The sequence below is a fragment of the Triturus cristatus genome, chromosome 9 (assembly GCF_964204655.1).
Source record: "Triturus cristatus chromosome 9, aTriCri1.1, whole genome shotgun sequence".
NCBI classification, from domain to species: Eukaryota; Metazoa; Chordata; class Amphibia; order Caudata; family Salamandridae; genus Triturus; species Triturus cristatus.
This window is the reverse complement of record NC_140592.1, coordinates 1208470502-1208758859: the sequence shown is the minus strand read 5'-3', so window position 1 is coordinate 1208758859 and position 288358 is coordinate 1208470502. Positions and strand designations below refer to the sequence as shown.

Below are 288358 nucleotides of genomic sequence, written 5' to 3'. Positions count from 1 at the left end.
GATCTATTAACTTTCATCCCAGAACTGCATACACACTGCAAAGAATACATTATTAGAACATTGATTAATGTTGCAAAAAGGATTAATTTGGCTAGAAATTGATTCTTATTATTAAAGAGAACTCCCAACTATGCGGTTTCTTTTTCGACTCTGAGTTTGTGCTTCTCCACACCAAGCACTCTTAAACTATACTGCCTACCAGTATGGATGACATGTGACTCCTACACTTTTAGTCTTTTGGCTTATATAACATTTCCTATACACTGATTTACACACGTATGATTGATTGTCTCTGTGTAATGTGTGTGTGATGCAAAGTGCCCGGACACCCTGCACTGGTATGAGTGGCGCTATATAACTAAATCAATGCATCTGAGAGAGTGTGGTTATGGAGACTTCGTCACTGTTAAAGGGTACTAGTGAGAGACTCCCTGGTGGAGGTGGTCATTGGGGGGGCGCCAACAAACATTGTCGCACAGGGCGCCACCAGCACTAAAGCCGGCCCTGTGGAGCGCAATGGCAGGCAGAGAGAGGGTGATGCAAGTGTTCTGCACTCACTGGCCTGGCAGGTTGCTGGCAGTGCATATACCAAATCGCCCCCTCCCCCACCTGTGTGGCAGCCCAGGCACACACACACAGCCGCCCCTGAGTACTTCACAGGTCTTTTAAAGACCATTTGCACGTTAATGAGGCCTTACTGTTGTTTCACCCCTTCTAAGAGCCCCTGCAGCTCCACTCTGCCTATTGCTTAAAGATTCAGGCCCCCCCCCCCGAAATTGGCCAGCGAAATTGTAAAAATTGCTTGGGGGTCCCCGGACTCCAGTAGTGATTCAGTGGGGGTCCTCAGGAGTCAAGAGTTTGGGAACCACTGCTCTAGGCCAATGGTTTATATAAAAAATATATGGTTGTTTTATTTTAGAACTAACAATAGGTAGTAAAATATACTTTCTCAGAATGAGATGCTTTAGTTAAATACTTTGCAATGGGCAATTTACTTTTGCAGATAATAGTTACAGTTTGTTGCAATAGGCAACACAATTTCAAACAAAATAATACATTGAGCTCAATGGGAGTTTTAAGTTATGTGCAATTGATTACTTTCAGGATTACTTTTCTAACTCCAGGACTGGATCCTAAATTCAGTCCTGGGACAGTTCTTGGAGTAAATTCGTTTTAGTTACTGTTGTGATTTTTAAGCAATATTTTGCTATTTTAAAAGGTGACACAAACTTTTTCCAATCAAATTACCAATGTTATCCTATGGAAGGAAATTCACTTAGCAGGTAAGTGGGGTTATGGTTACTTTTTCTAGGTCAGTGTTGGATCCTAGATCCAGTACTAGTGTACCACCTGTAAGCAGTTGAGAAACTGTGTTTAAGTTACACAGGTGATTTTTAAGGAATATTTATAAGTTTGCAAAATCGACACTTAGAAGAAATTTCACAGAAAAACAGTCAATGGTTTCCTATGGGAGAAAATTGAGTTAGTGGTAAGTGTGGTCGTAAGTACTTTTCAGGGTCAGTGCTGGGCACCAAGATCCAGCACTGGGATCTCTCCTAATAGCAGGTGAGTATTTTCGTTTTTGTTACTCGGTTGATTTTAGGTGAATATTTTAAAGTTTAGAAACTCCACACTTGGAAGAAATTTCAAGAGGAACCAGTCAATGTTACCCTATGGAAGAAACGTGAATTATCGGCTTTTGAGTAAATACTCGACTGGCAGAGTTAAGGTTCTGGGCATGGACTCAGGGGTCTCCCAGGGTCAGGTAAGTACAGTTGTTGCACCCTCAGCGGCACAGGGGCAGCCGGGTGCAGAGTGAGTTAGGCCCAATGTTATTCTATGGAAGGCAGGGGGCCCTTGGTTGGTGGCTGCTGACTAGCAGGCCACGCGGCTGTGGGAGCTGGGCTCCTGGTCACTTGCTCAGGGCAAATGGGGAAGTAGATAGGAGTAGAAGTTGCACTGCCAGGGCCACTCGGGCGGCTGGGTGCAGGGTGCTTTTGAGCCTTTGGGCGCTCAATGGATTGCTATGGAAAAGCTCAAGGACGAACAAAGGCTGCAAGCACTTCGAGAGGTAAGTTCGGTAGTTGGAGGATAGGTAGGTACCCAGGAGTCGGGCACAGGGGGCCGCAGGGCGCCGGGTGCAGGGGTGCTTTTTGGTGCTGGGAAATCTTATCCTCTATTGATCGCGGTTGGGGGATCCCTGGTTCTGAGGCTGCAAGCGTCGTCAGGAGCATCGAGGTGGGTCCTTGGGTGCCGGATTCAGGGTCACAGTCACTGGGGGGACGTCCTCGGGGTCTTTGTCCACTCCGGCACAGGCCAGGCTTAGCGGGTGCAGAGTGTGCAGGGTTCGTGGTTCCGGGCTGATGCCAGGGGTTAGGTACTTGCTTTGAGCAGAGCCACTGCTCGTGGGAGTCCCAGGTGCTCAGAGTAACAAGGTAGCCAGGTCCTCCAGGGTTTGTGAGGTTGCTGGCCACAGGAGGTGCCGGGATTTAGCAGGAGCAGGTTCGAGGGTCGACAGGCCGGTAGGGCTGGGGCCAAAGCAGTTGGTGTCTTCCTCTTCTTAGCAGCTGCACAGCAGGTCTTCTTTTTTCTTGATCTACTTTGCTGGTTTAGAATCTGGAATCTGAAGAAGGAAGGTTCAGGGTGCCCCTAGATACTAAATTTAGGGGCGTTACAGGTAGGTAAAGGGCAGGGACCACTGGGTCCCTGTCCTGAGATGGGTACACCCCCAATCCTGCCACTCTCCTGTGGGAGGGGGGCAGTAGCCTAGTCCTGATTGGGTAGGGCTCCCCATCTTCAAGATGGCGAGGGCCCGGAGATGTGCTTCACCTCGCCTCCCCCCACCTCAGGGGTGGGGTTGGCAGGGCTTGCACATCCCCTGTCCTTACTTGAAGTTTTCGGCCTGCCTTCCCGCCAGAGTGGGGGTCAGAACCGGTGGGGGCCAGTTGCTGAGTACAGCAAGTGGCCTGGAGAAGCTCACAAAGGCGGCATGCCTTTGAAGCTTCTCCATGCCCATCCTGGGGGAGGAGACCTAGCACCTCGCCCAGGATGTGCATTGTTGCAGGCCCAGGAGAGCGGGGGGCTCTCCACCCAGGGGTCCAGCAACATGTTTGCTGTGTGGCAGCCTAGGCAGCCTCTCAGACAAGATGTGGATTGTAGGTTAGGTTTCAGGGGGCATCTCTAAGATGCCCTCTGTGGTGCTTTGTACATTAAATCCCACATCAGTGCGGGTTTAATGTGCTGAGAAGTTTGATACCAAACTTCTCAGTCTTCAGTGTTGCCATTATGGTGCTGTGGAGTTCGTGTTTGATGAGCTTCCAGCACCATATACTCTTAAATGGTAGCACTGCACTTACAGTGCCCAGGAATGGACCTGGGTACTGTAGGGGCACAGGGCTTATGCTCCTGTGCCCACACCACTGGCATAGGGCACCCAACTAGAGGGTTGACTGATGTATGCCAGGGCAGTGTAGGTTGTGGGCATGGCAGACAGGGATGTGTGCCATGTCGACTCTTTGTTTTGTCTTGTACCCAGACACTCAGCCTGCAAGGGCAGTGTGTTTGTGTTAGGGTACAGGGCCGCTAAGGGTGGCACAAAAAGTGCTGCAGCCCTCAGAGGCCTTCCCTGGTCACAAGGCCTTGGGTACCTAGGGTTCCATTTACCAGGGGCTGACATGTGGCCAGGGTTTGCCAATTTGGTTTTTAGGTTTTAGGGAAGGAACATAGGCCCTGGGCACCTGATTGGCAGGCGTCCAGGGCACACTCAAAGTACATTCAGCAATTCAGCAAAAAGTGAGGGCATACCATGCAAGAAAGATGGCACTTTCTCACAAACAGTCAAATAACATATAATATAACGTATTACAAGCCCAGTGCTTATCTTCATAAATAGAAGGTACTTTAATATATACAAGCAAAACACAATACTGCATAATCCAATAGGACTGAACTATTGGGTTTTGACTCAAATTATGATTTTAGGAAGAGTCTGCACCATCTATGGTGCCCGGTCCCTGTTCCAGAGCTTCGCTAATGTTTGTGGGTCTGCTATCTCAAGATTAGGCATAGATGCAGTTCACGAGGTCGCTACTCATGTAGCGCATTGCTCAGTTCAACAGTTTGTATCTAAAATCATTTTTTTAAGTAAAAATGTTCCAGCTGAAGAATGCATTCTGCACATCTAGCTCAGTATTTTGTGTGTTACCCGCTCATGTTGCTGTTATCATGCAGCACTGGTGGACATTCTACTGACTGGCGCTTTCAGCGGTGGTTCCGCTTGCAAGGAACGGTGACACCAGAAGTCCTTTGGGACTTTGGTTGTGGCAGGTAAGCAGCATTACCAGTCTACCCAGCAGGCACCCATCCTGCCAGATGCCGCCTCTGGGCCAAGATTGATATGTGCTCGTTGTGGGATGCTCATCTCTCAGGTGCAGTCTCAGGGCAGGGATTCGGGGCAGCAGCTGTATCAGCTCCTTAGGCTTTACCAAAGTGCCAGATAGTAACAGATTACTTCTTGTGCTTGATTTGTGCAAGCAGTGCATTGCAGGCGCCATGATGGGAGACTGGGAACCCCCCACGACTTGGGCCAATTCCATCTTTACACCCAAGAGCAGCCAGTAACCCGTGGGCATTCCGCATGTCGAGAACACAGCTGGTTTCTCCTTCTGGACAGTCTCTCCTCCTGCAAGAGCAGACACTCTTCTCTCTTTGAGTTTTGCTCACTTCAGGTGATGTCCCCCACCGCCTGGAGATTGTCTGTTATGCACGTACCTGCCCTGGTCACACAGCAATCGTCTGAGTACTCTGTGGAGCAATCCCTTCCTTGGTCATGAAGAACGTGAACTGGAACACATTGAGGTGTTTTGGATCCCACTTTGTACACAGTTTCCAGACAGGGGGTTGTGATCCACTGTCTAAGGTATCCGCACTGGTTCCGGATGTTTCTGTTTCAAATGTAATTTTCCATCTGGCCTCAATAACAACCTTTGTGCAAGGTGATGGTTTTTACAGCAGGCAGCACTGGGACTGACTCCATTCAGAAGATTCCAACACAAGGGCACAGTAAGTGTGGGATCACTTCACACAGCTGTCATCTAAAGGCAACCCTGTGTCCACCCTCACTTCAGTATCTGGATCTCCACCCTCCAGCCACAGGAGTGCAGTCAGTAAATTCCAATATCAGACACAGAAGTATAATTCTCCGCCAGCCTTTATTTCATGACATATATGTGTGCCATGACCACTCAAGCTGGTGCTCATTGAGAGCTTTTGTCGGACTCGCAGTAATGCCACCTCTAGAGAAAAGCTCGGCTGGCCCCTCGAGTCATTTACCACATGGATTGGGTGTGTCTTCCACCTACCCCCATGTGCACTATGCATCTCACATTGCACCTGACCAATGCAAAAACAACAGTTGATGGACAGAATGCAGGACAATGTCATACATTCACCCCAGTACAGAGATCTGGGCCTAAATCCATCGGTTTTTGCTCACCATGCCGTTCCACTTTGAACCCAGCCATATGCTGGGAGTGAGTGTTTGATTTGCTGAGGCGCTCCGTCCACCATCCCCTTTGGTATCGCTTTGTTTGCCCTAAGTTGGCAGGGTATGCCCACCCTTGCTCACTTTGCCACTAGATTCAAGATAGCCTGGCTGATGAGGGTTATGAACCCGAAACCGGTCCCAGGATGCTTGTTTCCGGTCCAGGGAAGACATGGCTTGGCAGTTCGGGCTGGACTGTTACCATGAGGCACAGGGTCAGACTGATTTGCATATGGCCATGTCTAAACTGGGGTGGTGCAGTGAGCTAAAGAGTGATGATGGATTAAACCCACATCAGTTGACAGGGGGTGAGTGTTTGATTTGCTCAGGCACTCCGTCCATCATCCCCTTTGGTATCGCAATGCACCTGACCAGGCAGAGCACGATCAGTGTGTGAAATGTTATTTGAGAAGAGTGGGAGGAATGGACTGATCCAATTACAGATTACTGCCGGTGACCCGTAGGAACAGTCCCACCACATCCTTGGAAGCTGTTGTGGCAGCCGCAGCTGTGTAGGCTCTGCGCCGGACTGCACAAGTTACAGAAGTAAGAACCAAGTGCTGCCTTTCAAAGAGCAGAGTGTGCCAGTTGTTGGGTGACCCGTGGTGATGATAACAATGCTGTTCAGAACACCCCTTGAGCTCTACCTAACCTGCAGCCCTATGAAAGTAATACATCCTACATCCCACCACGGGGCAGCTGTTACCCCTTGAGCTTCTACCTCACTTGCAGCCCTGTGAAAATAACAAATCCTACTTCCCACCGCAGGGCAGCTACCTACCTCTTGAGCTTCTACCACACCTACAGTCCTATGGAAGTAACGCATCCTACATCCAGCCACAGGGGAGCTGCCTACCCCTTGAGCTTCTACCTCATCTGCAGCCCTAGGGAAACAACCTTTACAAAGCAGTCATTACATCGCATTACCTTTACATCGCATGTCATTACAGCGCAGCCATTACATCGCATGTCACTACAACGCATGTCATTACAACGCATGTCACTACAACGCAGGCATTACATCGCAAGTCATTACAATGCATACCATTACAACGCATAGTACCCTTACACTATCCAACACTACTGTTGCACTCACTGGAGTTAGAATAGTAATTTTTACCCCTACACTATCCAACACTTACCCTACTGTTGCACTCACTGGAGTTAGAATAATAATTATTACCCCTATACTATCCAACACTTACCTTCAATGCAATGTAATGGTATGCATTATAATGGTATGCGTTGTAAAGGTTTAATGCAATGTAATGGAATGCGTTGTAAAGGTATTTTCTGAAAATGCGATTTAATGGCATGCGATGTAAAAGAATGCATTGTAAAGGATATTGTGATGTAAAAACTGCGTTGTAAAGGCATGCGTTGTAAATGTATGCATTGTAACGTCATACATTCGCAGCCCTATGGAAGTAGTGCATCCTACATCCACATTCAAAATCCTGCCACAGGGCAGCTGCCTACTCCTTGAGTGTCTACCTCACCTCTAGCCCTAAGTAAGTAACGCATCCAACATCCCGCCACAGGGCAGCTGCCTACCCATTGAGTTCTACCTCACCTGTAGCCCTAAGTAAGTAACACATCCTACATCCACCCACAGAGCAGCTGCCTACCCATTGAGTTCTACCTCACCTGTAGCCCTAAGTAAGTAACACATCCTACATCCACCCACAGAGCAGCTGCCTACCCATTGATTTCTACCTCACCTGCAGCCCTATGGGAGTAACACATCCTACATCCCTCCACAGGGCAGCTGCCTACCCCTTGAGCTTCTACCTGGCCTGCAGCCCTATGTTAGTAGCACATCTTACATCCTACTACGTGGCAGCTGCCTGCCCCTACATTGATGCAGTAAATCTGCACTGGAGCTGACCATATAGTCTCCCCCCGGAGGTGACTCTCGCAGCACAGGCTGCGCCAGCGGCTCTCATTTCTGCTTGGGGGCTGTCTGCCCTGCTCAACTACACAACTACTGCGTGATTTTCTTACAGAAAGCGCATGAGTACATGCCATTGTGGTAGGATGATTATTCTTATACATCCATTGCCCAATGTAACTTTGAACACCCAGTATAGCAAGGGTTAACTGGGTGTCAGTATGCATAAATATTTAAGAGAGAAAGAGAGACAAAGAAGAAGAGGGGTGCAGTGGCAGGAGACAGCAAAATAGAGGGTAAAGAAAAAAACACAAAAGCAGGGAGATGAAAGGCATCCAGAAGCATTGCGAGGAAAACCGCAGAAAATCAAAGGTTAGAAAAGCAGGGGAAGAGAAGAAGTAAGGAGAGAAAGGAAGATGAGAGAATTAAAAGAAATGAAGTGATAAAAGATGGAGAATGGGGTAATAAATGATTGGGAAAGAGTGAATAGAGAAGGGTGGGAGCGAAAGTGGCAATGAGGAAGATGGAAAAGTGAGAGAGCAAGGGGTGGAGAGAGGCTGTCAGGAGCTTTCGGAAGTGTAAGAAGGGAGGGGTGGATAGGGCCTCACACGCACCATCTTAGTTTCTTGACAGTCCACCTTCTAGGGGCCTAGTTCAGACCTGGGTGGTAATATAGAATCCTCTGATTTCTTGGGAAAATACTAAAGCTGGAGTCTATCAGTGGAATTTGATAGTAGGGAGAAGAAAATAACCCCAGTGGATTATCCTCCAGGTATAGCACCTCCTCCACAAAACCACAAAATGAAGGCTATTCGAGTGTCACTCTCCTTAATGCAGACCCTAAGTCTGCCCACTGCAGGAAGTAAAACATGATTATTTCATTCTTGTGGTACAGAAGTTGCTAACTGCAAATGAAAGCTCTTGAAGCAAAATCAGAGTGGTTTATTGTTTTATTTTGCAGTACTGCAGGAATACCAAAGTACCAACTTTCTAGATATCACTAACATTTGAACCTTAATTTCTAAAAACGGCTGAACAGATGTGCACCAAATCATAAAAATCTAACTCTCTGAGTAAAGATCTGGCTTCCTGACACATTTTGTGTAATTATGGTCAGGCGTTTTTTCTAAAATGCTTCTTAAAATTCCTTTGTGAAATTTTTCTCGCCTCTGAGCACCTCTCCACTTGATGGATCACAACAAAACTTCAGAGGAAGCTGAGGTGGATGAACTATTTATTTAGAAAATTTCATAAAGATTCATCAAAAACTCTGACCTAACTATAACCACACAGTAGCCACTTTGCAGTCATAGAACAGCGTTTCAATAGGAAAAGCATTTTTAGGTCGAGCCTATGGCAGCGCGCATGCGCTTCTTAGGAAATCGACCTCTTAGAATCACTTCAGCTTCAGCAGAAGCTCATGCATGTGGTCCTCACACGCGATTGGCCTTTGCGTCTGGCTTTAGTACGCAATTGGCCAAAGGCGTGTGGAGGTCCCAGCTTTTTCTGAAATGTTTACTCCCAGAGCGTTTTGCTCTCGAGAGCCAGCAGCGGCGCGCAGGGGCCATCTGGTTTTAATTAGCGTGCCTGCGCTTGTCTCCCACGCAGTGTCTCTCCCCCCTCGTGCAGGCCGTGGTTCTCGGACTTTCACTTTCCCAGAAAGTTCGTGCCTGGGGTCCCGGTCTGGAAGTTGGAGTTGTTGGGAAATCGGCTGACTTTGTTGTGGAAGCAATCAGTGATGACGTGGGCACTTTAGGTAAGTACTCGGAACAAATTTGTTTCGATGCAACTCGCCGAACTAAGTGTCAGCAAAAGCAGGTGTCTTCAGTACCCAGTATGCTTAACAATTATAAATCCTACCACCGAGTGCAGCACTGACCTCTGTGCTCAAGAAGCCCCGTTCCAGCACCCCTACCCCCCCTTCGGATGCTGTAAACCTGCGTAGTGAATGCCGTATGTCTCAGTGAGATATTCAATTCATTATACAAAAAAAATTGCAGCAACAAGAGCGCTAGAACACAACTAGCTGCAACCACTTGTTATTTTACTGACTGCGGATACTCTCTGAAGCATCACCTACTGAGGCCTGGGTATGGTATTCATTTAAAATCATTAATTCATACTTTGGAATTATACAATATACTTTTTAAAACAATGTTACCCAACCTCACACTGTTTATTCATTATGCATGCAAACAGCATTACTCAAACCTGCATACCATCATTTTTTCACATTGACCTTTCATTGTGTGGCAGACATACTTCCATTTACTTTCTAAGAAACATCTAGCTTTAAACACAATAAACTGGATTTGCATCTATTTATTGTGCTTCACGCACAACAGTCCTGCAAGGACTCTGGCATGTAAAACCTTGGGCCCTAGAGCCTACGTGCACTGCAGCGCTTGTGTTTTTAGGTCTCGCCTATGCATCGCGCATTCGCTGCATAGAAAGACCTTTAGCAATCGATTCAGTTTGTGTCCCAAAAACGTGCACGCGTTGCATTGCTTTTAATGGCAACGCGTGCACGTTTGGTGATTCCCTTGCGGAAGCGAGCTTTAAAACCATCTGGTTTTAATTAACATATGGTTCCTGCTCGCTCCCGCAAGGGAAAAAGGTGCAGGCCCCCTCCTCTCTCCCCTCCCCCTGCTGCCTTCTCCTCTGCTCGTCAGCGCGAGGCGCGCGCGCTTGTTTGTTGTTGAGTCGTTTATTTTCTGTAGATACGGTCTGTTTTGATCTGTCTTGGTTTTTATTGTTGAAGTAACACAGGGATGAGTGTTCGCAAAGGACCTGGTATTTTTATTATTTGCCACTGGATGGTAACAGTCCGCATCTGGCCCGCCGGGCTCTGTGAAGGCGTCACTTTTACCCATAATGTAGAGAGACGATGACGTGACATACAGCCCTCCCCGCCCGCTTACAGTAGGAAACAAATCCTTGTCTGCAGGGTTGTAGCTTTGAAGGAGGATGGGGGGGAGTGGGGTTGTTAGGTGTTACATCCTTGCCATTCCAGAGGAGGGAGCGAGAGGTGGGACGTGTGTGCGCAGAACCCGTTCCTCGGCCAGCATTGCTTGGACAGTAGCGTAGCCAGTGTGTCACGGGCCACAGTGCCAGGAAGGCACCGGACCCACTGGCTGCTGTTTAGATAATGAACTACAGCAATAATCAGGGTTCAGTGGACCCCCCTTAGGTCTGTGGTATGAAGTGACACTGCACCTGCTGCAGCAATGGAAGCAGTGGCCCAGTGCTTGGAATGCCAGGGCGGCAAGGTGCAAGTTAAAGGCAGCGCTGAAGTTCCTTCGCTGTGTTTTCAGGGCAGAGCATTTTTATTCCATTCTGTGCCAGGAACAGAAGGAATTATCAAGGAGAGATGCTTTATTTTGAGATGTTGAAGGTGTAAAGTACGTTTGCAGCAATTGCCACTATTTGAACCGATTGCAGTGATTTGCAAGTTTCGAATATGTTTGCATCGCCCTGTCCAAGAGCTCTGCCCAGGTTGCCTCTCCTATGTGTGGGGGCGGGCAGTGTTCCCTCACCTTCCACTCAGGCGAGTGCTGTCAGCTGTGTCCTCTTGACGTGTTTTCAGGTGGTGTGATGTCACGAGGACAGGGGAGCGCAATGTGATTAAACGAGCACAAATGTGTCCGTTCTAAAGTTTTATAGTTACAAGAAAATTAAGGATGACAAAGATCAAAAGCAATAAATGATTAAATAATTCGAGAATGGCGCAGGATAGTTCCCTGGTCAAAATGAATGAATTAATGCATTAGGAGATTGAACATCCACCACCTCTGCATTTCTTATGGAACTCTTCTGCTGCTTCCTACACACCTCTCCTGTGTCTCTTCAGCACCTTTGCTTCTCTACTTGACCATCCCGAGCTCCTCTCCAGCTCTCCTCTAGCACCTCCCTGGCTCCTCTCCACCCATCTTCAGCTCCTCACATCTCCTCCTTGGTTCCTCTCCTGCTCCTCGTTATCTCCTCCGGGAAAACCCTGCTGCTCCTTTCATCCTTCACCGCAGCTCCTTCTCAGCACATCTCCACTTTGCCCCCTTCTCTTCGCTCACCCCCTCCCTCACGCCCAGGCACCCCTCGTCTTCTGCCCGGTGCCTCTCTTGGCCCTCTCTTCTCCGTCTATTCCCAGAACCTCTTCCGCTCCTCTCCAGCCCGCTCTTGCTGCTACCACACCTGGGCCCTTTTCTGTTTTCGACAGCGCCCCTTTGAAAGTGACACCCAGAGGACACAGTGGCGGGAATACTCAATGGGCGCCGGGGCTCAGCTCACAGGGGTGCTTCATGTGTGCAGGTGTTCGCGAAGTTGAGGTGCTCATTTATTGGGTGGACTCATTGCAAACAGTTGGAGGTCCTCAGGACATGTGCGCCTATCGAACTCCACAGGGAGTGGGGGGTGCGCCCTTAGAGATTTACCCGAGTAGCTCATGAACCACAAGAACTGGTCCCTGTAGGTCAGCGTGAGGAGAAGACCCGCGTTATAACTAGAGCACCCTGGCAGAGATGAGCTTGTGCCGGCGGTTGTGGGTGCTGGCACTTGCACTCATTTTTGGGAACAGGACTTATTTTTCATCATCACTTCAGAGCAAGAGGGATAAAGGCATAAAAGTGAAGAAGACGACGAAAAACAGGAAAACAATGACTAAGGGAGAAAGCAGGGATTGAAAGAACCTTCACGAGTGATAGAAAGATACGGGAAGTGTTAGAGTGGAGGAAGAAAAAGGCATGAGATGCAGTAAGACTGGGAGACCTTGCAATTTAGCAACCCCAGCAGTCGGAAGTGTACCCCAAAGAAAATATTTGGGCCTCTGTACTTATTTTTTCTTTTTTCAGATTTAGTACTGGTTAGCTGGTGTTAGCGTATGCTTTTCAAAGACTAGGCCCAGGTTAGAACAAGACTTTGAATGGCTGTGACTATACATTGGAAAACAAACAAGCATTGGCATAGCCAATAGGTCTCGCCTTTTGGACCTTATAAGTATTTAGTTATACAGCACAATATCATTGGTACATCAGCATCAACTGTTGCATGGCTAAACACTTATAGGGGTCCCAAAGGCGAGACCTATTGGCTATGCCAATGCTAATGCTTGTTTTCCTTCCCCTGTCATCAGCGTCTTTGATGTTCACTGTCCTCTGCTTACTTCATCCCGCAACCCCGCCCAGCACTGCTCTGTCAGGCTAAGAGGTCACATAACATCACGGATGTTGTGTGTTTAGAAATATCCATGGTTAAAGAGCTGCTGTCTGAGTTGGGAAGTTAATGGGTGTAAATAACACACTGATATATTTCCTCCGAATTCTAAAAAATACATAGGTGCAGGTATTGATGAAAAACGTTCTGAAACTTGCCTAAGCATTTTTCTTCGCATTTTTAATTTGAGGCAGAGGTGCTAAAAGTAAGATACTCTGGAAAAGACATGTCCATGTATACTTACACACACACATGCACGTGGGAAGCATTGTGCCAGCTATATGAGCACTGTATCTGTGCTCTCCTTAAGTGAAACTCTGAATACAGTGCGTGGGCTTCCAATAAAAACTGCACATGCCATTTTATTGCATTTTTTAAAAACATATAACCTTTTTCTAGTGTGAAAGGTTGGGACAGAATGAAAATGAGAAGTGAATGGTTTCGGCGTTATGACGTGTGGTGCGAGCACCGGCATCTTTGCTTTTTCAGTTACTTGAAGGTGCATTCCCCAGTCTCCTCACCTGTCACTGCTTGGTATTGGATGCCTCGCCACTTTCCTCCTCCTCAAGGGCCTGGAATAGATCTGAGTGGACTTGTGTACTGGGCCGCCTCTAGGCACTTCATGGAAGGGTGATGCGCAAGGCTGCCTGGGTTGTGGTCTTAGCACAGAGGGGTTGTGTGCTTGCTGTTTTTTTCACTGATTTGTCTACCATTCAGGAACCGTCAAGAGGGATGCATTCTTTAAGGTACAGCCCTTCTGCTGTTTCTTACACACACTCACCCAGCACCATTTTCATGCACAAAATCTATTCACTCTTTCTTTCACACCCAGTGTGTAGTAATTGTATAGCTCTTCAATACCTGGCGGCACAGCACCCAGGATAATGTGGTGCGCGTCTAAACTCTTGTTAGGTCCAAAAGCGAGACCTATTGGCTATGCCAATGCTTGTTTGTTTTGCTGATAACTTTGGCATCGATTGATGATCTTCACAAAACTTTCAAAAAAAAGTTCATCTACCTCAGGTCCTTGCTGCAAAGTTTAGGGGTGATCTATCAAGCTGGGGATGAGAAAAAAGGGTTTCCCTGCATATTATATATATGCAATTATGCAATTCAATGGCTGTAACCTTTTAACAGAATTATGGATTTGGCACAACTGCCAGATTATCCACAATTGGCTACTTCATTTGCAGATTTCAATATTGAAGTGCTCCTTGCTCAGAATCTAGCTAAAAAAGGCCTCTTATTTTTAAAAAGAAAACAGCGCACATGGAGAAAGACAGTGGCGGACACTTGGTGTAAATTAGTCGGCCATCTTTCAGCCCTTTATTGCAGTTCACCGTCACAAAAGAGGTTGAAATTTTGCCTGGATGGTGTTATTATTCCCTCATGGTAGGATAGTGAAAGTGCGCCTCTTTGCATCAGGCAACAAAATACTCACATATTTAACTGTAATTGAAGGAAAGTGGAAAGAATGATTCATTATTCTTTGTCAAAATGCTTTCTTTCCGTATTCATTCATATGTATATAACAGGCATCTTCTCAAAGTGGCAATTATTATAAGCGGGCACACAGGGTTTAGAAGAATCACAAACTTTGTGCATCTCTTTTAACTTCCTACATATTCGATCTTAATGTACCTCCGAGTGAGACATTTCCCTAACAAATCTGATAAACTGCAGTGCTGTTTCTTACTGGAAATAAGTACTTACAAATGTCTTTTAAAGTAAATACACAATGGAAGAGCAATTTTAGGTTTTACACAGAATGTCTAGATTTAAAGCATTTGGGGCCATATGTATCATTCAAAATTGCGATTGCAAACGCCGAAATTCGCAGAATTTCGGCGTTTGCAATCACAATTTAGCTAAGTGGGATGTATTAGGGTAAAACTGCCTCGCAAAATAAGGAATCGCAAAATTTGTGATTCCTTATTTTGCGATTGCATTTTTTAAGGAATCGCAAATTTTGTGATTCCTTAAATGCAATGTTGGTGGTAATTTGCGATTTCTCTGAAAAATGCACTTTTTTGCATTTTTCAAAGTGCCATGTGATGCACATACATGCCCTCAGGGTGTGCCACATGTGCACACATGCACATTTCAGGGATGCAACAGGGTGTCCTTTTGACACCCTGGCACCCTTGAAATTGCATTCTCAATTTGCGATTCTCTAATTGAGAATCGCAAATTGAGAATGTCTTCCCATTCATTCCTATGGGCCTCTAGGCCCAAAGGAATGAATGGGGAGGTATTCCTTAATTGCGAATCGCAATTTGCAATTAAGGAATATGTAGGATTCACAAAATGATTTGCAAATCCTACATACATAGCGTTTTACGATTCTCAAATAGCGATTCGCAAAAAATCGCTATTTGATAATTGAAAAACCAAACTTTCATACATATGGCCCTAAACCTCATATTACAGTAAGTGCACATGTTTCTTGTTGAGTGCAGCGTTGTATATGTTTTGCTTCAAATATTTTACTTTGGGAGGTAGAAAACAGAGTGATTGTAAAATGACCTTCCTACACTTTCATGCAAGATATAAAGCATTCGTTTGTTGTCGGATCATTTTTTAAAGAATTTCTTTTTTAAAGAGGATCCGTAAAATGTAGATCATTTTCCTTAAGAAACTTCTCTCGTTTTTTAGGTCAAGCCTAAAACAGCGCATGCGCTGTTGCTCGAATTTTTGTAAGGGGATTTTCAAAGTGCTGCAGCCGCTGGCCTAAAGCCTGCGTGCATGTGCACGTGAACGCGCGCAGCCGCCATATGTCTCCGTCACGGGTACTGTACTTCATGAAGGCGCTTTTGCTATAATCGGGAACCGGCGCTTTACTTTTAGTGTTAAAAATAAAGCGCCGGTGCCGCGATTATAGTGAAACTAAAGAAATAGATGCTTGTTTTTATTTCTTTACCTTTGGTATAATCGCGGCACCGGCGGCTTTACTTTTTTTTTTTTTTTTTTTTTTGAAAAACCTTTATTACAATTTCAGAGAAATACAAGTATGGGCCTACAACCAATAGGCCGGCCTCTAAAATGCAATGTGACCCTAGGTACAACTGGAACATTCACGTCGATAAAGCCATAAAAGGGGGTCACTGGAGTGTAAATCCTTGCCGTCGGCCGCAGTTGCAGTCCATGAACAAACAAAGGTTTCATATTTTCAAGAAACGAAAAACAACAAACACACAAGGCAAGGAATTTTAGAGCAGTAGCATGTGCCCATCGTATCGAGGGAGTAAACCAACCCGGGTAAACAGAGGGGGAGGGGGGCAAGGCCGAAGAAACCAAACTCGCATGTCGCAGGAGCGTACAGGAATGCGCGGGCTAGGGCGACAGCGCGGCATCTATCTCACGCGTCTGAGGCGGGGCACATATATCCCCGCGATAGGCGTTCCAAGGACCCCACACCTTACTCCACTTGCCAGGCTTGCCTCTCGCCACGTACACCGTTTTCTCTCTGAACATACACCAGTCCATGTGTTCTTTCTACTCGCTGACCGTGGGCGGCCTCTGGGAGCCCCACAATTGTGCAATGTCACGCTTCGCTACCATATAGCCCAGAGTCACCCACTGCGTCTGCGTCGCATTGTAATCAGTAGGCTCCCAGACATTCAACAGACATCGCCGTGCCTCCGGCAACAAGGCCACATGCGTGACTTCTTCTAACACAGCATGCACTCTGCACCAAAACCGAGTCACCTCCGGACATTCCCACAGGATATGGAGGAAACTCCCCAGTAGCCCACAGCCTCGCTTACACAACCCATCCACCGAATATCCCATACGCATCAAACCAGGCCCCGTGATGTACACTCTGTGGAGTATTTTAAGCTGGACGAACCGCAATCGGGCCGGGATAGCCACCTCTTTCGGGGAGGCCACCGCTGACACCCAATCCTCGTCGTCCAGCTCCAAACCGTCGGCAATCCAAGTCTCCCGCAATGAGGCCAGCAAACCCACCCGATCATTAATAAGCTTCTTGTAAATCAGCGAAATGGTGCTATCCGGCACATGGCCGTCCAAGACCCTGTCCTCCAACGGGGAATTCTCCGGAATAGCCGCCGCGTCCGGAAACACGGAGCACAGGGCATGATGAACCTGAGCATACCGATAGTATTCCCTATCATTCAACTGATATTCAGTTTTCAGCATGTCGAACGTCTTGAATTTCCCTTTCGTCCAGAGATCCCCTACCGTGCTGATACCAATCGTATCCCACTTCTCAAAGCCTTTCGTAGTATACAGATAGCCCAAGCGCTGAGATGTATACAGTGGTGTAGCCCGAGTCAAGCGATCCCTCCACCCCATCGCCGCATTTGCTGCATGCCACACCTGTACCGCGACCCGCGTCGGGCCCGTCAACCGCGCATCGAGGGACCCCGAGTATAATGCTCGATTATAGTCACCGCCCGGCAATAGCAATTTGTCCATCTCAAAAGCCGGGTTCAAAGCAGGGCCATACATCCCGTGATTGACGGCAGCCAACTGGGAGGCCCAGTAGTATCGCTTAATGTCCGGGAGGGCGACCCCCCCATCGTACCATGGCAGGGTTAGTTTGGCAAGAGCAATCCGCGGCCGCCCATCCCAAAACAATCGACGCTGGAGACACTCCACCTCCCGAAAATAACGGGCCGGCACCAGGTCCATGGTGTTCTGTAGGGCGTACAAAAAGCGGGGCAGCGACATCATTTTGAACAACGCTGCCCGGCCAAGTGGCGAAAGCGGCAGCCGCCGCCAACCCGCCACATCCGCCCTTAGGCGCTGGAGGGGGGGGAGAAGATTCCGTTCGTAGCGGGCCACTGGGTCCAGTGTTATAAAAATACCCAAATAAGTGAATCCCGATGTCGCAATCTGGATAGGGCACCCCCGCGGAAGGGGGGGGGCCTCCCCGGAAAGAACGTACACACAGGACTTAGCCCAGTTGATGACCAATCCGGAGTTGCGACCAAAGGAGCTCAAAACGTCCACCAACACGATGAGCGATTTGCACGGCGATGCAAGATACAAGAGTATATCGTCCGCGTATAGGGAGACCCGGTCCTCGTATTCCGGCGTCCATCTAAGACCACGCATCGAGGGTTCCCATCGCAACCACGCCGCAAGGGGCTCCAAACAAAGCGCAAATAGGAGAGGCGACAGCGGACAACCCTGTCGGGTGCCCCTGCCCAAGATAAAGGGAGCCGATACCCGTCCGTTGACCACTACCTGTGCCAGCGGATTGTCATAGAGCAATTTCACCCAACCGATGAACCCCGGGCCAAAACCAAACTTCGCCAATGCTGCCCAGATGTATGGCCATTCCAGGGTATCAAACGCCATGGTAGCGTCCAAGGACACCAAGATGGCCGGTTCACGAAGGAATGGTGCGCGAGCAAGGACGCCATGCAACCGCCGCAGGTTCAAAGCGGTATTGCGATGGGGTATAAAGCCGGATTGATCCTGATGAACCAGGTCGCCCACAACCCGGATCAGACGATTGGCCAGTACCTTGGCGAGGATTTTAGGTTCCGCGTTTAACAAGGAGATGGGCCGGTAAGAAGCACATCGATCACGGGGCTTCCCCTCCTTATGGATAACAACAATGGTAGCGAGACGTTGGTCAGAGGGGAGAGAGCCTGACGCCCTAGCCTCAAGGAACATGTCCCTGAGATAAGGCGCAATAACATCTGGGCGCAACTTGTATAATTCAATGGGGAGTCCGTTAGGACCCATGGCCTTGCCCGATGCAATCGAGCGGATGGCCAAAGCAATCTCATCTGACGACAGGGCCGCATCCATCACTACTTTATCCTCATCGGACAAGGAGGGCAGAGCTACGTCCCGAAGCAGCAGTCGAGAGTCTTCCTCCGAGCGTTCCGAGACCGGAGAGTAGACCCCGTGAAAATACTCCGCAAAGCAATCAACTATATCACCGGGGTCCGTCACACGCACACCGTCCACCCTCTCAACCTCCGGTACCACTCGACTCGCTCTCTCCTTCTTATCCAACCAAGCAATCAATTTCCCGGCCTTATCACCCATATCATACAGACGTCCCTGTTGCTCCCTGCTCACACTCCTAGCAGATTCAGTAACCAGCGCCTTGTAGTCGGCCTGCTTGAGCTCCAAGATATGCAATCTGTCATCCGTTACACCTTGCTCCAACTCACTCTCCAACTCAGTAATCTCATTTTCTAGCCGAACAACCTCCTGCGCAGCGCATTTTTTGGTGGAGGAAATGAGAGATAAGGCCTGTCCCCTGAGCACCGTTTTAAAGGCCTCCCAAAGGGAGATGGCGGAAGACACCGACCCCACGTTGTCCTTGAAGTAATGTTCCAGAGACTTGACCAAGTCTGCACGAATCGTGGGGTTCCGTAGGTACCAGGGGTTGATCGGCGCCACCCTCCCCTCCGCCCCCAGGGCGATATCCAGGTGTAACAAAAGGGGGGAGTGATCTGAAATACCGCGTGCCAAGTGTCTCACCTCCCCGATCATCCCAGCTTGGGCCGCAGGAACTAGCATATAGTCAAGCCTCGAAAGACTACCATGGGCCCCAGAATGGAAGGTATACTGCGCCTGTCCAGGGTGTTTCAACCGCCAGCAATCTATCAGTCCCAGGGCATCCAGAAAATCCCACAACCAACTCTGGGCCCGAGGGAGGTCCCTAGGGGGGTATCGATCCTCAACTCCGGAAACAACAGCGTTAAAATCCTCCCCCAGGACCACCACCCCCCCCCGGAGCCCTAGCAGCAGACGTCCCAAATCAGCATAGGTGGCCGTCTGCAGGCCCGGCGGGACGTAGACCGTGACCAGCGTAATCAATCTACCCTCCCACCTCCCCACCAGCGCAGCGTAGCGCCCTCTGTCGTCGTGGATCACCTCATCCACCACTAACGGTAGAGAGGTCCTGACCAAAATGCCCACTCCCCTCGAGCCAGAAGTGAAGCCAGAATGGGCCAGAAGGCGATACCCTCGTCTATTCATGGCATGGAAAGAGTTCCCTATGAGGTGTGTCTCCTGCAGGAACACAATGTCTGGCGAGATACGTTTCAGAAACTGCAGGACTACCCCCCGCTTTATCCTGTCCCCCAGCCCATTCACATTCCAGGAAAGAAGTTTCAGCCCCCTACCCCCCATCCCTCCCAGCACAGAACATCCCCCTCCCGGGTGGCACAATCATAGTAGAACAGCATGAAATATTATCCCGCCTTGTGAAACAAACAAACAATCCCCAACCCCGTCCCATCAACCCCAACAAAACTCCCCCCTCCCTGCACCCCTGCGTGAGCCCGAACAGCCCCCCCAACCTGCAGTGTGCCTGTCGCCCCATTATAAAATTCACTACAAGAAGGACAAAAAAAAGAACCCCAGAAGGAGGAAAGGGCCCCAGCAAGCCCCCCGCAACCTCCAAACACCACGGGGCAAAGTGTCAACAACTGGAGTCCGGTGCAGCCACAGGCGCAAAACGTTACCAAAGCAGTCCAGCGCCAGAATCACAGTTCCATTCCTACTCCGGCGAACCTTCTCCACTCTCCGTCATCCGCCCCTCCGGCTCCCGACTCTTGGGCAGGGCATCCAGCCACTCTCCCACCGCCTCCGGCCGGTCGAAGAAGTGTGAGCGACCATCTAGCTCGACTCGCAGCCTAGCCGGGAAGAGCATCGCATACTTAAAGTCCATGTCTCTCAAGCGCCGTTTGATGGCCGAGAAACCCATCCGTTGCTTTTGAACCGCTTGCGTAAAGTCTGGGTAAAAGCTAACATTAGAGTTCTCAAAGCGTAATGGCCCCGCCACCCTCGACGCCTGCAGGATAGCGTCTCTATCCCGAAAATTAAAAAGTCGGGCAATGATCGGCCGCGGGGGGGCACCCACCTTAGGCGCACCCCCTGGAACCCTGAGGGCCCGTTCCACGGCGAAGAATTTGCTCAGCCCTTTGGGTGCTAGATGAGTCACCACTAGATCCTCCACAAAGAGGTCCACAGCAGATTCCTCCGATCGTTCGGGCACGCCGATAATGCGGACGTTGTTCCGCCTGGCCCTGCCTTCAGAGTCCTCGAGGCGACGCTCGGTCAGATCGCTTGCGAGCTGCAACCTCCGCACCGTCGTCTGCAAAGCGGCCACATCCACCGTTAGGCTCGACGTCGCTTGGGCCAACGAGTCGACCCGGTCGTTGGTTTTCGACAGGTCTGCTCTGACCAAGGTGACATCGATCAGCACCGAGTCCAACTTGTTGGCCAGAGTATCCAGTTGCTGGTTCACGGTCACCTTCATCTCCTCGATGGCCCCCATGACATCCAGCAGAGTCAATTCGGGTGATGCGCCCGAGGCCTCCTTGGGCGGCTCAGGCGATTTACGTGATCCACTAGGGGATCCCCTTGGCTGAGCATAGCGGTCCATATTGTTGGCCTGAGAATAGGCTCCCCTCCGGGTAGATTTGGGTTTTAGCTTGTCGCCATCCACTCTTGTCGTCATCGTTGGCGATCAGCAAGGTCAGCACCCTCCAGCACCCGGAGGAAGGCCCGGGGATCCGGGCCGCTAGCTGATGTCCAGGCTTGGCACTCCGCACTCGGTGCAGCTCTCCCGATGTCTCCTCAACAGTTTCGGTCGGTCAACTCGAAACCGAAAGTGAAAGTACGAGTTCCAGGGCAGGCCCAGCCTGGCATGCCGCTGTTGTTCACTTTGCAGCCGGGCACCTCACCAACCCGAGTCCGGGACCAAAGCCGGAGAAGGCCGCAAACTTCAGGTCGCCAAAAAACCAGGTTCCCGGAGTCCAATTTCGATTTGGAAAACGAGTGGCACCTTAGCGTAAGATCATAGACAAAAGCCCGTCGAAAAGATCAGGATTATGACAGGATAGACGTGGGAGGTTGCGGAGGCCCTCGGGAGCCACAAGCCTACGCGGCCATCTTGGTTGCGCGCTAGGCTCCTCTGGCGGCTTTACTTTTAATGTTAAAAATAAAGCGCCGGTGCCGCGATTATTGCAAAAGTAAATAAATAGAAACAAGCATCTATTTCTTTACAAAGAACTAGCATTGGCATAGCCAATAGGTCTCGCTTTTGGGACCTTATAAGTATTTATTTATGCAGCACAATTTCTTTGGTGCAACAAGAACTGTTGCATGGCTAAACACTTACAAGGTCCCAAAGGCGAGACCTATTGTCTTTGCCAATGCTTGTGTTGATATTGGTGGGATCCTTTTTTTAATCAATGTGGGTTAAAATTAGGTCCCGAAAAAACTAAACTAGGCTGCCATAATATTGGGAATTTCCTATTATGCTTGTTACACAAAATTCCACTAATTACACCATGTTGCACAATTATGCTCCATTCAGGGAAAATATTAGCGCAGGAGCATAGGAACTTAGAGAGCAACCAGAAAGTGAGAGGCTGTTTAGAGCTACTGGGCGTTTTGCAGATATGCATCTTCACGCCAGAAATCGATGTAAGGACGCATTTCTCTGAAAAATATAGCACTAAATGACAGAATTGCATCTCGTGTAATTGTGTGTATTTTCGCAGAATTTTGTTTCCCACAATTTCACGTAATTACGCAAAATCAAATTACTCACATTTTATAATGCCAAACTATGTGACAATGCCACAAAATCTGACACAAATTTCATTTCTACGCTGAATAAGCCTCACAATTTTTGATTTCTTTCCTGCATCATGTGTTAGATCTTTGTTGTATAGTTAAGCTGCATAATTTTTTATGCATTTGTAGTACCATGAATTAGAGTATCAAAGGGGTCCTGCAACAAGATACAGAGGAGCAAATAGAAAACGTTGTGTGCACACTTAATTATTCAGGGCAGTGAGGTCACAAACAATCCATGTAATGCAAACTAGGGAGGGAAAGCATGAAGTTATGAATTCTACTTATCAAAGAAGATGGAGCCTTATTAATCACTAGCCTCAATATTTCGCAGAGTCCAGTAACTGACATGCAGTTGCTGCTTTTATTATTTTTTTTTAGCAAATATAGGTAACAGATATCTCTCAGCCCAATTGCTGCATAAGACATTGTTTTTAAAGACAAACACAGGAGGATTGTAGGAGTGAAGGAACTCAGTGCTCAAATGGTTCATTCATAAGTAGTATTGATTTAGAATCTGTAAAGCAATGTACAGCAGAAGCATGGGTGCTGAAAAAGTAAAGGGAGTTGGGCATAATACCCCTCTGCCCTACCCATGTGATGGTCTAGAGTTCCCCCACAGGAGTACACATGATGTTTACATCATGTTGTTGGTCAGTGTAGTGATACATGCTCCTGCTGAGAAATGTGCCACTATTAGGCACCTCCCTCCCTCTCTGTATCCACTTCAGAGCTCTCAAGTTTCCTAAATCCAAGCATGAACAAACAAATGATCAATTCCAGGTTTTTCCTTTGCATTCTGGTTCTTGTAGTATAGAATTTAGAAAAGGCTAAACAGGAAAAGTATCAGAATGAAATAAAAAAAAAGCCTGATGAGATAATCACACAGGAAGTCTCGGGACTGGACAGACCTGTCATTCTTCCTCAGGTCCTGCCCCTCTCCATGCACACCTCCAGTCCCTTCAACCTGTACACAGAAGAAAGAGATTGAATTCATTTAATGTATCTAATGACACCAAACCTTTACGAATCAGGGCGCCACCTATAACTATGGCAGTCAGACCCGAACATTTCGTTTTTGGTCTGAGGCATCTTTATGCACTCCACTGGCTTCCTGTGAAAAACAAGATTCAATTTAAAACACTGGTCCTGGTGCACAAAGCACTGCATGGACAGGGCACAGTATATCTTAGGAGGAGGCTCTCTATTTGTGCGCCTTCCAGGACATCACGATCGACTTAGGGTCATCCAGTCACCATCCCAAAAATCCACTGGACTAGAATCGGTGGAAGATCATTCTCAAATCTTGCTAAAGCTGGAATCAATTCCCGCTGGCACTTCGGGCCACCCCTGAAATTTTCAGAAAGGAATAAAAAACTTGGCTGTTCAGCAAAATGAGGTCATTCCGTCCAGTCCCCTGTGTCGCAGAGAAACTGCTACTAGCGCCGGGACACTCCTTCGAGTAGGCGTGCTCTCCATAAATGCTGTTTCATTCATTCATTCACTTGCCCCATCTATGCATTTGCTCTGAAAGCACAACCTGGCTGCCCATCTTGTAGCATACAGTGTGCTTGTTGGAGTCTGGCAACAGCTTCTTCTAGAGTTGGCAGGGATTACAAACAAGCATTGAAAATGCAATAGGTCTCGCCTTTGATTAAGTTAAAGCCATTTGCTTTGCTAATGGTATTGTATAGCAAAGCAAATGACTTTAACTTAATAAAAGGCGAGACCTATTGCATTTATTTTGCTTGTTATTTTTTTACTTAGTTCTAAAAAAAAGAAACTCTGTTATCTCCTGCTTCAGCATGCATTCATCTTCCTCTTATGTTTCCCCTTCTCACCTGCCATTCTCTGTATACATTCTTTTTCAGATGCCTATGTTTGCAAATCCTGTCACTTCCAGCTTTGCAGAATCAAATGGCTCATTCTTTTCTCTTCAAATTTCTGTTGCAAACTCTATCCTTGTTCGAACCTAATTATTGTTCTTCTTTATTGGTTAATCTTGCTCAACATTTCACTGCTCCTCTTCAAGTGATTTTAACTTCTGATTTTCATCACGTATTGTTGCTTCTGCAGCATGCTCATGTCTCTCTAAATCTTGCCAAACCTCACTGGTTTGCCATCTCTCTTTCATGTAGGTTCTACATTTTTGCTTGTTAGGTCATGCCTACCAGACTGCACAGCTATTTGGTTGCGGAAGACATATCGTGGGCTTACCAACAAGGCACCGGGGCTTGGAGTCCACCCATTGCTTATCATTGGTTTGCCTTTCTGTCACTCTCATCTGGTGCTGCTTCAATGCTTGGCATACATTTCTCTGGGAAAAGCCGGATGCCTTAGGACGTTGATACTAGGGTTAAGCTCTGGTTTTACCTAGCGAGACATTGTATTATTACATTGGTTATATAGCCCTTCCCAAATTAATTATCCAAAATCTCACAATGTCCTAAAGATGATTTCCACTGAGAATTTCATTTAGAGCTCTGCTATAAATCAAGAATGGTGGTATTTTAAAACAAATTCTACAATTTGATTCATGATATTACTCATAGATGCAGGTTTATTAGGAGAAATTGACCCATAAAAGAGACAGTAAAATTATAGTGTGACAATCCTCAATGGCAGCCTTTTGTAGTCAGTAGCTTCATAAAAGTACTTCATTGCTTTCGTGGATATGCTTGTTAAAACCTGCCTGCCGCTGAACTACCATTTCTTCTTTACAAGTCTTTATTTGTTGTTGTTGAAGTGTTTCTGAAACAGGAGTATCCACTCGCATATTTTGGGAAGTCCAGCCTGGGGCGATGACATCACAACGAGTACCCATTGGCATAAGTTAAGCACTGGTCATCATGCCAGAAGGCCAGCACTTTGTGGCATAAGCATTTTTTCATGCCAGTGTTTTGGAGGGAATTAGTCAAATCAAAACATATTACCACATTTGCGCTTATTTCTTACATGTCTGAACATGTGAGAATAATCAGTGTCAAATTAAAGATTTTGGGGGACCAGGGCAAACATAGTTGGGGGCCCCAGTACAGAACAAATTCGAATTGAAGTACACATTTCCTACTAATTCAAGCCCCACAATGCCAAACAGTACTAAATTATATGTTAAACTTTAACAAGGAAACATGCAAACTGCAGAAATATGTCTTACACAGAACCACAAAAATGTTGTAAATAACAAAGAGTATAAAGACAAAGTCGGAGGTAGAGGTAACCTAAGAGGGAAATAGGTTTAATTAAAGAGTTGACATACTGATCAAAAATTCACTTCTCCAAGGAAGGTGGGGGCCCTGCGCAATTGTGCACTTTGCCCATTCCTTATAACGTCTCAGAGAATAATCCTACCAATTATTTAGAGAAGAATCTGAAACAAATTGCTCTACAATGCCAAAGTTTGCTCCATGTTTTTACAGCATGGTAATGTCCATCTTCCTTTCTCTTGGGCAGCGACATTTTAAGGCATGGGCAGAGTGGGCAATTGCCCAGGAACCCCACCTTCCAGGAGGCTCTGTAGGAAAGTGAACTTTCTCTCTGTTTGACCTCTGTCTATACTCTTTCTACAATTAAACCTCTCTCCCACTCTGACTCCTTCTACCTTGTTTGGGCTCCCGCAGAGGACATATTTCAATTGCAAAACATATACATATAATTTAGTATTGTTTAGCATCGTGTGGGCTTGCACTAGCAGTAATGGGTAGTAACATTCAAATTTGTTCCATGTAGAGGCCCCCAAAATGAGCCTTGCCTGAATCCTCCAAAATCCTTAAGATGACACTTCCAGAGCTCTCTCACCACATGTGTTCTGGGCCAATTCATTCTACAAAGTTTGTATCACATGGATTCAGGTGGAACTTTCTACCTCTAGGTCCAAGAGTGACAAACATCACACAGCCATGTACACTGAGGCAACAATGGATTTGGACACCATCACATGCTTCTTTAGGTTCTAGAAAGTTAACATATTATGATTATTTTTATATTGTGATGTGGATTTCAATTGGTTTTATATGGTGATGATTGTAGACCGCAGAGGAGGTCAAAAACAATTTAAAAATAAAAACTTGAAACTACCACAAATAAAAATAACCTGCTTCTTCCATGACGAATAAAGCTGCAATTTGATGTTTTTAAGCACTAACCATAACAGGTAGTATTCGGAAATGTATCGATTTGGGAAGGATGAACAGCTGAGATGGTCCAGTCAGGATTGAAACTCGTGATCTGCCATTCGCACTGTGGTGTGTATTCCACATGGTATAATCCATGCCAGTTATTCCAGAATCATGCCGTGCTTGTGGAGTCCTGTGAGAGGCAGCTGCTACTGTGCTTAAAGTGATTCGGTCGGGGATGAAGAGCTATAAAAACAAACTAATACGCCCATTTTTATGGGATGCAGGATTCTGCATACAATTTTCTTTTTTGACGTTTTGCAAGTGGCAGAGATCCGACACTAAAAGCGCTTCAACACAAAAAAATCCATGAATAAACCACGGTAGGGGAGTAAGCGGACTGTGTTGAAGGTTAGATTCAACAGGAAACCTGAAAATAAAGCCCGTCAGCGGTGCTGCTTTTTGCATCGGATTATTTAATAATACTGAAAGATATACCGCTCAAAAATTTATTGGGGTCTGCAGTGGTTGCTCTGTAGCGATTGCGGGGCACGTGGCTCAAAGGGACCGTGAGTCACGAGACAAGGGGCTTGCGTGGTGTAATTGAAAAGGCAGTCATGTGTGAAGGGAGCCACACACAGAGCAGGACTATCTACGTCGGCAATCATAAACAAGCTGTCTCCGCAGGCACAGTAAACAGGAAATAGGGAGGGACAGGAAATGTGCACGCGGGCGAGCGGCATTGAATGAAGCCAGAGAGGAGATGCCATGTGCGTGCACATCGACTGTCCGTGCTCGCACATGGTTTGTCTCCCTTCCGAACAAAACCGATAACAATAGAGTCCCGTCAAGGCGAACGCAGCGCACGTGCTGAGTTCGCCAGGCAAGACTTTAAAAGGCACCAGCACCTTTCCAAATGTTGGGGCAAACTCATATCCAACATTCCAAACATCAGTGAGCTATGTGCATACAAAGGTACAGCGCTTGTGATCCTGAGTGCAATGGAGGACACTGTTGGTGAAGAAAGATATGGGGCTAAAAAGAACAAAATATACTCTATTATGTGGACTTGTCACCCACTAATTGTGTCTAAAATACTGGGTCCAACTAGACCCTTAAGTGACAACCAGGCCAGATATTATTTGTGCGCTAATGAAGATATATATATATATATATATATATATATACCGAGTCCACTGTGGTATCGCCTCTGGTGGACTCCATGACATCACCGGCAGCCTCTGCATGCATGCCCCCTTCTACAGCGACCGCTCTTGGTAAGGGAAACCCAACACCTAAAGACACCTCAGCACTTGTCGCCCTTGGGCCGTGGAGAAGAGGAACCAAGGTGTCCCTACGTCCAAGAGCATCGTAAGGCCTGATCCTCCCTGTTGGTTCAGCCCAACTGACCTCCCAGTCAAAGCCTGCAGCCTCTTTACACAGGGACCGATCCTCATAGGGTAACATTGGGCACCCAACGCTGTTTTGCACCCCTGCACGCAGCCGCCATAGTGCCGCTGGTGGTGTTTTACTGGTGCTGCCTTGGACCTTGCCCACAACTCACCTTAACTCCTAGAGATTGATCCCATAAGTTGCTGTACTGTACCCGAAAGCCGTACTACTTCCTCCCACAAGATAACATTGCAGCTTCTGAAAATTACACTGTTTCCACTTTTTAAATGCAAAAGTATTTCTATTGAAAAATATACTAACCTGATCGAACTGGTTCTGGTGCCTGAAAATATATAAAGATAACTGTTATTGTTATAAATTGGGGTGGATCTCTTTATTGAGTCGTGTGGATCATTTATTTACTATTGTGTGTACTAGCAGATCTCTTACACTCCTCTCTGATATGCCTAAGGCTGCTCGACCAAGCTTACTCCTAGAAGAGCCCCTTGGGATTGCTAGAGCAAGCCCCTGTCCACTTATAAGGAAGCCCCGAGAATCTTTGCACGATATATCTCATTTTGATATATCATATAAAGAGCCAGCTTCCTACTTGATTCAGTGCAGTCCTTCGGCGACCTTTATCAGGACCAACATGAATTCCTTTTTCCATTTCTGTACCAGTTTTTTACTCTTCAAACCTGATCACCCTATGCAGGATACATGTAGATCTTAGTAGCAGGTGCATTTACCTACTAATTTTTCTGTCTGAGGTTAGAATCTATGACCTGCAAACTCTCTCTCTCTCTCTCTCTCACACACACACACACACACACACACACACACACACACACACATTCTTTGCTTTCCCTCAGTCACTCACCCGTTCCTCAGTTCATCCTTTCTCTCTCTTCTGTTTTTTGATGGGTAGCTCTTCTCTCCCTCTACCTCTACCCCTTCCCTTTTCTCCTGTTTCCCTCTCCCTCTAAATAGAGAGCAACAGAGAGAGAGAATCAAAAGGTCAGATATATCTTGCCTCTTACATGACCTATTTCAACTTGATCAGAACATTCTTTGCTGTGCCCCTGGGGGATGACTTGGATCTGACTATCTAAACATGTAGAGCCTGTGAGATAAGTGTCGAGGACATGACCCAAGGTATCCTAACTAGCCCTTCTGTGTGTAAAGGCAAGTGGGACATGGAAGTGGATGGGAAGAGTCAGAAAAAGGAATGCTGGGGGAGGGGGTGATGGAGCACAGGATCTAATCAGACGTACTCAGGGACGTCTTCAGGGGTCGTAGCTGTGACCCATGTCTTGCCCTGTGCTACCCTTAGCACTGCCTTTGCAACCCCTGGCCTCAGAGGTGGCAAATTCAGTGGCAGTAACACAGGGGCAGCTGGGGCTCCACTCTCTTTATTTTCTGTCAATTTTTTATTACACTAATAGTGACTAAATAAAATATATTATTCACTAACAGTGTAATTGAAATGTAGTACAATACGATGGAATGTGCCCTTCCATGGCAGCTGAGGTAAGTTAAAAAATGCTTTTCAATGTATGTTGTATGCGTGCTTGCAGGTGAGAGAATGTATATGTGTGAATTTGTGTGTATGTGTATGCATGTGAGTGAAAGTGGAGGTCAAAGGGCGTGTGATGTCACTTCCGCTAACCCAGGCGTTTAGTCGCCCTTCTGTGTTTACAAGGAGACCGGACCCCTGTCGTAAGAAATAAGGCGCCATACCACCTTCGGCTATGAACGGGTGGCACCAAGTGCAGTGAAGTAACCAGAGACTGTGGACTCTTGTCAACGAGGGAATTCAACTCCTAGTGGTCACGGGCCCTGAAAGGGGACACCTAGAAACTGTGATCCTATGGTCGAAAGACAGAGCGATGTGGTGTAATATCACTGAAAAGACTAACCACGATGCAAAGAATAACATAGAGACCCCTACACGTGGAGAATGTAATTTTATTAGCAAGGTAACAACAGTGTGTACTTAAGAAGTCCAAAGAACTTAGACATGAAGACGAGTTGGAATTTGATGTTAACTCTTCATAACAAGGAGGATGTGAGACAGGTTGCACACTCAAGGCTGTTTCCAGGGAGTTCCCAAAAGTTAACTGTGTATTCTTTTCAGTGGTAATTATTTGGTGTTCACAGTTTTCATGATAGCTGCCTGGAGCCATATGAGAAACGCTTGTAGCTACAGGGCATCCCTTTCAGTATGCCCACATCTTTCCCAGCAAGCAGGCCCCTTGGAGAGCAGAGGGTGAATGGGTTTCCCTGCTGCTGCAGCTTCTTTATTTTTTTAATTACTCCATGTGCACACCTCCTCCCTGCTGTCAGCAACACAGGAGGACATCCCTGCTTAACCACAGCCTGCGGCTGCTCAGGAACTATTGTTTTTTAATTTAAAAATAAGTACAGAGAATGTTTCTATTAAGAAAATCTTGGGAAATTCGACCCAAAAGGTCCTGTCCACTGCGAACTCACTGGCACAAGGGATGACATTAACAGGATATAAGCAGGGTCACTGGAATTATGCGGCAGGATAGGGCCAAATTATGTTGCAGGGTTGAGTAAGTTATGTAGCAGGAAAAGGCAAATTATGTAGCGTAATGCTGCACGTTTTATGATTGTAATACTTCATTATATTGTGATTTTACCACTTGTTGACACTGCCTGGGCATTGGTTGCACCTCATTCGTACCAGTTTAACACCAACGATAGCAATAGGCAACAGAAAGGTGACCAGACAAGCAGTGTAAAGAGACTTAAACTGTGTGGTAACACGTATCACTGTGCTTTTAGTAATTTTTCAACCGTCTGAGCCAGAAACAACAATTTAGTTTGCTTAAAATCTGCAGATGGATTATGTGGAACATGCAGCAAATCTATATTAATGCGAAAATTGCACCGGCCGCACAATCGCATAGTTTAGAGCGAGAGAAGGTGAGACACGCCAGAACTTACGGGCGGCTCCCCTAAGGCCTGAATGTGTGTTTCCTCTTAAATCGGGCTTGTGAATCCCTGCTTGTTCCCTTCCTAAAGCGTTTTAATCCTTTTTCAAATAAATACGCAACGCTGTTCTTAAATTGTGATCGCTTTTAATCAGGGTGTTTTAAAATAGTTTTTTAAGCGCAACGCTGTGGGTGCATTTTTAAAACCATAATTGTTTCTGAAACTGACCTGTGCCAGACACGCTTTTTCACCGCAAATCGCTCCCTCCCTGATCCTAGCACTTCCGCTCTGCCAACGCGATCTAGTGCTCAGGGGGTGGGTCAGCTGGGGCAGCGCGGTGCCGATTGGAGGGCGGGCGGAAGGGAATACATTTAGGGCCATGCAAGACGCCACGGCATTCGAGCACTCTACAAGCACATATCCTATCCTATCCTATCCTAACGTGCAGCGGACGCACCGCCAGCATGCCAAAGGCATGCCTAAGGCAAGCCCGTCTGTGCACATCCGCGCCCGACCAAGACCAGGGGCCAGGACCCCAGGCCAATTACTGGCATACTCAATGGAGGAACTCCTTGAATTAGAGTCCAAAAATCACACCCTGGGTTGGAAAGCAGTAGAAACTCTCAGAGCAGAAAACGTACTCAGCAAAAATCGAGATAAAACCACCATGCTTCCACTTACAGTCCACCATATTACTACACCGTCCAGACATCCACCAGGTCTAAAGGTTGCTCTACTGAATACACGCTCACTACCTAAACACTGCCTTGAAATGTTCTCGCTCCTCCAGGATGGAGATATCGATGTTTTAGCGGTCACTGAAACCTGGTTAGGAGACAGCTCCACCCCAGACATGATCCCAGCATTGCCCGAGGAGTTCGACACTTTTTGGCACAATAGGGAGGACAATGCTAGAGGGGGTGGAGTGGCCTTCTTCTGTAAAAAAAAGTCTCCAAGTAGATAAGTTACTGGCAGAAAACCTCGGGAACGCTGACATATTAGGTGTCAAAATATTGAGTAAATCCTCTTGCATCATAATACTAGTCACATACCGCCCCCCACGCCCACCCCCCAGGTTCAACAAACTCTTTTCCGAGTTGGTTAGCGATCTCTGCTCACGCTACCAACATCTCCTAGTCGTGGGCGACTTTAACTACCACTGGGACGTGTCTCCCAGAGAGTCGCAGGCTAGCCAATTCGAATTAGCGATGCTCAAACCCATATTAAAGGCCACATACTTGATCTCGTCTGGAGTTCTCAGCAACTGACCTAGCTTACAGACATCAGCACGTGCTCTTGGTCCGATCAATCGCTGATTAGGTGCTGGGTCCCGCTGGATAGCCCCACGCTGCAGCCAGCACCAGGCTGGAAAACTGTGCGCAGTTGGAATATAATTGAGGAAGATAATCTGGTGAGGACCTTACTCAGTTTCCCCATGGATGCACCCTCTTCAGGCAACCTGGATTATGATTGCACTGCCCTTACCGTCACGCTTAAGAAAGCTATTGATCAGGTAGCACCGGCATGGAGGGAGAAAGTGAGAGACAAAGGGAAAGGCGCCCCCTGGTTCAACGAAGAACTGAGGGGCAGGAAGCAAACCCTCCGGCAAGCCGAGAGGAGATGGCAGAAATCAGATAGCCACACAGATCTTGCTGTCCACAAAATTTAGCTTACCTCATATAAAAAGGCCATTATGACGAGGAAGGTTGAATACTACGAGGCAAGAATCACATCTGCCTCAAATAAACAGAAATAGACCTTTAAAATATTAAAAGAACTCAGCCAGAAGTCAACACTAGGATCCACTGCCTCACCAGTAGATTGCAACACCTTCCAGACCTATTTTCTGAATAAGATCACGGTCATAATAGCTGAGATTGAGAGCACCCTGACCCATCAGGACCCACCAGAACAGCACCCCACGCCCCCTATGCTGTCCAATCTGCTCCCCTCCTTCCCCAAGATAGACCCAGCCTCTCTGTCAGGCCTGATGAGCCATATTAAATCAGGCTCACCAGCAGATTCCTGTCCTCCAAGGGTCTTTCGCATGGCCCTCCCTGGTCTTGAAAGACAGACCCTCGACCTACTAAATCTCTCCCTGGAGACAGAATACCTTCCCTCTGACCTGAAGGAAGCCAGGGTCATCCCCCTGTTGAGAAAACCCGGGGCCGATGCTGCCACTCTTAAAAACTATAGACCAATATCCCAGCTCCCCTTCCTGGCGAAAGTCTTAGAGCAGCAGATCCTAAAAACACTTGCGGCCTTCCTTGAGGAACACCTGCTACTCCAAGGGTGGCAGGCGAGTTTCAGGCCCCACCACAGCTCATAGCTGGTAAAGCTCTCAGTGCCTGACGAGCTCAGAGTCAGGGCCGACAAAAAGAAACTGTGCGTACTGGTGCTGTTAGACTTGTCAGCAGCGTTCGACACAGTCAATCATGCACAGCTTTTAGACCGCATCGCCAGGCTAGGCATCTGCAGGGTGGCTTACCAGTGGCTCGAATCCTTTCTCTCCGGGTGGTCGCAGCGCGTCCAGCTTGGGGAGCAGGTGTCTGAAAGGGGTGCACTCACGAGTGGTGTCTCCCAGGGCTCAGCACTGTCCCCGCTCCTCTTCGTCATTTACCTCCAGCCACTAACAGCTGCCTTGGCGAGCATGGACTGCCAAGTTTTTAATTATGCAGACGACACGCAGCTCATCCGCCAGATCGACAACTCCCAGCAGGCCCCTTCATTGGTTCAAAATATTCTCAGATACACCGTGAACTGGATGACAACAAACTCTCTGAAGGTCAACCCAGACAAAACTGAGGTCCTGGTCATCCCCGAGAAGGCTACCCCCTGGAGTGACCGTTTCTGGCCTCAAGAGCTGTGCCCAGCCCCTGTGCCGGTCACGTTCGTAAAAAGTTTGGGCATCAAGATAGATGCGGACCTCTCTATGTCCAACCAAGTGGCGTCAGTGACTGGTACCTGCAGAGGCCTGCTGAGACAGTTGCGGAGACTTGCCCCCCTCCTCTCGACGGCAGCTCTGCAGATGATAGTATCAGACATCATCCTGTCCAGATCAGACTACGGGAACGCCCTCTACATCGGCCTACCGGAAAAACTTACAAACAAATTACAGGTGACCATGAATGATGCAGCTGGGCTGATCTTCAGGCTCCCCAGAGGGCACATGCGAACCCTCTCTTGTGCAAGCTTCATTGGCCCCAATCAAGCAGAGGGCCAAATTCAAGGGCCTTTGTATTGCCCACAAAGCTATCTACGGCCAGGCCCCGACCTACATTAAAGAGTGTCTCCAAAACTATGTGCCTGGCCGTAAACTCCGATCGCCGAGAGCCATCTGCTGACAGTTCCTCGGTTTATCACAAAATCCAAGGGAGGCAGAGCCTTCTCTGTCCTGCTCCCGCAACTCTGGAATACTCTACCCGATGACCTCAGTAAGGAATGTGCTCTCCTCCCTTTCAGGAAACGCCTCAAAACGCTCCTGTTCAGGGAGGCGTTAGATTCTATCTAATATTCTGTAACACATGCTCCTGGGGACGGCAGTGGGTTCTGGGCATCAGCCTCCTCTGTCAAAGCGCTAAGAGACCTGATGGTGATTATGCGCTATAGAAGCAGCAGTTAACATAACATAACAGATGGATTATGTGGAAAATGCAGCAAATCTATATTAATGCGAAAATTGCACCGGCCGCACAATCGCATAGTTCCAGTGTCCTAGCTATAAACTGAATGCAAAAGCCCTCTTTTGGAAGCACATCACCTACGATTGTGTGCATAAGGTCCGAAGTCAGGAAAGTTCTAAGAGATGTATTGAATACATTTCTAAAAGAGAGAAGAGACAAATATTGGTGTGTAGCCCGTGGATGTGTAACTATTAAAGATTTTTCTATGTGGCTGGCCTCCAGGTGTCTGAAACACATAATGTGGCCACTCTCCATCGACCTGGGCTTAACTTGCAGGTACATTTAATAGTTGCTTTTCAGTCATTCTGCTAATGCTAATGCTGGTTTTCCTTCCCCTGTCATCAGCGTCTTTGATGTTTACTGTCCTCTGCTTACGTCATCCCGCAACCCTGGCCAGCACCGCTCTGTCAGGTTAAGAGGTTACATAACATCACAGATGTTGTGTGTTTAGAAATATCCATGGTTAAAGAGCTGCTGTCTGAGTTGGGAAGTTAATGGGTGGAAATAACACACTGATATATTTCCTCAGAATTCTAAAAAATGCATAGGGGCAGGTATTGATGAAAAACGTTCTGAAACTTGCCTAAGCATTTTGTTTTGTATTTTTAATTTGAGGCAGAGGTGCTAATAGTAAGATACTCTGGAAAAGACATGTCCATGTATACTTACACACACACATGCACGTGAGAAGCATCGTGCCAGCTATATGAGCACTGTATCTGTGCTCTCCTTAAGTGAAACTTTGAATACAGTGCGTGGGCTCCCAATAAAATCTGCACATGCCATGGAGTCTCAATGTGGAGGCATCCATGGTGGATTGGCAAGCTGGATGTGCGAGTGGAGGCCCATTGGTGGGCTTGAAACGTCTCAGACAGCGGCACACAACTGAGGCACACACTACAAGACCCACAAACCAACGCGGACTCATTCGAGTCGCCCATTGGAGGGCTCATATTTTTAAGTGGGAGGTGTGGCCTCTATGCCAAAATGACTGTTGCGCCTCTGAAGAGTGCAATGAGCACGAAACGCGTCGGGCGTGAATCGACAGGCATGCTGTAAACTGGAACCGGCCGCAGATCCGGCTTTTACCTCATGAAGGTTGCTGCAGTGGATGTCAGAGTGCGTCTCCACAGGTGGGAACCTTGGAGCTTTGAGATATATATATATATATTTTTTTTCTAGGAAACTGGGTTTTTGTTCCATGAGGTACTAAAGAAGGGTCTCTAAGGGCTGCAGCATGACTTGTGCCACCCTAAGAGAGCCCTAATCAAACACGTGCAAGACTGCCACTGCAGGCTGCATGTTTTGGTGCAGACAAAAGTGAAAATACCACATGGCACTCATCCCTGTGACAATTGCACCAAAAGCTGACTTGTCCTGCAGCTGCTGAGTCCCCAAAGCCCAGGAGACCTGCCAGCACTTCACCCAGGAACTAAGAACTCCAGTGAAGCGGCTGACCTGTTTGCATCCGGTAGACACCCAAAGAGACCTGAGAGGACTTCAAGACTACGAAAACCTGACCCCTAAGAACACCACTGCACCCGTCGCTCCAAACTCGATTTGAAGTGAGCTAACAGTGCAAGTGTGGTCCCCCAGCCCTCCAGAGACCGAGTCCACTGTGGTATCGCCTCTGGTGGACTCCATGACATCACCGGTAGCCTCTGCATGCATGCCCCCTTCTACAGCGACCACTCTCGGTAAGGGAAACCCAATGCCTAAAGCCACCTCAGCACTTGTCGCCTCTGGGCCATGGAGAAGAGAAACCAAGGTGTCCCTACGTCCATGAGCATTGTAAGGCCTGATCCTCCCTGTTGGTTCAGCCCAGCTGGCCTCCCAGTCAAAGCCTGCAGCCTCTTTACGCGGGGACCGATACTCATAGGGTAACATTGGGCACCCAACGCTGTTTTGCACCCCTGCACCAAGCCGCCATAGTGCCGCTGGTGGTGTTTTGCTGGTGCTGCCTTGGACCTTGCCCACAACTCACCTTAACTCCTACAGATTGATCCAATAAGTTGCTGTACTGTACCCGAAAGCCGTGCTACTTCCTCCCTCAAGATAACATTGCAGCTTCTGAAAATTACACTGTTTCCACTTTTTAAATGCAAAAGTATTTCTATTGAAAAATATACTTACCTGATTGAACTGGTTCTGGTGCCTAAATATATATAAAGATAACTGTTATTGTTATAAATTGGGGTGGATCTCTTTATTGAGTCGTGTGGATCATTTATTGACTATTGTGTGTATTAGCAGATCTCTTACACTCCTCTCTGATATGCCTAAGGCTGCTCGACCAAGCTTACTCCTAGAAGAGCCCCTTAGGATTGCTAGAGCAAGCCTCTGTCCACTTATAAGGGAACCCCTAGTCAGAGAAGAATAAATTGGGCGTTTTGCTCCAGGTCAGCCCAATATACAGGTCACTTGAATACTAGAATCTTTGCACGATATATCTCATTTTGATATATCATATAAAGAGCCAGCTTCCTACATGATTCAGTGTAGTCCTTCGGCGACCTTTATCAGGACCAACATGAATTCCTTTTTCCATTTCTGTACCAGTTTTTTACTATTCAAACCTGATCACCCTATGCAGGATACATGTAGATCTTAGATCTTAGTAGCAGGTGCATTTACCTACTAATTTTTCTGTCTGAGGTTAAAATCTATGACCTGCAAACTATACATCCTAAAAGAACTTTCAGTTTCCATGCCTGTGCCTTCTCTCTCACTTTGCCATCCCCCTCCATTTCCTTTCCTTTCTCTCTCTCTCTCTCTCTCACACACACACACACACACACACACACACACACATTCTTTGCTTTCCCTCAGTCACTCACTCGTTCCTCAGTTCATCCTTTCTCTCTCTTCTGTTTTTTGATGGGTAGCTCTCCTCTCCCTCTACCTCTACCCCTTCCCTTTTCTCCTGTTTCCCTCTCCCTCTAAATAGAGAGCAACAGAGAGAGAGAATCAAAAGGTCAGATATATCTTGCCTCTTACATGACCTATTTCAACTTGATCAGAACATTCTTTGCTGTGCCCCTGGGGGATGACTTGGATCTAAACATGTAGAGCCTGTGAGAAAAGTGTCGAGGACATGACCCAAGGTATCCTAACTAGCCCTTCTGTGTGTAAAGGCAAGTGGGACATGGAAGTGGATGGGAAGAGTCAGAAAAAGGAATGCTGGGGGAGGGGGTGATGGAGCACAGGATCTAATCATGGACGTCTTGATGGGTCGTAGCTGTGACCCATGTCGTGCCCTGTGCTACCCTTAGCACTGCCTTTGCAACCCCTGGCCTCAGAGGTGGCAAATTCAGTGGCAGTAACACAGGGGCAGCTGGGGCTCCACTCTCTTTATTTTCTGTCAATTTTTTATTACACTAATAGTGACTAAATAAAATATATTATTCACTAACAGTGTAATTGAAATGTAGTACAATAAGCTGGAATGTGCCCTTCCATGGCAGCTGAGGTAAGTTCAAAATGCTTTTAAATGTATGTTGTGTGCCTGCTTGCAGGTGAGAGAATGTATATGTGTGAATTTGTGTGTATGTGTATGCATGTGAGTGAAAGTGGAGGTCAAAGGGCGTGTGATGTCACTTCTGCTAACCCAGGCGTTTAGTAGCCCTTTTGTGTTTACAGGGAGACCGGACCCCGTCGTAAGAATAAAGGCGCCATACCACCTTCGGCTATGAACGGGTGGCACCAAGTGCAGTGAAGTAACCAGAGACTGTGGACTCTTGTCAACGAGGGAATTCAACTCCTAGTGGTCACGGGCCCTGAAAGGGGACACCTAGAAACTGTGATCCTATGGTCGAAAGACTGAGCGATGTGGTGTAATATCACTGAAAAGACTAACCACGATGTAAAGAATAAAATAGAGACCCCTACAAGGGAAGAATGTAATTGTATTAGCAAGGTAACAACAGTGTGTACTTAAGAAGTCCAAAGAACTTAGACAGGAAGACGAGTTGGAATTTGATGTTAACTCTTCATAACAAGGAGGAGGTGGGACTGGTTGCACACTCAAGGCTGTTTCCAGGGAGTACCCAAAAGTTAACTGTGTATTCTTTTAAGTGGTAATTATTTGGTGTTCACAGTTTTCATGATAGCTGCTTGGAGCCATATGAGAAACGCTTGTAGCTACAGGGCATCCCTTTCAGTATGTCCACATCTTTCCCAGCAATCAGGCCCCTTGGAAAGCAGAGGGTGAATGGGTTTCCCTGCTTTAATTACTCCATGTGCACACCTCCTCCCTGCTGTCAGCAACACAGGAGGACATCCCTGCTTAACCACAGCCTGCGCCTGCTCAGGAACTATTGTTTTTTAATTTAAAAATAAGTACAGAGAATGTTTCTATTAAGAAAATCTTGGGAAATTCGACCCAAAAGGTCCTGTCCACTGCGACCTCACTGGCACAAGGGATGACATTAACAGGATATAAGCAGGGTCACTGGAATTATGCGGCAGGATAGGGCCAAATTATGCTGCAGAGTCGAGTAAGTTATGTAGCAGGAAAAGGCAAATTATGTGGGGTAATGCTGCACGTTTTATGATTGTAATACTTCATTATATTGTTATTTTACCACTTGTTGACACTGCCTGGGCATTGGTTGCACCTCATTCGTACCAGTTTAACACCAACTATAGCAATAGGCAACAGAAAGGTGACCAGACAAGCAGTGTAAAGAGACTTAGACTGTGTGGCAACACGTGTCACTGTGCTTTTAGTAACTTTTCAACCGTCTGAGCCAGAAACAACAATTTAGTTTGCTTAAAATCTGCAGATGGATTATGTGGAAAATGCAGCAAATCTATATTAATGCGAAAATTGCACCGGCCGCACAATCGCATAGTTTAGTGCGAGAAAGGGTGAGATACGCCAGAACTTACGTGTCGGCTCGCCTAAGGCCTGAATGTGTGTTTCCTCTTAAATCGCGCTTGTGAATCCCTGCTTGTTCCCTTCCTAAAGCGTTTTAATTGTTTTTATCCTTTTTAAAATAAAAACACAACGCTGTTCTTAAATTGTGATCGCTTTTAAACAGGGTGTTTTAAAATTGTTTTTTAAGCGCAACGTTGTGGGTTTCTTTTTTAAACTATAATTGTTTCTGAAACAGACCTGTGCCAGATGTGCTTTTTCACCGCAAATCGCTCCCTCCCTGATCCTAGCACTTCCGCTCTGCCAATGCGATCTAGTGCTCAGGGGGTGGGTCAGCTGGGGCAGCGCGGTGCCGATTGGAGGGCGGGCGGAAGGGAATACATTTAGGGCCATGCTGGAGCTGACGCGCAGCGGACGCGCTCAACGGGCGTGCCGCCGGCGCGCCAAAGGCACGCCTAAGGCAAGCCCGTCTGTGTCTGTCCACGCCCGACCGGGACCAGGACCCCAGGCAAATTACTGGCATACTCAATGGAGGAACTCCGTGCATTAGAGTCCAAAAATCACACCCTGGGTTGGAAAGCAGTAGTAACTACTCAGCAAAAACCACCATGCTTCCACTTACAGTCCACCATATTAATACATCATCCAGACATCCACCAGGTCTAAAGGCTGCTCTACTGAATACACGCTCACTACCTAAACACTGCCTTGAAATGTTCTCGCTCCTCCAGGATGGAGATATCGATGTTTTAGCGGTCACTGAAACCTGGTTACGAGACAGCTCCACCCGAGACATGATTCCAGCATTACCCGAGGAGTTCGACGCTTTATGGCACAATAGGGAGGACAATGCTAGAGGGGGTGGAGTGGCCATCTTCTGTAAAAAAAAGTCTCCAAGTAGATAAGTTACTGGCAGAAAACCTCGGGAACGCTGACATATTAGGTGTCAAAATATTGAGTAAATCCTCTTGCATCATACTACTAGTCGCATACCGCCCCCCACGCCAAGTTGGTTAGCGATCTCTGCTCACGCTAACAATGTCTCCTAGTCGTGGGCGACTTTAACTACCACTGGGAAGTGACTCCCAGAGAGTCGCAGGCTAGCCAATTCGAATTAATGATGCTCAAACCCATATTAAAGGCCACATACTTGATCTCGTCTGGAGTTCTCAGCAACTGACCTAGCTTACAGACATCAGCAGGTGCTGTTGGTCCGACCAATCGCTGATTAGATGCTGGGTCCCGCTGGATAGCCCCACGCAGCAGCCAGCACCAGGCTGGAAAACTGTGCGCAGTTGGAATAAAATTGAGGAAGATAATCTGGTGAGGACCTTACTCAGTTTCCCCATGGATGCACCCTCTTCAGGCAACCTGGATTATGATTACTGCCCTTACCGTCACGCTTAAGAAAGCTATTGATCAGGTAGCACTGGCATGGAGGGAGAAAGTGAGAGACAAAGGGAAAGGCGCTCCCTGGTGCAACGAAGAACTGAGGGGCAGGAAGCAAACCCTCCGGCAAGCCGAGAGGAGATGGCGGAAATCAGATAGCCACGCAGATCTTGCTGCTCACAAAATTTTGCTTACCTCATATAAAAAGGCCATTATGACGAGGAAGTCTGAATACTACGAGGCAAGAATCACGTCTGCCTCAAATAAACAGAAAGAGACCTTTAAAATATTAAAAGAACTCAGCCAGAAGTCAACACTAGGATCCACTGCCTCACCAGTAGATTGCAACACCTTCCAGACCTATTTTCTGAATAAGATCACGGTCATCATAGCTGAGATTGAGAGCACCCTGACCCATCAGGACCCACCAGAACAGCATCCCACGACCCCTATGCTGTCGAATCTGCTCCCCTCCTTCCCCAAGATAGACCCAGCCTCTCTGTCAGGCCTGATGAGCCATATTAAATCAGGCTCACCAGCAGATCCCTGTCCTCCAAGGGTCTTTCGCATGGCCCTCCCTGGTCTTGAAAGACAGACCCTCGACCTACTAAATCTCTCCCTAGAGACAGGCTACCTTCCCTCTGACCTGAAGGAAGCCAGGCTCACCTCCCTGTTGAGAAAACCCGGGGCTGATGCTGCCACTCTTAAAAACTACAGATCAATCTCCCAGCTCCCCTTCCTGACGAAAGTCTTAGAGCAGCAGATCCTAAAAAAACTCACGGCCTTCCTTGAGGAACACCTGCTACTCCAAGGGCGGCAGGTGGGTTTCAGGCCCCACCACAGCACAGAGCTGGTAAAGCTCTCAGTGTCTGACAAGCTCAGAGTCAGGGCCGACAAAAAGAAACTGTGCGTACTGGTGCTGTTAGACTTGTCGGCAGCGTTCGACACAGTCAATCATGCACAGCTTTTAGCCCGCATCGCTGGGCTAGAATCCTTTCTCTCCGGGTGGTCGTGATGGAGCGGGTAAAATATTTTGTTTTTATATACCCAATCCATTTATATAAGTTTATATTAAAATGACTAAACGATTAATTTTAATGACTAACAGTGTGCTGTGATGAACTAACCAACCTTATTAATCAAGAGAATATACGTGGGAATGCATTAGCATGGCTAAAATAATAAGTAAATACATACACATAAAGGTATTAGTAAGGGAATAACACTGTTTTAATCATTTCTATGTATTAATTACGATTCTTGTGTCTCTTTACTTAAGTTGACCATTTCGGCCTACTAAAAGATGGCTGCCGACTGAAACCTTACTAAAGTACATGACTTCATAATTTGGGAAATGGAGAAAAGGCCTGGACTGATTTCATCGTGTCCTCTCCATGAACTAGTGAACCAGGACCATGAAGAATACTCTGGGCGAGATGTCAATGTTCCTGAACACGGATGAAATGTTGCCGCCTGGGAACCAAAAGCCACCTATTCACAATAGACTGTTACTTTCCTGACCTGGGAACAGCTTTTCCCATGCGCTTAGTTTATACATCATCCGTATGTGAACTTTGTTGAATGTTTCTTAAAGTATTGGGACGAGGCTGAATTCAGCCAATGAGCGGCCTGGAAATAAAGAAAATGATACTGTAATATGTAAATTTAGTATAAATATTAGTAGTCCAGAGAGGGAAATTAGGTTACCACCCAAAGAGCTTGAGACGCACTCTGATCGATGCTACTCTATGCGGCACTCCATGCTGACAGCAGAGGACGGGACGATAGGACTCTGATGAATTTCTGAGGACCAGTTTCTGACTTAGAGAACGACAATTAGCCAGAATAGGTAATTATGACAAAAGATAATATTGCATTGTTAGGATTTAACCTGCAAATTTAATTAGATAAAGAAAAATCATTGTTTGAAGAACTGTGTCGGGTGGTTATTTTCTTGTAATGTTTATTGATTAATATAAGAGTTGAAGTGTATTCCATCAAATTACAAATCAACTAAATGATCCAGTCAACCTTCGGATGGAGGAACTGTTAGGGTAATTAAAAGATGTGGTTTTCCTCTATCCAAGTAAAGAAACTGTAGTTCGGGATATTACGAAAATCCCTCTGTAGGCACGGATAGCTTGATGAGAATGAATGTTGGTTTTATGGGCCCACCAGCGTGTGATGTGTGTATGTGCGTGTGACTGTGGAATCATTCTGTCCGTGGAAGTAGGGGGAGATTTGTGTTCTGAACTGCACCAGTATTTCTGGTAGCTAGAGATGGTTTTTATTGTTTTGGTTTGATGATTTTGGCATGTATATAGCTTATCGATTATTGATTGGTATTGATATATGTACTAACACTATATGTTGAAGTCGTATTGAGTTTTATGTTGTCTGTACGGCTTCCGGGAGGTAGGAAGTCGGGAATTGATGACAGTTCCGTAGTAGAGCAGAGGTAAGTGCTGCTCTCGGGAAAGACGGAATTGTGGTTGCCCGTAGGTACACAGGAGAAACGTGTGACAATTGAAGTTGCACGGCGCATTGTCTGGGTTCGATTCAGCAGCATCGCCGTGTGTTGCCATTAGTGAAATTTTCTGTGTGAGAAAGGTGTAAATGATAGCGAAGGTTTTCCTGTGAAATTTTGGTCTTAGGTACCAGGAAACCAATTGGCATACCGATAACGCTTATCACTGAAAAGGTAGCAGGTATTCTCTGAGCTTGTTAGAAGGACAGAGTAGAGGTAAGCGCTGCTTTGTTAACGTGTGTTATAATTCTGTAGTAGGACAGACTGATCGCTGTTCTCGGGAAAGACAGGATTCTGTATGAATGAACTATATTTTTTTTGTGTGAAAGTGTGTGAATGAAATAGTATTCGGGTTAATTGCGGAACTCTGGTTTTATTCTCAGGAGCATTGCGTTTCCAACTATGTGTCTTAATTCCAGAGAGAACAGTTAATTGATGCTTGATAGAAGGGTGAAGTAGAGGGATGCGCTACTTTGTCAACGGACGTAATAATTCTGTAGTAGGGCAGAGGTAAGCGCTGCTCTCGGGAAAACAGGATTCTCGTGGGAAAGGTCTTTTGCTATTCTGTGGTTAGCGGAGCAGACAATGGAGATGTTTGTACGTTGTAACTAACAAGTATTGTAAAATTGAAACAAAGTCTATCGCGTATTTTTGTAAAGGAGGGGTAGACTGAGGACAGGAGTCAGGAGCAGAAGCTGCTGCAGCGACTGTAGACGTCAGGAGGACCGCGCAGGGATTGGAAGTTGTGACAGCGACGTAGACGCTCCAGGACTGGTGCGTTAGTGTGAGTCGCGCAGGGATTGGAAGTTGTGACAGCGACGTAGATGCTCCAGGATTGGTGCGTTAGTGTGAGTCGCGCAAGGATTGGAGATTGTGACAGTGACGTAGACGCTCCAGGATTGGTGCGTTAGTGTGAGTCGCGCAAGGATTGGAGATTGTGACAGTGACGTAGACGCGCCAGGATTGGTGCGTGAGTAAGAGTCGCGCTACTATTGGATTAGAGATCGTACAGAGTTAGAAAAGACTAAAGAGTACACAAAAGACAGGAAAATGTATTATCATTCACCCGAGAGAAAGAAAAAGTCTGTGTTCAGTAAACTGAGGAATTTGTTTGTGAAGGACAAGGAAATTGTGACTAGGGAAGGACAGTTACTCCCTCCGGCAAAGACCCCGCATCCTTCATGGTTGCGAAATATGGGTACCATACTTGTATCTGGTTAGACAATTGGGCAAAGTATACAAAGGAAGACGGAGTTCTAGCATTTCCAGAGAATGGGTCTTTTAATTTGGCAATATTAAGGAACTTGCGGGAGAGGATGATGAACTTAGATCCACGACCTAGGCCTACGCAGTTCGAGGCATTGACAGAGTGGGAAGATGAGATGCATGAGCGAGAAAACAAAGAAATGGCAGTAGGTATCGGTATATGTTCGGACGGCCAAACGACTGTGAAACTCATAGTGATCGAATGAGAAGATGGCGAGATGCTAGTATGACTGAAGGATTATTTCCCGTTAGAACAGAAGGAGAAAGTGGAGGAAGGAAATGCCTAGAAAAGAGAAATCATGTAGAAACCCGGAGGTATGGGACTAATGAGACTGATGATGATGTCCTAGATGATATGTTTTACAAGAGCCCACCTCCGTACAGACAGGAACCAGAAACGCCAACCTCAGGCACGCCAGTGAGGGAGACTCTGAGAATCATTAAAACAGAAGTTGTGACCCCAGAAGTGAAAAGAAAAAATTCACTTAAAGAAAAAGGAAATAGGGTCGAGAACGAAAATTCTAGAGAACTAGCAGAAACCACATTAGAACTGACAGAGTAAATAAGAGAATTGACGAAAAATCTAGAAGCAGTTACAGTCCCTGTGACCATAGGTTCTGTTATGCCTATTTTTGAGAAGCAGAAAGACAGTGAGCACGGACTAACAGTCCCGTATGTGAACAAAGGACAGGCAGAACAGCCCATGATGAGAGCGAAAGAGAGTTCCTGGGGACATACTATGGGTAGAAGTGAATTACATATGTCAAAGAACCCATTTTATTGTTCTGATACTGCCGAGAGAAGCAGAAGGGTAGAAGGATCGATATTAGAACCACAGAGACTGACAGAACCAGGGAATTCTGAGAAGTCAGTGAGCATAACTACTGAAGAATTGAATGACTGGCTAAAAAGTTTGCAGGATAAAGAAAAAGAATCTCATACCATTGATGTGGCGAAATTAAGGATGGTGTTAGAAGAATTAATTGTAGGGACCATCCCCACAGAAAAGCAGAAAAATTACCAAGATAAGGAGTTATTATTCCTGTGTAAGAGCGTCACTTGGAGAGCAAAGAATTTGCATGACAGATTAGCAGAAATAGCAAGTGAAATGGGAATTCACATGGACAAGGTAAAAGCTTTACAGAAGCCATACCGAGTGGATTTTACAGAAAAAGACATTGAGAATCTGAATGCTGCAGGAAGAATAGGGCAGATTAGGGACATAATCACAGTATTGAGGAAATGGGGAGATGTGGACAAATGGAGGAGCAGGTGGTATAGGAAGCGGGATGACACCTCAGACAGAACATTTCCAGCGTTTCCTGTGAGAGAGAAGGAGAAGGTGGTGATGGAGTTCCCTATGAGAGAGATTCCAGGAGGGGGATATGTGCATGTCCCATGGACCAGACAGGACATCTTGTCATTTACCAATGATTTCCCTCGATTACGGGAAAAGCCAGTCGAGTGGTACAGACAGGTAGACAGATTTGTGAAGTTGTCAAAGGTGCTGTGGATTGATCTGAATAGTCTGTTTGATATAATAGTGCCAGCAGACTTATGGGCAGAATGTAAGATAGTCATAGATTGGCCCACCAAAGAATACCCGAGAGATCCCAAAACAGGAGCCCCAGACCCAGAGGTAATAAAGAAATATGAACAGGTCATGGCATTCTTGAAAAACAAAGTGCCCCCCAAAGAAACAGACTAGGTTAAAATAGATCGAACACATCAAGAAGCAAAGGAGTCAGTCCATGCCTATTATGAAAGGCTAATCCAAGCCTTCAAGCAGTTCAGTGGGGATGACAGTCTGGGAGAAAAGGACCTGAGTCATTTTGTGTACAGATTTGTGTATGGTCTACGTCCCGAAATCGGGGACATGATCAAGCAGCACACCGTGGACTGGCAAAGCAAGAAAATAGATGAGATCCTGAGGCATGCTAAATACTTTAGTGATGAGATCGAAGCCAAGCAGTGAAAGCTAAAAGAAAAGGCAATGTGGGCTCAAGTGAAAGTAGCAGAGAGACAGGAAGCTCAGCTGGTTGAACAGGCTAATAATCCAGGCATGAAACCAAGATTTGGCCCAGGAAAAGGGAAAGGTAATAAAGAAGAAGCAAAGAAGAAGTTCCCCTGTCACAATTGCGGAAGATTTGGGCACTGGAAATCCGAGTGTAAATATCCACCAGGTACTAATGATGAAAATCCGTCATTAAATCCACAGGTGCAGTGTGAGGGGAGTGGCCCACCGCCGCAACAGCAGAAGGCTGTTAATCTACAGATTCAAGTGCCAAAACCGCCCTTACCACAGAGCCGGAGTACACAGAAGTATAGCAAAGAGACGGGATTCTACAATGAAGAACAGGTAAACAAATCGCAAGCGCTGTATCACAGTATTGGCTGCAAAATGACGAAAGTGAGCCAGAAGAGTTTTATTGACGGTGCCGAAAAGAGGAAGTAGAGTGCGTACTTGGCGCATCTCTAGAAATAGATCAGACAGGACCATTTGTAGATGGGAAAGTTAATGATGAAAACATTACTTTTCTAGTGGACACTGGAGCTACACGATCCACTGTCAGATCAGCAGATGTTAGAAATCTTCCTCTTTCGGATGAAACAATCCAAGTAGTTGGTGTGTCCAACACCCAGATTAAAACGTACCTTACTGATCCTGTAAAGGTCAGAACAGGGAAATTTTCAGACATGCATCGATTTGTGGTGTGTGACACCAGTCCTGTGAATTTACTAGGAAGGGATTTATTGTGCAAGATGAATTGCACCATATTCTGTACACCAGATGGAATAGCCTTTGAAACACCAGATGAGGATGTTCTGTATAAAATGACCATAGCTAACCGAGAGTGTGAGGTTGCTGGAACCTATGCAGTATTCAATCCAGATGAATTGCCCCCGGGATTGAAACAGACAGTGAAAGCAGCAGTTTGGGATTTTACTGGGGAAGATGTAGGTCTGATGAGAAATGTAGACCCAGTATGAATTGTAGTAAAGGAAGGAGCTGTTTACCCAAATATTCCACAATACAGACTGACCCCTGAAATAATAGCAGGAGTAACCCCATTGATTGAGAAAATGATCCAGCAAGGAGTGCTGAGGGAGATAATGAGCAGTCCATGTAATTCGCCTATCATGGGACTGAAAAAGCCAAGTGGGAAATTCAGGATTGTGCAAGATTTGAGAAAGATTAACAAGATTGTCGTCTCATGTTGTCCAATTGTTCCAAATCCCTCAGTAATCTTGTATCAGATCCCACATGATGCAGAATGTTACACAGTAATTGATTTGTGTCATGCTTTCTTTTCCATTCCGTTGCATCATGACAGCCAGCCGCTTTTTGCCTTTCGGTTTGGAAACCGTATTTTGGCATGGTGCCGAATCCCACAGGGGTACACAGAGAGCCCCTCCATTTTTAATCAGTTGTTAAAGAAATCCCTGGAGAGTCTTACTATGCCTGAGAATTCAGTTTTAGTGTAGTATATTGACGACCTATTGGTAGCGTCAAAAACACGTGAGGCCTGTGAAACAGACACCATAGCCTTGTTAAATCATTTGGCAGATGGAGGACTGAAGGTATCTCCAAACAAATTGCAGTACTGTAAAAAGGAAGTGACATACTTGGGTCATAATATCGAAAAAGGCCTGAGAAAAGTAACCATAGACAGAATCAGAATCATTAGAGGAATGAGAGCTCCAATGACCCAAAGAGAAGTGAGAATGTTTCTAGGAATGGTTGGCTACTGTCGTCAGTGGATAAGTAATTTTTCCCTGATTGCCAAACCATTGGTGAAATTGACAAAAAGTGAGGTAAAAGACCCCCTTGAACTGAACAAAGAAGAATTGGCAGCGTTTAAACAATTGAAGAATAGTCTTTGTGAAGCCCCTGCACTGGGTATGCCAGACTATGAAAAGGAGTTTGAGCTATACTGTAGTGAGAGAAACGGATGTGCACTTTCAGTGTTAATACAGAAACATGGAAGGCAAAGGAGACCAGTGGCATATTTCTCGTCAATGTTACACCCAGGGGCAATAGGTCTGCCAGGATGTCTGAAAGCAGTAGCGGCTACATGCCGAAGTCTAGAGCAGAGTGAAGGAATTGTGATGGGGTATCCAGTAAGAGTGTTTGTACCCCATAGTGTGGCGATCCTATTAACAAGGAGTCGAACACAGTTCATGTCACATAGTCGGCTGACTAAGTATGAAAAGGTCATTCTAGGTGCAAACAATGTGAGTCTGGAATGATGTGTGAATGTGAATCCAGCTACACTTTTGCCTGATGCAGAGAGAGTGGAGATAAGAGAGGAGGTTGATCATGATTGTCTGGATGTGCTTGATTACTGCACGAAACCTCGTCCTGATATAAGAGATCTACCACTGCCAGAGAGTGATCATGTGTTTTTTGTGGATGGATCCTGTTTGAGAACGGATGAAGGAGTGTTGAGCGCAGCCTATGCAGTATGCACAGTTTCAGCAGTTATAGAGGCGTCGCCCTTGAAAGGAGTTAGATCCGCTCAAGTAGCAGAAATAGTGGCATTAACCAAGGCATGCAAGATTGGGAGGAATGCGAGAGTGACTGTAATGACTGACAGCCAGTATGGCTTTGGAGTTGTCCACGATTTCGGCCAATTATGGCTGCAAAAAGGTTTTCTGACCTCAAGTGGAACTCCCATAAGGAATGCAGAAGTGGTTGGGAAATTGCTTGAGGCAATACAAATGCCCAAAGAACTTGCTGTGGTAAAATGTGCTGCTCATAGACAAGGTAGTGATTACATCACTACCGGGAACCGTTTTGCGAACGACATGGCTCAGTATTGTGCCCGAAACAAATATTCAATAAATCGGTCAAAAGAAAAGGAAATGTCTTCTTGCTCCATAATGTTTACTAACGTTGTGGGAACATGGGATGAAGTGAGGCAGTTGCAGGATGAAGCAGTGGATGAGGAAATGAGACAGTGGGTGAAAGCAGGATGTGCACCCAGGGAAAAGGATCATGTGTGGGTCTAGCGGGATGGAAGACCAGTAATGCCTGATAGCATGATGTCAACCATGGCACGCGTGTATCATGGCCAAGGACATCTGGGAAGGGATGCCATGAAAAGGGCCTTTAAGCAGACCTGGTATAATCCAAAATTCAGGCTGATAGCAGAAAGTCTCTGTCAGAGATGCCTGACATGTCAGCAGTACAATCCTGGAAGAAAAACGGTGGTGAGTCTGGGTACCATAGGCCGGGAGGGTGGACCGTTCACCAGAATGCAAGTAGATTTCATTGAGATGCCCCCTTATAACAAACTGAGGTATGTTTTGGTGGTAGTATGTCTATTCTCTAGGTGGGTGGAGGCATACCCAACCAGAAGAAATGATGGAATCACAGTGGCTAAGCTATTGTTGAGGGAATTCATCCCAAGGTACGGGTTTCCAATAACCATAGAATCAGACAGAGGAGGACATTTCTACAATGAGATCATGAAATTGATTTGTGAAGCATTGGGTGTACAACAGAAACTGCATTGTGCCTACCGACCAGAGGCTTCTGGTGTGGTTGAGCAAATGAATGGTACCATCAAAAATAGAATAGGAAAAATGTGTTTAGCCACAGGTTTGAAATGGCCTGATGTCTTGCCTCTGGTTTTGATGACCATTAGGTCTACTCCAGACAGAACCACAGGTCTGAGTCCACACGAGATCATCATGGGACGCGCCATGAGACATGTGTTTGTACCAGTCAACAAGCTGATGACTATAACTGATGACATGATTTTGGATTACTGTAAAGGCCTGGCTGACGCAGTTCATTCTGTGTTTCACCAGGTTGGAGCGGATGCCACCACACTTGAAAAGAAACCAGCCCATGATTTGAGCCCAGGGGACTGGGTGAGGATAAAAGTCCACAGAAGAAGAAATTGCCTGGTTCCAAGGTGGGGAAGACCAAGACAGGTCATTTTGACCACAACGACCGCTGTAAAGTGTGCAGGACTGAAAAACTGGATACATGCAAGTCACACTTTGAGAGTTCCAAATCCAGCAGACGGCATTGGAAAAGAATACTTTGACGAATCAGAATAAAGTGATGAGTCAAGCAGAGTATAAAATCAAAAGAAAATCCTGAAAGGGGGGGACGGAGCCGAGACTGGTTCAGACCCTCAGAGAAGAAATACTGAGGAAAAGATTGCAGATATCAGATGATTCAGATTCTGGAGGCGAACAGAACGCCAATGGTGAACACGGAAAGAAGAAAAGAAAAGAAAAGAATGTTCAGTCAGAAGTAACATTCACCCCAAGTGAGAGAGTAGGAGAAATTCCACCTGAGACAATATTGGAAGAAGAAGACGGGACAGTCACAGAGAGAGAGGGACAGATTGCGGAAAACCCCCGAGGAGGTGTAGGGAACTGCAACACACAGCTAGGGGAAGGGACAAGTAATCAGCAGGGAGATTTCGTGCAGGAGACCCGAGGAGGGACAGAAGTAGGGCCATCACCAGAGGTGGAAAAGGAGATTACTGAGACAGAAAAAACAAACGAGACAGAATCTGAAGACAGTGAAACTGAAATACCAGAAGGTCGAGTTCTGAGAAAGAGAACTTGGATCGAGGAAAGAAACGGCAAAGACGGCAAAGCAAGAAGGAATGTCAAAGGAGACATTTGGCCAAACAAGATCAAGAAACTAAGATACAGATTGAAACTAGCTAAACCCTCAGAGGCTGAACAAGTGAATGAAGTAACCAGCCAACATCCAGAGAAAGAAGGAGAAACAGAAGTGTCAGAAGCAAGTAAACGTGCAAGAAAACCAAATCAGAATTATAAGTTACCTTAATGGAAGTACGTGGCACTGCCTGAACAAGGAGAAGAGGCAGATAGTCAAAGAAATCCAGAGGAGACTTGGCTGAAATTAATAAAAGAAGAAGAAACAGGGGAAATCCTGAGAGTTATCTTATCCGACATTGGAGAAGAAGCGGAAAATCAGGAAATCCTGCATGTGGATGATGAGAAGGAAGTGAAAAACGAGGAAAAGCCAAGCTGAGTGATTTATATTGATCCTTGTAGGAATACACAAGATTGAATAAGAAAATCGAAGTATTTGGACAACCTGATAAGATTTTAACTCTTGTAGGAAAGCTATAAGAGGCGGCGTAGAAGAGGCTAAGTCAAAAGACACGGTTAGATCTAACAAAATGGCTAACATAGATGATAAACAGAGTAGATGTACCTTCATGAGAAGATGGTGCAAGGTATGTTGTTGTTGTACAGGACTATTAATGCTTCTTTGGAGCGTACTCGCTCTTTTGATCTCATTCAAAGTAACCTTAGATACACTAGCAGGACATACTAAGAACATGACTAACTTAGTGAAAGGTTCGCAAAAAGTAATACCAGTTAAAACAAGCACTGAGCATGTGCATCAAGATAGGTCTATAACTGATTTATCTAGCAATGTGTTTTCAAAATTATTGTATGAATATGTAAAAACAATGGACGTAAGGGATTGCTATGTTTGCATGCAATTACCTGCCTCTGTTTCAGAAGGGGTGACTTATCATCACATCCCAGCAACTTATGGAATAACATGTAGCGTCTTAACTAGTATATTTTATCAAGTAGGAAAATTAGAGTATAATATGTCTAATATAGATAATATTTTTGGACGATTGCCCATGAATAAAGAATTAAATCCAGCTAAAGATGCTAATGTATTAGGAGAAATTTTTATAGAAACTAAAGGACTAACTCTAGAATATATTTTTAAGAACAATTTAACTTGCAGTTTGAAACCAGAAGAGAAAACATTCTTGGATATGGTTGAGGAGAGGAGGTTGAAAATACACAAGAATGCAGAAGGACATAAAGAAGGGGAAAACATTTGGGCAATAGATGGGAACAAAGAAACAAAAGGTGATGTTAGACCAACAATAGCTATAGATTCACCACAGAAAGGCAAATTATGCATCATGAGAGAAAGATCTCAATATGATTATATATACATAGGGACAAGTGAGTGTCATGATACATACTTCATTGCATCCGGATGGGGATTTAGAGGTGGAGAAGACCCAGTTTTTCCTGGATTGTATTATATTTGTGGGAACAAGGCTTATTACAGGTTGCCTGGCCATTGATATGGCACATGTTATGTAGGCCTGGTCTTTCCAAAGATCTTTCACATGGATAGAGTAGAAAATAGTGGACCAAATAACCTACTAATGCGTAAGAGAAACTTGGTTAGAAATTGTAGGTGATATTTTTGGAGCCTTGATACCAGCAGTGGGAATATCTTTGAATGCAAATAATATTCGGAAGCTGTCCACCATAGTGGATCGTTTGTCAACAAGCACAGCTGGAGGATTTCTATTGGTAAACACTGCTGAAAGTTCAACATTGTTGCACTTACATTCCTGATGAAAGCAGAGATCTAAAAGTCTATATAAAGAATATTACAGAATTGCATGATGAAATAAAACCACTGGAGGTTGAAAGTATCTGGACTAGAATTAGTAATAAGATGGCTGCTATAAAAGCTTTCTTGGGTAGATTAGGTAGTACTATAATAGGGAAAATGTTATTTCCATTAACTTGTGTGATTTTCGTATTATTACTACTTAGATTAGGTTGTATGTGTTGTAGATATAGAAGAAATAAAAAGAAAGTCAAACGAGAAATTTACAAAAAGAGGGAAAAGAAACCAGAAAAAGATCTCAATGAAATAGAATTGGAAGAGTGGAAGGAGAGCATGTGTGGCAAAACCAGAAAAGAAGATGAAAGGGAAACAGAATTTTAATTGAGCAAAAAGACATTTCAAATTTCTGTAAAAGGGAAAAATTAGAAATTTTTGTGGGTTGGTGGTGATAAAATCACCAAAGGGGGGATTGATGGAGCGGGTAAAATATTTTGTTTTTATATACCCAATCCATTTATATAAGTTTATATTAAAATGACTAAACGATAAATTTGAATGATTAACAGTGTGCTGTGATGAACTAACCAACATTATTAATCAAGAGAATATACGTGGGAATGCATTAGCATGGCTAAAATAATAAGTAAACTAAGTTTGTATTCATATTAAAAAATTATAAGTGTTGTTTGGTGATGTTAATGTGATTTGCACTTAAATAAACCAGCATTAACGGCTATAAATGTTGCTTATGGCTAGATAAATACATACACATAAAGGTATTAGTAAGGGAATAACACTGTTTAAATCATTTCTATGTATTAATTATGATTCTTGTGTCTCTTTACTTAAGTTGACCATTTCGGCCTACTAAAAGATGGCTGCCGACTGAAACCTTACTTAAGTACATGACTTCATAATTTGGGAAATGGAGAAAAGGCCTGGACTGATTTCATCGTGTCCTCTCCATGAACTAGTGAACCAGGACCATGAAGAACACTCTGGGCGAGATGCCAATGTCCCTGAACACGGATGAAATGTTGCCATCTGGGAACCAAAAGCCACCTATTCACAATAGACTGTTACTTTCCTGACCTGGGAACAGCTTTTCCCATGCGCTTAGTTTATACATCATCCGTATGTGAACTTTGTTGAATGTTTCTTAAAGTATTGGGACAAGGCTGAATTCAGCCAATCAGCGGCCTGGAAATAAAGAAAATGATACTGTAATATGTAAATTTTGTATAAATATTAGTATTCCAGAGAGGGAAATTAGGTTACCACCCAAAGAGCTTGAGACGCACTCTGATCGATGCTACTCTATGCGGCACTCCATGCTGACAGCAGAGGACGGGACGATAGGACTCTGATGAATTTCTGAGGACCAGTTTCTGACTTAGAGAACGACAATTAGCCAGAATAGGTAATTATCACAAAAGATAATATTGCATTGTTAGGATTTAACCTGCAAATTTAATTAGATAAAGAAAAATCATTGTTTGAAGAACTGTGTCGGGTGGTTATTTTCTTGTAATGTTTATTGATTAATATAAGAGTTGAAGTGTATTCCATCAAATTACAAATCAACTAAATGATCCAGTCAACCTCCGGATGGAGGAACTGTTAGGGTAATTAAAAGATGTGGTTTTCCTCTATCCAAGTAAAGAAACTGTAGTTCGGGATATTATGAAAATCCCTCTGTAGGCACGGATAGCTTGATGAGAATGAATGTTGGTGTTATGGGCCCCACCAGCGTGTGATGTGTGTATGTGCCTGTGACTGTGGAATCATTCTGTCCGTGGAAGTAGGGGGAGATTTTGATTTTGTGTTCTGAACTGCACCAGTCGCAGCGCGTCCAGCTGGGGGAGCAGGTGTCTGAAAGGGGGGCCCTCATGAGTGGTGTCCCCCAGGGCTCAGCACTGTCCCCGCTCCTCTTCAACATTTACCTCCAGCCACTTATAGCTGCTTGGCGCGCATGGACTGCCAAGTTTTTAATTATGCAGACGACACGCAGCTCATCCTCCAGATCGACAACTCCCAGCAGGCCCCTTCATTGGTTCAAAATATTCTCAGATACATCGTGAACTGGATGACGACAAACTCTCTGAAGGTCAACCCAGACAAAACTGTGGTCCTGGTCATCCCCGAGAAGGCTACCCCCTGGAGTGACCGTTTCTGGCCTCAAGAGCTGGGCCCAACCCCTGTGCCGGTCACGTCCGTATAAAGTTTGGGCATCAAGATAGACGCGGACCTCTCTATGTCCAACCAAGTGGCGTCAGTGACTGGTACCTGCACAGGCCTGCTGAGACAGTTGCGGAGACTTGCTCCCCTCCTCTCGACGGCAGCTCTGCAGATGATAGTATCAGACACCATCCTGTCCAGATTAGACTACGTGAACGCCCTCTACATCGGCCTACCGGAAAAACTAACAAACAAATTACAGGTGACCATGAATCTGATCTTCAGGCTCCCCAGAGGGCACATGCGACCCCTCTCTTGTGCAAGCTTCATTGGCTCCCAATCAAGCAGAGGGCCAAATTCAAGGGCCTTTGTATTGCCCACAGTTCCTCGGTTTATCACAAAATCCAAGGGAGGCAGAGCCCTCTCTGTCCTACTCCCGCAACTCTGGAATACTCTACCTGATGACCTCCATAAGGAATGTGCTCTCCTCCCTTTCAGGAAATGCCTCCTGTTCAGGGAGGCGTTAGACTCTATCTAATCTTCTGTAACACATGCTCCTGGGGACGGCAGTGGGTTCTGGGCATCAGCCTCCTCTCTCAAAGCGCTAAGAGACCTGATGGTGATTATGCGCTATAGAAGCAGCAGTTAACATAACATAACAGATGGATTATGTGGAAAATGCAGCAAATCTATATTAATGCGAAAATTGCACCGGCCGCACAATTGCATAGTGTAACAACAATACATCCTTAAATACCTATCCTCTTTTTCATATGTTTTCACTACCAATATGTAGGCCTACAGCCTTTGTCACCATCAACAGAATAGCTATAAAGCATCTAACTTAACTTAAAATGTCTAATTAACCAATCAGGTCTAAAGGATTCATCATTGGCTTGTCACCATAACCAACGCAGGCATTCGGTATTGTGCATAAGCTTTGCTACAAGACAAACATTAGGCATGCACAGAAAACATTATAAATACGTATACAATTACAATTGGCCAAGCAGCATATAACCCCCTCCTAAGTGGGCCTTATAAGGATTCTCACAGTGCAAATCTTCTATCATGCCCTGATGGTAAACATTTTTGCAGGGTTAGAGAGGGTAATCAACAGCAACCCCCTTGCACCCCACATAATCTGTGAGATTGTTTAAGTAACAAAATGCATGTGTACTAGTTTTAACAGATATAATAACAATCTATTCTAAGAGGCGTATTGGTTTTAACATATGCTTTTCACAATTAAGACGTGAGACCTCCCACCTTCATCGCAACAGTTCATAATAAACAGATTAGACCTGTTGCATCTGACATAATTTTTCCTAATGATCCAAATAGGCCAACATATTTAGGCGGTGGCTTGTCACCATATCAAACTCAAACCTGTAGTATTGAGCGTAAACGTTCTCAAAAGGCAGCTATCAGACACACACTCATAACATTACAAATATGTTACAAATTAAATTTGGCAAATATATTCACACGACCCGTTCTAGAAGGTCCTAGAAAATATCACAGTGCAACTCTTCCGCTTCCAGGGTTTGTCAGGGAGGGCAATCAGCAACACCCTCTTACTTGGTAATTTGTGTGATTCCGTGTGACAAAACGTCTGTCTAAAGGCATTTAACACAGTATAAGATGAATCTACCCGAGAGGTGTACTGGCTTCAATTTAAGGTTTTCATAATAAATATGTTAGGCCTACTGCCTTTGATATAACTTTACAGAGTAAATAGATCAGACCTATGACATCTAACTTAATGTTTCTACATGAATCAGTCATGCCTAAAGCCTTCATCATTGTTTAGTTGCCATGTCAAAAACTTGGACCTATAGCATGGAGCTTAATTTTTCCTACAAAGCAACTATCAGGCAGACCATCATGAAGGGACACATTTGTACAACATGACAGTTGCCAAAAAAATACTACCCCTCCTAAAAGAGCCTAATAAGATTATCACAGTGACAATCGTCTAACGCCATGATTAGTCAAGAGGAAAAGCAACAGAAAATATTTTGCTTTGTAGCGTAATCTCTAAGATACCATGTGACAGAAATACCTGTCTATAGACTTTAATACTGTTGGGATGAAAACGTCCTCCACATGGTAATGGACATGCACCCCTACCCTGCGTGTCCCAACTGTCTCATGGATTGCGGTCTTTTTAGTTCAGGAGGGGCACCCAAAGCGCTACCCTCATTGTGGTGAAAGGCCTCTGCCTTTACCAGGAAGTAATCAGCCCTAAGCCTGGGCAAAGCACTACGCTACGCTCGCGTAGTTTGCGAAGTTTGCGCTACTTCGCACTACGGGAATTGCACGTAGCACAGTGCAAACAGGCGTAGCGTAGCGTAGTACAGCGGTCATTTTTTGCTTGCTCGAGGTCCTCAACGTCAAGTTGGCGACCGCGAGCAAGCAAAATGACATCCCGGCGAGACTTTTTCCTCGTTCGCGATCAGCAACATCAACTTGCCGATTGCGAGCATGGAAAATAAACCTCCCGGCGAGATTCTCAATGCGTGGTGGTCAGGTTTCTCATTGCGAGTGGCTTGCGATGAGAAACTACCAGTCCGCGTTGAGAAAGCTGCCGCTCGAGTAAAAATCTACTCGAGCGGCAGAAAACTACAGCTCGCACTGTGCAAGATGCCATTTTCAATGATTGCACAGTGCCGGATGCTTGTCCGCACTGTGCAATCATTGAAAACGGCATCTTGCACAGTGCGAACAGGGTACTACGCAGTTCGCGAAGTGCTACGCGTAGCTCGCATAGTGCACTTTGCATAGCTACGCGTAGCGCTACTTCGCGAACTACGCCCAGGGTTATTCAGCACAAGTGCAGTGGTGTCAGCATACCTTGTGGTATCAGTAGGAGTGAACAGTCCTTTTTACTGTGACACTGGAAAGAAGCCTACAGGCTTACTCATTTAAAGTTCTGTTGCTGTGTGCTTAACTCACCCTTGGCCTACATCGGTTTGGTGTGTAGTGCTGCACAGTGCATGTGTGGTGTACATGTGCTGTATATATGTGTGTCTGTGAGTGGTACAATACAGGGCTAATGCAGTACTGTGCAGTGTGTGTATGTTATTTGCATGTGCTGAGTATATGTGTGCATGCTAGTGGTACAATACATGAAGAATGTACCTCAGTGCGTACATGCTGTATACAAGTACTCGGTGTATGAGTGCCTGTGAAAGGTACAGTACATGGCTAACTCTGGGTTCCATTTTGGGAGATCTATGGCTGCATGGTGGAACAGGAGGATTTAGCAGAATTTGTGTATTGCTGAATTCCTGTAAGCTGGGTGAGACACGCTGCAGAGTCAGTTTTCCCATTATATTTCAAAGGGTGCTCTTTGATTCAGTGAGAGGTCACAAGGAAGAGGCCTTGGCACATTTCAGGAAGGAGATGGGCCTGATAAGAGAATCATGAAGAGAAGGGCTTAGGGCACTGTGGTAATGTTTTATACACATATCACTGTAGCTAACATCAAAGTGTGACCTCCTAGTCACTCCTGTGGCCTGTGTTGTGGCGTTATGAGATTTAGGGTCGCTCCTGCTGTGAGACTGCTTTCAGGAGGAAGGGAGGGCAGAAGAATACACACTTCAAAACAAAGCAGACCCTTAACAGAAACTTCAAAGCCTCAAACTCAAAATCTAGGCCTGGGCGTAGTTCGCTGTGTTTTGCTACGAGGAAGTCCGAGAAGTTACATAAAAACTCAGCGAAGTTTTACGAGTGGCAGAGTGCAGTGCTAACTGCTGTTTGTGCTGGTATTTCTGCCGCCGGGTAAAAAACTCTGCAGCACATCACGAAGCGGAGTTTTCTGCACTCCGCGAGCACCGTGGAGTGCAGAAAACACTACAAACTCCGCGAACGGAGCGAAGTACACAGCCCAGGCCTATCTAAGTCACATTTGGTGTCTGAATGGAGTATAAGAAGGGTAGTTTGAGACACCAAAAATTGTCATCTGTCAAGCAGCTGGTCGGGATGTGTGAGGAAGAGAAGCCTACAATAATTGATGACCAGGCGTGCTAGTCTTCCAACTAGGTGAAGGGACATCGCAGAGGGAAACCAAGGCCACTTGCCCTTGGAGTCTAGAGCACTAGCGCCTGCTTGTTTTGCCAACAGTAGTGTGCCATATGAGGAAGAGGAGAGCATTGTGGTGAGCGAGGTCCGGTGGGGAGTCCTGTTGAGTGGATTCCCTTAGTGAGGTCTGAGGATACGGCTGCTGCACCGATCGGGTCCTCACCCATGTACAGGGAAAGTCAGCGATCCTCGTATGCTTAAGGAGGTCTGCCGTGAAGTAATATATGATCTTCACTGTGCCGAACGGGTCATCGCCCATGTGCAGTGAGGAGATGGTGACCCTGTATGCCAAGAGGGGCCATTGTGAAGAGATTGCCATAAGAAGTGAGCTGTTGCCCATGTACGGTGGAAAGCTGGTGACCCCGTGTGCCAGGAGGGGCCACCGTGAAGAGATTGCATGCTGAGAGGGCAGCAGACCTTGTGCGGTGGTGAGCAGGCAATCATGTGTGCCAGGAGGGGCCACAATGAGGAAATCTACAATTCCAATCAGGTCGGAGCCCGTGTGCAGTAGAGAGACGATGACTCGGTATGCCAGAGTGTGCCACAAAGACCAAGCGAGAAATGTGTCCCGATCGGGATTGTTACTAGAGGAAAAAGGCCGCTGTGGGGATCCCTATTGACCTGCACCGTGACTGTGGACCAATGTCGGGACCTTCACACTATTAAAAAAATTAGACCAACTTCCTTTGCCATAACATTTCATAATAAAATATCAGGCCTATGGCATCAGACATAACCTTTCCCAGTGAAGCAATCAGGCCTATAGCCTTTGTAACTGACTTATCAAAATAACCAGTGCAGGGCCACTGTATTGAACACAAGCTTTCCCACAAGGCAATAGGCATAACATAGGCAATAAATATGTACACAATTACAGCTGGTAAACAATGTACATGTCTTCCAAAGAGGGTCAAATAAGGATTATCAAAATGCAAATCTTCAATTCGATGAAAACCAAGAAGGAGGTCACCATACCACGGACTGTCCAGGACAAGTCGGAGGCCGATCCATTGCAGGACCTCAGAAATGGTTCATATGACGCAGGTCCTAGTGGACAACTGACAACCTCTGAGGAAGCTCTCATTTCAATGACAGACACTCCCATAAAGAGTTAAAATAATGCTGGCTTCTTGAATACATCCCCACCTTCGATACCGCCAAAAAGCAAACTAGATGGATTGTATGGATAGAGACATTTGAAGATTTCATTGATGCACTTGAAGAAACTGATAACAAAAAAAGTATCAAATAACTCAAAAATCTACTTGGTGATGGTGTAAAAGAATTCATAAGGAAGATGCCGTGAACTGACGAAGAAGTCACATACCGTCAGATTAAAGAAACTTTGAATCTCAAATTCAATCCAATGGAGAACGTAGATTCTGAAAGATACATTTTCTGTCAGGAACAGCAGAAAGTTAGTGAAACCATCGATTAAGTTGTCGAAAGACTCGACACACTCATAAAACACTGTAAGTTTAATTCATTTAATGACGGAGAAGCTTTATGTCTGAGAGTTATTGGCAGATGCTTGTCAGATTCATTCAGATGACGAACGATGAGGGAAACTCTTAATCTGGAGCGAGTGTAAATGGCGCTAGAGCCGAAGAGTGTGCTGATAGACAGGATGCTGACATGGAAGCCTAAGGTGCCCAGAATGAATCAGTCATGAGTGTGAAAAGTAAGCCAAAGACTAAAGGACACAAGGTGATGTCTACAGGTAAAAAGACGTTGTGTTTTGGATGTGGATTTTCATTTCAAAACAAAGGCAAATGTCCTGTCATTGGACAAATATGTAAAGGTTGTGGGAAGGAGAACCATTTTGTGACGGACAGTTTGCAATGCAAAGGGAAAAGCAAGTGCATCACGGTGCAAAGGCAAAATGGCCACCGGATTGTTCCAGCAGTGATGTTCGACGTACACCCACAAGGTCAAGCGGCGACATCAGTTAAGACAAATTGACATTGAACGAAGTTGATTGCCATCTAAATCATCATCAAACAGTTTGTATAGATCAGTGTCAAGTGAAAGTTAAGAAGATGATTGCGCCCTGTTGGTGTTTATCTCAGAAAAGCTTGCGCATGTTGGACTGGCCGCGTGTGAAGAAAAATGTCAGTCAAAGAAAAGCCGGCATGCCCAAGCACCAAAGTCATTCAAACTTTGAAAGTAAATGGCTGTTCAGTACCTTTCATCATCGACAGTGGTGCTTTGATATACGTTATGTTGGAGGATAAATATAATGAATTGCCTCCATTACCAATAAATAAGCTATTGAAAACAAAGGTGTATACAAGGGCTGCATTGACGCCCTTAAAAAGACACGGTTAATTTATAGTGAAGATGAACCACAAGAAAACAAAGGTGCAAGGACCCATCCATATGCTTCAAGGTACAGCGTCAAGTGTCTGTCTACTCAGGTTCAGCATAGTTGCTGATAAGGAACTGATTTCTGTACACTACAACATCAATGCACACCATGAAATAGAAAGTCAATTCCCTTCATTATTTCATGGTTTAGGAAAGCTTAAGACTATGAAAGTACAGCTGCATGTTACTGAGGATATCCGTCCTGTTGCTCAAAGGCATAGACAAATTGTTTTTTCATTTACAAGATGCTGTTGAGAAAGAACTTGAATCGCTACTTCATCATTTATCATTGAGTGGCCTACTTGTGCCACGCCATGGGATTCTCCCATAGTGGTAGTGCCAAGAACCGACATTGAAGGAAATGTGCCTATATGCGTTAACATGTGTCAAGAAAATAAGGCAATTGAACGAGAACGACATCCAGATCCACACATTGCTGACTTAATAATCACAATTAAATCATGCCTAAGTCTTCTCCTGCCTTGATTTGAATAAAGTTGGAACTTGAAGAAAGTTGCAGGTACATTACAATCTGTTTTGATAGAAAAGACTACTTTTTGGTGTGCCATCAGCTGCAGAGATTTTTCAAGACGTCATTCTACAAATCATACAGCCTGTCATGAATGCGTTCAGTTATAGCAATGACTTATTCATTTGAGGAGCTACACAAAAAGAGCATGATAAAGTTCTCACACAAGTATGTGGTTTACTTGCAGATGCAGGTTTGACTTTGAATGCAGATAAATGTGAGTTACACAAGACAAAGTTAAAACTATTTGGCCATATCTTTTCTGATGGGAGTATGACACCGAATCCTGCTAAAGTACAGGCGCTGTCCCCCACAAGTTGTTTCATGGTGAATTCATTTCTTGGAATGGCCAGCTACTGTTCTCGATATATGCAAGACTTTGCCACTGTAACTGCGCCATTGAGAGAGATGATGTAAAAACCTTTTTCATTTCATTGGTCACATGAATGTGAGAAAAGCTTTAAGAAAATTAAACAAGCCATTAAGAATGCTGCTGAAATGGCATATTTCAATCCAAAGTGTCATACAGAGGTTGTTGTCAACGCTAGCCCAGTCGGGTTTGGGGCCATCCTTGCACAGCGCAGTGTACACCGTACAGCTCGAAGGCATATTGTGGCATATGCAAGTAGGAGTTTGTCCAACACAGAAAGTGCTTAATCACGACCTGAAAAAGAAAATGTATCCGTGGTATGTGCTTGTGAGCATTTCCATGTATTCCTGTATGGAAATCCTTTTACGCTGTTCACTGATCACTAAGCTTTACTAAATATATTTGGAAACCCAAAGGCCAAGATGCCTCCTTACATTAAACAAAGGGGACTACGACTACAAGAGAACAATTATAACATTGTGCATCCTCCAGGGAAGGATTGGAACCCTGCTTACTACTTTTCCAGAGAGCCATGGTACTCCATCCAAGATGGCTGAAGCCTATCTCAATTTCATCGTAAAATTAAACACACCAGCTGCCATTTCATTAGACCAGATTATCACTGCTGTGAGCCATTATAGTGATATGCTAAATTTGAAAGATATAATCACATATCAGTCATGTAACCAACACCCTCAACCTCTCACCAGTGATCATGAATATTAAAAATACAAAAATATCAAAGATGAGCTGCCCATAACTCAAGAAGGAGTTAAATGGCGAGGGTCGAGAATCTTGATTCCGGAGAGTCTGCGACAGAAAATGATTCAAGTGGTCCATGAAGGACATCGTGGAATTGCTGCCACAAAAAGAGCTCTCCGAGACCGTGTCTGATTTCCTCTTCTTGATGAAAGGGTTGAAACGGAATTAAAACCTCTGGATGACAACTCTGTCGTGAATTCCAAGATTTCTAAGAGCATATGAATGTAAAACATCAGAAAAGCACCTGTCTGTGTCCTCAGGCCAACTGACCTGTTATGCGTTTTATGAGTATGCTAAAGAAAGCAGTGCAGCGTGCTACTTTTGACAAGCTCGATTTAAAAACTGTATTAAATTCTACCTTAAGAGCCCCACAGGTGAAAGTCCTGCAACATTGATGTTCGGGAGAGCAACGACAACCAAGATCCCTCAGTGGACCAATCAGAGAAAGAAAGACGAGAGAACAACTTGTGAGAAGGACTTGGTTCATAAACAAAAGATGAAAGCTTAGGCTGACAAAAGATGACATGCGAAAGACATTGTCTCCATAAGAGATGATCATGTGCTTGCACGCCAGATGGGGAAAAGAAAATCTGATGCTCCATTTGATGCAGAACCTGTTTAAGTGGTGTCTACCAAAGGACACATGGTGATTGCCCAGGCCCTGGGGAATATATTACCAGAGACTCTTCCCACTTTTAGAGTTTACCTCTTGCTCAACAGATCTATATGTTGCAGGAGAGAATGATTGTGCCACACTGGTGATTGCTGTTGCCTCTCCACCGTCAACGCAGATCCTGGACATTGAGTGTGACAGTTTCTAGTTTCCAATTACAAGATCAGGTCAATCAATTAAAGAGCCACAAAGACTGATTAAAGAGATTTAATAGTATATATATATGTATAAATATATATGTATATATATATATATATATATATATATATATATATATTCACTGAAAAAAACCATAGGTTTCACACACGTTATAGTTAGGAATTAGCATTTAAAAAACCTTGCAAATTCACTGAAACAAACATAGGTTTCACACATGTTATAGTTAGCTGGACATTTCACTCGTACAAAACCATTGAAATTCCCCCGTTATAGTTAGTTCAGCTAACTATAACTCGCGCGCCCGCAATCCACTGCTGATGACGTCACATATTACATCACTCATGACATGGTCAGTGACATCACTCATGACATCACTGATGACATCTCAAATGACATCACTGATGACATCACTGATGACGTCATCCATTGAGTATGTGTTTCTGAACAATTTTAATATGTTTAATATGTATAGGGAAAGGCCTGTTGAAGAATGAGTGGGTGTACAAGTGTGTAAATGTATGATTTTCTTTGGTGCGTAACTGACTCTATAAGTGAGTCATTAAATGTATCTTACTGCAGACTAGTGACTAAACTGTGTAAATGTTTGTATGTGTCTGTATGTTGGTGTGTAAGTGGCGGCATGGTTTTGTGAATACCTATATAAGTGTCTATATGAGTTATTGATTGCTTGTCTCAGTAGCTGTATGGGTTCCTGAGTGTTTTTGTGGGTAGGGTGTGTGGGACTCTATGCATAGATGTGTGAGTGGGTGATTCTATGGGTGCATGGTTTTAAGAGTGCATCTGTGATGGACTGTATGGTTGAGTGAGTGTATGTATGGGTGTGTTAGGGATTGAATGTATATCTCAGTGGTACATTTGTGACTAACTACATATGTGAAAGGCAGTATATATGCGTGTAAGAGTATATAAGTGGGTAGATGTGAGAGTGTGTGATTGTGAGAGTGACTGTATGGATGAGTGTGTGCTTGTATCAATGATTCTATAAGAGCGTAAGAATGTGATACTATTTTTATGAGTAAGTGAACTTGAGTGTGTATAACCGCATAGGTGAGTAAATGGGAGTGTGATTTTTTGCATGACTGAGTAGGTGTGAGAGTACCGCTATGGATGATTGTGAGAAAGTGGCTCTGTATATACTGTTCCTTAATAGGTACAGGGTGTACAGAGTCCACAGACCCCAAGGGTTTAACAGAGGTTAAAGTTAGATATAACCTTACTCTGCAAAGTGGTAGCCTGGTCGAGCAGTAAGGCAGTATCAGAGGAAGTGTAAAGCATTTGTTGTACACACTCAGTCAGCAAATAGTTCCACACACTCAATAACTGAACTCTAGGCCAATGGTTTGTATATAAAAAATATATGCTTGTTTTATTTTAGAACCAACACTTGGAATTAAAATATACTTTCTCGACAGGAGATGTTTCATAAAAATACTTTTGTATATGCAATTGACTTTTTAGTAAACAGTTACAAATAGTTGCAGTAGGCAACTCTATTTCTAAACACAATACATTGAGCTCAATGATAAATTCAAATTATATGCAACAGATTACTGTGTAGATTACTTTTGTAATTCCAGGCTTGGATCCTAGATCCAGTCCTGGGTCAGTTCTCAGAATCAGCTGTTGAAAGTCGACTTTGGTACTGTAATGATTTTTAACTAATATTTAGCTATTTCAAAAGTGAGCACTTAGAAAATATTTCAGAGCAAACAATCAATGATTCCCTATGGAAGGAAATGTAGGTTACAGGTACAGTAGGTTATCGTTACTTTTGTAATCCAGTACTGGGTGTCTAGACTCAGTACTGGGACATTTATCCAAAACAGGTAAGTAATTACGTTTTCAGATGCTATACGATTTTTGGGGAATATTTAGAAATTGCAGAAATCAACACTTAGAAGAAATTTCACAGAAAAGCAGTCAATGGTTTTCTATGGAAGAAAAAGGAGTTAAAGGTAAGTATAGTTGTGGGTAGTTTTCAGAGTCAGTGCTGGGCACCAAGATCCAGCACTGGGAGTTCACCTAAGAGCAGGTGAGTAAATTCGTTTTTGGTACTCGGCTGATTTTTGGTGAATATTTTGAGTTTTGAAAAGTTCACACTTAGAAGAATTTCCAAGAAAAAGCCAGTCAATGTTACCCTATGAGGAAAATGAAGTTAGCGGTTTAAGGGTAAGTACTCGACTGGCAGAGTTGAAGTTCTGGGCATAGACTCAGGGGTCCCCCAGTGTCAGGTAGGTACAGTCAGTCCACCCTCAGCGGTTTCAGGACGGCCGGGTGCAGAGAGAGTTAGGCCCAATGTTATCCTCTGAGGGATAGGGGGGCCTGGGTTGGTGGCTGCTGTCGGGCAAGCCACGCGGCTGTGGGAGCTGGGCTCCTGGTCACTTACTCAGGGCAAGTGGGGAAGTAGGTTAGAGTAGAGTTTTCACTGCCAGGGCCACTCGGGCGGCTGGGTGCAGGGTGCTTTTGAGCCGTCGGGCGCTCAATTAGTTTCTATGGGAAATCTCCGGTTTGGAAAAAGACTGCAGGCTCGGGGACGAGGACTCTTCAGGTGCCACCACCACTTCGAGGGGTAAGTTGGGTAGTTGAAGGATAGGTAGGTACCCCGGGATTGGGCACAGAGGGCCGTGGGGCGCCGGGTGCGAGGGTGCCTTTTGTCGGAAATCTCACCCTCTTGTTGATCGCGGTTGGGGTGGCACTCTGTTCCGAGGCTGCAAGCTTCTTCAGCATAGTCGAGGGGGGTCCTTGGGTGCCGGACTCGGGGTCACAGTCGCCGTGGGGTCGTCCTCGTGGGTTTAGTTCACTCCGGCACCGGCCAGGCTTGGCGGGTGCAGAGTGGGCTGGGATCGCGGTTCCGGGCTGCTGCCAGGGGTGAAAGGTCGGTTCTGAGTAGAGCCTCTACTCATGGGAGTCCCAGGGGATCAGAGTTCAAAGGTAGCCAGGACCTCCGGGGTTTCTGAGGTTGCTGGCCACAAGAGATGCCGGGTTTGGAGCAGGAGCAAGTCCGAGGTCGACAGGCCGGTAGGGCTGGGGTCAAAGCAGTTGGTGTCTCCCTCTCCTTTGCAGCTGCAGGGCAGGTCTTCTTTTCTTCTCGCTCTTCTTGTAGTTTCAGAATCTGGAATCTGGGGAAGGAAGGTTCAGGGTGTCCCTAAATACTAGATTTAGGGGCGTTACAGGTAGGTGAAGGCCAGGGACCAATGGGTCCTTGTCCTGGGGTGGGTACACCCCCTATCCTGCCCCTCTCCTCTGGGACGGGGGCAGTAGCCTAATCCTGATAGGGTAGGGCCTCCCATCTTCAAGATGGCGTGAGCCCGGAGATGGGCTTCACCTCGCCTCCCCCACCTGAGGGGTGGGGTGGGCAGGCTGGCACATCCCCTGTCCTTGTATGGGGTTTCCGGCCAAGCTTCCCGCCAGAGTGGGGGGTTGCAGTGGCCTGGGGAAACTCCTAGAGGCGGCAGGCCTTTGAAGCTTCCCTTTGCTCAGCCTGGGGGAGGAGATCTATCACCTCACCCAGGATGTGCATTGTTGCAGGCCCGGGAGAGTAGGGGCTCTCCCACCCAGGGGTCCAGCAACGTGTCTGCTGTGTGGCAGCCTGGGCAGCCTCAGAGCAGACGTGGATTGTAGGTTAGCTGTAGGAGGGCATCTCTAAGATGCCCTCTGGGGTGCTTGGTACATTAAATCTCACACTGGCATCAGTGTGGGTTTAATGTGCTGAGCAGTTTGATACCAAACTTCCCAGTCTTTAGTGTTGCCATTATGGTGTTGTGGAGCTCGTGTTTGACGAGCTCTCAGCACCATGTACTCTTAAATGGCAGCACTGCACTTACAGTGCCCGGGAATGGACCTGGGTACTGTAGGGGCACAGGGCTCCTGCTCCTGTGCCCACACCATGGGCATAAGGCACCCAGCCAGAGGGGTGACTGACATATGCCTTGGCAGTGTGGGTGTTGGGCATGGCACACAGAGATGTGTGCCATGTCGACTCTTCATTTTGTCCTGCACCCAGACACTCAGCCTGCAAAGGCAGTATGTGTGTGTAAGGGTACAGGGCCCCTAAGGGTGGCACAATGAGTGCTGCAGCCCTTAGGGGTCTTCCCTGGTCACAAGGCCCTGGGTACCTAGGGTACCATTTACTAGGGGCTGACATGTGGCCAGGGTTTGCCAATTTGGAGTTTGTGTGTTTTAAGGAAGGAACGTAGGCCCTGGGCACCTGATTGGCAGGAGTCCAGGGTACACTCAGTCAAAGTACATTCAGCAATTTAGCAAAAAGTGGGGGCATACCATGCAAGAAAGAGGGTACTTTCTCACACAAACCCCCCCCCCCCAAACGAAAGGTGATGAGACTAACCTTGTCCTATGGAGTCTTCATTGTCTAAGTGGAAGAACCTGGAAAGTCCATCTGCATTGGCATGGGCAGTCCCTGGTCTATGTTCCACTTCAAAGTCCATTCCCTGTAGGGAGATGGACCACCTTAATAGCTTTGGATTTTCCCCTTTCATCTGCATTAGCCATCTGAGAGGTCTGTGGTCAGTTTGAACCAGGAAGTGAGTACCAAACAGGTATGGCCTCAACTTCTTCAGGGACCAAACCACAGCAAAGGCCTCCCTCTCAATGGCACTCCAACGCTGCTCTCTGGGGAGTAGCTTCCTGCTTATAAAAGCAACAGGTTGGTCTTGGCCTTCATCATTGGTCTGGGATAGGACCGCTCCTATCCCAAGCTCAGAGGCATCAGTCTGCACTATGAACTGCTTGGCATAATCTGGAGCTTTTAGAATTGGTGCTGAGCACATTGCTTCTTTCAGGGTGTCAAAAGCCTTTTGGCAACTAACTGTCCAGTTCACTTTCTTGGGCATTTTCTTGGAGGTGAGTTCTGTGAGGGGGGTCACAATGGACCCATACCCCTTCACAAACCTCCTGTAGTATCCAGTCAAGCCAAGGAATGCCCTGACTTGGGTCTGGGTTGTTGGAGCTATCCAGTCCATGATGGCCTGGATCTTGGGTTGTAAGGGCTGTACCTGGCCTCCACCTTCAAGGTGGCCCAAGTACACCACAGTGCCCTGCCCTATCTGGCATTTGGATGCCTTGATAGTGAGGCCTGCATTGTGCAGGGCCTCTAAAACTTTTCCAAGGTGGATCAGGTGATCCTGCCAGGTGGAGCTAAAGACAGCAATATCATCAAGATAAGCTGCACTAAAGGACTCCAGCCCAGACAGGACATGGTTCACCAGCCTCTGGAAAGTGGCAGGGGCATTATTTAACCCAAAGGGCATCACAGTAAACTGATAATGTCCATCAGGGGTGGAGAATGCTGTTTTCTCTTTTGCTCCTGGGGCCATGCCAATCTGCTAGTACCCTGCAGTTAAGTCAAAGGTACTGAGGAATTGGGCAGCCCCTAACTTATCTATCAGTTCATCTGCTCTTGGTATAGGGTGAGCATCTGTCTTGGTGACAGAGTTGAGCCCTCTATAGTCCACACAGAACCTCATCTCTCTCTTTTCAACCTGTTGATGAGGTTTGGAGACTAGAACTACTGAGCTGGCCCAGGGGCTCTCAGAGGGTTCAATGACCCCTAACTCCAGCATCTTGCTGACCTCAGCTTTGATGCTCTCCTTGACTTGGTCTGACTGTCGATAGATTTTGTTTTTGACAGGTGCATTGTCACCAGTGTCCACATCATGGGTACACCAGTTAGTCAGACCAGGTGTCAGGGAGAAGAGGCTAGCATATTGCTGCAAGACTTGCTTGCAGTCAGTTTGCTGTTGGGCAGAGAGGGTGTCTGATAAGATCACACCATCCACTGACCTATCCTTTGGGCTGTAAGAGAGGAGGCCAGGGAGAGGTTCACTCTCTGCTTCCTGCTACTCATCAGTCACCATCAGCATGGTGATGTCAGCCCTGTCATTGTAGAGCTTGAGGCGGTTCATATGGATGACCCTCTTGGGTGTCCTGCTAGTGCCCAGGTCAACTAGATAGGTGACCTCACTCTTTCTTTCTAGGATAGGGTAAGGGCCACTCCGTTTATCTTGGAGAGCCCTTGGTGCCACTGGCTCCAAAACCCACACCTGTTGCCCAGGTTGAAATCCAACCAGTGCAGCTTTTTGGTCATACCAGTGCTTCTGGAGCTCCTGGCTGGCCTCAAGGTTCTTGGATGCCTTTTCCATGTACTCAGCCATTCTGGACCTTAGGCCAAGCACATAGTCCACTATGTCTAGTTTGGGTTCTTGTAGAGGCCTCTCCCAGCCCTCTTTTACAAGACAAAGTGGTCCCCTTACAGGATGACCAAACAGAAGTTCAAAGGGTGAGAAACCTACCCCCTTCTGTGGCACTTCTCTGTAAGCGAAAAGCAGGCATGGTAACAGGACATCCCATCTCCTTTTGAGTTTTTCAGGGAGCCCCATGATCATACCTTTCAATGTCTTGTTGAATCTCTCAACAAGGCCATTGGTTTGTGGGTGGTAGGGGGTAGTAAACTTATACTGCACCCCACACTCCTTCCACATGTGTGTTAGGTAAGCAGACATGAAGTTGGAACCTCTGTCTGAAACCCCCTCCTTAGGAAAACCCACCCTGGTGAAGACACCCAGGAGGGCCTTGGCTACTGCAGGAGCTGTAATAGTCCTAAGGGGAATTGCTTCAGGGTACCTAGTGGCATGATCCACTACCACTAGAATAAATTTGTTCCCTGAGGCTGTGGGTGGCTCAAGTGGACCCACAATGTCCACTCCTACCCTTTCAAAGGGGAACCCCACCACTGGTAGTGGAATGAGTGGGGCCTTTGGGTGGCCACCTGTCTTGCCACTGGCCTGACAGGTGACACAGGAGCTGACAAACTCCTTCACCTTTTGGTGCATCTGGGGCCAGTAGAAGTGACTCACTAGCCTTTCCCAAGTTTTGGATTGCCCCAGATGTCCAGCTAGGGGGATGTCATGAGCCAAAGTTAGGAGGAACTCCCTGTACTTCTGTGGCACTACCACCCTCCTGGTGGCTCCAGGAGTGAGGTTTCGTGCCTCAGCATACAGTAATCCCTCTTCCCAATAAGCTCTGTGGGTACCACTGACATCTCCCCTGGCTTCTGAAACAGCTTGCTGCCTCAGGCTTTCAAGAGTGGGACAGTCTCGCTGACCCTGGCACAGCTCTTCCCTAGAGGGTCCCCCTGGGCCCAAGAGTTCAACCTGGTAAGGGTCAAGCTCCATGGACTCAGTTCCCTCAGGGGTATCCAAATCCGCTCCCTGGGGAGAGGGGTCCTGAATGGTTTGCTGTGTAGAAGCTGGTTCCCCAGTCTTCTTTTCTTTTCTCTTGGTTGGCTGGGCCATTATTCCAGGCTCCAGACCTACTTTTTCACCCTTCCTCTTGCTCTGTGATCTGGTTTGCACACACACCAATTCAGGGATGCCCAGCATGGCTGCATGGGCCTTCAGTTCAACCTCAGCCCAGGCTGAGGTTTCCAGATCATTTCCAAGCAGACAGGCAGCTGGAAACTTTGGAGAGACCACTAGCTGTTTCAGGCCAGTAACCCCCCCCCCAGCCTAATGTTACCATGGCCATGGGATGACTAGTGGTGACACTGTCAGCGTTGGTGACTGGGTAAGACTTCCCAATCAAGTATTGCTCAGGGGAAACCAGTGTGTCTTTCACCATAGTGACACTGGCACCTGTATCCCTCAGAGCTTCTACCCTAGTTCCATTCACCCAGGGGTACTGCAAGAATTTCTTTAAGTTGGGTGGCCACACAGCTACAGTGGCAAACTCCACTTCTCCCAAGGAGACTAGACTGGCTTCAGTGTGTTCCCAGATTTGCTCAGGGTACACCTCTGATCCCATTTGTATGCTTGCTGCCACAGGAGTAGCTGTACTGGGTGCCTTAGGGGCTTTGTTTTGGGGGCAAGCTACAGTTAAGTGTCCTTGCTTCTTGCAGGTATTACACCAGGCCTTTAAGGGATCAAAGTTCTTCCCCCTATATGGTTGGGGCACATAGGGAGTAGTTTGGGTCCCACCCACCTGAACAGGTTTTTGGGGCCCTTTGGAAGACTCAAACTTTTTATCTTGGGGATTCTCACCACCTTTCCCCTGGGGAGGTTTTGGGACCACTTTCTTTTGGTCACCCCCAGTGGTTGTCTTAGTCACCCTAGTCTTGACCCAGTGGTCTGCCTTCTTTCCCAATTCTTGGGGAGAAATTAGACCTAGGTCTACCAAATGCTGATGCAACTTTTCATTTGTGCAGTTACTCAAAATATGTTCCTTCATTAATAAATTGTACAATCCATTAAAATCCTGCACACCATGTCCAGCTAACCAACCATCCAGTGTCTTCACTGAGAAATCTACAAAATCAATCCAGGACTGGGTCTGGGTTTTGTGAGCCCCCCTGAAGCTAATTCTATACTCCTCAGTGGTGAATCCAAATCCCTCAATCAGAGCTTTCTTCATGAGGTCATAGGATCGTGCCTTTGGCCCAGAAAGGGTCAGAAGCCTGTCTCTGCAGTTACCAGAGAACAGTTCCCACAGGAGTGCCCCCCAGAGAGGTTTCTTAACTTTTCTGATATCACAAGCCCTCTCAAAGGCTGTGAACCATTTGGTGATATCATCACTTTCCTCAAATTTAGGGACAATCCCTTTGGGGATTTTAAGGTCAGAAGTTTCCTCCCTATCCTTATTTTTATTATTGCTGCAACCATTGATGGGTGCTAAACCCATCTCTCTCCTTTCTTTTTCTAGAGCCAGGAGCCTGGACCCTAGCTCTAATCTTTTGGCCAGCCTCACAAGGCTTGTGGAAATATGGATTTTTCTGATCAGTTATGTCCCCTATCTTGGACCCCAACGGTTCCATGTATGAATCACAAGTACATGTATGTTCCCTCCAGTTCCAGTTATGAAGACGCAAATACATGTGCGTCCACCGTCAACATGTCCTCTGTCAGATCCGCCATGAATAGGCCGGATATTCCATTCCTAAGTATGAAAGGCCACCGGCTTTATATGGTTCACTTATGCCATTTTACAGTCCAGGCAAGTAGGCCCTGATTCTGTCATCAAACTCTTCTTGCCTTCTGCCTCTGAAAGCTCCAGTCTGAGCCTGCATCTGTGACCATGAACTTTGTCTCATTCTCTGCGCGGCTCACGAAGCCTGACATCAGCCTATTCTCTGCCAAAAACTGTATTTCACCTTCGAAATTATCTGCTCCGTTCCCTGCCCAATGCATTCCTGTCTAGTAGTTTAAGTAAACATTCTTCCAGCTACCGAGCAAAGGCCCGGCTTCTCTGTCTTTATGAAAGTAATTCATAGCCCTATTGCTATGGAAGATTTCCGCCCTCACATCTAGTGTAGACACTTAGACGCTTGTACACGCACTAATGGTCAGTATAGTCAGTATAGAATAAGATTCTACTCGAAGAGACCTCTCTTTTGGATAACTTAGTTCTTTAAACATAGGATGTTAGATATGATTTGGGATTAGGTTGACTTGACCCTCCAGACTTCTGTCGCCACATGTAGAGCTAAATGTCAAGTCCCCTTCACCCCCTAGTTGCACGTCAATCACACGTCATGCTGCTGCGCGCGCATCTATGCCAAGTATAATCTTATAGATCCACCTATATATGACGTCATAACCAATTATGTTCCTTTTTACTCCTCATTACGCCCATTTTCGGTTACGCATGTGAATTATTATCTTCCTTATCAATTGTTACGCCTCCCGCATTTGTTTCATTGTAATGTATGTTCTATAAAAGCGATTTCTTGTCAATAATGTATGTACTTCACTTCCTGAACCTTCGTGGTGACGGAACTTGGTGCAACCGATTATAATCGACCATTGGAATAAAGCCCATTCCGAACCTCTAATACCACGGATTCTGCCTCTTATTTACTGAGCTGTTTTATTATGTTTCTGTATCAAATTAAGTCCCGGTAATTAAATTATTTACCACATGAATGGCGCCCGAACAGGGACACTTTCTCATCTCACGCGCCGGCGGTGAGTTGCAGGCCCGGTCTCCTGCCACAGCTGGACGGACAATAACGCGTACCAGCAGGATTTCCTGTATCTCCCTCCGGTCAAGCGGGGGCGACTGAGGCTGCGATCAACACCCAGACGAGGCGGTGAGAAGTGCGAAGTATCCCGACCAGAGCCTAGCTGAGAGAGCAAGATCCGAGGTATACAGAGGCCCACCAGTTTCCGAAGTCCCAAGTCGAGTCCAGTCTCCGCAGTGTTCGAGTCGAGTCCAGTCCGGTTCAAGTTCAGTTCAGTTTCCGAGGCCTTCCGTTTCCGAGCTACCCGGTGAGTACCATTACTGGGGAGGCTTTCTGACGTGCACATAGTTTGTGCCGGTCAAGACGGGTTTGGGTACACAAATGCAGTCTGCACTGTTTCAGCAGTGTATCTGTACTGTTTAGCAGTATATCAAGTATATAATTCAGAATGATTCAGTTAATGTCGAGTATTATGTTTAGTGATTAAGTTTTCCTTAGATCGTCATCATTATTGATTGTTCAGGTAAATGTTAAATGTTAAATGTTTTAAGTACGTTCTGCATATTGTGGTGTGAATGACTGTTCATTATCGTGTTTACTGTATTAAGTTTGTTTAAAACCAAGTATCAGATCAGTTCTCAATATGCCGCTCTTCTCGAAATTAAGACAGATCACAACAAGAAAAGGGGTACTCGAAGAAGCCGTTCCTATTCCTCCTAGGGACACTCCAGGGTACTTCATGTATCATAAACATGGCTTAGACGCTATATTATTTCTTGATTTATGGGTAGACTACACCAAGGAATTACCAGAAAGTCAGAGGTGGCCCACAGCGGGGACCTGGGATGCAGAGTGCATCATGAAAGTCGAGGAAGAGTTATGGAAAAGGAAAGTCAGACAGTCACAGAAAGACGCCGTTGAGTTATGGCGTAAAGAATCTCATAGACGAACAGAAAAAGCACTCCGACAGGAAGAGAGAAATAGAGAGAATTCAAATAAAGTTCGAGAAAATCTATTAATTGAAGAAGGTACCCGAGTGAAATCAGAACAAGTAGACAGACAAAGAAATGCCCTTATGAATGGTATGTATCCCCTTCTGGCCGAAGGATTACCTAAGGCTACTCCAGAGATACCAAAAGACTTGCCACCCCCATTGTTTCCAATAAAGGTACATCCTAAGGGGCATCCTAGAACCGCAGAAGATGTTTTTCTTTCCTCATATTTAGATGACGCAGCACCCGAGTATGCTAATTCCGCCCCACATAGACCGCCTGCTAGGGAGGTTCAACGCCAAGACCCAGTACCGGTATCTCTACAGCAACAAATTCCGGCAAGCACATCTGTTTCTGCATCTGTTCCTACAGCTACTTCTATAGCTGTGTCCACACCTATAGTTGCTGTATCACGTTCAATGAACCCTTTCACACCCGATGCCCCAGATGGGGCTACGGGAGGTGCTGCCAACATTTTTTCTACGCCACCCAGAATAAATAAACTTACCTTTCAAGAGTCAGCACATTCACGTACCCCCAAACTCATAAATGCCCGTACGCTTAAGGAACTTCTTGTAGATTGTAGATATGACCCTGTGCCCGGCAAAGAGGACGAAATGATCATGGCATCATTGCGTATCAGACGAGCCGCAGTGTATTTAGGGAAGTTACCAGGAATGACTGCGCATCTAGATAATATATATCATTTTGTTCAAACAGGGCGAGATTCTGAAAGTATTAACAGAGCTATGGAATACCAGAAAGTGGAGATACAGGGGGAACTGTTACGTTTCCTCATAAATTGTGTGATCAGAAATCAAGACCGACCGGGGGTAGACCCGGAAGCAATGCAAATTCTTACCAGATGGAGCCAGAATATATCAGAAGGAAGACATGATAAGCAAAATTGTATAATAGCCATGTGCCGAAAGATCCGTAAAGAAATAGAACGCCTACACGAAGAAAGATTAGCGGTAGACCAGTTCGAACAAAGCGAGGAAGAAGGATCAGGACTGTCCACAGGACAGTCAGACACCATAGCCTATGTAGGTAGAGGAAGATCTTGTAATAATAATAGATGTCTTATTGACCCGATACGTCCGATATGTCCAGATAATAACAGGTATTTCCAAACACCTATAATTAATATAAGGTCTAACGAGCATTCGTTCCAAGCCGCTGACAAATTACTCCGAGAACGAAGGGGTTATCATTTTCTCGATTCTATGGATGAACAAGATTTAGCCAGGTCAGCTGTCCATTGGGTTGACAGTCCCGGAAAGTATAGTGATGATACAGTAGCACGCACATTTTTGAATCTCACCCCAGATGAACAGCGTTTAGCTGGGATTTATATGATTCAACAACTCCTTATACTATATCAGAGCCAGCATTCGGATCCTGGTCCCTTGCCTGATATATTGACTGAATTACTCATGAATAGATGGAAAGGTTCAGGCACTAAATTAATTAAAGAAATACTAGAATCAAGAAAACAGTACATTCTTTTTGTATGCTCAGAACATGTCTCATTACCCATCAAGGAAAGAACCACGTATTACATGGACAGACAGAATCCCTTACGAGAAGTACACCCAATAAAAGGCGAGGACAATGAGTTTAAACGCGTGTTTGTATATACGCCCATATCGAAAATAGAATTGTTAGAAATGAAGAAAGTGGTACCCAGTCATGACAAAGATCCAGCGGGTTTCCACCGAGAAATTAAAGACATGTTACTCATGGGAGAGTATACCTATCCCGACATTATGACAATATTAAAGGTATTGATGCCTGCTGGCATTTATGAGAAACTCAGGGAAAAAGAGTGGGAGGTAGGAGACCAAAAGATAGAATGGTCAGTATTAGAAGCAGAAGAAAAGGCCCGAACTGCAGGAGCAGGACTTGGGGATAAAACTAAAGCGCTACCAGGTTTATTAGTACAGGTACTGCCACGTTTATTAACTACGAAAAAGGAAGATTGGGGTACAATTTCAGCCTGTAAACAGAAGCAAGATGAAGACACTAGTGATTACTATGCCCGATTTGAAAAATGTTTTGGTATAAATAGTGGCATAAAAGCAAGTAGCGAATCATACCCACATCTGTTTGTGACAAAATTAGTAGAAAATGCCCTGCCCCAAGTAAAGAATAGAGTATTAAAATTCGAGAGTACCTGGCAAGGTAACACTCCATCACAAATGTTACAAATGTTACAGTACCATCACAATAGAATTAGAGAGGAACAAGAACATGAACACAGACGCATGAAAGACACGAAAATGAAAATGCTAGTTTCCCAGACAGTTCCAGCTGAAGGACATAAAAAGGGTACGACACATTCCAGTGATTCAACAGGACCTGTAAAAGGGACATGCAACTATTGTAAAAAGCCAGGCCATTACGTACACGATTGTCCAGTTTTGAAACATAATATCGCCATAGGTAATACTAAAGAAAGACCGCGGCCACCTAGACAGGATCAGAATGAACAAGGAGCCCCGCAGCATGCACAGTCCATGCCAGCTCCACCACAGTCTATACAGTTTGTGCCGGCTGCACCAGCGCTGCCTGTTGCTGCCACACAAACCACGACACGACAACTGTACCAGACCGCACAGTACGACTATCCTGATTACCAACGATACGCATGAACCAGCCTAGAGAGGGAAGTTGACTTACCCCTTATCGAGATCCCTGTAGATCAAGAAGGACCTTACGTACATAGTGAATTATTAGGCCAAGACAGAAAATTTTTACTCGATACAGGGGCAAGTCGAACAACCATAAAACGTAGTGAAGTTCCAGGGGCACCCCTCTCAGGCTCACAGAATATTTCCCTTGGTTTTTCAGGAAAACCTATTGTTAATGAAGTGTCACAGCCTCTTCCACTTACGATAGGACCTTTGACCAGAACTACAGATTTATTGCTTACTAAATCATGTCCAGAAAACTTGTTAGGAATAAAAACACTGAAAGCTCTAGGAGCTATAATATGTTGTTCTCCGGAAGGAGTAAGATTGTTTTTACGTGATTTTAAAGGTCACTATGTGTCTAGAGACATGGATCCCCGACTGCAGACTTTACCTACACATCTATGGGCACAAGGCCCTACTGATGTTGGTTGCATGAATATTACACCATATCGAGTCACACTAAAGGCAGGAGTGGTACTACCACGAATGCGACAATACAAGTTACCACCAGATGCTGTAGTGGCTTTACTACAAATCATTGACGAGCTCATTGCCCAAGGAGTGGTTGTGGAAACAGACTCCAATGTATGTAATTCACCGATAATTCCGATTCTTAAACGAACAGATCCAAAGGCACCGCCAGTATATCGATTGGTTATTGATCTGCGCGAATTAAACAAATGCATTGTGCCACAATTCCCTGTGGTCCCAGATATCTCGTCATTACTGACAGCTATTGATTCCGAAGCAACATTCTTTACTGTAATTGATCTCAAGAATGCCTTTTTCAGCGTCCCAATAGATCCGGAAAGCCAATATTTGTTCGGATTTAGTTTAAATGGACGTAGCTTTAAATTCTCCCGCGCACCTCAAGGATTTACGGAAAGCCCCAGCATCTATAGCCAAGCACTGAAACGAGAACTCGACAGTATCCGCATGCCAGTTAATACTGCTTTGCTTCAATATGTCGATGATCTGCTGATCACCGCGAGAAGCGAACCCGAATGTGAGAAAGCATCACTGACAGTTTTACAATTTCTAGCTGAAAAGGGGCACAAGGTGTCCCCTTCTAAGCTGCAATTCTGTGTCCAGCGAGTTGTTTATCTTGGACACTCGCTGTCCAAGGAGGGAAGGCAGCTTACACCCGACCGCATTCAGTTAATAGCTAACATGCCAATACCCAAGACACAAAAGGAGGTACGAGCTTTCATAGGCCTCACTTCATATTGTAGGCAGTGGATCCCTCAGTATGCATTTCTAGCAAAACCGCTCATTCAGTTGACAACACAGGAGGCAGCCACATCGACTGTTCTCCCTTGGACACAGGAACATACACAAGCTTTTGAAAGCCTAAAGAAAGCTTTATGTCAGGCACCTGTTTTAGCAACACCATGTTACAGTAAACAGTTTACACTTTTCGTTACAGAACGCGAAGGTACTGCCTTGTCAGTACTCACACAGGAACAAGCAGGAGCACACAAACCATGTGCTTATTTTTCTAGTACATTAGATCCCGTAGCTCAGGCTTTGCCTGCGTGCCTGAAATCAGTGGCAGCGACAGCTTTAGCAATAAGACAGAGCGACGCCATAGTGTTAGGACATCCATTGACAGTTCAAGTACCACATGCAGTAGAGGTTCTTGTAAATAGAACGCAAACACAACACTTGACTATTGCGCGACTCACTGGGTACGAACTAACATTGTTTCAGCCACATATAGAAATCAGACGTTGTAACACATTGAATCCTGCCACACTTTTACCTGTAATCGGAACAGACCCACTAGCCCATGACTGTATTGAAGTTATTACAATAACGACGAAACCCAGACAAGACTTAACCGATGTTCCATTGTCAGACCCAGACCTGACATTGTATGTAGATGGTTCATGTATGAGAACAAGAACAGGAGAGTTAGTGGCTGCTTACGCAGTCACAACAGACACTGAAATAATTGAAACTGATCGCATAAAAATACCTTGTCAGCTCAAGCCGCAGAGCTCATCGCTCTGACACAAGCCTGTATTCAAGCCACAAATAAGAAAGTCAACATATACACTGATTCACGTTATGCATTCGGAGTTGTACATGACTTCGGCGTGCTGTGGCGAGAGAGAGGTTATTTAACTTCCCACGGTGCCCACATTCAGCACGGATCCCTTATCCATGCCTTACTAGATGCGATACATCTACCCACTGCAATATCAATCATGAAATGTAAAGCTCATACGAAAGTTACTGATATCATTTCTCAAGGCAATGATCTAGCCGACAGAACAGCTAAACAGACTGCTCAAACTCAAACATCCGACATGACAAAGACAATAGTCCCGACGCCGACACATTGTATGACGGTTAAAGATCCTACTCTTGACGTAATTGACATACAGACACATGCTACACCAGACGAAATAAAGAAATGGACTGAATTAGGAGGGATCCAAACGGACCAAGGATGGATGATGAAGGAAAAGTCTGTGTGGTTCCTTCCTGATTCAATGGTCCAAGTTATAATTAACACTATACATAGTCCAGCACATCTAGGAGAAAAAGCTATGCTAGACAGCATTCAACACATTTGGTTCAATAAACATTTGCGAGCAGCAGCCAAACAAAAAGTTCGTACCTGTATGATCTGTTGCCAGTTCAACCCAGGAAAAAGCGTTCCCGTAGAACAGGGTGGATTTCATCCTCCTGATCACCCTTTTGAAGTCCTACAGATGGATTATATCCAGATGGAACGATGTCGAGGATTCAAATATGTTCTCGTAGTTGTTTGTGCTCTTTCCCGTTGGACGGAGGCATACCCGGTTTCAGATTACACTGCCCCGACTACTGCCAAACAGTTGGTTCGAGAATTCTTCCCACGATACGGTTTACCACGTGTTGTTCACTCAGATAACGGCCAGCCGTTCTCATCCGAATTAATGAAACATGTTTCACTTCTGTTAGGATATCAGTGGAAATTCCACTGTGTTCGACACCCCGAGGCAGCAGGTCTCGTAGAAAGACATAATCAGATACTGAAAATCAGATTGTCCAAAATATGCAGAGAGAAAGGTGTCGACTGGGTAGTAGCATTACCAGTTGCACTCTTTTACATGAGAATGGTAGCACATTCTCGAACAGGGCTATCCCCGTATGAAGTGATCTTCGGCAGACCACCAAATATGTGGGGGACGCCTATACCACGCAAAATAACTGATATTGACTGTAATATGCTGACAGATTACTTGGCTTCCTTGATGTCTGCACTACAATCTTGTCGTTCACAGGTAGCTGCAGCTTTTCCTGACAACACTGAGGTGAAACCCCATGACGTGGTTCCGGGAGACTTGGTCCTCGTGAGGAACTTTGATCGAAAGACTCAGCTGGAACCCAGGTGGAGGTCGCCTCAGCTGGTGTTGCTCACCACAAGAACAGCCGTGAAGATCGAGGGCAGAAAAGGATGGATTCATTCAAGTCATATCAAGAAATTTCATGGACTACCAGCAGATGTGAATACCCCACCTCGTGTGACTTCACCCATTGACTCAAAACTTCCTTTTGTTGAACAAAGTAATTCCGAACACTATAAACTAAAGCTTAGGCCCAATCAGTCAAGCAATTTGATTGTTTAAGTCCTCTCCAAGGTGAAGCGGTTGAATTGTCTCTGACATGTATCCCTTGGACCTGAGTAGAGAAAACACCCGGAAAATGTTGAAACGACAGGCGTACTGTAAATCACTGCGTAGTCATTGCATAGTGACATTATTAATCTTGTTTTTCTTAAGTCTTTTAATAATTACTGCAAGTATATTGTTGCACATATATTACCCTATCTCTAGACATGTTTACAATATTACTGCTGAACATTCTTTTAGTGAATTACCTCCGCTTGAGTTGTCTTATAGATTTGCGCTGCGCAATAACACGTTTATCAGTATGCTACATCATTCCCATCAGGTTAGCAATGCTACAAATTGCTGGATATGTGGCCGACTCCCTCCCTATCAGAATTATAAAGGAATTCTACCTCTCTTTCCATACCCGTTCACACACAACGGCTCCTGTGGAGCATGGTTTAGTTTAATTAATTCTCTAGATTCGAATTCTGCAGTTTATCAAGATAACTGGGTATGGGGAAATTTGAACCTAGTTTTGCTTAAGGTCTGCTACCCTAACAAGGAGGGACTTCTCCAGAGAACAGGAACTGATCTAGAAAACGAAGTGTATGGATTAGGTAATTTTACGCTTAATCTTATGATCCTAAATGTCGAATCCGAAGCTACTCCAATTTTGCCCGCTATGTCAATATTTCCAGTAAAGGGTGAACTATGTGTAAGGAAAAATGGTTCCATACATATGGGCCATAGTAAATGCACCACTGTAGTAGAATTTAGTGATCAAGGCAAGTCTACATTTAGAGCTTTCCGCCATTCTTATTTCATATGTGGTCAGACGGCATATGTACGTTTGCCTCTAGATTGGGATGGTACTTGCTATATTGGATTCCTTTTGCCACCTGTTTTTCTAGCTCCTCCTGATTATCACAGAAATATTCATTTAGTATATAATAGAGTAAGGAGAGATCTCCCGATAGTCGATTACACTGAAACAGCATGGGAAAAATACACAGATTTCAATAAAGGTCTCTTCCCCTATATAGGTACCGTTACTAATAGTAAGCTGATACGTAGATTAACTAGAACCCTTGAAGCAGTAGTGAACGAAACTATTTCCGCCTTAGGCAATTTAACAGAAGAGCAGTCTGCTATGCGGATTGTTGTGCTTCAAAATCGTCTTGTCCTTGACGTCATCCTAGCCGATAGGGGCGGAGCTTGTAGGGTCATCGGATCAAGCTGTTGCATTTTCATACCAGAAAATTCGCCATCTGTATATAAAGCCATAACTCGCCTTCATAAGATTGTAAGCCAGATACACCAGAATCCAGGCACCTGGACTTGGTCCGGTTGGTTTTGGAGTGTATTATCTACCTTTGGATGGAAGGTCCTATCTTTCCTAGGTATTGGCCTTCTCATACTATTCAGTTGCTGTCTATGTCTACAATGTGGACCAGCGATCTGTGGTCTGTGTGCCACATCGTGTATTCCACCACCAAGATTTCATTCATCACGGAAGAAGAAAGAAGAACAAATGATGTTATATGAACAGATCAATGGATTGATGAAGATTGATATCTCTTAACGGGCAAGTAGGGGACAAGGAGGGAATGTGGAAATATGGATTTTTCTGATCAATTATGTCCCCTATCTTGGACCCCAACGGTTCCATGTATGAATCACAAGTACATGTATGTTCCCTCCAGTTCCAGTTATGAAGACGCAAATACATGTGCGTCCACCGTCAACATGTCCTCTGTCAGATCCGCCATGAATAGGCCGGATATTCCATTCCTAAGTATGAAAGGCCACCGGCTTTATATGGTTCACTTATGCCATTTTACAGTCCAGGCAAGTAGGCCCTGATTCTGTCATCAAACTCTTCTTGCCTTCTGCCTCTGAAAGCTCCAGTCTGAGCCTGCATCTGTGACCATGAACTTTGTCTCATTCTCTGCGCGGCTCACGAAGCCTGACATCAGCCTATTCTCTGCCAAAAACTGTATTTCACCTTCGAAATTATCTGCTCCGTTCCCTGCCCAATGCATTCCTGTCTAGTAGTTTAAGTAAACATTCTTCCAGCTACCGAGCAAAGGCCCGGCTTCTCTGTCTTTATGAAAGTAATTCATAGCCCTATTGCTATGGAAGATTTCCGCCCTCACATCTAGTGTAGACACTTAGACGCTTGTACACGCACTAATGGTCAGTATAGTCAGTATAGAATAAGATTCTACTCGAAGAGACCTCTCTTTTGGATAACTTAGTTCTTTAAACATAGGATGTTAGATATGATTTGGGATTAGGTTGACTTGACCCTCCAGACTTCTGTCGCCACATGTAGAGCTAAATGTCAAGTCCCCTTCACCCCCTAGTTGCACGTCAATCACACGTCATGCTGCTGCGCGCGCATCTATGCCAAGTATAATCTTATAGATCCACCTATATATGACGTCATAACCAATTATGTTCCTTTTTACTCCTCATTACGCCCATTTTCGGTTACGCATGTGAATTATTATCTTCCTTATCAATTGTTACGCCTCCCGCATTTGTTTCATTGTAATGTATGTTCTATAAAAGCGATTTCTTGTCAATAATGTATGTACTTCACTTCCTGAACCTTCGTGGTGACGGAACTTGGAGCAACCGATTATAATCGACCATTGGAATAAAGCCCATTCCGAACCTCTAATACACCGGATTCTGCCTCTTATTTACTGAGCTGTTTTATTATGTTTCTGTATCAAATTAAGTCCCGGTAATTAAATTATTTACCACAGGCTGTCCTCTTCACTGGGGGGTCCCCCAGTGTTCTCTCTGGGACCAGAGCCACCTGTGTAGTCTCTAGGTTCCCAGATGCTAATCCTTGGATTGGAGGGTATGGGTGCCCTCTCCTCCCTAGGGTATAGCATGGGGGGGTTGTTGTCAACCTCCTCTGCTTCCCTTTCCTCATCTGACTGGCCATCACCATGTTCAGATGGGTGGTCCTTAGCATACTCAGCCAAGAGCTCCTGGAGCCCTAGTTTGGTTGGATGCAGGCCCATTTGTAAATTTTGCATAAAGACCTCAATTCTCATAAACCTGGAGATGTGTCTAGTTCTTTGTGTGTTGCGTGGGAACACCCGCAACAACACCCATGGAACGCCCCTTCAACGCACAGTGCTGCGTGTGAAGTGGCTGTATTTATGTGGAGAGGAAAAGTCACGCAGGGTGGCTTTTCCTCTCCGTGTAAATATGAAGGAGCTCCCTGCACCACCAGTACGTTATGAAAAGTGACGTAGTGGTGGCGCAGAGGCCTTGTTAATCTGCCCCAGAGATGTTAAGGAAATTAAGGGTAAGACAGACAAAGGGAGAGAGACAGAAACAGAGACAGAGAGCAAGGAACTGAGAAGGAGTAAGGCAGTTAGAATGACTGAGACACATGGAGACAGGGAGAGATACATGGTTGAAAAAGTAGTGATGGAGGCAGAAAACCTAGGGGAGTAGTATAGAAGGAGTGAGGGAGTTACGAAAGAGCAGTAAAGGAAGAAGACAGAGAGAAGGGGAATGAGAAAAGCAGAGTGAGGAGAAGTGAAGAAAAGGGAGCATGAAAGTGAAGGGGTGAGAAATACAAATATTTCAAACTTACCTGACCAACAAAATAACTTAATTATAAATAAATGGTTTTTTTTAATTGCTAGAAAAAAGGATTACATTTCCTAAATTTTCTTTCTCGATCTGAAAAAAAAGAAAAAAAGTAGTAATATTTAACAATACATTTTAGAATACAGTACACATATTTTCATATTTAACAAAGTCATTTTTTGCCCTTTTTTTGCTGTTTTCAGAATATATTGAATTTCACTGCAAATTGTGAAATCAATTGCATTCATCACTTAACAGCGGGGAAAAAAATTAACAATCTGAAAGATTGTTTAAAAAAAGCCCTGAATCTCTCCTCAGTAAAACATACCTTGATAGAAATGTAATATATATATTAAAAATATCTTCTAAGAACAATAACTATTTGCAATAAATAACGTCTGTAAATCTTGTTGCTTAAGCACATACACCAAAATATTATCTGTCAAAGAAGTCCACAATAGAAATTTTTACCTTTCCATGAGGCCAAATGGTAATTTTTTAATTCTTTTTTGGTGAAATATCCAATGTTAATCCTATAAAATCGAAATAATGGTTTCTTCAGATGCTGCAATTTGTATCTAAAATTTTGGTTTTAGAAAAATTAAGTAGGAATTTGGTAATTCTGCAGGCAAACGTTGCTTGAAAATCAATTGAGAATCATTACACAGTGTCAAGCCTTTTTCACATTTTAGATAAACTGTGTAATGACCAGAAGTTATAGAAAGTCCATCATGGAAAATTATTGCAACTGCAACAAAAGATTTTCCTGATATTGATAATTGATTTCCTGTAAACTTCTTTATTAAAGTGTCCAATTTTGTTTCCTCAGCTCTACAACGTTGCATCATTAAAATTACATACTGTCCATATTTCTTTAAAAATAACGTTGATAACATTTCTGATTTACATTAACCCCTTGTGTGCCCATGACGAGCTGGACTCGTCATGGGCCGCAGTTGCGCTGTGCCCATGACAAGTCCAGCTCGTCATGAACCCCGCCCGCTAATGCAACGGCCGGCACAGGGCGGGGAAAGGGCGTGGCACACAAGGGGTTAAGAACATTCCATGTTGTGATTTGCATCTTTAACTAATTTACTAAAAGTCACTGATTTACTCTCTGGTAATGTTAAATATATGAACCTTTCAGAATCAACATTAGAGCTGCATGTGTTCAAACAGTTTTCACAACTATGTTCCCATTTATAAGAGAGACCAAACATATTTTCTATTTCTACCCCTTCATCTTCCAATACCATAAGCATATACATTAAGAATTCCTGTGCATCTTGCTGGACATTTTGTGTATACTGTGTACATCCTGAACATACATCTAAAGGATTTTTAACATCAGAAGCACTTTCTATTTTAGTTTTATCATTACTCAGCTTCTCATAAAGAAAACTCAGCAGAGAACAGAATCTTTTTTCATGATTTAGTATTATCTGCTCTTGCAAACTTTCAAGATAAAATACAACATTCAGCACTGCATTAGCGTAGCAGTTGACACCAGAGCTATTTTCAAAATTACAACCAACAACCTCTTCAACATTGTCCTTTTTCTTTTTGCTTGGAATCACATCACTCTCCTTTTGTTTTCTCTTCTGTACATCCTCATTACAGATATTCTCAATTCTTCTTTTCCGACAAACAACACGTTTTTCAAACACAGGATACTGACCTAAATGAGGAGCATAGCTTCTTCTTAATCTATTATATTCCTTTACACAGTTTGCATCAGCACTAACTTTTGACTCATCAAAGTCTATCAGGAATAAACCAGATATTTTTTTCACGCGTGACAAAGCAACATATGCCATACCTTCCTTAAACACACTAGATCCAATGTTTACAAAAGCACTATCTACAGTTAATCCTTGAGATTTGTGAATAGTTACAGCATATGCTAGAGAAAACGGAAACTGCTTCCTACGTACATATAAGTCTTTCACAAGCAAGAAACTAACTGAACAACGACTAATGTCTTTAACCTCTTCAATCTGATCAAATTTTATTTTTTAAAATTCAATTCCATCTTTTTTCTGGTAATTAACAAAACCCAACCCTTTACCCATAGCTCCATTCACTAAACCTTTTTCTACATCCAAATTACGTCTTATAATTACTCGACAGTTCATACATACATAAAGATTCTTTTCTAAACCAGCTGTTTTCGATATGTTTTTCTCTAGAGAATCCAATTTAGTTGTCAATTTGCTTGTCAATATAATAGTTATTCCTTCATGTTGTATTTTATCCACAGCTTCCAGTTTTACAATCGCTTCATTTTCCAATTTCAAAAGTTCTTGCTTGAATATAGAGCATTCATGTAGTGTTGGCATTAAGCAGATTACAGTATTTTTTTCAGCAATTTTCTTGTATATTTTCTCTGGAACTATTTGTTCTGTTGGAAACAAATTATATAGCTTGTCTTCCATGTTCTGTGAGTAGTCCAATTCTGATATCTTTGAGAATACTTGCATAATCATCATCATTTGCTTGCCGCATATTGGTAATGAGTTCTTTGTACTCAAAGTATGTCCAAATATTCACATTACCTATACTTCCTAACAACTTTTTTGTGTCTTCATGTGTAAGAGTATGAAATACTGGTTGTCCTTTAACTGGTGTGAGCTGCAGTAGATCCCCAAAAACGATAACATGTTTTCCTCCAAATAGCACGTCATAGTTTGTCTTTAGAATTTGCTGCATTCTTAAATGCACAAAGGCAAGCATTAAGTTTGATACCATGCTTACCTCATCAATAATGAGAACTTTCATTTTTTTCAATACTCTTGAAACTTCAAAACATGCTTCTGTTAGCTTGTGGTATTGTATTTTGTTCTCATGCTCTACTGGTAACATTAGCAAACGATGGAAGGTAATTCCTTTTATGTTATATGCTGCTAACCCAGTTGGAGCAGTAACAACATAAGACAAAGTTGAATCCGTTTTTTTCTGTAGGTAGCTTCTAATTACTTTAATCAAGAAACTTTTTCCAGTTCCAGCTTGTCCACTCACATACATTCTGATTGGTTCAAATGATGTGCATGAGCACTCTTTATTTCCATGTAGTAATCCATGATCAATTTGTTTTGTGACTTCCTCATAAATTTGTTGTTGTTCATCATTCAGTTGCTGTTCCAAATTTGGTAAGTTTATTAAATCTTCCTGAGCTTGATTCATAGCTGTTTCCACTTCAGTCATGGCTATTGCAGCTTCATTTTCTACGATTGGTTGTCCTAGGGGACCTTGACTGAGTGTCCCAGAACTTTGACTGTCTTGAGAACTGTCTCTAGCTACTTCAGCTGCAATTGTTGCTTCTTGTTCAATTTCTTCATTTAACATTTGTACATACGTTGTGAAAGTACTGCATTCTATGGTATCTTTGAATGCATTAAAGGAATCTTCATAGCTTTGAAAATGTCCAAGTAATTCATCCTCTGAGCGCCATGGTTTAAACAACTGTAAAAGTGCTAAGTGGTAAAATTCCTTCTTGTCAGTAGTGTCGCAACTCAGCTTTCTGTGATTAATCAAACTTCCTTTTGTTTGTTTTACCAAACATCCTTCCTCACCAATGACTTTATATTTTCCATTGTTTATGTCTTCTGTGGCATTCCGTTTATAAATGTAGTTCTGCAGCACTTCATAGAGACACATGTTATCAAGATGATGACTTCTCTTTGGGTAATATGTGTCCAACATGTTTGTTCTTAAAATGTCTGTACTTTCAGGTTCGTACTCTGCTAAATATTCAATTTCTCGAATAGATTTCAGTACCAGATTTTGCATTCCTGCAAGGCCTAAACTTACCCAAATTATTCTTCTGGATTTGGAGTACAGACTTGCAGATGATAACCTATCTGAGCATTCATATGACCCAATTTCTCGATGCGATAACATCTTTAAACTGAAACTGTATAGCTTTTTACTGACAGTCTTATCGTGAGAAATCTCTTCCCACATTTCTTTCAATTCCGTTTTCTCAGATTTAGTGATGTAAGATGTGACATACCGAGCAACAGCCATAGAATTGTCAGCTACATACTGAATATCCATGTTAGCATTCCACATGGATAAAATGACTGGGTTGTAGTCATTTATATATTTTGACTCTTCTTTTCTTCTTAGGTTGTAGGTATTCTTAGGCGATTTTCTTGTAATAGTATGTCGCACAGCTGACATAAAACTGTTTACTCTTCCTTTTGAAAGAACAGGTCGTGGAAATCCAAATCGACATTTTGTGTAGAATTTATCTTTACTCTTGTACTTTCGTCGACAGTATTTTCCACACCGATGACTTTGGAAACGTAAAACTTGCTCTTTTAAATTTTTTTCTTCTGTGCTTTTAGGTATAGCACATGTTGCATATCCTTCAATGAAAGATAAAACTGCATCATCAGAATCTGTTCCAAATTTTGGGGCATCCTTGATCCACAACAGCATATGAATATGAGGAGCACCTCTTGCTTGGTACTCTTTTCTCCAAAAGAAATCCACAACTTCTCCAAGAGGTGGATTTTTTTTATTGCAGATGAAGGACATCATAGCCTCAAATCTATGATTGAAATATCTGCAAACATTAACCGGATCCAATGAGCACAATTCTCCTGCTGTTTTGTTTTGGATGTTTTCAATATTTGAATTTGCCTCTCGAAGAAAATCCAGTAAATCATCCCAAGCGTGCTCTGCACAGCTTAGGGTAAGGAACCATGTAGGAGTTCCTAAATTCCGTAACATACATTTCAAATCTCCATGGCGTCGGTACCAATATTCATTAGTCCCACGCTGACAAGCCATTAGATTAATCAATTGAGATTCCAAATGATCATCTCGCTGTTGCACTTTGTTCAGAAAATCCTTTGCAGACACATTATGTAGATGTACTCCAGTTTTCAAAATGTCATTTACTGCATAAGATAGTGCTGATAAGTCACTTTCAAATAAAAGATGGAACAAATAAGGAATACTTTGACGAAATCTTGGATCTTCTGCATATAATCTTGTAGTCCGATACTCAGAAGCAGGAATCAGTACTGGACGTTCATCATATTGTCCACCTTTTCCTGTAGGAAACAGCTGGGGAAAACAATGAGCTTCCAAGCTCTCCTCCCATACACTCACGGGAGTTCCTTTTGCTTTTTTCATCTGAAAGAGATCAATAGTGTTTCCCATAACTTCTTTAGAATGAAGAGGATGTATACTGAAATGTTCATTAATTTCTTCTTCTTTTGACTTATCCACTTTTTCAATTTGCCCAGTTGGTATTCCTGTGTCTGCTAGTAAATCTTCTTCATCTTCATCCATATAAATTGATTCATATCATTTATTATTTATTTTCAAATATAAATTTGCTCTTTGTACTTTTCGTACATCCACCAGCTCCTGCCAAATTTGCTTATTCTTTGTAGGTACACCATTAACCAGAATAACTAATGGTTCAGTTTCCAAACTATCTGCATCAATTGTTTCAATATTTTTTTTCAAATCTAATGGCAAATAGACAACTCTTCCTTTTAAACCTCTTTGTAAATCTGTAGGAGGTAATTTGCCTGTTTTGGGCTCCATACGAACTATAGTCTGAAACGTATGGACACATTGAATGAGTATAGACTCATACATATTTAAATCACTAAGTTCTGCAGGAATATCAACCAATTCTAAATTATTATGTACAGCTCTAGCAGGCATTTTATTTTCTTCTAACTTGTTATAACAGTATTTACAAATACGCTGATCTTCACCCAAATCAAAACAATTTTCCAGAAATACATATGTAGCAAAATCCTTGCACTTAGAATTATTTTCTTTTTCACTTTTTTTTATAGAGATCAACATTCCTTGTTAGATTTTTATAATGGCTTCTCCGGCAACAAATACAAGTAATATTTGGTCTTTCATTAGAGATTATAGTAAATTTTGTAATTTGAACTTCAAATATTTTACTAACAGTGGGTTCTACATTCTCTTCCACATTTTCTTCAATAACTGTGTCATTTCCTGCACTTTCTTGCTCTGGACCGAAGTAACAAAACTCAATATCCTCACAAACCTTTTTCACATCTGTTACAGATCCACGGAACAGAGCACTATTCAACTCATGTAACTTTAGTGCTGGACTTTTAGCAAAATACAATCATTTTCACACAAACTTTCTCATTTCAGTATGATGAACTGCCAGCATCCTAAAATGGTGAAAAACACTGTGACAAACTTTCCTAGAAAGACAAGCCAGAGAATGTCCTTGCAAACCAGTATTCTCTCTCACTCTGCATGGATCTAGTCTTTGAAGCACCTTAATCTTCTGTTTAACACTTTTTTTACTATATTCTCTTAGAAAGTCACAAAATTTATCAATAGATTCCTGTCGTACAGTACAAATACTACTACAATTCCAAGTGTACACTGGGGCTTTAGGACGTCTCCCCATAACCTCATCAGCTAACACTTCTTCCTCATTTCTTGGAACCATTTTCTCCTTTTCCATTACACAACCATCCTTAACTTCATATGCTCGACCACTGGTGTCAACTGCATGCAGCAAACTATTACTTTGAAGATAACTCTCTTCATTAAAAAATTATTCAGTACTTGAACTATGCTTCCATTCTCCTAAGAACACTTTACAAAAGTTTTTTTTTTCACTTCTCTTTTTCTTTTTGACTTCATTACATTCACTAATTTATCTAATGTACGGATCCTGTTCAAAATTAAAATGAATAGTTTTCTTTTTAATTCCAAAGCCTTTGCAACAATTGATTCAATATGTTTCTTTTTCTTATAAAATTTGGCTTTCTTCCTATATTTTTTCACATCCTTTAGCAAATTGAACATCACTCTTCTCTGAAACATTTTTCTACGAATGTTTTTAAAATCTATTTTTCTTTTAAGTCATTCTTTCTTACTTCTGATTGTACATTAGCATTTAGTATATTCTGTCGATTGTCTTGTTGCTTTCTACTTGAAACACTATTTCCAGTGGATATATTTTTTAATTTTTTTCTTTGCTTGAGGATATTTTTAAAAAAATCCTTAGTCTGCTTACCAGAAGGCCTTTTCTTTTTTCCAACATGAGGTTCTTCAACTAATTTTTGTTGTCCAGTTGTCTTCAAATATAGATGTTGTTGCTGTTCTTTTCTCTTTCTTGATTTTATAGGCATCTTTAATTTATTTCAGTCTTGTTCAGCAATACCTGAAAGAAACTAAAAAAAAAATACCTTTATGTAATTTATATATATTACTATATTTTTTATGAGCTTTTCAAAACATATCATATGAGCTATCCCTTTCCTACGACTGCAAGTCTTACACAATAAAAGCTACACAAATTAAATCTCTGACAACAATTCCTGTGTGCACACAGACTCATGCTGTGATTCTAGGCAGAAAACAATATTTGATTGGCATTTTCTAAGCACATTTACTACTGTGGTTTTGCAAGTGATAATTACTGTAAGAGCCTGACACATTTTCCTTATAGTTTAGAGAGGCAGAAAAGAGCACATGTCCTAACAGCTACTTGAGAGCATGAGCATGTGGAACCTGGGTGAGTGATTAGACTAGAGCAAAGGAAATGACCCTTGGTGATGTTGAATGTGGTAGCGTTACACACTACTATCTAAAATACCACACAGTGCTGAATACTTAGCATGGGAGTGCAGGAGAAGCTACTGCCTGCGTGATAAGAGCGTGCTTCTGGAGACTGTATATTGTCAGGTGCAAGAGAGATCTGCATGGACGCTTGCAGAACTGCATGAAGACTGCACAGATGTATGTAAGAGTACATGTGGGGTAAGGGTTAATTACAGTTTTGAACATGTAGGATCTACCTCACCCATGGCAGGAGTGGAAGGAAAATCTACCATGTTTATTTCAAATGTGTTAGCATTTGCCTCTCTTTTGTGAGATATTGATTTGTGCTGAATGCTAGCCATCAGAGTTCAAGAAAACAAGCTGCCCCTTTCCTGCGAATGCAGGTCTTACAGAACCAGACCAACATAAATTAAATCTCTGACAACAATTCCTGTGTGCACACAGACTCATGGTGTGATTCTAGGAAGAAAACGATTTTTCATTGGCAATTTCAAAGCACATTTACCGCTGTGGTTTTGCAAGTGATAATTACTGTAACAGCCTGACACATTTTCCTTATAGTTTAGAGAGGCAGAAAAGAGCACATGTCCTAACAGCTACTTGAGAGCATGAGCATGTGGAACCTGGGTGAGTGATTAGACTAGAGCAAAGGAAATGAGCCTTGGTGATGTTGAATGTGGTAACGTTACACACTACTATCTAAAATACCACACAGTGCTGAATAGTTAGCATGGGAGTGCAGGAGAAGCTACTGCCTGTGTGATAAGAGCGTGCTTCTGGAGACTGTGTATTGTCAGGTGCAAGAGAGATCTGCATGGACGCGTGCACAACTGCATGAAGACTGCAGAGATGTATGTAAGAGTACATGTGTGATAAGTTTTAATTGCAGTTTGTAACACATAGGAACTACCTCACCCATTGCAGGAGTGGAAGGAAAATCTACCCTGTTGTTTGCAAATGTGTTAGCATTTCCCTCTCATTTGTGAAATATTGATTTGTGCTGAATGCTAGCCATCACACTTCAACAAAACAAGCTGCCCCTTTCCTATGAATGCAAGTCTTACAGAACCAGACCACCACGAATTAAATCTCTGACAACAATTCCTTTGTGCACACAGACTCATGGTGTGATTCTAGGCAGAAAACAATATTCCTGGGTGATACCAGTACACCTTTACTTATGGTGAAGACATACTCCATAATATCTGACAAGTTCAAGGCAGTTAAATATCTTCCAAAACATAAAATGTAAAACACAACTTTAAAACAAGAATCTTATTTCATTTTTTATATCAAAATGCACCACATGCATCCCCTCTCAAATGCATAACTCACCTTTAAAAGTAGTTAGTTGAGAAAGAAATGTGGCACTCACACTGCAGATTATCAGAGCCAGAATCTCTGAACTGTACACCTCTCAGCAGAACCAGTAAATGGCAATGTTTCCCTCTCTTTTTTCACACATATACATGTTAACTTCAAATCACAGTGCTTCCCACATTTTTTCAAATGGAAACACACATTTCTATGGTTGCAAATTTCAACCCTTTCCAAATGATCCCTACCCCCAACATGACTTCTGCCTCCTACCATAGCAACAGGTCATGGAACACTGGTGTGAGCAGAGAGGTCAGAAGTTCAGCACACAATATTTCTAATCCAAAGAGCAAGAGTGCTTGACTTTTCAAACCTAACAGCATATCCAAAGTAATCTTCTGTGGGAACACATTTTTCTGAACCAATACAAAACATGCTTTTAAAAATTTAAACATACAGCCTAGTTTTTAGTGTAGAATGGTCTGAAACAGCCAATGAGCTCTTTTTATTTAAAAAAACGTATGTTAGCCTCCATTTTACAAATATCTTTCTTTTCATATTGCCATTCTACTGAAAGACACCTTCTGAGTGCATCCAGATCTCCTTGAAAGATGTTCACAGTGTGGATTGTAGGTCATAGCTATGTCTTCTGGAGTGAAAAGTATGCAGAAAAAAGAGGTATTTTCAAAGACCTTGCTTTGCCAAATGTAGACACTAAATGGATTGGTCAGAGAGGGTTAAAGTGGCACCAATTAATGCCTTTGGTGAAATCTTTTCTACATCTCCCACCTTATAATTGTGCACTGTGGTGGAAATGACCTAGGCACTTTAACTGGGGTAGGTCTGGAAATGCTTGGTAAGGACACCTTTGTGCAATTGATGTTACTTTTTCCACAAACTACCTTTGTATATTCTAATATATGCCAAAGGCAAAAGTGGAACTGGTCCAACCAATATTGTTCGCAGATTGACAAAGCAAGAAAGCACGTCAATAAGTCTGTTTCTGCTTCCTCAGAGACTATGGTATGGGTTCTATATACCACAACAACTTGCATTACAACAAGAGGAGACGGTGTTCATTTCACAGATGAAGGCAACAGAGTCTTCCTCTTGAACTTTAGACTCTGCATCGGTACTTACTTGTAGGTACAAAAAAACACTCAATGAACACAACGGCTCTTTTTAGAGCCAACCAACATCTAAACACTTAAACTTGATTTTTTAATCTATTTCTTTAATGTTTTTTTTTGCCACCGTGCGTGCACCGTACGCGCACCCCGCGATATTTTTTTTAATGTTTTTTTTTTTTTTTAGACCTAAGAGGTCTTTCATGGTCCCCCTGAGAAGGCCTAGGGGGTCAGGGACTCTCTACCCTGCCCCCTTTTCACGTTCTCCACTTGTGTTTTTAGCTCTCTTCTACCTCTAAAACTCAAAATGGCGGCTGGGGGTGCGCGCACCGTGCGCGCACCCCGCGATTTTTTGAAAAAAAATAAAATGTTTTTTTCACCCTTCGGGGTCCTTCAGGGACCCCCTGACAAAGGCTAGGGGGTCAGGAACTCTCTACCCTGCCCCCTTTTCACGTTCTCCACCTTTCTTTTTCCCTGTCACACACACAACACACAAAATGGCGGCCGACACTTCCTGATTTCGACCGATTCGAATGTTGACTGTCATGAATCCACCAATCAGAATTACGCTCGTGCACGTTAGGGTGCGCGCACCGTGCACGTACGGTGCGCGTACGGTGCGCGGCTATAGATATTTATGTGCTTTTAACTGCAATTTTCTCAGGAACTACTGAACAGATTGACTCCATATATGCAAAAGGCACATCCCTGACCTGAGGACTACCTCTTTGCCAAATTTCAAGTAATTCTGTTCAGCCGTTCGGGCTGTACCTTCGACTAAACGTCCTATGGGAAAATGCATGGGGAAAACCCACTTCTTTCTCAGCCCCCGCTTGACGAATCCCCCCGAGACTTTCAGGGTAGGAGCTGAGCGGAGAGCCCCATTAGTTTTGAAAATTTCGCGAGGATTCGTCAACCCGATACCAAAGTTATTCAAAATAGAATTTTGAGATTTCCTATGGAAACACGGTCCTAACTATAACTATCTACTGGCGACCGCCAGTAGATAATATATATATATATATATGTATATATATATATATATATATATATATATATATATATATATATATATATATATATATATATATATATATATATATATCTTCAGAAACTCCTCATTACAAAAGAGCAGAGGCCACGCAGGGGAAAACCATGGAAGCACTTTATTTTCAAAGTGTTTGGCGAATGCATTTCGGCTTTAAATCTGCCTTCATCAGCGCCCAGGTATTAAAGAGGCTTCCACCATTGCAGTACGTGAATACTGCTGCCTGTTTAATAGTGCAAGTTCACTCCACCCCCAGATATGATGATCGCCCACCTGTTCCAGTTCACAGAGTTTTCGTGAACTGCAAAGCCCAGAATGCACAGTTTCATTACCAGGTAGGTAGTGCGTGGGGTAGTTGTTATGAGAAATGTCTTGGCGGAGTGCAGGGGAATCCGCGATGTAATAAACCTTGTTTCCTGCTTGTCTTGAAATCAGAGTGCCTCCTCGGGTCCCCAAACCGCATCAGCCTCAAAATCCAGGAGTCCTTTCGGCGGGGGCAGTAATGTCAGTACATACCGCCCATATATATATACATATTTTGTAAAAACCTTTAATTTTTTATTTAACAAAGATCGAGATCTAGTGTCTTGAGAATTAGCGGTGGCTCCTGATGGACTCCATAGAGCATGAAGTAAGTGTGAATGCAATGAACGCTGATTTAGAATGTTGAGTTTATAGTTACATGCTGAAGAATAAAGACATGTTATACTAAGCTCCGTGTTAATATTGATAAATGTGACATCAATGTACACCAGGATATATGTATCTATAATAACGAACTCACATCTACGTTGTTGAATTCACCTGATGCAATCTCCCCCACAAACCAGAGTCAGAAATACGTAGTCAGGCAGGCCCTGCGACCTAGGCCTGAAGCAACTGATTGACAGATCACAGGTGGGGGGAGGGACACGTAACCCTTAGACAAATGTGCGAACAGATAGGCAGTGACACCAGAATGGTCTCAGGAGCTCAGCCCTAATCAAACACTTTTTGGCCGGAGGAGCGCCCGTTCCCAAAAACCCCTTGAAGTCAGGTCCCAGTCTAAGTTAGGAACACACAGCCAATCAGAACGCAGCATGCACGTTACACACAGTGATCACTCACTCCCCATGCAGGACATCTGAACATCTACCCACTGGCCCTGCATTGTGTCTGTGGGAGGTCGAGGCCCACCTGCGCTTCTTATCAAAAGACCAGAGCTATGGCCCGTGACTGGGCCCGGATTTCTGCCTCCAAATGAATGTACAACAGTTTTATCACACCTCATGTAATGTACAGAATGACAACTGAAACCAATGTGCTTTTAGACAGTCTTCAGACTCCGAATCTGTTTCCTGTCCTCCCGGTCATTGCGTTTAATTAAACTAATTGTTGTGGAATTGCCATACGCCTCTTGGCTTCAAGGTAAATTCATATTCGAGCAACATCTGTGTGTGGCGTAGTCATTTGCGAGTACAAGGGCTATTTTCTTTAACATTTGTTTTTCACTTGAAATAAGTAAGATATGTTTATTTTGTTGTAATGTTTCATTAATAAACAGATAAGGCATATGGCATACGACTTACGTTTTCTCAATGAACAAGTGAAGCCTATATTCTTTATCATTGGGTTGTCGCCAATATCAACTGAGGCCTACTGTAGTTCACATATGTTTTCACACAAGGCAACTATTGGTATACAGTCATAAAATGACAAATATTTACTAAGTTACAGTTGTAAAAACCAAATACACCATCTCATAAGTGGGCATTACAGGTGTTCTGACTGTATATATTTTCTAGTCCCAAGGGTTTATCAGACAGGTGAGCAAAACCAAAATCCTTGCCTACAACCGTAGTCTGTGAGAGTACGTATAACAAAATACCTGTGTACAGGCTTTATCACAGTGCAATAGCAATTCACCCTTACAGGCCTATTGACTTGCATGCTTTTCACAATAAATAAATTAGGCCTACTGCCTTTGTGGTAAATTTTCATAATAACAGATCAGATCTATGGTATCTGCTGAATGTCAAAATCGGCTTGTCACCATAACCAATTCAGGCCTACCGTAGTGACATAGGTTTTCAAACAAGGCATAAACTGTAATACAAGCACTCTGCTTCATTAGAAGCGTGCAGTTTCTACACACTCAAATGGAGTGGTTAATACCATTAACATGTATGAGGAGCCAAAGTCCCCTCTCCAGTAGTGCTTCTCAAAGCTCTGTTTCTGTTGGTCACATAATGTAATTGCCAGCTGTGCTGTCAAGCCAGACCTAAAAAATAACAGGCTTGCTCATGTAGCATGATAAAAAAGATGATCACTGCTGCTGAGAGGTTAAGCACACTTTCTGTGGAAATAGTACACAACTTTTGTCTAATGAAAAGCAGTACTACTCAGGTGAACTAGCATCTGGGAGAAGCACAGTCCTGCTCTGTAGTACTCCTGAAAGCTCTCTTTTTTTAATCAATTACAGTCTGGCAACAGCTGTGCTGTCAAATCAGACTAAAATAACAACATTTTATGGTATGTTAATATTTTGTAAAGTGCACGAATGCCAATCTGCGTCTTGGCACTAGTATTAATATTTTGTAAAGTGCACGAATGCCAACCTGCGTCTTGGCACTAGTGTCAAGCATTAACCTTTAGGAAGAAGGTGGCAGAGGAGCTATTTAAGCGGTGGTGGGAAAAAGCCAGGTTTTCAGTTGTTTTCTGAATTTTAGGAGATTTTGCAGTGGACTGAGGTTGTCAAGCATCGCATTTTACCATTTGCACAAAGAGTAGAAGGAATGGTAGCAGGCAGATTGCCAACCCACCTATAACCCCCTGTGCATTCTTGGCTAATAAGTTATGGTAGTATCATATATAACAATATTTTAGAGCAGGCAAGTGGGAGATTTTTAAAAAACAGTCGGGAGAATCTATTATATACCCCACTGACATATTGAAGCAGAGGCATCTGCCTGAATCAGGGCTATTGGTATGTATGACGACAAGCAGCATTTATTTTTTTGCACTTTGTAAAACGGCCAAAACTAAAATGTTGAGAGCTGTCACATGCTCTAATCTCCCCCTCCAAGAATTAAGGACCAGGGGCGTCACTAGGGTTGGTGTCACCCGGTGCGGGTAACTCATGGTGTCACCCCCTCACGACTTACCGCATGGACCTCCTCCGCTCCGAGTCCGCTAGCCTACAAGCGCTAGATTAGATTATATCTACTTGCAAACAGTCACCAGTATACAACGGATCAATTCTGTGTGTATACAGAGCATGTGGAGAGTTATTTGAAAGTAAGAGCGATGTCTGGATGTAAGTGCAAACCCTCAAATTCCAACAGGCCAGGTTTTAACACAAGTACTTCCAGGCCCGATTATCCACTTTTCGACCATCCCGCTCCTGTGTACCTTATCTCACAGCTGACCTTCGGGCTCCAGCCCCATATCAGTCCCATCCAGCTCTACTTTCATTATTCCCGTAAAAAACATTAGCAAAATCACCTTCAAACTTAAAACATTAAATATAGCAGTAAATATAATTAGCACGCACTTTAAAATATGTTCCACAGTTGCCCTAATGACCTGATTGCTAATTAAATAAAAACAGAAAGGCAATGACAGGGCCGGTTTTATCGCTAGTATGTAATTCCGTCTACAGGGAATGTCACATGAGCCAATGAGGATTACAAGATGTAGGAATCACATGGCATCCATACTGGTGGGCAGTAAATTTAAAGAGGGTTTGGGCTGGGGAAGCACAAACTCAGGATTTAAAGCATACCGTAGTGATTGGGGCTTGGCTTTACTAATAAAAATGTATATCGGCCCAAACTCTTTTTAGCAACATTAAAATAATGAAAGACTGGGGAATTTCGAACTTTATAGTAACACAAAAAAAGTGAAGTTCTAACTATACCATTCATGTTTGTCTGCAGGTCTTTGATGACAGTTCATAGCCACTGTCCTATGTTAGGATTGTAACTTTTGAACTGCAAGTAACACAAGAATCTCTGTGACAAAGGCAGTAACCCACTGAGCTATCCAAATAAAATACAGTTTATCTGCATTTCAAAACTACCAACAGGCAAAGGACTGCTCTCCAGCAGGATCATTAATCACCAGTTCTCTGGACATGTTTTATTGTTGCCTTGCATCCATGGCCATGATAATGATGTGCCTTGCTGGGCCTGTGCAGATTTTTAAAATAAAAACAAACAGTAATGAGGTCCCTAATTATCCCCTTCCATTCATCTTTAAGACTTTCATGTATACATCCATGTATCCATCGTTTCATACTTTCATGAATCCTTTCACCATTCCATCCATCCACCCTTTCATTATTAGTTTTCCATCCATCCATCCTTTCGCTCACACTTCCAAACATTCATACATCCTATTACCCATCCATTCGTCAATCCATTCTTCTTCATCCATCCACCAATTCACCCTCCTTTTATCAGTCCAGCAGTCCATCCTTCCACACCTCCATCCAGGCGGCCATCCATTCAGACGTCTATCATTCCAGCCACTTTCTTTCTCACACTCATGCAAATATTGTTTTGTCCTTACATCCATCAGCCCATTTGCCCATGCATTCATCCTTTTATCCTTTTTACCCTTCCTTCTTGTCACAGTTCCTTCCTTATTTTCATATGCCCTTCATTTCCCTCTTCCTCCCAGCCATCTCCCTCTCCCTCCATCTTGCTTTCTTTCCCTTTCATTTCCTCCTCATTTATTTGTTGTAATTCGTTTTCCTTGCTTGACCTCTGTTATCGGTGTCCCGTGTGTATTTAGTGCTTTTGTCTACAGAGCCGCAGACAGGTAAGGCTCATAAATAACTGTGTGTCAACACTACCCCGCTTAAGCTGCAAAAGCAGGGCTTTCACAACACCACCGCTCAGAAGAATGGAAAGCTGGGTACCAAGGGATGTTGCCGCAGCAAAGATCATAGGGTGTGACGTTTCGAGAAATGCTATTTTTCAATGTGCATAAGCTCTTCTTTTACAGGTCAGATAAGTCCTCTGACTTTTAACAGGGCTTGGGTGACCTTCCTGAATCGCAAACAGGAAGGTGTGAGAGTCGCAAAGGTATCTAGCTATGGTTTGAGACTGGAGTTGTGACTGCAAACCATTGATCAGTTACCAGTACCAGAGGTTGGGTGGTAGCTGCTTTACAAAGCAGAAATGTTACTCTTGGGACAGTTTCCTCTTTTGAATCTTGTCTAGTGGCCTCTGTGGAATACGCAGTGACCGAGGAGACAACTGCAGGCTCTCTTCCCCCACCCCCCGGGCGGGGAAGTATTCGTTCGTGGACGAGGCTCGGTAATCTCCCGGCTCCACAGCCACACATCTCTCAGCTGGGTCGTTGGGATCCCTGAACTGCCTGCATGCCGCATTATGGGTCATTGGCGTCCCTGCAGTGCCCACTTGCAGCATTGTGGGTTGTTGGCATCCCTGCTGTGCCTGCATGCAGCATTGTGGGTCGTTGGCATCCCTGCGGTGCCTGCTTGCAGCATTGTCAGTCGTTGGCGTTCCTGCAGTGCCGTTTCTTGGGAGCAGTGTGGTGCACTGTACACTAGGTGAGAGTTCACGTGGGTTTGTCGGGATGCTGTGGTTCCCTCGACTGTGTCGCACAGACCCCTTGGTGGGAGGGTGGTCTGCATTTGTCGGGTGTCATATGTTGGGCTGTTTGTGCCTGGGATCTCCTCCGGTTCACTGTGAGTGCTCCTCATCACATGGAGGCCTGTCCTATTGGCTTTGCCAATGCTGTGGGGATTGGGGGCAATGCGCTTGGGGATTGGATCCGACTGGTGACTCTGTGGCCAAGTGTACTTTCACATGTAGAGAAGTGCCTCGTGCATTCCGAATCCGATAAAGGCATTTTATTTTTTTTGCAATTTTATATAGCGCGAACTAAGGCGTCACGTCAGGAGGTACCCCACCCTCCCTCCTTTGACTTCTATTCCAGGACCTGTGAAAATGAAAATTAGTAACGGGCCGGGCCCGGCACTCCTCGGTTCCATACAAATGGCGCCCTAACTTGGCATCCGGTGCAGCGGCACCGGTCGCAGTCGCACCGCCCTAAAGCCGGCACTGAATAGGCAATAGGCCACTCACCTGCTGAGTTGGTGGCAGACGGGGGGGGGGGGACTAGCTCGGTCGGCGGCCCGCGGCCGTTAGCCTTAAACCAGACTCCGCTCCTCCAATTAAATTATAGTGGCGCTGTGGCGACCTGAGACCTCCTCACCTCCTCGTCCCTCGTGATGCCAAGTCACGCTCACTTGGGGCCCAATGCGCATGCGGGATTCGGATTCCTCCCGCATTAAACAACATCGCCGACTGCACCCCTCTAGTGACGACGTGACGTCACTGCCGAGGCGCGCAGACGCGGCGGAGGAGGAGACAGTGCGCGCTGCGCACAGGCACCTCCTGCTGAATAGAAGGTTAGGTTGCGACGCGTCGTTGCGTTTCTGGACTGGTTTCAATTTTGCACGGTTGCACCACACCACACCAACCGGGTCCGGCCCTTTGGTGTCACCCCCCGTGAGGGTGTCACCCAGTGCGGTCCGCACCCCCCGCACCTCCCTAGTGACGCCACTGTTAAGGACAAAGTGTTAGCCTTTGATATCAGGGGTAATTCTTGGAGTGAGAGATTAGAGTGTGCGTGACAGGCATCAACATTTTATTTTTGGCAGTTTTACAAAACTCCAAATCGGGTTTCTGCATGCAGGAGTCGGGAGGCGTGAAACTAGCCTTAGTCTCCCGCATGAATCGGTAGGGCTGGCATGTAAAATCACAGAACATAAAGGGCAGTAGACAAAATGCACCTTTGACTCATACTACGAGTCAAAAGGTGCATTTTGTCTACTGCCCTTTAAGTTCTGTGATTTTAGGCGCAAACTTCTGTAAATGGGGTAAAGTCCAAGAAGGCCCACCAGCGTTGGCTACAAAGCTAAATCTGGCTATATATGTCACAAGACACTGAGTCATTATCAGCGATGGTAGGAGGGAACGAAAACGAAAGCCAATAGTTGTCACTGAGCGAATAAACATCTATGCAAAACATTATCAGCCGATGAGCTCCTGTCACTTTTATAGCCACGTTTTGTCGTTATGTGGGCGTGGCCTGTTTCGCGCTTCTTTTTCCTCATTCGAGCTTTTTGGGCTCGCTTTTGTGCTTGTTTCCACAGGCCGTCCTAGCCACACTCAGCCTCCTGGAGCGGCAGGATTCCCAGCCCGGTGCCTTCACCGCCGTCCAGGCCATGGCTGAGTACCCAGAGGAGCTGCGCTGCATGGCCCCGGAGCACGTGCTGGAGCGCCTGCGGGACGACGGGCTAGTGACGGTCACTTCCATCGAGCAGGTGAGCGCTTCAGGCGGAGGTGTCATAGGCAGCTGGCTGGAGCTGGTATCTCTGCGCTTGCGGTGAGCCTCTGGGGCTTGTAGTTTTTTTTGGCTTCCTAGCGACGAAAAGGGTAGCAGGAATGGACTTCAGCTCCCAGGATGCGCGGTTCCTGCTTGCGCTACAACGCTCCCAATTGTCATGGTGTTTGAATTGTGGCTTTGAGGTGTATGCAGGCCCCGGACACTGAAAGGGGCTAGAGCCGTGAGAGAATGGGGTGGTCTACGTATGGCACCGCTGAGGAGAGGCATGGCCCAGGTCTAACTATGGCCTCTGGTGCAGTGTTGTTGGGAGGGGCATGTGGTCATGAAGTAGGCAGCTTGGGAGGTTATGAGGGCGTGTCCGTGGCAGAAGCTGAAAGGATGGAAAGAGGTGTCCCCTGAGATTCAATAGACGATGGTCTGTTTATAAACTGTAATCGGTCGCAAATATAACTGTTGGTTCCTGTGGCAAAAGGGACGAAAGTGTGTATTTTTGTATTTACACCAGTATCAACCATCCAGGTATAACAATTCTTGAAATGAATGCCTTAGATTAGCTACTCTTCTCTGTACAGCAGGCAAAAGGCTGGATTCCCTATGCCACTTCAGAAAATCCGAAATTAGCACCTTGTAAACGCCAAAGTCCAGGTCATTACGGGTGTTTGTTAAGTAGGAAAACAACCTTCAGTAGATTTAGAAGTCTTTTAATCCAAGTAGATAAATCACAGGAAGCACTGCCGGTTACAAGACTGCCATCCTCCGGGTGCCTACTCAAACTCCCAACTGCCCTCAACCTTGTTTCATGAGACGATCACATGTTCTATTCTAAAACATACTGATCGTGCCATGAACCAAGAATACAAATAACAACATAACATGAGCTCGTGCATGCAAGCACGAGAAAAGTAATTAACCCCTTGGCTGCGGCAGGAATTCCGCCGCAGCGCTGGGGGGGGTTTGGGGGCAGCACGGTGGGGCTGTGCTCATGACGGAGCCACTCCGTCATGAGTCACGGTTGAGCTGTGCTCATGACGGAGTGGTTCCGTCATGACTCCGCCCACGGCGCTAATCGCCCGCACAGGCGGGGAATTAGTGCCGCGTGGGAGGAGAGGCCGCCAATGGCCGCGGCATGACGGAACCACTCCGTCATGAGCACACGGCACCCGTGGCTCATGACGGAGTGGTTCCGTCATGAGCGGGGAAGGGGTTAAAGGTACATAACCAACACATAACAGTGTTTCACCCAAGCATCTTTGATTTCAGTGTTGTTAGTCTAAATTCGTAAATGAAAGCAAAACAAGACTATAAAACCCAGAGAATGCATTCGGCAGTCACACAAGTCTAGGAATGGAAACGGTGTCCATGATGACTTAGAGGGAGGTGGCTACCTAACCTTGTGAAGAGAAATTGTGAGCCTTTGCCCTGATACTGTTAACAGTTAGCGGTGGAGTTCAGGCACAGGATGGGGACGGGAATGAAAGCATCGAAGGGCACAGGACCACCCTAGGCAGCCACCGTGGTCTGATGATGCAACAGTAATAGCCAATGCCATTGATGACTGTAGTAAATTACTTGTACTGCTCTATTAGAATGTTCCATGACATCATAGAATGCCTGAGTGCCTCTCTGTGTTAGTGTGTCAGTTAGTCTTTGTACCATCCATCTTCTCCTATTTTCCTAATCTCCTACTCTGGAACCAAGCTCCAAATAAAGAAGTATTCTACTTGTACAGCTGGACTCTGTATCATTCCTTTAAAACAATGACCCAGCTGTGGAAATAAAGGTTCAGTTATAGGGCAGTGTGACCAGCTAACTTTTAGACTAGAACTTTTCATGTTCTGTGTTGTAATTTCCCTGTGCATTGAGGTAGCAGAAATTATTGGTTTATTTATTTAAATTTCGTTTATTGCTTGGACCAGACTTCAAAAACATTAAAGTGCTGTACAGAAAAAAAATACAGTACAGAAAAAGTAGATGCAGTGCAACAAAACATCCTTGTGGACAGACATGCGCACAAATAGTGTTACGAGCAGAAGTGGTAAATATGACCAGGCAAATGATCATTGACATTTTAAAAATGGGGTTGTGTTAAAAGCAGGAAAATACAAAGCATAGCTATAATTGTATTAAAATTAGTCCGGATTGCTTCACAAGTAGAGATGGGTAACAAGAGCCTTTCATGCACACAGGGTTCTAAACCATTATCGTAGAATATATGTCAGTCATGCAACATAATGTGCCAGAATTAAATAGCGTCTGAGGTTTACAGGTTGTATTTCTGTTGAAAGGAGGGATCACCAGAACAGAAATTCAAAGTTCCTTGTCTGCTTCACATGGCCAGCATGAGGCAGTTCTGGAGAGCCAAGTCCATTCGTTTTCGATTATGAGATTTAGAGCATGCTGTAGGGGGTGGATGCTGTTGAAGTGTGCTGAAAGCGGGATACTGGTATGCACAGAAATCTGGGGCCATGGACGAGGGAAGGTTCTGGCCTGAGGCCAGTTGATACTTTGGAACATATTTTGTAAGATGAGGACTAGGTCTGCAGGGAACACGGCAGGTGTAGGTGTTATAGGGGTTTAGAGAAGTTCTAGAGGGGTCTTACAGGAGTAGTGTAAGAGAGTAAAGAAAAATCCTTTAGGCAAAGTAGTCCTCATGCAACAGTGGGAAGAGTGCCCATCTCCATGCAGCACACTGCCCAGCATGGGATTGGGCACAAGGCCTGGCCAATACATGACACACTCGTTGGGGGGTGGATGATTAAAATTAAAAAGAGTGGCTCTTTGGGTTTTGTTTTTTGTTTCTTTTTCCCGTCCATAATTCTAAAAATCACCCTTTGGCCCCAGTGTTTGTTCCATCAGGCCAAGGGGGTCTGGGTATCCCTACTCTGCCTCTCTGTTTTTTTTCACCTTTTTTCTATATAGGTTACGGGGTCCCAAAATGGCTGCTGCAACATTCCTGTTAATGTTGTGACAGCCTATCAGATCGTATCTTTTGATCTGTTGGTTCCATAAATCCTCTGTGGTGTGAAATATTCATATGTTTTGAACCTTCATTTTTCTAAAACTACTGAACTGATTTAGACCAAATCACAAAAAGAACGCTTTCTGGACCAAGATCTAGTTTTGTGCCAACTTTGTTGTAATTCCTCTTAGCCGTTTTTGCAGTATTGCTGTTCAATTTTCTTATGAAAAGTTACATGGGGGAAACATGTTTTAGGATCCCCCTCTTATTTCCCCAGTTCCCGCTTGGCAGATCACACTAAAACAATCCAAGAAGAAGCTGAGGTTGCTGAGACATTTTTTGGTAAAGTTTCATGAAGAATTGTTGAACTGTGCCAAAGTTATTAGCAAACCCAAAAATCTATTTTCTATGGAAACGTGGTCATAACGATAACGACCTAATATATATGTTCGAACAACCAATTTGAAAATTAACTTGGAGTTTTTACTTCCACATCTGTTTTTTGAATATTAATTTTAAAGAGGAAAAGGAAAACTAAAGCAAAATACATCACAAATATCATAATAGACTGGCGGGGACTTGTGAAGGTTATTCTTTACAACAGAAACCAAGGAAGGAAGGATGGGGGAATGACAAAGATGTAACAGTATGCTTCACAATTAACTTAATACTCTGGTAAAGACTTGCTAACACTATACTTTGCAGCGAAAGTGTTGACGGGATAAGGGCACAAACAAATGTGAAGATCTGTTAAACATCTTTATTAGGTGAGGCTCACCAGAGGTGAGGGATCAAGAGTATGGGGGTCTTGAATATGCAGACCCAGAGCATGCGCTATGTAAAAAGGTTTTATGTATGCCAGTGTGGTAAGATGAATATGTGTTGGGAATTGTGAGATGTCGCTAATGGGAGTTGAGGATAATAGACGCTCCACTCAACATCGGGGGGCGGGGGGACAGGGTAGGGGGGCCAGGGAGAAGAAGATTTGCTCAGAGTGTCTATGGGGGGGATTGTTGAAACAGTTTAGGAGGGGGAGTAGACCCCATCAGGATCCTGTGATGGAGGGGAGTGTTGGTGTGTTCCTTTTGAGTAAGGTAAGAGGAAGTTTTCAAAGAGCTGTAGAGCTCAAAGGCGTGGGGAGCAAAGCGAGAGTTCACTATCTGGGAAAAGTGTTGAATTAGTGGCTGCCAGGTGTGGGTGAATTTGTTGTCTGTATGAATAAGGCGGGCAGTGGGTAACTGCAGGGCCAGGACATGCCAGAGGCGAAGAAACCATGTCGCGATAGGTGGAGGGGCAGGTTTTTTCCAGTAAAGGGCTATGTACTGTCATGCTGCTCCTAGCATTTGTGCAATTAGGTGTCAATCTGAGTGTGTCATGGCTGTTAATTGTGTGGGTCTAATGCCTAACCTGGTCACTATCCAAGAGCTGGGTATACGGAATCCCACCATATCTTTAATATGGCTAAGGATCTCCTTCTAGAAGAGCCTCCGGCTGGGGCAGGACCATCAGATGTGGATGAAGTCACCCACTCCTCCCTGACCTCTCCAACATGTTGGGGGGAAGCCCAGTACCATCTTCTGGATACAAGCAGGAGTAAAGTACCACGTGTCATGAGTTTATAGGCTGACTCGCGTTGGGGAATGCTTTGATAGATTTTAGGTATATCTCACCATAGTCAGTCCCAGCTCTCTGGGGGAAATCCCCGCCAGTATCTATATTCCAATGTTTTTGGTATGTGTGGGTTTGGAGTTGCTGTGAGTGTTGTAACACTTTATATGTGCAAGAGATCAAACCCTAAAGGCCCTGACCAGGGTCTCGAAGGGGGTAAGTGACTTAGTCGCTCCTTGCGTGTATGCGGGGGTGAGCAGCCCGTGCCGAAGTTGATAGCATTGCATCCTTACATTGTCTGTGACAGGAAATGATTTTTTGCACTGTTCAAAAGTGTTGAATGTGTCCCCATGAAATAAGTCCAGGGTTATGTAACAGTCACCCTCTGTCCAGGGCGTGAAGGCGTGAGGCTGCAGTGCAGGTGGAAAAATGGGATTACGTGCGATAGGGGTATTGGGGGATGGGAATGAGGTCAGGCCCTGAGATACCGCGAGTTTGTCCCATATGTCCAGGACCGTTTTTGTGGGGGTGGCTATGTATCACTACAGGGGCGGGCCGCTCGGGGGAGCCAAGCTAAGTCCCATAAGGGCCTACATCTGACCGCACGGTCCATTTGGAACCAATGTTTTTCACTTTAACGGACTACCCATTCCGAGATATTGCGAAGATGGCAGGACCAATAATATTCAAGAAGGTTGGGGAATGCTATTTCAAACATCTTTCCCCCCCCCCCCCCCCGAGGTTGCGAGACCGCATCAAGACTTTATTGGAAAAGCGTGGACGACCCTTACCCCATATGAAAGTAGTTAAATATCGTTGGAGAGATTGAATATCTGCTTGTGGAATTGGGGTAGGAAGGTTTTGAAATAAATATAGCACCTTTGGGAGGAGGGACATCTTAACTGTGTTAATTCGCCCTAGCTAGGAGAGGGGGAGGTTTCTCCACCTGCGGATATCCTCCCGTATGGCGTGTCTAACTCGGCCAGTTGGCATGGGTCCAGGAAGATAGAGAGGGAGTCAGGTTCAGTCCTAAGTATCAAATAGGACTCTCAGACCATCTCAAAGGGATCAGATTCTGGAGTCTCTGAGGGTAAGATTCAGGGCATGGGATTTGGCTAAGTTGATTTTAAAACCAGAGGCTTCTTTGAAAGAGTGCAGGAGTGAAGCTAGTGCTGGAAGAGATGAGGTCTGGGTGGTAAGAGAAAGAAGTTCATCCGCAAATAATGAGATCTTATGCTCATACCTCCCAAAAGGAATACCCGAGATGGTGGATGATCGGCGCATTGCAATCGCTAGAGGTTCCACCCCCAAGGGGAATAGGAGCGGGGATAGCACCCCCCCCCCATGTCTAGTGCCCCTGTGTATAGGAATGGGGGTGGGAGGGGACGAGGCGGCCATTGATACGGATGCGCGTCGTCGGTCGCGTGTAAGGGGCCATCAATCTGGAGATCATAATCGGGCCAAAGCCTGTTTGATATAGGACCTCCCGGAGAAAGCACCAATCCATCCGATCAAACGCCTTCTCTGCGTCTAGTGACACAAGGCAGGCAGGTATGTCTCTATGCTGAACTTTTTCGATGAGATGGGCTTTGCGGCGAATATTGTCTGCGCCCTGACTGTGGCCAATAAATCCGACTTGCTCCGGGTCGATAATACCAGGTAAATAAGGCTCCAGACGATTCGCAAGGATCTTTGTATAGATCTTCACGTCAGTATTCAAGAGGGCAATGGGCCGATAAAATGTGCAGAGAGAGGGGTCTTTCCCTGGCTTTGGGACAAGCACTACTTCTGCTTCCGACATGGTAGGGGTGAGACCTGTAATGTCAGTAAAATTATTAAAAAGAGAAGATGATTTTGAAGCTGAGGGTAGAAGGTACGATAAAAGACAACAGCAAGACCATCCGGCCCGGGAATTTTACCCATTGGGAGCTGTTTTAGTGCTTTTTCTAACTCTTCCGGCAAAATTGGCTCATCTAAAAGGCTTGCATGATGGGAACTGATAGATTCCCAGGGGCAGGAATCAAGGAAGGAGGTGATGTTCTATGGGGCATGGGGTTCGTCCGCGTAGAGGTCTTTGTAGAAGTTTTAGAGAGTTGGGCCCTTGTTGAGTTCCGATGTGGTGTCATTGTGCCCAGGAAGCTCATTTGAATGTGACACTGAGCGGTCTTTTTTAGTTTGATGTCATCATACACAGGATGCTCATTTTAATGTGACACTGAACGGTCTGTTCCGCTGCCATGAGGGTTCACGAATGTATGAGACTAGAGCTGTCCATAATTACCCTATAGACTATACACGTTGCTAAGATGGCTGCCAAAAATTCCCTGCACCAATGGTTGGTACCCGGTTGTATAATGATTATACTCTGAATGTGTGAGTTCCTAGTCCGAGTAATATGGTTAAGTTGGAATGTCCAAATCTGTACTCTCGAATTCTCCCCAAATGCTGGTTATAACCCCGTTAATCAGGGTTTATATTAGATTCAAACAGGATCTAACGCACCTCTAAGATGGCCGCCGCAGTCCCCGATACCATTGAGAGACGATGTTTAGCACCATTGAGTCTCGCGAGATGGGGCGAGTCACTATTTGAATACAGATGGAGGCGGGCGGCAACTCGTTCCGGTGCTGAGTTGCCGCCCGGGTGTAAAATTACACGGTAAGCGTATAGCGCAGGAGACGCGGAGAGGTCACTGTCTATATGTCAATGGATATAGGTGTGACTTGGTTTGCAGAGTGTGTGTTGTTTTTTGAGCATGTCATGATCCGTAGAAATGCCCTTAAGTGAGTTTGAGGGGTAAAACGAATATCGAATGACTAATTTCGTCCCCAGCAGTTGTGGGTGATAAGTGTGTGAACCGCCATCAGGGTGCGTGAACTTGTTTGGTGAAGCACACGTGTGAGTTTCTAGGAGCCACTAATGAAAGCACCTTTTACACGTACTGGATACATTGACATGTAACCCAAGCTCTATGCATACTGGCCGGGCCATGATTAAGATCAGGAGTGGTCGGGCATTGACTGACGTAGGCTAGAGGGGTTAGTTAGGTGTCCCCGCTGTAACATTCCCAACAACTAAATTTTGGATCTTTATGCAGCTGGATTCGTCTTTCACACGGTGATGTGTGACGAGATGGTTACTACGGACTACGTCCTGTTAGGTGTATATAATTAATATACTTTTTTCACAGACGCAGGCAGTAGCAACGGTTGTGCTTTGCAGAGCAGGAAGGCGATAATAAAGACGCCATAACGCCCCTGCGACTGGTTGGTGGCTGGTATGTGGGCCCATAGCTCCAACTAGGTAACGGATCTGAGTTAGTAAAACTAACTGTCTTTGAGATGCACTGTGAATATGTCTCCAGATGAACTAATCACGCTGTATGTTTTCTCTTTGTGTGTGTCAGTCCTTTTTTAAGGTGTGTGTCCAGAGAAGGGGACCCTTGATCCCTTCTTGCCCTGATGAATTTGCCTTAAAATAATTGGCAATGAAACATGTTGGCCGTCATAATTAAGGTATGCAACATGCTGTGTTTTTAAACAGCGGGATAGACTCCTAACCAGAATAAACAAATATTTGAAAGTCTATAACCCCTCCTCACCACTGTCTTTGTCTGCACAGTTTTGTGTCGTTGTTTTTACACTACACTATTTTGTGTTACGTTTTTTCTCACTGGACACTTCACACTTTTCTGAAGAGAAAGTCACCAATGATGAAACAGACGTGGGCAAGCTGGTGAGAACCAACCAGTAGCTCCTCTGGTGGTGCGCACGTGAGGTACTTTCTCTTTCTTTACACATTTTTTCACCTCTTTGTTTATGTCTGAGGGTGTGTGTAAAGTTAATTAATTTGTGGACTGACTTCACACTTTCCTATTTTCCTCTGTCCTTGTTGACTTATACAGTTTTTAATGTTTGTAGCACACTGGATGGGCTGATACTATATAATAATATAAGTGTTGGAGGTTTCTGACGAAGCGTTCTGCCTCCACCCATTCCGGATTGAAGACAAATGTTTGCTACTGGGTGCCATTACTTTTGTTTTGAAACTATAGTTGATTGGAGGGTGTACTGGCACGTCTTCCCTCTCTAGCTCCTCTTGTTTGATTGAGTTCCGATGTGGCCCAGGAGCTATCCGTTCGCTTAAGCTTAGAAATGTGAGCTCGCGGAGCTTGGGCCCGCAGGCGCCGCACATGCCCACCTTATCCCCCTCCTGTGTAAAATTTCTGTTTCTAAGAGCTAGCAGGGGTCGTTCTGCTTTGTTGGTGCGGTGTAGGCGCAGCTGGCCTCGCAACGCAGCAAGCTGACTTTTGTTTTGTAGTGAGGGTGGTTTATGATCTTTACTTTCTAATGCCTTAATGTCAGCATAGAGGGTCGGTTCAAGGAGGCGAGCCTCATGGGAGCGGCGCTGTAGCAATAGAGGACATCATTCCCTGGATAGTCTCCTTGAAGGCATCCCATCTGATAGATTCTGCAGTTTCGGAGCTATCATTTGTGATGAAAAAGGCTTCAATCTCCCTACGGAAGTCTGTCATATCGACTGGGTCACGGAGGACATGAGGAGGGAGTCTCCAGCGAGGGTGAGCACTACGCTGTGGGTTGGGAGGCTGGAGAGAAATCGATACATGGGCATGATCAGAGATTGAGATGTCCGACATCTCAGCAGCTGTTAAAAGGTGAATCAGAGGGAGGGAAAGAAAACAGTAATCAATCCGTGAATATGAGCGGTGGACATGGGAGAAGAATGAGTAATCTTTGCTGTCAGGGTGTAGACGGTGTAGATATCTCCAGGCATCTAGTTAGACCTAAGTCAGTGATGGCATTCTTAAGGGCGGCCGACATGGCACCAGTGCCCTGATATGCTTGCGCGCTACGGTCCCAATCTGGGTCCCAAACCTGGTTGAAGTCAGCCCAGAGTATAGTCGCTTCTTCCGAAGGGTTTAGTAGATCTTTTAGGTGGGAGCGCAGGAACATGTCCTGGGCTTGATTGCGTGCGTAAAGATTTAGGAGAGTCAAAGGCCATGTCCCCCATTTAACTTAGAGTTTAAGGTAGCGACCCTCGGTGTCCCGTACCACCCTTGGGGTTTTCCTACCCACTCTAACTTGGAGTTTTGCCTCGCCAACCCTTTCATTTCGCCCTCATTTCCAGGAGTTAAAGAAGTTTGTGCTGTATTAGGCATACAAACTGAACTTCATGGAAAGTAAAACTGGATATCTGTGCTGTTACAGTAAGACGTTAGTTCATCAGTTATTTTGACCTATTTGAAATGCCTGCATGTTTTTCATGAAATTATTTGTGATGAACTGGTTTAAATGTAAGCAACCTTTACTTCTATTTTGGTGGTTTGATTCTAATTCGTACTGACTGATTAGAATAGCCAGTCTATTTACTCAACAGGCAATGGGGGCCATTGTGTGGAAAAGAAGCAAGTAAACACCAGCAGAGTGGCAGGATCAGCTAGGTTTTTGTAGAGGAACTGACCTTCTCTTGAAGATAATTGTATCTCTATTAGCCGTAATTTAAAAACCTTGAAAAATATAATGAATATCAAATTAAGGAAAGCAGATGAGAGATGGTGATAACTTCCACACCTGGCAGATTTGGAGAGATTAAGTCCTGCTGTGATACCATGGAAAACCTCATATTTAAAGATACTTCTTCTTGATGTTGCAGTAATCTGTGTGAATGTGGATTTTAAAGTCGGGAGAATTTAGAACTCCGAATAAATATGAGTGATGTAAACCTGGAGAGCGATAGCAGATGACCCATACTGTTTCAAGAAGTCTCTTGAGGCTTCTGAGGGCACATAAATAGCTCCATAAACCATTGGCAATGATTGAAAACTGGAACAAATAAGACCATTCTGAAATTGGTGTTTTTCAGTGTGGTAAGAACCTTTGAAGATGAGGTAAATATAGTTTAGAATGCCTGACAGGATGACCAGAAGCATTTTCTTTGGACCCGACTATCCTGTAAGAGGAATAAAGAATCAAACCTCTTGTCTACTGTTGTTGCAAAAGGACTAATGGTATAGGTGCCATTTTTGAGCCATCCCTTATGCTCACCACAATTCTTTACTTCCTAAACTTTTGTGATGAGTGGCTGCACAAAGTATTTGCACATTCTTGAAAATCACTCCCCTCACAGGATTATTTTGTCTTGTAGCCTTGTCTTTCATATTTCTCATAAGATTTGACAGTCACATTTTTCTTCATTCTCGAATATGAGTGCACCTTCAAATATGTGAGTTCAGCGTTTCTGCTTAACAAAACTACTTTGTTTAATTAAATAGACTAAACATTTGCTACATGTATAATAAGACTCTAGCCCACATATAGGGTGCGCATAATCCCTGATTTGCCGCTCAGTTTACTAATAGCATTGCCATTAGGGGCAGAGCAGGAGTGTTTCTCAGTTCATGTTTAAACATTGACTTTTAATAAATATATTACTAGCCCATGATGTGGTAGTGCACATACAGACTGTAAATGTCCATGAAATGGCCAAAAACCTGCCCACTACCTTGTAGCTTTATTGATAAAAGTATATTGTGTATTAACAATAATCAGTGAAAATTGGGTTTCAGAAAACCTATTTATCATTTGTACATCACCAAGTAAAGTGCTATGATTTTTTAGGTCTCGCAGACCTGCGTTGCAGCGTGCATGTGCTGCTCGCTTCTGCGAGACATATTGTGGGTGAGTACATTTCAGAAGGGGGCTTGAAGCCCCGCCCCTCATTTTCTTTGGGTAGCGTCACCATTTATGGTAAACGGTGGCTTCCCATTGAAAATGAGGCTTCTGTGTTACCTCCCTTTGTCCTTTTGGGACGGCCCATCCGGACTTGGTCTCCTGCTTCACGGCTGTCGTGAAGCAATTCCTTATCTCAGAGGCGTGTTATGTAAACAAACCTCTGAGATCCAGTCCTGATGGGTCTCCCAAAAGGAGACAGGGCGCCGCATGCTTATTTTTGCATTGCGCTTTCGCTGAAAGTGAAAGCACGATGCAAATATAATCAGCGCTATGGTGAGCGCTTGTTATGTTTATCTTTAAGCCTATTGTGTTGCCAATGCGGGTTTTCAATGGTGTTTCTTGTTTTGAACTGCCTCCCGGTTTGACGGATTATAAATGTCTCTTCGCTTGTGATTTGTTTAATCTGCGAAAATGCTGCAGCACCCTATGTAAACAAGCCGGGTAGCAATGAAGGCAGCCACCGATGGGTGGCAAGGCCTGCCTGCCTGTTTGTCAAGAAGCCTTCATAAATACTAAAAGCCTGTTATCTGGGCAAGATGATGTCTCCATTTTTTGCCACGAAAGGGCACGGGGAAGACAAAGAGCGGCAGAGCAGCGTGTAACCTTTAACCCTTTCGCCGCGGCGGGAATTCCACCGCGGCGCTGGGGGGTGCGGGGGGGCAGCGCGGTGGCGCTGTGCTCATGACGGAGCCGCTCCGTCATGAGCCACGGTTGAGCTGTGCTCATGACGGAACGGTTCCGTCATGACTCCGCCCATTTGCGTTGTCCCCCCGCACAGGCGGGGAAACAGCGCCGCGTAGGCGGAGCGGCCGCCAACGGCCGTGACATGACGGAACCGTTCCGTCATGAGCGGGGAAGGGGTTAAGGGACATATAAGAGTGTTGTGTCCAGGGGAGCTGCTTGTAATTCAATGCTGCAGCAACACCGTCTCCAATATATATTATGTTTGGATGTTGTCTTTTTTCCAAGTATAATGCGCTGTGCCTCGCAGGCTGCATGCTTTATTTCGAAGGGTAAACTAAACAAAGATATTTCCCATCAGCGGCCAAGCAGGCTGTGACTATGTCCAATTTTTAGAGGAATGCTGCAAAGGTTTGCAACCAGTTCACGGACATTTGTCAAAAATCTAGGCACAATATCAAGCAAGTAGAGAAACAAATTATTTTTATGGTTTATCCGTAAAAATACTTTTCGTTATGAGGGATTTTAGTGTTTATTTACAGTTGCGTTTTTTTACTAAACTGTTTACGTGTGTCAGATAAATGATTTATTTTTGTTCATTTTGAATTACCTCAATACTGTAAACATCACGTTAATGTACATATTGCGCAGAAGCACACTTGCTTGTGACGCAGTTAAGTACGAGACAATACATTTCAAGAAAAACAACAAATGACAATTGAACGACACCCACTGCTTTGCTAAAGCCATGATCTCAGGTCAAGAATTGTTCAGACTGTCGCAGCTGCTGCTTTTCTCCCCCCTCGTTCGTCAGTGACGTTTTCCTGTGAAATAGATTCTTAAAAATAAAAAAAGTGTATGCTTATTTTTCGAGGTGTGCATATTTCGAAGCACTTCTTTTCTCACATGGCTGTGTCTCCCGAACCCTCCTGCATTGCCACAGAAAAGTATTGTCTTTTGATTTTTTTTTTTGATTTTTTTGATTTTTTTTATTTTTTTTTTTTACAAGGCAATTGCATATGTGAGTAATTAGACACTTCATAGAAGTGCTTCTGTAATCACCTCCTCTAATTACCATGGCCATTTCTTAATTGTAAAAAAAGGGTTGAGAAATGTAAAGTATTAAAACGTGAAAGCAGCCATTAATCACGCATTTACACCTTCTTTAACTCCGCCGTGTTGGCGGGATTATCATAAATCTACGTTGATGGTAACAGAAGAATAATGGCTCCAGTAATGATAGCAATGATGATCATAATGCTTTTAACCAACAAAGAATGGCGGAGATTTATTGATAATAAAGTGGTGCAGGAACCCCTTCATTATCAGTAGATGCTCGATGCGTTGAGGCCGTGGGAGATGATAAACCCCTTTTCATCCTATTTTCTCAGCCATTCGTGTATTACAACACACTTTCATTTCTACAAAGCAGACCATGACCCTTGGCATTCGTTTACCTAAAGCTCCTAAATTCACATTATAAAAAATAATAGAAAAGGGTTGCATTAATTGTTCTATTTAATGGTAACATGATAGTAAATATAATAATTCACTAAAACAAAGTTCACAAAAATAGTCCACATCTATCTACACACACACACTCACTCTCTCTCTCTTTCTCGCTGGCTCGTATTATATTCCTGGGTTCCAAAAATACAGTGGTTTAAAAATCCCTGTGAAATATGGGTTTCATCATCACAGTAGCCCAAAGCTCCACGCTACAATCCTTTCCCGCTGTTCAGGGACACCAAGTTTATATAGCAATGGAGGACCCGATTTATATAACTGGATTATCTCTTTCATCTGCGCAAGTCGGGGTGTTTGCTCTTTGACCTGATATATCTGTAGCGCCCTTTCTGTTGGTATAGATGGTGAGGTTCAGTACATTTTTTAAGCTATTAATATTGAAAATAACAATGCTTTGTATTTGTTTTAAAACCCCAAAAAATTAATAGAAGGCATTGTCATTTACAATGCCAATAGCTCAAAATTGTGTGAATGTGAGACCTATTGCATTTCCAATGCTTGTTTTTCTTCCTCTTAAAATATTTGAAGTACAAAAAATTGGCTTTTACAACTGCTACGGGCCCTCAAAATCATACAAATGTTACTAGACCTGCAGGTCTAGTAATTTGAATAATCTACTTGACCTGTGAACTGGTCTCAAATTGTGTGACCCTTGGCAAATAATTTGTCTTATGGAGCCGCCTTTTTCTTCATTATCACATATGCAAGTTCACTGTTTCTGCTGTACTAAAGAACATTTTATTTTCTAGACTAAACGTTTGCTCTATGTATAATAATAATTGAGCCCACATATAGGGTACACATGATCTCTGGCTAGCCTTTTAGTTCACTAATAGCATTGTCATCTGAGCAGGAATATTTACCCAGTTCATGTTTTAAAAACTCACTTTTCATAAATATATTGCTAAAACAGGTTGTTGTAGTGTACTGTTATTTACAGATAGCACATTGTCCATTGAAATGGCCACAAAACTTTCCCACTAACATAAAACTATATAGCCTATAAACAATGTTTGGAAATTGGGTTTCAGCAAAATTATTTAAAATTTGCACATCATCAAGTAAAGTGTTTGATTTGTTTTGATCCTATAAAAATCTTTTTTTCATCCCAGAATGTCAAAATTGTGTCTTCATAACTTTTGAAATATATTTGAAATGTTTGAACAGTTTACATATTGGCTATTTCAGTATTGTGCAATCTTGCAGCCTTTCATTTCACATGGATCGTCTCACAGTTCACTTTACAAAATTCTCTAATTTCAGTCACAGAAAGTAAATGTAGGAAGACAAACTAACTTTGTTTCTTTATTTCCTCCTTTGTACTTCATTGCAATGTTCTGTCACTTCCATGCGATATTGGAAAAATAAAGTGTTAAAAAAAAAAAAAAGGTGAGAAAATGTGACAAGATTACAAGATTTAATGGCATCTTTATTGCTCATTCACTTTGTGAGCAAGCAGAACACCTGTTGTCAGCTCCCCAGTACAGGCGAGTAGGCCCTAAAAATAGCTCCTCCTGATTAAATCTGGCTCGCTATAGGATGTGGTCTTTTCGTGCCTTGTACTGAAATATATATTTTGAAATGTTTGTACAGTTGACTTATTACATATTTAAATGTGCGTTAGTAATAACCAGACACCCTCCATCCTTTCATTTCACACTTTGTACAGCAGGTCATACAGTTCACTTTACAAAATCCTGGAACTCTGCAGTCAGAGAAGCAAAAGTAATCGAAAACTGACTTCTGACCTCTGTCTCTGAACTCAAAGCAAATGTGACAAGATTACCAGATTTAAAGGCATCTTTATTGCTCCTTCACTTTCTGACTGAACCGAACACCTGTTCTTTGTCAACTCGCCTAAATGGGCAAGTAGGTCCTAAATATAGCTCGACCTGATAAAATCTGACTTGCCGTAGCAAGTGGGTGAATAGATTTTTCGAAGCCTGACATTGACTTGAGGGCTAAATATGAAAGCCCATCAGTGTTCATTTTTAACACTCTGGTTCATAAATTTGTAGAAAAAAGTATAGGAAAAGAAGTCTACTGTTGGAATTGTAGGGAAATGTAGGTAGTAGAAGATTAGAAGAACTCTGAAAAGCGCATGGTTTTCAGTAGTAGATTTCAGCTCACAAGCAACATTTTAAGTTTAAAGCTACTTACTGAAGAGGGTGTTTAATAAGGAAGCCACTGGCCGAACAAAAAGCCATTCAGATTTGATCAACCAGTTGAGCCAGCAACATACTTGCAGGTAAACCTACTGTCAACACAATCATGTGCTAAGGGTTTCCAAGAGGAATATTGTGAGCAACGAGACTTCTTAAATAAGAAGTTAAAAATACCTTCGCTCTAGTGCCATGAATAATTTTTATTACCTTATCCCAGTCTATGGCTACTAGTTCAGGATTGCTTGAAATTCTGCTTTGGTGTTTCTACAAGCACAAAAACGGGTGGCTGAACTTTGGAAACCCTAGGCCTAATGCTTTTGGAAACTCTGTTCCTAGAGGGATTTGTATTTTCCCCTACCCCTACTTCATACTGCAGCCCAGGATGTTTTGCTTTATTGTGATATTTTTTTTTCAAGGGCAATGGGAGACAAAAACCATAAAGCTGCCCTACTATTACTAAATACTTACTCAAACAAAAATCCAGACCTATTGACTTTGCAAGTGCTTATTCGTTATAGGTAGTACTGCTTAGTTATTGAAAATGATATCTCCCACCTCTCCTGAACATTATAATGCCTTGATTATGTGACCGAACTAAGCGTCGTTACTGTTTAAGGCTTCACAAAGTCATCTGTATGTCATTGTGGTCTATTTCAGAGAGGTCTGTGCCAGTTTATCTATACCCCTCCAATTGAAGTGTAGATCCCAGGTTAACATCTGAATTTCACACGTTTTAATTAATAATTCCTGATGTTAATGTTTTTTTTCCCCTTACTTTTTCTTCTTCAACTTTTCCTATCCAAATTGCTTCACGACTCAGGAAAAAGTAGAAGACAAAGTTCAAGATGTTTTTAATTCATTCAAAATCACAGAGAGCTGGTTACGGTGAGTTTACTTTCATTTGCATATATAAGCTAGAATTATAAATTTCTTCTTGTTTGAGTGTTACCTTGTTTCTATGGTTGAAAGTTGGCTCTCTGTCCTTGGCATTATAGTTTTGGATCTGGCTTTCAACACTGCAGGTTTAAGTTTCTGGTGACCCCCAATTTTACATGTACCTAGGTACTGCTTTGCAAATAAATAAGGTCCTTTGGAATTGATGTGCATTACCTCATTGGGTGACTAGCTCGCACTCCTTTATCAGCTGGTAGATTTTATTAACATCAGTAAATTTACAACTATTTGGCTATGTAATAATCTTGTTTTCAAGTCCATGAAATACAGTCTTGTAGTTATTACTATTTATATCTAATCAAATTAATATATCCATGATGTGAATTTAATGTCAGCTGGTCAGAAACCTTAAAATGTGATGTTTTCCCCCAAAGAATTCAGAGAATAGCAATTGATTGAAGTCTTCCAATAAATTTTCCACACAGTGATATGTATGGTAAAATTGTCACATGATAGACAACATGAAACAAGATTGTGCGTTGTGGTCTAGATATTCATGTTGGCATCTGAACCTCTGAGCACATCCCAGCCTGGTGAAACAGTTCCCTGTTTTCGCTTCTTAATTAATATAGCACAAATGGATCTGGTTGGTCTTTAATCTTGTAATGATGAAATTGGACGGATTGTTTTTGCATTACTATTTAACTTGTAAGCAGGGAACATGCATAAAAAATGCACTCTTGTCTTAGATTTATGGAAATGTCTATTAACATATATAATTTGCTCAGAAGCTATGGTATGCAAAAGGCATGCATAATTGTTTAAAGTACTTAATGCCTAGTCTGTTAACCCAGGCTAGTAATCTTGTTTTGACTCTGCCATGTTCTTCTTCAGAACGAAGGTAAAACGGGAGACCCAGGGGTCTTTAGTAATCTTAAATTGTTGGCTATCACTACACTACCAGAAAATCCTCTTCAATTGAGCACCCTTTGATTTGGTGGTCCTTTGACGGTTTTTAGGCCAACCTCAGTGAAGTCAAACAGTTTCTGTCCATTATAATTTAACTCCTTTTTGACTCATCCAGTGCACCTAATAGTAAACCTTCTCCTGTTTGACCTCTTTTATTTGCCACTGCAGATTGTAAATGCCCGTAGGAATTTAGCCATGGTTTCCTCCACTCTCACTTTAAGAACCTCTCAAGAATTTTTCATCCATATATTTTTCTTGGTTCCCCCTGTGGAAGAAACATTATATCCAGAAGCCTCAAATTAGTCACTCTTGAGCTTATTATTAATATTTTTTGTGTGTGTGTTCTTTTCGTCCAACATAGTTGCTTTTTATCTCTTTTAGAGTACTTTAAATTTCAGAAATTTTAGTAGTGATGTATATTTTGGTAGGTATATACTATGTGTAAGTATGATCACAGTAGTTACTCGAATCACTACCAGCAGTTTCAGTCAGTTCTGGTTCAGAGATAGTGTTTGGAATTACTTATTGCTGTATCTGGCAGTATTGTTCCTTAGCCACACAATTGTCACAACACTTTGATTTCATCAGCTTCCTGAAAAATACCTAGTTTGGCTTGGTGGAGTTTCACCCCCAGAGCTTTCTGCTCTTTAATGCGATTGATCTGACCTGTTACCTTGTCTTTTGAGTTTGGTTGGCTCGGCCTTGTGGCCTGTGAGCTGGTTGATTCAGAAATTACTGGTTAGAATGTAGTATGGCCAGCTTTTGCATTTATCCTGGACATATAGTCCAGAATGCTTTGGGTATGGTACAGAGCGCTCTACATTTTCATCTGGCTTTCGTTGGTAGCCCATGGACTACTTTTAAAGGCAAATGTGTTGTGGTTTCCCACTGCCTAAATTGTGTGCATCTTCATTGTGATGGTGATCTCCTTGGTTAGGTGGTGGTACGTTCTTCTCTCCTATGTCAACAAATGTCTGCTGTGATGTCCTAGTCCTTTGGCATGAAGGATGTGGGAGATTGACAACTATGTAGACTTTGTACTTTACATCAGGTTCATGTAAATGATAAAGCTATAGCATGGCTGGGCTGTGGTTATTGATCTAGTGCGCTGTTGGATGCATTTGATAACACCGTTTTGGACAATAGCAATTTGTAGATGAATGATGGATGAGTTAGAAATTGTTCCTAAATTATTGAATCTCTTGGCTGGAGTTGTTGGCCATTCCCAGTTCTGAGTCTAAGTTAATGGGACCGTTTAGTTTCTTTCGGGCCCAAAATCATAAATTTCATTGTGGTGCCATTTAGGCACAGGGAAATAACTCTCCTTCAATGGTGGACATGGGCCATACTGATTCTGATCTGAATTTAGTTCCTGTTTCATGTTTGAAACAGGTGGTTCAGGGTGTTGTCCACATACGTCTAGAATTGTAAGTATTATTAAAGTAGCTGAGCTTGTGGAGTTGTTGATCATCCTTGATTTCAAGCTGGGCAGTGTTGCCTGCTGCACATTGTTGGAACTTATGAGCTCTAGTTTGTTTGGTTCAAATCCGCTGCAATCAGCTGTTTTATGCCTTCGGTATGTTTGGCGGGCACCTTTGCCTCTTTGACAGTTTGTCCCATTTATCCCACCTCCCCCAAAAACTCGATACTTTAAGTCTTGCCTGACAACGCATGTGCTGTCACTTTCAAGACATTTTGTTTACTTTGTGCAGTTGAAGCCTTCCCATTGCATACCATTGCTTGGCTTCATCGTCCCTCTTTTCCTTCATTCTCTTTTGTCAGCGAGTGGCAGTGTTACTTTCTTTTTGAGTTTTTGTCCCTACCCTGGAGCATGGCTCATATACTGATTCCAGTGCCCTTCATCTGCTCGCCACCTTCAGAGATATTTCTTTCCAGCACCCTCTTCCTCCCTCTCCCCTCTTGCATTGTTGCTTGCCCACGCCTGCACCCTCTCTCTGTGTTGTTGCTTGCTCCGTCCACCCCGTTTCTGTTTGCTCCCTCCTGTCCCACCAAAAATAAGCACCCAAAAGTCACACCAGCGAGTTTCAGTAAGCAACAAATAGTGCACTCTCTGCTATGCACAGCCTTTTTGAAGCTGTTTTCATGCAGGGCCAAAACGATAGATTTCAGCGCAGACTTAAGATAATTATTATTTTTTCTTTGTGATGATAGAGAATTATCCAATACTAAGAAAATGGATATATACTGCTCTGGCTTTTTTTTGGTACAACAGGACTACAAAAAATTGACAACGCCAATAGCTCTTCTATAGGCAAGACCTGTTGCCTTTGCCAGTGTTTTGTTATTTTATCGTCTTAAAGATGAACCTCTTCAGAAACAGGATAGCTGTTTTGGAAATGATGGAGCTGATATATTATGTTTGTTAAAATATAATACTCATATGCACAGGCTAACGTCTGCCTGTGCAGAGACACCTTTTGTTATTAATGAGCTCAACAACAAAGCTGCTTTTTATGGAACAGCTGCTTTGTATCTGTTCAAGATCTTTGCTATGTTCTACACTATTCACCACTCAAAGATATTGACTAGACTCCAGTATGTGAGTATTCATGGAAAAGGCTTTGGATAGCCTTCTCCCTGTCAGAAACCACATTTGTTTTCACTTAATGAACTACACAACATACTGGCTAGGCACTGAGGTTCCTCTCGGCTTAGCAATCTTACCCTCCTTCTCAACAACTACCATAGCTCTCTGCCAGACCCGATTTAATCCCTCAACCTTATTTATTTTAAAAACTCAGTTGGCACACAGATCGTTGTTACGTTTCAAAGCGCCAACAACACCATGAACCTCTGTTGCTGTCAAAACCTGAGTGTCAAGAAAGTCAACTTAATTTTTAACCTGTAAGCTTGTGGGGAGGAGTAGTTATGGTCCCCAGGGTTCTCCATACTAAAGCTTAATTTTTAACCTTGAATTTCAAATTCCTTCAAGTTTACAGAGCATTTCAAAATCGTAAATTTTACATGCTGGTTTCTTATACATACATGCTTTATTAGTTTGCTGGTATTATGGTCTATGCAGTCGTGGATCGGCAGGCAATGTTTTCTTAAGAGAATTGGTATTGCATATGAGTACTTAAAATAAATTCAGTAGCAAGGCTTCTCCTGACTCCTAAACGGTGTAATATTACCCCAGGCATCTTCAACATGAACGCGCTTCCAGTTTCACTTCAGATCATCTTTGAAGCACTGTGCATAATTCAAAGAGTCCAAAGAACCTGATCAAGATTTCTCCGGCAAACATTATTTACAAACCAACCTAGAGGTAGCCTGTGCTCCAATACTTAGTTCGGAATGGCATGCTTCAGCAAATCGAGACTGGGAGGCCATTCTTATCCGATCATGCTAGCATTGTTTGGAACGTCAGACTGCTTCACCCAAGGAAAGTACAAAACAGTTACTTTCTGGAAGGCAATGCAATCATGGGTCCCGAAGTACTAGTAACGATGTTATTGGAGAGGCACACACTAAATAATCCTAATCAAACAATTTTACAGATTCAGCGCACTGAAATATAAACACAATAAACATAAGCGTGCTGCAGGGGAAGGCATACAACAGTCAAAAGAATGCCAACGAAACACGACAATATGTAGGGTCAATAGGACCCATCCTCTGCGCACTGTAGCTACAGGTAAAGCATACCTAAAGAGTTCAACATCTTAAACATCACAATATAAGGCTGTTGGTGAATTATAACAAAGACATCAAATCCACAGCAGACTCAAAAGGTTGATCAGATGTATTTTACATAAATGTATTCAAAAAAATAAATTCAAAGAATGTCCATAAATCCGTCATAACATGACGTTTATATTTGCGAAGCAATGAACTCTCATTTGTTCATGAATTTCCTTATTTGCCCAATGCATTTCGAGCCAATACTGGCTCTTCTTCAGGGGCTTGAATTCTAAAAAGATAAACAGAAAAAGAATGCACTACAGGTATGACACCGGCATCTTCAAGGTCAAAGTAACAACATATAATCATAATTCAATATGAATGTAGCATTTGTAAATAGTAGATGTACTCGTAAAATAAAATAATCCAAAAAAGACCCTCCACCAACCATTGCCACATCTGTGAGACTAATGAAAATGCACCTGCAAACACCTAAACATCCCAGACATAAAAGACCAACGTGATACGAACCAAAACAAAGAAATAAGTACCTTTCAATCAAAATGAAGGATGATCGGCAAGCAGTTGATAAAGCACCTAAAAACGAGACAACAGAAATCGCCCGGTCACTCTAATCCCCCATCGTAAAGGAACACGGTCGTTACATCGTAGCTTATAAACACGATGTCATGGGCACAATACCGTTAAAGAAGGCAGGGAATATTTAGGAAACCGAAACCCTCCCAGTGGCGGCGATGCAGACTCTGGATTACTCTACCGCATCCCCACCAAGATTAAATACAAACATGCCGATACGTGGAAGTGCGCGATCGGCTATGGAAACAATAAACGGACTAAACTTCCAACATAAACAACCCATGATAAAAACAAAAGACGGAAAAGGAACATCAATTCGTAACCATGGAGGCTGTAGGGAATACAGACCGCCATATTGACACTGATCAACAACAACAGAAATCCTCACTGTAAAACCGATAAAAACAGTACTAGTCCCTTGCATAATCTTTAACCATATTCAAGACCACTTCAGTTGAACGGACACAACCATCTACCTCCAATTGGCCACAACAAGAAACCATTATACTGTCAATAACTTCTGTGGTAATACCCTAAAGACTCCAAAGCTATTTTGATTTGCCACTTGAAGCCCTTTTATCATAAGAATTGGATAGCGCATGCATCGTGCTCGATTAAACAATCTGGAACCTAGAACCAGTTGTGCATGAAGGGCTCTCTCTCCCATCCCACGTAACTTTTATAACATTGGCATGTTTTGTGTTGGTGACAAAGTCACCATCATACAAGCAAACCATGCGTTGGGACAAGTCTTCATACTCGCCTTTGCACGCACAGGACATCCACATGTTTTACCATCTCTCTCAGGTGGCAGTGAAATACGATCCAGCAAGAAATGCAGCTTATTATTTTCTCATCTTTCTATTTTGTGTTGTCCTCGTGTTAAGCTACATTAGTACCTAACTTGGTTGGTTCTGATTTCATACAGAACAGAGAAGACACCATGACCTGTTGACTCTTCAGAGAAGACAACTAAGTTGATCATATTCCTTAATTGTATAATTTGGCAAATCATTATAGTTATTTATTTGGTCCTTTTATTGTATTTGGTTTGTTGGATAATTTCGTCACTCTTCTCATCTTAACTTTGTATTTGAATTTAAGGTTCTTGTCATGCACTGATGATGATGATGATGATGATGATTATAAAATGATATATAGAGCGCCTAGTTACTTCTGCTGAAGTGTCCCAGCGCTAAGATCTCACTTCCGAAGACCAAACCAAACAGCATGCTTAGAAAACAGCTCTAATCCGATAGACCTGAACAACCAGGACTTTAGATTGTTGTGGTAGATAGTTCAGTTTTTTCCTGTATGATTGAAAGGGGAAGGGAGTTCCACATCTTGGCTGCTAGAAAGCTAAAGAAGCATCCTCCAGTGTGTGCTCTTTTTATAGTGGGAATGCATGCCAAAAGAGCTCCGGCTTATCTTAAATTCCTTCTAGGAGAGTATGGCTTAACAAAAGAATGCAACTATCAAAGGCCCTTATTGTTAACAGCCCTATAGCATTAGCACATTGCTTTGAAGGAGATCATTTCCTTCACGGGTAAGTTTTGAAAGTGCAGGGCCTATGGAAGACCGCCTGAGGAGTGTTAGCAAAGCAGCAGCCGTGTATACGCTGAAGTCTAGTCAGCTGAGACTGTGAGACTCCCATGTACAGGGCATTACAGTAGTCCAGCCTGGACATTGCCAGGGCCTGGACTGCTGTCTTCCCGGTGGCTTCTGGGAGAAGTCCAAGATTATTAAGAGATGTCGGTATCCCAAAACACTTGCATCCTAAGGCTGTAATCTAGCTATCCAAAGAGAGTCTAGCATCGAACCAGATACTGATGTTCTTGACTTTAGGCTTTGGAGCAGGTAAGGGTCCAAACTAGTCTGGCCACTAAGTGGAGACCCAAATCGAAGGTTGCTTACCTAGGATAAGGACCTTTGTTTTCCAAGTATTAAACTTAAGACAGTTGAGGGCCATCCACTCAGCCACCTCTAACGGACAGGTCCTTAACCGAAAAGCCCGGTTGGCTTCGTCCTGTCACAGGGTGATATTCAACTGTGTATCATTGGTATAGGATACACTCCATGATATCAGCCAGGAGGCGCATGTAAAGATTTAATAAAGTAGGGCTCAAGGAGGAGCCCTGAGGGACCCCTTACTGCTGCGGAAAAACCTGAGATGTGCCTAACGTTTTCAGGCTTAGCGTTTTATTTTGTTTGTTTGTTTGTTTAGATGTGAAACTATTGTGGCATGTTTCCAACGCCAGGGGACCCAACCTTGAAAGAGCTGTTGAGTAGGTTATAAGGTACTGGTAATATAACTGCTATTGCTCTCCAGGACAGCGGGAGATGCAGGATCAACGAGGAACCGGAGTTAACGGCTGTCAATAACTGGGACAATTTCTCAGATTTTACGGGTTTAAAAGCAGGCAGCCTGAGCTATCAACGGGGGGTTTAAACCATGCATTGAGACATTCATTGATGACATTAAAAGTTTTCATTGATGGTAGAATGCTCCGGATGAGGCAAGTCTGTTCTTTTTTTTAAAAACTAATTTTGTCGACTGCAATTAAATGCTGGGCAAATGGAAGTCCCAGTATTTACATTAAAGAACACTCCATTCGTCTCACTCTTTGAGTCTCTCCTCCTTCCTGTTTTATGGTGTGGACAAGAGCAAGACGTGGAATGGAACAGAAGATGGTTGGCTTCAAAAAAAGAAGAAAGTTGCTTGTTTATGGCTCTTTCCAGATTCTTCGATGGGAAAGGGAGGAGAGATCTTAAATGTTATTTGTTTTAGGTCTTTTTAATCCGCTGATTCTGTTTTGAACAGGGGGATAATTTGGGTGTGTTTCAGTCTATATGGGATGATTGCAGAACACATGGTAAAGTGACTTAAGTTTGTGAGTAAGAGACTGACTACTTCTGGAATGAACGCCATGAAACCAGGAGTACACATGTGGAGTCGTGAGTCAGATTTGTTTTTTTATCCTCAACGCAGTTATAGTAAAGATACTCATCTTATATATTGTAATGATTTTCAGTAGACCTTGACTACTGACTGGAGTGTCATTTTCCAAGGATGATGAAGTGGAGTAAAGGCTTAGGGTGAAAGGGATTGTTAGTGCTAGTGCACTAGAGGGAATAAAATGAACAGCCAGTCCAGTTTAACGGAAGTGTTGGTAAGGTAGAGATATCTCCCAATTTGGAGAAGATAGCTGGACCTGTACATTGGAAGTGTGGATTTAAGTGAGCGGCCATTTACCTCCAGTGAACTGATGAGGAAGCAAATGTCAGGGGAGCTGGGGTCCTCAAGATGTACATAAGCAGGACATTTGAGTATTTAAGAATAAAAGGGGCTAAAAGTCTGGACAGGAGGGGCAATAGTTCAAAGCGCCCTAGTAGCAGGTGGTGGCAGTAAGATCGATGATGGAAAAACAAGATTTCACCATATGGATTGCGGAGTAGGTAGGAAGGTGCAGGTGTAGAAGGATCAATAAATAATGGCAGTACCGCCACCTTGCTTACCCAGATGCTGAATATGGGGGATCGTCATTAGAAGAGGCTATGTCAGGTGCAGAGGCCTCCTGCAGCCAGGTTTTCATGATAGAAATTATATCCGGATAACTCAGTGAGCTAAAACCATAAATATTGAGCTGTTGCTTAGGTGGTGATCGTATGTTAATAAGGAAGTGGTTTGGACCGGTAGAGGCTGAGATGCCATGTGCGTCTGCAAAGAGTGTCTTGCGGAGGCAGGAGTGACCAAAGAGACATGGCAAGAAGTTTTAAAGAGAAGGAAAAATGGCAGTGAGGGCAAGGCTTACTTGAAGGTTTGAGTGCAAGGAGAGCAAACTGTGAATAAGTATTTACAGGAGGGAGCGGAAGGTTGAGAGGCAGGGTCCCTAGCACTGGTCTTGCATAAAACATGATTTGATGAAAAGAATAACCAGGAAATCAGTCGTAAAAGGAATGAAACTCGGAGCGCATCCACTCTGTGGTGCCAACCACCTCCTCCAGAGTCAGAGTACAAGGAAAACAAAGCACACATTTCAAGTATCGGTGGGTTTCCAAATTCGAGGAGTTTGCTGGAACAGCAAGTGAGGACCGGAACAAACTTCCGCCCATGCAGCAATGCGTTTTAAAAATACCTCCTAAGAAGGGGGCATGGCCAAAAACACTAAACCCACAAATAGCGAGAGTGAGCAGAATTAAAAATCAAACTGGAGGCCGGAAGCACTTGTAATGACTATCAAGCTCCCTTGACAAACAACAGAATAATGAGAAAGAAGGCATAAAAGCAATAAACCACCGAGTTGACCTGTTTTGGATGTCATTGGTTCTGTGTAGATTTTCCAGGAGTCTGGTTCTGAAAATTGACACATCCATTTTGGAACTTCTGATATGGTTTTTTTTAAGCTGCAGATGTTTAGAAATGATGAGATGCTTAGGGATAACTGTGTATCATCATCTGTTTATTGAGCAATTGTCATACCCTCCTTTTTAGGTCTCGCCTAAAGCAAGACTATTGTAAGGGGGTTTTAAAAGTGCTCCCAAAAAGCATGGCTAGCACACGCACAATCACTCGCATCGTGCCGCCATGCAATCTGCTTTTTGGGAGCACTTCAAAGGGTCCGCTCCCCCGCCTGGAAGGCGCTCCCCCGCCCTCAAGCTCGCGCGCCACGCTCCGCCGGGCTTGTTTTGTTTCACTGAAGCGCTGGATTGCCAATTTGTGTGTCCCTGCCATCAGTATGCGCTTTCAAATCCTATCTCAATATCCACTTCTTCTGAGAAGTATTCAATTAACCCCTGACCCACTTCCACTCGCTTATCTCTCCTTCCCGACTCGCCGCCGCGCTCTTCCCGAGTCATCGTCCTAGCGCCGACAGGCTCTTCCTACTTCCGTCAGAACACCCGCCCCCTCCCACGTTGTCATGGGATGTTGTCCCGCCTTCAGTTCCGGTGTTCGCTTGTTCAGTATGTTGGAATAACAGCCGCTTTGCAGCTTGTAAATTCCTACTTTGACGCCTCTCATTCAATTTCCTTTTCCTCCATAGCTCTGCTTTCCCAGGCCTCCTTTCTCTTTGGTGTCCTAGCTCTCAGTTACTTACTGTATCCACGCTTCTCTGTGCCCTTCTTTCACGCCACCGCTCCTCTAATCTTTTTCTCCTCAGTTCAGGGGCTGCTCTCCTTCTGGCTCACCTTCCCAGCTCCTCACCCAGCACTGCCCTTCCCCCTCCGGCTTGCTTTCTTCTCCGACCACCATCCCTGTCATTCGGCGCCAGGCCATGTCATGCAGCAGACGGTGCTGGTGGTAGGCCCTGGCCTTGTTGCAGACGGCCTGCCTGTTTATGAGCTTCGTGGCCTGTGATGATGCGCTGCTCAGTGCTTGAGGTCTGCCGACTTCATAGCTCTACCACTACCACAGCACCTTCCCGGACGGCAGCAAGTTCGACTCCAGGTGAGATGGTGAGGTGGATGGGCTTGTTAAATGACTATTCAACAGGCACCTGGATGTCACAAAAGTAATCTCACATTTGGCTTTTTCACATGCTTGCCAGTCCGCCCAAGCCTCCTTAGACTCCAAAACGCCTCGCTAGTTTAACTTCAGTTTCCATGATACTGCAAATGCCTCGAATCTCCCTAGAAGAGATTCAGTTAATCCTGTATCTAACCCTGAAATGAATACGAATTTATAATCTTACTTACTTAACTGCGTCTCAGTGCAAGGGTAAGGACTCAATTAGATGTGTAAATCGTTCCCACAGAATCATCCCAGCTATAGGTTGAAGCGGTTAAAACCAACATGACCTCCCCACTAATACTTTTGCTGCGACATACCGAGCCCACCCCTAAATTCTCTGCCCGCTTATCACCTCATGCTCCTGCGCTTCCTGACCGTAGTTAGTCATCAGATAATCATTCATTGATTACAAGCTGCGCACAAACTAAATAGAACATTGAAAACACTTGTTCTGAAATTTGACGACAAACCAGTTCTCGTTGAATTTATTCAACTCTTGAAACACATTCACCCAAACAGACTGTCTGCTCCATGGACCCCTCATGAAAACTCACACCCAACAGCCAGACTCCTATGACCTCTTTCGCAATCACTCACATAAATTTCACTTATTAAAATTAGACGTTTTGTCATTTTAGGTGCTCATGGGGGTACAGCACGCTTCATTTTGCATATGTATTGTTTTCGTTGTTCCGCCCTCCCTCCCGTTGTCCGTGCCTTCTCCCCCTCCCTCCCCCAACCCCTCCCTCCTGTTGTCCGTGTTACCTACCATTTGGAATGCACTAGGTCTCGAATTTACGCGAGTTTAAGCTATTGGCATTGTAAATGACAAAGCCTTTTATTTATATTTGGGTTTTTTAAACATAAATAAAACGCAGCAGTTGCGTAAATGCGAGACCTATTGCATTGCAAATGCTTGTTTGAAGAGAATTCGGAGTAGTTCTATAGATGTTAAAGATTGGCACTAAAAAGTATTGTTTTTAATCTCAGAATGGCTATTTTTTAGGTCGAGCCTAGCGCAGTGCGCATGCGCTGCCCTAGGTAAACAACTTCTTGGAATCGCTCTGGACATTTTACACGCTCGTGTGTGTGGTTTTTAGGTCTCGCCTGAGCCAGCGCATGCGCTGCTCTGGCGAGACATTTAGTGAGTGGGCTTTAAAAAGCCGACCACAGCTTTTTGTGTGGCCTAAAGCTTGCGGTTACGCGCACAATTACGAGCACAGCCGCCGTCTGCCTTTCCTATCTCCTCCTCATTAAGAGCATCGCTCAAGCACATCGCTCGCTGGCACCCTTAAAGCGCACGCGCACAAGTACTTGTTAATTAACTTTCGCGGCCGCTGGGCCACGCTTGTGTTTCAGCGCTGGTTTGTTTTGCTTTCAGCGGCGTGCGAGGATGTTCCTAAGGACACTTGGCTAGAAATAGTTGATCAGGTGTTACCTGTATTGACAACACTGCATCTGGCTTTTGTTTGTCCTTTGCTTAATTTGGAGAATAAGTACCTTTTTATTATATATCCTTGTAGCGTGATTCCTCTAGGGATGTTTAACAACACAGTCCTGTAACTCTCCGCATTTTACTGTGTATAGGTACTCCGCCTCATGTTGTAGTAACTTGCCAAGCTCTCACGCTGCGGATGACCATGCCTGATATTTGCCTCATGAGTATATCTCATAGTAATGGAGGACCCTCAGTTGGTAATATAATGCACACATGCCCCGCTGCTCAAATTACAAATTATTGAATAAAAATAGGACGCGATATTACTAATGCGCTGTAACATTTTGTCGTGTGGAATCGAGTCCTGGAACTCGGAGCTCAAGTAGGTATTACTAATGGGAGCTTGCGTCTAATTTGTGGACACACGGGGTTCGAGAGTTCCCTTACATAATATCCGTTTTCATTATGCGGTTTCAAAGTACTTGCCTTTTTTTGTAAATAATATATTTGTGCTCTTCTGCTTTTGGTGTCTTAATGGGGTATCATTATTTTTTTCTGTGTGAGGCGCTCTCCAATGTTCTGTACGTGATGCACTAGATAACATGTTACACTCTAAAGATGGAGGCCTCGGTTGGCGCTCCAGTTGTTGAAAAGGCTGTTGCTATTATTGCACTAGATACTGCGTCCGAACACCTGTTTACGTCAAGTCTGGTTGGCTACTTTCTTCTTTCCTCATGCGGCATGGTGGGTTCCTTTGAAATAGACGCGATAGGCGTAATCTTTTCAGCCAATAGAGGCGAGTTGAGTGCCGGGTTTGCTTGTGCCACGCTTTATGTACCACACAGTACCTGGTGATATTTTATTTGGTTTCATTTAACGTCTAACCTTTTATAATTCATAATTACCCATACTGATATTTTTACTTTTATGTGCTTTATTTCCATCCCAGCGGTATAGCGCGACTCTTGATGCGCTTCGGTTCTCAATGCTATTACTCGTGAACCTCTAATGTTTTCTGTGCCTGCTAAGCTTGTTGCTGTGTGGTCATCTTAGTGCTATCTCTTATACAGGGAAAGTGTATATGTACACTTATGCCACTAGGGCGATGTGCAATGTGGTTTGTGCAGATAAGGCACTGTTGGAATATTGTCAAAAGTTCTTATGTAAATTCAGAGTTGGCTGACACTTGTTTGACTATCTTGGGAGCTGAAACATGTATATGTAGGATGATGAACAGCTGGACTATGCTGGACTACAGCTGGAGTATGGCATTATGCAGTTGTTGCACTTGTGATGTCAGCCAGTCTGTTGGATAATGCAAGAGCATAACACCAGTGAAAGCAGTAATGCCTTCCTCATATGAATCATATCCTACAAGGTCCTAGGTGAACTTCCCATTTTAATGACACAAAGTGGGCTGCCATTGATATTAGGCACAGGCCGGCAGTCACGTGGCAGCACGAACCATGAAAGACATACAGTCAATGCAGATGTACCAGGCATCTGAAATGCCACCTTTCCATAATGTGGACATTCTTCATGTACCGAGCATGACTTTTGGTGCATTGTGAGTATGCCATCCACCGAGTTCACTGCTGCGGAGCTGCCGTGCATGTTTGACTGCCCTTAGCTACCGGTATGTTGCAACGTCTCTGTCTCTGTCTCTGTCTCTGTCTCTGTCTCTCTGTCTCTGTCTCTCTCTCTGTCTCTCACATAAGCAAGCATTGGCACAAGCAGAAAAAAATTAGATCAAGACATTATTTATAGGTAATACTTTTTTAACATAGTCTTTCACTTTTACGCAATGCTTTCTTGTTCATATATAAAATAACAAAAATGCTTTAAACACTTCTTTATTATAACTTTGCAGCATTCTACAAACTAATTTACAGCACAGCTTAAAAACGTAGGCAAAGTCAATATCTCTGGCTAAACACATATGGTCCCAAAGGCGAGACCTATTGGCTATGCCAATGCTTGTTTTTTTTAATAGTCTTTTTGTTATTGGGCTTTGCGTGCGTCTTTCTAAAGAAGATAGCACGCGATTGGGCAAAGGCGGGTGCATGTCCCACCTTTGCTTGGAATTGTAGCCGCCTACGGCTTGCGGTTACGTGCAGCCTGCCATCTGTTTTTCTCGTGCAGCGGCGGGCACAAGCGCGTGCGCACACCACTCCCGGGCTTGTCTTCCAAAAGCCAGGTCGGCTCCGCCATTTGTGTTTTGACAATCCTCTTGCTCGGCCGGATCCTCACGGGCTTTCAGGGCGGGCCTAGCTCCACATCAGTAAATCCTTTTTTCCAGACATGAAGTATTTTTATTTTACAAATGCCCCATCTCGTTGCTGAAATCCACCCACGAGTGTGTTGAAGAACCCCGGTCAGAGATGGGACAGCCTCGCACAGGTGGGCATGGAAACAAGGGGCACTGCGGCTCACTGCTCAGGCATTACACTTTGGGTGTACCTCTTTCCAACTCCTCAACCCATTGTTTTAAAAGGAGGAGTATTTCAATGGCTGCTGGCACATTGCCAAGCCGATCTGAGGGTCAGGCCTCGTGTACCTGGCAGCGTGGCACAGCGCACAAAGCCACCAGCTCTGTGCTAACCCCATCCCAGGTGGGCGCACACAGTACGTGCAGGTAAAGAGACTTGGAGCCAAGGTGCAGCAAGCAGACGGGTGGTTTCACCTGCTGACACCAGAGGTCTGCCATGTGTGCTGCAAAGTCGTGTCCGAAGAGCTGTGGTCCGGTGCAGGCCGCTCTCTGTGGGGTCTTCGTGCATCGGGGTCACCCCAGGGCAGCGCTGCTTGTGCACCCCTCTCCCTGCCATCTGCTCTCCTCGCCGCTGTTCTTCTCCTTGCTTCGTACCCCCTTTCTGAGAACAGGCAGCAGCCCCCTCCCTCGCACCCCCGCTCGTAAAGGTGGGGCAATTAGAGAAGCAACCGGCGATACTTCATTCCTGTTTGGAGGAAGTGTTTAGGTGGATGACGACCTCATCCCTTAAACTGAATGGGTCAAAGACGGAGCTCATGATCTTAGGCCATACATCTTTTGCTCTGTCTCCCAGCAGTTGGCCTGACTGCATGGGGGTTCCTCCCAGCCCAAAGAAAGAGATCAGGAGCCTGGGGGTGTGGCTGGAGCAGGATCTGACATTTAGAACACACGCCAAAAAGACCGCTGGTGTATGCTTTGGTATGCTCCGGTCAGCCCGCAAGATTCTGCCACTCCTCCCAGACACTTCCCGTAAATTGCTGATACAGGGGCTCATCATCTCAAGGCTGGATTACAGCAATGCAATCCTCCTGGGCGCGCCGGAATCTACGTTCAAGAAGCTGCAGCAGGTGCAAAATGCTGCAGCCAGACTGCTGACAAATGTCCCCAGAAGGCAGTCCGCCAAACCGGCACTAAAGACGCTGCACTGGCTCCCGGTGCGTGAAAGAGTAACCTTCAAAGCACTCTGCATGGCACAGAAGAGTCTGCAGGGGAAGGGGCCTGCAATCTTGAGGAACATGATCCAACCCTATAAAGCAGCAAGGGCCCTCCGTTCGGATCATAAATTCCTCTTAAAGTCTCCTAGAGTAAGACGAGCCCGTACGGGAGGAAGAAGGTTCTCGGTGAACACGGCCTCTGCGTGGAACGCGCTTCCACTTGTTCTGCGGGCTGAGATTTGTACTCGGCGTTTCCGCAAACTTCTGAAAACCTATCTCTTCCCAGACTAGCGTGTCACGTGTTAGCCTCTGTTGGTCCTTCGATTGGCGCTGGGATGCTCAAGGGTAACCGTGCGCGTTATAAAACTCCAAGAAAGAAAGAAAAGGCGCATCTGGTCCCCGAGCGAGGCGCTGCTCTCCCGTTCTCCTAACGCGGGTGGTCTTGCATGGTCGCCATACTTCCTGGCTGTCCCTGATTCGTCTAAACTTCCAAGCGCTCCTTATCGGCATAGGTGTTTAATGCCTTCCTCTGCCCTCCTCTTCATTACATGCTCCGATGCCGCAGCGTGAATGCCAGCCCAGAGTTTCCGCATGTGCAGAACTTCATAGAACAATCTTTTCCTTGGCTTTGCTTTTTAGATATGCTTTAGAGGCCTCTTCAGCGGTCTCCTCGCCAACCTCCTGCAATATAAGTTCATAAATACACATTCATGCATACATCTGGTCCTGGGTCAGTCCACTGCTCTCATTATGACTGATTATTCCAAAGTGCTGAATATTTATACACAGGTTTCAGTCAAGGACAAAGCCCCGCGCGGTTTCGGGAAGGATTTGGTTTTTAATCATGCTCCCTTGCACTCCGAGAACTACGGGAATAATTTGTATAAGAAAATCTACTTCAAGCATGCCAGTCTGACCATACCACCTTGCAGCGTGGAATGCAAAGAATGATGTGAGTACCACTGAAGCACTTTTTGTTCATAGATATCTCTAAACTCAGAAACATCCCAAAGGTGAGACCTATTTTCTATGACCATGCTTGTTTTAAAATTGAGGGCCCATTGATCTGGAATCAACTTTGTGTCAATTCGACTTAAAAGTAACTTTTTCCAGAAGACCGAAAACTTCTTTCATAGTTTTACCCTTGTATATATTATTTCTCACTGCTTTAACACACCACTTCTGTTCAGCATGTGAATATCTGTACTATTTTTGGTGCTAATGCGTCTACCTTAAAATCACATTTCAAAGAATGTATGTATAAACCTGTGATGCAGTTCATTACTAGGTCTTCTATGATTAACTTTATTACTTTGTCACAACTAGTTTAAGTGATTTTGTTCTTTCTTAGTGGGATTCACCATGTCAGTGCCATTCAAATTATGATAATTGTAACAATTGAAATTCCTGGCCTCATTTTAAGTTTTCCTGATGTTCTAGTATTTAATTTTTGGGATTTGGTTTTGTCAGATTGTAGTAAATGAAATAAATATTTGTAAACTGGACCCTATTATTTATCTGTATATTATGAACTGCGGCATGTAGCATCCATAAGATATGCTATCTTGCAACGTTCACTTGGTTATACTTCTGTCACACCTCCCTCTCCTATTCTGGTAGGTTCACATTTTCAAGCCTGTATTTATGTACCACATGCTCCATAAATTGTAAAATATTTCTTGTTGATCGGTTTCATCAGTAAATTAATCCAAATTATTTTCCTTGAAGTAATGAAAATATTTAACTTTTCTTAAATTTCTGATAAGGTTTCTTTTATTTTAGACTTACTTTGGCCAGAGAGAAACATGTCCACTATCTAAAGAGGGGACTGAAGCACTTGCCTGACTACGAGGTTGGTTTCTTGTACCTTCCCATCTCTATTTTTCCAAGTACCAGTGATCAGCTCTAAGTAGAGCGACTCCCCACAAATACCACTTTTTCTCCCTACAGAACTTTCTAATTTAAATTCTGTCCTATACTTTATTATAACTTTTGGAATGTTGAGTGCTGCATTGAAGACCATGGAGTAGCTCTGGGCTTATAATGGCTGAAATAAGCCTGCAGCTCCAACATTACCATGTTTGTCTTCATGTTTCTCCCTTTTTTATTTTAGAACATTCTACCCTTAATGGGTGGAATGTTCTAATAGCCTTATAGCCCTTCTGCCTCGGGATAAACCGATTGTTGAGGGCCTGCTGCACGGGCCTATTACTCTGGTTCAGGGCCTTTAACAACTGGTATTGCCCACAGCAAAGGGCTATAAAGATATTGTAAAGTACTTACAAGTTAGTTTCAATACTGCAGTGACTAATTGGTGTACAGTTGTGAATGTAAAATATACATTGTATGCTATGTTTCCCTTCAGAAGCCCTTCTTTATGTTGAATGTTTCTTGTGTGCATGGTAAATGTATGCTGCATCCCTCTGACAATCCCTCCTGTGCTGATCTCTCTGGATATTTTTATGGCAGACACACTATCTTAATATTCAACTCCATTTCCTTTCCCACTCGATTGGTCCCTAATCTTTCCTCCGCGACGAGCGAGCAGAATTTTGGACCCTAGTTGCAATTCACATGCCATCTAAAGCATTAGTCATGAGTTTATTAAGCACTTTCATGCTTGGTAAAGCATGGAGATACTTACATTTCCCCATGCTGCTTAGAATTTTTCTCTCAGCTGTTGGCTAAAAATATTAAGAATATGGTCTCGTTTTGCGAAAGCTGTCAGCTACACTTGCATTCTTTTATCTTTCCGCCCACACCAGGAAATTTGCATTTTCGGCTTTCATCTGAAAAATTCTCTCTCATAATAAAGTGCTTTGTGATTCTCGCCTTTTTCTTTTTCTTTTTTTTTAAAATGCATTTCGATTGCTGCTCTAACATATTCCTGAGTGTGGCAACATAAAGCCAGTCCATTCATGAATATTTTCAGTCAAAGCGTTCCCTGTGTGCCTGCTAGAGTGTGACAAATGCAGTATTATAAAACCCCTGAAGTAACACAAAGGATGTGTTTTTCTATTCTCTCAGTGTCTAGATGCCAGCCGTCCCTGGTTGTGCTATTGGATCTTGCACAGCTTGGCACTACTAGATGAACCAATTTCAGAGTCTTCCGCTTCAGAGTAAGTCCAGCAATGCTTTGCAAGATGTATTAATGTGAATTACTCAAACTAGTTTTCCTTAATTTAGCTTGTATCTCGAATGTTAAGCGGAAGTCACGTCTGTTTACAGTTCTACTCTACCGGGCACGTAATTTTTTTAAGGAATTCCCTATTTTAATTGGATGCTGCAGAAACCGAGGCTGTACTCAAAAGCTTGAGGTTGCCAGTCTGCTGTAATTAAAAGCAACTTTCTTGCTATAGAATTGGGACATAATCTATAAACATATTTCCAGACAGAAAGGTAAAGGCCTTCTCTACAAAAGAAGACCTTAAAAGCTAGAGTTGAAATTTTCAGTTCTGTGCATATCTCACACAGCACAGTAGGGTGTTTTTTAAGGAGGAAGCTGTTTGGGCGCAGCTCCATGTGTACTGTAATGTAGTAGTGCTTTGGACCTTGAGTAAATACATGTAACCTACCATCTGTGTGCACAGTCGGGTTCATTATGTTTATTTATAGAATTTTTACTGTGTCAGACTAGCGCTGGTGAATCTTTAACCCTCCAGGATATCCTAAGAAATAAATTTGCCTCCGTTTGAGAAGCTAGAAAGTAGATCTCAACTGTAGTCTGGTAATGGGGCCGTAGAACTGGAGTTACAAGTAAGTAACTAATTTCTTCTGGGGCCCCTGTGCTGTGAACGCTGCACCTCATTTTGAACAAGGCAATACAAGGCAGTACTTTCGATAGCTAGGGCTGAAGTTGTAGCGGGCTTGGAGTGTGTGACAAAATTATTTTTAGACAGCATGTTTGTGCACCTGTAGCTTTTAAAGGCCCAAAGATGAAGGGTAATTGTTAACCATGCCGGTAGTTCAGTATCAGTCTGGCCGCTGCATCTTATTTTACTCCGTGTAGCCTCTTAATCAGGTAGTCAGCTATGCGACCATAGAAGACATTCTCCCATACTAGTCTACTGGTGATAGGGGCTTGTGTAACAGTCTTGCTACTTTGAATGAGCAGCCAAGAGAAGGTTTTATGAAAACTTAAGAATGCAAAGGCAGGCCACTGAAACATTTGTAATTTAATTATTAGCCCAAGGTTCTTAGCTGATGTGACCAGGGTGAGATTTGGAGTCAATTCTCTGGGCTACCAGGTTCTAGACCAGTGTGTAGTGCTATTTCTGACCAGAAGCACCTGGTTCTTTTCGGAGTTTAGTTTTCTGCCGTTTTCACGCATCCAACCGGCAACCCATAGCATACAAATGTTAAAGTTGGATTGTGTAGTGCGAATGCCACCCGAAATGGAGATGATGCGTTGCCTGTCTTCTGAATAGGATACGACCTCAAAGCTGCTCAATCTGATAATTGGTGCTGAGAGGTTAGGTAAAGATTAAGAGGTATAGGGCTCAGAGAAGATTCTTGTGGAGGGAATCTCCACGGGTAACCTTGAAATAGTGGGACTGAAAGCAGCAAATCATACCAGTTAAGTGCACTTAACCACAAAAGATTGGAGTTGTTTGAGGGCAGTAAGACAGACGCAAAAGCAGTGTAGGCGTATGAGCAGCATGGCATAAGGTACTGTGCCAAAAGCCACTGGCTTAGGGCCACAAAAGCTCCAGAGTCCAGAAGGCAGCATACGTCGTCTGTGGCAGCAATGAAGGTAGTCTCTGTACTGATGGTTGATCTTGAGTGCAGCCTTCTAAGAGTGTCTGTCATGATGTTGGCGAGAGCGTCCCCAGATATGCTTAAGTTGATTGCGTCTTATGTCTTATGTTTATAATGCCTAAGATACTATGTGTACCAGTTCACGGAAGGAGTGTTGTATGTCAAGGCGCACGTATTTGAAGGTAGTCTTCGTGTTCAAAATTGCTAAGTTAGACTGAGTGGTCAAATATCTGGTTAGATTTTAAATAGCTAGATAGTTGGGCATTCATTAGTTTTTGCAGGACCTTGGCAGGATACAACAGCAAGGAGAGGGACCTAATTTTAGACCGAATAAAGGGGTCTGCTTTCGTTTTTTCAGGATGACTAGGACTGTCGCATGCTTACAGCAGTGATGAAAGTGGCTGAAGGGAGTGACCAGTTGAAGAGAGTGGCAAGAACTGGTCCCACTTTCGAATGACCTAATATAAGGATGCGGTAAGGGCGGGGCTCGTCCAGAAAACCCATGTTTATGGAGTGCATGGTAGTGATGAATTTGGTTTTAAACACTTTGTATTGTTTTTGCAGCAAACCTAAGAATAGAAAGAAAAACAATCCAAGGTGCCATCAGTCTTGGAGTCCCTACATCGAGTTCCAGCACAATCATTACCATTATACATGTCTATGTGCATATCCCAAACCCCCGGCCCAGGCAAGCCACAAGGTTCGGATTTATATCATTATACCAGCCAATTGAATCCACAGTTTCCAGATCTTGACCTATTTCTTGTGGACGCCTCTGGCTTTGTGCTCTAGTTTCTCCATTGCTGCACATAGGTTCATCCCATTAACCCATTCTGTGATGGGGGTGTGGGGCGTGAATCTTGCATCTATCCAGTCGTGGGTAATGTCACTCTTTGCCACCATGAATCCCATAGCAACAGGTGTGCGAGTACTTTGTGGTCCCCCAAGTAGTCTGGCACCCAGCAGAGCGACTTTGGGGTCGAGTACCAGGCGGCCATCGATGGCTCTATTTATGGCTGTCCAATAAGGATTGAATATTCCCAGGCCACATGTAAAAAAGTGCCCTGCGAGGCCCCACAACGGAGGCAGGCGGGGCTAGCGGCTTGGCCCATTTGCCACAAACAGGCTGGTGTATAGTAGAATTTGTGGAAGAATTTAAACTGGATGAGGCCCAAACGTGTAGATATAGCGAATACCCCTGGTGAAGTCTTGGCCTCAACCCAATCAACGTCCGCAAGTATCCCTAAATGATCCTCCAAACTAGCCTCAAAATCCGCTAGTGGATCAGGGGCGTTTTTGATCAGTATCTATACAGTCTGCTGATACCCCCTTTGTCCAGAGTCTCCAGTGTTAGGTGGCATTCAATGGGGTTGTATTCAGGGACATGCACTGAGCATGGCGCTGTATGTGCCAAAGGCGTGCCTTAATTGGAGATATTTATAGAAGTGCGAGAAATGGAGTCAAAAGTCCTCAGCTAATTTCTGAAAAGACCAAATGTGACTACCCGACCATAAGTTTCCCAGGGTGCTGATTCCTATGAGACCCAACTCACTAAGCTTAACCTTCTCAGAAAGCGATGTCCCCTGCCACAGTGGTGTTTCTGCCGTTATTGTGGTTTGCCATTTAATGTACCTTAATGCAGCCTGCCAGCAAAGAATGGGGAAGGACTGTAATCTGGGGGAGGGAGCGCGGTGGACTCTCAGGGTGAGGATACTAGGAGGCTGAATGAGATCAAGTTCCAATCTCAACATGATATCTCCCCAATCCACATAGAGCCAGTCCATTATCAGAATCATGTGAGATGCCCAATAGTACAACTGGATCTCTGCCCATCCGAGACCTACCTCATTTGCGGTTCAGAGGCATTTTTCAAACAAGATTTGGGTATCTTCCCTGCCCAGAGAAACGCGCTGATCTGTATCTGTAAGTTTTGGAAGAAGGAACTTGCCAGTACATATGGGTAATGTTGTAGGTAGGATGTAGAGAAAGCAAGGAAAGGTTACCATTTTGAACAGGGCCCCCATCCTGCCATAGAAAGCGGCAGTGATGCCCAGGTGTTAAGTTCATGCTTGGTTTTGGACAACAACAGCAATGTATTGAGATCCTAGTATTTCTGCTGGGAGAAGGCATGTCATTTCCAAGGTAGTTGAAGTAATCACTTGCACTCAAATTCCCGCCTCCGCTGCCATCGTCCTGACCTCCCTTTTAATGGGTCTCAGGGTTGTTTTTCCCCAGTTGACCCCAAGGCCTTATGCGTCTCCGTAAATATGGAGAAGCTCCATGAGGTGGGGAATCGTAAGGCGTGGTAGCTGGACATAAAGGAGCATATCGTCTGCATATAGGGAGACCCAATACTCATGTCTGCCAGCCATCGAACCCTTTCCCCCCCCCTCCGAATCTGGGCATCTATATGGGTCAGTTCTGCTAAGGGCTTTATTACCAGGGCGAGCAGTAGTGCCGATAATGGGCAGCCCTGTCAGGTGCCTTGCTCTATGGAGAAGGCCGCAGACAAGAATCTCATTGACACAGACCAGGACCCACAACTTCGTGTAAAGCGTTTCATTCCAGCCGAGAAATGGGGGTCCAAAGCACATCTTGCGCAGAACTGCCTGAAGAAAGGGTCAGTGCACTGTTTCAAAGGCCTGCTCCCCACGAGCAAAAGTTCCGCTTCCCCCTCCAGTGCCTCAGCCAGGGCCAGGTGAAGACAGCGGAAGCAGTGCCTGGTGCTCCTGTTAGGCATGAAGCCATTTTGGTCTGTACGGACCAGGGAACAGATCACGGCTGCCAGGCATGTGGCCAACACTTTAGTGAGGATCTTAGAGTCCACATTTATAAGGGAGATGTGGCAGTATGAGGTGCATTCCACTGGGGATTTATTTGACTTGAGTATGACCATTATGGTTGCCCCTCTAAGATTTCAAGGAAGCGTTCGTCTCTCCCAGGCATCCTTCTGTAATGCCAACAGGTGCTGTAAAAGCAAAGAGGAATATCGCTTATACAGCTCCAAGGCGAATCTATTGGAGCCAGGGATTTTATTTGAGGGCATTTCCGTAACAGCATGCCTGATCTCAGAAAGTGGGAGATCAAGTGCCTCTTGGTCTGCGGGGGAGAGAGTCTGCACTTGGAGATCTCTTAATATGGGGTTTTCAATCTCTGGTGGAGGGAGCTAGATGTGGGCATACAGATCATGGTAATAGTCTATAAACTTTGCCATTATTTGAGTCGTAGTTAGGATTGTTTCTGCCGTGGAAGTTCGCAGCTTTGTGGCCGAACTACCAGCTCTACACACGTTTGCCAGCCAATAATGCAGAATACTTTCCCTAGCTCTCTGTTCCTATAACAGTCTCCAAGCAAGGAAACCAACTCGGGTGAACCATGTCCAACAGGCCCTGCTTAAAAGCAGCACTGGTCAGGTCGAGCTCCCTCTGGGCCACCTCTGTAGAGTATATGTCAAGAAACAAGGGTTCTTGTGGGAGCAATAGTGTACTACAGTGGTACTTACAATGTGCAATGGCAATAACAATGGGTCATGTGGATTTCAGACAGAAAGGAGGCAGAGTACAGTGTGATTGCGTGTTTACAATTTATAACAAATATTCAAACAATTTTGCACATATATACACAACCGTTAGTGCTTAGTGTCCCCAGTGAACATTGGAACCAAAGAAAACGGACTGGTGACATTTTGTGACAATTACAGCTTGGTTTCCATTATTCAAAAAACGACCATTTCTAGTTCTAGCAATATTCTCACACTGTATACAGTAATCAGTGCTGGTGTAATGATTCGTTTTTCTTTGTCGACGGCGTTTCGACCCTTCCAAGGATGCAGGGTCTCTGCAGGACCTAATAATATAGGGACATCTGTAATTTAAAGGGAGAGTGGTGTAAGCTATAATCCAGTGAAGTCTTAATGAAGTGGCGGTAAAAAATTATATAGGCCAAGGTGTACCTGAAAGGATAACGATCAATATGCGCAGCCACGTGTGGGAAGTGAAGAACACCGGTCACGTGAAAGAAAATAAGAGGATACTCACACTGGACCCAGCCGGGTACTACACGGGTGAGCGAAAAGGAAGAGTAGGGAACAGAAGTAGTAACAATGGTCGTGATAATTACGGGATGAATCTTGTGTGCCTCACCTGCTGAGTGAATCCGTGTCCGACGCCTGCAGCCGCTACGCGTCTCCTCCTAAGCGTCTGTCTTGGTACGATGACCGCGAGGAACTGAAACCAGCGATAATAAATACTTTCTCAGCCTGTTCGAACCGGTCATCACGGCAGGCATCCCTGCTGATTGCCGTTCGTGAGGGGACCGTAGAAGAAAAAGAGAGTAGAAAGACCGGTGTGTCATTTTGAATTGTTGGCAAGTATAGTTGTTGCGCTTTGTATATTTACATGAAATTACATTTATGTCAAGGTGCACAATATTGTCGCAAATCAAAATAATCAAATTCATTTTTTCACGAAGTAATGAGTGCCATAGCATAGACAATCCGTGTTAGGCACAGTGATTACAACACGTGATTAACCTTGGAACATAACTAGTATCTCCTTACAAGAGACACTGATTCTTACTAGGGGAGGTATATATATATCTGTATTCTCATATCTGGATTGGAGACGTCTTTACAAGAGAACAGTTAGCAAAGAAATGACAATTAGTAAAATCACTAGTATTTACATAGGTACTGTAGGATTAAGTTGAACCATTCAGCTCAGGCAGGGGACCACAACTATTTGCGAACACAGCAGGCACTAAAATACAAGCGATAAGTATTCTGGATGGTGCTTAAATCACATAGTTTACCACGTGAGAACATATTGGACAATTGTAAATGGAAATGGTTCATGATAGAAGTGGTACATGTACATGGGGAAGATTAACATGATTATGATAACTAGAGGATTCACTTGTATCATATACGCATAGTCTATTGTGCTCAGTTGGACATAGGGGTTCTCTGTATAAGCAACTAGTGGGCCTACCCGCAAGTTTGTGGTGTCCTATAGAATATGACCATGTTGTGTTATGATAGTACTTTGGTGACAAAACCCCTCCATTCTTCTGCAGAGTTCAGGCCTTGTGTTATAGAGTTGGTCTTTTCAATCCAGCGACACTCCAACCGTTGTAGGATTTGGGTCATGTTCCCTCCTCTGACAGGTACAATGGCCCTGTCAATGACTTGCCATTTGATGTCATGGGCTGTGTGGTTTCGTTCTGCGAAGTGTGTGACTAATGGTGCATTTGGTACTGACCGCCGAATGCGGCTTCTGTGTTGCCCAATTCTCGCTTTAATGGGCTGTTGGGTCTGATCTATATATTGCAGGCCACAGGGGCACCAGATGCAATATACCACATTGCGTGTGTTACAATTAGAGAAGAATTGCAAAGTGTGTTTTACACCTAAATGTTCAAACACTTTAGTGTTGAATGTGGAGGGGCATGTCACACAGTTTCCACATCTGAAATGCCCTTTCACCTCTGGTAGGTTCCAAGCCGGCAACATGGTGGACTTATTTTACTGGCTAGCCTCTGTGGAGGAGCGTATCAAGTGATCTTTTATGTTTTTACCCCGCTTAAGTGCAAACATGGGTATCTCTATGCTGCTGTCTATATTCCTTATCAGATGCCAGTTCTTTTGGATCATATTACGTATTTTGTTAGAATGAACCCCAAAAGTGGTCACACAGATCAATTTGTCCATTTTGGTTTTCTCTTTCGGCTTTAGTAGTTCCTCTCTGGGACAGAACCAGGCCCCTTTTAATGATCTTCTAACTATTTTGTTAGGGTATCTTCTTGCTAGTAGTTTTCCTTTTAAGACCTCGGCTTCTGCCATATAGTCTTGTTTGTATGTACAGTTTCTGCAGAGGTAACCATCCCTTAATGCCCTAGGGTGATGACTTTTATAGGCAAGAAGGGTATTCCTCCCTTTGGGTTTCCGGTGGAGTGATGTGTAAAGGGAACCATTCTCATGTTGTATGTTGAGGTCTAAAAACGAGATTGATGATTTTTGGATAGTAGAGGTAAAAGGGAGGTGTGTCTGGATGTTATTGAGATATGTGACAAAGTCTTTAAAATCAGTTTCTGTCCCAGACCATATAAGAAAGATATCGTCAATGTACCGTTTCCAACATTTAATGTTGGAATGGTACCTGTTGGGGTCATTTAGAACATATTTGTGTTCTATGTTGTCCATATAAATATTAGCCAGATTTGGGGCAAAATTAGACGCCATTGGAGTTTGATTTTAGGGCAATACGTAGTAGGTTAATCATAAATGAGGTGGGTACCTGTAATGGTTTTTCCCTGCTCTCTAGTAAGTCCTCTATAACCCTGATGCTCTCCTCTTGTGGGATATTGGTGTAGAGTGAGGTAATGTCTAATGTTGCCAGCCTATCCGTTTCTATGTTGTATGGTCTACCCTCTACCATGTTAATCATATACATTGAGTCCCTGATGTAGGTTTCCTGAATAGGTACAAATTCCTTGATGAAGTACTCTATGTATTTCCCGATAGGTTCTAATACTGAACCACAACTGGATGGGATAGGACATCCAGGGTGGTTTGTGGTGCTTTTGTGGATTTTCGGGAGTGTGTACAGCACTGGGGTTCGGGGACTTTTACCGTTTAGGAACTCGTATTCCTTTTTACTGATTCGTTATGGTGAGGATTTGGGTGCTAATGTCTATGAGCGGATCACTGCTAAGTTTTTTGTAGTGTCTAACTTCACTGACTTGTTTACTTATCTCATTGTCCTAGTCCGCCCTTGTCCTAGTCCGCCCTATCTATGACAATGAGATAGGTAAACAAGTCAGTGAAGTTGGACACTACAAAAAACTTAGCAGTGATCCCCTCATAGACATTAGCACCCAAATCCTCACCATAACCAATCAAGGAAAAGACGAGGGCTTCATCAGTTCTGCATGTCTGTTGTACAAAACAGTTTTTTGTTTGATTTAGTAAACTACATTTTTGCTCCATGGAAAAAATGTAGCCCACGTATTGGGTACACTTGACCCCTGACTTGTCTATTAGTTCACTAATAGCATTGGATCATACTTTGTGGTCCCCCAAGTAGTCTATGACACCCAGCAGAGCGCCTTTGGGGTCGAGTACCAGACGGCCATCGATGGCTCTGTTTATAGCTGACCAATAATGATTGAATATTCCATGGCCACATGTAAAAAAGTGCCCTGCGTGGCAGGAATATTTCTCAACTCATTTTTAAATACTCTTACTTTAAAAAAATATATTACTAAAGCATGATCTGGTAGCACACTGTCATTTACAGACAGAAATTTTCCATTGATATGGCTGTAGACTTTCACACCAACATGCAGTTTTACTGATCAAAGTATATAGCGGACAAACGATAATGTGTGGGTGTCAGGCTTGCACATCACCAATCAAAGTATTCTGATTTAGTTTTATCCTATTAAAATCTTCGTTTTCCTAATTACTGAAATATAATTTGAAATATTTATACAGATCATTTACAAGCTATTTAAATGTTGTGTGCCCTGCACCATTATCATCCAGTTCACTTTACAAAATCTTCTAACTTTTCAGTCCAAGAAAGAAAAATAAACCCCGATCTTCCTGATAAAATAAGCAGCCATTTATAAGAAAACATAAGCTGACATTTGACCTCTGTCTTTAAATGAGCAGCAAATGTGACAAGATAAACAAGATTTAAAGGCTTTTATTGCTTATTCACTTCCTGACTGTACAGAACACCGGTTCTTTCCCAGCTGGAGCTCTTTCGTCAGACTGGGCAATAGGCCCTAAAAATAGCTTGCCTTGCTAAAATTTCACTCACCATAGCAATTGGGCTAGTAGATTTCTTGAAGCCTGCGTGGGCCCTTTCCACTATAAGCCGAGGGAACGCTTTGCCGCTGGGCCATGATTGAAGCCAGTCTGTTATGAAACGAGCAGCGTGGCCCCTCTGCTTCTTCTGATGTTGTGCCTCCTGGATCTTCCCTCTGCATACTTAGCTCTCGCCTCCAGGAGACTTGCTTTATGTTGGAGGGCGGTCAATACAGTTTGCTGAGAGTGCACGGAGTTCTCCATTTCGGAGAGGCTCTCCGCCGCCTCAGTCACTCTTTCGACCGTGTTGCTTAGATCTTGACGCAGCAGTGATTGATATGTGGTTAGCTCACCCATTTTGCCCTCCAGAGGAGTGTGTGAGTACCCAATTGCTTGGCATATAGAGGCTGTGGAGCGCTGCTGGGCGGGAGCCCCTGCATCAGGCCACTCCTGCTTATCAGTGCTAGGGGTGTGTTTGGCAAATGTATCAATTTTGCCCTGGGTGTGATGAGTTTTCACTTCATATTTGCCAATAGTGGATTGTGTGTAGGCACTTCGGTCATCCTCACTGCCCCCCCTTTCCGACCCTGTGACTTGAGGACCCCTCTCCAAGCCCATGAAGCTTGCCCCCCCCCTCCCCCTTACAGTCAAGTAAAATACAGCCTCAACAGTGGGGAGGCCTAGGTGGCAATGAGAGGCCTGAGAAGCCACACCAGAATGTCACAAGCCAGTCCCAGTCTCTCGCTCTGTGCCACTCGTACCTCAGGCTCGATCAGATGTGGATCCGAATATGTATGGAGCAAATTCCGCAGATGCACAGTTGTTGCCTGGAGCATATTAACGCCAGTCATTAATGTGATGCAAAGGCCTCAATGTGTGGCAGACATCATTGGTGTGGGACTCAATATGGAGGAGGGATAGGGCATTGCTGTCCGGTTGCGGCTGGAGTTTCTCGATCGTATGCCTCATACCAGTAAGTAAGTAAGTAAGTAAGTAAGTAAATATTTTATTTGTACATGATTAATTAAAATCTTTACAAGTCGAATAAAAAACATTTAAAAGGACAATTAAAAATTGCAAAGAGAATTAACCAAAGGGTATTTAAAAGTTCTCTCTGTCCTGTGCGTTTGCCAAGTTGATTCAGATTAAAGTGTTGCATTGTTAAAATCAACAGTCCTCAAGCTCTCATGTATCTGACTCCGGCCAGTTCAAAGAATTTTACGACCTGACAGTTTAGTTTTGTTTTGCTGGGATTGAAGCAAAGTTTGACTGCCTGTCTGCATGTCCGTATACCATAGGTTTTGAATGAGTCTCGCAGGAATTTGCATCTCAGATCTTTCAGTTTGGGGCAGATGCACACTGCGTGGACAAGGTCATACCAGTAGCCCAATAAGGTTTAGTGGGGCTCTCCTCAGGACCACCAGGACTCTGCAAGCTAAGATCTCCATCGGCACCCCGCTACAGACATAAGATGTTTGTCTCAGCCAGGGGTCTTCCGCAGGTGGCCCCAGACCTGCAGCACAATCGCAGGGCCACCTCCACTTGCTGCCTGCGGGTACCCGGCGGTCCGCATACGTGGGTGCCATCCAGTGTGTCACCTCAGCGCTCCAGTCCTCCTACGGCAGTGAGTTGGCCCTCAGAACCATACAACTGTTGGTAGCTGGCTCCAAAGCCGGCTGGGGCCCGCCGCCTCCCCCGAAAGCAGACCAGCTGTCCCCCGTCTCCCAGGCCAAGTGCAGGCCGGCCTTACTCACCGTCAGCAGGCGACACGGCCCTCGGAACGTTCTTAGTTCTGCTGCCTTGCACGATGGTCCACAGAGCCTCGTGGCCGATGTCGTCGGTGAGTCAGTCTAGGGGTCTCTAGAGCCCTCTGGGGAGGACCAGCAGTAGCATTCCCAACTCTACCCCGGCAATGATATTGTTGGCCGATTCTGCAGATCGTGGCAGAATATGCGAGCTTCCACCATCTTCGACTGCTAGCCATGTCCTGCGATGACATTTTTTTAAACTGATTAGGGTGAGGACGTTTTAAACTGTCTGTGGCAAAGTTAGTCATAGCAGCTCCCGCAGCAGAAACGCATGGAAGGTGTGGGAAGGGAAAATAATTTAAGAGTGGTTTGTGGGGGTCCAAGTTAGCATTTAGGTTATTGATTTTAGTCGAAAAGAAATCAGCAAGAGAGATGCATAAGTTAGTAGTGAGGCAAATGGTTTACGAGCTGACAGCCAGTTGGGAGAATTCTTTGACAATGGCAAATATATCTTTAGAGCAGTTGGAGCCAGATGTACGAAAATGCTTTTGTTCGAGGCATATGAGCTGCAGATTACACACTGTGCATAGATCGCCATCTGGTGTTGGGCCCGGATGTTTGCAGTTGCTTTTCCTCTTGAAAAGTCTTTGGAAGTCACGAGGTATGTGACTCCTCCTTTGGATCATATTGCGCATGGGCTTCGGCTCCATCCTCAGATTGTTTTTTTTCTGCCATCGGGCTCGGATGTGTTCTTCGCGCTCCGGTTCCGAACCGTTTTCATTTCTTCTGATCGGCGCGCAATCCTTCCCTTTCCGCATTATTGTTTAGATTGCGATCTCCATACTCAACGCGACTCTCATCATTCGAAGTCTTCGATACCGGTCGTCCACGAAGGCCTTCGGGCCCACCTGAGCTCCGGTCCTGGCTGATGGAAAGGACTCCATTTAAGAAGTGTCCTCGATGTGGGTCAAAGTTTCCCCACACCGATCTCAATGAGGTGTGCAACCTCTGCCTCTCCCCAGAACACGAGGCAAGAGACTGTCCGGCTTGCAAATCCTTCCGGTCGAAGAAGACCATTCGGGACCGAAGAGCGAGGAGAACCATGGCACACTCGTCGACTGCGATCCCCAACGACATCTTCGGAAAAGGCGTCGATGTTCCCGAAGAGCACTACACCGAAGAGGGCCTCGTCAGCGCCTCTGAAGCCGACGACTCCGATGTCGAGGACATCATTCCGGCACAGAGGGGCGTGAGTACTAACATAGATTTTCCATAATCCCCCCCACGCCCCCCCCCCCACCCCCCCCCCCCCCTGACGGCATCAAAAACAGCTTCGGTCACGCCTTCGCCCTCGGGCCGAGGCACGACCAAAGACACTGCTTCACATACCTGGCTTTCGGGCCTGGTTAAGAAGCCCATCAAGCCTTCCGGCGGCTCTGGCTCGAGCCAGCCTGCCGTCGGTGCAGAGAAACACTCCTCTGCAACGGCACCGAAAAAAAAGATTGCCTCCTCCTCCTCCGCGCCGAGCTCCACACCGAAGCACTCGGCGCCGAAGACAAACACTAGCTCCCCTGTACTGACACCATCCCCGGAGCCGAGCAAAAAATCAAAGGCCCTCGACACCCACACCTCGAAGCCGAAAGTCATCTCGGAACCGAGGAAACAACCAGACATTTCTAAGCCACACGGTTCAAAACAACGAACCGATGCCGACTCGAAGACTAAAAAACCTACGGCTTTGGCGCCGTAAGATCGCCCCTCCCACAGATTAACTATTTCGGCCGATCCACTACAAAAAACACTTGTCAAAGAGCCTAAAACTGGACATTTGATGCTCAGCATCAAAAAGAGACCGCTGGACAAGCCTCCCCCCAGCTTCACCTCCAAAGAGAAGAGACTTTGCTACCTCCCCTTTGAGACTACCTTCACCCCCTCCTCCACCTCTTCCTCCATCTCCTCCGCCTCCCCCACCTCATCATTCCCCCACACCCTCGCCGGATGAGGATGATGACACAGGGGACATGCCCCATGACCAGCCCACAGGGGACCCCACTCCTACAGGCTCCCCAGACCCATGGGACGATTACAACATCCCAGACGTCCCGCAGGATGACCTTTACTCTTCAAGACCGCCCCCCTCCCCCCCCCCCCCCGAAGACACAATGGGGTTTACCCAACTGCTCCATAGGGCTGCACACTACCACGGAGTTGATCTCCATACAGACCCCTTGGAGGAGGACTTCCTCCTAGATACCTTTGACACTACACACAGGGCCACTTCCATTCTGCCCATGCTTAAAGGGGCCATCAAACACGCGCCAGAGGTCTTTAAAGACCCAGTCAGGGCCAGGGTCATCAACCCTCGCATCGAGGAAAAAGTAAAAGGCTGCCCCTACAGACCCCACCTCCATCAGAGGCCCCGCACCACTAGACTCCCTAGTAGTCTCCACTGCAAGCAAACGTGCAAACTCCCAGGCATCAGGTGACGCTCCACCACCCGATAAGGAGTCCAAACTCCTAGATGCCTCTGGCAAGCGAACTGCATCCCAGGCTGCCAACATATGGCGCATTGCAAAAACCCAAGCGCTTTTGGCAAGATATGACCGGGCACATTATGATGAACTGGAAGCCATAATGCAACACCTCCCTGACAAATACAAGAATATAGCCAACAAGCTAATCCAGGAGGGTAAAATCCAGGAACATCTGTTTGGCCCCGACGTCGACGTTACCCTTGAAAAAATGAAAAAGAACACCGATACGGCGAAGTCTATGGGAGCCTTACAGTCGCACCCTCCCAGGCGCTCCTTTCGCCGCTCTTCCTTTAGAAGCACCTCCAGAGGCTACTCCTCCGACAGCACCTCCACTTCCTATAAAGCCCCTACCCAATCCACCTTCACTAGGGGTTACCAGAGAGGCGGCTACAGGGGTAACAACAATAAAGGCAGGGGGAAAACTAACACCTCCCACTCTGCCTCCACCCCTGCCCAATGACTTCCCTCCACTCTTCCCAGACCATCCCACTCCGGTCGGGGGCAGACTCCACAATTTCCTTCCTGTCTGGACTACCATCACCTCAGACAAATGGGTAACACAGATAATTTGGTCCGGCTACTGCCTCAAACTAACATCTACCCCCCCCCCCCCAAACATTCCACCCAAACAGCGCCCAATGTCACAGGAACATTTGTCACTTCTAAATAGTGCGATAGAACCAGTTCCTGCCCACCAACAAAATCTGGGAGTTTACTCCCTATATTTTCTCATACCAAAAAGGGACGACACTCTAAGGCCCATCCTGGACCTCAGACCCCTAAATCACTATATACACTCTGACCATTTCCACATGATCACACTCCAGCAGGTACTTCCCCTACTCTCCCAAAACTACTTCCTTGCCACCCTAGACCTCAAGGACGCATATTTCCACATTCCCGTTCACAAGGCTCACAGAAAGTTTCTCATATTTGGAGTGGACGGTCAACACTATCAATTCAAAGTGCTCCCATTCGGAGTCACCACAGCACCACAGGTGTTTACCAAGTGCCTAGCGGTAGAGGCAGCACACCTGCGAAGACAACAAGTCCACGTCTTCCCATACCTAGACGACTGGCTCATAAAAGCCAACTCATACAACCAGTGTGTACAACACACTCACGCCACTATCCAACTACTTCACCAACTGGGCTTCACAGTAAACCACACCAAGTCCCATCTGCAACCGTCCCACGGAAAACAATACCTCGGTGCCACCATAGACACCTCAAAAGCGCTAGCCTATCCCAGTCCTGCCAGCATAGCAAGCATACAGGCTCTATGCGCCAAATTTCGCCCGGAACACACTCTTCCAGCTCGAGTGTTCATGCAACTTATAGGAATGATGGCGTCTTGCATATTCATAATACCTCATGCAAGACTCAAGATGCGTCCACTGCAAGAGTGCTTAGCGCGCCAATGGAACCAGGCCCAGGGTCAATTGACAGTTCTGGTGTTGGTAGACGGTCGTGCCGATCGCTCTCTGCAGTAGCGGACCACCAAAAACCTTTCCAAAGGGCGGCCGTTCCTGGAACCGGTTCCTCAGATAGTACTGACAGCGTACGCATCGCTCTCCAGCTGGGGAACTCACCTACTACATCACACCATGCAGGGCAGGTGGACACCTCAACAAAAGTTACTCCACATCAACCATCTGGAGTTACTAGCCATTTTCATAGTCCTAAAGGCCTTTCAAACCCAGGTCTCAGGCAAGGCCGTCCTAGTCCACACAGACAACATGACAGCCATGTACTATATACAAAAACAAGGCGGCACACACTCTCCGCAGTTCTCTCAGCTAGCACAGAGCATATGGAGATGGGCCATACCCCAAAAAAATCTTCCTCCTAGCCCAACATGTCCCAGGAGTCCAAAACACTATGGCCGATCTGCTGAGCAGACAAACACAACAGATCCACGAGTGGGAACTCCATCCACAAGTTCTTCACCCGTACTTTCAAATGTGGTGCCATCCACAGATAGACCTCTTTGCCACCCATGAAAACACCAAATGCCCAAGGTTCGCCGCCAGGTATCCACACCCATTGTCCAAAGGCAATGCGATATGGATGAACTGGTCAGGCAGATTTGCGTACGCCTTTCCGCCTCTCCCACTCATTCTATTAGTGGTGCACAAACTACAGCAACACTCCCTCACTTTCATCCTAGTAGCTCCAACTTGGGCCAGACAACCGTGGTACACCACACTGCTGGAACTATCTGTAGTACTGCACCAAAAGTTACACCTCTCTCTACGCCTCTTAACCCAGAACCATGGAGAGATCAGGCACCCGGACCAAGCTCAGCTCAACCTTGCGATCTGGCTCCTGAAATCCTAGAATTCGGTTATCTTAATCTTCCCCCTGACTGTATGAGAGAAGCTAGACGACCTACCACTAGAGCTTGCTACGCAGCCAAGCGGAAACGTTTCGTGATCTATTGTCACAACAATAACTTCAATCCCCTAGATGTGTCAATTCAACACATCATAGGCTATTTACTACACCTACAAAGATGCAACCTAGACTACACGTCTATTAGACTGCACCTTGGTGCCATAGCAGCTTATCTACAAAACAGGCAACATCTATCACTCTTTAGAGTACCTGCCATAAAAGCCTTCATGGAAGGCTTCAAGAGAATAATTCCCCCCCAGAGTGCCACCCTCACCGGTGTGGAACCTAAACATCGTTCTCACGAGACTAATGGGGCCTCCCTTTGAACCTCTACACAAATGTGAACTTCAATTCCTAACATGGAAAACTGCATTTCATGTAGCCATTACTTCCCTCAGAAGGGTCAGTGAGATACAAGCACTCACAATTCAAGAACCTTTTCTGCAAATGCACCATAACAAGGTTGTTCTCTGCACTAATCCAAAATTCCTCCCTAAAGTCATTTCACCCTTTCACCTAAACCAATCTGTGGAACTGCCCGTATTCTTCTCGCAGCCACAGACCATTGCAGAAAGAGCTCTACACACACTAGATGTCAAATGAGCCTTACTCTACTACATCGAGAGAACACAACCCTTTCGTAAGACCAACCATCTGTTCGTGTCTTTCTCACCACCACACAAAGGCAACCCCATCTCCAAATCTGGGATAGCTAGGTGGATTGTTAAATGCATACAGATTTGCAACCACAAAGCAAAACACACGCTTTCTGTTCCCCCTAAAACCCACACTACACGTAAAATAGGGGCTTCCATGGCATTTTTAGTGAACATCCCCTTAGATGATATCTGCAAAGCAGCTACATGGTCTACACCACACACTTTCACTAAACTCTATTGTGTAGATGTGCAAACTAAACAACAAGCTAGTGTGGGCCAGGCTGTCCTCAAAACACTGTTTCAAACAACTGCAACAGATACTGGTGGTCGCCGCTAGGAGCGAGTACTGCTATATAATCTATGCACAGTGTGTAATCTGCAGCTCATATGCCTCGAACGGAATATGCTACTTACCAGTATGCATCTGTTCTTGGCATGTAGAGCTGCAGATCTACACACGCCCACCCGCCTCCTCGGCTACCTTATCTGTTCCAGTTTATCTTATTTAGATACAGCACACATGGGCATCTTCACTGCTTATTACTACGCTCCATCATTTCCACGCTGGCGAAAACAATCTGAGGATGGAACCGAAGACCATGCGCAATATGATCCAAAGGAGGAGTCGCATACCTCGTGACTTCCAAAGACTTTCCAAGAGGAAAAACAACTGCAAATATCCATACCCAACACCAGATGGTGATCTATGCACAGTGTGTAGATCTGCAGCTCTACATGCCAAGAACAGATGCATACTGGTAAGTAGCATATTCCTTTCATTCCCTAAATAGCGACTCCATAGGAATCACTATTTAGGAGATGCAAATGATACATATGAAATTAGCAAATCCCTCAGAGTAGGAACGACTGGACAAGAACGCCCATGACAGCAAGGAGCTCTTCAACATCGTCAAGGAGTTCTCCAACCCCAGCGCCGGCAACAACGACATCACCCCCTCGCAGGACCTCTGCGACTCCCTCGCCTCGTACTTCCACGGCAAGATCGCCGACATCCACAACAGTTTCAGCGCTCCACCCCCGCACCCATCGACCGAACCTACACACCCCGCCGCTATCCTCCAGACATGGACCAAAGTGGCCACCGAAGACACGACACGCATGATGAACACCATCCAGTCCGGATCTCCGACCGACCCATGCCCCCACCATGTCTTCAACAAGGCCGCCTCTACCATCGCACCTCACCTCCGAGACATCCTCAACGCCTCCTTCGACACAGCCACCTTCCCGGAGAGCTGGAAGCACGCCGAGCTCAGCGCACTACTGAAAAAACCAACAGCGGACCCGACCGACCTCAAGAACTTCCGCCCAATCTCGCTCCTTCCATTCCCTGCCAAAGTCATCGAGAAGGTCGTCAACAAGCAGCTGGCCGCCTTCCTCGAGACGAACGGATCCCTCGACCCATCGCAATCCGGATTCAGAGCCAACCACAGTACCGAGACCGCCCTCATCGCAGCCACCGATGACATCCGAGCCCTGCTCGACAAAGGTGAAACAGCGGCACTCATCCTCCTTGACCTCTCCGCAGCATTTGACACTGTCTGCCACCGCACCCTAGTCCAACGCCTCAATGACACCGGCATCCAGGGGACTGCTCTGGAATGGATCATCTCATTCCTCTCCGGCAGAACACAGAGAGTACGCCTCCCTCCGTTCCGCTCTGAGGCCACCGAAGTCATCTGCGGCGTCCCGCAAGGATCGTCGCTCAGCCCCACTCTCTTCAACATCTACATGAAACCCCTCGCTGCCATCGCACGCCAACACAACCTCAACATCATTTCCTACGCCGATGACACCCAGCTGATTCTCTCCCTCACCAGGGACCCCGACACCGCCAAAGCCGACCTACACGAAGGGATGAAAGATGTCGCCGAATGGATGAACATCAGCCGCCTGAAGTTGAACACGGACAAGACAGAAGTCCTCATCCTGGGACCGTCGCCCTCCGCATGGGACGACTCCTGGTGGCCCCCGGCCCTGGGCACCGCACCCAAGCCAACGGACCACGCACGCAACCTGGGCGTCATCCTGGACTCCTCCCTATCGATGACCAGACAAGTCAACGCTGTCTCCTCATCTTGCTTCCACAACCTCCGCATGCTCCGCAAGATCTTCAGATGGATCCCGACCGAGACCAGGAAGACTGTCACCCAGGCCCTCGTCACCAGCAGACTAGACTACGGAAACACCCTCTACGCCGGCACTACAGCCAAGCTTCTGAAAAGACTTCAGCGTATCCAGAACGCCTCCGCCCGTCTCATCCTGGACGCCCCCCGACGCAGCCACATCTCGAGCCACCTGAGAGACCTGCACTGGCTCCCTGTCAACAAGAGGATCACGTTCAGACTCCTCACCCACGCACACAAATCCCTCCACGACCTGGGCCCAAGGTACCTCAACGACCGCCTGACTTTCTACACGCCCACCCGACAGCTACGATCCGCAAACCTCGCCCTCGCCGCCGTCCCTCGCATCCAGAGAGCCACCGCCGGAGGAAGATCCTTCTCCTACCTAGCGGCCAAGACATGGAACTCCCTGCCCGTCCACCTGCGGCTGACCCAGGACCACTTCGCCTTCAGGAAACAGCTCAAGACCTGGCTGTTCGAGCAGTAGCAGACCCCCTCCCCCAAGCGCCTTGAGACCCTTCCGGGTGAGTAGTGCGCGCTATAAATTCCATGATTGATTGATTGATTGATTGATCTACCAATCAATCAAGTTGTAATTGTATAGCACAGCTTGTCACCCGAAGGCGTGTCCTCTGGAGCAGCAGCAGTGTCTGAGAGGTATCTGGGCGAGGTAAGTGGAGGTTCTTGGGAGGTCGGTGGAAATGCAGGCAGTGGTTAATGTAAGCGGGTGCTTGGTCGTGGAGGCATTTGTAGGTATGGGCCAGGAGCTTGAACTGGCATCTCTTCTGGAACGGGAACCAGTAGAGAACCTTCAGGTGCAGGGTGATGTGGCTTCTCTTGGACAAGTTGAGGATCAGTCTGGCGGCTGCGTTCTGGATCGTCTGGAGTTTTTACATGAGTTCGGTGGTGGTGCCTGCATAAAGTGCGTTGCCGTAGTACAGTCTGCTGATAATGAGGGCCTGCGACAGTCTTCCTGGTGCTGATGGGGAGCCACTTGAAAACTTTGCTGAGTATGTGAAAGCAGGCTGAGGAGATGTTAACCTGACGTTTCATGAAGTGTTCCTTGTCGAGGATGTTGCCGAGGTTGCAGGCATGGTCTTTCAGTGTGGGGGTGGGCCTGAGTTCTGACGGCCACCAGGAGTCATTCCAGAGGGTGGAGTACCGTATTGAGCTTCAGGCAGTTGCCCTTCATCCAGTTCTTCATACAGCTGTGGAAGTTGGTCTTCGTCGAGGTGGGTCCGCTGAAAGCGAGAAGACGAGCTAAGTGTGGTGGGCGTAGGAAATGATTTTGATGTCGTGCAATCTGACTATGTCTGATAGTGGTGTATGTAGACTTTGGAGAGGGTTGGGCTGATGTATGAGCCTTGGGAGACACCACAGAAGGTGTGCTATCAGGAAACCGCAATTAGAAAATTGCATGCCATTCATACCAACGGGCCGGTTTGCATTTCCAAAATAGCAATTTCCTATTAAGAAATCGCTATTTAGGAAATGCTAGACCAAGGATAGCAGTGGGCATAAGGCCCCCCCCCATAATGCACCCCGCAAACAGTGGTGCACATGTAGAGCACACGTGTGCGCTCTATTGCACTTTAAAAAAAGCATCTTGGAGTGATTTGTAGGTTACGCCTAGACAACGTATGCGCTGTCTCGTCGAGAGATGCTGTATACAGTATAGTGGGGAAAGCTCCGCCCACTTTCCAGCCACATTTTTGATTGGCTTGATTCATAATTTCGGCATTCTGATTGGTGCTTGGCTTGGTAATCCCGCCTCCTGGCGGTCATGTCTTCATTTTTTTTCTTCCGAGGCTATCGGACCCTTTACTTTAAAAACATTTTGGTCACCCTTCCTCTCCCCGTTCCCTCCCGTAGTACGTGACTTTTTCATCCACCACCACCACCTCTCCCACCCCCTCCTGTTCGTGCCTTTTTTGATGTCAGCACTTCCATTTAAAATGCAATAGGGCTCGCGTGAATACAAATCCTATTGCATTTTAACTGCTTTTTTGTCCTCTGATTGGTGGGTACATTCGCACTCGTTTTTGATTTCGCATGCGCGCGATACCGCTTAGGTTGCGACTGCGCCGAATACACCGTATGCCATGATTTGTTAGGAGTCCCGGGAGGAGAGCGTTGTCAGCGCATTAGCACAGCTTAGCGTGATGAGAGAAGGTGGCGAAAAACTGAGAGCGGCCAACTTGCTTAGTTTCACTGTTCCCCCGTTCATACCTCATCGCCACACAGTGTGGGAATCTATTGCTGACTCCGCCCCAAACCTGAGCCACGGGAGCTGCTCGTGAGCCAGCCAGCAGGACACAAAACCAAACTGGACCAGGCGAGTTAGCCCACTGCTTCCTTCCCAGCTCCAAAGATCAGCCTCGGCACCGGAGCCGCCGTCACCCAGCCAGCATCAATGCGGTACGGTATGGACCCAGGATGATGCCGGTAAGTGCTGGTCTCCACTGCAAATGCTTGTTTTGTTCCTGCGCGCGTACAAACAGGCTCCCTTCCTAGGACGCCGTACTTTAATTTGTTATTTTTGCCTCCCTGTGCCATGCTATTTATTTGTACACGTGTGAAAGTGCGTGTTACAAACCAAAGCAAGTACACAACTATCGTGTAAAGATGCCTTTGCAATCACAAAATACGCAACGGTTGGCCAGAATTACTAACCCGCTCGCAGTCTTATTATGACATAACCAGTAAAATGATTCTCCCACCAATAAAGTGACGAACCAGCTGGCTCACTTCTTCATCCCCCACCCTACCCCGACTTAGTCGCCTACTCGCTTGCCACCCGCCGACACGACCCCTCGGTGATTCCAAAACTTCTTGATGACCATCATGCATATCCTCTGTAGACACAGGCTGACACCGCAGCCCCAGTGCTCGGGCAAATGCGTGGCCGGAAGCACACAGCCACCCTTCACGTTCGTGCTTTCACTACACTAATAGACAGAATATGGACTTCTTGAAAACTGCTAAATAGAGATGTTTGATTTTCTCACCCGCAGCCACACTTATATTAATTAATTTCCTAGTGAAGCTTCGGCGTGCTGTGGGTACCATTCATACCAACAGGTCTTTATCAGTTCATTACAAAAGAAATTGCAGCGATCCAGCTCAGCCAGAGGTGAGCGATTAGTCTCTTGTTTCACTTGTTCCTTTTCCAGGCAGTATAAGCATTTCGTCCAGTTTCTTCCGCCCCTGCTTTCCACCCACTATTCTATTTCTATCCGCCCTGCCCCTTGTTTTCTCCTGAGCCTCTTCCTCGTCTTCACGCCCTTCCTCCCTCTTGCATTCCTCTCGATAGCCCACGCCCCCTCCTTTCTTGTATGTAAACAGAACAAATACCTAAAAGGGCATAAAAGAGATAAGAACGGAACGCACAATAGCAAGATAAAAGTCACCTTTCACGGAAGGGGGGTGTTGTCAAAGGAACTGGGACGCGGGAAACATCAGGTGTAAAAAATTAGCTAGCATTCGCGCCAAGAATTTTCAATTCTATTAAGGACACGGAGGCGAAGATTATGCTTTCTCTTTCATTTACTGCAAACAAACAGCAGTCAATAAGATAATTTATAAATACAACATTCCCAGAATGCTTAGTGTGGAAGAACAATAACCATAGAGACTAGCCCTATATAACAGTCCTTAAACCGGAACACCTCCTCTTTCTTTGCCCAATGAGCAGAGTCCCAAGTCTATAATTAACAGTCCAAGAAAAAACAATAATGCATCCATCACCGCGTAGAGTGCTGAACCAACAGGAACTGTAGAACTTGAAACTGAGGATCGCAGAACCAACTTCTCTTAAGACCATCGTCTATTACCCTTTCTGGTCAGCGCCTGAAACAAAAATGACATACCCGTAATAGTTGTCATCAACTGGTAAAGCAGGGTGGGTAAACAAGACATTATGATACATAATAGCAGTTTTGTTTTACCTGGGCGTGATAATCTTCGCCTCCGTGTCCTTAATAGAATTGAAAATTCTTGGTGCGAATGCTAGTTAACTTTTTATTCTATTACAGGACCGGAGGCTTCAGATTATGGTAGTTTAACGCTTATTCAACACAACAGAAGCTACATCGCCCACAGGTTTGTAATTAAATTGTTTGAAAGTCGAACTGGACGACCAGTCAGTAGCTTTCATAATATCCTGTATACTGGTACCAAGCATGAATGATTTGGAGGCCATAGCACCTCTAACAGAATGTGCTCCAAACAAATTAATGTCAACACCTGCTTCAGACATAACAAATCTCGGCCATCTGGCAATAGTAGCAGAAGTAGCGGGATTAAACGGTTTCTGTAAAGCAATAAGTAACCTGGAACAACCAGCAGGGCGGAGTTATCGTGTACAATTTTCATATACATTGAGACATCTGACCACACAAAGTTTATCATTCAAAGGAAACTCATTGTAATCAATAGACCTGGAAAAGGTTTTGGTACGAGCAGTGATAACAAAAGACACTCCCTCAGGTGAAAAAATCCTACCCTCCAAATCAAGCACTTTAACATCCGACGCCCTGCAGCAGGAAGATAAACATAACAACATGCTTAACTTAGCTGACCATTGCTTACGAGACAGTAATTCATTATTAGGCCAAGCATCAAACAAATTCAAAACTTTCGAATCATCCCACAAGGAATTATACTTAGCCTTTGGCGGATTGGCTACTCGAATTCCTTTTAAGAGCTTGCACCCTACCGGATGCATGCCCACAGGCTTGCCATCCAACTGTGAATGGCCTGCTGAAATGGCTGAACGTAAATTATTTACGGATCTGTAGGATAAGCCATCAGCAGCCTTTTGGGAGAGAAAATTCAATATGTGAGAGAGATCTGCTTCCACGGGATCCAGGTGTTTCTCCAAGCACCAACCCAACCAAGCCTTTCAGGCCGATCCGTATCGCTTCCTAGTTGAAGGAGCCCAGGCTTGTTGTATAAAACTGGAAGCTTGCTCCGAAATTCCTGGCAATGACCACTGTTGGCGTAAAGCCTCCCGGCTATCAGGGATAGCTGGCCCGCCTGGACTAGCGGGTGGAGCTCTCCCTGAGGGCCCTGGTGCATCAGCGGGTAATCGCTTGCCATCTCCAGGAGAACTGGGAACCACGGCTGCGATTTCCATATCGGGGTAATCCGCACAATATCCTCTTCTTGCCGAGAAACCTGATTTGCCACAAACCAGGACAAATGGGGGGAAATGCGTAATGAAGACTCGGGGACCAATTCGGAGTGAATGCAGCTGTTGCCTTCGCTAAGGGGTTCGGCCTCCAGCTAAAGAACGTCTCAAACCTTTTTGCCTCCAGACTGAACTTTCAGTTGATGATGAATGGGCCCCACAAAGCTTGGATCTGGCGAAACAGGGATGGGTGAAGTTTCCAATCGCTGTAATCCTTCAAATGGCGTGAGTGCCAGTCCGCTATTGCATTGTCTCGCCTCGGAAGGAATTCCGCAATCACTGATATTTGATGTGCTAGGCAAAAATGCCAGAGATCTTTGGCGATCTCCACCAGCATCTGGGATCTGGTACCCCCCAGTTTGTTGATATAGCGTACAGCTGAAATGTTGTCTATTCGTAACAGAATACAACATGAGACCTTACTGGGGGAGAGAGTGAGAACGAGCCCGCAAGGAGCTCGAGACAATTGATGTGAAGTTCCAACTCCTGGAGAGACGACCTGCCTCCCGTAATAACTTCTCCACAGCGGGCTCCCCAGGCCCACCTGCTGGCATCCGACTCTATGATCAACTCTGGGTGAGATCCGCAGATCGCCTGACCATTCCAAGCATCTACGTGGGTCAACCACCATTGGATTTCTACACGGGCTTCCTCGGTAAGCGGAACTAGGTCAGAGTAAGAGAGGCCTTTTTGGAGGTGTCTGATTTTCAGACGTTGTAGGGCTCGATAGTGTAAAGGGCCCGGGAAGATCGCCTGTATGGACGAGGCCAGTAGACCCACCAAAACGGGCGATCGCCCTCAGAGACATTCATTGCGTGTCCAGAGTCTTCCTCAGTTCCCTCTTCAGGTCTCTGAGTTTCTGCTTGGGCAGTTGTAACTGTGCTGACTGCGTATTGATCACAAACCCCAAGAACTCCAGGGATTGCGTCGGAGAGAGAACCGATTTCTCCTTGTTCACGACAAAGCCTAGATTCTCCAATATGGACATCTTTATCTGAAGATGAAGGGATGTTCGCTATGCTGAGGGAGTCATAATCAGAATATCGTCGTGATAGATTATGAGACGGATACCCTGCTCCCGGAGATGCGCTACCACCGGCTTCAGGAGTTTGGTGAAACACCACGGAGCCGAGGAAAGACCAAAAGGCAGGACCAAGTATTCCACGTGCTTGCCGCGCCACAGAAATTGTAGAAATCTGCGATGGGGAGGAAATATAAACACTGTAAGGTATGCGTCTTTGAGGTCGAGGCGGACTAGCCAATTCGCCTGCCTCAAGAGATCCGTCAGTAGATGGATACCCTCCATCTTGAAGTGACGGTAAAGAACAAAGCAATTGAACCCCTCAAGGTTGAGAACCAGCCAGAAACCTCCACACCTCTTTTGTACTAGGAAGTCGGTGCTGCAGAAGCCCGCTGGACTGCAGTCCTCGCAATAGGCAACCGTGTGTTTTTCCAGCAACTAGTCTAGTGCTTGATATATAAAACGCTCGTCTTGTTGGGGAAAAATACAGAGGGTGAGAAGGGGACCCTTGAAGGGGAGTTCGATAAAAGTCTATGTGAAAACCCTGCACTGTTTGAAGGACCCAATCGTCCTGAGTAATGGTCTGCCAATTGTGAAGGAAATGGCGAATGCGACCTCCCAGTGGAAAAATAAACCGAGACAGTGGGCTCACCTGATGTAATTTGAGGACGGGAGTTCCCTCTCTGGCCACCTCTGTGGAAGCCACGACGGTTGGAGCGTCTGGTTGGGTAAAACGTCCCACCTCTGGTGGAGTCTTGAAAGTCTCGGCGGTCTCGGCTGTAACCACCTCTCGTGGGACCTTGGTGGTACTGGCGGCCTGGTGAGCGGCCCCTGCCTCGCCCGGCCCGTCCAAAAAGGCCCGCGTTGAAAACTCTCTTGATATTAGACTGGGCTTTGTCTAGACTGGTGAAAGTCCCCGCGTATTTAGAAACGTCTTTCACAAAGCGGTCCGAACAGCACTCCCTCTGCCAAGGGACCCAGCTCAGCGGCCGCCAACTCGGTTAAGTTAGTGTCCATGCGCATCAAAAGAGACTTCCTACGCTCAGCGGAGATGGCGCAGTTTGCGTTGCCTAAAAAGCAAATAGCGCGTTGGGTCCAGCCTGCGAGAATGTCTAGGTCGATCAAAGCACCAGTCTCTTTGGCCACCAGAGCCATCTCTAGGATTTTTGACAAGGGACCAATAGTATCTAACAACTTATCCTGGCACCTGCGCCAGGCCCTGTCGATGCCTTTTTTGGGATCCTTCTGGGACTTCTTCAGGAAAGCCAACATATTAGGATCAATATCCGGAGAACAACGGAGCGGGGGCATTCAGACTTTAGACGATTCCTAACATCCCTCTCAAAACTGCGCCGCAGGTTCTGATTGATATAATCCGCCACCTCGGGAGGAGGGGCCCAATCAGAGGACCTGGGATGTACTATATCCTGGGGGTTGAAATCGAAGGGGGTAGAAGGCTGGTAAACGGTGGGAGATTGAGGGCGAACAACCAACTTCTTGGCCTTCTTCTTTTTAGGGGACATGGTGTGGCTGGTGGCGTCAGTGTCTGTGTCAGTGTCCGTATCTGTAGCCACCTTGGGTGGAGCAGGTAAAGGATTTGGGGACCCGAATACTGATGATTCCTAGCCGCCGGGGGAGGCAGTTTAGTGATAGCATGCGCATGTGGCCAATTGCATGTCCTGTTGGACGCAGATTTACCCCAACCCCCCCGCCCCCCCCCGACGACGTCGACGCGGATGCATTATCCTGTTGCAATAAGCCATTGCGCTTTGCAAAAGTTTCCAGCTGTGCCGTAATAGGCTTCAATGCCGCCGCCAGAGCTTAAGTCACGGTCTTAGGGACCGCGACCTCCACCACTTTAGTAACGGAGTCTTGAACTGAAGCATCCAAAGCCTGCACAAGGTTGTCTTCGAGGAGAGGGGCATGCTCCTTCTCATAGTACCCATACTCTTCCTCCTCAAAATAGGCCCAGACTTCCATGCCCACCAAACAGTAGGTGCGACTTAAAGACTTACAAATATCAAGGATCAGTCAAGGGGAGCAACCCTGGTGCAAAAAACAAGTATCTTAAGGACAAAAACGTGCTCCTCAGCAAAGCTGTAGTCAAAAGTAGCCCAAAGGCACCAAGAGCCTCTAAAATGTCCACAAGCCTGCACACAGCATGGGCCTGTCACTTTATTCAGCCAAGTGAGATGTCTGCTCAAGGATACAACTGAAGACAAACCAGTAGCTCCGACGCGCAATATAAAATGCGTGCGGAGGACAAAATCAATTGGGCGTCGCGTAGCCCAAAAGAAGCCCAATTGGGCTATGCGACGAGAGGCTCCAGGACGCGCGGGCCTGAACTAGGGAAAGCACCGGCAGCTGCTACCAATGCAACGAGACATGGGTAAAAAAGGAAACTGCAGTCGGAAGGTGAGGAGCGCTTGCAAACAGGTCCTCAACCTTCCGATTGAGTAAACAGCCCGCACGGTACTCGCTAAGCGCATAAAAACTCCTTATCGGCAAGGGAAGGCAGCGAGGTCAGAACGCTGCAGAAACACAACTGGCTGCAATAATAATAACGTTCATACCATACAATCAAGGTACAGTGCAACACAAAGCGCAAATCAACCGAGAAGGGCAAGACAAAAAATTGAGCACTTTTCTCTGAGAGGAGCAGCAAAGAAAGAGGAAGTGTTCCGGTTTAAGGACTGTTTTATATAGGGCTAGTCTCTATAGTTATTATTCTTCCACACTAAGCATTCTGGGAATGTTGTGTTTATAAATGTTATAAATGATCTTATTGGCTGCTGTTTGTTTGCAGTAAATGAAAGGGAAAGCATAATCTGAAGCCTCTGGTCCGGTAATAGAATTCCACTCGGTTAGATCACCAGGAAAAAAGGCATTCCCACACAACGGTGAGCCTGGCAACACGGGTATTACGAAATCATGAGTGCTTCTCCCACACCTCAAAAAAAGCGCTTTATGCGGTTTGATCCTAAGCCAATCAATATAATTAGAAAAAAACTACAAGTCCCAAAATGCAAAGCGCTTGCTAATTATGAAGTAAAATGCCACAATACCGGTCTCAACACCTATTCTGGCCAGCCTCGCACGTCTCCTTGCATTTAATTGAAAACACATACCGTTACCATAATCCTCTTGTACTGCATGGCAGTAGCTTCAGGGAAGAGGGATGTTTGGGGTGTTACACCCCCTGATAAATGTATTATTTAATACATAGTTGGGTGCAGGAGGTTTCAGTAAGGTCTAGTAATGTGCAAGTCCGATTTCATCTCGGATTTTTAAATGCTCACTCACACACTCTGTTTTAAACCTCTTAAGACATGGTAAGTTTACAAAAAATGTGTTTTAAGTACCTCTCGCTATCCGCACTCCATTACCTTTTCACTGAGCCTTAACCCCTTTTCAGGCGTTGCTTCTTTTTGTAATGATTAATATTATGTCAACGTGAGTGTTACACAGTTTGGTGCTTACTTTCTCATCATGTTAAAGAACAGTAGATGTTTCAGCACCCGGGCTAATGTGCTGCATAGCTAAATACATATAAGGTCCCAAAGGCGAAACCGATTGCATTGCAAATGCTTGTTTAAGATTACACATGATTACCATCGACTTTAAATCAATGGTAATTGCATTTCCTAAATGCTCATTTTGCATTTTGGAAAAGCTTTGCTAAGAAATTGCAAATAGGAAAACCCTATTTGCGATTTCCTATTTAGGAAATCGCAAAATGCATTTTCATCTGGGTATAAATCACATTTTGTATTCCCTACATGGGAAAAGGCAGTTTTGCCTTTCTTAATGGTCAAAATTGTTATTCAGCCCATTAAGAAATACAAAAGGCCGTTGTACATCTGGCCCTTAGAGCTTACTTATGTACAGGTAATGAAATAGTTTTACTAGCGAGGCAGATCTAAAAAAAATAATAATTATGGTCGATATTGAGTGCAGTCTTAGAAGAGTGTCTGTCACAATGTAAACAAGAGCATCTCCAAATGTGCTTGAGCTGCTTGTGTTTGTAATACCTTATGTTTGTAATGTCTAAGAGACAATGTGTACCACCTCATTGAAAGAGCTGTGTGTAAAAAGGGGCACGTTTTTAAGGCACAGTATTATCCAGGGAACTTGCTATCCAGTTATTAAAGTTTGCACCACCTGATGATGTAGTGTTATTGATTAGGTTATGGCGAGAACTAGACAGAGCTGATTCCAAGCTAGCTTTGGTGACCAGTTTCCAAGATCTGATTTTCTTAAGTGTTGGGGATGTCATGGCTGCTGGAGTAATCTTGGGAATTTGATTGGAGTTTTTTCAGTGCAAATCAATTAATTTACATGAAGTTGACTATCCTGTGATTGTCCTTAACAGTGTGTGCCAGTTTCTAGCTCGGTGCCAGGGCCCAAATGGAGGATTTGGAGGTGGACCAGGACAGCACCCTCATCTTGCTCCTACTTATGCAGCTGTCAATGCTCTTTGCATCATCGGCACACAGGAAGCATATGATGTCATCAACAGGTAGGCATCAAACTCGAAAACTATGTTTACTAAATTGATTTGGTCACTTGCTTGCTTCTCTCCAGTTTTTCTTTAGTTTTTTTTGTTTTTTTGATTCGTATGCTTGCTGAAAGATGAGCGTCCCAGTCCAAAGCACACTGGCGCTTTTTTTTTTTTTTTAATAGTACCCAATAAAATAAAAGCCAAAAATGTTTACTTCAGTGTAAAGCCTATGTATATTAAACTATAGTTTTGTGTAACAATTTGAGATTATTTGCATCCAATCTCCCCCATATGCTTTATTAAAATACTCCAAATTAGAATAGGGCGCATAGGAGATAATTCCTAGTTTAGCAGGCATGTTTGTATAGAGAGGCATCCAGCCTCTTTGTGTATCTGTTTTTAAGAAAGGCCACATTCCTCAAAATCTGCAACTGAGTTATTACTTGGACATAATGAGAAAAAAAAAGATTGTTTATTAATTGTGTCCAAGTAATACGTATCATCAGGCTATCTGGGTGACTTCATGGATTACATTTGGGGAAATCCAAACACACGAGCCAGGCCTTTACTTTGCCGAGAAATGCCCTGGATATTACTTCCTTCTGTAAACTGTTGAAAACCTAGTTAATTGCCCTAGCTCTTCTTTATTGACCTCCTACCAAAGGTGATGAAGGTTGTCCGTTTGTTTGAGCTTTATTTTATGTCCAGTGCTTTTTATTGGGTATTCATTACGCTGTTTATTTTTAAATTGTACTGCACCCATCGCCTGGGGTGTGTGTGTGTGTATTTTTAAAAATATATGGTACCATTTTACAAAAACTCAAACAGAAGAATGGGCCAAAATCCCTGATTAACCACTCTACTTTATTGATGTTTGGGGCACTTTGGCCTTAAGATTCCATTACTTGGCTGAGCAAGAAAGTGCTTTTACTCTACAAAAGTTTGCTGTCCTAAGATCACTCTTTTCCCAGTTTTCACTAAAAGGCTGAGTTGTTTGAATAAAAATCCTTTTTTTTTTCTTTCTTTTTTCCCCCTCTTTTTTTTCCCCCCACAGTTTTTGCATTTATCTAATTCGATTTTTCCTATTTGTTTTTTCTGTAATTTCTACATACTGTCATTTTGTGTTTGATTGATGAATGAATGAAACAACGGGTGAACATAGAAAGCTATACATTTTTTTTAAAGTAGATAAAATTCGAAATACAGCAAGTGGTCATTTGTGTAGATTGTTTATGATTCTGCCAAGGAAACTATTCGTTAAAAAAAATAAAAAATAAGTAGGAACAAATTAAAATTGGTTAGGTTTTTCAATCTGTAATGTTTTTTTTCCCAATGGCAGATTTACAAATGTAATGTACTGTTACGTCCATCAGACACCTCTGGTGCCAGGAATCTATAGTGTTGATTATGCAAAACATGTAATACTGAGAACTCCCAACTAAGCTGCTTATGGTGCATTTTTATTGTGTACCAACCGTGCATCAATTCATGTGGTAAAATTTAATGAATGAAAAATGGATATGTAAGAAACCCATGCCTTTTTTAAATGTGCCGAAGATATTGAGCTTAAAGATGGTTATTTCTACAATTCTGAATTAGGGGTCATCCGCACTGTCCTGTGATTCTGAGGATAATTTGTGTTTTTTCGTGCTCACTGACTTAGATTTGGAAGACAAAAATGGAGAGAAACCCAATAGAAAGTAACACATTTATGACTATTCTATGCTCCTACACTTCTGATTAAAAATGGTGCCCCTAGTTGGGCTTATTGCAAGGCAACAGAGACATGAACATTTTGCCTTGGAAATTAACCCATCCTAGTGATGTGGGTAAATTTAGTGTTTGGGGCCAGACGGCACCGAAGCTAATGTACCAGGCCCTGACATTTCCAAAAAACGAAACACCTAGGGGAGTCTAGAGGGGTGCCAGTACATTTGATTTTTTTACACCGAATACCCTGCAGGCACACAACGTTTGGAAAAATCATACATTTGCCTTGTATTTCTGTGAAGGAAAGTTTCGGAATCTGTTGGGATCCATTAAAATTCCTATCACCAAGTGTTATCACACTTCTCCCAATAAAAACTATGTCCAACTTGTGTAGCTGGGCTTATTGCCCTACACAGGAAAAGATCCAAACTTAGACTGTAATAAGTGAATGTGGTTTCAATGAGGTTTTTATATAGTTTTGGACTGTTCCAATGTTATGTTAGGTTATCCCATACATGGGAGGTAATGTTTCAATTGTGAGAAGTGCAGGATCTCCGGGTAGGAAAACTTTAGTTAATGGCTGTAAGTGGTTGAGTTTTCTGTTGCATAAATATGGGACAAATGGCTTTCTTTTAACCCATACTTTGATGTTCTCCGGGAATTAAGAAAAGCTGCTTGAACAAATGCACCCCAGACTAACTTGGATCCCCCCGTGTCTCTAGTTTTCAGAAATGCCAAGGATTGAAAGGGTTCCCCGGTGGGAACTAGGGTTAGGGTGTCAGAGTATCACTATCCTGCTCCTTTATGTTGTTTTTTCAATATGTTTTAGGACTCTGGGGCTGAGTGCCACAGTCCTTTAATGGCGGCTGCAGCAATTCTCCTCATGTTGCGCCCACCCAATCTGAGCAATCGGTCTTGCCACACCCGCTAATCAGAATTCTGCATTTTGTATTTCGTTCCCGCAGGACTCCTGCTGCACTAGATTTTGCTATTTTTTTTTTTACCCTTAATTTCTTCAAAATGACTAAACCGATTTACACCAAATCACAAAAAGGGCACTTTTGAGAAAAGATTCAGCTTTCTACCCACATGTGGAACAATTCATTTCAGGAATTTACTTGATATCGTCTATAATTCTCTATGGAAATTGCATGGGAAAATAGTGTTTTGGATGAAGCCCAACACCACCTTTTTTATTCTTTGTCACTGCTTGATGAATCACCCTGTTCCTTCCAGAAACGAGCTGATGTCTATGAACTTTTTTTTGTTGTTGTTGAAAGTTTAATAAATATTCGTCCGATGGCACCAAAGTTACTAGCTAAACAATAAACGCTCTTCCTATAGCTACTACATATGAATAACCACACAGTGGTGTCCGCCACTATCGTGTAATTAATATATACCTGTGAAAAACTATTTTCTTCTTAAAAACAAATCATTAGCTTAACCTATGGCAGCCTACATTGGTTAATTTTCACATATTTACTTTAAAAAAAAAAGAAAACCATTTTAAATACCGAAACATTGTCTCTAGAGATAGCCCACTGACCAGGAACTCTTTCACAAACCTTTTTTAAATTACGGATAAGAGTACAAAAGGCCAATGTGGTCTAATTGGTTGAAGCTTGAAAGGCTCCTGCTGCTCCTTGAAGGAATAACATACCACCACTATCTAATCCTGCTCTGTAGGTAGTAGTTGAGCCCGTTCTTTTTTTTTTCCTTTTCCTCTGCCAGCGTCTTGGAGCACTGAGTTTGATCTTTCTAACCTTATTTCTTCTTGGAAACCTATCCAAACCTTTAAACACCAGCTTTCTCTTCACAGAAATCTTTTTTTTTTTTTTCGTGCATGACATCATTTTTCTGAAGTGTCACATCTGAGGAGGGAAAGAAACCCAAACCAGAGCCTCATGCTGTCTGTATTGAGTGCCTTCCTGTCTCATCGGTTGAAAGGAACTGTAGGAAATAAGCTTCGTCCACTTTTAGGTTTTCAATCAAGAAATGTATTATTTAGCAGTACAGTCGGACCGGGAGGTATATGGTCCCAAGATATCGCCCTCAATTGACTCCAGATTCAATAATCCACAACTAACATTCCCTTTAACAACATAGGGCTAACCAGTAGAAACCCACATTTCAAATGCATATTAAATGTTCAATGCACAAAGGGCAAACAGCCAATGCCACATAGCTCCATGTTTTCTAAAAACAGAAAAACACCACAACCTATATACCAAAAACAAAAACCCTACAAAAGAACACAACTTATAAAATAAAATATATAATTTCAAAATTCTGAATACATATTTTCCATAGAATCTGTTAGATGCTAGTCTCTTCAAGACATAACTTACAACGCTAATCACAACATTTTTTGGGTATTCTAAACACGTGAACCTCATAACTAACTTTCATGTATTATTTGAGACATTGAAGCTCGCTTGTTATCATTATCATACTCTCTCAACAGAGACATATCTTACTCGCACTCACCCACTTCTACATTTGGCTAACCGGGACACATTCCAAAACTGTCCATTTGATATTTAACTGCTTGTCCCCTGAAGTCCACAATTTGAATGAAATCTCTGAATTTAGAAACTTCTTTCTCGAACAATAGAGGTTCTTTGATACAAACCCAACCACCCATCTCAATCTTAAGGTTCCTGATCCTTATGTCTTTTAACATTTTAGCCTTTTTACACGGTATAATACTGTATCGCGTGCTGATTTTTCCTCAACACTGGAAACCGGCACTTTGAACTTTAAATTCAAAGCTTTAATTCTCCAAAATAGACCCAAAGATAATGCCACCTTTCTACCTTGCATCAGTTCACATGCCTTCAAATCAGACTACTTCCGTGATGGCTGTTTCACAATCTACTCTAGATTTATTAGCACTTTAAATACATTAAACTAGGACTCTGTTGAACATTTCAACTCTTCCTTTAGCTTGAAGATGATACAATGGTGTGTGCACATGTCTGACCACACACGTTTAAAATCTCCTTCATAGGAGAACCTTTATCTGTATGAAGCTCTCCTTTAGTAAACATCTCCTGAAAAAACCTGATCACTGCCTTGATATTCCACACCTCTCACTTCTACCCATCTAGACTGGTGGTCTACTAACAGTAAAAAATACCTCATATTATTAAGTAGCATGTGGAAAGGTCCCAAAAAATCAACACCTATCTTTCACCATACCCTATCATAACTCATCATAGGCAATGGAGGAGGTACAGAATTGCGCAAATGTTTATCACTATAGCAACATTCCACACAATGTAATACTACCCTTTCCATCAACCACTGGCCACCAAAAAAAATAAAAAAAAATATATATATATATTTTATGTTTATTTTTATAAATTGTATACAATCGTATATGCTACTGCATGGTTAACCACAGGTGGCAAAGACCATTAGTACATTGCGGTTTATGCGGTTATCCCCTTGCTGGCTAGATTTTTGATAGAGAAGTAGGTGCAGGAGGAAAGGATAGAAAAGTCTGAAATGAGGGAGAGAGAGAGAAGAGGATAGGACAGGCATAGAGAGATATACATTCTTGGCTTAAACATTAGTGCCGATCTGTCAACTGCAGTTCATTTTATCTCCACTCGAGACTGTTAAGCTAGTTTCCGAGTCCACACGGTTCGTAGTTTTGCAGTGCCTTGGGCCATGGATCATTACAGTTGGAGTCCTGGTCGGTTTCCTATGGAGGTTCGTAGGGGTCTAGGGACCTGTCCAGAGCTTCCCACAGACCCCTTGTTGACTCTTTCCAGGGGGAGTGTTGCAGCGGCCAAGCGGTCCGCTCCTCTGATGCGAGTGACCCAGTTGATCCAGCCTTTGTAGCTAGTTTTGCTAGTGTCTTTCCAGTTGGTTAATACCAGTTTGACCGCTGCTGTCAGAAGTAGGTCCATTAGCTCCCTCTCTGAGGAGAGATCAGTATGTATAAAGGCCGTGGTGAGGGCGGCAAAGTCTCTCGTTAGGTTGCATTTAAACTCCCTGTCTATGAAATCAAATACCCTTCCCCAGAACACCTTGAGTGTTGGGCAGTGGAAGATGAGGTGCGCCAAGTCTCCCTTCTATGTGTTACAGTTCCAGCAGAGAGAGTCTTCCCTGAGGCCTAGTGTGTGTAACCGGCCTGGGGTCCAGTAGGTTTTGTGGAGTAGCCAGAATTGTGCTAAGATCGGGGTGATCTTGTTACGTGTGGCCGAGGCCCACAGAGTTTTCCATTCATGGTCGTTTAGTGGGGGGTGGATATGTTTATCCCAGTATTCGGTTGTTTTGGCGTTGAGTTTGATAGTTTTAGGGCGTAGTAGTTTGTATATTTGCGAGACTTGATGGCCTAGTTTGTTGATGTTTGCTACATAGCGGAAGATCGAGGGTTGGGTGCTGGCTAGGCTTGTCTTTGACAGGGCTGTTTTTATCTTTAGGAATCTATATAGGTCTATATCCTTCAGTTGGTGGGTTGCTTTCAGGTCGGCGAAAGTAAGTAATGGGGGATGTCCCCTTCTCAAGTTGGTGTGGGTAGGATACACCTTTTTCTATCCATGTCTCGTAGTTGAGGCTTTTCCCCTTATATTTTATCTTGCTGTTAGCCCACAGCGATTCTGACTTGGACCCTTAATGCTGATCTCCATTTTCTTGTCGACCTTTAGGAGTGCTATTTTAGTGTTTTTAAAGATCGGTTTAGACGTGTGTGGGTATGTGTTTGCCGCTAGTAGGGCTAGTGGGTTCAGGTTGTTCAGAATGGCTTTCTCTACCTGTAACCATACCGGTGTGTAGTCTGGCGGAGGGGCAACCCATTGCGTTCCTTTTTTAGCTAGGAAGGCTAATTTTAAAACCTTGAAGCCTGCTAGGTTTTCATTATTTAGTTTATACCCTGATAGTTTGCAGTATTCCGCTATTGTGGACAGTAGAGCCTTTATCGAGGGCTTTGGTTGTTCTGTTATGATCAGAATGTCATCCACGTAGGCAGCAACTTTTACTACGGACCTTTTGATATCGACCCCCTTAATGGTGTCGTTTAGCTTTATGTCCTGAATGAGGGGCTCGAGGGCCAGAAGGAGGAGTTGCGGTGAGAGTGGGCAACCTTGTCTGGTTCCTTGCTGGAGTTTGAAGGCATCTGATAGTGAGCCGTTTACCGTAATGCAGGCTGAAGGGGTTTGGTACAGGGCCATGACCATCCGAATATAATCCTCCCCTAGGCTAAAGGTCTGCATGCACTGCTCTAGGAAAGCCCAGGCGACCTAATCGAAGGTCTTCTCTGCGTCCAGTGCAATAGCTACTGCCGGCTCTGGTTTTGTGGAGATTTCTTCAAGTATGTGGCAGAAAAGTTGTGTATTGTCGCTAGATATACGGTTTCGCATGAAACCTACTTGGGCCTTACTTATTAATTTGGGTAGGACCTTGTTTAGTCTGACCGCCAGAATTTTGGCGTAGATTTTGCAGTCCACATTGATGAGGAATATGGGTCTATAGTATTTTTGGCAGTTGGTGGTCTTTGCCCTCCTTTGGGATGACTAGTATAGTCGCCTCTGTCATGGACTGTGGTACTACCCCTCTGGTTGCCGTATGGTTAAAGACCCTTTTCATGGTTGGGGTTAGTTGTGTTAGAAAGGTCTGGTAGAAGTCGGCAGTTTTTTTTAAGTGACTTGATTGCCATTTCAATTTCCGTGCAGTTGATTTCCTGACCTAGCCTTTCTGTGTCTGCGGAGTCTTAATTTTGGGAGTCCTAATCTGTCTAGGTATCTTGTGCACTCTTCTAGGTTTAGTGTCTGCTCTGTTTTGTATAGTTCCGAGTAGAACTCTTGGAATGTGCTGAGAATTTCTTTGTGTCTTTTGTGCGTTTTATTGTTTAAGTCTGTAATTGCTGAAATCGCTACTTGGTTGCGTTTGTGTTTGTGGGGGAGGTGACCGAGGACTTCCCGGTTGGCAGGGGAGTGCGGCAGGGTTGCGTCTTGGCGCCGACCCTGTTCTCGCTCTTTGTCAACGGGGTGGCATGTCGCCTCTCACTAACCCCCACCGACGCACCTGCCCTGGCAGGGGTACGCATCCCTATCCTCATGTTTGCGGATGACACGCTAATTATCTCGAAGACCCCCAGTGGCTTACAAAAGGCCCTTGGATGTTTTGAAGAATTCTGTGTAGCAAGGGGCTTGGAAGTTAACACGGGAAAAACAACGTTCATGTCGTTTAATGGATCAAAATCCTTTAAGGGAAAAATATACATGAACAAGTTACCATTGGAGGAGGTTACCTCATTCGTATATCTGGGGATAACATTACAAAAAGATATGCGATGGGGCTGCCAACTAGACCGTGCCGTGCTACAACACAAGCAAAAATCAGGTGCTCTCCTGTCTAGATTTAAATCCTCATTCACAAAGCCAATCTCTCCAGTTCTAAAAATCTATGGGGCACAGGTCCTGGGCTCCTGCCTCTATGGGGCTGAGCTCTGGGGCTTTAGCAATTTGAACAGCCTGAAGGTTCTAGAAAATGCGTTTTTACGCAAGGTTACAAATCTCCCCGCTAGTACGCCACTGCGACCATTATTATTGGACCTTGGCAAAAAACCATTGGAACATCTGGCGAAGCTTCGTCCAATTTTATATTGGCGTCGACTTTGGTGTACAAACAAACTTATTCATTATAGGAGTGGCTTTGTGGATATAATAGTCTGACAGGTCCCAAAAAATAACTTGGTTGCTCGGGATCAAATCTCTTTTGGGCAATATAGGCCTAACTGAACTATGGACAAACCCTGCAAATACTGTCTTTCCTTCCAAAGAAAAGTTGAAAACATTGTATTGGGAATGGGTCTATAAGTCGGAAATTACCCAAGGTCTTTCCAGCCATTTAACGTGCCGTTTTCTCGATTTTAAAAGCCCACCCTCTCTTAGAGAAGTTTTGGGACATCATTGAAAAAACCTCAGATCGCAAGCTATATTTCCAATTGCGGTGGGTACATTACCCGTCGCTGAATTTACTTCTAGATGGGGGGGGACAAGGTATTAACAATGATAGGTGTTATAAATGCGTAGAAGAATGCAAGAACATAGGACATGTACTATTCTTTTGTCCAATGTACGTAGCACCCCGAAAAATATGGATAAAACCTATCTGTAGACTCCTGGGAATCAGAAGGTATGCTACTGCCCTTCGCATTCTGTGCACTGATTCTGCTCCCCCGATCTGCTTAGCGGTGGCCAAATTTTTAGGATGGGCCTGGGGTATAAGAGCTAAAGCTCTGAGGCACGCCGTAAATTCCTCCCCCTAAAATAAAACTACAGACTGATAACACCATCTGTTGTAGTTATTATATGTAGGAAGTCAATGAAATGAGACTATAAAGTTATACCACGTAACTATCTGGGTAATTCAAGTTGATACGGGTTGGCTCCTTTTTTATGTTCTTGATTTTTTTAACATTCTTTTAGAAAAAGTTTAGCTTGTCGGTTGATTGGAAATTTCATTGTGATTTGTACTTTTTTAGGTAATTTATGAACTGTTTTTATGTAATGTTTGAAAATGTGCTTTTATGACTTAATTGCCGAATAAAGCTGATTGTATTGTTTCAAGTATGATGCCAGTCGTTTCCCCGCTCTGTTGGATTTGCAAAGGTTAAGTGCTCTACATTTGTTAAACCACAGACCTGCCCTTTCGCTCAGGATTTTATTGTACTTGTGCTGTTTTAGAGTGGTTAGGAGTGCGTTGTCATTTGTGGCATTTATGTGGTCGAGTTCTAACTTGATTATCTCTTCCTCTAGTTGTTTTATTCTCAGGTTCGTCTTTTTGTTTGTTCTTGCCTTAATTCCAATTAGTTTGCCTCTGATCGTTGCTTTTAAGGCCTCCCACATTGTGCTGACGCTAATCTCTGGGGAATCATTGTGGGTTAGGTATTCCGCTATGGCCTCCTCAATTTCTTTTTTATTTCTTGGGTCTGAGATGGTTTCATTGTTAAAGCGCCATCTTCTTGGGATCGCTTCGTTGTGGCAGCCGCTTAGTTTTAGGCTAATGGCTGAGTGGTCCGAGACTAGTCTTGGTGCAATCTTGGATTCTTCTATCAAGTGTGTGTCTCCCCTGAAATTAAAATGTAATCTATCCTGGTGTATGAGTTATGTGGGTTGGAGTAAAAGGTGTAGTCTCTAGTGACCGTGTGTTGTAGTCTCCATGTGTCTTTGAGGTTAAATTTGGTGCATATGTTTTGAAGTGCTGCTTGGGAGTTGGTGGGGTGGTATTGGCAAGAGGATTGTCTGTATTATGTGATCTAGTGGGATGTTATAAAGTCCCCTGCTACAATTGTGAGTTCGTCCTGCGGTAGTTTGTCTAGGGTGTCAGACACTTCTGCCCAGAATGTAGGGTCGTCTGTATTGGGGTCATATATGTTCGCCACGTGGAATCGCTCCTCCTCTCTAGAGAGGTTTGTTATAAGAAGTCTGCCTTCCTTATCGTTGGAGTCTATCGAGATCTGCGATCTCTTGGATACTTGGGTCAGGACCCCCCTCTTCTTTTTGTCTGCTGGTGAGTATGCAAGTTGTGCTATCCAGTTGGCCCTGAGCTGTTTGGCATCTTCCTCTGCTAATTTAGTTTCCTGTAGCATTATTATGTCGCTTTTGGTCTTGGCTAGGTAATCCACTGTCTTTCTGCGTTTAATGGGGTGGTTTAGGCCCTTGACGTTGAGGGATGTTATTTTAAGGTCTGCTGCCAGGGTGAGAGTTTTGTTATTAGGCATCTGGTGTAGTATGGTGCAGTAGTTCTGTGTGCCCAACACTCGGGGTTCTATGATGTTCTCTGTATCTTGGGATAATTATGTGTGCCCCTTCAATTATGGCAAGGTACGCATGGTCAGCCAATCGACTTGTGCAGTGGCATGCAAGGTGTGAGAAGAAGAAAAGGTTAGAAAATAGAAAGGACAGACATCTGAGATATACTGGTGCGGCCCCCCCCCCCCCCAATCTCCTCTTCCCCCCCCCCCCCCCCCCCCCCCCCCCTCGTCCCCTCCCCTTCACTCGTCTGTGGGCAGTGCGACAGCAGGATCGCCATTCCGCCTCCCAGAGTTATGTTGTCGTGTAGGTCAGTTTTGTAAACTCCACTGTAGCTTAGTCCAGTAGCTCTGACATTTGTATGCTCTGTGTTACGCTCGAGGTAACCAAAGTAAAAGGATACGTTGTAGTCCCCGAGTATTCCTTTTGTCTGCTACGTTCTTCCACTCTGTTTCGCCGTTAAGGCGAGTTGGTTAATTAGTATCGCCCGTAGGCGTGAGGTAGATGTTGTCTTTAATAGTCAAAATTTGTTATTGAGGTAGTTCCCGGCATCTGTGAGGTTGAAATGTTGTATATTCATTGACACCTCTTTGTCTATTCTGTACCTTTCAGGAGCCTGATTTCCCCCCCCCCCCCACCGCCCCCCTCCCCTGGTGTTTGGTTCCGGCGAGGAACCTCTGTTCGCTGAGCCGTGTTGTGAGGTGTCCATGGAATGGGTTGTTGGGCCGTCTAGGTAGCGGATCAGGTCTTTGGGGTCTGTAAAGAATTGGCTTTTCCCCTTGTCTGTTATCTTGATCTTTGCGGGAGCTACGAACGAGAATTGAATGTTTTTACTCCTGAGGTTTTGGCGTAGGGCTAGAAAGCCTTTCCTGGTATCTACCGTGGGTTTTGAATAGTCCTGTGTGAGGATAATCTTGTGAACCTTCCAGTTGGGATTGGGACGTTAGCTCAAATTGTCGGGTGAACTTTAGGTTGGTGAGCTTGGGGATTAGGTGTTCAAGGAAAGTGGCGCAGTAGCCCGCCGCGTCCTCTGCCCCTTCTGGGATCCCGAGTATGCATATGTTTCCTCTGCGGTTCCTGTCTTCCATCTCCGCTGTTTGCTTTTAGAGAGCCCCTGTTACCTCTGATAGTGCCCTCACCTCTTTGCTCGCATTGTGTGTAGAATCTTCTGCGTCACTGATCCTTTGCTCCGCCGCTGCCAGTCTGATGTTCGCTGAATTTAGATCGGCTCTGACTGCCGCAATCTCTAGTTGGATTGTGTCTGTGGTGAGCTATGTGGTTTTTGCCAGGTCATGTACCTCCGCCAGTTTCTTTAGTATCATTTCTAGGGTGCTGTTTATATCCGTTTTTTGTTTGATCGGCGAGTCCGATGTCGCTGACTCACTTTTGTGCTTCTTCAGTTGTTGTTGCTGTAGCCTCATTTCTCTGTCTGCCATGTTCCTTGTCCTGCTATGTTTGTTTAATTTATCTATCCTGCACTCTTGGTGTCTTTCACAGTGCGCTCTTTTGTTTGTTCCCCTATGTCTTGACTCCTCCCTCTATGCCTTCCGCTCTGTATGTAGAGTTCGTAGCTCCTTCTTGTTCCCGTTTGTTGGTTGACCGGCGAAGCCTGGGTGAAGGCATGATAGGGTATTCCCACCTTCCTTGTCCCCTTAGCTTTCGTGGCGTTTTGGATCCCAGTCGGCCTCTTTTTGTCTCTGTGGCCGTGGTGTAACTAACTCCCTTTGATTGCTTATTACTTCCTGCAGTTGTTTCCGTCACCTCTCTGTCTTCTCCAATTGCAGCGCTTGATTAGTTCTCCCGTCAGTGGTGTCTGTTTTGTTGTGGGGCTAGCCTCCTCTTGCAGCTGTGTGCTCCCCTGTTGCTTCCCTCTCTGCTGCGCACAGTCTGCAGCTTTGTTGCCTTAGCTATGGAGCTCGCCCGCCTTCGGCCTCGTTCTTTTTGCGTGTTCCACCCTTCTTGGGGTTTCGTTTTTTGTCTTTTAGGCGCTAGTCAGTCCCTCTTCCGGGCTCTTTGGGTGTTCCTCTTATTTTTGTCGCCTCCTTGCTTCCTTAATCACCAGCCTGTAGTTATGTTCCTACGTTCGCTCCCTGTTGCTTGTGCGTTCACTTCCCTCCGGTGGTATGGTTGGGCGCTATTTCAACTGGGCTTGGGTTGGTACCCTTCTTGGTGGAGCAGCTCTGTCCTAACAAACCCCCCGCGCTAAGTCTTTCATGTCCTTTGGGGCAGCTTTCGTCCTTTTCACTACGCCCCCCCGCAGGTGAGTTGGGTACTGGCGCTCTATGTCACTGACGTTTGCGGGAGTTGTTACTATTGCGGCCAGGGTCTCGCTTGGTTGGATCGCGCCGGTTGTACTGAACGCTCTATGGTGCGTGAGCGGGGTCGCGGTTCCCGTATCAGATACGCCTTCCTTGCACTGGTGCTAGTTCGAGAGAGGTGCCCCTGCTTTTCATTCCTCAGTTGTGGATACATTACTTATTTATTGTTTAGCTGGCGGTGGTGAGGTGAGCCCTTTCCCGCCTAGTACGATTTTCCTGTGGCTCAGACCAGTTTTGTTTTCTTGACCGCCATCTTGTTTCCCCTCACTCTTGGGTTGAGCGAGTTTGTCACAACTAGGAGTCGACAGCCTCGCTGGGCGCTGTTGTACCAATAGCCGGCAATTTCGCAGGACAGGGCAGGGCGCGCACCTTGTTGTGTTTTGCCGGGTCGCTGACTCGCGTTCCCCTCCTGTGGTTTCAGTTTCGGTTGGATTCCTTTCCTTTATTGCAGGGCAGAGTGAGGTGGGGGCCACTTACACTCTTGGGGGCCTCTTTTGTTTTTGAGCTAATCAAACGGGAGTCTGCTGTCTCCCTGCATCGTCCACCGTCTACAAGGCTGGGTGCACGCTGTGGGGCTGTCCGCAGAGATGCCGGCTCTTGCTCACCTCCAGCGGTTTCAGTTTCCCCCTCCTCCTGACCTGGCATCCGGCGTTCTGGCGTCCGGTGTCGTAGGATTTCTGCGCTTCAGTTGTTGGTGTGGGCAGCGCCTCGGCTCGGCTTTCCTGTGGCTCCGATCGGTTTGCTTTACATGGACGCCATCTTGCTTCACTCGCTCTTGGGTGTGTCGCACCTCTCAAAGTGCTTTTTCCTCCCTTCTGTGCGTGTCTATCGTGTAGGGGTCGGCAGCATCTCAACGCGCCGGTGTTCCGATTACCGGAACTTCCTTCCGTCAGGTTGGAATCTCTGGCTTTACCGGAGTATTTTGCTTCGTAAACTCCGTTACGGTGCAGCGGCAGGATCAGGCAGCCATTAGCTCTGCCATCCAAGCCTGCGTTTCGTCACTCATCCCCAAGTGTCCTGCATGCGCTGTCTCCAGAGTTCTCTGTCTGAAACATTTAGGGGGAACTAACTTATGTCTATTTTTAACAAACCATTTTCAAGGTCAACCTGAGATTTTCGTAATTCACAACACTTTACAAAGCATCTTCTTCCTAAAGACTCTTGCAACACGTTTCCGTGTCAGCACAAATCAAGTAGACTTTCACTTTTGCTACAATGCATTTTTCAATTTGTTTGTATGTATCATCTCCACACAAATGCTCACTGATAGGTAGTCTATATAAAAAATCCAGCTTTATATTTTCCACCTGCAATAAACGCTACCTTGAAATAAAACTCCAGTAACTTGTTTACCAGTCTTGTTAATTTGGCAGTGTTTTATTTTTATTTTAATGCCCAACAATATGTCTATCAAAGGCCTATGGTCAGTTGGGACATTTGGGTGACATTTCCTTCCCTACAAGTAAGGCTTAAACTTTTCAAATTCGACATACAGAAGCCAGCATTTTTTTTCACTGTGTACCTTGTTTCCACCTCTTTTATTCTCACGATTGGGTTCAAGCAAACCCTATTGTGACTTACTTTCCACCATCTAACAGCGACAGAACAGATTCCGTTCAATAAGCATTGGCATCAACTGTTGCAAAGGTTTCACAACACTCCACATACATTTGGAGAGCAGAAGCCGAAATAATGCTTTGTTTGATCAACTGAAAAAATTCAGTTGAATCAATGTGACAACTCGATCTCAGTATTTTATTTTTATAACAAACCCCTATAGCATTCCCTTAGCATAAATGATTTTTTTTTTATAAACTTCAAATAATAGTAACAGAGCCCTTAGAAAGAACATAGCTGATCTTTATAAACGGGATATTGATCATTGACTATACCATCTAAAATACTTGGTTTTAGGCTTCACTCCCTCACTAGAACGCATATGCCCCAAGTACTCAATCTGATTTTAAACTAAATATACAGTTGTTTTCCCTGATAGTCTCTATTTGCTTCCAAAATAGACAGAACCTTCTGAACCATACAAATCCTTTGTTTCAGCAAATACCAACATGTCATCCTGAAATATCGCCACATTTGAAACCTTCTCAGACATTTTTGTCATGACTTTTTGGGAAACGGAAGCAGCTGAGGCGAGACCAAATTGCAAAGAACAAAACTGAAATATACCATCAGGTGTGGAAAAAAGCTGTTAATGACAAGACTGCTCATCCAAGACAAACTGATGTTATGCTGCACACAGATCCAGCTTCAAAAATCATTTGGAATGACCTACAGTTGCAGTTAGATCTTATATACGTGGTAACCGAAACATTTCCATCCAGATAACACGTTCAGCGATCAAAGATCAATGCAGTTCACCAGTTTTTTTTTTCCCAAGACTGCTGGTAAATGCCATAAGCTGGCATCCACTGGTTCAATTATATCATCAGTTAGCATTTTCTTTAAAATCTGTGTCAATTCACCTCTAGCGCTATGTGGGGCAAGGGAACAACCCCTTTCTTGACCTTAATAGTCTGTACAAAATTCTTAATCTTCCTCACTTGAAGCACACTATTAAATCTTTCTTTCCAGTTAATCTTTTACAGAATTGGCCAGTAAAACAGGAAATGTTTGGTCTGGCCTAATGATCATGTCAAAATCAGCTTGGTGCCACCATCTTATTGCATTAATGTGGGCCACGTAAACTTGACCCTTTATTGTTTTCAAAGCAAATGTCTGCCCACAAATATCCCACCAAATCAATTCTGTTGCCTTCAAAAGCAGTAGTAATATAAACTGGGGTTGGACCAACATTCATTGTACTTATCAATTGAAATAGCTGCAATCCTGGCATCTGAATCCAGGAGCATAGGAATTGGAATATCATCAATTAATTATAAGTATATGAGGATTACTGTATTTGTCATTTTCCTCATTTCCCACAGTACTGAATCCACACAATCAACTGAAAGTGCCAGCTTATCCATCTTAACATTCATGTCCTCCATACTGTCATTCATATTTTGATCTTAAACACTCCTCACCCCTACATGTCTGCTTCCTCTACAAATGTTTTTAAAATGCCCTTTTTTTGTTTTTACGTCTCCAACACTCTTGGGCAATTCTTGAAATTGGAAAGGTGAGACGTAGATCCACATCTAAAACGCATAGGTTTGGCAAAGGAATGAACCACTCCTTTACCGCAACTAATAATATTAGAATTATAAGGTTGGGAGTTACTCTGTACCAAATGGGGTTTACAAAGGGTATCTACTTTTGCTATACAATCATGAGAACAGTCTAGTTCCAAGCATTTCACATCCTGTTGTGAATACTCAATACTCCCTTATAACTCGGAATAAGGTGCCAACATTTTTAGCGCTGTAACCTAGGAATCGATTGATTCATTAGGTGCTTGCACATGTTTGAAAAAGTAGTGACGACGTACCACTAAGTCTACTTCTCCTTGTTATGCTATGTTCTTTCCACTTAGCAAAGCACAGTTAATCAAACCCGGAGGTGTAGCTTGCTGCTATGCATACACATAAGAAGTGTGGCTCCATGGTTAGCACGGCAGACCTCGATGCAGAGCACTGGTCCGGGACCAGGGTTCGATTCCCGTCACGGCAGGGTCTCGGGCTATAAATTCCGCGGACCGGATGTTCTCGCCTCAGTGCCTATTCTAATCATGGGTCCCACGCTGCAACTCTGGGCAATAGCTTGCTTAATCTCCACAACGGCCCCAACAGTGCTGGGATGCCTGGCCTTCACCATGGGGGTGCCCAGGAGTGGACACCTCGCATGGAAAGCCAGGAAGGGTTCCTTCAGCGGTATGAATACAGCGCTGAGATACCCGTAGTGGTGATCGGCGCTATATAAAAAACCATACATTTACATTACATAACCAGCATTCAGCACCTATAACAGCTAGGTCTTCAAAAAAAGTTTTAACTTGGCAAAAACAGAGCAGCATCGGAGATGGAATGGAAGTTGGTCCCATGTGGTAGGGGCAGTGTAGGAAAACGCTCTGCCACCATATCTCAAGGCACGGATGCGCGGTACGGTCAGTAGCACCTTGTTGCTCTTTCTTAACGTACCAAGAGGACAATAGTAGCGCTGTTTGTCCTTTAGGCACAAAGGAGCCTTACCCATCAACCCTTCGTGGGTAAGGTAACATATTTTAAAAACAGTGTGCTTTCTGACCAGAAGCCAGTGAAGAGCTATGAGGATGGGAGCAGAGGGAGAGCCTGCCAGGAGGTTACAAAATAGGCAGGCAGACGTATTTTACACCACCTGGAGTTTAGACAGCAGGGTGTCATTAACTGCCATAAATGAAGCATTGCTCCAGTCAAGGCGGCTGATGAGCAGATCCTCGACCTGCGTTTTCCTTGCAGATGATGGTAGCCAAGGAAAGAGAGTTTCCTCAATAGCCGCATTGTAGCAATGCAAGTCTTGCTAACTGGGGCTAGATGACTTTTCATAGACTGCTCCTGGTGTGATTTGCCACTCAGATGTTTTGCAGCTTTCCTTGGGGAGGGAGCTAATCCTAATTTGGGAGACCACCAGTCAGGAGACCACAGGTGGTGTTTTCTTTGCAGAACAGCAGAATTTCCGTTTTTTCGCTGTTCAGCTGAATACCATTCTTTGACATCCAAGCGGCAACACTCTTCATACATTCCTGGAATTGGTGCTTTGATCAGTCTATGTCCTAGCCCAGCGAGATGATCAACTGGGTATCGTCCGCATATGAAATTACATCAATACCACATGATTTGACAATCTGAGCCAAAGGAGCTACTTTACTTCAAAATACGTCTCCAGCTGATTGACAGCAATTTGGAATTCAAGTAATACTTCATCTTTACTACAAACATATTCAGACAAATGATCAAATATACTTTGACCTTGCACTCCAAGATAATATCAAAGTATGTTCCTTTTTCGATCGGGCTCAAACTTTAACCCACCACTTGCACCCAAATAGGTATCGAAGGACCGATACCATAAACGCCATATGAGTGAAGGGTCTCCAGCTTCTGGCAGAAAGGGATTTGGCAGTATCACAGCCTTCATATGAAAGATGAATGCCAATAACTACTTCCACAACTAAAGCGCAAACTTCTGAAAATAAAACAAATTACACAAAAGTAGCCGGAGCAAATATAAATGAATAAAAAAAAAAATGTGTATATATATATCTGGGTATGCATATATCTAGATATAGAGGTGTGTGTGTGTGTGTGTGTGTGTGTGTGTATATATATATATATATATATATATATATATATATATATATATATATGGATTGATGTATAGATATGTGTATGTCTACTTAGTCTCTTAGCATGCCAATTGCTGTTGACACCATAACTAGTAGATGGCGCTTTGGCATCAAGTGTACACGTTGAAACCTTAGGCACACTTAGACCAATCTGCCCACAGGAACCAGTAAATGGCGCTGTGGTGTCAAGCCTGCCTGTTAAAACTGCAAACCCACTAGAATCTGCTCATATCGCCCTTCAAGAACTGGAAATAGCCAGCGATCAGGAAAAGGCTTTCCAGTGCATGAACATTCCCTCAAAGACTCCATGCACGTGAACCTAAATGGAGAAGTAGAAATTAACAGAAAGAAAGCTCGTGCAGACGGCTGTTAAACTGAGGGGCTCTCACTCAGGCAGGCGGAAGAGGTATGAGAAAGTCTTTTAAAACACAATGCAGCCAGTGTCAACAAAATTTGCTTTGCTCACAATATCCACTTGCAGCTGGGGAACTGCATAGTCTGTATAATGCAGGATGGTCCCTGGGCCCATACAATGAAGTGAACACAGTACTTGAAAATAGGTCAAACCAGGTCCAACATTGTTCAAAAACAGCTTGTTGCCTAGTTGTAGAAAATAAGCTTCATCCACTTGTAGTTTTTCAATTGATGAGTTTATTATTTAGCAGTAGAGTCAGAGCGAGAGGTACAAGGGCCAGGAGAGCTCCATCAACTGCCTCCAGATTCAATAATCCACAACTAACATTCCACATAAGAACATAGGGAAATTAATGGCAACACACATAACAAACCCATCTTAAACATATATTCGGAAAGTAAGAAAGGGCAGAGAGCCAATGCCATGGGCTCTGACATACATTTTAACCATGATAGTCCGGTAAGCAACTTCCACCGTCTTTCTTCAGCCATAGTCTTCTCTCCCCTTCTTCCATGGACCCCATATTTGATCAAATTTACATGAACAGCCTCTTGCCTGATGTACTTATTCTTGTGCCCCCCATACACTAATCTAAACCTTCTCTCATTAACGCATGGTTGGTATAGTGGACGCCCCCTGGGTTTCACGATATCCCAGCGATCCACCATCAGGGCTAGGTTACAGAACAGTAGGCAAACTGGTCCACGGTCTGTTCACCCCAGATTCCCAGTGTAACCAATAGAGGTGTGAGTCTCACCTCCTCGCCCAGGGTGTCAGACAGTGCCTCAACTTTTCTATGCAATCTTAACTGCAACCTTGATTGCATCAGGTAGCAAACAGGTTCTGGACCTTTGGCTGTTTGTCAGTTCCCTGCTCTACCCGGGATTGAACGGTAGCTGATGCAGGTGTGGGTCCATTCAATAAAAGGACTTACCGAAATGAATCATGCCTCCTGATATTCCTTGATTTATCGGCTGCCTTTGATAGCGTCAAACATGATAATCTATTGAACTTACTGGAACAAAGGATTGGCCTATCCGGTGTCGTACTTCAATGGTTCGCTTTCTTCCTCCAAAACAGATCCCTAAGAGTCAAAATGAATCAATCGCTGTCTAAATCCCATGCGATCACGCTTGGCATTCCTCAAGGCTCTGCTTTTTCTCCCATTCTATTTAACCTATTCCTTGAACCACTGACTTGCCTCCTAAAATCTTCCAAATCCAATACCACATGTACGCTGATGACACTCGGCTGTATCTCAAAATCTAAGAAAAACAAAAAGGGGGAGTAGAGAGGTACCACTCAACCTGAGTGGTGGAGGTGGATACGTCCTCCCAAGATTCAGTCAATAAACATAGTGATCCACCCACAGATGTATAAGTAAGTCAAAATTTCCCCAGATAAAGTGTAGACCCCCACAATGGTGGAAAGTACACACTAGTTGTTTAAATACCCCTCACACACCAAAAGGGCCCTTGGTGTCATGCTTCATCATAGGGGTCTTCCCGCCCCTCTACGGGACGGGGCGTGCTACGACCTACGTGTACGTGGGAGCACTGGTTTTGTGAGACAACTATGTGTTTTAGTAGGGTGTGTGAGGAAGGGTCGGGGGTGAATTGAGAAAGTGAGATAAAAAATACCTGGCTCGTCGGTCTAAAAGATTTTAATATACCTATGAGCTGGTATTAATAAAAAGTGGGGGGAGGAGGTGTGTATGCCTCAATGAGCTGTGCCTCCTATGTCTGCCGACATGTTTCGAAGCTCCCCAAGCTTCTTCTTTAGGACCATAAGGATCCCTCCCTAAACTCACAGTGCTGTGTAATAACGTGAATAAAGTGTAGTGTAAAAGAAAAAAAGTTTTTTATATAAAGAATGTATATATTGACTAAATGGGTCTTCACGGCCAATATACCTGGAAAAAAACACATAAATGGGGAAAGAATAAAGACATTTGTCCTCTGCTTAGATGTAAGTACCATCGTGAGCATTCAGTGACCTGAAAAAAAGTGATAGAATAATCTACTTTTATCATTGGTCAGCTTGCGTGACGTGTCTCAGTGCGACGTGGGGCAAGCAGTAGTACATTGATAGCCACAATACACAACAAAAACACACATAAAACATAAAACACACACTCTAAAAAATCTAGAACAATACACCAATATTCTGTCCAATATCTCTATGATGGCTCTTAGTTTGTGGTAGGACAAAAAAGGGGGTAGACATACTTGATTCCTGTAATATCAACAGCGTCATGAGCCTAATGCACGGGTCGTAGGAGTGCCTGATAGGCTATCCGAGAAAAGAAAGTGGACGAAGTACTTGCCTCTGGATTTGATCAAAAAGTTGTAAGTCAAAGTTCCCATGGTTACGTGGTTTTCTATCTCGGCTGTGCCGTACTTACAACTCCCGGGTTCGCTGCCCTCCTAAATACGACCTCACCGTGTGGCTCCGTAGGACAAGTGAGTCCATGGTGAAGGTCCGTTTAAATACCGTGTAGAACCGGTATCGTTAATTGATACTGGCGCGAAAGGAAGTTAGTGGAGCTTGCCGGCAGGGTTACGCTCATTCTGCCAGTGATGACCCGGAACCGGAAGTGTCCGGGTTCGCTTGTGGGAGATAAATAAATAAAGTGAACATATGGGAAAAGCCCATTGCGGGGAGGTGCCATACTCATATGTATGACAATTAAGAAAAAGGACTCTTGTCACCCCAATCGATGTAACCATGAACGACAGAACCGGAAATAATATGGTTTTGTCGATCGGCGAGTAAAGTGAGAAATACCCCAATCAGGTATGGAAGGATATATTTATCCTGGGTCAGAGACAAAGTTCTAGTAAGTAACGCTATACATGGGTATTGAAATTACGTGGATTAGCCCACAATGGGAAGCGGAGGAGGAGTGAAAATGTAGGAGCCATACAATATGGTATAATTATAAATTACCAGATTCATGATGGGAAACAAAAAGAAATATGTATTCTAGATGATTCCAGGGAAAGGATAGCTTGCTCCGTAGGAAGAGGGGGTTTATTGCGGGTGTGCAAGGTAGCGCCCAAAACAAAAAAATGTTTGTAATGACAGGAGCATGTATTCCCCGGATTACATTATAGGGATAATTTTTGAGGAGAAAGATTGCGATGGTTTGAGCCAGGGAGCTAGTTTATACAAAAGCTCAGATTGTCAAGATAGAAGGATGACAGAGGCTCGAAATCCTACTAGATTACTAATGTCTTTTTTCAAAACTGAACAAAAAAGATTTATCTGCATAGGGAAGTCATTGGTACATGCCTACCCAAAGTTGGTTCAATGGAGCGTTTTACTTCAAGAAGTATATATGCGGGCATATGGACTAATGTTCTCATAATTTACACAGTAGGTCGGCCTTATATGTGACAAAGATAGCAAATTTGAATGATAGTGTTATTCCAATTACACAAAAATTTCTAATGTTCATCGATGGAATTGGTTCCATGGGATCTCATCGTTAAGTCCCAGGATGTGTGTTCCCAAACGGAACACCCAACGTTGTTCCTTCTCGAAAAGGCCGTTTTCTCCTTCCAGTCGCTCTATCACTGTCCATTTTAGATCTTCCACTCCGTGTGTTGTGGTTAGGTAGTGGTTGGACATCTTTGTTGTGCTTCTACCACACCTAATATTACTTCGGTGTTCCCCAATGCGTACTTTCACCGCTCTGGTAGTCATACCTACATATTCTAGCCCACAGGGGCAGGTGATTAGGTATATTACATTTCTGCTGTTACAGTTGGTGAAACTCCTCTGGTCCCATTCGCTGCCATTCCTGAACTGCAATTACCGCATGGGTAATGTCCCTGTACAGGGGGTAGTGTGCATTCAGATACGGTCCTTTGTATTCGCCTTGGTCTTGTCCAGACGAGCATATCTCTCAAGTTTTTACCCCTCCTGTGCGCGAACATTGGTTTTGTGATGTTGAGATTGCAACTGTTCAGGAGACGCCAGTGCTCGTCTGGACAAGACCAAGGCGAATACAAAGGACCGTATCTGAATGCACACTACCCCCTGTACAGGGACATTACCCATGCGGTAATTGCAGTACATGTCATCTTACAAACAAGAGTACACACATCAAGTTCAGGAATGGCAGCGAATGGGACCAGAGGAGTAACACTGTATCATTCAAATTTGCTATCTTTGTCACATATAAGGCCGACCTACTGTGTAAATTATGAGAACATTAGTCCATATGCCCGCATATATACTTCTTGAAGTAAAACGCTCCATTGAACCAACTTTGGGTAGGCATGTACCAATGACTTCCCTATGCAGATAAATCTTTTTTGTTCAGTTTTGAAAAAAGACATTAGTAATCTAGTAGGATTGCGAGCCTCTATCATCCTTCTATCTTGACAATCTGAGCTTTTGTATAAACTAGCTCCCTGGCTCAAACCATCGCAATCTTTCTCCTCAAAAATTATCCCTATAATGTAATCCGGGGAATACATGCTCCTGTCATTACAAAATTTTTTTTGTTTTGGGCGCTACCTTGCACACCCGCAATAAACCCCCTCTTCCTACGGAGCAAGCTATCCTTTCCCTGGAATCATCTAGAATACATATTTCTTTTTGTTTCCCATCATGAATCTGGTAATTTATAATTATACCATATTGTATGGCCCCTACATTTTCACTCCTCCTCCGCTTCCCATTGTGGGCTAATCCACGTAATTTCAATACCCATGTATAGCGTTACTTACTAGAACTTTGTCTCTGACCCAGGATAAATATACCCTTCCATACCTCATTGGGGTATTTCTCACTTTACTCGCCGATCGACAAAACCATATTATTTCCGGTTCTGTCGTTCATGGTTACATCGATTGGGGTGACAAGAGTCCTTTTTCTTAATTGTCATACATATGAGTATGGCACCTCCCCGCAATGGGCTTTTCCCATATGTTCACTTTATTTATTTATTTCCCACACGCGAACCCGGACACTTCCGGTTCCGGGTCATCACTGGCAGAATGAGTGTAACCCTGCCGGCAAGCTCCACTAACTTCCTTTCGCGCCAGTATCAATTAACGATACCGGCTTTACACGGTATTTAAACGGACCTTCACCATGGACTCACTTGTCCTACGGAGCCACACGGTGAGGTCGTATTTAGGAGGGCAGCGAACCCGGGAGTTGTAAGTACGGCACAGCCGAGATAGAAAACCACGTAACCATGGGAACTTTGACTTACAACTTTTTGATCAAATCCAGAGGCAAGTACTTTGTCCACTTTCTTTTCTCAGATAGCCTATCAGGCACTCCTACGACCCGTGCATTAGGCTCATGACGCTGTTGATATTACAGGAATCAAGTATGTATACCCCCTTTTTTGTCCTACCACAAACTAAGAGCCATCATAGAGATATTGGACAGAATATTGGTGTATTGTTCTAGATTTTTTAGAGTGTGTGTTTTATGTTTTATGTGTGTTTTTGTTGTGTATTGTGGCTATCAATGTACTACTGCTTGCCCCACGTCGCACTGAGACACGTCACGTAAGCTGACTAATGATAAAAGTAGATTATTCTATCACTTTTTTTCAGGTCACTGAATGCTCTCGATGGTACTTACATCTAAGCAGAGGACAAATGTCTTTATTCTTTCCCCATTTATGTGTTTTTTTCCAGGTATATTGGCCGTGAAGACCCATTTAGGCAATATATACATTCTTTATATAAAAAACTTTTTTTCTTTTACACTACACTTTATTCACGTTATTACACAGCACTGTGAGTTTAGGGAGGGATCCTTATGGTCCTGAAGAAGAAGCTTGGGGAGCTTCGAAACATGTCGGCAGACATAGGAGGCACAGCTCGTTGAGGCATACACACCTCCTCCCCCCCACTTTTTATTAATACCAGCTCATAGGTATATTAAAATCTTTTAGACCGACGAGCCAGGTATTTTTTATCTCACTTTCTCAATTCACCCCCGACCCTTCCTCTCACACCCTACTAAAACACATAGTTGTCTCACAAAACCAGTGCTCCCACGTACACGTAGGTCGTAGCACGCCCCGTCCCGTAGAGGGGCGGGAAGACCCCTATGATGAAGCATGACACCAAGGGCCCTTTTGGTGTGTGAGGGGTATTTAAACAACTAGTGTGTACTTTCCACCATTGTGGGGGTCTACACTTTATCTGGGGAAATTTTGACTTACTTATACATCTGTGGGTGGATCACTATGTATCTCAAAATCGCCTCCCCAGAGGACATCATATCCCTCAATTCCATTTTTTCAAAACACACACCTGTGGCTCACGGTTAACCATCTCAAACTCATCCCTGCCAAAACCGAATGTCTTCTCATCTCCCCACCGAAACACAGCCCAAAAATTGATCTTTGGTTGAATCATCTTACAGCCCTCAAATGCTCTCCCCTCATCATAGACTCCACTAGATCTCTAGGTATCACATTAAACAAACACCTAAATAGGCAGGATCACATCAGTGCAGCCACTATAGGAGCGAATAATCAACTAAGCATTTTGCGAAACTTAAACCCTATCTACCAGAGGAAGACCTATAACAAACGGTTCAAGCCCTAGTATTACCCTGGCTGGATTATGGTAGTGCCACACTATGTGGCCTACCTCGATGCAAACTGGCCCCTCCTAAGAGAGAGCATCCCTCAACGTGGCAGCCAGACTTGTCCTTGGAACAAAAAGAAACGCACATCTCACCGGATCTAAAATCATTACACTGGCTACCGTACGAGGCAAGGATCCAGCTGAAAATTGCCTGCATGACTCATAAGGCTTTACACTTCAATACCCCATCTACCTGGCTCAAAAGCTAGAAAAATCAAGGGGCAGCAGAAACTCACGAAGCGCGCTCACCTTGCTTCTGAAACCCCAATGTACTCACAAAAAGAAAACGGGTGCCGGAGCATTCTCGGCTATTGCACCCAAGATATGGATCTCTCTACCACCGAAAATTCGCCTAATATCCTCTACCTCCGCCTTCAAAAAAGAAGCCAAATTTTTTCTACTGAAAATGTTTTTACCTTAAGACAATATACCGGTCTCACTGATAATGTATCGTCCGCATACTCCTATGGGGATTATCCCCTCCTATTACGGTCTTTATTCTAGACGAATCGGTGTTATACTATTATACTTTATAATCTGTTTGATTCTCACACATGTATTTCCTGTTTTTTGTGTTTTGTCAGACCAAATGTTACACTAGACCCTGTCATGTAAAGCGCTCAGATACCCACTAGAGTCATGTTCGCGCTATACAAAACTTTATAAATAAATAAAATAAAGAAATCTTTCAACTCTACATGGCTCCAGTATTCACTGATGTGTTTGCAGTGTGTGATTTTTAATCGCTGAACTACAGTCCTCTGCATACACGGGTGATTGTTATGTGCGGTGATGCAATTAATACATACACACTTGCTCTATAAAAGATCTTGGCGCAAGCGTTGCTGCTCAACCAAGCGATGCAGGTAACCATTCCTGTCTGAACAAGCATGTCCTCGGAGAGGATGTAGCCTCACGGCTAGAGCGGTCTACCTCGAAGCTGGGGAACCGGGTTCGAATCTCGGCAGCGACGCTCAACATCCTGTGATTCTGGGCAAATCACTTAATCTCCCCGTGCCTAACAAAAATGAATGTGTCCATTTGTAACGAAACTAGTACTCATGTAAAGCTCTCTGATACCCGATTTTTCGGGTCTAGTTCGCGCTATATAAAAGTCTTTAACAAAAAAAAAATATATATATATATATATATATATATATATATATATATATATATATTATAATATAAATGTCCCCTTCTTCCACCCTACCCTTAAATGGGGATGTAGAGGGGTGCTCTGGCTGCAACCACATTTCCTTTCAAATGTAAATAACGAGTAAACCTCTCGACTCATGCTTTCTTCAGAGGATTTTTTTAAAATCTAATGTCTCTTGGCCTGGGAATTACTTCCCAGCGATTGAAACTAGGGATTGTAATAATTCCAGAGGAGGTAAAATTGTGTTAATTTTCAAGGCCAGTGCCCGGTTGCTTTACAAATGTGTAGTCCATCAATTTGTGGGAATTGGAATACCCACATAAGAGTAATTCAGATAGTGAATAATTCCAAAGATGTTCAAGTTGCTGAAGGAATGTTAGTCATGTTTGGGTGTCAAGATGGACCTGCTTCCTCTTATCTCCAAAGCAACCAGCGCTCCCTTCTTACATAGTTGTAGGAGAACACGTAAGCCTCATTTTTATGATTACACATCAAAAGAGTTTGAGATCTAAAGTGACTATCTAATTGCAGACGGCACATATGTTAATTTACTTTATGTTTCGCTCTACGTATTTAAAAAATATATATATATATTGTATAAGGATAAAGGCTATTACTTGAAGCTTGCCCCATCCTTGGTATTGTAGAAGTTGATCGTCCACTAGAGCCTAAATGTGTTATTTTTCTGTTTTTCAGGGAAAAGCTTTTGGAGTTCTTGTTGGCGCTGAAACAACGAAATGGCTCTTTTCTCATGCACGTCGGTGGTGAAGTTGATGTTCGGTTAGTTCTGACTATATATTTTCACACAGACCAGTAATGTGCCAGTTTAAGATGTCTAATGTTTAGTTTGTCGTGAGTACATTTTCATAATCTCAGCTGTTACCCCCAAGCTTCCTGCATTGGTTGGGACTGTTTGTGGGTATTGCTTTGTTGGTTGGCCTTGTAGTACACTCGCGTAATGCTGTCGATATCAGAGCACTTATCTGTGACTGTGCAACTTTAGCCTCATGAGGAGTAAATCCTACCTCACGTTTGTGAACTCATTCACATCTTGAACCCTGGAATGTCTTTATATGCTTTGATGCAATTTTCTTCCTTTCTTTGAGCATGCAATACATACATGTCTGGATGTAAAACTAGATTTGTGAAGTTGTCTGGTGTATAATGTTTGGCAAGGTATACAGTTGCCCTACTCAAAAACTTGTAGAAATCTATGCTGCCTGGCATTTGAATAAAACAATTTTTTTATTCAAATTGTGGAAACCTTGTCGGCATCTTCTAATAGTTGGAGAGCCATATAAAAGAGGGCACGAATAACGTATCAACTCTCACTACAAGTTGATCACCTTTACTCTGTCTCACTAAGTCTATTGCACTCGTTCACCTTATGCATATAAAGGCACCCAGCACTATTCTTAAGTGATATGGGTATTGGTCTCCCTAACTTTGTATAATGTTGCCTTCTTTAAAGTATGCCTTCTAATGTTTGTTTTTTACAATATAACAAAAAACATGAACATCAAGAGGTTGTGAATCGTGAAGAGCCACGGGTGGCCTCTAAAGTTTATTGAATGGCAAAATGCACCATTTTATATTGAAATTCGATGAGGCCTAAAAACAGATGGAAGCTTAAACTTTTTGTTGTACAGTCTTTATTGTGAGATGGGTATGTTTATGCTGCAATAATTCATGCCAAAGATAGCCAGGAGGAGCTAAGGTGAAATTTTACGAATCAAAAATGCTTTAATGCTGGTTACTTTCTAGCTCACTGGATTATATTTTTCAAAACTCAACATTTAAAGACTTAGTAACAATACAGAAATGAATACGGTATAATTAAGACTTGCATAATATCTGTGGAACTATAAGCTTTTGAGTGGTTTGGTTTCCGTCACAAGTTTTGATGTTTTAGCTGAGAGAATCCGAAATGCTGGCAGGTTGATTGGTCTCTTCTCCCCTTTGCTTCAGCACAGTTAGAACTGATGGCTGCAATGTCCGTGACTTGGATTATCCTTAAGGTTCACATGTGATGTTGACCTTCTTTCGCTCCATTATTTTACCTGTGTGCACTAGATAAAAAAATATGGTCCTGTGATCAGTGCCAATTGCACCATTGAGCAGAATGCAAAGTAAAATAATTCTAATTGTTTAGAGCATCTCATCTATACAAATCACACTTGGCTTCTTAGTAAAACTGTTATGCTTGGTTTAGCTGACCTAATTTATTGGCTACTTTTCATTAAATGGTCTGTGACTTCATAAAGTAATACTGGGGTGAAAAAGTAAGTGAATTCTGATTTGTCTATTTTTTTTATTCTTAGGAGCGCTTATTGTGCTGCATCAGTGGCTTCTTTAACGAATATCATTACCCCTACTTTATTTGAAGGCACACCTGAGTGGATTTTGAGGTAAGGTAATTATAGGGTTTGATGTATATTTGTTATTGGTGCCACTTGGGAATTAGAGGCCCATGTGATGCAACAGCTTCCACTGCGTCTAGATCTACAACCGTTTGGAGGTCATGTGATGAATATTCTTTGTCTCAAACCATAAGCCAATTAGTCCAGTCGTGTCCCATGTTTAACTGACTACACCTAAGGATTACTTCATCGTGTTATGAAACAAATGCAATTTTTTGGGACAAATTAAGACACCTGTACATTTTAGTGTATTTTTTATTCCTACTTTTAATAAGGCGAAGTTTATTGGTCCTTCAGTATTAATGATTGAAGAAGTTATTCCACTGAAAATATGATGATAGTAAGAGTGAGACATTGAGCAAGGTGTTTGAGATAATGGAATAGTCTTTCCTACTAAAGCTGGAAAAGTTCAATGAAAATCTTCAACCTCCTGCGGGAAAAATGACTGAAAACTACATTTTAAGGGATTTTTCTTTTTATATGGTTTGACTATTATGGACTGCATTTCTCCTGAGAAAAGAGCAATTAACCAGCAACAACGCTTGCTCTGTTAAGATAACATTATTTATTTGGGGTGAAATTTCTATGAAGTTTTCATTATGTCCATTTAACCATTTTGTGGTCCAAAGTGCAGATAGTAATTCAGTTTTATACCCTGGTCTTTAAACAAGGTGCCAGAACTGGGAGGGTGGATTAGGAGGTGTCCCTGGGATGGAAGCACACGGAGGTTACACGTTCTGTGGATTTGCAGCACTGGTCATCCTAAAGAAAGAACGACTGTTGGATCTTAAATGTTTGCTGGTAGGTGTATTTAGATTATACAGTATTTTTGTGTGTTTTTTTTATTTATTTTTTAATTGTATTTGTCTTTATTAGGAGCACTACTGCCGCAATACCAAAACAAATGTAGGCCGTGTTCGTTAGTAGTTGTTCGCAAGTATATAAACAGGTGTTGCTCTCACTGTATATCCTCTACTAGCAACTGGTTTGAGATTAGAAAAAAACATCCTACTTCGCTTTTAATGATGTTGGTTTTCTGGGTCACTTCTCTTCTCTGCCCAGAGGACTGCAACAGTATTCTCTTTTAAAGCTTCTTCTATAGCTTTCTTCCCTTTCAACCCTGAGCACCTCTGTTGGAAGCCAATATCCCTAAATATGCTTGCCTACACTGTACCCATTTTTGGTCCCTAATAAGAAGAAAGGGATTTAATTTATTTTGTATATAGTTCTTGCTGTCTCCGCTTTTGTGGTGGTGTCACTGTAAACTATTTTCCACCTTTCTGGTATTAAATTTTGCGATCTTATTTAATCCTGTCAGTGTTTAAAAAATCAGGTGGGGTCACTATTTGTTCTATTTATTGTTTGAACTTTTTTGAAATAATTTCCTAGTTATTTCATTGATTAAAGAAATGGTATCCATTTAACAGAGCTGCAACTTAACTGATGTAGATATATTTTGTACATGTACCTACATGCTTGATGGCTATTAATCAAATCCATACACATTGAAGGGTGCTATTAACAACAGAGTGGTATATGTTTGATAAATCACATTGATTATAAGCTTTCATAAAAAACTACAGTTTAAGGATAAATGAAGATTGTGCTATTTGTATTGTAGTTAGTAAAAGGATGGTGGGGGGTGGACTGTCCACTTCTGCATCGTACGGATCTTCTTTGATAGTCACAAACATCAGAATAATTCCTCACTCCATGCAGGCACCCATAGACCCAAAGCACGGTCTGTCTGATGGTCAGATGTTGCGAAGCACCCATGAAAAGCATATTGCAGGCAAGACTTTCTGTGAGGAAGTAGTTTAGAAAACCTGTCTCAAAACTACATTGTAGTATCCATCCCACAACTGCTGCCTGCTTGTCTAACTAATGAGAAAAAGTGTAGTTTAATAGGATTGCGTTGTAAGTTTTCTTAATTTTTTTAGTTTATTAAATAGAATCTGTCCCAGGCACTACCCATAATGCTTTGACTGGCAGTTGCCACACAGTCAGTTCTGTTTTCTAGCTCGTTTGAGTTTAGAATTCTCTTTATTTCACCTGCTATCTTTTACATCTCACAAGCAAACAAACATTTCTCTTCCTTTTCTGGAGACTTTTTTCCAATCGGAATGTCTTCTCTGTTTCACATTTTAAGTACCCTGCCTGTTGGAGAAAAAAAGCTTCTTCAGACAAGATTGGTGTGTTTTTTTTCCTCTCATTCTGTAAATGATTATGGCTTTTGTAAAAAGAAAAAAAAATCAAAAAGGAACCTTGGGGTTCAAAATAGAGTAAGACTCCATGGCAGATTGGAAGATTTGACAATGAAGGAGAATAAAAGATCTATCAAGCCCAGCAGGGATCAAAATATTTTCACTGGGGAGATTACTCCACCCCACAAGCCTTCACAGGTAAGGATCTACGGAGAGAATGTCACAGAAAGGTGGTGTAACTGAAATACTGCTTCAGCATTGTCGTTCTTGCTAGTAATATATACAGTTGTGATCTATGACCTTGGCATCCCTGTTGAAAACCTCAGCACTAAAAGGCTTGCCATCCAAGATGATGATGCTCCTCCACCATCCTCACTGCTCCAGCAAGTCTTTGACATCCAAGTGCTCAAATTATGCAATGGTTTTGCCCGTGCTGCTGACAAACTCCTAATGCACAACAGCGTCTCCTTTGACATCAATTCATAAAATCCTTTCAACGTCCCACATTCTTCATTGGCTGAGCTACCACTGTCATGGCACTTTTCAACGTCTCTGGGATTGTCGTCTATGTTTTCAGCTTAGAATTTCTTTCCAGAGCCTCATACAGCTAGGAAAAAACATAGGATATTTCTAGCGGCAGAGACTTTTTATCATCCCTGTTGAAGACCCACTGCAGCCTCATAATCTCCTTCTATCTCAGAGATTTGTTTCACAGCAAATATCACTGTTGCCTACACGAAAATTGCAGCTGTCACCTCAAAGATCTCCAGGTGATCATGTTTTTCCTCAAACTCCTAAGACGGCCAATGTCACTGCCCTCCTAAGGCTTTACAGGCAAGACATTTGGGGTAGTCTCAAGTGTATTATGAAAGACCTCCTAAAACATTGTATGCAGGACTTCGAAGAGATGATACTAGAAGGCTATCTTTACTCAGTACCATTTTAGAGTCTGACTTGTCAGCGTGTTGCCGTAGAATCACCTTGTGACATTCATCCTTATTGCACCTTAACACAGTGAGGCCTGATGCAAACTTGAAATCATTAAGCCTTCCCTTCTTTAGCTCATTCTTGTTTGTGCAACGTATCAAAGAGGAAATGGTGAGGATGAAGAATAAGGCCATGAAGGCTGTGGGTCTTGAGAAGAAAACATTGTTCAAATCTCAAGACAAACACAGAGACTGCCTATACTATCCTCTGAGGGTTCCGTCCTCTTGCAGGGCCAGAGAAACCCCTACCTTGTGGGGAGGGTCCAAAAAATGTTTTCAATGTAGCTGCCAGCACCTCGGTGTCTTTTTTCTAGCAGCCATAAGTGATTTCTTGATGGGCCCCCCCCTCTCCGGGGGCCACTCTTTTTGAGTGAACAGTATCTTTACACTTGAAAGAGTGGGAAAATAACACAATCAGATGGTGACACTCTACATTTCAAGGTAACTCCAGCACCTCTTCCACTAAAGCCAACATTGAGGTTCTGTTAGCTTAAGAAAAGAGACCTCCATACTGCTAAAGAAGCATGTAATCAAACCAGTCCCTGCCTCAGACAGAGGAAGCAGGAGCTACTCGAGATATTTTGTGGTTCATAAATAAGGCCTAGCATACAGAATTCAGAGCAATATATGGATCGACGCAGGGCCAACAAGTAGATCGAAAGAGAAACATTCATATGCTATCCCTTTATCATATTTTTCCTCCCCTCCTGCATGGGAATAATTGTGCGCTAAGATCTGAAAGATGCCTACTTTCTCAATACTATAAAAAAGAAGCACAGGATGTACCTTAGTCTTTGGGTAGGAACATCACACTACCAATAAGCAGTGTTTCCTTTTTGTCTGAAATCTGCACCTCAAACTTGTTCAGAATGCATGGCATTAGTAGCAATCCAACTTTGCCGTCTAGGAACATATGCTTACCAATCTAACGCTGTGCATACTAGATGCTTCTTTAGTCAGAAAGTTCTAGACTTGAAGAGGGGGCAATCTCCTGCGGAACCCTCTTTGCCAGCCAGTCATCTGGAACAAGAACTTGGAAAGTGCCCTCTAAAAAAACACTTCCAACAGGAGGCATGAGACAGTGGCAGAAAACTACTCCAAGGAGTTCCCAGCACACCAGTAGAACCACAAGCAGGCAGGCTAGGAACAAGGCAACAGTGCAAAACTAGGGGACATAAAAACAGAGGGAAGGCATGGAAACTAGCCAAGCAGAAAATACCCAGAAGCATTGCAGTGCATCAGGTAGTGTTTTTGCAGGGTTTAAATACTAGGTCCTGACCATTTAGGTTTGGACTAATCGTGCCCACACCTTTCAAAATGGTGACCAGGATGGCTAGGTTTAAGGAATAAGACTAGGAAGTCCCACCCAGGTGTGATGCCACAACTTCCTGCTCCTTTCCTGACCCCTCCCCCAAATCCACTGCCCTGGAACACAGAAAGGTTCCAACTGCCCCCACAGACTCCCGTAAAACGCCTGCCACCAAGAACCAGTCCATGAGGCAAAAGGAGTGACTATAGGTATCTGGAATACACACAGCATTGGTGTTCGAGCCATTGGCAGCCACCGTCATGTACATCTCTCTGCAAGCGTGTCCTGCCAATGCGCTTAACAACCCTTATCTAGGTAATTGGCTAATAAAGACTCTCAAAAAGTGGAACTTAACTTTTGAACAACAAAGATGTTACTCAGTCTAGGTCTACTGATCAACATCCAGAAGTCAGTGACTTTTCGATGTAAATTCTTATCTTGGAGCAGTGCTAGGCACAATGCAAGCAAAAGTGTTTCCTATGGAGGAGAAAGTGCCATCATTCTAGAAGAAGTGTAATCTTCTATTGACTGCAGTTCATCAGCCCAACTAATTTCCCTACTACAGTCCATGTCTTACTGCATTTTCATAGTCCTGAATTTGTGACCTCTTCAGAAGTGTCTAGAACGCATCCCAAAAAGAGAACAACTGGGATAACAAACTCTTCATGTCAACAACAATGAAACAGTCTGTTTCGTGGTAGTGCAAAAAAGAAACTCTTCCAAGGAGTCCGATTTCAGCAGTAAACTCCAAACCAAACAGTTTTGATAGATGAATTTCTTTGGACATGGGGAACATATGTAGGAGCTCTGTCAGTGCAAGAAAGCTGTCCAGGGAATAAGAGTTCCCACCACAACAGTTACCTGGAAGTTAAAGAAGTCCACATTTCTCTGAAGGCTTTCCTACCACCTCCGTCAATGAGCAAGATCCTTTTAAAGTCAGCCAACACAATGACCATGCCTTAGCCAACAAACAAGGGCTTGTGAGTCCGAGAACCTGATTGTGGGCCTTGGCCCGAGGCGAGCAATAAAGGCAGGAATCCTAAACCAACAGACAGATTTCATAAGTTGATTTTACTAAGAAAATCACAAATGGTCTTTGGGTGACAAATATTTAGCAGAATGGGGCTATCTCACGGTAGATCTATTAGTGACATCTGAAATCAAAAATGGCAAGACTTTGTGTGTAGAATATTGGCACCAGGCTTGTTGGGCAATTCTCTTTTGATGAACTTGTCAAGAACAGTTCGTCTTTCCTACAATTCCTTTGATTCCCCCCACAGTTTTACTGAACGTCCAGAACTAACAGGCGACAATGACCCTCGTTGCTTCAGATTGGCCTAGGCACTAGTGGTTCCTGGCCCTGTTACAAATGTCTTCAAGAGGTAGCCATGCAAACAGGACCAGTTAACCAGATTGCCATATCAGGTATTTCCCCCCCAACTTGACTTCCTTGAATGTGGCAGCTTGGCTCCTAAGATTAGATATGTACATCTATATCTTCCACAGTCATGCGTGGATATTCTGAAAGAAGCCAGACTTCTTTTGTCAAGAGTTTGCTGTTCCATAAAAGGAAATGTTTTGTAGGTTATCAGCAGAGTGGCTACAATCCTGCTGTGTGCCAGAAGAAAGTCATTCTTCCACCCCTATTACATCTGGCCCAATCATAATCTCAATTTTATACCACCAAGGTCCACCATGCAGCTATTGCAACGTTCAAGAAAGGTCCAGATCAGGCAGCTCTTTTTAAAAAATCCTGTTATTAAATTAATTTTAGAATGCCTGAAAAAGCCTTCCCTCCTGTAAGGACACTGCCTCCTCCTTGAGATCTAAATTTGGATTTATCCCCCCAAAAATAATGGTTCCTCCCATTTTGCCTGGTTTTAAGGCTTCATTGTAGCATCTTTCTTGGAAGACTACCTTTCTAGTGGCTGTCACCTCAGCTCGTAAGATTTTACCATAGTGTGAACATTCCATTCCAATACTTCCACAAGCTATGTTTCATGGGTACAGTGCCCTGTTGGAGATGAACCGTGTGCACATAACCCCTCCGTTTTCCTGATCCTCCTAAAATGTGGTAACAGTTACAGATATCATTTGTTCCCCTCAGTATGATTTTGTTTTATACACCACTCCTGATGCTCTTTCCACCACTGACACTCCTTTCCTTCCTTCACTAAAACCTCACAATTGTTTCAAAACATCCAGAAAGATTAATCTTATCTCACTTAAATGAATCGAAGGCGCTCTGGCTGAATAAAATGGATCCCCTTGTAACAAAACCTCTCCACAACCAAATCCTTCCAGATTTTTTAACAGTGAACCATAATCTTCCATTAAACTGATATCATCTCCTGTTGTATCTACTTCACACATCAGATACGTGCTCTCTGCCTGCTGACGTCTCCTCCTTTCACTACAAACACCATAACTTTTACTCCGTACTCCCTTTATTGACATTTGAAGCCACTCAAGGTCTAATTGCCTTCCACAAATCTGCCTTTTGTTGTTAAACCGGCTTCTTGCATCTCACTTTTGAGAAATAAACCTTCCTGCCACAAATATTACTTTCCTTATAAGCTACAGGGCACTCCTTAAAATTGGTTATTATCACATTTGTAAGATTTTTGAAACAATGTATTTTCCACTAGTATCTTCAGTACAACCTACCCCTACAACACATATACCCTTCACTTCGATCTTAACTCTCTTCTCTGAAGGGACAACCTATTTTGCCACTGCTAAATAGCACTTATAGCGCAAATAACCTCTTCCAACTTTGAGTCTCCTATTAACCATACTCTCTTCTAATCTTCATATTCTTGGAATGAGCTGTTATGTAGTTAGGCAAACCCGCAGAAGAAAATTGCTAAAATTACAAGAAGAGGTAAGCTTTATGAAAGCTGCTACATATTGATCCACTTTTACAACTGTCAAATTTGTTTAACATGGGTCTATAAATGCATCTCTGCATAATTGAATCAGTTTGTTTTATCCATCCAAGGAAAAACTTCCCATACCAAGAAATGCCTAAATATAATAAAATAGGTTTCTTTCTCTCCACATATAACTTATTAGAATCAGCTGCTAATATGTACATCATTAATTCCTCTTTTTCATGTATACAAGGTCACTATTGGATCTCTTTTTTATTCTGAATGTTTTATGTTATTCTTTGGTTAGCAGGCATCTGTGTTGATTCTGATTGGGTTGTCATTAAATAATTGACTGTCCTAAATGGTTATTTTTAGTAAGTGTTCTTCATATACATTGATCCTGGGGTTCAAAGTTTAGCTGAAGGACTAAAGTGTACACTCTAATATGTTAATAGCTTGGAAGGTTTCCTTCCTTGCCAAGTTGCAATTGGTGTGCTTTTTTTAACTGCACGTGAATTTATTTTCCATTGTCAAATAAATAGCCTTTTAGTCTGCGTATTCTGATTTAATCTGTTGTTTACCTATGTCTATTTTACTTGTTTGAGTTCCAAACGTGTATCCTGTTCATCTAAACTGTTTTAAACATATTCTTTTAATTTTTTTCGTTTCTCTTCAGCGGTGGGTTACTAGCAGGCAAATGCGATTTGAAGGTGGATTTCAGGGTCGCTGCAACAAGCTAGTGGATGGGTGTTATTCATTCTGGCAAGCAGGATTGCTACCACTGATACAGAGAACACTCAGTGCTGACGGTGAACATTCAGACGTCTAGAAATGCTTTTTTGGTGTTACTGTTGTTCATCTTTATCTGCTTTTTGTAACATTATTGCCTTATTACTGTTTTTGTTAATTAGCACTAATATGGTACACAATCTACCCATGGATTTATGTAAAATTAGATTTCCCATTATTTCATTCATGTTATGCTTTACACTTGAAACTAAATACTGCTGCTATTTACATTATTGTGCGCACTGTCTTTGTGAAAAAGATCACGTGGAAGTGGTTGTACAAATTGCAGTATGCACTGGTATCCAAAATGAGTGTGTTGGATCCTTCTGGATTCTGAGTTTAAACATCCTGGAGATATGTGGAACAAGATTTGGCTAATTGCTTTAGAAGAACATTTGGGGGTGCAAATTGGCAGTTGCTATTGTCTCTGACGTTCCTGTAGAACCAGTCTATCCCATTGGATTCCCTCACAATGGGGACCGTTTGCACCACCATTGAATGATGTAAGCAGAATTCCCAGAACTGTTTAGCCAGATGTAACCGTCTTAACCTGCAAACCCCCTTTGCACTGCTGGTACATTGTTCATCTTCAGGGTGCGTCAGCATTGCACTTTGTATTCTGAATTGCTAGACTGCACATGACAAATAAATCCTCCACTAGATCTGAGGCATAGATGTGTAGGTGTAGGTCTTATTCTTATTTCAACCTGTGCCTGCCAGCTAATAATTCCTCACAGGAATCCTTTTGGTTTTTTTGGGGCATATTGAAGTCGTACTGAAAAACAGCCAAAATATATTAAACAGGAGAATTTTAAATGTGTATCAGAACGTCAGAATAAAGGAATCTGGTTAAGCAAATACCGATCTCTTAGCCAAACATAATTGACATCGAGGAGTGGGCTATAAAGCTATGATTATAAATGTATTCAAACTGTTTTGTGATAACCCGGGCCCTAGAAATGGACATCACAGCCATAGAAAAACACCTTATTCTATCAGTCTGGGTCATATCAGATGATAGTTGATAGTCAAGCTTGTTTAGGATCCCAAATATGAAGAAGCTTTGATGTGGGAATACCACTTTGTAATATCGAAATTTCTAGACCACATTCAGTAATAACCTCTATCAGTATAATAGGGATAGGTGGTTCCTTCTGAAGCCAAAATCGTGCCATTTCCCATTCTAGCCTACGCGATTACCTTAAAATATATACCGACAAAACGTGGGGCAATATCCCAGAAGTGTCCTAACCTAATCAACTTGGAGTCCCATGCAACTAGTCAATCAAATAATCGATTCATTTTCTAGAATAAAAAATTCTAATGTCTTTTAATCACCAGACAAGTAGCAAAACTATGAATGACATTGGCTCCCTCCATAGTGCAATGAACACCCAGAGTCCTCTTGAATTCCCCACTTATGTAAGAGAAAACGTTATGATATAAATCTTTAATTAAAATCTAAAATTAATTAATATGTGGAACATTATGAACAGTCCAAGTGAACGTGTTAAATGAGCTCTGACTGGGATGGATCACCACACAGTGAACTGGCAGATACTGTCCCAGGAAAAATCAGTTCATACTCCTGTGAACCGAAATTCTCTAAACGGAGCCTGGCATAAAATTCAACCCATGGATTATACCTCGCTACTAATGTCCTCCTCTCCTAAAATTAACGGGCAGTATAGAGCAGATGGCGAAGAACTATACTTACTATATTAGCTGTGCCCTGGATATTATGACTCTAGCCAAGCAAAAGTCTAAAAATAAAAAGGCATCCCAACCATGGTACAACAAGACTCCTGGAGCCTCCAGACAAGAAAGTCGCAGGCAAGAACAGAAATGGCGTAAGGATTATGAGCCTTCAGAGCAAGCTAAATATAAACTAAGTCTAGCTGAACATAAAAACATGTTCTAGCTGCATAGTCAGCATACTACTTGGAACAAATTAAAATAGCCAGTGATTCCATCAAAACCCTTTTTCAAATCATAAAAAGAATTGACAGTACCTACGAGTAATTCCTCAGCTAATTGCCAAACATTCTGTGACTCCTTAGCAAGTTTTTTCCAAGAGACGGGCTTGACCATCTTTAATAAGCTTACTGCCAGAAATACGATCATTCGTTCGACAACACAGTCCCCTAACCTAAGTACAGAGTTCAAGATCATTGAGGACCCCTACAGTACAACAACTGAGGAAGTTCGTCCCTAAAATCAAATCGGGTTCCCGTCTGGATTCGCACCCACCAAAAATGGTGCACATGATGGTTACCGAGCCAGAGGCACTTCATCTGCCCGATATGTTCACAGCAATGTTCAAAGCAGGGGTCTTTCCCTCCCACTGGAAATCAGTCCTTCCACTCCTAAAAACAAAAGCGAATCTTAATGTGATGGATCTGAATAATTATCGTCCCATCTCCAGGCTTTCACTACCCTGCCAAGTTAGTGGAGAAAGTGATGAATGAGCAGCTTTCCGCCTTCATCGATAATAACCATCTCCTTGACGACACCCAGTTCGGATTTAGGAGAGGTCACAGTAACAAATATGCATTGGTGGTGGCAGCAAAGGAAATTAGAGCAACTCTGGATAGGGGAGGGAACACAGCCCTTGTCCTACTAAATCTTTCAGTGGCCTTCGATACGGTCAACCATGTGGTGCTGGTTGACAGTTTGTGAAGACTGGGGTTAGGGGATCCAGCGCATGCTCTCTACAGTCTTTTCTCTCGAACAAGCAACAAGTGGTGGTATTGCGTGAGTTGACTTTAAGACCTTACTTGCTGCCATGTGGAGTTCCACAGGGCTCATCACTGAGCCCCACCAGCCTGGTGGCTACCCGTATTAGGCTCACTCCCTACCCCGGCGCCAAAAGTCAGGAATCTTGGGGTAATGCTAAATGACAAGCTGAAGGAAGAAGTCAACAATGTCGCCTCTGCTATCTTTTATTCTCTGAGATTGTTTAAGAAAATTGAGAAATACCTACCAGCTCTTAAAGACAGTGTCATTTCTCTTGTATTGACAAAACTTGATTACTGTAATAGTCTTTATCTAAATCTCCTGATAGGCTTACTGAAGAAGCTCCAGACTTTGCAAAATTCAGCAGCACGCTTTCTCCTAGAGTCTCAAATTTCAATCCGCAAAAGGGGCCATCAGTAAACTTCACAGGCTGCGGGTTAGGCAGCACATTGTCTTTAAGGTTTTTTGTGTGGCCTACAAGACCCTCCATGGGCACAATCCCTTGTGTTTTAGGAACAACATTAGGCAGTACACCCCTAGTAGGATCCTTCGGTCTGTCTCTGCCAAGAATTTGGTGGTGGTACCTGCTTTTCTACTAATTACATGGGGTGGCAGAAGCTTTTTCAAGTCTACTGCCCTACTTTAGGTGCTGTTGGAACTTAAAACAGCTCCCTGTCTTTCTATTTTTAGAAAGACCTTTAAACCTTGGCTGTTCATACAGAAATAGGAGCTCAGCGCAATCCTCTTTTGTCCTATTTAGTGCAAAGACACCTCCAGGCATTCGTTCGCGCTCAATACATTTTATCATTCATTCATTCATGGGGTGTCACTGACTGGCCTAAGTATAGACTCCATTACATAGCCTGCGAACCTCACAGGAATCCCAAGCTACATGTCTTATGTGGGATTCTTAATACCACACTCGAGTTGGAACCAAGGTTTTCTAGCCCATTGCTGGCCTCCATCTGTTAAACATATTGTACAATACCTCCCTTGTTTCAAGATTCAATCTTATCAAACTTAAGTGAAGCTCAATCTCTAGGCTCCTGCAAAAATGTCCCAAAATTTCAGAAAACACTACAGACTAAATGAATTAGGAAGGAAGACAACCTACTCAGGTCTCTGTTTATTCCTTCATGAGGTTTGACCACAACAATCTTCAATGAGGCTCTGACTATCAGAGCCCAAAAAAGTCTGCCTATTCACCTTTACTTTATTTTGACTCCCTACTTAACAGGATTGAACACCCACCTTTAAGGTTTAATAATAGTTAATTAGACAAAAGGTCCATGTAGACCAATTCATGTTAAAACAACGTCAATCATTTAAAATACAATTTTAACACTAGACGTACTAAAATCATGGATTAAACCTATTTTAGATGTTTTCCTCCGGTTCCATAACAAAATGGTACATAAACTTCATCCTAGAAGCATTTGTGATTTCGTAGTTCATAGCATGACCATTTTTCATTATATACAAATAAGATCAGGCCCATAGATATTTCTATTTTGTAATGCCACAAGCAACTTTGAAACATCTTACCCTGTATGAAGTGTAATTCACTTAGGTGCAGCCAGAGCAGCTGCAGGCTTCTGTTAACAAGATGTTGGAGTCCAGGTTTTGGACTGGAAAGTGAACGCATACCTATTTTCAACTAAGTTGCATGTTTACTTTCGAGTTCAGATTTGTTATTAGAGGTCTAATAGGTGCTGAGCCCAATCATGTAAGGTTTTGTTCACAAGTCTGTACTAGATGCCTCTCATAACACCAATATGTTTGGAAGCTTAGCGCCTAGGTGAAGAATTAGCAACTACTATGACAGTAGAACAAAAGCTTTGATAGAGGAACTGAGCAATATTTTGATAGGTGTATTTTACCTAGCACAAAATATTAAGCTGTACAGACTACTGATCTTCCTTGTCAGAATCAAATACTGAAGCAAAATATAAAAGGAGTTTTAGTTACAATTATCCAGAACATTCTGTACTATGTTCTCACAAATGAAGAGTAGATGCAGCTTTGGAGATATTGGTAACGTTTCATCGGTTTAGTAATTACTTTTGTCAATCTGGTTTCTATAGGAGATACTGCACTCAGTCCAACTCACTGGATGTTTAACCAGCAGGCTTTACAAGAATACATTCTCCTGTGCTGTCAGTTTCCATCTGGTGGATTGCTGGATAAACCTGGCAAGTGAGTATTCATGTACTAGGCAATGGTTTGGTGCTTTTTGTTAGTTGGACTGCTTTGCACGTAATGTTCACTTAGCAGTGGTTACATTAGGAAGGTCCTACATAAGAGTTCTAGCTTCATCTTCCTGCATGATGGAGTATAGCAGGCTCAAGCCACTGTATGATCGCAAGTCCCATGCTAGCGTGGATATAGGACTCTAGCTGCAACTCACTGATGCCTCCCAACAAGGCTCAACCTGGCCGTGAGTTATTTTTGTACACAGGAATTAAAGGAATGCTGAAATAACATTCACAATGGTTTTACAACTGCATATTGTGCTGAAAGTGGTGTATGTTAGAAGGAGAAATGCCAGTTACCTTCACAGGTTAAAATGCACAAGGGGCCAGAAGAGGTGGAAGGAACGATAAATAGCCGTTAAGTGACATAAAAAAATAATTAAAGGATGGAAGGAATTTTCTGAGGGTACCTGCAAGAGGCATGTTTAAGGTGCACATGCTACTGTTTTGGTCTAACAGTCTGCTACATATATGCACGTATATATACACTCAAGCCTTCCTTGAAAATAATTAGTTTTTTACTACCCAAATGAAAGGCATTCTGAAGTACTCCAAGAGCACAACTGCAATACTATTCTTAAATGAGCAGGTTCCCTGCAGTTCATCCATGTAAGATGGCTGCTCATAGATGGCTGGAGTTTAGAACCTCCTGGCTACGAGTAGCCGATGGGCTTCGCTATGGATGTTTGCAGCTCAGCTTGGGCAAACCAATCTCCAAGGCAGTTAAAGATTCTTCTCTGCCTAATAATTGTCAATACTAAGCTTAAAAACACTTTTCTGATTATTGTGAAAAGGGCAGGCCTCATGATAAATGATGTAAAATGCAACAAGCATATTCATTCTGTCACATTGAAATATATATCCTGTCCTTTATTTAAGTTGATGTTTGTTATTGACTACAAGATCGTCCAAGGAAGGCAGCTGCTGAAACTTGTTACAATCAATAAAACTGGATTGCACTGATTCCTGCAGTGCAGGTGTGTTCTTCGCTGTAAGATTTCTGTTGGACCGATATGGCATGATATTAAATAATCCTACTTCTGTAAGGAGCAATAGAGGCCATAATTACAAAGAAATCAAGGATTTTGCTCTAGATTCCATTTGTTAAAGATTATAGAATGTCGAGCTCTGGATGCTAGAACAGCTGCATCCAAGCCTCCCTCAGGACAACCGAAGGCCCATTCTCCTGCTTGAACTGCTGCTTGGCCTGCATCATCAGTGAAACAACTGACACCACGTCCATCAGCCAAACCAATGCACTCACACCCAGCAGCAAGGTCGGCGCCAACACCTCCGGAAAGATCAACTGCCTGCTGATCAGTGCACACTCACTTGGAAAACATGCCATGAAAATCTAGGGCGCCATCACCACCCATGCCCCAGACTCCATCATCATCACAGAGACCTGGCTGAACTCCGCATCAGCACCTGACATCGCCACAGCCACCCCGGCCGTATACAAGATTGTGCACCGAGACGCACCAATAGTAACGGCGTAAGCATAGCCGTAATCAGCAAAGAGACCCTCAAATCCACAACCACCAGAGACCACACCACCCCCTTCACGGAGCACCTCAACTTCGACTCCAAATGAACATCAAAAACATGACTTCATGGCTCCTATTGCCATCGACTTGCATCTGTACATCTTGCTAGGACACCTCAGCTTTCACCTTGAGGACACGGACGACACCAACGCGGCTGACTCCTAGTAAGTATGGCCAACCTCAGACTAAAGCAACTGGTCACCGAACCCACTCACATCACAGGACACATGCTCGGCCCTATCTTCGCAGCCTGCAACAGTGTAAAATAACCCTGACTGAAGAGCTCACCTTGACTGACCACCACTACATCCACTTCATCTCGAACTCCATCAAGGAATCAGAACAACGCTGTACCAACACCCTTAACTCCCACCTACCACCACTGAGGACACAGAACAAGCAGTGGACAACTTCACAAACTGGATCACCGCAAGCAATGACGAAGTTGTCTGAGGGAACCTACCAACCTCAATAAACAAACACAACACCACTAGAGGTTCACGGAACAACTAAAAACACAGAAACGCAACTGTAGACGGACTGAAAGGAGATGGCCTGCCAGAAAGACCCTCGAGGACCGAATGCGCTTCAAAGCTGCCTCCAACCGCTACCACCACCTGAAAAACACCAAGAAGAGCTCCCTAGCCACTTGCATCAATGACTGCTACAACTACAAGGAACTTTTCAACATAGTCCAGGAATTCACCACCCCTTCAGCAATAGGAAACAACATCACACCCTCACAAGATCTCTGCGGCGCCCTGTGGAACCTTTTCCACAACAAAATGATCACCATCTACCAAGACTTCGCACCCCAACCCCTTGCCGCAGACAGCATCAACTTCCTCACGCCGACCGATGCCCACCCACACCAGCTCACCTTGTTGATTCCCCCCCCCCCCCCCCTCCAAAAAAGAAACAGCAACCATCATGAGATCCATCCACTCCAGAGCCCCTGCAGACCTCTGCCCCACCATGCTTTCAACCTCGGCAATCAACTCATCAGAAAATAACTTGCCAAGGTCCTCAACATATCCATCACCACTTCCCCCAGAGTTGGAAACACACCTACATGAAGACTGTGCTGAAGATGCCATCCGCAGACCCAGGAGAACTGAAAAACGACTGTCCCATCTCTTTGTTCCCCTTCCCAGCCAAGGTGATCGAGAATGCAATCAACATCCAGGTCACCAGACATATGGAGAACCACGACCTTCTGGACCCCTCCCAATCTGGTTCCAGAACAAACTACAACACTGAGACCGCTTTAGTCACAGACGCTGATGACATCCGAATGCTGCTAGACCAAGGGGAAACAATACCCTGCATCCTCCTCGACCTCTCAGCAGCTTTCGACATCGTATCACACCACACACTGATCAACAGGCTCCACCAGATTGGAATTCAAGGAGCAGCCCTCAAGTGGATCGCATCATATGTCACAGAAAGAACACAGAAAATCATCCTCCCTCCCTACTTCTAACTCCCTAAGAACATCACCTGCGGGGTACCTCAAGGATCATCCCTCAGCCCAACCCTCTTCAACACATACATGACACTCCCTGGCCAACATCTTTGAAAGCCACATACTCAAGATCATCCCCTATGCCGACGACACCCAACTCATCCTCTCTTTAACAATCCAAGAACCATCAAAGACAAGTTCCAAAGATGCATGCAAGATGTTGCCGACTGGATGAACAACAACTGTCTCAAACTCGACACCGACAAGACGGAAATACTATTCTTCGGGAAAGGAAAGGACACACACTAGAACAACGAATGGTACCCAGACCTTCTGGGCATGAGCATGTGTCTTCCAGTCAGACTGCCACTTCAGGAGGGCCTTCTGTCTCAGTAACAGGACAGGATCCCTCACCTGCATTTAAACAGCCTACATCTACATATGTGGCGATAGAGAGGCAGCAAGTGACTACGTTTTGATTATTTTTTTTCCCCTGAAGTTGTGGATATCGATCTTGCCGCCAGAGTGCCTGTCTTTGACATTGCCAGGTTACTATATGGGCGTCCGTGCAGACCGGTCCGGCAGGATGAACAGTTTGCCTGCTCAGTTCTGCAAGATGTTTGGTCCCTAGTCCACTCCAGAACCTCCACCTTCGGTATCTATTCTAAGGTGAGGAATCTGCAGTTAAAGGTATCCATGGCTCTGAACCATCACTTCCAGGGCATACTTCCAGTATGGAACTTGTGAGGAGCTGCATTGCGCCAATTAGCGTTTCCAGTGTGGTTGCTGGGGGGTATTGAAAGGTGAGGAACCTATGGTTGGATAGAGTATCCATGAGAAAGAGCATTACCGTTGCAATCCACTTCATCAGTACCTCTATCAGCACAGCAACCAGTCAATGTTTTACCAACAGTTTAAGACCTACTGTTTGGTGGAAAGGTTTGTCTGCTATTCGTGGTGGGTCAGACAGAGCCCAGAAATCTTCTGGTATAGGTGCCCTGTCTAAACTGAAGTGAATAAATACAACTATACCTACTATGACTAAAGATGCTTTATTTTGTTTCTCGAGTGATGTTATCATACTCTTCAGGGGTGGAAATTCCCATCGCCCGATGCCCAGCACATTTGTTTGGGGTCAAAGACCACAGGTTTTCATGGTAATTTTGTCTACTGAATAAGTAGGCCCAATCCACTGCTGTGGGAGCCCTTTGTTGCCACTTTAGAGTACTACAACATAAATCTGTGAAAGAATATAGTCTGCCAATAAGCCATGTTTTTTATCCACGTGTAGAACTTGTTCAAACTTCTATTAAGATTTAATAATGCAGAGCCTTTATTATTAGGGTGAGAATTCATAGAAAACGTGAGCTCCGATTGCATTGCTGAATCCTAAAATTTGCAACTTGAAGAGAATCAGTGCAAAACCATTGTGGGCTGCATATTCGTATATTAAGGACCCACCTCTTTAAAGAAAGTCACAAAAGCTGCAGGTATATGTCCTTGCACAGCTGAAGAGTTTTGACTTTTTAGGAATTCACTAAAGTTTACAGAAGTAGACTCATAGAGCATTTCAGCCCTGTATCTACCATCTCCTTACTATTCCTGTATGTAAATTTGCAGAATGGCGACAAAATTAGAGCCTTGCTAGAATTCAAACCCATTAAGAAAATATGCCCTAACATAATCGGATAGGCTAATATTGGTGTTCTGATATAATAAAGTCTAGTTTGCCACATCACTGCATGGCACCAAAGTGGACAAGTTCTTATTTATTTTTATTTTGTTTATTTTTTTAAGGACAAGTAGATTTATGAAGTCTCGCATTCTTTGGACAAGTAGATAGTTAATAAATTCCACAATCCTGACCTTTAATCCTGAAGGTCCATTATGTCTTACGTACCTTATTTCTAACTGTTCGACAGTACTGGAGAAGGTGCCGAAACCCTTCAGAAATTAAGAGGCTCAGGATTGGTCTTCTCTACTCCTAGATGCTACCCATCCCTTCCACTTAGTGCCTTCTAAGTGCGACCAGTAAGTCACCCCTACAGCAGGCCTGACGGCCCTAAGGCAGGGTGCTTAATATTATATGTAAAAGCATATCTGCATGAGCAGATATGCCCCTGTGCTGGTCAGACCTATTACTGCCAGTGCAAGTGACCTGGGAAGCCATTTTTAAACATGTACTGGACATTGGTGAAAATGAGTTCCCCAGCTACATGATGGTTTCACTGAAAATAGAGATGTTTGGTACCAAACATCTCATCTTGGTAAACCCACACTGATGCCAATGTTAGATTTGCCTCTCGTCAGCAGGGAGTAGGTGTGTGTGGGGGGTTGCTGCGTAGGCTGCCAAAAAATATTCTCAGGTAAAGTACCACTCAAGGCGCGCAGGTGCGTAGCCATGGGCTCGTCAGCCCCACCGGCTCAAGGGAGCCTGAATATAAACAAAAATCCAATTGGACGCACTCTGCTCGTCCTACCAGCGTGTTACCCCAAAGCATTGTGGTCCATGAAGTAGCGTCGGCGGGTACGCCTATGCCAAAAGTTTAAAATGAATGTCGCGTTAGCCATCCTTGGACACGTGTTTCGAGGTAGTTGCCTCTCGTCAGCAGGGAGTAGGTGTGTGTGTAGGGTTGCTGCGTAGGCTGCCAAAACATATTCTCAGGTAAAGTACCACTCAAGGCGCGCAGGTGCGTAGCCATGGGCTCGTCAGCCCCACCGGCTCAAGGGAGCCTGAATATAAACAAAAATCCGATTGGCCGCACTCTGCTCGTCCTACCAGCGTGTTACCCCAAAGCATTGTGGTCCATTAAGTAGCGTCGGCGGGTACGCCTATGCCAAAAGTTTAAAATGAATGTCGCGTTAGCCATCCCTGGACACGTGTTTCGAGGTAGTTGCCTCTCGTCAGCAGGGAGTAGGTGTGTGTGTGTAGGGTTGCTGCGTAGGCTGCCAAAAAATATTCTCAGGTAAAGTACCACTCAAGGCGCGCAGGTGCGTAGCCATGGGCTCGTCCGCCTCACCGGCTCAAGGGAGCCTGAATATAAAGAAAAATCCGATTGGCCGCACTCTACTCGTCCTACCAGCGTGTTACCCCAAAGCATTGTGGTCCATGAAGTAGCGTCGGCGGGTACGCCTATGCCAAAAGTTTAAAATGAATGTCGCGTTAGCCATCCCTGGACAAGTGTTTCGATGTAGTTGCCTCTCGTCAGCAGGGAGTAGGTGTGTGTGTAGGGTTGCTGCGTAGGCTGCCAATGCAGGATATTCCCTGGTAAAAGCTTCATACATTATGCATGAGGAGTTTGGAAACTCAGCAGGACTACCATCTCCTGTATAATAACCATGTATAAAGTTAATTGTCAACGTCATCCTAAGTCCGACAAGTGGCACAGCAAGGTAGAACCCCTGGGGAGACCTTTGGGTATAAAAACATCACATATTGCTTAGACAAGTAGAGGAGATCAGGATATCTTTGCCGACTCAAACACGGGAGACGCTGAGGATCCTGCATGGTGATACTCCAGCTTTTAGTGGTCTAACATCCCTTGCAGGGTGTCTAACTTGAGACCAAATGGGGTCCCATAGCCTCTCACTTCAGGTCATGGGGTTGACTTTATCCTAGAGGGATTCTTGGCGTAACACCTACATACATGCTGGGTACACTTAGGTTCATCTAGTTAGGGTAGCATCGTAGGAGTACGCATTTTATTGTCATGTATTTTATATACTTGCCTGTATTCATGGTAATAGCAAAATGGTAGAAATCTACCCTCCTTTTACTTTCTTAGTGCTTCTTATCATTTATATCTGTTACGGTCTAATGGTTGTTTCAGCACACCTATTTTACACTAGAATAACGCTTGTTGAACAAATGTTCATTGAAAAAGGTCCACACCGTGTATTCTGTGCATCTCTCGGAGACTAAGTGAGCATGAGTGGCTGAGCGAAAAGTAGTTCATTGTTTCCACGTTCCTGAGGGATCTGGGGTGTCATGTTCGATAGTTGCCAAGAACTATTCTCTCACTGATGAGGAGTTTCTAGTGGCAATGTGAGCTAGCTGGTACACAGGCCAACATACCCGGTGGGGGTGTCTAGAATCAGTCCAACACCAATTCTACAGTGTATGTTGTCTAAACATGCAGATCCTATACAGGTTGTATAGAAACTACACGACAAGAGGAAGCCACCTCCCCCCCCGTTCAGAGCAACCTTGGCATCTGGACAGGGTGAACAATTAGCTAGTCAGGTAGGTGTGCCACCTCCGGGCTCGTACCACCCCTAAGGTGGGCTAACTGTGAGTTGGGCACATTTTTTTCAGAAGTAGCCATCTTGATGATGGCATACCTAGGTATTCTGGGACGGGGTTATGCCTACTTCCCACAAGAAGTGGTCATACAGGGGGCATAGTGACCCCAATGGTCAGTAGCCTATTGGCTACTACTCTGACTCCCCTAACTTCACTATTTAGGGGACTCCCTGCCACAAGAGAAGCAGATCCTGATGACCTACGAAGATGAAATGCGTGAAAGCAGAGAAAATGAAAGAGAGAACCTGACTTGACCGCAGCCCAGCTGACCAGTCTGCCATTCTCCATCTACTCTGCGCCAAAGACGTCTCGTCCTGCAGCTGTGCGCCGCCAAAATCCTGGGAGGACTGCCTGCCTTCAATAAAGACCAAGACTTCTCATGAACAGCAGACCTGTTCAAGAAGAAGATACTCTGATGCCTCCAGACCCGTCAAAACCTAACACATGAAGCAAACACTGCACCTGTCTCTTCTGACCTGGGCTGTAGTGGGCCTCCGGTGCCAGCAAGGTTCCCCAGACCCAGAGTCCATCGTACGTTCACCTCTCCTGGACTCCCTGACGTCGTCTGCAGCCTCTGCACTCAGGCCCCCTCTAACACGACTGCTCCCGATAACAAAACCCGAAGCCTAAAGACACACTGCACCTGTGATCCCTGGACTGTGGCAAAGAGGACCAAAGGTGTCCCTCCGTCTCCAAGCATCTCAAGGCCTGAGCCCACATGCTGTTTGTCCTACTGGCTTCCTAGCCAGACCCTGCAGTCACTTTTCGCAGTGACCAATCCTCAATGAAACCTATTGGGCTCCCGACGCTTTTGCACCCTGCACCCGCCCTCGTGCCGCCGCTGGTGGTGGACTGCTAGTGGTGCCTTGGACCTTGCCCACCACTCACCTCCTAGTGATAGGTCTTGTAAGTCGCTGTCTTATACCTGTTTGCAGGCCGTGTTCTTCCTTCCATAGGACAACATTGCAGAACTCCAAAATTGCAGTGTCCACTTTCTAAAGTGAATAGAATTTATATTTGAAAACGTACTCACCTGAACGATATTGCTCTGATACCTAAACATACATGAAGGTACTTGGTATTTTTATAAATTAGTGTGGATCTCTTTCTTGAGTCTTGTCTGTCATTTATTGATCACTGTGTGTATTTGCAAATGTCTTGCACTCCTCTGTGTTAAGCCTAAGACTGCCCGACCACACTACCCACTAATAGAGCACTTTGGGGTTGCATAGCATGCCCTGTCCCCTAGTAAGGGAACCCCTGGACTCTTTACACAGTATATCAGATTATTGATCTATCGCATAAAGAGCCAGATTCCTACAACCAAGCCATCTAGTATTTGCAGAATCCAGAAACCAAGCTATCAGGTTTGACTGGTATGTTCTAATCATCAAATAGGTCCAATCTATAAAAAAAAAATATATATATCAATAAGCCTATTTTATATATCAAACACCCACATGCTAGAAATCTTTTTTTTTTTTAAAGTATCAAGAATGGAAATCAAATGGAACCACATCCCTTTTCTCACTTTGTCTAACACCCCATTAATGTGGTCTTTATCATGCTTCTAACGTACTCCATCTTCCAGGCATCAAAAGGTCTAGAGCTCACTACCCAGGCCTAATTGACTAGTTTTTTAGCCACTGTAATGGTAATGTATTGCAAATAAGTAAAACTATTAGATGGTGTGTTTAATTCTAGCCAAAAACAACCAAAGTTATGTCTATATTCTTTAGCCTAAAAAAGAAACTTTTAGAAATAAACACCTTAGCCCAGGACAGAGTTAGTTCTTTACAGATTGCAAGCATGTGGCTAAGAGGGGCTTGCAGATCCAAATATCAGGTAGACTTTAATTCTATCCCAAATGTTTGAAAGATTATCACGCAAGAAAAAAAAGTGAGGCTTCTTCTAATCGGGGGCTTCAAATTGATATGCAATGACATATAAAATTGTAGACAATACTTATCTTCTAAATAAATGATAGAAATGTCACTTCTGTCTCTAGTTGATTACATGCCAATTGGAGGAAAGTACCTCTGTCTCTGCAATCCATCTTAGCCTGAACCAATTCCATATTTAACATTTGTTAAAACTTCGGCTTGGGAAGAACTGACACCCCCACCCCGTACGTAATAATTCTGCACTTCTTATTGTTTGTTTGGTCACAAATCCTGCACTGATACTGGTCACTCACGTGTTTGAGGACCGAACGGTGTTTTGACTATGTAAACCATAAAGACTCCTCTTCCCTGTAGTTCAGAAATTTCTAAAATAGGTAACTTTTTCTCTTATCAGCATCATATTTGTGCTTCTTACCTTTTTATATCCATCTTTCAGTATGTACTTGGGTGCTCGACTTCTGCAGATGTCCTGTTTTCTTAGGGGGAGGGAGTAGTGCATGTGCTGTTGCTTATGCATAGTTATAAAGCTGCTCAACATCTTTGAGCAGAGTATTGAGAACATATGATGGTGCGTTTTCTACCCTATTATGTTTCCACAGTGCATGCTATTGAATCCTTTCAAAATACGTGCATTGTAGCATGCTTTATCACTTACACTCTGCATTCATGTTCTCCACTGAGATGGGGTGTTTTTCCTTGGCAATCGATCCAGTTCCTTTTAAGCAGGGTATTCAGATAAGTATACTTAGGAGTGGCATTGCTGTATAGTTTTTGAGATTTGTGTAGTTGCAGGTTTGGTGCCTCTCCGCTGTGAGAAGACGTTGTACCATATGTTTGTTTTTTAATTCCACCACTGACTGATTTCCTTATGCCATCAATACTGCCCTTCCATCTGTTAGCGTTATTTGTCACATTTTTATGCTCTGGTCAGAGGAATAGTAAGTTTTCACAACAGAGCTTTTATTATGAGAAGGACATTGGCCTTTGTCTGTCCCAATTTCTGGGAGCTTTTAAAGCTACTCCTCGCACCTTCCTTCTAGTAATGGTTTAAGGCTCCCACTTGTGCTCTTTCAAAGATATGTGTCCTGACAAAATTGTTGAAAAGGAAATGATTTGGATCTTCATAGTGCCTATTGTTATTGTGGCCTCTGCGATTGAGGCATTGGCTCTGCATGTTCTAAAGTATGAGACATGCCTGCATTGGAAAGGACCAACCCAAAATGGTGACCGATCCATAGAAAAGATGCTGATTGTCATTATTTACTATGGACAATAAAGCAATTGCCCACCTCCATCTTGATGCTTCTTCCATCAGATGGGAACAGTTAATTTCAGTGTTTTGTTCTTTCTCTATAGTATCCTGCAGCTATTTCAGTCCACTCTTAGTTCCTCCCACATCAGTCTTGCAAGTCTACCATCACTCTTCAACCTTTTCCTGTAGTAAGGGAGATGACTGTTATATAGCAGAGGGACCTGTAACATGATGCTTTTGATTGTTTTTCCCTGTGTGTCCAGGAGGTGAAATATAACTGATAAAACAAACATATGTACTTGTGAACCCTTTTATGAAAAATAGCAGTTTGAAGATGGAGTCTGCATTGAGACAATTGTGGGTTTTAGGTCTCATTCTGCCGAAGGCTGACTTTCTAAACACTTTAACAAACCAAACCCTCAAAACCAATGTTTGGCACCCTCTGATAATTTGACATGGGAAGTAAGATTCATCCGTGGTGCAGGCATTTAGCAGCTTGTATTGGTAAATGCACACCAGATACTAAGCAAAAGTTGGGAAAGTTTATCAACTTAGAATGCTAACACAACACAGGAGCTCTAACATAGCAATTTAGTTGCAGATAAAGAACCTTTTCTTTATTTATATTCTCTGTGGCAGTGTCCCAATGGCGCACTTGCATAGAAAGGTTCCCAGTACTCTTGGGGTGGAGAAAGAGAAGTGTACAGGGATTCAAATTTTAAGAAATGTGTGCTGAATTTAGGTGATGGAGGACAGCCTTTTTTGTGCCATGAAGACTTTCTTGTAGAGACCTTTGTGTATTAATTACAGAGCTCAAATTCCATATGCACTTTCGCTGGAAGCCAGTAAATGACTTCCCCCCTGTTGTATATTCTCTCTTTTTGCAACTTTTATGACAATCAAAACGACATGATTTGAGCGCAAAAGATAATCTAAGCTTGGGGGAAAGAATAAATCACCTTATTGGAACAAGCTCAGAGCTGATTAAACACCAGGCATAGTAGTGAGGAAATATGAATTTTATGATCAGTTATGTCCCCTATCGTAGACCCCAACGGCTCCATGTGCATGCTACAAGTACATGTATGTTCCCTCCAGTTCCAGTTATGAAGACGCAAATACATGTGCGTCCACCGTCAACATGTCCTCTTTCAGATCCGCCATGAATGGGTCAGATATTCCATTCCTAAGTATGAAAGGCCACCGACTTTATGTGGTTCACTTTCCACATTTTACAGATTCAGGCGAGTAGGCCCTGAATTCTGCCATCAAGCCTTTTCCTGCCTTCTGCCTCTGACAGCTCCAGTCCGAGCCCGCATCTGTATCCCTGAACTTTGTCCTACTCCCTGCGCGGCTAACGGTGCCTGATCCGGCCGTTGCCTGCCAAAAACTGTATTTCACCTTCAAGATTATCTGCTTCGCTCCTCATCCGATGCATTCCTGTCTAGTAGTTTAGGTAAACATTCTTCCAGCTACCGAGCAAAGGGCCAGGCCTCACTGTCCTCATGCAAGTAATTCATAGCCCGTTACTATGGAAGATTCCTGCCCCCTCGCATCTCATGTAGACACTTAGACGCTTGTACACGCACTAACAGTCAGTATAGAATAGATTCCGTCCCAGAGACCTTTCCTTTTGGATAATACAGTTCTTTAAACATAAGATATTAGATATGATTTGGGATTAGGTTGACATGACCCCTCAGACTTCTGTCTCCACATGTAGAGCTAAATGTCAAGTCCCCTTCACCCTCTAGTTGCACGTCAATCACACGTCATGCGGCTGCGCACGCATCTCTGCCAAGTATTTCTGCTGACATTGCAGGATTCTCTTATGGATCCACCCACTTGTGACATCATGTTTAATGACGTTTCTAGTTACGCCTATGTTTACGCCTTTTTTCATTACGTATGTGTATCGTTATCTGTATTATCAGCTGTTACGCCTCCTGCATCTGTCTTAATGTAATGCTTTTCATATAAATACCTTTACTTGTCAATAATGTATTGCCTTCCCTTCCTGAACCTTCGTGGTGATGGAATTTGAAGCCTACAGTTCGAACTGTAATTCCTTTGTAGAGGAATAAAGCCTTTCAGAACCTCTAATACCACGGATTCTGCCTCTTATTTTTACTGAGTTATTCTTACTAGACTTTACCATAACATAAAAAATAGTACCGGTAATTAAATATTTACCACAGTAGAGCTATCTTCCTGTGCAATAAATGACATGTGAAGGGAGCATGTCTAGTGTGCATTTTTCTACGAGTTTCACCTGTTCCTATCAGTCAGTGTGTTATTGAACTACAAATTCTACTCCACATTGTAGTGCTGTGCACAAAATGATGAAAGTAAAATGTTGGAAATTTGTTACAAGTCATGTATTTTTTAATTCTAGGGCAAGAGATTTTTATCATACCTGTTATTGCTTGAGTGGGTTGTCTATAGCTCAGCACTATGGCGGTGGAGAGATACTCCATGAAGTTATTGTTGGTGCACCAGAAAACCGTTTGGTAAGAAATATTTTGCTGAGTTCTGTACATAGGTGCATGCTAGCTCAAATTAAGTTCCATGTATGGCAATCAATAGTATAAAATGATCTTGTGTCTGATAAATTTCTTTCTATTGACTATCAAGAATTTTGATATCCGCTTTTTTTGTCATGCCTGATTTGTCTACCTTTCCCAATCAAGACCTCTGCATTTATTTTTGCTACTGGTGAGGGTGTGATGCAATCTGTAATTTTGCTAAAGATTATGAACCGAAAGTGGTGGTGTTCCGTCCAAGATTAGTACAATATGATTTAACAGTTTGAAATGATAAGCAGCCATGAGGGTTCTCTACAGAATAAAACCAAGAGTTGACGTTCAGCAAGCACTACAGGCTCTTGCACTACCTATTCAAAATGTGTTTGAATCTAATATTGGTAAAGGGCGCACAGTATCGTGTAAAAGAGCTTCAATACATTTGTTAATTTAAAAAAAAAACAGATTTACTCTGGCTAGATCTCTGCATTCTTACATCAGGAAATTCTTAAATTGCCTCTCTGGGCAAAATGTAGGGATGCTAAGAACAAAGTTGCCCTGCCTATTATGAATGAACTAGTTGCAATTGTGAACAACATGTGTTTTTTTTACTTATTTCTAAACATCTGTCTGCTGGCAGGTGATTATAACCAAATGATGCTGTGGGGTCTTAAAATGAGTGGCTACGATTAATTCTACTCGAAATCTGTTTCATATAGTGCAATTGTTTGTCACCCAAGGAAATAACATTAGGCACAGTGGATTTTGTATACAAAGAAGGTATTGTCTGTGTCTTATTTGGTTGAGTCCACTGGAGTGGCACTGTCCTACTCCAGTGTGAGAGGTCACCTATGATGAAGCATGCCATGATAAGTTAAAGATGAGGCGACCTCTCAAATATTTTTTATGACCCTGTAGGCTACTACCGTTGCATATAGGTCAGGATGGACAAGGTTGACTTGATTCCCACAGTATCCAAGTACCTAAGGAGGTATGACGTTGTAATCATGAGGATGCACTTGGGTTCTTTTCCCTCTTGACTCTCCTGTGAGGATTAGATGAGTTGTAGAGAAAATACCGTTAAGTACTTGCAATCTGGTGAGCTTCAGAATATTCTTATGTTTGTCTCTCAGTTCTACCTTGTCATCAGTAACAATGCTTGTTCATCAAGATTGTATTCCATTTATACAGTATTTTCATCAAAACGATGAAAAAATAGAAGCAGTAGCAAACTGGTTTGAAAAATTAGTGCCCGTTGTCTGCATAACCCATAAACGCATAGCAATAGACAAGTGTTCCTTTAGTAGAGAGTTAAAGAAGTGTAAAGTAGATATATAGTGGATATAGAGGGACGATATTCCAGTTTGTCAAGAAGAAAAAATGAGTAAAACCAGAATAGTGTAGGAAGCATAAGATGATAGAAGCTGGAGCTGATACACAACAGCTGTTACAGGTAGTAGAATAGACTGAAACCAGAGTAGTGTGGCAGTGAATAGATTTTAGAGTTATATAAATAAATCCATAAACAATACAATAATACATGAGTGAAAGGGGAGCCAGCAAAGAAAGGGAAGAGGTGAAGTTCTTTGTGCCGCAGGAAGGTGAAGAAATAAAAGATGAAGGGAAGAATTAAAGGTAGACCTCAGATGTAGGAGAATAGGCAGCAAGTCCAAATAGTAGAGAGGAGCACTAACTATGATTAGAGCACACAAAGGTAGAAATGAGCAACTTCGTTGGAATGGGGGAAAAATACTGGGATGGTGTGAGAGATAGAAGAAACAAAAGGTAAGAAGGAAAGTAGAAAATTAAAAAGCATGTCTGATTTCCAAGTCAAAATGGATAGAATGGAGTTCGGAAGATATAGAATAGACAGTCGAAAGGGCATGATAAGAAGATGCTGAGAGAGTATTTCACTTTTAGTAGGGTTAACATGAAATGCGCGAGAAATCATCTGCGTCCGTAGAGAGGAAGCCAGATGGATAGTTGTGGAACTGTCTGCATAGAATTAACAGGACAGTCAAAAAGAATAGCTAATGGAAGCCCCAGAAACCGTATAGGGGAAAAAAAGAGAGTTGCTAATACAGTGCCTCTTGTAACACAAGAGTAAAGTGTTCAAAGACATAAGAAGCTTAACATACATAGTAGTTGCTGCCAAGAACCCTATCGCTCACAGATCTTACCGACCTACTCAGCTCCTTCAAAGCCACTTCCTATGGTTATTTCTTACCCTTGTCTTTCATCAAAGCTCTCTCCGGGAAAGCGTTCTCACCCCCTGCTCACCATTGTCAATACCTCCTTCTCTTAAGGCATCTTCACAAAAGCTCTCAAGATGGGCCAGATCCTCCCACTCCTAAGGAAACCTGTACTAGACCCTGTTTAACATAACATCTACTGCTACATCACTAACCTACTCTTTATTGGCAAGATGATTGAAAAAAACTGTCTATGCTCAACTCCAAGATCACATCAGTGCTCACCCTCGCCTGCATGACCACCAATCTGGCTTTAGATCGCACTGAAGAACAGAGACCACTACATTCCACAACGCAGATGATTGCCTCCTGACTACATATGAAGATGCTTCCTGTCTCCTGATATTGCTGGACCTCTTGGCTGCCTTCAACACATTAGACCATCCAACCCTTATCCACACCCTGGAGTCGCGAATGGAATACACTGGTACTCTAACTTTTCAACTGGCAGCAGTTTGTTCACATGGCCTCCAGATAAAAAAAGTCCCTTGCATGTGCATAGTCCCCCAGTGTACCATATGGTCACCTGTGATATTACCTCTACATGGGGCCTCTTGGTCTCTACTCCTAGATAACTGCATCAAAATCACCAAAATAACAGTATACAACGCTCTGCTTGAATGCCTCCTCTTCTCCAGACATTCAACGCCTCAAACGTTACCTGCACTTCATCCAGAGCTTGAAGTTAAGCACATTACGGAAGTTCAACCCCAAGATAGAATTTCTGTTATTTGCTAAGAACAACAAGCAAGAAATATTACAAACCTATGATGTAAACCTTTGTGGCTCTAACCCAAACTTGCCCCAAATGCTAAGTCACATGGATCGACCCTGGACACCAACCTCCCCCTCAAGGAACACAATGACAAAAACAAAAGGAAGGCAGCCTGGTAGCAGTTCTCTCTTGAAAAAAATATTTCTTCCAATACACAACTTCAGAACTATTGTTCAAGCCCTCCTCCTCTTGTATTTGGATGGAGGGAGAGCCTATTCTTTGGCATTATAGACTTCACATTGCCAACCTTTAGGGCATTGTAAACGCCGCAGCACATCTTTTCCAGGGCCTGACAAATTGTGAGTGTCTTGCCCCCATCCTGATTGAAACTATTGTCTCCCGAAGCCGTCCCTTACTGTCTTCAAAACAAATTCCATCATTTACGAAGCAGACCTGCAGCCCCTGGTTATCTTGAGGACCACTCACCTCTCTGGTGTTTGTTGGCACACTTGCAGCCAGGACACTATCAAACTATAGAGTAAGAAGTATAAAAAAAAAAAAGTAGACGTTTTCCATCTATGCACTCAAGATCTGGAGCAACATACCAGTGTTCATCAGGACCACCTAAACGCTGCTCCAATTCAGGAAAGAGTTGAACACTCATCTCTTTAAAGAACACTACCCCACAATGTAGAAACCATACACCACTGCTTCCATCACCCAGCTACTCTCTTATCACTCATTGACTGTATACTTGCCTTTGGCCCTGCACAGTCCTCCACTGCCTTTTGGCTAGGTCTCTGCTGTACAAATACCATATAACATACATACTAGATGGGGGAGAAAAAGCGCCAGAAAATGTCGTACCGCTGTCTTCAAGGGATACCGGAGAAAACAAAACAATTACAGAATGTTACTTGCATGCAACTACAGATCACCATTGGTACATTTCATAGTTTCCTACACTTAAGTTATTTTCTGTCGTCAGTCTCTAAATTCTCGGTTTAAATGTTAAATAAGCAGCATCGACATCTAGCCATTTAACATAATATCATGTACAATCTTTAGATCTTATTGTCAAACTAGAAGGGACTCTAGACTTAAACAGCCCACCCTCTTAGAATCTTTCAAAGCTGAGATTCTCCCCACATTGTCAAAAAAGGCATTTATCGAGCCTCATGAAAGGGTACCAGTGAAGTTCACAAACTATGTATCATAAGCAATGTTGGCAAACAGCATATGCAGGTCATATAGATAATAGATTCATAAGCTTAAATAATGACCAGCACTTGGTCTTAACAAACAGCAAAGGCAGGTGGGGAGGAGTCTCACCTTGGCAACAAAAACAAACTCTTCCATATTTCCCGTCATGTGCAAACATTTAAGCACTGCTGTGTAGCAGCCATGAAGTTATCAGTCAGCAGAATTCCAGCAAAGAGTGCTGCTGTTGTAGCAACGCCTTGGTTTAAAATTACCACTCACAGGAGAGGCTTTTTCCTGCTTTTGATGGGATTGAAGAGGATGGCTGCTGCAACATAGTAGACCATCCCTCGCTTAGACAATTTGTGCCCTTAGTTTGAATTTTCAAGTGCTAGAAATAAATTATAGAAATACTTGTACTTATGGATATTTCTGACTGCAGATTCCTTACCTTTAGAATATCTCTAGCATCAGACTGGATTTGGAGAATCCTTCAGAAGTGCTTCCACGAACCAACAGGAGGGGATGATGTCTTACTGCTCAGGAAGTCAGAGTGCAGCTGCATATAAGCACCATCCCTATATACTGATGTCCATTTCTTTCTTTCGTCATCCTTCGAAGAAGAGCCAGAGCTCCTCTCCCAACTGTGTCCTTCTTCCAACTACTTTCACATATATTCTGCAGTGTGCTAAAAAGAAGTCGCTCCCAAAAACAACAGGATTCCAACTATGCTGAAACTTCACAAAGCAGAGGTCTCTCACAGACCTGCACGTCGTGTGTCTCTGGTGCTTGGGCTCTGGTCACGGCTCAAAACTGTTCAATGCATGTGCTCCAATGCACCCAAAGGTGATCCAGGAGGCAAATCTACATTGCAGATTAGAAGACGCTGCGTTTAAAATACAAGTTTCACTTCAAGATGCAGGGCTATTTGTGATCTCGTTAAAGTGGCCGGTCCAGCGCAAAGTCCCTATCTGGGGCAAAATATTCATGAAGTCAAGGTTGTATATGCGGCACATGTGTAAGAAATTTAAGCACGACCCCAACCTGCCATTCAAAATCAGGTAAGAATGTGCTAGGGGTCAAACGAAAGATCAAATACCACAAGTGTCATTTGACTCCGACCCGGTCCTGCATTTCCAAAACTGTCGCCGACTCCACAGCACATAGTGGCCTTCAAGGAGGCCATACTGCAACTCTTTCAAATGCTCCTACTACCAGGGCTCCCCAGTTAGAATTCCACCAAAGAGCTTTACCGTGGTACCAGCTAACTTCTTGGGACCCATTCCTGGGCAGATGCCGATCCAGACTTCCACTCTAGCACCTGGGTCCACACCAGTCTCTTCTGGGCCAAAGAGGACTCCACCAGTGTCAACCCCAGACTCCTTTCTGGTACATATCTCCGATCCCAAACTGACATCGGCCTGCTTCAGGCCTATATTGCCCTACAAAGATTCCAAAAGCGCAGGTATTCATTAGGAACCAGACTCTAATCCTCAGCCGCTGCCTCGGAGCCAGTATTGTCAGAGGCTAGAAACCTTACTCGGATCTGACATTGACAGAGTTCAGGGTGCACAAAAACATTTCCACAACACCGATGATAATGAGGAGGTGGTAAATCTGCTTCCCTACTAGGAGGCATATTATGACATTCCTCCCTGGCTGCAGATCGTTCCCAAGAAGCAGATGGGTCTTACAATTTTGTGAAAAATGACTCCCATTGCCCACTCATATAAGAGCAACCCTCAGCAGGCCATTCTGAAATCTTGTTGCAAGAAGTTGACCTTTTGTTGGCCAAGGTTGCTATCAAGTGAGTGATGGATTCAGAGTGAAGAGATGGTGTGCTATTTCTGTGAATTCCTTGTACTGAAGAAGGACAGAGGCCTCTGGAGTATACAGGACCTCCGTCCACTGAATTCCTTTCTGAGAAAAAATAAATTCAAAATGTTCATCCTGTTTTACGTTCTTTGTGCTGTAGACCCAAGAGACAGGACAGTGTCCTGGACTTGCAGAACACAGTTTTTCGCGGCATGTGCACCTCTAGAAGCACATGCTCTGCATACTCTTGCCATCTAGTGTTAGGCTTGTACCTGTACAACTTGTTTTTCTTTGAAGAAGTCTTTTGAGTCACAAGGTATTGTGACTTCTCCTATGACTGGTATTGTGCATGATCATCTGTTCCATTGTTAGATTGTTTTCTTCCTCTATCTAGTTCAGACGTGTGTCACTGAAGCTCTGAGTCGGCGCTGCGCGGTGTTCATCATCTGGGCCTTTTGGTGCTTCCGCTCTCATTTGGTACAAAACAACCCTGTTTGCAGTTTGTTCATTTGGGCCCGTACCAGGATATTCACCAGCCTGTCATTGGGGCTTCGGCCCCTAAACCTTGCTCTTCATTGAGAATGTTTAGGCTGTGATGGAAAGGACTCCCTTTCATTATTGACCACAGTACCATTTCAAATACTTGTGGTACAAACACCACTTTGTCTGCAACCCCTGCTTGTCCCCCGAATATGACAAGGCCTCCACTTGTTCCGGTCCAAGAAGACCCCCGGGTGCCGACGTGACCAGGGACTTGGGGCAGCGGCAAGACGATGACGCCCCGACATCTTCTGTGCAGACATCAAAGTAAAAGCGGGTGCCTCAGAATCTGCAGGACAACCAACTTATTTCACTCCAGAACCAAGCTGTCCTTCAGAATCTGAGAATGACGACTTGCTGACCCTACCAGGACAGCATCAAAAGCCTCTGACTGTGAATACTGTGTCCCATCGCTCACACCAACGTCCCGACCACTGCCCTTCAGTTATCCAGGTATCAAGTCCACCACTGTCCTAACAGCCTTCCGGGCTGCCACTGCATCCAAGATTTGGACAGTACCAACACAAAGCCTCAAAGCCTGTTCCAACTCTGAACCCGAAACCATCGCATGTGACCAGGCCCCCTTCAAGGCCAACAGCTCCATCAACGCCTTCCAGTGACTCCGCGCCAATGCAACCTTGACTTTCGGAGTCAAATCACTCCTCGACGCAAAGAGCGGCTATGGAGTTGAAAATGCCATCACCAGCTTTGGAACTGAAGCAGATGACTTTTTAGTGGAGACACTTTCCCACACACAGCGCTCAAACCAATACCTGCCTAGGCTCAAGGGCATGTTAAAATCCACCCACGAGGTTTTTTAAGATCCAGTTACGGCTATAGTAGTCACACCCAGGGTTGATGTTAAGTATAAGGCCTCTTCTGCAGATCCCACGTATGAGAGGAAAGCTTCCACCGGACTCCCTGGTGGTGCACATCGCCTGGAAAAGAGCGAGTGCCCAAGGTACTGGGGATGCCCCGCAGCTGGATAAGGACAGCAAGAATATAGATGCAGTGGGCAAAAGAGTGGCCACACAATCTGCTGCCCTTTGGCACATCGCCAACTCGATTGGCCTACTCTCAAGGTACTACTGAGCTCAGTGGGATGAAATGTAGTAACGTATCGAGGATCTCCTGGGCCAATATAGTTAAAGGACCCAGGAGCTCAATACCACCATCCGGCGTGCCCTGGATGCTGTGGACACCGCCGCCTGGGGTACTAACTCCAGCATCCTAATCCACTTGTACGGCTCGCTCAGTGTCTGTGGCTTTAAGCCAGAAGTCCAACATCATCTGATCAACATGCCCTTTGATGGAGAACACCTCTTTGGGCCTCAAGTTGATCAGGTACTTAGGGAAAAAAAAATACATGGACACTGCTAAGGCGATAGGGGCCTCCTGGCCTCCCCCCTCCCTCTCCCCCACTGTGCAAGTTCCTTTCGCCGGCAAGACCACCTCTTCGGAGGCCTCCACCTCCTTAACAGCAGCAAGCCTCCTGAGGTTATTCTCAGGGTAACAACAGTGTGAATAACTCAAAGGGCAGGGTTGGAGGCGGTGCAGCAAAGGAAGGCGCTCCTGCTAAGAGGTGACTCCCTCTCCCTTCCCCCAATCAGACAACACCTGTCGGGGGCCACATACACTGGTTCCTCACCCAATGACAACACATTACCTCTGACCTGTGGGTTCTGTCCATCTTGGAACATGGCTAGTGTCTGAAACTCGCAGCCCAGCAACCATCAGCACCTTCTCCAGAAAGATGTGAATGCACTAATGCTCAAAGGGGCTACAGAACATGTTCCGCCGCACCACAACGGGGTGTATCCATGTACATTCTCATCCCTGAGTAAAACGGTCCCTCAGGCCCGTCATCGACCTCGGGCCCCTCAACAAATACATTGTCTGAGCACTTCCATATGGTCACGCTTCAGGATGTCATCCTGTTGCTGCAATAAGGCGATTTCATGACCGCCCTCAACCTGAAGGACAGCTATTTCCACATCACAATCCATCCTGCCCACTGCCGGTATCTTAATTTTGTGTTAAGTGGGCAGCACTTTCAGTTCAAAGTTCTGCCCATCGGGGTAACAGCACCCATAGTCTTTACCAAAAGCCTTGCAGTGGTAGCTGCACATCTCAGGAGGTGGGGCATCCACTTATTTCCATACCTCAACAACTGGCTGATACAGAGTGCATGGAACAGTGTCTCTACCCCACACTCAAAATCACCTTGGCTTCACAATCAGTGGGCGAAAAGCCCACCTCCATCCACTTCGGATACAGCCCTTTTTAATGGCAATCTTAAATTCAGTCATCAGGAAAGCTTATCCCCGTCCTGCAAGAGTCCAAACCTTTCCAGCACTTGCTTTTTTTCAACCAAATCATCAGTTAACTGTCAGGGAAGTGATTTGCCTCTTCAGCATAATGGCATCTTGCATCACCATCGTTCCCCACTCACAAATACACATACGTCTGCTCCAGGAGTGCCTAAGTGCTCAGTGGTCTCAAAAAGGGGGGGGGGGGCTATGGGAGGATCTACTGTTGATTCAGGCCAGCACCCATCCATCGTTCTCTGCAGTGGTGGAATAGCAACAACCTGTTGCAGGGCAGGCTCTTTCTAGACCGAATCCCACAAGTCCATTACAATGGACCCCTCCCTCACAGGTTAAGGTGGACGCATCTACTGGATAAGACTGTGCAGGGTCTATGGACGCCCCCTTAGTAATCCATCCATATCAGCCACCTGAAGTTGCTGGCAGTCCAATTTGCCCTCAAAGCTTTTTACTGCCATGGACATCACAAAACAGTCCTGATCAGACTAGACAATATGACTGCCATGTATTTCCTTCTGAAACAGGGGCACATGCTGTCCCCAACTATTCACATTAGTGCTGAGCATTTGGCATCGGACAATCCACCACAGGTTTCACCTTCTAGCAGAATACCTTCAGAGAGTGGACGAGTTTGCAGACCTGCTCAGCAGGATGCAGTAACAAGTCCACAAGTGGGAACTCCACCCCCAAGTCCTACTCCTGTATTTCCAACGTTGAGGGTTTCCCCGACGTAGATCTCTTTGCAACTGCAGAATTGTCAAATGCCCAGGCTTTGTCTCCAGGTTACCACACCCGCAGTCCATAGGCAATGCACTATGGATGAACTGGTCAAGGATATTTGCCTATGCTTTTCTGCCTCACCCACTTCTCCCATACATGGTCCAGAAATTAAGTCGGACCTCTAATAACTTCATACTGGTAGCTCCCACGTGGGCCAGGCAGCCATATTTCACAACCATTCCCGAGTTGTCCTTAGTGCCAAATGAGAAGCTTCTGACAGGCTGGACCTTCTCACTTAGCATCAGGGTATAGCCAGGCACCCTAATCCCAGGCAGAGCCATGTCAGAATCTTGCTCCTGATGTCTTAGAGTTTGGGTATCTCAGTTTGCCAGCTGATGGCATGTCCATATTTGGAGACTTGGTGTCTACCACCCAAGCCTGCTATGCGGCAACGTGGAAGAGGTTTGTGCAATACTGCCTTCCTAAACACATTAATCCCCTTAAGCCTGCAATACAGGACATTGTGTGCTATCTTTTACATTTGCAACACTCAGGCTTGGCTTACACCTCCATTCGCGTACATTTGGCTGCGTAGCAGCATACTTGCAAAACAGGGAGCAGTCTTGCTGCCCCTGTCATTAAATCCTTTAAGGCGGGATTGGAAGAAGTTATTCTTCCTAGGTTGCCTCCAACCCCTTTTTGGAACATCAATGTGGTTCTCAGTAGACTGATGGGACACCCATTCAAGCCCCTTCACTCCTGTCCTCCCCAATGTCTATCATGGAAGGTAGGATTTCTAGTTGCTATTACTTCTCTTAGACAGGCCAGTGAGATTCAAGCCCTCACCTTGGAAGAAACTTTTTTCAAGGCTCACGCAGATAGGTAGTCCTTAGAACTAACCTGAAGTTTTTGCCAAAGGTAATCTCCCCCTTCCACCTTAACCAAACCATTGAACTTCCGATATTTTTTTCTGCACCCAGACTCTGTAGCGGAGAGAGCTCTGCACATGCTAGACGTTAGTGCAGCTGTGTGTCGTCTACACTAAGCCACACCAAGGTAGGGCTATTTCTAAAGCATGGGTGGCGTGCTGGCTAGTTAGGTGTATTCAGACCTGCTATACCAATGCCAAACATCAACTCTTCGTTCCACCCAGGTCCCATTCTACGTGAATGAAGGCTGCTTCTAAGGCTTTTCTGGGCAGCATCCTGTTGGCTGATATCTGTAAGGCAGCTACCTCGCCCACACCACTCACGTTCACTAATCACTACTGTGTGGATGTTCTAGCTCGTCAACCGGCCAGGTGGGTCAGGCTGCACTACATACACTTTTTCAATCTTATACAACATCCTCTGGCTAGCCAGAGCTTAAGGGGACATTTGCTTTCCAGTCTGTGCAGAGCATTTGTATCTAAAGCTACACATGCCACTTACGAAAATGTTAGATACTGTGTAAGCATCTGTTCGTGGCATGTGGTGATGTAGAGTCACGTGCTCCCTCCCTCCCTCCTGCCTTGACACCTTTGACTGTTGTATATATGTGTGTGTGTATATATATATATATATATATATATATATATATATATATATATATATATATATATATATATATATATATTATATATAATATATATCTCTTACCTTGCTCTTCATACACACTTTTGCATGGTCATCTCTTATCACTTTCTCTTCCATCTCCATCCTCAGCAGTCGTGTGGGAAAACAATCTAACAATGGAACCCATGATCATGCGCAATACCAGTCATAGGAGGAATCCCAATACCTTGTGACTCGAAAGACTTATTTGAAGAAAAACAATTTGTACACGGTCAAGCCCAACACTAGTTGGCAGGAGTGTACGGAGCATGTGAATCTACAGTAGTAGATGCTACAAACAGATGGCTAAAGGGTAAATAACATTTTCCTTTCACAAAGCGGTCCTGCAGCCCTATAGGCATTATCTGTGGTTCAGGGTGAGGTCAGAACACTTCCATTTTGCCATGCTTCTTACAGCCTTACCTCAGTCTCAACCGCTTGGATGATCACGATAATGATGGTAGTTGTCACTGCCGACCTTTGGACGCCGGGAGATGCATGAGTTTCCATACCTTGATGACTGGCTGCTCAGAGTGGGTTCACCGCAGTCTTTCTCCACACCATGGTCAAACTCGTGTGTGTGTGTGTGTGTGTGTATGTATATGTGTGTGTGTGTGTGTGTGTGTATATGTATATATATATATATATATATATATATATATATATATATATATATATATATCCAAACGAAAAGTTGCTCACGCAGATGAAGCGCCCACTCGACGTTAAGATTTCACCTTTTTATTTAAACTGACAACAGCGAGTCCAGCGCACAGATACAGGCAAGGTTACTTCAAGCCTTTCGCCGACGCGTTTCTGGAGACAATTCTCCCTTCCTCATGGCAGGCTTATGGAGGAGAGATTCAGCTGCCCTGCATTTTCATCTGTTAGCCAATTACAAAGTCCCGCCTCCTGGGGCGTGTTGCACCGTGGCATTATGGTTCTTGCAGTCCAAGTATTAATCATCCATAGTGGAGGCAGCAGTTACTCAACCTTCCCATATTGATCTCCATCGGGTCGCTTGTACCTCATTGCGCTGGGCGCGTTGCTTCTCTTGTGTCAGAATGAACGGTGACGCCGTTCCAATGTGGTGTTCTCTTCTAAGAACATCCGGACCTGCACAATCGGCAGTAGGGCAGCTTCGTGACCAGAGCGGGCCACTTAATATCCAAACGAAAAGTTGCTCACGCAGATGAAGCGCCCACTCGACGTTAAGATTTCACCTTTTTATTTAAACTGACAACAGCGAGTCCAGCGCACAGATACAGGCAAGGTTACTTCAAGCCTTTCGCCGACGCGTTTCTGGAGACATTTCTCCCTTCCTCATGGCAGGCTTATGGAGGCCCGCTCTGGTCACGAAGCTGCCCTACTGCCGATTGTGCAGGTCCGGATGTTCTTAGAACACCACATTGGAATGGCGTCACCGTTCATTCTGACACAAGAGAAGCAACGCGCCCAGCGCAATGAGGTACAAGCGACCCGATGGATATCAATATGGGAAGGTTGAGTAACTGCTGCCTCCACTATGGATGATTAATACTTGGACTGCAAGAACCATAATGCCACGGTGCAACACGCCCCAGGAGGCGGGACTTTGTAATTGGCTAACAGATGAAAATGCAGGGCAGCCGAATCTCTCCTCCATAAGCCTGCCATGAGGAAGGGAGAAATGTCTCCAGAAACGCGTCGGCGAAAGGCTTGAAGTAACCTTGCCTGTATCTGTGCGCTGGACTCGCTGTTGTCAGTTTCAATAAAAAGGTGATATCTTAACGTCGAGTGGGTGCTTCATCTGCGTGAGCAACTTTTCGTTTGGATATTAAGTGGCCCGCTCTGGTCACGAAGCTGCCCTACTGCCGATTGTGCAGGTCCGGATGTTCTTAGAAGAGAACACCACATTGGAACGGCGTCACCGTTCATTCTGACACAAGAGAAGCAACGCGCCCAGCGCAATGAGGTACAAGCGACCCGATGGATATCAATATGGGAAGGTTGAGTAACTGCTGCCTCCACTATGGATGATTAATACTTGAACTGCAAGAACCATAATGCCACGGTGCAACACGCCCCAGGAGGCGGGACTTTGTAATTGGCTAACAGATGAAAATGCAGGGCAGCTGAATCTCTCCTCCATAAGCCTGCCATGAGGAAGGGAGAAAGGTCTCCAGAAACGCGTCGGCGAAAGGCTTGAAGTAACCTTGCCTGTATCTGTGCGCTGGACTCGCTGTTGTCAGTTTAAATAAAAAGGTGAAATCTTAACGTCGAGTGGGCGCTTCATCTGCGTGAGCAACTTTTCGTTTGGATATATATATATAATATACTTCCAGTCCCAGAAGGCTTTGTGATGATGTTACTCACCTGAGTGCAATTTTGATTAAATATGGGAGTATTGCTGGAGTCCTTGTGTTGGCAGTTATTCAGTAAGCAGCAAGCCTCAGAGGAAGGGCGTAGCCCGAAACGCGTCAGGCGCTGCTGGCGCTGGATGCATCCGTTTCTCACCTCAATTTGAACGCGCTGATGGTAGAGTGCGCCCCGCACCGTTGGGTAACTGTGGACCTTACATATATATAAACACATATATATATATATATATAAGCACATATATGCTGTTGCTACAGCCAAAACTAGTCTCTGCTGGGTCGAGGGAGGCCCATAGAATTAAAGAAGCCTTAATCCCAAAGTCCTCATATGCGTGCTCTTTTCCTTTGGGAGCAGGAGTTGTGCATATATATATATATATGTGCGTGTGTGCGTGTGTGTGTGTGTGTGTGTGTGTGTGTGTGTGTGTGTGTGTGTATATTCTCATTCAAAGGTCACTGGAAAAAACCAAGGTTACATGGACACTATAGTTGGGCTCAGATTTCACTCTTACAAAATTATAGACATTCAGCAGTTAGTTACCTCAGCTAACTATAACTTGTGCCCCGCAATGCACTGCTTATGACCTCCTATATTACATTAATCATGACATGATCAGTGACATCACTGAGGACATCTCAAATTGCATCACTTATGACATCATCCACAGGACTGCTCACACATCCACTACAGACCCGCACAGCTACACATACGGCCACTGATATACCCATACAACCGTTCACACAGCCCCTCACTCATTTGTAGAGCCACACACACACACACCCATACAGCCCCACACACACACACCCAAACAGCCACACACACACACACACACCCATACAGCTACTCACACATCCAGTCTTACAGCCACACACATGCAGACACTCATCCATACAGGTTCACTTACAAACTCACCCACCCAAACAGCCACTGACTTGCCCACTCACTCATCCATACAGGCACTCATATACCCACCCACCCACTCACCTACACAGACACTCGCGCGCACACCCAGTCTCATACCTGTAAAACCACTCACACACCCACTTACAAACCCATACAACTGCTCACATCCACTCACACCCACTCAACCACTCACACACCCCCCTCAACCACTCACACACCCACTCACAAACCCATACACACAACCACTCGCACACCACCACAACCACTCACAAACCCACACCACTCACACATCCATACAACTTCTCACATACCCTACAACCAATTACTCACCCACTTACAAACCCATACAACCACTCACACCCCCATAAACATTCATAATATAATATAGTTTAGAAGTAGTATCACTCATTACTAGTACACCTACTGTACAAATTTAAATTTTGTAGTAGATTAGTATATATGCTTAACACTGATAAGCATTTAGGAAACACACTCACTGGATGATATAATAAGTGATGTTTTTTGAGATGTCAGGAGTGATACTGGCCATGTTATGATTGAAGTAATATGTGAGGTCATAAGCAGTGCATTGCGGGGGCATACGTTTTATAGTTGGCTCGTGTAACTATAACTGCTGAATATTAATGGTTTGGTACAGGCTTTCAGGCTTCTCCAGCGAGTAGCTTGTGAGCTACTGGTAGCTCTCCAGTGACCTGTAAGTAGCTCTCCTGTGTGCAGCACAGTAAAAAGCGTTGTTTGGTTGAATTATTACATGTATCCCAAAATTAAAAAGCATGTAACGGAGATGAAAATGTATGTATTTTGAGAACTCATTAGCTGATGTTTGGAGAAAAATAGGTAAGTTTTCAAAATATATTTAAAGCTGATATTTGAGAAGTCAATGATGCAGCAATGGAAAGTCTTATTACAAATATTACCTTGGTACCAAAGGCACTCCAGCTATGGCTGTTACGTATTACCCACGTAGAGTCATTCCAAATTGACAAAGCATTTTTAACTGCTGAACTGAAGTGCTCAATGCTCGTAATCTTGCATATGGTGGCCACAAATATAATCTTGCAGTGATGTTATCACTAATTCAAACTAATAATATCAGTAGCTTGGGATGAAGTTCATTGAACATAAGTCGCTCTTATTTCAGAAAACGTTGGAGTCCCCTGCTTTTGTATGAGTGAAATCTGAGCCCATCTATAATGTCTCTGTAACCTTTGTTTTATTTCAGTGAATTTCTAAGGTATTTTTAATTCTATTTCCTATCTATAACGTCCCTATAACCTTTGTTTTTTTAGTGAATTTCTAAGTTTTAAAAAAATGTATTTCCTAACTGTTACATCTAACCTTTGTGAGTGGGTGTGTAATTGCGTTTCTGGGTCTGTGAGCAGGTGTGTGATTGGCTGTATGGGTCTGTGAGTGGCTGCATGGATCAGTAAGTAGGTATACGAGTGGCTGGATGTGCGAGTAGTTTTCTGGGTCTGTGAGTGACTGCATGGGTCTGTGAGTGTGTGTATTACTGGTTATGTGGGTGTGTGAGTGGCTGTGTGGGTGTGTCAGTAGCTCTGTGAGTGACTGGGTCACAAGGGAACCTCACCTGCACCTTAATTGAACACGAGTCCACAGCTTTGCAGCGAAAGTCTACCTAACAGAAGTACTTTCTACTGGTTAATTAGTGATACTTAGTTGGGTAAATGTCTAGTGCACATTTTAAACTACAGCTGTGTAATGGACTAGGAGGAAAAGGTCTCCAGCGATCTTGTGTGTTTTTCGGCAATATGATCGTTTCTCGTGTATCTTCATCCAGAAATATGTGATAACATGGATCCTCATATAGAGCAGACAACAAGACTACAAAGAGGTGAATCTCCACCAAACAAGGGAACTTCATCATAACTATATGAAGCAAGTGCTCTGTTTCATGGAGATTCCTCATTTTCTTCGGCATCAAGAATGCGTGACAGTAATCGGCAGAGAACCCACTGGAGGGCCTTTTGGTAAGCTGCCCATCATTCAGACAAAAGGCAGGAGGACCACTGCATACTACTAAGGTGAGCGGGACAGGGCCAAACAGGCGGAGCTTGAGGTGATTTTGCACATTTGAATACTTGTCATTATAAGGGAGAACCATGGACTCTGCTCTCAACAGGAGAGGCCGAGAGAGAACCCACTTGTTAGTCAATACAGTCTCCAATTGATCAAGGATACATTCACCTTCACCAAGGATTTCAGATCGTTTTTCACAATGGAACTGCTGAGAAAAACACTTGCTTTGCTGTAGCCAAGCCCAGTAAGTTAGGATTATTTATCCTTTACAGAAGTGGAGCTTCAACTAGGGCACCTACTATGTTTAAATTAGTAAGTGCTTCCTGTTGCGGTTTAATTTCTGTGAAATGAGCGTCCGGGCCATAACGGCACGTGCTAAATTTAATGGAGGACCCCAATCTCCCAGGCCCCTCCCAAAAATCAGTAGGGGAGTTGCGCCTCCCCCATTAAGTTTTGCTCGGGCCATTCTGGCCCTGATGCTCCACCTGAGGTACCCAGTATGCAACGTTAGGGACCACAGGGGTAGCCTCAATGCCCCCGCAGTTCTTTGCATTGCTCCCGCACACATGGAGCCGCTAAATATGCAGATCTCTGTGTGCAGAAGCAATCCTTTCACCTGCTTCTCTGTCCAGATGAAAGGTGTGCTCCCAGCAAGCGGGAGCAGTTTGACAGCTCCCGCTTGTTGGGAGCAGAGTTACTGTTTTCTCTTACTTGTCAGGAGCTGTCACAGCTCCCGCCAAGCAAGAACAAACAGCTGTGTCTTGGGAGTGGGCACCCCGGGACATAGGGAACTGGCCCTGGGGGATGGCGGTCCCCAGGGCCATTAATGGCTCCAGGAGAGAGGCTGCACGGCCCCCCTCTTTCTTTTCACTGGCCGGCCTGGGATATGGTGGTCTAGGGCCGTATATGTCCCAAGAGGGGGGGCGTGCGGTCCTCCCCTCCCCCTTTTTAGGTCTCGCCTAGGTAGACATCTAGTAATCTATATGCGTGGTGAAACTCCGCCTATTGCCGGGTAATTTCTCGCCGCTTTCCATTAGTTAACTTTGCCAATTTTTTTGTTAGCTGCTTATTATTGGCTTTTGATCCGATATGTAACTTCCGTTTATTCCGGAAGCAGCACCGCCTAACTACAGTCTTGTTGCGCTTACACAGCGTAATTGTTATTTTTTTAAATAGTGCGCATTAACATGCGCGCGCTATCTTACATTCTACGCATGCGCCAAATCTTGTGTTGTTTGCCAGCGCAGCGCCAGTTTCATTTTAATTAGGGTGCGAAATGTTTTTTTAAACCTGCGCTTTCACTTTCATGGGGAGCGCGCAGCTTTCTTTATATGCAGCTCCCCGTATTTATCTTTTTTGCTCCCAATCTCAGTTGCACGCCTGAAGACGTCTGCAACACCTATTGCACTCCTCGAATATCACTGTGATAGTGATCGCAGCCCACTGCTCCCCTGTCTAATGCCTATAGAACTACTAATGACCAGTGTTCCCATTTAGCAAACGTGAGGCTGAACGCATTCCCCGGCACCAACCAAAGGCAAGTCTCAATGAGGCCAGTCCGGGCCGAGTCACTGTGAGCCCTCAGTGCAACAATAGAGCAGCTGCTCGCCACTTGCATTTTACCGCAGCGATATTCATCCCGCAACTGCCGGGACCGTGTAGTAAGTATACCGGTGTGGCCTGTGCTTCTATGCTTCTCGCATACTTGTTGGTTCTAGCAGTGAAACTCGATCACCCCTGCGGCGAGCCGACGTATTAATATCTGTAATGCAACTCGTGCTCATGTAAAGCGCTCTGATACCTTTTTGGTCCAGTTCGCGCTATATAAAATTTGTAAGATCATGTTCCATATGCATTCACTAGGTGTAACGTAACTCACTATGTAAATAGATTTATTTGAGGTATTCCTTGGAAAAAATTACGTTTTGTCTGTCAGGGGACGCATGCGCAATATATAAAGTGAATGTATGTATGCGTTGTCCTGTCACTAGCGCTCTGAAGCGGCCGTGAGCTACCAATAGTACTGTAAGGAGTTCAAACAATGAAAACTAAATTCTTATATGATGCGCTAGGCTCAGAACGGACGCTGTATGTACCTTGGAGTCAGGAACCATTGTTTTTTGTCAGAAAGTATGTGAACAGTTTAGATCAAACTTAAAAAAAACTGGGAAACCTCGTTCCCAATAGATTTCGCCCACTCCAACCTGTGCTTAATAACATCCGGCATCATTATCAAGTCCCACCATTTTCCTCTATACACCTACCATCTTCGGCACACTAAAGTAATAATAGCCACTTAAAGCGCTTTACAAATCTCCTCAACAAATAAGTAACATTCCATTGCCCAAGGACATTGCCTACAGCAAGGAGGCAATCTGCTACGTTTCTTCATCCTAAGGTGTATCCAAATAAGTTTCACCAGGTACCATTTGTGTGATGGAGGCAAATCCCGTTTCCCTTCTTGGGCCTATTTAAGGTTTAAATTCTGTCTTCCTATATTATTTTTGGGAGGTCGATTTAAATGTTGAATCACGTGTAGGCATTAGTCCGTGCTTGAGCTGCACAGAAAAGGACATGGTACAATTCCTAGGAAAGTTTCTGTTCTATGCGTGCAGACAGTGCCGAGACTAGAGAGGTGTTTTTCAAAAGGGTGCACTGACGTCACTGCCTCTGTGAGCCCTGTCCTCAGGGGTGGCAATGGCAAGGACAAAAGGTGAACAGTGCCCTCAGCCATGAGCACTATTTACTCCCTCCAGTTCCTACTGCGACAGGGCGCATTAAACGTTTAGTTTTATAAAACAAATCATTTCAGCAGTGAAAGCATTTCGTCCAAATAAATAAATGAACAAGCATTTGCATTGCAATAGGTCTCGCATTTACGCGAGTTTGAGCTATTGACATTGTAAATGACAATGCTTTTTATTTGTTTTCGTTTTTAAAACATAAATAAAAGGCATTGTCATTTACAATGCCAATAGCTTAAACTTGTGTAAATGCGAGACCTATTGCATTGCAAATGCTTGTTAATTCGGACATGCCCCGGGGAGGTGGTGGTCTCCCGGGCTAAATATGGCTTGGAAGGGGAGGCAATGTGGTCCCCCTCCCTTTTTTCCAGTTCTTTTGTGCCCGGAGGAGGTGACGGTCCCTGGGGCAAATAGGAAGTAAGAGTGGGTTTGCGCGGCCCCCCTTCTTTAATTCCAAAACCCTGTGTAGATGGTGGTCCCCGGGATAAAGCTCCCCTTTGTGAAGGGGGGCCACATGCGTCCCCTTCTAATGTCAACACTGAAGAGCATGCCCCCAGGACCTGGCCCCCCTGGAGGCTCATAACAAAACATGCGCGGGAACCAAAAATCAGGAAATAATTATGCTTTTTTAGCCTTGGCAAGATGCCAACACTTCCTGGTTGAAGTGTTGGCAGCCAATGAGATCTCTGCACGAGATCAGGAGGATTTGCAGACTGGTCACGTCCCTAGATATAAACATTTTTTTTAAATAACTTTAAAACTACTGAATGGATTTACACCAAATAATAATAAAAAGTGCTCTTTCTGGACCAAGAGCTACCTTTCTGCGAAATTCAGTCCAGCAGTTCTGACTGTAGTCCTGTTCAAAATTCCTATGTAAATTAACATGGGAAATGCACTTTTCTGCCCCTCCCTTCTTTTTCTCTGCCCCCGCTTGAAGGATCACCTTGAAACTTACCATGTACAACTAGAACCAACTTTACACTTTTTGGGGATAATTTTGTGAAAATCTGTCAAACGGCGCAAAAGATATAGGCAAGTCAAAAAGTGATTTTGCTATTGAAACTAAGTCCTAACTAGAACCCCATACTGACAGCCGCCAGTAGGTAATAAATGTATATATCCTCCAATGGGAACTGATTGTACATCTGCAAAAGAACTGTCACTGGAGGCTGCTTAATATATGTGTGAGCATTGAGAAAGGCATTAGCCGAAACAGGTCTGTTCTACTGACTAAAGTCATGCATTGTGAACCCGCGAGTGCCTGCGATTTCCTTATGGAACCTGTTGTGGAGGGCGAGTTCCACCCTCATAGGCTGAGGGCACCCACCTAAAGAGTTCGGCATGATCCTCTAGTGGAATTGTTATATATAATTTGTGGTCTGCCTGCGAGATGGTGCTTTATGGATTGATGAAGGCTGTTGTACAGCCGAAACGCGTCTTTTCTGTGTCTGGAATGGCCTGAAGTAATAAACAGGTTGATTTTTCTCCAGTCTTCGAGTGTAGGTCCTTCCTATATTTGGAAGGTTTTGTGTTTTTTTTGTATATATACTGCCACTCCATTGCCAGTCCTTGGGTGATGACTGCCCTCCCATTGGCCACGGATCAACCAATTATATTGCTGGACAATTTAAATGAACCTACACTGTGCTTGCATGTCAAATATTTTGTCGCACTGAAGAAGCCATTACACTGAAACGCGTCTGTGATCAATAAAGCTTTTGTCACTTCCTGTGAGTGCACCGAACGAAGTGCATCCTTCTCATTCTGACACCCAGGTGACATATGTGGGTCTTGCAATGCATCCTTTGGTTCCAGTGATCTCCGCATCATTGCTGCCTCTCCAACTTCATTCATCTCGCAGGAGACCACGCAGGGTCTGCAGTGGTGGATGACCAGCCCTAACCTGGCGTGTTGTAGACTGCTTTTCCTGCCCAACCCACCCTCCACGGTTGCATCATTGATGGGTTGAGCAGTCCTCTTGTGATGGTGGAGATCAAAGGCCCCTGGTCCCCAGTATAGAGCCATGTCTACATACATCTTCTGTATCATTGAACAATCCTCCTGGCTCTGAATGTCTTCCTCCTATTCATCATGAGGAGGCTTGTGCAGGTCCTTGCGGATAAAACAACTGCAATGTGGTACTGCAACAAGCAGGGTACAGTGGGTTCCTGGATCTTGTGTCAGGCGGCCCTATGTCTCTAGAGGTGGTTAGGCCAGCAGAAAACTTTCTGGGTGACCACAATTAAGCAGGTCACCTGAATGCCAGAGCCGAATAAGCTGAGCATACTTCAACAGGCAGAACATGAGTAGTGCCTCCAGCCTGAGGTGGCACAGGGATTCCATCTATCAGTGGGGTACAGCCTGGATAGTTATGGTTGCCACAGTTCAGAGTGTGCAGTGTCAAAAGTTTTGGCTGTTTGAGTTTCCTTCAAGAAAGGCATTAGGAGACATTTCATCTGCTCCTCTATGCATTCCACTTCTGCTTCTGGTTCAGAGGAAAATCAGAATGATAGGAACCAAGTCATCTTCATCACCCCAGACTGGGCTACGAAATTATGGTAGCCAGAGCTCCTGACTATAAGCATTTGTCCATCGATTCAGCTAGCACTTTGGGAGTACCTCCTGTCTGGGCAACAGAGAAGGATCTTGCACCGAGTCTTCACATTCTGCACCTCCATGCACAGAGACTGAGCGCCTTGACTACTCGCCGTAGCCAGACCCACACCTGTCTTTTGTTTTCGTACAAGAATGAAGCCTTACCATTGAATTCATACACAATGGTTTCCACTACTGTGAGTCTTGATTTAAGTGGTCTCAAATCACCATTAAATATCTAGGGTTACACATTGGAAAGGACATGTTCGAGCAGTTCATAAAAACACCATGTTTTAAATAGGCAAGACTCAAGCAAACTTTAATAGACGGTCTAGCCTTTAGCTTTTATTTTGGGGATGAGTATCAACAATAAAAATGGTAACAGCACCCAGGCTAAGTTAAATATCTCAGCTGCTGCCTGTCTTCTTTCCTAAGCCAAAGAATAGACAAGATGGTTCGAGAATACATCTAGTGATCAGATCCCACAACTTAACCTATATAGGCTACAAAGAGCTATGCCATCTGGTGGACTGGGACTATGCAACATTGATTTTTTCTATAAAGCCCACCACCTAGCACATTTAGCACATCTCTTCTGTACAGATCAGGAAACTTCAGACTTGGTGGTAATAGAAAAAAACAGTAATGGGAGGAGAATCAGACCTGGGATGATACAGAGAAGTACTAAGGCCTCCAAAGACATGTTTTTGAGCTAATCAAAACCAGCATGGGTCGGTGTGTGCACAAGCAATTTTTAAAATCAGTGAGTCTTTACATAATCAAGTACCAATATGGAACAATGCTGTGATACAAAATAAAGCACTGCGTGATTCATTGGAAAGAGTGGGCAGACTAGGGGAATTGAATGCCTGGGCCAGGAACTGACGGCAGGAGTGTGTATGCCCTATGAAACACATCAAAAAGGGTTACTTCTCTGTTTTCGTTCCCAGATGTATCGCCAACTGAAAAATTACATAAGCCCAAATCTCTCTTCTGTGCCATATCCTCATCCTGACTCCCCGGTACATCTATACTTAAAAAGAAGATTTAACTTTAAGGGGATTGTATCTGATCTATACAGTATCCTCAATGAAGAACTGCAATTGAAACCCTTTGACAAAACATAAAGATTAAATGGCATTGCAAAGTAGAAAAGGAATACTCGGAAGAGGAATTGTCCACGCTGCTTGAAAACCACGAGCATGAACTATGAGAAGCAACACTGAAATGCAGCTATTTCAAACTGCTACATGATTGGCATTAGTGTCCCCCACAATTACGAATGGCTGCTATGGCCTACACTTCAGAATGATTGAGCTCTGATGGAGAAATATTGCGTTTAGTATTGTCATGCAAACCCCCACATATTTTTGGCAAGGAATGCCACACACTGCTGATGCCATACCATTAGATATTTTCCTTGCACTGCTTTTCCTGCAGGACACTGCTGAGATGCCTTGAAATGCTTGCTGAACCAAAGTATGGGCAGATACAGAACTATGTGCATTTTACGGAGATGAAACAACATACACCTCTCTCCCATGGTGACTGGATGCAGCACATGGCAAATCCAGTATTGCACAAGAAAATTATTTACCCACCCCATATTTTGATACTATATCGAACTCCTGTATAAGTGTTGTCCCAATAATAAGGGATGATGTAAAGAAAAATGATGTGATATAATGACCAATTAATCAGATTGGCTGAAGTGTATGTCTGAACATAGTTATAGGACCCCCTGTTAAAAAAAAGAATATCCCTGACAAGAGAGAACTTTTGGTGATTTCACAAGCTAAATTCACACTTTTCTCTTTCTGACTGTTTAACTTTTTACGTTGTTGTCGTTCTAAGCCAGCCAAGTATTAACTCGCCAAGCTAAATTAGTTAGGATCTCTCCCATCTCCTTATCTCACTCTTTCTATGAACCACTTCATACGAGCCTTGGCATGTATTATCTAATACACAGAAGGATGCAGTTTGGTTGTCTGAAATTATACTGCTTGTTATTCAATATGTAATTGTTCCTTTTCCCCTTCTTTTGCATCGCTTGCTCCATCCCTAGGCGATCCCATTTCCTGCATTCAAGATGCACGTTTATATTTCAGTTCACTTTGTGGAAGCTAGATTTAAACTACTTTGAAATCCAATGAAAAAAATTGCATCTAAGAAACTTACATCAGTGCACTGGGATAACACTTATAGGTGGTTCCACTAAGTCACTTCCAGAAAAATTGCTGAAGGATTCTCTGGATCCAGTCTGGGACCGAAAGATATTCTAAAGGTCGGGAATGTGATAGATAGAGAATCAAGTGTTTCTATTGTCCATGTAGAGCTTGGGCACCACTTGATGGCCAGAGTATGCACCGATCTCCCCATAGTTCATTATGTCTGGAAAAAAATGTTGAGAGTATTTCGTTTTGATTCACATGAGAATTTGTAGGCAGTTTGCGTGGGAGTTTACTCTCCGAAAATCCTTGTGTAAACTTGAGGTTTGCTCATTAATTGAGAACACCTTTATCTTATTGTGATTAGTACCCACAAAAGAGCTGTCTTTGAAGATGGAAATTCCAGCTCTGTCTTGTAAAGTACTTGAAAGGCCGTTTCATCCGCTTAGCCACGAGTGTTGTGTTGCCATTGGCTTGGATATCTTAGGGTATGTCCGAAACTGGCCTTTTATTATAGTGTATCTGGCTGTTGTCTGTATTTCAATATTGCTGCTAAACGGACTCTGGTTTTGCTATGCACAATAGCTATGAGAGCAGCTTATAAGATGCAGATTGCGGAAATTTTGACATTTTCGCGCTCTCCGTGGAACGCGAAAATTTCAAATTATCGCAATTTCCGCGAGCGGAACGGAATTTTAGCCCAGGCCTTGCGCTGACCCGCCCCCGAGAGGAGTCTTCGCTAGACAATAGAAACCGCATAAAATGCTCCCGTGGCGCTTTAATTCGCCCCTGTAATTACCAGCATAAGTATAGCTGTGCGGGGCAGCCGGCGGTGTAGGTTCGGGCTGTTCCCGAGCCAAAAACTGACGGCTGCTCCGAGAATCCGGATACACCGTGGGAGGAGCGCCAGGAGCAAGAGGCTTCAAGGAGCTATAGCGCTTTTGCTCCGGCTCACGGTGGGGTGGACAGGTCTGAGTTGTCTGTAATGTAGAGCCACACAAGATTCGAAGAGCTACGGGGCCTGTTCTCTTTGGGCAGTCGGGACTTCAAGGCGCTGCAGCGAGCGCCTTATGTTCAGTAGGCAGGCAGTGCCGGCATCAAAGTGCTGCTGCGGCCTGCATTTATTCACAGGGGAGGAGTGGGAGAGCTGCGGCGGCCTATCTTTCGGGGCTTGGCAGTGGCCCGAGCTCCCGGTGCTTCAATGGGATGTGGCAGCCTGGAACTCTCTAGGCAGCAGGGGCTTCAAGGAGCTATGTGGCCTAAGCTTAGTAGGCAGCAACGGGCGTCAGTGAGCAGCATAGGCCTCAAGGGGATGCTGCAACCGGTGCTCACTAGACAGCGGGGCCTTAAAAGACCATAAATAGCCTGTGTTCTCTAAGCTACACGTTGTCTAAGCATTCTGGCTTCAAGGAGCTGCAGCATCTTGAGCTCTTTGCACAGCCTTTCCTTCCTAGGCAGTGCGGCTTTGAAGTGTTACAGAGGCCTGTGCTGTTTCTGCCATACGGGCTAGAAGGGGTTCAGACCAAAAATTCCCTAGGAAGGCAGGGCTTCAATGAGCTATAATCGTGCGTGCCCTCCTGGTAGCAAGGGCTTCAAGGAGCTGCAGCATCTTGTACTCTTTGCGTGGCCTTTGCTTCCTAGAAAGCGCGGCTTTGAAGTGTCACAGGGGCCTGTGCTGTTTCTGCAGTAGGAGCTAGAAGGGGTTTCAGACCAAAAAGTATATAGGCAGGCAGGGCTTCAAAGAGCTGTAATCGTGTGTGCCCTCCTGGTAGCAAGGGCTTCAAGAAGCTGCATGGCCTGCGCTGTCCAACCCCAGTGGCGATTTTTAGGCGGTAATGCAGCACTTTAGACTGCAAGGGCTTCAATGAGATGTAGTGGTTTGCACTCTCACGGTAGAAAGGGCTTCAAGGGGCTTCATCGACCTGTGCTGCCCGGCAGCGGCGAGTAATTTGATTTCTAGGCAGTAATGGATTCAATGAGTCGCAGCTGCCTGTGTTCTCTGTCTGGCTTCAAGGCGCTGTACTGCCTGTGCCCTCAGATCAGCATAGGCTTGAACGAGCTGCGTGGCCTGTGCACGATCTTCGAGGAGCCTCAGTGGCCTGGGCTATTTCTGCAGCACCGGCTTGAAGGAGCTGTGTGGTATTCGCCCACTAGGAAGCAAGAGCTTCAAGGAGCTTTAGCGGCGTGTTCTCCCTGCTTGGCGCTAGCCACAGCCAGCCTTTGCTTGGATAGGGAGGGCCCTTGATGATAGAAATTTGTCGCTCTCGTGACAGCTGGTGAATACAAGCATTGGCATAGCCAATAGGTCTCGCTTTTGGGACCTTATAAGTGTTTAGCCATGCAACAGTTGCATAACTAAATACTTATAAGGTCCCAAAAGCGAGACCTATTGGCTATGCCAATGCTTGTTTCTGGTTATTACTTCTCTGTAGTAATGGGGGCGCACGGGTGCCACCATTACTACATAGAAGTAATAAACAGGAAAAAAAAAAAAACTGGCTCACGGAGATCAAAGCGGCCGTGAGGCACGCGCGCCCACGCACATGCACTGTAGCTCCAGGCTACAATGGTAGCACTTTTTTGAGCCTTCACAAAGTCTCGCCAGACCAGCGCATGCGCTGGGTCAGCCGAGACCTAAAAACGAGGCAGAAGGCGGTTCATTGTGTGTTTACAGGTCAGTCACACATCTCGGCAGTGACTGGCATTTAAGCACAAACTTCTCGGCACCTCCCACAAATATCTGTATTCGTTCGCAGCATAGGTCGCTCACACTAGGGCCAAGTTGGTGGTGTGACTGGCCGGTGCTTGTGTGTGTGGCCAGAGGGATGAAAAGGAGATGGGAGTGGTGCAAGGGGGGTAATCTGGTATAACCTGGCACCTGCTGCAAGTAACTAGCATTTGCAATGCAATAGGTCTCGAATTTACCCGAGTTTAAGCTATTGGCGATGTAAATGCCATTTATTTATGTTTTAAAACAAAATAAAAGGCATGGTTATTTGCAATGTCAATAGCTCAAACTTGCGTACCTATTGTATTGCAAAATGCTTGTTAGCTCTTGCCTACAGACGCATTGAGCTGTGTGTTGTCAACAGCCTGGTGTAAATACTGGAATATAGAGTGGGCTTTGCGCCAGCCCCTTGCTCATGACAGGAAGTGGATTTTTTTGTCCATCTCACTCTTTGATTGTGATTAATGGTTTTCTTCCTTAAACTTGTATTTTTTTCGCCCAGGACCATTTCAGTATCACTCCATCTTGATTGAAAGTCATTTTCCCTTTAAGTCAGACCTTGCATTGTAGTGTATATCAAGAACTATTTTCTCTCCGTCTCTCTTTGCCCCATGTCTCCTCCGCTTTTACTTTTCCCCCCATTTGCTGCCAGGTGTTCATCTACAAAAAAATTCAAAAATAACTTTTGGCCAGTTAACATTTCTTTTTCTTTTTATTTACTGATCTAAATGGTGTTCATCATCCTAGATCTGTCAAGAAGAAAATGGTGCTTCTATTATTCTGTAGATGCACCCAAGGTCTGGCATGTGTGTGTCTACAAAATAATGCTACCATTAATTTCATTATATTTCTGGTTTTTTCCATATTCAAACCGCATTGACCAATCCAATAGATATCATAAACAAAACATTTCGCCTTTGCGAATGCTTGTTAGTTTATCTCACGATAGACTGGAGACAATCTTAGTCTTTTCGGATATGTGGCAAGAGATTTAGTTTTAATATAGAAGTGGATGTCTTACCAGTTAAGGTCACATAGGCAATAAAAGCTCCTTTTTAGGTCTCACCTGAGATTGCACAAGTACTGTTGCTTGCTAGACATTTTGTTAGCTTAAAGGGGGAGTAGAGCACGCCCATTGATTACCATTGGTTGGCTTCATCGTCGCTCTTATTTCCCTGCTTTTGTTTGGTTAGCACATGCTAGTTTTATTTCCTATTTCTGTGTTTGTCCCTCCTGTGGCGCAAAGCCAAAGTAGTGCTTTCCATCCCATTTAGTGTCCTTCCCCTGCTTGCCCTTTTTGTAGGCCATCTATTTCCATCCTGCTTCAGCGTGGAAAGAGTTTATTTTCAGATTGCACGTTGTCCTTTTATTTTTTTGCATTTTGCTGTTTTTGACGTATGACCGACTTGTCCTGTGTTGGTTGCACCCACCCTCCTTCCTCCCTCTGTCCGTGTTGCCTTTACCCCCTCTCTCCCGGCCTTTGCCCCTGTGGCTTTTGAACCGCTCTCTGTATCTCATTCACTGCTTCAAACACACTACACAAAGTTTTGAAAGTTTATGTTCGAGGCATATGAGCTGCAGATTACACACTTTTGCATAGATCGCCATCTGGTGTTGGGTCCGGATGTTTGCAGTTTGTTTTTCCTCTTGGAAAGTCTTTGGAAGTCACGAGGTCGGTAACTCCACCTTTGGATGGTATTGCGCATGGGCTTCGGCTCCATCCTCAGATTGTTTTTTCCCGCCATCGGGCTCGGATGTAATCTTCGCGCTTCGGTTCCGAACAGCATCCAGTTCGACGATCGACGCGCAATCCTCACCCCAATTCGCGGTATTGTTTTGATCGCGATCTCTTCAATCAACGCGCCTTCTCATCGGCACAAACCTTCGGTTCCAGTCGTCGACGGCGGCCTTCGGGCCTACCCAAGCTCCGGTCCCGGCTCATGGAAAGAACTCCATTTAAAAAGGGCCCTCGATGTGGGTCCAAATTTCCCCACACCGATCTTCATGATGTGTGCAACCTCTGCCTCTCCCCTGAACACGAGGCTCGAGACTGTCCGGCCTGTAAGTCTTTCCGATCCAAAAAGACTATTCAGGAACGAAGAGCCAGAAGTATCATGGCACACTCCTCGACGTCCATTCCAGTCGACATCTTCGGAGACGACATTGACGATCCGGAACATCATCGCACCGAAGAGGACCTCGTCAGTGCTTCCGAGGCCGACGAGTCGGATGTGGAAGACATCACTCCGGCGCAGAGGATCGTGAGTACCAATCTACCCCCCCACACCCAAAAAGGCTTCGGTCACGCCTTCGCCTCCGGGCCTAAGCAAGACCAGAGACAATGCTTTACACACCCCACCTTCGGGCCCGGTGAAGAAGCCAAGTAAGCCTTCCGGCGGCTCGGGCTCGAGCCAGCCTACCAGCGGTGCCGAGAAACATACTTCGGCACCGAAAAAGAAACCGGCCTCCACCTCGACACCAAGCACCGCACCGAAGCCCTCTGGGACGAAACCCAGCTCTTCGGTACCGACGACATCTTCGGTGCCGACCAAACCACACAAGGCCACCGACACTTCCAAGCCGAAGCCCATCTCGGCGCCGACCAAGAGACCGGAGGGTCCCAAGCCGGGTTCTAAGCAACAAACCGGCACAGAAAAACTTAAAGACATCGACCCCAACACCTTCGGCGCCGACGGACCAAATAACCTCACCAGAGCTATTTACACTGGATCCCTTGCAAAAAACTCTCACCAAGGATCCAAAAACTGGACATTTGACACTCTACCAAAAAGAGACATTTGGAGAAGCCTGCTCCGCCTCCACCTCCAAAGAGGAAGGACTCCGCTACGTTCAGAATACCTTCCCCTCCACCTCCTTCCCCACCTCCACCCCCTCCGCCCTCTCCACCCCCACCTCATCGTTCTCCGACCCCGTCTCCAGACGATAATGATCAGGGGGACCCATATCATGATACTGGGGATGTGCCACAGGACCCCACCCCTACAGGATCCCCAGACCCATGGGACAATTACAATATTACAGATATCCCCAACGTCCCACAAGACGATCTTTACCCTTCTAGACCATCTCCACCAGAAGATTCATTAGGGTTCAACCATCTTCTGCAAAGGGCGGCACATTATCACGGGGTGGACTTGCATACCGACCCCGTGGAGGAAGATTTCCTCCTAGACACATTTGATACCTCACATAGGTCCACCTCCATACTGCCCATGCTCAAAGGGGTGGTAAAGCATGCGGCAGAAGTTTTTAAGGACCCAGTTAGAGCCAGGGTCATTAACCCACGTATTGAAAAAAAAAATACAAACCTGCTCCCTCAGATCCCTCCTACATCAGGGGACCAGCGCTTCTAGACTCCTTAGTAGTATCTACGACACGTAAAAGGGCAAATTCACAAGCGTCAGGTGATGCACCGCCACCCTACAAAGAATCAAAACTACTAGATGCATCAGGCAAATGCACAGCATCCCAGGCGGCCAACATATAGCGTATAGCAAACACTCCGGCACTACTGGCCAGATATGACAGGGCTCATTATGACGAGTTAGAAAGCATAATGCACCATCTCCCTGAAAAATATAAAGCTAGAGTTAACGAGTTAATTCAAGAGCGTAAAACAATCACGAATACCTCCATACGTTGTGCCCTAGATGCAGCAGACACAGCCTCCAGGGCCATCAACACCAGCGTCCTTCTTCGTCGCCATGCTTGGCTATGGGTATCTGGTTTTAAACCAGAAGTACAAGCCTCCATCCTTAACCATCCCTTTGACCAGGAACATCTATTTGGGTCAAAGGTGGATGAGGCCTTAGAAAAAATGAAAAAAGACACTGATACCGCAAAATCCATGGGGGCCTTACAGTCTCACCCGCCCAGAGGCTCCTTTCGCCGCTCCTCCTTTCAGAGTACATCCAGAGGCTACTCCTCAGACACAGCGTCCACATCATACAAATCCCCTACTCAGACCACCTTTACAAAAGGTTGCCAAAGAGGCGGCTACAGGGGTAACAACAACAAGGGCAGAGGCAAAACAAACAACGCCCGTTCTGCCACACCTCCTACCCAATGACTTCCCCCGCTCCCCCCAGACCATTCCACTCCGGTCGGGGGCAGACTCCAAAATTTCCTTTATGTCTGGGCGACCATCACCTCAGACAAATGGGTGACCCAAATAATTTGGTCAGGCTACTGCCTAGAACTAACATTTACCCCCCCCCCCAAATATTCCACCCAGGCAACACCCAATGTCACAAGAACATTCAAAATTACTAAAGCAGGAGGTAATCTCCCTCCTACAAAAACAGGCAATAGAACAAGTTCCTGTCAATCAACAAAATATGGGGGTCTACTCCCTATATTTTCTCATACCAAAAAGGGACGAGACTCTACGACCTATTCTAGATCTACGGCCCCTAAACACATACATACACTCAGACCATTTTCACATGGTAACGCTTCAGCAGGTACTTCCGCTCCTCTCCCAAAATGACTTCCTCACCACACTGGACTTGAAAGACGCATACTTCCACATTCCAGTGCACCATGCTCACAGAAAGTACCTCAGATTTGTAGTGGACGGACAACACTACCAATTCAAAGTGCTCCCGTTTGGAGTCACAACAGCACCACGGGTATTCACCAAGTGCCTGGCAGTGGTGGCGGCACACTTGAGAAGACAGCACATTCACGTCTTCCCATACCTAGACGATTGGCTGATAAAAGCCACTTCATACAATCAGTCTGTTCAACACACCTCCACCACAATCGAACTACTTCACCAATGAGGCTTCACGGTGAACCACCAAAAGTCCCAGCTACAACCATCCCACATAAAACAATACCTCGGTGCCACCATAGACGCCTCAAAAGCGATAGCCTACTGCAATCTGGCCAGGATTACAAGCATTCAGGCTTTGTGACAAAAATTCATACCTCAACACTCCCTTCCAGCACGAGTGTTCATGCAACTAATAGGGATGATGGCCTCTTGCATTTTCATAGTGCCCCACGCAAGACTCCAGATGCGTCCTGTCCAAGAGTGCTTAGCGCGCCAATGGAACCAGGCCCACGGTCAACTGACCGATCTGGTGTTGGTAGACGGTCGCACCCATCGCTCTCTGCAGTGGTGGAACACCACAAACCTTTCCAAAGGTCGACCGTTCCTGGACCCGGTTCCCCAGATAATACAAACAACGGACGCATCGCTCTCCGGCTGGGGAGCTCACCTATTACATCTCACCGTGCAGGGCACATGGACGCCTCAACAAAAGTTACTCCATATCAACCATCTGGAGTTACTAGCAATTCTTTTAGCCCTAAAATCTTTTCGAACACAAATTTCAGGCAAGGCAGTCCTCATTCGCACAGACAACATGATGTCCATGTATTATATACAAAAACAAGGCGGCACACACTCTCCACAGCTCTCTCAATTAGCACAGAGCATATGGAGATGGGCAATTCCCCAAAAAATCTTTCTCCTAGCTCAACATGTCCCAGGGTCTAAAACACCGTGGCAAATCTGCTCAGCAGACAGACACAACAAATCCACGAGTGGGAACTCCACCCACAGGTTCTTCATCCGTTCTTTCAAATGTGGGGGTATCCACAGATAGACCTCTTTGCCACCCACGAAAACACAAAATGCCCAAGCTTCGCCGCCAGATACCCACACCCATTGTCCAAAGGAAATGCGATATGGATGAACTGGTCAGGCAAATTTGCGTACGCTTTTCCGCTTCTCCCACTCATTCCATTAGTGGTGCGCAAACTACAACAACACTCCCTCACAATAATCCTAGTAGCTCCAACGTGGGCCAGACAACCGTGGTACACCACGCTGTTGGAACTCTCTAGTATCACACCAAAAACTACACCTCTCACCATGCCTCCTAACCCAGAACCATGGAGAGATCAGACACCCGGACCCAGCTCAGCTCAACCTTGCGATCTGGCTCCTGAGCTCCTAGAAGTTGGGTACCTAAATCTTCCCCCTGACTGTATGAACGTCATCAGAGAAGCTAGACGACCTACCACTAGAGCGTGCTACGCTGCCAAGTGGAAACAATTTGTTGTTTATTGCCATAACAACACCATCAATCCCCTGGACATGTCCATTCAACACATCATAGGCTACTTACTCCACCTACAAAGGTGTAATCTAGCCTATACATCCATTCGACTACACCTCGCAGCAATTGCAGCTTACTTACAAAACAGGCAACATCTTTCACTCTTTAGAGTACCTGCCATTAAAGCCTTCATGGAAGGCCTAAAAAGAATAATTCCCCCCAGAGAACCACCCTCACCTGTGTGGAACTTAAATATTGTTCTCACAAGGCTAATGGGGCCTCCCTTCGAACCTTTACACAAATGCGAACTACAATTCCTAACATGGAAAACAGCTTTCCTTGTAGCCATCACTTCCCTTAGAAGGGTCAGTGAGATACAAGCACTTACCATACAAGAACCTTTTCTTCAAATGCACCATAACAAAGTTGTTCTTCGTAACAACCCAAAATTCCTACCTAAAGTCATTTCCCCTTTTCACCTAAACCAATCTGTAGAACTACCAGTATTTTTCTCGCAACCACAGACCGTTGCAGAAAGGGCTCTGCACATGCTCGATGTCAAACGAGCCTTACTCTACTACATCGAGAGAACACAACCTTTCCGCAAGACCAAACAACTGTTTGTCTCTTTCTCTCCACCACACAAGGGCAACCCCATCTCAAAATCAGGGATAGCTAGGTGGATTGTAAAATGCATTCAGATTTGCTACCACAAGGCAAAACGAACGCTATCCGTTCCCCCTAAAGCCCATTCTACACGAAAGATCGGGGCTTCCATGGCATTTTTAGGGAACATCCCATTAGATGATATCTGCAAAGCAGCTACATGGTCAACACCGCACACTTTCACTAAACACTATTGTGTAGATGTGCAAACTAAGCAACAAGCTAGTGTGGGCCAGGCTGTACTCAAATCATTATTTCAAACCACTGCAACAGATACAGGTGGTCGCCGCTAAGGTTGGGAACTGCTATATAGTCTATGCAGAAGTGTGTAATCTGCCGCTCATATGCCTCGAACGGAATATGCTACTTACCAGTATGCATCTGTTCTTGGCATGTAGAGCTGCAGATCTACACACGCCCACCCGGCTACCTGTATCTGTTCCAGTTTATCTTATTTAGATACACACATGGGTTTCTTCACTGTTATTACTACGCTCCATCTTTCCCAGCTGGCTAAACACAATCTGAGGATGGAGCCGAAGCCCATGCGCAATACCATCCAAGGGAGGAGTCACCGACCTCATGATTTCCAAAGACTTTCCAAGAGGAAAAACAAACTGCAAACATCCAGGCCCAACACTAGATGGCAATCTATGCAAAAGTGTGTAGATCTGCAGTTCTACATGGCAAAAACAGATGCATACTGGTAAGTAGCATATTCCTTTCGGGGTGTATGTGTTTTGTTAATTGTGTTATTTCAGGTGTATTTTGACAATGATATTCCATTGTTTTGCCCTCTGTCCATCTGTGTTGCCTTTACCTACTCCCATCCTCCATCCATTTGCCTTCACCTCCCTTCCTAACACCTTATCTCCCTCTGTTTGTGTTGCCTTTGCCCCCTTCCCTCTGACCCTGTGACTTCCGTAGCGCTTTCTTCGTTACTACTTCAAACACTCTACACCATTGTTGAGAAAGTTTGTTTTCAGAGTGCATGTCACCTACATATTTCGGACTTGTTGTTTTAGTTTTATTGCAGACATGATATTACTTTGTGTTGCCCTCCCCCTCTGCCCTTCATTGTTGTATTTACCCCCCCTCCACACTCTGTCCCTGTGCCTTTGTCCCCCCCCCCGCCGTGCCTGTTGGCCCCAATCTCTGTTACTATGCCATACTGTGCTATACAATGACAGGCCATACCTTACTATACTATATAATGACAGGCTATTTCATATCATACTACAATGGCAGTCCTTACTATACCATTCAAAACTACACAATGACTGGCAATACGATACCATACTATACAGTGAACGGCCGATACCATATTATAGTGTACAATGACAGACCAAGTCATACCATCCTATACAACGACAGACTATACCATATTCTAGAATGCACAGCAGCAAAAAAAAAACGACAAGGCCAATATATATCTTGCATAGGAAAGAACTATTGGCTTTGTCTGTGCTTGTTCTACTAGTTGTATTGCTCCCTATATTGTTGCTCGTCTCCTGCTTTAGTGACATGCTGTTTGCCCACATTGTGGTTTTCAGATCGGATAACCACAATGCTCCTCTGGTGTTTACTTTAAAGACCTCCTTGTATGTCTTCTTTTCTAGTGCTGCAAATTGATGGTAACAGCATACGTCACGTGCTAAACCTTATTTTCTATACTTTTGTCATTAAACAGCAACCTACTCACCCAGTGTACAACATTTCCCCCGACAAAGTTCTGCAAGCAGTGATGCATTTTCTCCAGAAGCCTGTACCTGGGTCGAAAACTGCAGCGGCAGATTAGATGGCTGGTTTCAATGAAACATGGATGTGTCATACGTGTTAATACTGTACTGCACTGCAAGAGCCTTAGCCATACTGGCGCCCTAGTGCTGGAGTGATGTGTGCGGATTTTAGGAGCAGTGTGTGCCCTCTGCCGCTCCTAGAAGGGCTCAGGATGCAAGCCAAACCAAAAAAAAAAAATGAACCTACATGCGCTGTAACTGGATATTTAGTAGAGCTCAATATCCTTTAACACTCTGCTAAATAGTATGTTAGCTTGAAAGAGCCCTAATAACTGCAAATTATTGTACTATGAACCCTGAATATTTTGACATTAATAAAATTGAAGATTCTGTCATTGACAATGTAGGGGACAAGTCTAGTGTCCTGTATATTGACTCCTCCGTCTTACTGAATTCTTCATTTTCTAATGCATATTGTGTTCATGTGTAGTGTTTTTCTTAAACAGAAATGATGAGTTATTAAATCTTAATATGTCTAGCCATGTTGGGAAGCACCTCACTTGTCTAAAATTGAAGAAACTTGAAGAAATGGCCACCTTGTCGCATGGTTTTATCACAGAGCTGATGAGTCAGTCATCTTCACCACCCTAAGATTGTAGATGTCGTGCATTCTTCTCTGCTTGAATCATCTTTGTGTACCCTTGTTATCAGGCAGGGGTTCATGATTGTAGCATGTTCCTCGGACCAGCCCGCACCTCTTCAATGCCTTCCCATTCCTTTGTGTGCACAGTGATCTGTGTGTTCCTGACAAATGTTAGCCTGATAAACCATACCCGACTGATTATTTTATTCTTTTAAGTCTCTTATGATTATATCCTCACTCGTGATTAGGTCAACTTGATGCTTACATATATTTTGACACAGTGGATTTGTAATTGATGGTTCAATTTCTATTGCGTGTGCAGCGGGGGGACCATCAATTTCTTTGGTTTTTTTGGGGGGGGGGCGGGTGGGAGGTGTATTTTTGTTATTTCTCTAACGTATTCATTTCTTCCAGCTTCTTCTCCTTTAATTTTCTATTTTTGTTTTCATGAGGCCAACCCCGTTTTGCTCGCTGTATCACTAGGGAAAAGGCAGTCTATTGTTTTGTTTCCTTAACGGCCAGGTTTTTACACACTTCTTTACATATTTTCCTGCCTTCCTCATTTGTATGACATTATCATCTTGCTTTTGCTCCTGTCAAGCTCTCTTCGTGGTAGTGATGAAAGACGCAGCACCATAATTTTTTAACATTATTTTTAATATGCAATTCAATTCACTGTTTGCAGGAATTGTGGTAACGTTCATTTTTTATATAAACAAAAACGAATTTGTCTCTCCTATACTTGCGATTTGTTACTGGCTCTAGGCTTTTTAAATGTATGTATGTATGCTTTGTCATTCTGGCCTATCTTAGTAGCCAACTTATGATGGTCTGGTTCTTGAACTTGGATTCAACATGGCACACTGACAGGACAACTGACCTTCAAGGGGCACTCATTTTGGTGAGCTGCTGCAGAAAATAATGTCCAGAGCCTGCCCCTGGCCATTAATGCTGCCCAGTGCTGCAAATAAAGATTGTGAGGAATCACTTGGGTGTCACAACGTACACTGAACTTCTACTCTCATAGTTCGTTGCTGGTTAGTAGAGGATCGATAATTAACTTGTGAGAGCTGATCAGTTGTGATCAGCTCACATGAACATATCGCACAGCCCTGATTGGTGCATATTTTCATTCCTGTCTAGTAGCACACCTCCACTTATGACTTTAGGGGGAGAATCCTCAAAGTTTTATTGGGTCAAAGTAAGACTTGTTATATAGCAACAAGAACTTTAATTAGCTTTTTTGACATCGCAGTTCTCTGTTTGCAGTGTACACAAACTGTATGAATCGTGAACTGGTGTAAGATAGGTAAAGTTTTAACGTCTGTTGGAGCTTCCTCTGACATGGAATCTGGAGTGATGAGATGACAAACTTAAAAAAAAAAATTAAAAAATAACTCACGTGGCAAATAAATACTGAAAGAGTAAGCCTTCTAGAAACTAGCTTCTACGATTTTTCACGGTCTCCTGGGTATTTTTTTGTTGGATGTTTCACTTGGGCATGGTTGTTCTATAATTACCTTACTAATTGGATGGCTGTGTGTACCACCAAAGTTCAATGGAGGAACAACTCGAGGATATTCATAGACGCCATAGTAGATAACGTATAATCCCATAAGCGTTGGGCAATTCAGTCTACAGACAACTCAGCAATGGCTCTGAGACTCATCCAGAAGTGATGATGGCACAGGCCAAGGATTTTAACAAACACCCTAGACAGTCTATAATGTACCATCTGTAAAGGAGAAGAACGAAAGATTTATGAGTTCCACCTACAAGCAGTGAAGATGCCAGTCAAGGATATGACTGCAACTTCTGTAGGGGTCTAAGATGTACCACCATGTTGCAGTCGAGACAGAGCCCACAGGCAAGGGGCTGTGGAGTCCACTTAAAAGCACTGAAGACACAAGCCAATAATATTCACGTAAACCTTAGAGGGTCTATAGTGCACCATCTAGAAGCAAAGGAGACACAAGTTGCTTGTGTAGGTGAGCTTTGTGAAAACATATTGAAGGAATGTATTTAGATAAAAGATGAGGGGAAGGTTTCAAGAGAGGATTTGAATTGGCAGACACAGAGTAAGAGGGTTTGGGCGTTAAGCCCTTTGTGGATCCAAGGCACAAAAAAAAGGACGACACCTTTAAACTCCTTTATTCTTCACATGGATTCCTGCGCTGGACGCACTAGCGGAGAATTTAGGTAGGATAGTAAAGTCAAGACCTGGAATGGTTGCGAGGCCCAATCATCTGCAGAAAACGAGAGACAGCATGACTTGTAAAAAAAAATAAAAAAAACACCAGCAGAGTACAAACCAAAAAAAAATTAAAAGCGCCCCTTGAATCCTTTGTAAAGTACAAAAATATTGCATTGCAAGATGGCTTTGCCACAGTTATGATTAATGCGTTCAGTGCTCATAAACAAACAAAGAAACTCATTTCATTACAACACATTGTATAATATAGTAGTATACTAATGCTCTAAAACCTATTTATACGTAAATGGATTATATAAATATTCATGTTTTAGCCAACCTTTTAAAATTACTTTTTTAAATAAATGTCCCAGAATTAAGATGGATATAATAAAAACAGGATACAACTAAATGATTAAAAAGAGGGAGGGGGGAATAGAAAAACACAAGAAAATAAAACAACACACATTGGCAAAGCCAATAGGTCTCACCTATGTGAGAGCTATTGGCTTTGCAAATGCCTTCTAGCCATATTGTAAAACACCATGGCTGTTGGTCAGTTTGGCTAAAAGTTAGCGGTGTGGCGTAGGGTGAAGTGGCTCTTAGTAGAGTGGTGTAGAGTACAGTGGGATGGAGTGGAGAAGAGTGCATTGAGTGGTGTGGCATTGAATGAAGAGTGGAGTGGCATTGTGTGGAGTGGTGTGGTGTAGGGCTGGGTAGAGTAAAGTGGCATTGTGTGGATTGGAGTAGCGTGGAGCACTGCAGAGTAGTACAGTTGTGGGCTTAAGTAACAAAAGCATCAATAGAGACAGCAAATAGGGTAAAAGCTACATAAATAAGAAGCTTTATGCCTGTGGTAAAGGTAGGAAAGCACATTATATGTCCAGGAATAACACAAAAATGTTCGCTTATGAAATAAAAAAAAAAATGTGTTGCAAAACGGCAAGGAAGAATGTGTACTTGGTCCCTGCCTCAGGGAGGAGCTAACATAAGAAAGGGAGGGGCGCCTACAGGTGCTAAGCAATTACATGATTGCGAATGAGAGGGACAACGAAACAGCTAATGGTTTGCTGTGAGCGAGTTGTAAGCCTACTGAAGTGTAAACAATATGTCTCGCAGCACAGCGCTTGCGCTGTGCAGGCAAGACCGAAAAAGGGGGGAGGGAAGGCAGAAAATTATAGTTGTGTAGGAAAGATGTTACTTTTTGATACTATGTATGTGCAAATATAGTCCAGCCTAAAAATCCAATTACTGCAGGTTTTGATAACATACATAAAACACCAAGGTGGTAAAGGAGGCCTGCTGAGCAACGCTGATAGCGTCACACTTCCTGTCATTGTGTATTATATGTGTCCAGGAGGATAAAGGGAAGATTGTCAATTTGTGGGCATTCACTCCCTGACAAGTATTGCCTCCTCCCCACAACACACTCACTGCCTCCTCGCTAAAAGGATTAGCAAGTGTTTGTGTCAAAAGCAGCGCATCTACATGCTTGACACATAGGCCCAGATTTACATAGAAGTCACAACGCAGGGCAGCAAATAAAGTGGCTGCGCTGCATTGCGTGAATGGGAGAGAGCAGAACAGCGCTATATCCAGTATAGTGTGCTGGTCTGCTCTCTCCTCTGCTGGCGCATTTTTGGCTTCCAGGCACCAACGCAGATACCCATGCGCCATAGTGCAAGGGTGTCTGCTTTGTGGAAAGTACAGGTTTTGCACTGGAAAGGGTCCCTTTCAGCAACCAAAAACATACAAAAAACTATGCTTTAAGGCGCTTCCCACTTTGCATGTGTGCTGTACAATGCAGCACACATGCAAAGGGGGAAAACGAGGAAAAACTTAAGCATTTCTCCTCATTATGCCTGCCTTAATTTACCGCTCTTTGTAGATCGGAATTTGATCAAAACTCAGGGGTGATTTCATGGAAATGCCCATGCACCACCTATGGAACGCCCACATGACGCAAGGTAGCGCATTTCACAGCTGTGCATTACTAAAGCCATTCTAGCCCGCCGTAGCAGCCTGTACCAGCCATTAAAGGCCTGCTCCAGCATTCAGTGAGGGCCTATGACAAAGAGGGTGGCTTTAGTGGCATGTATATCCTGCTACAGCGTACTATAAGGCTACTAAAGCATTCACCCCCTTGAGGGTAGAATCCTCTAGTTGAGAAAAAAAAAGCTTGTGGGAGGATTTGACAACCCCCTCACACCTCTGAGACTGCAGAGCCTTTCACAGCTTGTGCTGTGTGTGCTTGGCCGTTACTAGCGCTTGCACACAGCACAAGCTGTGAAAGTGGGCAACAGTCAGCCCCTTTCTCCTTGGACCCTGCCAGCCTCGTCATCTGGCAGAGCCAATGGAGATGGGAGCAGATCAGAATACTCCCACCCTACTTTGAAGGTTCCATGGATACTGAGCAACGGGGGGGGGGGGGGGGAGTTGGGAGAGGCGAGGCTTGCTGGCGCCCGGTCTCATTGTCCTCTGCCTAATTCACATATTCTGGAGAGGCAGAGGCTGTGGATTAGGACATTGTAATGTTGACGGCAGCGGGCCTATTATATCTCTATTTATAGGCACTGCTGCTCTTTAGTATACAATGGAGCTCTCAACATTTCAGTGTTCTAATTTGGGTTATAATCAAATGCAAATCGCAATTTGCATTGGATTGTAAATCCCACCACTACACTGTGTCTGGTTTGGGTTAAAAAAACAACACAAACCCTACACAAAAGGTTTAATTTTTGTATTTTATCTATAGAAATGGATGCTATTTTAAAGCCCTAATAATACAGGATATGGACTGCTCAGAAAGGACAGTATCGACCCTGGGCTGTGATTGGTGGACTGTAGGTGTGCCTTCAAGCTCAGGATACTTATTATTGGGATTTTGTCTACACCCGTGGTTCAGGCTGGTGTGGTTTGGGCTTCACCACGGGTTCTAGATTTAGGATGGTGGGGTATCAGCTGTGGAGAGTCAGGAAGCAAACTAAGGGCCTAAATTAGAATTTGGTGGACAGGTACTCCGCCATAAAGGTGACAGTTTGCAGGTCCGCTATATTGCAAGGACATGATGCATATGTAATATGGCTGACGGGATATTAATCATGTTTGTGACTGGGTAACCTGTCCACCAGACTGTACGTCAGGCCTGAATCTTCACTGCAGTGAAGATTAGAAGAGACACTTGTATGTAAGAAGAGTCAAAATGGCAACATTCTTCAAAACCCTAAATACAATTTTACTGACACTTACTGGCCTAAACCATCCTTCTGAAGGCATTATTTGCAAATCTACGATTTCCGGTGGGTTTTTTATTTTTTATTTTAGTTTTTGTAAATGCAATTGAGCTTCCATCCAAGGAACACGATAGAGTGCTAGGGAAAAGAAGAATGCCAGGCAGCCATACTTCATTGAGCTAGTATTGGTCCAATATGCCTCGTCTGCAGAAGGAAATTTACTGTTTCACGGGAAAAGATTATTCTTGGCATCCTCTGAAATTGAGGACAAAATGCATTGACTGTAGATTCCTTCTTTGTTACCAGTGTTCTAAATCAAAATGCACTGGCGACAACGTGAATTGCAGGTTTCATTTAAAATCCTACACAAAGTCTGTTGCAAGCTGTCAAGATTTTGTGAAGTGTTTACCTTCCTTATGACAATAATAGAAGCTCTTTTTGTCATGAAGTACATCTCAACAGTGCTACTAAGGGCACTATTTGTCCTAGATTCAAGTGGCTTGAATATTAAGGGAAATGGCCATTCCCTACATTTTCAGATTAGTCACAGGTCTCTTGGATGTAACTAAATTGGTTTTGAAAAAGAAAAATGCCAATTCTTTTACTAAAAATATTTTCTGATGGATACTTCTAACATAGATTCCTCGCCTTGCAAATATTCTCCAGGCCTTTGACTAGATTAGATTAATTTAAAGCAGTAGTCCTGCTTGCTTGTAAGTGGCATTGTGTGGCTTCACGCCAACATCGTTCCACTCTGGAAGTGATGAGCGGAGTCGTATATAAGTGCCACCCATGTTCACTGACATCAGTTCCTCTCTTTCCATACCTTCAGGTGCTGCTCTGGAGCTACTCTTAGGTCATTCTGACCTTTTCTTTTTCGTAATTCTTACAACAGTGCAAGAGGAAATCTTAGCCCCTAAACCAACAGGGTCCAAGCCAAGTAGGCATTGTTGCAAACCCATAACTGTGATGGACCCTGACGAAGTATGCTTACGGTACCTGGGATAGAGCAGGATTCTAGAACCTGCGACAACAGCCCTCAGAGGAATTTGAAGGCCATACAGGACTGTGAGGCGAAGTTGTGTGTCACCAAACATCAGAACACTCCACACTTTTACTAATCTAAGACAAAAGGAAGGTCCCGTTCCCGCTCCTGAATTTGTTTCCATGGTAGATCTTTGTCGCGGTCAGAGTTTTTGGAAGCATATTCAAAGCGGGAATCTGCAATTCCTGCCACTCTTGAACTCCAGAGAGGGTGCAATGACATTAACGTGTTCCCTGGGCTCGTTCTCCATCGGAGCCGATTCTGAATCTAGTCTCCATGCATCCCAAATTCCCAGGTCAGTTGGCAACATAGCAGCAAATGGAGGCCATAGGGAGGCAATGCTGCACATGTTTGGCACTTTACCAGTTCCCTCTTGCGTGCCTTCGGGTCCTAGCGATTCGCTGGGGCCTCGAGTCTGGCTTCTTGCATATAGTCTGCTCTCTGCACCATCTGTGCATCAGGTTCTGCCCCTGCTCTGGTGTTGAATTTGGTTCCGACACCATCTACTATGCCGGTCCACCATCCATCTTCACCAGAGAAGGATGTACAGCCTATTGTGCATTCCGACTGAGCAGAATCTACCACAACTTCTATTGAGTCCCTTCTGTGTTTCTACCAGAGCCCAGAATGTCGGCAATCCCTCGGATTCTAATACGTATCGGCACTGATTCAGCAATTAACAATTTTGATGAGGGAGATGATTTTGTCCTCTATTATGATGAAGTCTACTGGTATGAAGAACTCCAAGATGCCAGAGGCCTAGAAACTTCTCAAATGCAAAAACAACAGTTGATGGACAGAATGCAGAACTATGTCATACATTCACCCCAGTACAGAGATCTGGGCCTAAATCCATCGTTTTTTTTCTCACCATGCCATTCCAGTTTGAACCCAGCCATATGCAAATCAGTCTTGACCCTGTGCCTCATGGGAACAGTCCAGCCCGAACTGCCAAGCCAGGTCCTCCCTGGACTGGAAACAAGCATCCTAGGACCGGTTTCGGGGTTTCACCCCTCTTCAGCCAGGATAGCTTGATTCCAGTGGCATGGAGAGCACGGGACTCAGGTCTGAGCATACCCGTCCCACTCGGGGTGACAAATGCAAAAACAACAGTTGATGGACAGAATGCAGAACAATGACATACATTCACCCCAGTACAGAGATCTGGGCCTAAATCCATCGTTTTTTTGCTCACCATGCCATTCCAGTTTGAACCCAGCCATATGCAAAGGCCCAGATCTCTGTACTGGGGTTAATGTATGACATTGTTCTGCATTCTGTCCATCAATAGTTCTTTTTGTGTAGATACTTCTCAAGGCACTGGCCTTGTTTCTGCTCTGGCCCCTGCCACTGAGGGAAGTGGCTCCTTTGCCATTAATATACAAAGGGCGGCAGAAGTACTATACCTACAACTCGCCTCTATAGAGGTGAAGAACTATGTTTTGAAAGAAGTGCTCCAGCCTGGGCAACCTTCTACAGATTCTCTATTACCATTCAATGAAGTCCTTTCGGATACCCTCTTAGGCATTTGGGCAAGCCCATGTTCAGGTCCACCAGTTGATTAGCAGGTCGCTCTGGGCCATTGTCCAGCCCTAAGGGACCCCGCTTTTTTTTCCTGTGGCAGAGTGCTCAGCGATGCAAGCATCCACCAGTAAGGTATAGCCCAGTGCATTCACCACCACCACCTCACCTGAAGTCCAAAAGAATTGAAACGTTTGGATAACCTATGTTTTCTTCTACAAGCCTTGGTCTAGGTTCAATGTATGCCAGCTGCCTTCTAGGCCACTACTCCGATGCTCTTTGGGCACACTGGCTCAAATGTTGTAATCCAATTTGGTTTGGAAATGATCTACAGCTTAGGTCAAGTGATTAATATTTCGGCACCATTCCTGTATGAGGCCAATGGCTTCTCTGGGGATAACCAGTCGTCTTTGATAGACCTTTTTGGCAACTAGGCAGATTCACCCCTGGAATGATTTAGGGAAGGCAGGGCCAAGCCACTTTCCGTGGGTCTTTCTGCTCACCAGACAATTCCAACAATATCACCGCCTTCATGGATATGACAGGGGGATTCAGTTTAACCAGTGCCTGGCCCCTTCACTGGCCCAGTATGCTTTTCAGCCCTTTCATGTTCTAGGCTACAGCTCACAAAGAAAACACCTAGAACAGCAGGGAGAGTGCGCAGCAGAGTTCCCCACCCCTCCAGCATCTGCAGCCGCAAACTACTTTTGCGTCTCCTTACGGCACACAGCCACCCTTTCGGAGGCAGGATCTGATATTTCCGTACAAGGTGGCAAGCCATCACTTCCTGCAACTTTTACATCAGGGCAACACCCTACTATTTCTCTCCACCCCGCCGCACCTTAAACCATTTTCAGGGGAGCTAACAAAGGACCACATGTCTGTCTTGCAGCAGGAAGTGCGGGCCCTTTTAGCAAAAGAGTCAATAGACAGGCTTCAAGGGTTTAGGCATCAAAAGTAGAAGCTGGGTGTTACTCTTGCTACTTTCTGGTGCCAAACGAATGCGGAGGAGACTGCAAAAGACCATTGGTGGTGACTGCTGGACCACGACTGGGTCCGTGGCAAGCCCCTCTCCTTACCCCACCCAGATTTCACAGTGGTGACTGATGCATCATTTCTGGGTTGAGGAGGAAATCTGGGAAAGGTGGAGATCACAGACTAATTGCCTTTGAAGGCCTTCTTGCTCACCATCAGATGCATTACTGCAACAAGCAAGGTGGAGAGAGGCCTTCGGCCCAGGAGACTCGGCACCTCTGGAAGTGGCTGGAGTGCTAGGGAATTTCTCTTGTGGTGAACCACCTAATGGGATCTCTAAACGCTAAGATGGACAGACGCCACCATTGATGCTTAGTGGACCATGAATAGCAGTTGCAGAAAGAGGGTACAGGTCTTCTTACGTCAGTGAGAAGCGCCATGGATTGATCTTTTCGTCTGCCTAGAACACTCAATTTCAAAAGGCTGTCTCTGTGAGACTCATTACGTCTAGAGTCGTTTTCAGGACTCCTGTATACCTTCCTGACGCTTACTCTCCTGCCCAAAGTTCTGAAGAAGATAAGGAACGACCAAGCTGTCCCAGTGGCACTAGGTTGAGCAAGGAGAGCGTGGCACCTCAAACTCCAGGGCATAAGCCTCTCTCTTCCGATCAAACTGCTGCATCTGGAGGATCTTCTGTCATGGCAGCAGGGCAGGGTCCTACACCTGGGCATGCACAATGTACATCGCCATGCTTGTAGATTGAGCAGCAGCAGTTGACAGCTTTCAACCATCCTCCTGAAGCTGTTGATGTCATCTTGGTGACGAGTCATCCTGCTACAAAATCAGTGCATGCCAGCTGTTTGGAGAAATCTGTGGCTAGGTGCAGCGCTACCAAATAGATCCACTTAAAGCCAAGTTATCTGAAGTGTTGTCCCTGTTCCAGCAAGAATTTGCTTTGGGTACTTTTGAAGATTATTTGTTAGCTTTTTTGGTCTTTTTGCGGTTGCTGAATCAGCCTTCTTTATTTATTTGCCTGCTGTGATGCACTTCCCTCCAAGAGAGCGCTATGCTTTTATATCGATTGCACCAAAGAACATCATGTGGATGATCAGCTCTATGGGATTCTCTAGGCCAAAGAAGGGCAAGGCAGTGCAAAAGTGGGCCTTCTCTTGATACTTTGTTCTCTGTATTAAGATCTGCTACACTTCGACTAAGAAGCAGCCTCCCGAGGACTTAAGGGCTCAATTCCTCTAGAGACAATGCTTTTACCACTGTATAGGCACGTGGAATGCCAGTCCTGGACATTTGGCAGGTGGCTGTCTGGGCATCGTACATAAGTTCACAAAGCACTACTGGTCTGTTAAGAGGAGCATTTGCCCCAAGGTCTGAGCCATTTCACAGGCCCACTGCTTGGGGAGGTACCGCCTGTATCGATTCACAAAGTGAAGAATCAGCAATCAGAAGTACCCACCAGAAGAACACGTTACTTACCTTCAGTAGTTCTCTTTCTGGTGGATACTCTGTCTAACTGCAGATTCCTCACCAACCTTCCCATCTCCCTGTTTTGTGAACTTAACTCTTTTCCATTTAAAGAGATGTGCACACCTGTTATGCCAATCTGCCAATAGACTCTGCATCTGAGGGCATGGACAGCCCAAAAAATTAGCTTCTGATGGATACTTCTAACTGCAGATTCCTTACCTTGTGAATACCCCTGGCGCCAGACCAGATCCTGAGATTTTTATCAGCAATTATCTCACATGTTGGTAGATGTCGTCAAATGGCTCCTTGGCAAGTCTGCCACCCCAGATGTGACTTGAGGGCTCCTACATAACTGCCACCTCCAAGTGCTGAAGACATTTCTGTTCTTTCTACGCCTTCTGATGCAGATTGCTCCCTCAAATTCTGTCAGGTTGATAGACATTTTTTTCTACAACTTTTACCAGTGTGCAAGGGAAGAGTCCCCTCCATAAATGACCGCTTTGAAATGGTGTATGGAATGCCACCAACAGTTGGTGATGGATCTCCACAAGGTCTGTCACTGGTGTCTGAGCTTCATACACAAACCCGAACGTCATCCCCGATATCAGAAGTCCAAGAAGATAAGGTCTCCGTCGAAGGCGTGCATGCTCTTGTCAATGATCCTCTTTGAAGTCAAGGACTTCAGGTAAGTTAAAGAAGCATAAGCGGTCGAAACTTGGTTCCTCTTCGTCCTGCAGCTCCCATCATGAGGAGCCATAAAATGCCTCAGATACCGCTAAGCTGCGAAATCTGTCTTCTGAGCCGATTCCAGCCTTTGTTCCATTGTGCCCAGATTTCCCGCATTCTGCAGTAACTCTGCAAATTCAAGTGGGACATGGACACAATTTTTGTATCCCCCTGGTTTCTTCTTGAATGCCTTTGAGCACCAAGGATCTTAGGTGGCCTCCAGTCAGGCTACTGCCAGTAGATTTGTCCCGATACTAAATGTGTCACTTGACCTCCATAGAGGTCATCCTTGACCTTGGGCACGATGCCAAACCCTACTCCTCTTACCGAGTTGCAACACATGCCACAACCTGTTATGTTGACACCACTGATGACAGGGTGAGAGTCAATACTCCTCTCAGACTCTGAAGCCCATTCAAAGCGACTTCCATTGATGTTGCATCTACCTCAAGCTCTTTCCCACTCCCATCCGGAGATGCAGTATGATCCTGACGATGACAGTAACTTCTATGAAGAGAAGAACCTATTTTTGACTTGCAGGACTCTAGTGACCTGGACACTGCTCCTGACACCAGCCTCCACTCCAGTTTACTGGCTGTGGCTACTGAAGTATCTACCTCCTTTACCACTGCCATTAGGAGAGCAGCCGCGGTGTTAGACCTTACGTTACCTACCACTGAGGTCAAAACACATATCCTCACAGAAGTGCTCCATCCAGGACAGACTGCACAGGAACCTTTTCTACCTTCTAATGAGACCCTCACAGGCACATTCATGGGTGCCTTTGAAAAGCCCGGATCCCCCTTTATTAAAAAGGCAGATTGCACGGCACCATAGATCTCCTCCAGGGGACCCTGCCATTCCTCCCCCAGTACCCCACCCCAGAGAGCCTGGAGGTTCAGGCCTCCACAAGTCATCTTATTCTAAATGCGCTTTTGACCATCCCACATGGCAGATGCATGGAGGCATTCACTAAAATAATATTCCCATCATCCAGCCTTGATCTCGGTCAGTGAACACCAGCTTCCTTCTAGGGAGATAATTCCAAACTTGGCTGCCATCTCTGAAGAATATATTGGCCAAACCTCCAACACCTCATTCGGAATTGGGCTTGGGTAGGGAATTCGGGACCAGTGTGGTGCTTAGGTGCCATGCTTGGATGTGCTCCACTGTTTTTTTTAAACAATGTTCAACAGTCCCTTATGGACATGCCATTTGAGGGATACCAGCAGAGGCAACATAACAGCATGCCTCAATAATAACGAGCCTTTCAAGCAGAGTTCGGAATCCAGCATCCAGGCGTAGCTTACTACCTAATCGCCCCCACCCTACCCACTGCAGTCGCTGAAAACTGCTTTAATTTGCCATTGGTGGAACACAATTTCACTTCTTGGTGATCTCCTTTGAACTTACCAGTGCACCCTGAGTGTTTACAAAGGTGATGGTGGTCGCAGCCCATCTGCGGAAGTTGGGCATACCAGTTTTTCCCTACCTTGATAACTGGCTGTTGAAGGCTGGCTTGCCTCAAACAGTAGTAGGCCACTTCCAGACGACAGCTGATCTGTTAACATCATTGGGCTTTTCCATCAACATGCCTAAGTCATGCCTGACTCCTTCACAATGGCTGCCACTCTTTGGAGAGATCCTGGACATGTGTTCTTCTAAGCCTTCCCTTTGACTTAACGTGGTGTCCAGGACATTTGGGCTATGATCCCAGTGTTTCAACCTTTGACTAGGGTCTTCGGGAGCATGGCTCTAAGCCTTATTGGCCTCCTGCATCCTGCTGGTGTACTACACCAGGTGGCACATGCAAGCTCTGCAGTGGGATCTGAAGTCTGTGGGCTCAGCACTAAGGGACCCTTACAGATTTAATTCATGTGTCAGAGGAGACTGCGAAGGTCCTGCAGTGGTAGCTGCTAGACTACAACTAGAGCTGTGGCAGATCCTGTCCCCTGACCCATCAACAGCTAAGTTTACGACAGATCCATCATCACTGGAGTAGGGAAGTCATCTGGGACAGGAGGAGATTGGAGGACTCTGGTTTATGCACATCATCTTGCTGGAGTTGAGCGCGCTAAATATGTTCCTCCCGACCATCAAGGAGGAATGGGTACAGGTTCTTACAGATAACACTACCGCTGTGTGATACTAGGGTGGAGTGAGGTTGTGAGTCCTGTGGCCAGAGGCCGTGCGCCTCTGAAAATGTCATCCGGACATCTGGTTGTGCATATCATCCGGACATCTGGTTGTGCTGCATCCGGTAGAATCTTTAAAGGCCAGAACGGACGAACTCAGCCAACATTGCCTAATGGACGGACCATGAGTAGTGGCTGCAATCCAAGGTGGCACAGGGAGTCTTCTAACACTAGAGATCCCTGGATCGATATTTTCACCACTGCAGTTAACAGGCAGTGTCCAAACTTAGTGTGTTGGAGTATGCAGACTGTATTAGCTCGGAGATGCCTTTTGCTTCGATTGGAGCTAAAGACTCCTGTATGCATTATTGCTTCTACCGCTCCTGCCCAGAGTTCTCATGAAGTACAGGAATGACTGGACACAAATCATCCTAGTGGTAGTTCATTGTGTGGTGTTCTTCCCGCATCATCCAGCCTCTACAGGCTGCTGCTAGCAGACATACTGTTATTATGTCTTTCAGTGACCCAGCAAAGTCTTGCTGTGGCAACAGTTAAAGGTTACTTATTGTCATCTCGGCCATTTTACGCCTATCTGATCAGCCATCATTGTTCAGATCACCTGTTGTGATGCGCTACTTTAAAGGGCTGACACGTATGTTCCCGCCAACACCTTTTGTGATGCATCAATGAGACTTTAATTTGGTTCTCACTTATCTCATTCGAACCAATGAATAACTGGTTTCTCTACTTCCTCGGTCTGACGGCAGTCTTCCTCATAGCAACCATGACAGCTCGTCATGTGAGTGAGCTACAAGCACTCTCTGCCCAGCTGCCATATACCACCTTCTGTCCAGATAAGCTGGTACTCCGGACAAAAGCAGTTTTCTGACGAGCGGTCGTCACAGCCTTCCAGATAGGGTAGTCTACCACCCCACTTAATCCATCTAAAGAGGGAGAAAGACTTCATGGCCTTGATGCCAAGAGAACCCTGAGCTTCTGCATTGATCGCACAAAGGAGCATCAAGTGATTGATCAGTTCTTTTTTGGGTTTCTCTGGACGATAAAGGTAAAGCTGTGCAGAAAAAAACCATCTCCATATGGATCATCATGCAGTTTTGAGCTGGCCAAGAAACTGCCTCCAGAGCGTCTTTGCACTTTTTCCACCAGAGCAAAGGCACTGGTGCATGGTGTGCCAGTCTTTGACCTCTGTCAGGCAGCTATGTGTGTCGGTTCACATGTTTATGAAATATTATTGCCTAGATAGCCAGGTCCGGTGGGAGGGACATTTTGCCTAATCTTTCCTGCAGGATTTCCTGATTTAAGCCATTCCACAGACCTGCCACCTGGGAAGGTACTGCTTTGTGTATCTATTCACAAGGTGAAGAATCTGCATTTAGAAGTTTCCATCTAAAGAAAAAGTTACTTCCCTTCAGTAACGCTATTGTTGGTTGATAACCGCAGACTCCTCACTTAACCACCCTCCTCCCCGTTCTGCAGAATGGACTCATCTAGTCTGTTCACAAGATTCCAATCCAGAGATCTACACATTGGTTGAATTTGATTTTTTATGGCCCTGCATCCAACGGTGTGGACATAGATAATAAAGAAAATATTAGCATGGAGAGGTGCTGGCTATGTAGGTGTTCTGACATCACATCCAAGGCAGGATGAACCTGATGACATGCAAGGAAGTGGCTGGAAAACAAATCTCCTGATCCAGTCTGGCACTTGGGTATTCTCAAGGTGAGGAATCTGCAGTTAGATAGAGTATCCACCAGAAAGTGTTACCAAAGGTAAGTAACTGTTTTGACAGCGTGTTTGGGTGGTGCTTGTACACAGCTCCACTCATGACTTCTGGAGCAGAACAATTTTGGGCAGAGTCACATGACTGCACCTGCTAGCATGCAGGAATACTGCTGTGAATTTTCTGGACTCAGTCTGTTGCCTGAGGAATATTTGGGAGGTGGGGAATCTACGGTTAATAGAGTATCCACCAGAAAGAGTGTTATCTATGAAGACAAGAAAGACATCAGACTCCCTTTATGTTTGTGTGGAGTTGTTAGTCATGGGCCACTGCTTTGATTTTGGAAAAAATATTGACAAGAAATTGGATCAGCTTAGCAGACCACTAGGTCCATACTTTTGTATTCCGCTCAAGAAGGCAGGGCAGCAAATGTTAACTTTTCTAATGGGGGCCTGCAGTCTGTGCAGATGCCTAGAATTTGTCCCCTTGTGTGTTCACGATACTTTTTTGTTGTTGTAACTGCCCTTCTTTGTCAAGAACGTATCTTTACTTCTATTTAGATGAGTATGCGGAGACTGCTGTGCTTAAACAGCCTACTTTGAGACTGCCTCTGTACAACAGTACACAACTTAAGTTTTAAAACATCCTCAAAACCAACCATATGACACCTTCCATACAGGTGCAGGTTTACAAAGAATTCATGTAACACAGGACTACAAATATAGTTGTCCAGTTACGTTGCGTTAATGCGTGAGAGCAGAACTGCGTCATATCTACTAAGAAGCGATGCAGTTCTGCTCTCTTGCTGAGCTGGCATGCTTCTGTCAGCCAAATGCCACCACAAGCACCCTTGCACCATAGTGAAAGAGTGTCTGAGTAGTGTTGTCCCTTCCTGCTCTAAAACTATGCTTTAAGAACAGATCCCTGTCTACAACTCTTGATAGATATGGATTTGAGTCAAATCTCATGGGTGTTTGCATGGGAACATCCCCTTGACATAAATTAACGCAAGGGAGCACATTGTGCTGTGTCGTTACTTTTTGTTACAAACCAAAGCAAATCATGATTTGCGTTGGTTTGTAAAGACCAACCTAGACATTGCGATGGGTCTGTGTTAAAAAAGTAACGCAAACCTGACGCAAATTCTTTGTAAATCTGGACCACAGTATAGGCATTAGCGGAAAACCAACACTTCAAATTATAAACTGCTTGTCTTTACAGAAATATCTCCCTAAAACGTTTGGACTTTTATTCAGTTCCTTTTCATAAATTTGGACTGGCTTCCCATACAGTTCTAATTCTAGTCCTTGCACATTTTCGGGCAAGTGATAGTGGGATTAGGTGGAGGTGGAACTTATTGTATGGAGATATTTTGGCAATGTATGTTTTTTTGAGTCTTTTTTTTTTTTCTTTTTCAATATTTTTTTTTATAGTCTTACGTTACTTATGCTACTTTTCTTTTGTTTGACATTTCCACCTCCAGGGTGTCTTCCTCCTAAGTCCACACAAGGAGTACTGTTAGTGCTGGGGCACCACAAATTCAGGGCCTTATGTTATTTGGGAGGTCCTTTGCGCAAGACTGAAAATGAGAATTCATCAGCATCATCTGGCTCTACACTGAGGTCGGTCAGCTCAGCCACACTCTTAATGAAATGCATTACCTGTCATTTTTTTTTTACGTTTGCATGGAGCATCATTGTTTTGATCATCTGGCTTATGACCTCTAGAACACTCAAATCTGGACCGCCTGGAGCTTCATGACCTCAAGACGCTCAAATCTGGACCGCCTGGAGCTCAAGAAGAGCTTTCTGAGACACAGGTCTTTTCTTCCTCTCCTCCAAGTCCTAATGAACTGCAATGCACACATGTCCTGTCTTAACAAGCATGCCAGGATCAGACCTCATCACTTTACACAACAATTCAGCTCTGGGCCTGTGCTCTTGGAATCAATATTTCAACTGTGAGAGACACAAATGTAAAGGAAAATGCGGTTCAGTGACATAATATTGAGAACACAAATATCATGATACATAAATATCGTGTCAAAAATATCGATCATAAAAATGTTTTTTTCCTATACATATATAGGTAAGCACAAAAATATCAAAAAAACATTGTTTCACACTAATATCGTTAAAAAGAAAAGAATATTGTTTTTATTAGAAATATATAGGTTACAATAGTAAATATTAAATATTTTAATATATAACAACTATAATGTAAAATACATAAATGTAAGTAACATTTTATACTGTATATCAATATATACTTACATAAACATACAAATATATTTGAATATATATACATATATTTAACATAACACGATTATTAAAAAAATATTTCACACTACACACAATTTCGTTTTTTTAAATTTACTAATATAAAACGCATATATATAAATATACATACATAAAATTAACATTAAATGAAACTTACTTTTACCAAAAATTATTTACAAATGTATAAAATATATATATGTATATACAAATATAATTTAAACAAATAATATTATTAAATATATTTAAACAATATTAAAAAAGTAGTAACATCTGAGAAAAATAGATATTGGTGTCCAGACTGCTAAACATTACTATTCCCACTCCAGTCTGTGCAACAGTAGGGAAAGCATTGAACACCAGAGGGGTAAAATGTACTATTCCTACGAGAGTCTGTGAATCAGCAGGGAAAGTGTTCGACACCGGAGGAGTAAAATTTACTATTCCAGTCTGTGCAACAGTAAGGAAAGCATTGGAAACCGAAGGGGCACAATTTACCATTGCCACTCCAGTCTGTGCAACAGTAGGGAAAGCATTGAACACCATAGGGATAAAATGTACTATTCCCACTCCACTCTGGGCTGCAGTAGGGCATAGTTCACTTCAAATAATATGTTTTAAGAACTCTATTAATTAACCAAAAATATTACATTCTTAATATAGAAATTACATGTCTAAATTAAAAATAATTGCATAATTATATCAGTGTTTCATAATTATCAATTAAAACAAAAATTATCAATTTAATTAAAATGCCACACTATATTTCCACAAACATAACAGCCAACAATTAAAATGTAATTAAAATTAAAAGTATAACACAGGGGGCGGAGTCAAGATGGCGGCGGAGTAGGACGTTCACCTCGGTCCCTCCGGCGCCTGATCTGCAAAGCATTGATTTAGCGGCCTCCCGAGGACTACTAGGACCTGCCTGGTGTAGCGCTCGGTGCCCTGCAGCAGCGGAGGAGCTGTGAGATCGACGGCGGGCCCTCCCGAGGTGCTGGCTGTCCCGTCCTGATTGCGGCCTGTGGCGCGACTGGCGGAGGAGCCGGGACCTCGCCTGCGAATCGGGGCTGATGCTGTGGAGTCCGGCTTCCCATCGGAGGCAGAGCTACATGCCGGAGGTGGCGACGTGGTGCTGTCGTCCGGCGTGCGGAGCTGCGCGGCCTGTCCAGCGGGTGAACTCAGCAGTGGGGGCATGGATTCCCGCCCCGGCACTGGGGGCGAAGCCTGCGGGGGTCCCCAGAAGGAAGCGCTGCAGCACCGGAGCTTGAGCGGACCGGGCCGCCCCGGTGCCCCGGTGTGTGGGATGGCGCCCGGACCCCTACGGGTTCCCGTGAGGCAGTGAGTAGTGGAGATAGTGTCGGTGCTGCGGCCATTGGAGGGCACGATTTGACGGCGTCTGTGGGGGCGTGGGAGCATGGAGTGTGCTCTGCCCGTAGTGGCGCTGGAGGGCCTGTGACCTAGCCGAGCGTGTGGGGTCTGCTTCGGCCGCTAGGACTGTTGGGGGCGACAAGGATTGGAAGGCCCCCCCACTGGACGTGGGCGATTCCTGTGTGGGCCCGGTAAGCTCTGTTGGGGGCCCGAGGTGGGGGTGATCCCCCTGGGGGACTCTCTCTGGCGAGCGTTTGGGGAAACATAGCCCCATTACTCTCCCTGTTGGCTGTGTGTCCCTTGAGGCGGAGAGTGGACGGGGGTCTGAGGAAGCGGGGGCGTTCGTGGAGTCGCCCGGTGGCCGGGTGCGCGGCCCCATAGCTGGACTATCCGAACTGCTAAAAGCCGGCCTGTGTCTGCCTATCCCCCACGCTTGGCACAAACTGAGTGGCTTTACCCAGAGACTGGCTACCCCCGTTTGCAGGGTCACGTAGTGGTGCAGCGCCAGGAGTGGTGACGCGCAGCCTGGCAGTGGGTGGCAGCGAGTTGCCCCTGAATAGGGCACGATGTCTGGCAAGGCCCGGGGAGGCAAAACCGGGCGGGACGGTCCGCAGCGGGGTGCCACCCCTTCGTCGCCATCTGGCGCTGGTGCCTCTTCTAAGCCGCCTGATGAGGATGCGCCTGTCACCAAGGCATTTATGCTGGAATCGTTCAATGCCATCAAGGAGGATATCACCAGCCTCCGCGCCCAGCTGGCTTCTGACCTCCGGGAGGTGCGTCGGGATGTGGATGGTATTGGGGAGAGGGTGGCGACCCTGGAAGAGCACGACTTGGGGCTCGCCGGCGATGTCCATCAGCTCCAGCAAGATGTTCTTCGGCTCACGGAGCAGAACTTGGATCTCCAGGCCCATGCGGAGGACTTAGAAAATCGGTCCCGACGGAACAATATCCGCATTCGCGCGGTGCCGTGGGATGGAGAGGCTGGGGACCTGCGGGGCTACGTGGAGGGCCTGTTTCTGCAGATTTTGGGAGAGGACGACATCCGCGAAGTCCGGATGGACAGGGTGCATCGCGTGGGGTTGCTGAGAGGGACGGGGGCTCCTCCCCCCGACATCCTGGTTTGCGTCCACGATTACCAACTTAAAGAGCGTATACTTCGGAAGGCGAGAGGGACTCCGTCGCTGCTGTACCGGGACCACCGTCCCCAGTTATTTCAAGATCTGGCGGCGTCGACGCTGCAGAAGCGCCGTGACTTTCGCCCCGTGACGTCCTTCTTGCGGGACCAGAACATCTCCTACTCATGGGGCCACCCGTTCCGGTTGATCTTACGGTGGCGGAACAGGCTGGTTCAGGTCCGCTCTCTGCAGGTTGCCAAGGACATCCTTGGTTTGGACGACGGGTCCCCCCCGCTGGGGGCTGGGGACTCGCCGGTGAGGCAACGTCGACGCTCCTTCCCTTGGCAGCGAGTGGTGCGCCCTGCCGCTCCTGTTCGGCCAGACCCTGAGACCAGCGTACAGGAGCGAGATGCCGTGGTTGCCTCGGTGGTGACTGTGACGGAGGCAGCCTTGCAGGACTCTTCTTCGGCTGCCTAACTACTCGGGAGGCCTCTGCTTGCTCGACGCCGGAGGGCCACCCTCCTTTCAGGTACCACTGGGTATTGATGTACTCTGCGAGGAGACACCCTGGGCCTGTTCATTGGAGGGGTGGGGGCGGAGACCCCGCCTCACGGACTTGGGGGAAGGGAGGGTCCGGTGGTGGCGGCCGGGGGTGGCATGTGCGGGATGTGTGGGTGATGTTGGTTGTGTGGGGGATGGAAGGAGGTCCTGGAGTGAGTGGTGGTAAGCGACTTGGCTACGGGCGGAGGAGTGGGGGGCGGCATTGGCTAGGGTCCTTGGTCTATTTGCCATGGCAGGGCATGAGGCGACAACTGGCTGCTGGGTACGATGAGACGCATGACAACTTAGGATGTGACCTGGAGTCTCCCTGGGCTGGGATCTGAGAGCGAGGGACCTGGGGGACGCTGCCGGTCCTAGTTTGGAGAGGGTGTTTTGATCACGCTGGCAGATGGGTGACGGTGCTGTGGTGTGAGGGGGGAGATCTGGCGGAGCAGAGAGAGGGGTGTAATGTAGGATGCCTGTTACATTAGGTACTTGGAATGTGAAGGGGCTGAACTCTCCCCAGAAACGCCAGAAGGTCTGGAAATACATTCTGGATCATCACCTGGATGTGGTGGGACTCCAGGAGACGCACCTGGCCCGGAGAGACGAGTCCCGTCTCAAGCATAGGCAATTCCCTCTTATCTACAGGTCTTCAGCGGCGTCGAAGCACAGGGGAGTGGCCCTGCTGTTTCGTTCGACCCTTCAGTTTCAACCTCTGGGGGTGCGTGGCGATAAGGAGGGCAGATGGCTCATTGTTAAGGGAGTGCTCCTCGGCAGGACTTGCACATTCCTAGTGGTATATGCTCCCAATGCTGGGCAAAACCGGTTCCTCCTGGAGCTGTTGCGCTCGGTGGAAGACTTTGTGGAGGGCGGCCTCTTTTTAATGGGCGACTTCAATTTGGTATGGGACAGGGACTTGGACTGTTCTCACCAGCGGAGAGCCGAGGCCGGCCTCTTTTCTGAGGAGACACGTCAGCGGTTTGAGGAGCTTGGTCTGCTGGACGGGTGGCGCTCTCTGCACCCCCTCTCTCGTGATTACACCTTTTTTTCCCACGTGCACAACTCTAACTCTCGCCTTGACCATGTTTTCTATAGCCAGTCCCTCCAGGGGTCTCTGAGGGAAGCGAAGATTTTTCCCCTCTCCGTCTCTAATCATAGCCTCCTGGCGCTGGGCCTTCAGTGGGATCTGGAGGGGACTGCGCCGCGAAGGTGGTTTTTCCTGGCGTTGCTGGTGCGGGACGAGTCTTCTTGCAACAACCTCCGCAAGGCGATTCGGGAATTCTTTCAGCTCAACCCGGTACGGGACACCTCGATCTTCACTACCTGGGACGCCTTCAAGGCGTCAATCCGGGGTAGCTGCTTGGCCCTCAATGCGGCGCTCAATCGGCTGCGGAGGGTGGAGCGGGAGGCGCTGGAGAGGGAGCTCTCCACACTGGAGCAGGCGCACAAAGCCAAGCCAACCCGACCAGGCAGACGTTGCGCTCCCTTACGGCTATCAGGGGCAAACTTCGAGCCCACTATAACAACAGGGCTGAGTTCACTCTTCTGAAGCTCCGTCATCTCTCTTACTCCCAGGGGAATAAGGTGGGGAGGCACTTGGCCCGTCAGCTTCGCCATCAGCGGGAGAGGGAGTACATAGGGGGCATAAGGGATGCCGCCGGCTCGCTACAGCACAACGACGCGGAGACTTTTATGCGGCATTGTACTCAGGGGACGCCCTGGACCCCACTGCCCAGGAGGACTATTTGCGCACTCTTCCGCTCCCTCGCGTATCTCCCGAATGGAATGACCTGCTCTCTGCCCCTATCACTAGGGAGGAAGTGTTGGGCGCCATTAAATCTCTGAAGCCCCGCAAGGCGCCTGGCGCGGACGGGTTCACGGCCCTTTTCTACCAGACATTTGCGGTGGAGGTCTGTGGATTTCTGGTTCGCCTGTTTAATGACATGACTCGCTCGGGGGTGTCCTCCGTCTCCATGGCGGAGGCGGTCATCTCGGTGATCCCCAAACCTGGCAAGGACCCCTCTGTTTGTTCATCATTCCGGCCGATAGCGCTTCTCAACCTAGATGCTAAACTCTACTCTTCTATTCTGGCGTCGCGCTTACAGGATTTGATGCCGGTATTGATTCACCCTGACCAATCGGGTTTCATTAAGGGGCGGCAGACCCATGATAACACCAGATGGGTGGTCCACCTTATTGAGAAGGCCAACCGGTTTCATATTCCGGCGGTGTTTATCGGATTGGATGCCGAGAAGGCGTTTGATCGGGTGGACTGGCAGTTCCTGTTCCGCACTCTTCAGGCCTTTGGCTTCTCGGACGGGTTTGTGACCATGCTTAAAGCCAACTATAGCGGCCCCCGATCTAGAGTCGCGGTGAACGGGTACCTGTCCCCCTTCTTCTCGCATTCGCGGGGTACGCGACAGGGTTGCCCTCTCTCCCCTCTGCTGTTTGCCCTGAGCATCGAGCCTCTCGCAATGGCAATCCGGGAACACCCGGACATTCGGGGACTGCCCTTCACCGGGGAGCAACATAAGATTTCTCTGTTTGCGGACGATGTCCTTCTTTCCCTTGCGGATCCGGCGCACTCCCTCCCCCATGTGCAGAAGGCCCTGGCGCACTTTGAGGAGGTTGCGGGGTTTCGGGTCAATTATAGCAAATCTTACATCCTCAATCTCACGCTCTCATCGGAGGAGGTGGACCGGCTTCGCCCGCTCTCGCCCCTGCCGTGGTCTCACTCCTCCCTCTTGTATCTGGGGGTCCGCTTGACCCCCACGGTGGGCAAGCTGTACTCGGCCAATTTCCCCCCGCTCTTGGCGTCTATCCAGACTGAGTTGCAGCGTTGGAAGCCGCTGTTTATCTCCTGGCTAGGCAGGATCCATGCGATCAAGATGACGCTCCTTCCGAAGCTTTTATATCTATTCCAGGCCCTTCCTATTGCTCTGGACGGGGACTTTTTTCGCCGCATAAAGACTCTCATGCTCCGATTCTTCTGGCAGGGGGGCAGGGCTCGCTTTTCTTTTACCACTCTTCGGCGGTCGCGGGCGGAGGGAGGGGTGGGCCTCCCTGATATGCATCTAAACTATAAGGCAGCGCAATTGAGGGTCTTGGTGGAGTGGACCCAGCCCCTTTCGGAGAAGCACTGGCTCCACATGGAAGGAGTGTGGCGGGTCGCACGATCTGGGACCTGGTGTGGAAGCCTAAGAGGGATAGGCCCAAGAATGCTTATCTTAGCACCCCTACCTGCACCACCCTTAAGGTTTGGGATTCAGTCTCTGGAGATGAGCGATGGACTACTTTTCCGTCGCCCTTCATCCCCATACATTTCAATCCGGCCTTTCCGCCTGCGCTCTGGGAGGTCCCCTTTGATGCCTGGAGAGAGGGAGGCTGCCTAGCCCTCACGCATTTGTTCCACGGCTCTGCCCCGCTGACTTTCCCGAACTGTGGGCGGGACTATGGGATTGCTGAGAAGGAAAGGTTTCGTCACGGCCAGTTGCTACACTGGGCTCTATCTCCGTCTGTTCGGGAGGCGGCGACTAGGCCGCCTACCCCCTTTGAAGCCTTTCTTTCCCGCACCTCGACCATGCGTGGGGCTATCTCTTTCATCTTCGGGAGGCGCATACTAAAACTATGATGGATTGGTATCTCCCCCCTGCCAAACTTCATCGCATTTTTTCTAACTCCTCCGACAGATGTTGGAGGGGCTGTGGTTTGTTGGGGGACTTCCGCCATATCTGGTGGGACTGCCCGGTTATCCGCCCCTATTGGGAAGAGATTTTGTCACATATTAAAGACGTCCTGGGGTATCCTATCAAGGATTCACTGGAGCATGTGTTCTTGGGTCTTAGGGACCCCCTTTTAGAACATCAGACACGTGCGGACAAAAAAATCCTTTGGCTTTGCATCGGAGCGGCTAAAATCACTTTGGCGGCGGCCTGGAAAAAGAGGGAGGCCCCAGCGATTTCTCTATGGCATGCGCGGATGTGGAAGTTATTGAGCATGGAGCGAATGGCGGACATCTTTCTGGGGGACTTCAAAAATGTTGCTTTCCGCTGGGGCCCTTTGGTGCGCTTCCTTTCTCGGGGGCTACCAGCCGCGGTGTGCCCGCCGTCGATTTGAGCCCTCCATTTGTTTCAAGTGTGAATAGCGTTGGAAGCTTGCTGTAGTGTGACTGCGTGCTGCCACCACTGGAGGGTTGGGGGAGGGAGGTGGGTGGTTGTTGGGGGTGGGGGGGAGTTTTCCCGGTTTCATTTTTTTTTTCGATGTGGAAGATTATCGTGTCAGTCCTAAACGGCGAGAGGGGAGGGCCTGCGGCCATGGGTTTGGCTGGTCCAGCCCCTTTCCTGTTGGTGTTCATTCTAGAAGGACGGACTTTGAACGCTTGTATGGCGTCCGTACTGGCGGCCTGGACTTGGTCCCCTTTCATCTCCTTTAGATTTGATGCCCTGCTGGGCCGGACAACAGGACTTTTGCTAGTCATAGTGGCCCCCCCTTCACCTTGTGCATCTCCCCTGCGTGGGAATATTGGCGGGATTGCCGCGTGTTTTCCTTTTTCTCCTTGGTTTTTACTTTCCTAAAATAAAAAACAACTTTGAAAAAAAAAAAAAGTATACAAACACAATTTACATATTAAGTAAAACAATTATTAATAAATGGATACGTTTTAATGTATTATTACTTAAAAACTTCCTACCCTATTCTCCTACAAACACATGAAAGCACACCTATTCTATAACATAAACAAATAAATTATAACAAAATGTACAAACTATCAATAAATTAAATATAGCAATAACAATTAATAACTAATTAGTAGTTATTACTTTACTTCCCACCCTATTTCTCCACAAAATTAACAACCCACACCTAAAATGTAACTTAGAAAATATGATAACTACACCATTTACATAATTATCAATAAATAAATTAATAACTAGCAATACATTCTTTCTAATTAACTTACCTCCCTGTACCCTTAAAAACCCAACCACCTGCACCTAAAATATTAAAAAATATAATTACACATTTTACAAAATTATCCATTAACAATTAATAATTAATTATTAATTCATTATACATTACCTTCCCTTCCTGTACCCCTAAAGACCCAACAACCCGCACCTAAAATATAACAAAAAATGTTCACAATTATCCATCAACAGTTAATTATTAATTAGTGATACTTAACTTCCCACCCGTTACCCCTACAAACCCAGAAAGCCACATCTAAAATATATCTTGAAAAAATATAATTACACAATTTACATAATTCGCAAACAATTAATAAATACTTAATTTATTATACTTAGTTAACTTCCCACACTTTAGCCCTCCAAACCCCAAAATCCACACCTAAAATATAACATAATAAATATATTAATTACACAATTTACATAATTATCAATTAAATAATGATTAATTAAAAAGTAATTAATACTTAATTATAATTAACCTCCCACCCTTTACCCCTATGAATACAACCAGCACCTAAGATATAACTTAAATATATTAATTACACAATGTACATACTTCTCAATTAATTGCTGTTAATTACAAATTAAATATTAATTATAATTAACTTTCCACCCTGTACCCCTACAAACATCACAACCCTATAAATTACAATTAAATTAAATTTAAAAATAACAAAAAAATACATAATATATTAAAAACATTAACAATTATACAGGCAATTTATAACATATACAATTAAAATATAAACTAAAATACATAAATTATTTAAAAAACTATTTTTTACAACTATATTTTGTAAACGATATTAACACAGGTATTTTTGACAATATTACTTACCTTAAGAAATCTATATTTTTGTAAACAATATTTCTGCATCAAGATATTCATGTATCAAAATATGAAATACTATATATGTGTGTGACTTGATATTTTTGACTCTATAGTTTCTCCGAAGGCCGGAAAATGCTCTTAGCAGAATATACTACACTACATGAACAGGAAATCAGTAATGAGATATTGCAAACACTATTTCAAAGTTTGGGTTTGTGCCACATAGGACTGCTTTCAACCTTCAGATTTTGCTTATGGTTTGGGGGTATGGAAAAAGACTCTGCGAGGTGATGTACCATTAGAAAAGTCAAAAATGTTTCTCTTATATGAGTCTGCTGATAACCTGCGCTGTCTAGAAGTATGGTGTCCAGCATCTGCAGATTTATATGCTAGCTCTGTTTTTAATCCACCTCTCCCTTTACCTTTCAGGTTTTTGCACTAGTTTCAGATGTCCCAGTCGAGTAAGGGGGAGCAGTTTTTTTTTACCCTGCTGCTCTTTTGCTTAACTTTAATTGGTCCAGATTTACAAAGCTTTTTTAAGCTCACAAACAGCCCCATTTGCAGATATTTCTCCTCGTTGTGCCTCCCGTGGGGATGCGTAGCATTTTTTACACATTCCCAGGTCTACCACTTATGGTAAATCTGTGACTGCACCAAAATCCATGGGTGTGGTGTGGGAACACACACGCTCCACCTCCCTGGGGTTAATGCAACAGCGGTTTGCACAGTATTGCTTTGCTCCAGATTTATCAAGCCACTCAGGGTCATGCAAGGTGGCCTTGCGTGGCTTGATAAATTGCACTTAAGGGTTGTGTTGCGCATGCACCGGGTTGCAGGGTGCAAAAGCGATGCAACCCTTTGATAAATATGACCCTCAGTCTCTTGCCTACTATTCAGTGCTCCTTTGATTCCCTGCTGAATTTACACTACATAAATACCCTTACATGCAGACCTGCACATTTAAGAGGAAGCTTACTTCCCAAGGATTGATTGGTCTCCTAACAAGCCTTACATTTTCATCCACAATGATAATGTGGTTCCCTAAGCATTCCATTATTTAATACCAAATATATTGATAAAATCTCATCTAACTCAGGAATTCATTCTGGCTTTGTACAAGCCTTGACCACATGCATCCTTACCTGAGAAGACGTTACATAACCTAATGTCTCCAGGGCTCCAAAATACTATTTGGAAAAAGTGCAGCTTCAGAGCTTCTGAACATTTCTTTTTTTGATGGACACTTCTAATCGCCTATCCTTCATCTTAGAATACTCCCCATATACTATACTGGATCTTGAAACGTTCTTAGGAATGCTCCTCTGTATCACTAGGTGACGCCATGTGGCTGTGCAAGGATTCCCTACCACTCCAGAATTGAAGGGGTGGGGCCTCATACAAGTGCAACTTCGTCCACTGACATCTTTTCCTTTTTTTCCACACCTTCCGACATGAATCCAGAGCTCTGCTCCGAAATTCATCGGGTTTACAATGATTTCTTAAACATTTAGAAAAAACTGTTTTCTAGGGAACAATGTCCTCTCCTAAAAATGACAGGCTTCAAGCCAAGCAATGACTGCAGGAAGCAGATGTCAGTAACTGATCTGTACAAGATGTCTTTCTGTTGCTTGGGTTCGTGGGTCAAATCAGTCATGCAACCAATGCACCCTCATGCACTCCGAGGCAATATAGGACCATGTGCTGAAGCTGTACCTTGCCGAACATAAGAAGCAATTGAGACCCTTGTGTAAGTCCCACTCCTGCTCCAGGTCGCAGGTGCATTCTCACTCACGGGGCAGATCCCCAGAGAGGTTTACCTCAAAGAATTCCGGTCAAGCCAGATCTGAGTCTAAACGCAAACTAGACAGAGCAGAGCAAGACTCAATCCCATCAAACCACTCCATGTCTTTCGAAAATGCACATGGTCTTTATGGTGTTAGTCGGTCTCCTCTGTAGTGCCTGATCATGCAGCCAATGCCCCAGATGATGCCGGTACTCCAGAGTATTCCAGTACATAGGCAACTTCTCAGCAGATCCAGGCCTTCAAAGAGTCCAAGCTGCAGATCTTCAGTGGTTTTCTGCCTCCCTCTGGTGTGCCCCTGGGCCACAAGAGCCCATTGGAGCCTCCAGTCAGGATACTGCAGGTGGGGCCTTTCCTGATGCTGCCTACTCCTTAGAATCTGTTCCAGGTCTAGTACAGAGTGTGGTACAGATGTCTACCCCAGCGCAAGGACCTACACCAGGCTGCTACGCATCAATGCTAGTGCTGACATGGCCGGGAGAGGATCAGATTTCAATCCCAAACAAAATTCAGCCCAAATTCAACCAACGCCGATTTACAAAATCACTAAATTACAGCGTGGTTCTGTACTGATGCCTCTAACAGGTCAGTTGCGCCAACAGAGATTCCATTATCCTGTCAGCGCAGACTCTGAACAAGGTATACCAACAGAGAGAGGAGATAATGGCTGGGTAGGGGATGGTGATTTCCTAGCCCCCATGATGATGATGACCGCTTTTTATATGGATTTACAAGCCAGTGGGCTTGACATTACCTCTGATATGGTGTTCGACATGATACTGGGACCACTGATTAAAGAGATTGTGTCTTTTCTTTTGTGGTCTGACAGACAGCTGAGGCACTGGATTTGCAGCTTCCCGCTTTATGATGGATACTTTTAACTTCAGACTTCTCACGTAAGAATACTCCCTAGGTACCAGACTGGATCCAGAAATTTTTCCCGCAACACCTCTATGCACTGCTAGGTGGCACTGTGCGGCCCATTACTGGTTCCATACCACCCCAAAGTGACAGAGTAGAGCCATATATAAGTGCGATCCCAGCATACTCATGTCGGTGTCTTTCTTTTCGGGCCTTTCAATGCGGATCTGGAGCTGTGCCCCCACTAGTGTTAGTCTACAATTTCTCAAATTTTAAAAATGAGTATGACAGGGAACGATATCTCCTCCTCAAACAACAGGCTTGAAGCCATCACAGAAAACAGATGTTGGTCAGGGACCCATTCGGGGTGTCTCTCTGGTATATGGGCTTGACGCACAACTCAAAGTTGTGTGATAAGTGCTCCCTTATATACCTATTACGATCCGGGCCAGTAGGTGAAGCTGTACATTGCCAAACATCAGAAGAAGTCAGAACTTTCACATAAGTCCCTCTCATTCTCTCGGCTGTTCTCGTAAGAGGTCCACCTCACGGTCGAAGCCCTTCAGTAAGTCCAAATCGAAGTTGAAGAGAAAACATGAAAGAGATAAGC

At 44.7% G+C, this 288358-nt stretch overlaps 1 protein-coding gene across 3 annotated transcripts; it reads left to right on the top strand.

Moving 5' to 3' along the window:
• Nucleotides 1-103074: 103074 nt before the first annotated feature.
• Nucleotides 103075-258687, top strand: FNTB (farnesyltransferase, CAAX box, subunit beta). 3 transcript variants are annotated; one of them, XM_085627224.1, is made up of 14 exons: nucleotides 103091-103277; nucleotides 111058-111170; nucleotides 111274-111382; nucleotides 119813-119877; nucleotides 137247-137316; nucleotides 138492-138583; nucleotides 168102-168248; nucleotides 195201-195284; nucleotides 196826-196912; nucleotides 197596-197725; nucleotides 204973-205105; nucleotides 209906-210017; nucleotides 222940-223054; nucleotides 258233-258687. In XM_085627224.1, the coding sequence occupies exons 3-14, from the start codon at nucleotides 111362-111364 to the stop codon at nucleotides 258338-258340; spliced, it is 1164 nt and encodes a 387-aa protein (XP_085483350.1). In that variant the 5' UTR covers nucleotides 103091-103277; nucleotides 111058-111170; nucleotides 111274-111361; the 3' UTR covers nucleotides 258341-258687. The 3 variants fall into 3 exon arrangements, with proteins under 3 accessions (XP_085483352.1, XP_085483350.1, XP_085483351.1); XM_085627225.1 differs by lacking the exon at nucleotides 111058-111170; XM_085627226.1 differs by lacking the exons at nucleotides 111058-111170; nucleotides 111274-111382 and having other exon boundaries at nucleotides 103075-103277.
• The last annotated feature ends 29671 nt before the right edge of the window (nucleotides 258688-288358 follow it).

Excerpts from the sequence above, each read along its gene's own strand:
- FNTB (XM_085627226.1), top strand. The coding sequence starts at position 103,179 with ATGGCTGAGTACCCAGAGGAGCTGCGCTGCATGGCCCCGGAGCACGTG. Across the intron at positions 205,106-209,905 it reads GAGAACACTCAGTGCTGACG|GAGATACTGCACTCAGTCCA; the intron begins GTGAACATTCAG and ends TGGTTTCTATAG. Across the intron at positions 223,055-258,232 it reads GTGCACCAGAAAACCGTTTG|CAACCTACTCACCCAGTGTA; the intron begins GTAAGAAATATT and ends GTCATTAAACAG.